This window comes from Doryrhamphus excisus, chromosome 2, assembly GCF_030265055.1.
Source record: "Doryrhamphus excisus isolate RoL2022-K1 chromosome 2, RoL_Dexc_1.0, whole genome shotgun sequence".
Classification (NCBI taxonomy): domain Eukaryota; kingdom Metazoa; phylum Chordata; class Actinopteri; order Syngnathiformes; family Syngnathidae; genus Doryrhamphus; species Doryrhamphus excisus.
The window spans coordinates 6,947,003-7,235,360 of NC_080467.1; the positions used below are offsets into that span (position 1 = coordinate 6,947,003).

At 43.2% G+C, this 288,358-nt stretch overlaps 12 protein-coding genes across 29 annotated transcripts; 5 read left to right on the forward strand and 7 right to left on the reverse strand.

Moving 5' to 3' along the window:
- Positions 1 to 8,940: 8,940 nt before the first annotated feature.
- Positions 8,941 to 30,321, forward strand: LOC131105030 (inactive tyrosine-protein kinase PRAG1). Its single transcript, XM_058052723.1, has 6 exons — positions 8,941 to 9,137; positions 13,512 to 13,862; positions 13,933 to 15,524; positions 21,498 to 21,628; positions 24,211 to 24,977; positions 27,134 to 30,321. The coding sequence occupies exons 2-6, from the start codon at positions 13,590 to 13,592 to the stop codon at positions 28,262 to 28,264; spliced, it is 3,894 nt and encodes a 1,297-aa protein (XP_057908706.1). The 5' UTR covers positions 8,941 to 9,137; positions 13,512 to 13,589; the 3' UTR covers positions 28,265 to 30,321.
- Positions 30,322 to 31,216: 895 nt separating this feature from the next.
- On the reverse strand, positions 31,217 to 36,495 carry edf1 (endothelial differentiation-related factor 1). Of its 3 annotated transcripts, XM_058052742.1 has the most exons (9): positions 36,349 to 36,489; positions 35,586 to 35,763; positions 35,400 to 35,504; positions 34,306 to 35,113; positions 34,116 to 34,202; positions 32,873 to 32,924; positions 32,542 to 32,702; positions 32,211 to 32,304; positions 31,217 to 31,711 (listed from the first exon to the last, which is right to left on the reverse strand). In XM_058052742.1, the coding sequence occupies exons 5-9, from the start codon at positions 34,191 to 34,193 to the stop codon at positions 31,650 to 31,652; spliced, it is 447 nt and encodes a 148-aa protein (XP_057908725.1). In that variant the 5' UTR covers positions 34,194 to 34,202; positions 34,306 to 35,113; positions 35,400 to 35,504; positions 35,586 to 35,763; positions 36,349 to 36,489; the 3' UTR covers positions 31,217 to 31,649. The 3 variants fall into 3 exon arrangements, with proteins under 3 accessions (XP_057908725.1, XP_057908719.1, XP_057908733.1); XM_058052736.1 differs by having other exon boundaries at positions 34,116 to 35,113; positions 35,586 to 35,757; positions 36,349 to 36,483; XM_058052750.1 differs by lacking the exons at positions 31,217 to 31,711; positions 32,211 to 32,304; positions 32,542 to 32,702; positions 32,873 to 32,924; positions 34,116 to 34,202 and having other exon boundaries at positions 34,357 to 35,113; positions 35,586 to 35,757; positions 36,349 to 36,495.
- A 211-nt stretch (positions 36,496 to 36,706) lies between these two features.
- prrc2b (proline-rich coiled-coil 2B) lies at positions 36,707 to 54,538 on the reverse strand. Of its 3 annotated transcripts, none has more exons than XM_058052710.1 (31): positions 54,326 to 54,538; positions 51,124 to 51,302; positions 50,805 to 50,979; positions 50,619 to 50,721; positions 50,472 to 50,535; positions 50,252 to 50,395; positions 48,990 to 49,303; positions 48,782 to 48,906; positions 48,545 to 48,708; positions 48,350 to 48,437; positions 48,119 to 48,275; positions 47,649 to 47,979; positions 47,391 to 47,575; positions 47,125 to 47,329; positions 46,852 to 47,050; positions 44,775 to 46,781; positions 44,508 to 44,671; positions 44,305 to 44,420; positions 44,092 to 44,230; positions 42,595 to 42,671; positions 42,227 to 42,514; positions 42,045 to 42,131; positions 41,590 to 41,782; positions 40,482 to 40,579; positions 40,267 to 40,394; positions 39,930 to 40,170; positions 39,680 to 39,847; positions 39,515 to 39,591; positions 39,362 to 39,443; positions 39,056 to 39,268; positions 36,707 to 38,427 (listed from the first exon to the last, which is right to left on the reverse strand). In XM_058052710.1, the coding sequence occupies exons 2-31, from the start codon at positions 51,236 to 51,238 to the stop codon at positions 38,254 to 38,256; spliced, it is 6,621 nt and encodes a 2,206-aa protein (XP_057908693.1). In that variant the 5' UTR covers positions 51,239 to 51,302; positions 54,326 to 54,538; the 3' UTR covers positions 36,707 to 38,253. The 3 variants fall into 3 exon arrangements, with proteins under 3 accessions (XP_057908693.1, XP_057908692.1, XP_057908691.1); XM_058052709.1 differs by having other exon boundaries at positions 47,649 to 47,976; positions 50,805 to 50,982; XM_058052708.1 differs by having other exon boundaries at positions 46,852 to 47,053; positions 50,805 to 50,982.
- An 849-nt stretch (positions 54,539 to 55,387) lies between these two features.
- Positions 55,388 to 58,882, reverse strand: LOC131110553 (inactive phospholipid phosphatase 7). Of its 2 annotated transcripts, none has more exons than XM_058063771.1 (3): positions 58,693 to 58,882; positions 58,068 to 58,598; positions 55,388 to 56,362 (listed from the first exon to the last, which is right to left on the reverse strand). In XM_058063771.1, exons 2-3 carry the CDS (start codon positions 58,573 to 58,575, stop codon positions 55,974 to 55,976), a joined length of 897 nt encoding a protein of 298 aa, XP_057919754.1. In that variant the 5' UTR covers positions 58,576 to 58,598; positions 58,693 to 58,882; the 3' UTR covers positions 55,388 to 55,973. The 2 variants fall into 2 exon arrangements, with proteins under 2 accessions (XP_057919754.1, XP_057919763.1); XM_058063780.1 differs by having other exon boundaries at positions 58,734 to 58,841.
- A 928-nt stretch (positions 58,883 to 59,810) lies between these two features.
- On the forward strand, positions 59,811 to 69,847 carry fam78ab (family with sequence similarity 78 member Ab). Of its 2 annotated transcripts, XM_058056070.1 has the most exons (3): positions 59,811 to 60,353; positions 60,506 to 60,813; positions 65,695 to 69,847. In XM_058056070.1, exons 2-3 carry the CDS (start codon positions 60,551 to 60,553, stop codon positions 66,218 to 66,220), a joined length of 789 nt encoding a protein of 262 aa, XP_057912053.1. In that variant the 5' UTR covers positions 59,811 to 60,353; positions 60,506 to 60,550; the 3' UTR covers positions 66,221 to 69,847. The 2 variants fall into 2 exon arrangements, with proteins under 2 accessions (XP_057912053.1, XP_057912043.1); XM_058056060.1 differs by having other exon boundaries at positions 59,811 to 60,813.
- A 3,249-nt stretch (positions 69,848 to 73,096) lies between these two features.
- On the reverse strand, positions 73,097 to 97,724 carry nup214 (nucleoporin 214). Of its 2 annotated transcripts, none has more exons than XM_058056045.1 (36): positions 97,545 to 97,724; positions 96,435 to 96,630; positions 96,215 to 96,369; positions 95,950 to 96,148; positions 94,807 to 94,877; positions 94,657 to 94,720; positions 94,431 to 94,534; positions 94,192 to 94,298; positions 94,055 to 94,121; positions 93,857 to 93,980; positions 91,858 to 92,016; positions 89,211 to 89,586; positions 88,783 to 88,943; positions 88,605 to 88,699; positions 88,374 to 88,457; positions 85,788 to 85,937; positions 85,540 to 85,698; positions 85,356 to 85,459; positions 85,112 to 85,288; positions 84,959 to 85,047; positions 83,902 to 83,985; positions 83,517 to 83,825; positions 83,288 to 83,455; positions 82,889 to 83,000; positions 82,163 to 82,232; positions 81,626 to 81,695; positions 81,444 to 81,528; positions 81,302 to 81,354; positions 79,794 to 81,227; positions 79,638 to 79,702; positions 79,388 to 79,559; positions 78,806 to 78,958; positions 77,220 to 77,391; positions 75,487 to 75,632; positions 75,376 to 75,409; positions 73,097 to 74,395 (listed from the first exon to the last, which is right to left on the reverse strand). In XM_058056045.1, the coding sequence occupies exons 1-36, from the start codon at positions 97,584 to 97,586 to the stop codon at positions 74,359 to 74,361; spliced, it is 5,847 nt and encodes a 1,948-aa protein (XP_057912028.1). In that variant the 5' UTR covers positions 97,587 to 97,724; the 3' UTR covers positions 73,097 to 74,358. The 2 variants fall into 2 exon arrangements, with proteins under 2 accessions (XP_057912028.1, XP_057912022.1); XM_058056039.1 differs by having other exon boundaries at positions 75,376 to 75,412.
- A 6,242-nt stretch (positions 97,725 to 103,966) lies between these two features.
- Positions 103,967 to 139,748, reverse strand: LOC131110096 (nucleus accumbens-associated protein 2). 5 transcript variants are annotated; one of them, XM_058062794.1, is made up of 9 exons: positions 139,170 to 139,748; positions 136,755 to 136,886; positions 113,791 to 114,143; positions 111,805 to 111,969; positions 110,121 to 110,885; positions 108,298 to 108,474; positions 107,250 to 107,355; positions 106,959 to 107,056; positions 103,967 to 105,714 (listed from the first exon to the last, which is right to left on the reverse strand). In XM_058062794.1, the coding sequence occupies exons 3-9, from the start codon at positions 113,849 to 113,851 to the stop codon at positions 105,194 to 105,196; spliced, it is 1,893 nt and encodes a 630-aa protein (XP_057918777.1). In that variant the 5' UTR covers positions 113,852 to 114,143; positions 136,755 to 136,886; positions 139,170 to 139,748; the 3' UTR covers positions 103,967 to 105,193. The 5 variants fall into 5 exon arrangements, with proteins under 5 accessions (XP_057918777.1, XP_057918806.1, XP_057918795.1 ...); XM_058062823.1 differs by lacking the exon at positions 113,791 to 114,143 and having other exon boundaries at positions 136,755 to 136,794; XM_058062812.1 differs by lacking the exon at positions 113,791 to 114,143.
- A 1,764-nt stretch (positions 139,749 to 141,512) lies between these two features.
- On the reverse strand, positions 141,513 to 156,792 carry LOC131115100 (transmembrane protein 250). Of its 3 annotated transcripts, XM_058064374.1 has the most exons (3): positions 156,746 to 156,792; positions 146,148 to 146,286; positions 141,513 to 142,731 (listed from the first exon to the last, which is right to left on the reverse strand). In XM_058064374.1, the coding sequence occupies exon 3, from the start codon at positions 142,575 to 142,577 to the stop codon at positions 142,158 to 142,160; it is 420 nt and encodes a 139-aa protein (XP_057920357.1). In that variant the 5' UTR covers positions 142,578 to 142,731; positions 146,148 to 146,286; positions 156,746 to 156,792; the 3' UTR covers positions 141,513 to 142,157. The 3 variants fall into 3 exon arrangements, with proteins under 3 accessions (XP_057920357.1, XP_057920356.1, XP_057920355.1); XM_058064373.1 differs by lacking the exons at positions 146,148 to 146,286; positions 156,746 to 156,792 and adding an exon at positions 143,339 to 143,522; XM_058064372.1 differs by lacking the exons at positions 146,148 to 146,286; positions 156,746 to 156,792 and adding an exon at positions 143,328 to 143,522.
- A 16,489-nt stretch (positions 156,793 to 173,281) lies between these two features.
- lhx3 (LIM homeobox 3) lies at positions 173,282 to 182,128 on the reverse strand. Of its 2 annotated transcripts, none has more exons than XM_058064370.1 (6): positions 181,927 to 182,128; positions 178,506 to 178,677; positions 177,742 to 177,944; positions 175,300 to 175,451; positions 174,428 to 174,599; positions 173,282 to 174,349 (listed from the first exon to the last, which is right to left on the reverse strand). In XM_058064370.1, the coding sequence occupies exons 1-6, from the start codon at positions 181,994 to 181,996 to the stop codon at positions 173,931 to 173,933; spliced, it is 1,188 nt and encodes a 395-aa protein (XP_057920353.1). In that variant the 5' UTR covers positions 181,997 to 182,128; the 3' UTR covers positions 173,282 to 173,930. The 2 variants fall into 2 exon arrangements, with proteins under 2 accessions (XP_057920353.1, XP_057920354.1); XM_058064371.1 differs by lacking the exon at positions 181,927 to 182,128 and adding an exon at positions 179,410 to 179,677 and having other exon boundaries at positions 177,742 to 177,981.
- A 13,200-nt stretch (positions 182,129 to 195,328) lies between these two features.
- On the forward strand, positions 195,329 to 211,097 carry gpsm1b (G protein signaling modulator 1b). 2 transcript variants are annotated; one of them, XM_058055164.1, is made up of 14 exons: positions 195,329 to 195,619; positions 202,109 to 202,330; positions 203,722 to 203,857; positions 203,926 to 204,068; positions 204,182 to 204,305; positions 204,385 to 204,500; positions 204,577 to 204,732; positions 204,795 to 204,903; positions 204,967 to 205,081; positions 205,609 to 205,679; positions 205,757 to 205,927; positions 207,756 to 207,903; positions 208,989 to 209,191; positions 209,352 to 211,094. In XM_058055164.1, the coding sequence occupies exons 1-14, from the start codon at positions 195,564 to 195,566 to the stop codon at positions 209,553 to 209,555; spliced, it is 1,974 nt and encodes a 657-aa protein (XP_057911147.1). In that variant the 5' UTR covers positions 195,329 to 195,563; the 3' UTR covers positions 209,556 to 211,094. The 2 variants fall into 2 exon arrangements, with proteins under 2 accessions (XP_057911147.1, XP_057911139.1); XM_058055156.1 differs by lacking the exon at positions 195,329 to 195,619 and adding an exon at positions 199,004 to 199,510 and having other exon boundaries at positions 209,352 to 211,097.
- Positions 211,098 to 212,088: 991 nt separating this feature from the next.
- ak1 (adenylate kinase 1) lies at positions 212,089 to 215,905 on the forward strand. 3 transcript variants are annotated; one of them, XM_058055189.1, is made up of 7 exons: positions 212,089 to 212,227; positions 213,438 to 213,475; positions 213,965 to 214,000; positions 214,086 to 214,249; positions 214,344 to 214,460; positions 214,524 to 214,715; positions 214,797 to 215,905. In XM_058055189.1, exons 2-7 carry the CDS (start codon positions 213,469 to 213,471, stop codon positions 214,860 to 214,862), a joined length of 582 nt encoding a protein of 193 aa, XP_057911172.1. In that variant the 5' UTR covers positions 212,089 to 212,227; positions 213,438 to 213,468; the 3' UTR covers positions 214,863 to 215,905. The 3 variants fall into 3 exon arrangements, with proteins under 3 accessions (XP_057911172.1, XP_057911188.1, XP_057911180.1); XM_058055205.1 differs by lacking the exon at positions 212,089 to 212,227 and adding an exon at positions 212,326 to 213,353; XM_058055197.1 differs by lacking the exon at positions 212,089 to 212,227 and adding an exon at positions 212,326 to 213,335.
- Positions 215,906 to 220,584: 4,679 nt separating this feature from the next.
- Positions 220,585 to 261,195, forward strand: eng (endoglin). The gene is made up of 13 exons (XM_058055178.1): positions 220,585 to 220,871; positions 221,287 to 221,410; positions 235,848 to 235,990; positions 243,323 to 243,439; positions 247,944 to 248,121; positions 251,509 to 251,683; positions 251,762 to 251,864; positions 251,957 to 252,149; positions 252,758 to 252,909; positions 253,690 to 253,917; positions 254,146 to 254,212; positions 258,736 to 258,846; positions 259,447 to 261,195. Exons 2-13 carry the CDS (start codon positions 221,362 to 221,364, stop codon positions 259,608 to 259,610), a joined length of 1,680 nt encoding a protein of 559 aa, XP_057911161.1. The 5' UTR covers positions 220,585 to 220,871; positions 221,287 to 221,361; the 3' UTR covers positions 259,611 to 261,195.
- Positions 261,196 to 288,358: the final 27,163 nt, after the last annotated feature.

Sequence of the window (288,358 nt, forward strand, 5' to 3'; positions counted from 1 at the left end):
ATGATCGTAAGAGAAGTCATTAGCACCGGACTGGTCATTACTGCGTTGCCATTTGGCAGAATAATATGTGATCTCCATTCCGGGTCTCATAGCGGCGATGAGACTTAGTAATAGGATCTCCTAGACAGACGGCTTTGCGAGTGAACGGACGTTTTTCTCCCGATCCCACAGGACATGCTGTGTGCATGATGAAAGCGGACACGGCTGCATCATTTATCCTGAGCTGATACTTGAAGATGTTCGTGGGGAGAACTTCGGTAATGCTGCCTCCTTGGATCCGCATGACGCAGCAACAACAGCCAGTCAATTTCTTCCAGCTGGTATGAAACACCGCAGTCAGACGACGGGCAGGAAGGCCGCTGGAGCCAAAATAAATGTGTGTGTGTGCGTGTGCGTGTGTGTGTGTTCGGTCGACAGTCAGTGTCATAATGGCTCTAAGTGCCAGATGCGTCCCTATTACATTATAGATGATAGCTTGGCATCACAGTGTTAATGTTTCAGTGGGTTCCTTCCAGAGACTTATCTCTACTAACATGGTTCGTGTTAACAAGCATAAGCCATCACTGTTGGCTTCATACGCCTGTCAGCCCGCAGGGAGCACTTCCTGTGCGAGCCCTAGCTGTCGTATTTGCTTTAACGTTTTCACTTTATTTGTGATTTATATTTGCCATCCATTCATTTCTAGCGTTTATCCAAGGTTGTGGGGGCAGCAGCTTTGGCAAAGAGGGGCCAGACCTCTCTCATCTTCTCTCATGTCATTAAAAAGCAATTATGCCACTTCATTAAAGTCTTGGGGTATTCTAACACAGTACCTTGTCATGTGACCAACAGCCACTACCATAAATGTAGAATGTTGGGGTATCCTAACAGTACCTTGTCATGTGACCAACAGCCACTACTGTAAATGTAGAATGTTGGGATATCCTAACAGTACCTTGTCATGTGACCAACAGCCACTACTGTAAATGTAGAATGTTGGGGTATCCTAACAGTACCTTGTCATGTGACTAACAGCCATGATTCAGGAAAGGTTCTCAAGCAGGGCAGGCACCATGCTGGTAACCACCACAGTTCTCCAGAATCACGGTCATGATGAGGGGTGGGGGGGGCAGGGGGGCTGATTAGAATGCAGATGAGGCTGCCAGAGCGGGGCCTTGTTAGCTAGGCGAAGCTGGCACATGCAAAACGGGTTCAGACACAGCACTGGGATTACAAGCTGGAAAAGACAAACAGACTCATTAAGAGTCTACTCAGGCTTCCATGTTTGTTTGGACTTGTGTTTGCTCTCAGACTGCAGCTTCTTCTCATTTGCGGGCAGCTCGGGTGGTTTAGTATTTGATCATTTTCTCCCATTTACCCTCCTCCCACCAGGATAGTTCATGGTTTGGGGCATGCTGCGAGGGTGGTGTTCTGCATGCAGACCTCACCTGGCCTCTTGGTTCAAACACGGCTGCCATTGTTCTCAAGAAGAGATGTGTAAACAAAGACAGTGGCACACCTGACACTCGGACGCTGTTGTCCACGAGCAAGGGCTCGGCGGGCGGGTGGGCAAGGTTTGCTGGATGGTTGAGAGGAGGAGAGGGAGATGTTTGACGGGACTGCAGGCTGTAAATCAGAGACCACGAAAGAGGAAAAACACCCTTGAAACAACCGCAAACTAATTGCATGACGTTACTTGCTTTGTTTGGCTTGTAAATAGTCCCAAAATACCCAGAAGTCCCACTTCTTAGCGTTAGCGTCCTTTCATGAGGTGCCTCTGTTGTGGTTAGCCTGTGCAGGTTGGTTGACGAGGACAGTCGTTGGCGTTAGGATGGAATGGATAGAAAAGACTATTTAAAAATACACGACTAACCTATGCCTGTTTAATAACTCCTTGGTGAAACGGCACAAGGTAGGGCTTCTCAGTGGGCCTCGGCCTAATTTTAGAACATTTGTTTTGAGTTATGGACTCCTATAGAGCAACTAGACATGATAACCCGATAACCCGTACAGAAAGCTTTCTAGATCTTCCAGAATCTGCACCTATTCCAGCGGTATTTCTTTGTATTTCCAAACGGTCTGTATTTATTTATTCCACCCACTTCGCTGTGATGGGTCCCACTCAGCTTGTACCCGGGCATGCCCATATAAGGACTCTGCCGGTGTTTAAAGAAACTCTCTGAAAGCGATCGTTCTGAGCCATCCCAAACTTCTACCAGTACTGGACATCCCAACAACGTTGGCATGGTTTAACACCAACATGAGTACAACATGCTAACTACATGAATAAGTCAGAAAAGTCACGCAAGCATCAGAGGTCCCCTTTAACAAGAGTGCTTTCATGGGAATTGACAGGAACTCTACTGACTAATACAGTTTACGGTTTACGGTTAGAAACAGGCAACATCAAGTGTTTAGAAAGTTGGTTTTGGTCTTACTTGACCTTGATGGAGTCATGGGAGGGAAGAGACAAGACAAACAAGGAAGAGGTGGTGAAGAAGAAGAAGAAGAGTGTCTGGGAAACAAGTGTGATTCACACGCTACTCATCCTCCTAACCGTCTTCTCTACCACTTGGCCTCAGGCTCTGGCCCTGCATGTGTGCCGGCTTTCCTTGTCCTCCGATGGGGGACAATCCGTCTTCGTCCCTCCAGCCTGTCATGGAACAACTCTACATTGGACTTCCCATGACTGGTCCATTTGTGCTCCACACGCTGAACAAAAGCCGGTTTCTTGTTGTCACAAGCACCCTTGATACGGGTGGACGCACACACGCGTTGGACCACAGTGGGTGGTTGTGGTCTACAAGTGAGACCAGTCGAGCATCTCGCTTGTCGTCCGAGTAAGCAAAAGCAACAAAATTGCGGTGTTACCGAAGAGTCGTGATACACAGTTCGTCGTATACACACAGGAAGGAAATGTGTGTATTTTTGTGAATGCTGGATGTCACAAAAGCTGTGGTATAATGTTAATCAGCTCAATACCACCTCTGGAGGATGAACATGGTATTGCACCTCATGCACCAAGGTACATGTAGTTATTTGGATATTCTTTAAATAAAATGATAATGGGGGAAATGAATGCATGAATAAATGTTTTTTTTTTTACACATCTTACCCAATTCCCCCGAGAATATTCTAGAAATACTAAAGACAGGTGGCGTAGCAGTTTATCTAAAAATATGATAGGCGGCTACAAAGTTGTGGTCTGCGCAAACAAGAAGTCACGCTAGCGTTATTGGCAATGAACAGTAACAACTGCCAATGATTTAGTGTTTGATTTACTCCTTTTAAATATTTAATGTTTAAATTGAATATATTATTTATTAAAATATTTAAATATATTACATATCTAAAATATTATATAATATAAATAATAATATATATAAATATAAAACTATTTAAATATATTTTAAAAAATGTTTTTTTATTTAAAATTTAATTTTTTTAAAAATATTTAAATTTAAATAAATATTTAATTTTAAAACAATATTTAATGCACCAAGCAGCCAACTGCCACAGGATTACTGAGACCCGTTCAGGCATCTGGAGACGGCCAATGCATTTGGCAGATGGCCTCCCCCAGGGTGTGTGCGTGCGTGCGTGCGTGTGTGTGTGTGTGTGTGTGAAAGCTCATGTTGGCGTTTATGTGTGACACAGCCGCAAGTCACTGGTCAAGGACCAACAGGTCAGTGAGGTGATCATCAGCCAATCACAAAGTGAGCAGCTGGCGTTGGAAATGTTTTAAATGTTATGACACGTATACCTGCACAGCAGTAACGCATTAACTCATTCTATCTTTTTCTAGGCACACGTACGCATTGCTCCCAAAAATACATCCATGTATGCTGGAGCCTATCCCAGCTGACTTTGGAGTAAGTCATGTAATCTCATTCCGTGATCAAAGTGGTATTAATAAATGCCTCCATGACTTTTTCAACATTAAAACGTGAGTGACTGTCAGATTTGAAGTAGTAAACAATAGAAGTGTACGAAAATGCCTGCTTTTGGTGTCTTTGCTAATCAGAGCCTGTCCAGGCAGATACAGGAATGCGACAATGGCTGTAGAGAGAAATATCGTCATCCGAAACTGAGTGGGTGATTAAAAGAAGAAAAATGACATTGGGTGGGTTTCTGCGTGCGTATTGTTTATGCACGTGCAGTGTAACCATAGCAACAAAGAGTAAGAGGGAGAGGCTGTGAAGGTGGGTTTAAGGTGGGTCTAGTCGGGGTCTAGCTCTCAGAGGGCTACGGTTACACAAAAGGGGGACAACCTGCAGAGAAGAAAGGGAGTCCCAAGGGAAACGGGATGTGCGCTCTTTGCAACAGTAAAGTGACTTTTGGAAAAGTCGACCTTTTTCTGTTTACAGCCAATTTGGGGTTTGACACAAAACCTGCAAACTTGACAACCCTGCCAATGGGACTCAACCGTATAGTACCTTCAGTTTTTTCAGCCTACAGTATCCAGGCCCACGCTACTTTTATGCTATGTTGACACGGAATGGGGTGACAAAATTGTCCCAGTAACGTTCCGCCTCTGGGATAGTATCACAGAAACGGAGGGGGGCGTGTGTTAAGGAAAGTGTGACTCACACCCTTCTCACAGACAAATACACGTCAGGTCGTGTCTTCCGGCCTTTTTGCAGCATCTCCGTATGAAAAGGGCCATGATATCATGCTTTGCGGGGTCTGTGTGAAAGGGACAAGCGTAGCAGCAATATTCTGGTACCTGAAGCAGGTAACACCCCCCACTACGCAGTGTTTACTTCAGTGTACCGCTGGGTGAGAACTTCAAAGCGGAGCGGCTGGTGAGCGGCCACATGCGGGCCAAGCAAACAAAGACCTTTTGGTGTGGGGTCAGGATGTTTTTACGGGCCCTTCTGTGGTGATGGGAAGTGACAGAGTGAAGCAGACTGAAAAAGGAGCACAATACCTGCTCTGTCAATTAGCCCCGACCAAAACAATGTGACCTCCTCGCTTGGCCATGGGGTGAGAGGTCATGTCATGTGACCGGGCTTGACGAAGCCAAAATGTCTTTTACGAGACATTCGGGAATAGAAATATGAAAGATGGCTGCTGATTGGAAACGGTCACATTACTTTCTTGTTTCATGTCGCATTCAGTGGCACGCCGGAAAGGTGGGTGCCAATTTGCGCCCACGGCCCCATGACTGGAGGCAAATTAAAAATATTTAAAAATGCACGACTAAACTATGCCTGTTTAATAACTCCTTGGTGAAACGGCACAAGGTAGGACTTCTCAGTGGGCCTCGGCCTAATTTTAGACCATTTGTTTTGAGTTATGGACTCCTATAGAGCAGCTAGACGTGATAACCCGCACAGAAAGCTTTCTAGATCTTCCAGAATCTGCACCTATTCCAGCGGTATTTCCTTGGGTTTCCAAGTGGTCTGTATTTATTATTCCATCCACGGCCCGCCTCAGGGTCCCACTCAGTTTGTACCCGGGCATGCCCATATAAGGACTCCGACGATGTTTGAAGAAACTGTCTGAAAGCGATCGTTCAGAGCCATTCCAAACTTCTACCACGACTAGACATCCCAACAACGTTGGCATGGTTTAACACCAAGGCAGGCCATCTCCACTGTGATGGGTCCCACTCAGCTTGTACCCGGGCATGCCCATATAAGGACTCCGCCGATGTTTGAAGAAACTGTCTGAAAGAAATCGTTCAGCGCCATCCTAAACTTCTACCACGACTGGACATCCCAACAACGTTGGCATGGTTTAACACCAAGGCAGGCCATCTGCACTGTGATGGGTCCCACTCAGCTTGTACCTGGGCATGCCCATATATTTTCCTGTTTCATGTCACATTCAGTGGTATGCCGGAAAGTTGGGTGCCAATTTGTGGCCATGGCTTCCCGACTGGAGGCAAGGTGTCCAGGGACACGACCACAGTGGCTGGGTGGACGGAGGATCGGATTTGCTGTAAGGTCACCAAGAAAACGACGCATCTCGTATTGATCTCGACGCAGGCTACGCCAATCGATGCCAGCCTTTTTGACTGCTCACTGACCATATTTATCTGAGTTTGACTATTCTTGAGTTTGACTATTCTTCGTTAGACTATTTTCCTGGCTGTCACCGGCGGCGGCTCCAACCCTCCTAAGTCGCATACTAGGAAAAGCACAACACAGCATTTTCCCACACTGCATTGCCGCCATAGTTGTACCGGTACACTATGAAGGAGCTTTTAAAAAGTCTCACTGGATTAATTTGCTCCCCAGCACTCTCACCCGTCCTCTGAAGGTGAGATAGCCCAGGTTGTGTTAGACCTGCAATCATTAGAAGTCAATTTGTTGCCACTTTGCATTATAATCCTCTTCTCTGCTGCTGAACTGAATTAGAGATGAATCCCCTTTAATAATTCAGTCGAGGAAAAGGCCAAGTTGCAGCATGCTGTCGCTGGACTAGGCCTTATCTTTTTACGGAACGTGTGTGCTTGTGCTGCAGAGCTGCAGAGCTTGGGAAGACGGATGGAGAAGACCTCACACATCCCGGAGAGGCGTCAGGAATATTTGCACTTCGTCTTCTCCTCACAGACAACCACGTTAAGTTCATGTTGTGAAAGACGAGTGGCTTCTTGTGATTCAGGGTACAGTACGGGTAAACCGTGCTGTGCTAAGAATGATGACTACAATAAAAGTATTCTATGGCAATATAAGGCTGGTAAAGCGGTATGTCCTCATATTAAATGGGAAACTGCTAACAATGTGTAGCAGTGTAGATTTATGCATGTACGTCACTAGCCACGTTTACATGAGAAGTTTTTCTCTTTCCGAATGGAATCCTTCCGAGTGACCTTTCCGAAAGCAATGGTATACATGGAAAGGAATATTCCAATCGCGTGTATTGCCAGTTTTTGTCAGTTTTTCTTTCGTCCAGTCTTGAAATTTAGTTTGAATCAAAAACAAACATTCCACAGCAGTCCAGTGCCGATTGCTCGCCTCCATTTTATTAAACTGAAGAACGTCTCGAGCTGCGTGTTACATCATATCTCAGCATTCGCTGAAAAAACGCACCCGGGAACAGGAAAAGATAAAGTTCAATCTTGCTAATATTTTATAATTAAGCTCGGCACATGTTTTATATAGATATGTATTTTCTTTTTTAATAAAACTGGACTTGTGAATGGCGTATAGAAGGGTTTCTGTTCCACAGATGGCGCTAATGCACACGAAAGCTGCTTGCCAACTGCCAATAAACAACAGAAGAAGAAAAACACCACGAAGAAGAACGCACCCTGACAACTTTCCGATTGAGCGGGTACAAGATACCTCAATCGGATTGGGGAAAGGAATGTTCCACCCCTGTGAATCCCATTATATATTCATTCGGATTGGCACTTTTCTTTCGGAATGAGGTGTATACAAAGGTTACATTCTTTCCGTTTGAGCAAATAACCCGAATGGAATTGGAATATTTGGGTCCATGTATACGTGGCTACAGTCAAACAGTAAGAGGAGAACATTGCACTGTGGTGGTATCACCAACCACTGTGGATGTGGATTAGACTGTACATCTTGTATTTCCTGCTGGATGACCTTCTTCCATATGTCCTGCAAGCATATGCTGTTGCATCATACACTATAATTCCATGCAATGCTTCCAAACATACGCACAAAACCAGTTTATTCCAAAGGGGACAGGTGGTCTTGACGATATATTTTCTGTATACACCCCCTACCGGCCTGCCTCCACTGTGTCTAATTCATTCACTTGGAGGCCGCCATAGAACGCAAACACACCGTCTGCATACTAATGCTGAATTTCAATCTACTTTCAACAGTACGCTAACTTTTCAATGGGGTTCCCATCTGTGGTGCAACTCAACCGCCAGAGTTAGAGGTTAGAGGTACAATGGAGGTTTCAGGCAGAGGTCCACCTTGACTCTGGGTATTCAAAGTAGTCCACAGGGGGTGAAAGAAGGCGTGGAAAGGGGCTGCAAAAAGCCTTCTGTATGCCTCCAGGTAGCCGCCACATCAAAAGGCTTCACGGTGATTATGTTTAGACTTAAAACTGCACAAGTAGCCTCGAAATCCTTCATGTGGACTTCATTCATTAACACATGCACTTCCAAATCTTTGAGAAGAAACCTACTCCTATAGCAGTACAATGAATCTGGAATAAGGATCAGCATCTTCTAGCATAAAAATGGCTAAATGAACCAAAATACAAATGTAAGGCATTCAGAAGACACATTGAAAGTTGCTATGAATATGTAGTATTCGACACCGGTCACTAGGTGTCAGCACTGTTACTGTAATGCAATAATAAAAACGACAAAAAATGACAAAAAAAACTTGTGGAAATCCGGATGGTCACCCGAACCTACACCAAGCTAAACCTCAAACCGAAGAAAAGCCACGCATGCACAGGGAGAACATGCAAACTCCACTCAGAGATGCCCAAGCGGAGATTCTAACCCAGTTCTTCCCATCTCCTGACTGTATGGCCTGCATGCAAACCACTCGACCACCGTGCGGCCAGACTGAAGCAACCATATTGAAACTACATCCATCACAGATTCCAATTCAAAGCTTGTCATAAAAATCTGTTCACGAAACCGATCTGGATTATTTGACATCCAGTTGACATCCTGAACAAGAGTGAATCAATGAATCGTTCATCCTGTAGTGGCAGGATATACCAAATATCATCACAAGCCTTGAACCCTGATCCAGTTTCCTTATCCAAATGCGGTTCCAAACTAAATGTAATGTGAAAGCATCATTAGGGGGTTTAAGTGCGGCTAATAACCAACACTCATAACCTCCTCCTTGGTGGAGGTAATAAAAAGCCACCAGTGGTCAGACTGCATGGCCGCCGGGAGCTCCTCCCACCCTTACCCCTCCTCCCACCGGCTGCTGCAGAGGAGTCCTGCCTGCTGCACCTCTGCACAGCTCCCCAGCTCGCCTCAGTGCAGCAGCGGCAGCAGCAGAAGCGGCAGCGTGCAAGCCTGCAAGGGAAGCAGCGGGAACCCCCACGCTTGTGAACCTGGCTCTGGGATAGAATAGGACCGACATCCGTGACCCTGCAGGGATTCCAACGCACGACATTTAATCTGTTGTCTCTGGCGTGGCGTTTATTTTTTATTTGGACGGGCGGATTCTGTGTTGCCAGGCAAAAAAAAAAGTCAGGTAAGCTGCTATAACCTTCCTAATGTACTCTGGGTTTTTTTTTTAGAATGTGGTTTTAGCACAGGATGAGCATGTGACTCATTTAGGATTAAATAGAAAGAAAATCAATTTTAATATTCTACACAGAGGTGAAATGATCTTAACATGAAATGATGATTGAACTTGGTGTCACCATTGTGACATCACAACAGGTATTTGGCTGACTTTTTAACAACTTCACATTCATTCATTCATTTACTATTATTTACATTTAATATTATTTACTTTTACATTGAGTGTCTGTGTAGCAAGTTCAAGTATGTGTTGAAGTTCCGTGTTCAGATGACCCAGCACTACAACCCTGTTCCAAGTGTGTGTTGATAAGCCCCCCCCCCCCGGCTTCTTTGACTAACCTTTTTATTACCGCTGCCCCTCGGCCACCATGTTTGTAGTCTGTGTAATGAATTGCTGGCTCACAGGCACAATACGGTCTTGTCTTTCGTAATGTGTGGCGGGCTTTTCCCCCCCAAAGCATGGGAACATGGGCTACAGCATTTTACTCAGGGTGCCTATCACCGTGTTATAGGTGATGGACTTCCAGCCACTAAGCCTCTTTCTTTTTATTTATGATGTACTTGATGGAAGGCTGTTGTTTCTATTTATTCACACTTAATAGCAGGACAAGGGTCGTAAAATGGAAATTTCTTTCTATTTGTGAATGTCAAACAATCCTTGTAATAGTAATTAGTATTAGTGAGCAGTAAAAAGGCTGCAATATGCATTCCAGGCCAGTAGTTGTCAATGTCACATGGTCATGAGGTCTTTGGAATAACCAGTGTTGACGTGGATGTGGTAGAAAGTAAAGATAGTAATGCATCCTGTTAATGTACTTCCCATGTTATTCGAAACTTTCACTTTGTGACACACTGTTAGACTTGTCGTGCCAAAATGACAAATTTGTACTTTAAAAAGCATTTTTCATCTCTATTTGGGTCAATTTACATTTAATAGCACCGCCTTGGACACAAACCCAAATATCCCCAAGATGTTGTTATTCTTTTATTTTTATACTCAAGAGAGACTGCACATATTCTGCTCACTGCGAAAAGGATTGCTAAAATATGCTGTGATGTTCCAGACCAAGTGAAATAATTCAATTTCCACCTTATTTATAAATGGTATTTTCATAATTAGAGCATAGGAAACCTGTTTGTGACCTTCTAGATAAGTTTTTTACATTATTAGAGCTCTCTAGACATTCACTAGCAACCCTATAGTCACCTGTACACTTGTATTACGCAAAATAGTAGACATAATAAGAATAAATAAGCCACTCATGTTTGTGATGGTTGCCATAAATATGTTCCCGAGGGGAAGAGAATGGGGGGGCAGACAGGAAGTGATGTCAGGGCCTCGGTAGGTTGGGGTTTTTAATTTGGGATTATTGTGCCTGTTTTGAGATCATTCAAACCTGCTGTACTGACAATCAAGTCTGGTGAGTGCAGTAGCATTACTGCCACCTAGTGAACACTTTAGAACCCTGCACCAATGACTTTGAATGCGGCTTTTGAATGCATTACGTTTATCTTCGTTCATGTAGCCATATTTATGCTTGAAAAATGATTCATTTAGGCAATAAAATATGTAGGTTTAGCTTAAATATGACTAATAATCGGATGTATTCAACCATTGAACTGGATGATTTATTCCTTTGTACATGTTTGAAAAAAACATGTGTGCCGACTGGCAAGGGATGACTATTTCTTTGGCGTGCCACCTTGATGTCTTTTTCCCGGCTCAGGGTGACGTTCAGCGTGGTCAGGAAGTTTATTTGTACTGCTTTGGAAGTTGTCATGTGGCTGAACTTGTAGTGTTTGAGGAAGTGAGGAATTTTGGACCTTGAGCTTGAGGAGGTGTGGGGAATGCAGACAGAGCTCTTGTCAAACAAACAGAACCAAAAACCTGTTCTTTGGACGCAGGAATGACCTAACTAGAGAGGTGACGCTATGTCTGTTTGGAGGATGAATGGATGATGAATGGAGGAGATGATTCTCCAACATGTCCTGTTGCCCTTCTGTTGTCACAGATCCACGAACTTAACACACCGTGAACGCAGAACAAAATCTAAATATGGATCAGGAATACCTTCACACCTGCAAGTTTTGTAAAGTTCCCGCCTATTTTGTGTCCCTGTGGTAGCTACCTGGTAAACAAACCAAGAAGTCGACAATGACAACAATCGGTACTACGTGCGTAGCAGTTTTGTGTCTTTCAATTCACGACAGCTCGTCACTGGGCGGTTTAATGGCATTTACTTTAAGGAAGTAAACATATGTTCTATATGCATAACTATTCCAACTGTTGGCCCTACAAACACTCCGACATCAGCTAAGTGGACTGTATATTCCTTTCACTGTTCATGTGAATATTCAAACAAGAACTTGTTTGTTTGACATCTGACTACTGGTCTGACATGCACATCACAGCAGCTTCGTCAGCGCGCACGAAATCAACTCAGCGTAACTGGAAGTCGCTGGCCCACGAAAGAGTGGAAGACATCGCGACCACCATCATCAACCACAATCACATAATCATCAGTCCTTCTCAAATGGCCTCAAACTGGGAGCCACATTTTCCAGTGGTCATAAAGTCGTTAGCCACTTTTATTTCACTATTTTTGGACCATTTTATTGAAATGATTTTTATTTTTTATGATATTTATACTGTACGTCAAACCAAGCGGATCACCTGTCATCTTTGGAAACATTCATAAACATAAAGGCTTATCACCTCGTACTTTGGTACGTGACAAAAAAAAAAAATAAAAAAAAAAAATAAAAAAAAAATAATAATAAAATAAAAACATTTAAAAAAATTAAAAAACTTAAACTATATTAGGAATGCAGGAAGTGAACAAATGTAACAGTTACTGATTGTAAAAGTACCAGATGGAGGGGTAGGATTTAATAAGCTTTGCTTCTTCCGACTCCTTTTGGTCATGTGGAACTGTGAACTGATTATGTGATGCATTCAATTGTAATCTGATGCATGTTCAAATGAAATAAAACCATTACCATTACCATTTTGGAGAAGTTAATAAAGGTACGTAGGGAAGGAAATGAGGAAGAGCATGCTAACCGCATGGACACAAACGTTGTCCAACAATTTTAAATTAAACATCAAAAAGAAAATCAACCAGAAAATCAGATACTTCACTTCAAATTGTGCAATGGGCATCAGCGAGGAGGAAGACAAGTAAATTATATAAGTATTTTAATGTAATTTTTGACTTGCTGTCTGCGACCCCCCCAGAATGCATCCGTAGCCCGCTTTTAGAACCACTACTTTAGGATGCCACGTGTTTGATAGGCCAGGATGGCTAACGACTAAACAAACAACGTTCCTGCCAAAGTGAAAGCAAACATTCCTTCATTATGTTTTGGATGAAATCCCCCCCCTCCAAGAAGACACCTCCTCCCTAAGTCAACACACAGTATGCTATATCTGTCTCCCTTATTGTACAAGCTGGGAGGTGTTTTGTGGCTTTCTGAGGAGCGGTCTGATGGGCTTGTGTGTCACCGCAGCGCCTCGTTGAGGGGCCATTAAAGCCGTGCAAGGAAAATGAAGAGGGGGTGCAGCCAGATGCCAGGGAACAAATGATCCCTCTGAAGTGGCGTCGATGCTCTCACTGCTGCTCCTGTTCCACAGGAGGAAGGAGTGGACTTTGTCTGTGCCAGGAGGACACACACCACGAGGAGGTGGAGGGGTTTTTTTTCTGGGTGTGAGATTCACCCTGGTGAGACTTGCGCCTTTTAGGCATTCCTGACATTCCGACCTCTGGGATGCTTGAGGCTGCTCTGTCTTCTTCTGGCATGTCGGGGGCTGCCGAGAACCTCGGGGGGGCTTTTATGTTGCAAGGCTCAACAACAAGCAGTCTGTCCGTGTTTCAGCAGATACCAAGCAGTCGCTAATTTAGGAGGCCATGAACGTGAAGTACGTGAAGTTCCATCTCCACATGGTGATATTTCTAACCTTATGGAGATCTGGAGATGTCCTATCAGGCTTCCGTGTGGGCCTTTCAATTCAGAACAAAAAAAAGCTCTGTAGGTACTTTGTAGATACTGTAGGTACTGAATGTTTCATTAGTTCATGCTTTATCCACCAACTGGAACATGCCCTATCTTGCAATGTTATGGGGGGGTTGCAGCACCAAAATTTAGTGAGGTTTTCCTTGGCTCATTGCCCAAACATACATTTCATAACAAAAGGCTCAATTTGTATGTGCATGAAATGCCTAAATATATAGAAAATAGTTTTTTTAGATGGAAGTATTATAGATGAAATATACTAGGTCCGTGGGTCCACATTCAACCTCATCCTTTTTTTCCTTTCTAGCCATGAGAGCGCGACCTGCGTGTGCCGAAACACTCCACCGTCGCTTCTGACCTTCCCGACGATCGAGTGAAGCCGAAGATGTCAGTGTGCAGCGACTTTGCAGAACACGTGTGGAAACCCGGCTCTTGTAAGAACTGCTTCCACCAGCTCAGCGCGCACAGACAGACGGTCAGCGGCGGCCCGGGTGGCGCTGCATCCGCCACGTGTCTGAAGGGCAGCCTCGGAGGCGATGAAGATGCCGCAGTGACGTCGACTTCACCCTACAGCAAGCCCACCATCGCCGTCAAGCCCACTATGATGAGCCTGAACACCAGCGATTCCATGGCTGACATTAACATGAACATAGAGAAGGTGATTCTTATTAAAATGTAATTAATCGGATAAATGCTTCGTTTCGCTAACCCCTGTTTTTTGGTTACAGAAAAACACAAAAGGCTTGAAGAAGCTTCTGGACCTCTCCTCGCTTTACATAGGTGGCAACAGCTGCAATAAAGCCCACAGAGATGCATCACTTCAAAGCCCAGAATCCAAAAAGGACTATTGCTTTTCTCAACCGTCCTTGTCCCCCAAAGACTCCATGATCATCAGCAACAGAGGTCCTCAAAGTGTCAAGAACAACGCCAATGCGGACACCTCTAGGCAGCAGAATAGTACCGCCAACCCCACAAACAATAGCACTTATAACTCAAGTGGCGGAGCTAAAAGTTTCAATTATCATTGTCCAAATTTCCCGGTGGATGTTGGTCCAACCAGTCCTGCCAAACTCCGTAGCCATCATGGGATAAGTACAACGGTTCTCCCCACCAAGACGTCCAGCACTTCACTCAACTCTTTAACCTCCGCTTTATCTGTGGACACTTGTACTAACAGTCAGTCCTCTATCCACTCACCTCCTGTCCTATCCAAACAAAACAGCCCCTTAGACTCTTCCTCTTCTTTTGGTAGCAGTACAGATTCACTACCAGCGACCGAAGGTTCTGTTGGGAGCCCCCAAGCGATGGGTAACTCCGCACCCAATTCTCCCAACGGACCAGACTCTGAACCCATTTATGCAGAGAGCACCAAAAAAAAGCGCAGGCCGCAGGAACATTCAGATAGCACAAAACAGACCAAGAACTCCACCGGAGAAAGTCAGCGGGCCACCATTACGGTAATGGCTGCCCATACAGAGCAGAGCAACAGGACAATTTACCTAAGCAGCCCTGATTCTGCCATCAGCACCCACTTTAGCCCCACCACAAATCAGGACCCTGTTAGCACAGCCTTCCGCTGGCCCAGCCCAAGCCGCAGTGCACCCTCCTTGGTTACAGAATCCAGTCTTTCTCCGTTTCTCTGTCCCAAGCCTCAGTCTAGTCCGCCCATTCCACCAAAAAGAACCACTCGGTCACCCAAACTGGGCACTTCCAGCCTTTCTCCGTCCATCTCTTCACCAGTTCCGCTTCCAGACCTCCCCAGACTAAGCATCTCGAGCCTCTCACCAGCCATATCATCTCCAGTTCCTCTTCCAGAACTCTCCATGCTTTTCCTGGTGTCGGCTAAAGAGGGACACTTCAAGGTGCAAGCGGAAAACCACAGCCCAGCAGCATCTGAACGCTGGCATAAGCACCACAACCACCACAGCTCTGCCTGGAACTGTCGCATCGAGGAGGAAGAGGAGGAGGAGGAAAGGAAGGAAGGTGAAAAGAAGATGCTGACAACCAATCCCGGGTCTCGTGTGACAAGCCCAGTCAATGGTGCTGCTGTCTGGAAGGAGTCCAGAGACTGTAAGGCCCTGAGCAGCCCCCCTCGAATGACAGAGCCAGGCACGGCCCCCCTTCCCCTCCCTAACAATGGTGCCTGTCAGGGGGAAAGTGAGGGTGCCGCCGCAGAGGAGGGCGGCAAGCAGAGCGGGAGCATGCCGGTCAAGCAACATGACGGCGCCGCAACAGAGCCCGTGGCGGCGACAAAGATAGGATCAAGCAGTCAAGAGGCCAATCAAACACCTCCACCGCCTCCACCCAAGAAACAGCACAGGTAAGCTTCAACCACTGAACCAGCGTTCGGGTATCCGTTACCATACCCTCCCTTCTTTACGGTACATTTGAACTAATGGGGTAAATTACTTGGTACCTTGGTACTGGGTACCTCTTGCCCAGTCTGTTCTTTTTTACGGTCTTCTTGAAATTTTGAACCATATTTTCCTTGAACTGTCATCTAAAATTCTGATCATTCTCCATCAGAACCACGTCTCTTCTGAGGGTAAAGTTTAAATTGTGTATTGCCCCTTTGGGAATCGACCATGATCCCAAGATTAATGCAACCAAATGTGAACCGCAAATTGTCCTCGTCCTTCACCATCCATACCTGACACTCACATCCGCTTTAATGGAACAGTAATTCATCCACGACGCTCTGCTTTACACATACTACATAATTTAGGGGCACTTACAGAACTCCTGAAAGCATAAATGTCTGCTGGGACAATCTATAGCGTTGGTTGCACCTGACTGCAGTCGACTGTACGACGCTCACTGTGAAAGCTCTATTCCGAGCACTTTGGGATCATTCAAATAGTTACAGCATCGTCCTCAATGCATGCGTTGTCCTATTCATGCCAGTAATGTGACTTTTTTCATTGTAATGAACACATAAAATGGGTCTGTTAAATGGCGCCCTTTGTTTGACTGCAGCCCAATAGCACCAATAACATTGGGGCGCTGTGGTAAAGCTAAAACAATCATTATTTTCCACTGGAATACTGTACAACGTCTAAAGTCGTTTAGGCTGTAATCAAAATAGTTTTGGGATAAATGTGCCAATAAAGTTGCACAAAGACGTTATATGAGAACAAATCGGGAGTCGCCAACTGCTACAAGCTTGTGCTTGATTTTGGGGTGTCCAATGTCATTTAAAATAGGCTGCAAGGTGATATAGTTTAGCACTACATCATGATAACATGTCAGATAGAGATGTTTGTTTTTCTTTGCTTGGCGTCTTGAGAGTCTGGTGTGAAGCCCACGGTTGTGAACCAACTTACACAACAATATGAGTATTATTTATGTCTTAGATGGCTTATTGTCTCTTATTAGGTCTGCTATATTGGGTCATACAAGTAAGGTGACTCTGGGGGGTAGTAATGTTAAAAAGAAACGGGTTTAGAAGGTTGTGAACAGATTTTGTATGCTAACTATGAAAATATTGGATTTACAAATAAAGAGGATAAGCGGCATTGAAAATGGATGGATGGAATTCTGCTTTGTTTATCAATTAACATCAATAAACAAGGAATTACCGTTATTGGTAACAACTATTATTACATTTAATTTGCACAAAAAACAAACTGGGCTGCACGGCGGTCGAGTGGTTAGCGTGCAGACCTCACAGCTAGGAGACTAGGGTTCAATTCCACCCTCTGCCATCTCTATGTGGAGTTTGCATGTTCTCCCCGTGCATGCGTGGGTTTTCTCCGGGTACTCCGGTTTCCTCCCACATTCCAAAAACATGCTAGGTTAATTGGCGACTCCAAATTGTCCATAGTTATGAATGTGAGTGTGAATGGTTGTTTGTCTATATGTGCCCTGTGATTGGCTGGCGACCAGTCCAGGGTGTACCCCACCTCTCGCCCAAAGACAGCTAGGATAGGCGGTAGAAAATTAATGAATGAATGAAATGAAAAAACAAACTTTGGACACCCCTGGTGTAATGAAAATGCTAACCGAGTGTGGACACGTGCTAGTACATGATAATCAAAGCAAAAGGTTCGGCCTGCAGCGTTTATGACTCTTCAACTAAGTCAAAACTTCAGTATTGTAGAGTATTGCAGTGCAGTATTGTTATTCCAACAACTTTGATGCATAAAATAAAATACACACACTCGCGTTTTGCAACTTTTCATCATGTTGGCATGGATCATTCAAAAGCCACAGATGGTTGCGGAAATGCGACATCGATGGATGATAAACACATTCGTGTGGATGTTTTTAAGCAGCGAGTTTAGCCCTCACATCGTCCCCGCCTCTCGCCCAAAGACAGCCGGGATAGGCTCCAGCATACCTCCATCCTAGTGAGGATAAGCGGCATAGAAAATGGATTGGGTTGCTACAGGCCGCCTGCAAGTTAGTGCGCACGTTGTTGTGTTTTGTCAAAAGGACTCTTCGATGGGGGTAGGCATGTCAGCTGGTCAGCTGGAGATAGCCAAAGGGGAGGGGGGCTCTGCTGAGCAGATTGTTGCCCCGGGCAACACCCAAAATGTCCCAGTCTGGCAGAGGCTGCCAATAGAAGGCGAATTAATAGATCGGGCATGTTGAGTCTGAGCACTTGCAACATGAGCCCCCGCGACACAGGAGCGCATCTCTTAGCTTGAGACTTTAAATACACACACGGCCCTCGTGTGGCTGATCCACAAGCTTTTCTTTCTGGGGGGGGGGGACTCTGATCTCAGCCTCTGCATCATGAGGTAGGCAGCTTGTCTTTTGATACCGGGATGATGCTGACTGTGTTGGGAGGCTGAAAATGGCATGCAATTTACTGTCTTTATTATACTTTTTGACTTCTGTGACAGTTGACTGTTACATGACTGAGTTGACGGTTCATAAAAACATTACTAATGTAAATGTGCGCCACCTTGGAGGCTTCACTGTATTTATTTAGCTACATAAGCGGGTGAAAATATCATAACAGCTGTCAGTAAGACGTAGATGACACTGAAAGCGTCTGTTTATGTAAACGTTGCATGATCGTATCAAGGTGTTGCATCACATTGGGTGTTCAGGTATCCCTCCTCCAGCCGCCTCCCTCTCTCAAATTGTGAGTCAGCCCGAATTCTTTCCAAGCTCCACCTTGCTAAAACACCGTCCTATAAAATGTGTCATTGTGAATACAACACACCCGATAGCCTCTCACGCACACTGCTAAGTTTCGGACGTCAGGATCTCATGCAACTACAACACGCCAGTCCGTGTCACCCACTTTTGGTCCACACTGTGACTACAAGGATGTCGGTTAGATGACGATGATGCAGTCCAAGTAAAGAAAACCACAACCTTTGTGGTAAAACTAGAAATGTCTGACGTAGAAAAAGGAAATGTGCAATGAGGATGTTGATTAAGTGTTGTTTGGACGAAAGGCCAGCATTCCTAAAATAAAACAATGCTGCATTTTTGTGTCATGACATGTTTTTACAAGCTGTAGTGTGTATCGACATCCCTTGCTGTTAGCGTAAAAACAGCCACAAACCGTATGAGAAAAATAATGCTATTCTACGTAATTACAGCATGTTACTATGATAGGGTGCACCCCATCCTTGGAACCATTACATCATGGGGCAGGCTCCAGCATATCCACGACCCTGCATGCAATGAACATATAGCTGTCAAAAATATATCAGAGCAGACCTAACCAATCCATCTTCCCATAATCATAGAAATAAAATTCATCTGTTCCAGATGGTGAAAAATGTTAACACCAAAGTATTTTTTACAATATTACAATTGTAGTTTCACACGCAGAGAACAATTTGAAACACAAATACATATAACTGATGAATGAAAGGAACACGGTTCCGTTTACCTTCAATGAAGGATGTGACTGTTCCCAAAAACACAATGTGGGAATGGGAGATCAACACCTTCCTCTTCAACTCAATCATGTTTCTCACCTCAATCAGCCAAAACGAAGCCACAAAAAGTGGCCGTATTTTGATCAGGAAGGTGAGAATACATAGAAATAACTCATAACAATAATAACGACAAAAGATGTAGGTGGTGTTCATGTTGATGTCGTTACCACATCAGGTCTTTGGGGACAATCGCGTCTTCGATGATGGTAAAAATGATCTTGGCAGTTCACTTATCTCTTTTATTGGCCACTGAGATTTAGAATTTAGAATGGTTTCATTCATTTTCGACCGCTTATCCTCACAAGGGTCGCAGGGGTGCTGGAGCCTATCCCACCTGTCTTCGGGCAAGAGGCGGGATACACCCTTGACCAGTGGCCAGCCAATCACAGGGCACATATAGACAAACAACCATTCGCACTCACATCCATACCGATGGACAATTTGGAGTCGCCAATTAACCTAGCATGTTTTTGGAATGTGGGAGGAAACCGAGTGGTTTCATACATGGAAAACTATAATTTAATAATAATAGAACTGTGATATTTTTGAGAGTCAACCGCTGATGACATAAACGAGTCTTCCACTTCCTGAGCTTGGTAAGCTCACAGGATGCTGACAAGGACGTTTTGTGGTTAAAGACTACATTAAGAACACAGTTTGGCCTCGCTATGTGTACTAACAAAACAACAGGATGCTCATCTGAGAAACCACGGCTAAATTATGGTGTAAATATTCGAATGAAAAACATGCTCAAGTTCCACTGTACTATTACTATTATTATATTAGTTTTATAAAGAAAAAAGGCCTTACTCCTAATAGACGCCTGGTACTCTCTGCAGTTTAGTTAAGGTGCCCAAGGCCACTATGTGGGGATATATACTAAGTATTCAGTCGATACATTATCATTATCAAGAGTGAAGACTTATTGGTTCGTGCACGTCCTCCCACGGGTCACGGACGGCGTTTGACATTCTTTCACCAGAGAGCGTCTCCTGTTTTGGAAACAACTTGTGTCGTCTAGCGGCAAACGTGCGTAGGCGTGCATGTGTCTTCATGCGGAGACTCTCGCTCTTACCCGGAACAGTTTTAGCCTTTACATTCGTAACGACATCCGTCTCCTCCTCATCCATTTGTTCTGCAGATTTATGGAGGAAGGGAAGCCAAAGGCCGGGTGATACACTGAGGGAGGAGTGGTTTTGGGACGGATGATGGAGGGACATGACGCTGTTTGCCTGAGACATTAGCGGCTCTAATTAGACCACTGAGTGGCTGTCACTCACACTAATTGGTCTTCTTGATTAGGAAGTCCATACGTGCACAGTTTTAATCAGCAGTTGTAAAAAAGGGTCTGGCGCCCGGGGACGGGTTAGTAGCGAGGCATGCAGTAGGCCGGCGTAGATGAGCATCCATGTGTGGGAGACCGCAGGTGGTTGGAGTCCGTGGACACAGCAGCAACATGGAAAGGGATGGAGGTGGCGGGATTCAAACCGGCAACCCGGACTAGCCAAGTTACATAGGAAGGACAATACCAAACTAAGTGGAAAACAACCTATGGGACCTTTGGCACTTTTACGTGACTATACTCATAATATTATATAATAATACTCGGCGGCACGGCGGTCGAGTGGTTAGCATGCAGACCTCACAGCTAGGAGACCAGTGTTCAATTCCACCCTAGGCCATCTCTGGAGTTTGCATGTTCTCCCCGTGCATGCGTGGGTTTTCTCCGGGTACTCCGGTTTCCTCCCACATTCCAAAAACATGCTAGGTTAATTGGTGACTCCAAATTGTCCATAAGTATGAATGTGAGTGTGAATGGTTGTTTGTCTATATGTGCCCTGTGATTGGCTGGCGACCAGTCCAGGGTGTACCCCGCCTCTCGCCCGAAGACAGCTGGGATAGGCTCCAGCACCCCCGCGACCCTCGTGAGGAAAAGCGGTAGAAAATGAATAATATAATATAATATAATATAATATAATATAATATAATATAATATATGACCTAGCTTGACGTCATCTTCCTCTTTGGTATCTATTCACTGCATAGTGTGGTCTTGTTTACAGTAGTCCAATGATGATACTTCATTTGAATGTATACATTAGACAGTGTCTACTGTTTCTGTTCATTAAAGTTCCCTTTTGCTCGTCACCGTTGTTTGCCACATGACATTTTGGCCACTGAGGCTGCCAAAACATGAACAAACTGATTTCTCAAAATGAAGCTACACATGGAACCGATTACATTATTTCCAAAGTCATATCACTGAGCCAGAGAGTAAAAACTAGACCGTCGCAGGAAAGAGGATGTTTGTATCGAGGCAAATCAAGAAGTGTGCTACGTATGCAACAAAGAGAGAAACTAGGTCCTCTTCTTGTGTGTATTTGCCACAGGGTGTCCGGACACATGAGCGGCAGCAACATGGAGTTGAACCGCTCGTTGGAGAGCCCGACCTTACCCCCTCGGGGCCTGGGCAGCGCCGGCTTACCCACAGCCTCCAGCGACAATCTAACATCTGACACTGGTGAGTAGCTTGGATGCGATGCCGCCCCCTTTTTCACGTCATGGTACCTCCTCAGCTGTGCTCGCTATTGACGCTTTTCCATCAGCAAAAGCAGGTACTCCTTGTACTCCCTCTAGTTAGTTGTACCCTTAAAGTAGAACTAACTACTAGGAGCTACTCTTAATGAAAAGAAAGGAGAGCTCACCACTCCTTACAATTGCCTCATAAGTAAATAAAGCAGACTCTATCTATTGTTGTTTGCTAACATGCCCTGACTAGCGGGAAGTGGTTTAAACTGAAAACGTAGCAAAAACAAACAGAGAGGAGGTGTAAGTAGTGTAACCCAAGACTTATTGGTTTAGAATGGGAAACCAGCAGTAACGGAAACAGGCGAGGCTCATGCACAGAACCTTGAGGGATGCCACTTATTTGGAAGGTAATGTTAACATTGTCGCTTGCATTAGCTATGTATTATGGCGACTTGATGAGACAGGGTTTTTTTCATTATCACATTACTATTATACTTGGATACTGCAGCACAATTAATCGGGATTAATTGGTTCCGGACCAAACTGGGATAAGTGTATTCCCCAAAGTAGGATTTATACATTGAATACTTTCATATTTACAGCATAGAAAACCTGTTTATAACCTTCTAAACAGTTATTGCTTAGACATGAAATATTACTCAATAGTGTAGGCACAATAGAAGAAAATACAAGGTAACGTTTTAGCCTTATTGGAGACATAATGCAACATAGACTCACTCATTAATAACATTGGGAGAGCTTTTTCTAACACAGACTTTCTTATATGGGCATGCCCGGGTACAAGCTGTATGTACACGCAATCACAGAGCAGTGGGTTGGTGGAATAAATTGAAACAAACAGTTTTGGAAATCCAAGGAAATACAACTGGAATCGGCGCAGATTCCGGAAGATCTAAAAAGCTTTCTGTGCGGGTCCCTTTAATGCAGTTTGGGATGGGACGCTAGTGTGAAATGTTGCTTGACGGCACTTTTGATAGACAGTAACATCCCTGTCAGTCATGTCAACTGCTAATTAGGGGTATGTATTGGCAACAATCTGGCGATACGATACAATATATCATGATACTCGGCTCACAATCCGATATATCACGATACTGGGTTTTTTTTTTGTAGTTAAACATTATTTCCTGGAAAAACTGAATTACACCAACACACATTTTATTCGATTAGAACAGTATGTTATGCTGTATCACAAACTTTCATCTGTAAAAACTTAAAGTGTAGCATTTGGATAAATAAAGCTTTAACAAAAAAAAACAAATAAATTAAATTATGTCTCAAGATCCTGCTCAAATGTTCACAATCTATTAGCTGTGAAAAAATGCAGAGTATACAGTCCCTGACCAAATTTTTGTGGAACAAAGTAACTAACATCAGTAAAAAGTCCTTTTAGGATGCTTGAAATAACCATTATTTAACAAAATATCGATATCAATTTGAAAAACAAAATACCTGCAATATCACAGTACTACTTTTGTAGTATACAAAAGGACCTTCTCATTGCTTGCTAGCGGCATGTCCTCATGGTGTCTCGCTAAGTGGACTCGCAGATTTGCCGTGTTTCCTGAATACTTTATTCGGGCACGACACGTTTTACAAACGGCAAAGGTTTTGTCAATTTCTGCACACTCTACTTTGTGTAGAAATCCAAAATGTGTCCACACTTCAGCCTTGTACGCCGCAGGGGCCGATGTTTTGTGCTAGCATTCTGCTATGTTGAACTGTGTTTATGTGTTTTGCCTAATTGACTACATAAGTGCTGCCACCTAACGATCGGAGGTTTAAATTAAAATCAGAAATGAACCTTTGCTGTGTCTGCACTATATAAATACCAAATACAGTCTATGATAAATGCCTAAAATATGCATGCATCCGTCATGCATCCGTCTTTGGGTGAAACAGTCAGGCGGTTGTTTGTGTGGCAATTCTGCCGTTTCACGCCAATGCACTTTGTCCACAGAGAACAGTAGAGGAACTCCCAAGGTTTTATTGCGGCAGTCTGTCATCTTATCTCTTCCTCTTTCACACGTACACGCACTATGTTGTGACGGAGACCAGGAACCTCTTTTTCACGACTACGAACTCTCACTCAAAACTCAAAACGCGACATAGTACGAGCCAGTATGTGTGTCCCCATCTTGGTTTTTAAGGGGAATTATCCTTGTGAAAATTCACTTGTAATTGCTGCGACTTCCTGGCTTCCAGCGTTGTTTGAAGAGATAATTATGGAGTCCGATAACGAGGGAAAAAGGGATTGGCTACATCCTTAGTTTTCCCTTACTCTCGTCCTCCTCCCTTCTCCTTACCACACAATTATCTCAGTATCTGTCTCCTCTGGCGTCGCCATAAAGTCTTGATTCACAAATGTCTCATGTGTGGATGGAACGATGGAGGTTTTCAGCGCTGTTAAAGACAGGAGGTAAGGAGATTTGAACCTAGATTAGGTAGGGAAGATAGTTCTGCAGAAAATGTTCAGGAAGGTCTTTTATGGATTCACAATAGATGCTTTCTTGGGCATCTTTCCTCGTAATTAAATATTGTTTCTCTTATCAGGATCTCGGGATGGAACACGTTTGTCCTGCTCCTCTCCATTCCTGAGAAGCCCGGGGACCTCGGTGCCCGGTTCTCCACACCCTCCCTCGTTTAGCATCTCAGCTAACCAGCCACCACCGCTGCCGGAGAAGAAGATGGTAAACCGCACCGTGTCCGCCCCCGATAACGCCAGTTCCAAGGGCCTTGTTCTGTCCTACCCACGCCTCCCCTTCACCGGGTCGGAAAACAACGTGTGTCGACCCAACGATTCAAACTGCCAGGACAGTTTACCCTCCAGTCCTGTTGACCCAAGACCTGTCTTCTCCTCCAACGAGTCTCTAGATCACTGTCACGCCCCGTTGGGCCGATCTTTAAGGTCCCGGACTTTAGATGATCCGTTTAAGAATCACGGACGATTGGGTGTCCACTGCCGAAGCAGCATCACCTGCTCCTCTTCCCCTCAGCTAAGCGCCCCCTTTATATCGACCGAAGCGAGCCCAGCTGGCAACTTGGGTTCCAGTCTGCAGTTGCAAACCCTCCTGAGCAACATCGACAGTAGAGAAGGAGTGTACTCAAAACTGGGGGGCCTGTACGCAGAGTCTTTGCGGCGCTTGGCTCTAAAATGCGAGGAACACTTCACGGGTTCCCAGAAGAACCGACTAAGATTCGAGGAGAGTAACTGGTCCTTGTTCAGGCTCACATCCAACAAGCCCAGCTGCAACGCGGGAGATGCTGTGTATTATTCTGCTGCCTGTGCCTCCGACCCCAGCAACTCCTACGCCGTAAAGGTAATTGCAAAATACTACCTTAGGTTTATTAGTTTAGGAAGCACGTGGTGATCCTTTGTGTACTAGGTATCATACGTTGGTCCTGAGATCAAAATCGGGTGCTGTTCTTGTTAGTTCTGGTACCACTAGAGCAGTGTTTTTCAACCTTTTTTGAGCCACGGCATGTTTTTTTTACATTGGAAAAATCTTGTGGCACACCACTAACCAAAAATGTTACAAAATGTCACCATGACCTCACACGTGCATCAATAAGTCTATCGGAAGAACAAGGTAGCCACACGGACCGATATTACGTTGCTCTACCAGTCTTTACACCACAGACACTCGACAGTAGCCACGTTTTTACATGACGAGTTTTTCTCTTTCCGAATGACCTTTCGGGAAACAATAGTATCCATGGAAAGGAATATTCCAATCTCTTGTCTACATGTGCCGTGAAAATCAAACAGAATAATCAACAGGGCATGCGTAGTAAAACGTAAACATCAACATCACGTGATACCGGCTTCCCCAAGTTTTTCCGTATTCCGTATTTCTCCGTATTGCCAGTTTTTCGTCTGTCCAGTCTTGAAATTTAGTTTGAATCAAAAACAAACTTTGCTCAGTCCAGTGCCGATTGCTGGCCTCCATTTTTAAAACTGAAAAACGTCTGGAGCTGCGTGTTACGTCATATCTGAGTATGCGCTGAAAGAACGCACCCGGGATAAATTTAAACAGGAAAAGATACAATTCAATCTTGCTAATATTATATAATTAAACTCAGGACATGTTTTATATAGATATATATTTTCTTTTTTAATAAAACTGCACTTGTGAATGGCGTATAGAAGGGTTTAGATTCTGTTCCACAGATGGCGCTAATGCACACGAAAGCTGCTTGCCAACCGCCAATAAACAACAGAAGAAGAAAAACACGACGAAGAAGAACGCAGTCTGACAACTTCCCGTTTGAGCGGGTACAACATACCTCAATCGGATTGGGGAAAGGAATATTCCATCCCCGTTCAATTCTTTCCGTTTGAGCAAATAAACCAAATGCAATTGGAATATTTGGGTCCATGTATATGTATATAGACATAATGGCTATTGACATAATATTTGCAAATGATGATTATTCATTCATTCATTCATTTTCTACCGCTTTTCCTCACGAGGGTCGCGGGGGGTGCTGGAGCCTATCCCAGCTGTCTTCGGGCGAGAGGCGGGGTACACCCTGGACTGGTCGCCAGCCAATCACAGGGCACATATAGACAAACAACCATTCACACTCACATTCATACCTATGGACAATTTGGAGTCGCCAATTAACCTAGCATGTTTTTGGAATGTGGGAGGAAACCGGAGTACCCGGAGAAAACCCACACATGCACAGGGAGAACATGCAAACTCCACACAGAGATGGCCGAGGGTGGAATCGAACCTTGGTCTCCTAGCTGTGAGGTCTGCGCGCTAACCACTTGTTAATGTTATAAATTATAAAAAGTGATAATGGATCGTTCCTCACGGCACACCTGACGGTTTCTCAAGGTACACTAGTGTGCCGCGGCACAGCGGTGGAAAATCACTGCACTCGAGGTTCCTATGTAAAAACACAACAGAAGTGGGACGGGTATTCGTTCCCGCCATGACCTCTGTCCTGAAGTCTGGAGTGGCTCTTTCATACAGTATTTGAAACCGCAGCCCGGATGCCCACGGGCTCGCTCATTCTTCTCTACAATCCTGCTGGAATTTAGTCTGATAAAACCTCAAAACTTGAATCTATCTTCAGAATGTTATGTACTTAAACCATGAATACACTCTTACTCATAACTAGCATGAGAATATACAAAGATGACTTTCTTTCCAAAGTGATCCCAAGGCACTAAGAACAGCTTAAATTTCTTGTTTTGACTTTTGCATCTGAGAAAAAAAAACACTAAATCCCTCCCTTTCTTCTTTTGGGGACTAAAAAACCTTCAGCGAGGGATTATGTTTAGATTTGCATCAGTGGCATTGATTTCACATGAATGGGAACAGGAACTGAATTGGCACTGACCTTGAAACCTTGCTAACAAGAATTCCTTTCTTGTGTTCCTTGGCTCCCCTCCCTGGAATTCCTCCCCTCCCCTCTCCATTCCTTTCTTCTTCTTCATTCCTCCTCCCTCCTACCTCGTCAGATCTGCAAAAGTCCGTCCTTGGAGGCCAAGCAGGGCCACCTCTACGGTCTGTCGGTGCAGCAGAGCATGGCCGCCCATTACAACCTGCAGCAGGACTGTGGACACTTTCTGGCGTGCGTCCCCCAGAGCATGTTGCCGTCCGATCACGTTGCCATGCCAACGTCACCGGCGGTGACTTCAAGCGGTCAGCAGGCGGAGCGAGAGCGAGTGGTGGTCATCACGCCGGAGATCCCTCGTCAGACGACAGCTGATTTTGCTCGCGACTTCGACTCCTTCCACAAAAGCCACCCGGAAGTGTACGAACGCCGCGTCTGCTTCCTGCTGTTGCAGCTCTGCAACGGTCTAGAGCACCTGAAGGAGCATGGGGTCACGCACCGTGACCTCTGCCTGGAGAATCTCCTCTTGGTTCCTCACCAGTGCAAGCAAGGCACTCCTTCCAGTCAGCAGACTGAGACAGTTAACGGTTTGAACACTGCGGACAGTCAGCGTCACCTCCCTCGGCTCCTGATTAGCAACTTCGCCAAAGCCAAGCGCCGCTCCATCGAGGACGCTGCGTCAACCAGCGTGGACCCTCGTGTGAAGCGGGATCATGCTCGCTTGGCGCCTGAAATCGTGTCGGCCGCCCAATACCGCAAATTTGATGAATTCCAAACAGGCATCCTGATCTACGAGCTACTCCATCAGCCCAACCCTTTTGAGGTCAGCCCAGCCCTGAGAGAGCAGGACTACCGCTGCCAGGACTTACCTGCCATCCCGTCCGTGTCGCTGTACTCCGCCGGACTCCAACGACTGGCGCATCTCCTGCTCCAACCAGACCCCATCAAACGCATCCACATTCAGGATGCCAAGCGAATCCTGCAGAGCCTGCTGTGGGGACCCAGGAAGGACCTGATGGATCAGCAGTGGGAAAGGCAGGGGCAAAGCAGGGGCTTGGCGGAGGGGGCCCGGCACGAGGGCCTCCTCAACTGGCTGGATGTCAAACGAGCACTGCTGATGATGAAGTTCGCAGAGCGCTCGCTGGAGCCCGAGAGGAACGCCGAGCTGGAGGACTGGTTGTGCTGTCAGTACTTCTCTTCGGCTCACCCTCTGGCTCTGTGCCACACTGCCGAGCTGCTTTACTCGCTTAAGTGATGGCTCACTTTGCTGGAAAAAAATGGGAGCACGGAATCTTGTCAGGAGAGAGACTGATAATATCACAAACAAATTAAGACACACACACAGATTAAGACACACACTCAAAATTTAAGAAAATATGGGAATTATTGCATTGTCTTCCAAGTCCGGCTAGTGCGCTCTCGTTGTGGTTCATCCTAAAAGAAACCATACTCATCTGCTCTAACTGACTCATCTGCTCTTCATGAACCTTGCTTGATCAAGCCAGGCCAGAATCCCAAACTGTTCCCACAAAATAGGAAGCATGCAATTGTCTAATTATACCTTTCCATGATGAACAAGTCGGATTCAAGAGGTCTGACTCATTTATCTCAATGGGGTTTCTTCTTGGCTTCCATCAGGGTTCACATCTTGGTTCCAACTTGTTTTCATTCAACATTGACTTCCATTCCAGAACTGAAACATTCATTCATTTTCTACCGCTTATCCTCACGAGGGTCGCAGGGGTGCTGGAGCCTATCCGAGCTGTCTTCGGGTGAGAGGCGGGGTAAACCCTGAACTGGTGGCCAGCCAATCACAGGGCACATATAGACAAACAACCATTCACACTCACATTCATACCTATGGACAATTTGGAGTCGCTAATTAACCTAGCATGTTTTTGGAATGTGGGAGGAAACCGGAGTACCCGGAGAAAACCCTTGCATGCACAGGGAGAACATGCAAACTCCACACAGAGATGGCCATGGGTGGAATTGAACTCGGGTCTCCTAGCTGTGAGGTCAGCGCGCTAACCACTTGACCGCCGTGCAACTGACACAAACTTTTAAATTTTTACCTTCACGGAAACTGACCGTCTTCCTCATTTTATTAAAGATTTGGGTTAGCGGAGTCCCTCAAGGTTCCCTTGTGAGTCCTCACCTGTTTCAACACTGGCTTCCAATCTAACTGCCACACTTCAAGATAATTCAGATCCAAAATACTGAAAGAGTGGATCTGTCAGGATTCACTACTCCATCCCTACCTTTAATAATTTAATATCTAAGAATGAACTAAGGAATCTTGTACAATCCCAATACTTTTGTCCATATAGTGCGTAGCTAGCCAGGTGCAGAGTATGGCATTTACAAAAAGGAAACACCGTGAAGCCCCCTACTTCCTGTTAGCACTACCACTACATGCTTCAAGCAGCCGTCCATTTCCATTCTCATGAGGTTCATTTTGGTAGTGCTGCACTTTCACGTCTGTCTGTTGTCCCATGCTGCATTTGAAGTATAATTGGCATTTCTACTGTTGTTGTGAGCAAAGTACTCATGTGGTGTGTATTCCACGGGACCCTTTTTTTTTCAACAATACCCATTGGAATGTTTTCAATTGAATTGTCTGATGACTAAACCACGTGCAAGTTTTTCTTCCCTTTCTTTTCGAAAGATGCTGACACTGTGCCTTCTTCTTTGTGTGACTCCACAAAAATGTAAAGAAATATTTGGGAGGGTTGTTGCTGTGAAACTGGTTTTTCATAACAACGCTCCATTTTTCGACAGTTAATGCCGCGAGCCGGTCGTAAAAAACTAAACTTGCAATATGAGCGGCAGTTAAACATAATATTTATGATATTTGTTATCCTGTAGAAACACTGGAAGGTTGTTTTTTTTATGGTGGCAGCCTGTTTTACTTGGAGGTAGCAATGTTTTATACCTAATAAAAGTGTCCAGATTCATAGACTGCATGTATTTTTATTTTTAAGGGTGTGATGTCATTACTAATCATTTGACTGTGTGTGTCAATCAATAAACTGCATTTATTTTTTCATTATAGAATCTGGTGGTTTCGTCGGTAGCTAGCTTTATGATTACTTAACACTAAGGAAATTAACAAGAGGAACAAAAAACAACCAAAAATGAATGAAAACACGTTTACACTTTACATGACACGTACATGTAGCTTACCGAGTACAAATAGAGTGTTTGCTTCAAAGACGGTGTACGTTGTTCACCTTCTTTTGGCGGGTATTTGGTATTTGGTTTGGTTAGGAATGGAGGGAGATGTGACTTGCCGTAAATGTAGCCGTAATGTCGCAAAAAGCCGCAAAGTGTCAGCTGGATTGTAAGACGCAGGGGACACTTGTAAAAAATGCCGGGAGGGGATGTAATAATTGTAAAACATTTCCCCCAAAACGATGTGACCTGCATAGTGCGCATCTGTAAAGGAGAACCTCGTACAAAATATATAATAATTCCTTCCCCGGGATAAAGTAGAGTTAAACAATGGCATTCAATACAACAGGCTGTTTTTATTGTGGAATGTTCGGTTCCGAGCACTGGGCTAAAACAAAGCCCCTCAAGTTTGCACATCCAAATCCTGTGTTTATTGACCCCTCCTGGACTGAACCCCCCCATATCCTTTCTGCTTCCAAACCACTAGCTGCTGCTTGCCCAGCCATAGGTGGGACCGTGCATGTTGCCATGGAGCGTTGACCAATGGAGAGGCATTTTCAGGAGAGCAGGAACAACAATCCGAATATCCTCTGCTCCCCCACAGCTTGTTTGCGCAAGTTTGATAATCTTATCTTTTGAATGAAGGAGAATATTCACAAAAAGGACAACCCAGTTGATTTAAAAACATGTTATGATGGCGCTTAAAGACAAAGTATGAACATAACAGCAGCTGAATAACTGCTGAGTGTAAACTAGAGTAACCATGCCATAACGTTTAGTTATTACGGTAAAGCAGAGCTGTACTGACATCTTGTGGTGATATGTGGTACAACATCTACTTTATCTTCCTTAGCAAAATCTTCACTTTTCAACTAATACAAGTGCAGAAATAAATAAAATCAACTGAGACATGTTTATGAGATAATGTTTTAAAGACAAACAAATGCTTATTTTCCATTTTACAAAATCCTGCCTATTTGTGTTTAAATTGGGAAAATATAAACAGCCCTTTTCAATAAAGATACAGTCAAAGTGTGAATTGCCAAACTTTATTTTCTAACGAAACAAAGCAGAGCATTAAAAACATTTCACCACTGCTAATGACATCCACGCAAACTGTCGCTAAGTGTGGAAAAAAAAAAGATGCATTCAAGCACTTTTGGCCATTAAAACATGCTCAGGCCTTCTTCAAAAGGACCACACCCACATTGTTGGCAAGATGATCCACTTTGAAGTAAGCCATTTTCCACCACAATGAGACAGGGTCATGCCAGAGTCGAAGCAAAAGAAAAGAAATGCTCTGTTGCGTCGGTGTTGTTGGCTTGTCCGTGTGCAGCCTGTGATGCAAGTGGAGAACCAGGTCCTCAGGCGGGAACGCTGGTCATATCAGCCCGGGGAGAAGGGAGAGGAGAGGGATTAAGGGTGGCGTGGCGTGGGTGGGGAGGGCTGATTTCGAGGCTTTGTGTTCATTTCTTCTTGGGTTTTGCCTCCACGGGTAGGCCAATGTCTTTCCCACGCAGCTTCAGACCTGCCGACACAACATTTGACTTGGGAATATGCATGGAGATCGTCCAGAATGACACCTTGGCAGCAATCAGCAGAGGGCGCCATTACTTTAGGCCCACTTTCCCCACTATGTCACAAAGATGGCGACTATTGAGGGGGCGCACTCAGTCGGACATGCCCTCAACACAGGGTGGCGTCTGGGAGGCATTCTTACCAGACGCTCTCGCCACTTCGTCTGCCCCCCCCCAATTTTGGCCGCTTGTACCCGCTATCTACGGTCACGATGGTAGGAATGTCGGACCGGTAAATCGAGAGCTTTGCCTTTTGGTTCAGATCAGCTCCTTCTTCCCCAAAATGGACCGATGCGGAATCCGCATCACTGCAGACGCCGCACCAATCTGCCTGTCAATCTCGCGTTCCATCCTTGCCTGACTGGTGAACAACCCCCCCCCCCCCCCCCCCCAACTTCAACCTGTACAACAATGCTTAGGGAAAAATAGTAATGGCGAGGTCATCCTTACCGATTGCTCTCTCGATCTTGCCCATCACCTGGTTGCTGGGGATGGCTTTCCCACTCTCGTAGTCTGCGATCACTTGTGGCTTCTCGTTAATTTTCTAAAAAATAAAACAATTTAGTGAGCAAAAAAACGCTTAAAAGACCTTCTTTGTTTCAGGTGATGTTGAATTTAAAAAGCGAACATAACAGTAACTGCATTACACTTTAATCCAAACTATAGCCTCATTCAGGAGTTTATGTTCATACTTAGCATAGCTTCCTAAAAACACACATCATATTGTGGCTATGAAATTTAGAGGGCTAGTTTTTTTGGGTTTTTTTTGTAGCGTACTCACAGTGGCGAGGTCTTTCTGGGTGAGGCCTTTATCCTGTCTCCCCTTCTGGATGACTTTGCCCACCTCCAAGGAGACCCTGTCGTGGTGGAGCTCCTCCGTCTCGCGGTCCAGTTTGGCCGTGTTCTTTGTCACAAGGTGTTGTTTGTTTTGCCCCGCAGCCCCTGCCGAGAAGAGTAGCTAGCACGCCTTAGGTTATGATTTGTTAGGATTATTTTCTCTTGTACGCGCAATTTTGAGCTACAGTTGTAACCGTGAAAGTCGACAAATGTCTACAAATGCTGTGTTATGACAGCATCAATCACATTAATGCGGCTTTCGGGAGAATATTTACATTTCTTGGTAGTCTCCACTTCCTCCCCTCGTCTCTGAGCTGAGGTGATGGCCTGCGGGGGAAACCATGGACAGTAACATCATGTAGGGTTGGGTTGCGGTCATGCCAGATGTCCATAATTATTATATTTGCACAATAATTCCAGAAATGTCGAAGAAATATGACCCCTTCAATACATGGCTATGAGCAAAGAGGGTGCATCCAGCACTGCACATCATGTGGTGAATGTCTCTCTTTCCAGCCAATCAGCAGACACGAAACGTAAACAATAGAAAATGGCTGTGTCTGCTCGGGACACAAAAAGGAGTTTAAAGAGTTTTTATGCTCATTTTCGACCTTTGGTATTGAGTTGTGGCCTCCTATCCGCACAGGAAGCTTTCTAGATCTTCCAGATTCAATGCCCCTTTCTGCAGTGTTTCCGTGAACTTCCTGCTTCCAACCCAACCAGTGTGGTTAATATACTCGCCAGGCTCTAAATACGCCCACTCCACTGTGAAATATGACCCATATTCTGGGCTGCTCGGTGCAGTACGCCGCCCAGATGGGGGCGCTGTTCAGCCAGCAGCACCTTTACTCCGCAAACAGCCCTGTTAAGTTTATTGCACTGTAAAAATGACACCATAAACTGTACTATACGATGTGTGGTGCTTGTGTACTGTGGCAGATGGTCCTAAGCAACGTCAAATATTTAAGCTTCCGGTACAATAAGGTGTCATTCCCCGTGTGGCAACACTAGGCATCATTCTTTGGACCTTTGGACTCAATCCATGTTTGGCTTGTTTATACGCTATGCTACCAGTTATCCAAGTAGGCCGAACAACATGAATACATCCTGAAATACGGACATTTAAATGTATACATTCCTATTTCTAGCCTAAAATATGTGAGAGGTTTCTAGCTGTATGCTAGCTATTCCCTCTCAGTCAGGCTCGGTGTTTTCAAATGTGGCCAAACCCACAAGCAGTATTACAAGTTCAACTGGCTCACTTTTATTGTTCATTAATGGCGTTACGTTCCATTTGATGTCGCATTCGTTTTTCTATACACAAAACGAAACAATGGCCATTTTTGTGATTACCTGCCACGAAGCCCAAACACTTATCTTGGCGATTCAAAATAGCATAATATCCGATGATGGCGCAGGTTTGTCTTCAATTAGTGCGGTCTTGACAAGATTCTAGGTGACATGGTGTCAAATATAGCATATGATAGCATAAATAAAGTGTTATGTCGTGTTTCTGACCTGCTTCGACTTGGCCTGAGCAGTAGTCGGCCCCTTCTTCCTCAAAACAGTCACGGTGTCCCAGTCGCTCTCTGCCATTTTCTCTCGCTGTTTTTCCAAACGATACAAGGCAAGTTAAGGCTCAAATACAGAAAAAAATACTTCCCAATCCGTTTTGGGAGGACAGTTAAAGTTTTAGTAGTATTTATACCCAACGCCCTGCCTTTTCTTTTTACAAGTACCAGACAGCCAACACCACGCGTTCTCCCCAAAGCTTTATTGACAACACATGAGTGAACAGTGACGCAAAGACAAGACGCGCCCCCTGTCGGCGGTGCACGATACCTGACACCCATATATGGACGTGTCCTGATTTCACACTTGACGTCATATATTACGTTATGTGTCCCCTGTCACAACATTAGCTACACTTGCACAATGATATGCAATAAAACATTGTTAACCATGTTTTGGCTCAGAAACTTTAATCTTCTATTTACATAAATGGTATGTATTAGTAGCTGACTAACGCAATCAAATAGCTGGTATTGGTATTGGTTTTAATAAGGAGGTAGTTCTTAAAAACGGTACGGTTTGTTTGTTAGTGAGCCAATCAGTTAGTAGGGTGGTTTAGGGATGAGTTACTTGCTATTAGCGCTAGTTTGTCCTCAGTTAGTAGGTTGGTTGGTCAGTTGACCTGTCTATAAAGCGTATAAAGTTCTAAAGAGAATAAAAACAACAGAATAGATCTAAGCAAGTAATAACAATGTAATTTGCATAATATTGACGTGTAAGGTGTAATAATGAGTTGTGTCCACTTGATGGTCGGGTTCCATAATCCTTCACCATGGGGTTCACCAGTTACAAGACATTTCAGAGGCAGCATCACTGTTTCTCCGGGTGCGTATGGGTGACCATCCAAACTCAGAGTGGACATCGTCAGCCACGTGGACACGCCCCCAGCGGTAGCCATGTTTGGAGCCCTGCTTCCCTGACCAAGCCCGAGGCTTTGGATTCATCTGGAAGGAACACAAGGATGTTGACACCATGTCCCTTGTCTTAAGCGGGTCACCCACACCAGTACGTTAATTCATGGATTTACCCAATGGATCACTCATTTATTTCATCTGTGAGTTTGTTTTGTACTTCCTTAGTCAGTTAGTAGGTCAGATACTCTGTTACTCCATTTTGTTAAGGTTCTTTTCTACCCAAGTCTTATCTACCAAGAACAAATTGTGCAAAGTGAGAAGATGTGTTTTGACTGCACTTCAGACACGGAGCACAGGGGTGGGCGGATGCTCCCACCTGTACAAAAACAGCAGTGTTGGTGTGAAGGCTCTCCACACGTTCTGACAAATGATTCAGCCACTCCAAATGATCACTAAGCGACTGGGAGAGATCATTGTCCCCCTGCAGGTGAAAAGTAAACATGACAACATACTCAGTGGGTGTTAAAACATACTACTACATCGCCTTAGTGTGCTTCCTCACCACAGATTGGTTGACGTTGTCCTTCAGTTCAATGGCGGCCAGACGGACGTGTTCCAGTCTGTCAATCTGCTCCTTGAGGCGGTCGTCCAGCTCCTGCATCATCATCAGGCCTTCATCGGGCCTGATGGCCGCCATCCTAGCCATGCTCCACACGGTACTGTATTGTACTGACCTGTTGCTTTCCATGTAAACAAACATTAGAAACACCTCAGTTACACACCACTGCAGACCATAATCGCAATCATAATGTCGAATCAATATCTCTCTGACTGTCCATCAAATTTGAATAATATTGTATTTGTAAAAACATTAATAGAAACATACGCATTGCGTTTGAGGTCCCTCGGAAATCAGAGCTGTCCACATCGACATGCTATTTATATTGTGCATCGACGTGTTTTTCTTTAAGCTAATGCCTGCCTTTAGAAACCCACGAAAATCAACACTTAAGGTCTCGTAGTGCCTTCAGGTGACAATAACAAAAATATGTATGGTTACAACTTTTCATATAAAGACGTAGAATCATACTCCTGTTTGTAGTTCGACGTTTCCTTGTTTCGTTTTTTAGCTCAGCTTTTAGAAAATACTACATCTACTTCGGAAAATAAAAGGGCAAAATGAGTTGACTGAAGGTATTGTGATTTAGTTTAAATGTATAATACATTAAATCCTACGGTTAGCTTTAACTCGATGCAAGTTGCGACAAACAATATTAGCATCTAGCTAAAAAAGTGACGTAAGTAAAAAAAATACGATAACTTACCTCTTTTCTTCAAAGTACAGTATGTACAATACTCCACGGCGTTTTCACATTCACAAGGGAAATGTTGGTCTTTGTCCAGGCAAGTTTTTTTCAGCAAAAAAAAATCCTTGGAATTTGACACTTGTGACGTCAGAATTTTTAAGTCGCGTTTTTAATAGGTTTTACGGTAAATCCGAAAACGAATAAAAATAAGCGTAAATATTTTGAAAATGATTAATATGAAGAAATAAAAAATACAAAACTTATAATTAAAAAACGTTGTGCTTGTAAAAAGTTTGAGAAACCATTCAACACATTAGCATATTATGACATATGTTTATGTCATAAACCAAAGTTAGAAAACAGAAACAACAGTACATTTAAGAAAACACAACTGCTTTATTTTTCTTTCAATAAGCTCTTTTGTTCTTAAAACAAGGGAAGTAATGACCAAAAAGTTATCAGCTAAGGATAAATAGAATGCTGTGATCAGCCATAGAAAGCACTGGTCCTTTTTGGGGTTGGCTTTTTTTTCTTGACAAATTAAATATTATGCATCTTACAAGTACAAAAAACGGGGCAATATGTTGGTGTAGATGACAAAGCATCGAGATGTGTTTTTTTTTGGCAGAAAAATGGTGAAGGGGGCACTTCCAAAAAGTCTTAACATGTGAAAGCAAGTCCATTCAGAGAACACAGTGACTTTAAATCCTTAATAGTGCCACAATATCTAAAAATGAAAGCCCTGCCCTTTGGCTGGCAAGGCTCCACTGTACATTGAAGTATGCATACACACACACACACACACACATATCTATATATATATATATATATATATATATATAGTATATATAGATATATATATTTATACCAGTGAATCACTGTCCCAAGATCACGTTTTTTGTAGTAGTGTCATGGAGCGTTACAGTACAGTAAAGCAGACTTGTTGTATTACCCAGCTGTGTTGTGTCTTGTTACAAAACAAAAAAAATAATAAACAGATGATTCCCACAGTTTTCACATTTTCAAAACACTATAAAAGTCCTTCGTAGGTTCACGGGAAACATGTGCTCACACACACACACACACACAGGAGGGAAAATGTCGAATGAAGCAATGCCAACCGCTCCCTCGTCTTAAGATAGTTGGACCCTGGTTGTTGCAGTTATTGCTCGTGCCACCTCAGAGACCAGAAAGAAGCAACCAAGATGAAGATTGGAATTGTGGGAGCAGGAAACCAAAACGTCTTCATGGATGTATATAAGCAAAAGAGTCTTTCAGATCCTCAAGCGCTTGATGAGGCAGGGCACACAAAACAAACCCCACCATTTTGTACAGGGAGAGAAAAGAAAGCAACACGAGCGTAAAAGCCCCCGCCCACCCCAAAAGTTCAATTCTCAGGCCACTTTGACATGCAAACATGTTTAATTCGATGTTCTTTGTTCCTGCTGTAATAAAAATGGAATAGACCGGTGGCAAGAACATTTGCCAAGCAAAAAGTGCCCAGCTGTATTGGAATAGAAATCCAAACAAGCCTGCTTGTCAAGGCTCAAGTCCATTATTATTATTATTATTATTCAGGAGTTTATACAGTTTGGCAAAATGGTGCGAAAAAAGAAATAAATAAAGAGGACATCTGAGGAGATCTGCTTAAAAGGGCGTCTGTGGATGTATTTATTTATATATATATTTATATAGATATATCTATCTCTCTCTACATATACGTTTTCTGAGTGAAATAAAGACGTATCCAGGTCAGATTCATAACGGTGCCTTGCCTTCTGCTTCAGGTGGTCTCTTAAGAAGGCTCAGACATTGTGCAAGGAGCTTGTTGTGTGTGTGTGTAGGCTGGGCGGTGATTTTTCATACGTATGTATATATATATATATGTTCAGATGTTTGTTGTTGTTTAGGTCCACTGCTTTACTACGCTTTGCTCTCCTCCACCTTGACCACCTGGGGTTTGATGGCTCCAGTGCGTGCTGGCTTGGCGTGCCCCGTGGAAGAGGGGAGGGGCTCCTGGAGTTTGCTGGTCATGCCCCCCCCGGGCAGCGCCTTGCCCTCCCCCATCACTTTGCGCACATCTCGCAGGGTTTTAGTCTGCGGGAATAAAAGAAGGCGGAGTTAGCAAGAGAGGACACATCACTGAAAAAACAAAACAGCAGATGTAACAGTTCTGTGCTGGGTTTTCATAGCGTAAGGTGTAGCAGCTTGATAAAAATAAAGCAAATCTGATATCATTTATGGAGTACGACTTTGGGTTTTTTTCATTTAAGTACAAATAGTGTTTCACTTATTTTTACACTTGAATGACAATGTTATTTAAACAACAAAGTACATGTCGGCTTTTTTAAACATCTTTTTACAAATAAAATCCTGCCTGTACAGTGAATAAAGGTTTTATTATGGTAGCAGTTTGACCCTGGAACTGACCATTTCCAATCATTTCCAATGGGGGAAGGCCTCTGTGTGACCTTAAATAGATATTATGTGATCACAGGTGAAGAAATGACTAAGTCAAACGTTGCATAACATTACTGTTAGTTTTATGACGCCTTAAATGCATTCATTCTATGTGTTCAGTGCTGATGAATCATGCTGATCAATACATGACTACCGTTACTATGGCAACAGTCAAAGCAGCTTTCAGACTCCAACCAACACATCAAAGCATATTGAGAAAAAAGAAAAGAAATGAAATTACCTATGTTTACAGTGGGTGGCTCACCTTCATGCCATCCTCGGGCCCTTTGACAAGGGCCTCGGGGGCCGAGGGAGGGGTGGGGTGGTGAGGGAGGTCGCGACCGGGATTGGAGTAAGGGGGGGAGCGGATGATGACAGGTTTGTTGACCTGCATGACCGGTCTCTGGATGGGGCTGGGGAAGGGGCCGGTGGGTGGGGGTCGCATGTGCATCACCATGCTGCCCTGAGTGGGTGGGACCTGATGGCCATGGGGGGGGGGGGGGGGGTGAAATAGAAAATGTTACAAAACAATTCTACTAGAACTGAATTTTTCAACTAACCAAAGAGGTACCTGTTGCGTATAATGAGCGGGCAAAGGTCCAACTGGGCCGCCAGGACCAGAGGGCTTCCCACTTGGGCTAGCAGATCCAGGCCTGATGAAGACGGGGGAATAAAGTCTTGCATCACCCACATTTAGTGATGGAGATGCACGGCACGCTCTTACCTGTAGGAGCCTCCAGACAATGGAGAATGATTGGACTTTTCCGAGAACTGGAAAGCCTTCATTTCCAACTGTGAGCTCTAATGACCAAAAGGAAAACAACACGTCAAACAAAGCCAGTAGAGTTTGATTCCATCTTTAACAATGGAGCCACTCAGAGGGACTTACCTCTCGGCTACCAGGCATGGTGGGAGGCTGTGGGCCGGGCGGCATCATGCGGCGTGGACCTCCGACTGATAGATTCTGGCCTTGCTGCAGCTGGATGGACTGAGGGAGGATGAGATGTTGCTGAGCAGAGCCGTAGCGCAGCTGAGAGCCAGGTAAGGGCATGGTCACCTGATGAGGAATAACACCGGCATTGAATCATCATCATCCTGGTAAATTGTTCCAAGGAAAAGCTCCCGGTAAAGTCACTGACCTGGATGAGCTGAGAATCCATCAACTGGGAGGAACCCATGCTGGGCCCCTGGTTCAGCTGGCTGTCATAGACCAGCTGCTGGCTGCCGTTCATCGGCTGATAGTGCGAGCCCGACGTGGGCTTGACTATGTCCGAGTGCTGCATGCCAGGAAACGCGGAGTAGGGCCCCTTAAGAGGAGCTGCGCCTGACAACACCATGGGGCTGGGCTGCGAAAGGTTGGGGTGCATGTAAACCTGCGACCTAGATGGGGACGGCATCATGAGTCGAATGATAAAGCATACACACACACACACACACACACACACAACATAAAAAAGATGAGGTACCACTCTATACCTGAAGGGGGGGATGGAGTTGAACATCTCTTGAGACTGAGACACAGGAAGACCTCCTCTGAGACCCAACTGAGCCTGAGCCTGAAGAGATGTGTGTAAGGAGATGGGAATCTGCTGGGCTGCTGCTGCCTGAAAGGATTGAGAAATATAACATATATACACACACATATATATATATATACATAAACACAATGCACAGGCTGCATATGAGCATACTTGCTGGTAGGTCTGCTGTTGAGTCATGGTGGGTGGAACTAGGCGTGGCTGGCTGGGAAAGACATGGCCGTCCAGATACAATGGGGGGATATGACTTCCTACAGGAAAATGCACAGATGTCAGCACTGTCCAAAAGACTTCAATATTAAAAGTCCCCTTGTATGCAAAATGCCCTTTTTAAAGATGTTATCACAGTCTAGGTTTAGCACCTAGAAGTTACAATAGCGTGAGACCTCTTGTCATACTATCACTTTGTTTCCGTGGGGGGAGGCTGGGCCACTGGGGCACACACAGTGCCGCAAGGAAGCCTAATGCAAAGAAATGTTAAAATCTCGTGGTGCACGTCCCACCCCCCCACACTTGTTTGCTCCAGCCACTCTCTGACCAACCCAAACTAGACCAGTCTGCTCTGTCTATACCAGGGGTCTCAAACACGCGTCCTGCAGGACACTAGTTTGAGGCCGCCGCCGCCGCCTTGATATGAAAGTTTAATGTTAGTGCGGCCCGCGCAAGTTTGATATGGATGCTGTATGGTATCATGTACCCAAAAAAAAATATTACGTTTGATTAATGTTCATGTTAAAGGTTAAATAAGTGTTAAAAGTTATCCTCCCTATCTGTGTGGAAGTGGTACGTTTTTGGCTATTTAAGTTTAAAGGAAATAACTTGAAGGCTACCGTTTAGGTTGCTAGCTCTCTAATTTGCGAGTTAGCATGTGTCTCAATTATTTATTTTTCATCTTATTTTGTGTAGAAAAATAAAAAGTAAGATATTTGAGAACAGTGGAATGTTTTATCAGAACTTTTCTTGTAGAAAATTGGAATCAAAGCGAAGTTTTTTAAATTTTTTTGTTTTTAATAAATGCGTTTTTTTTGTTTTTTTTTTTTGGAAAACCTGATGCGGTCCAGTCTCACCCAGACCCGAGCTCCAGTGGCCGCCAAGTAAATTGAGTTTGAGACCCCTGGTCTATACACATGTGGCAGTTGTATGTTCCATCATTTAAACACATTAACCAGCTTGTTGCCGCTTGCATTTTTTAACTACATTGTCTGAACTTCAGCATCAATACCAGGTTTTGGGCAACACGCTTTCCAAGTTAGTTGTATACCTTGCAGGGACATGGAGGGTGCTACGGACGCCACAGGCATCGGAGGCATGGACACCCCTCCAAAAGAGCTGTAACTGACGCCACTGGATGAGCCAACGCTGCATGGAGGTGGAGCTCCAGAGACACCCGCACCGGGAGAGCCCTGCTCGGGAAGGGACTGGGAGTTCTCCCACGCCTTACGCGCCGATTCCATCTGGAAAAAGTAATAGAGGAGATGAGATGCGTGTTGACCAATACTACGCTGGGTGAGCCATCCATTTGAATAAAATAAATGTCATGAATGTCATGTTTTTTTGTTTTTTTTTTTAACTATGGATGATATCACTAGTGATACAGTTAGAGTACCATGCCATGGCCTAGGTAAAGCCAAAGATTGCAGTGGAGCAAATATGCTATGATTTTTCCCAGCAATATTTAAAACACTGTGAATTTGTACTGAGCACTAAATGTGATACCTTAAGAGTGAGGTCAGCGCTTGGAAAGGAGATGGGGTTGAGGTTGATACCAGGCTGCAGATGATTGGACCGGAGCATGGGGATGGTCTACAAGAGGACAATGTAAAAGTAATTGGTCATCATCACACTAACAAAAACCTTCAAAGTCAACGACTGATTCCAAACGTATGATCCTCACTCACATTGGTGGTGAGGGGATCTTGCAGCTTGTTAACAGGGTTGGACACAGGCACTGGGGTGGGACCTGGGGGCAGGCTAAAATCCGAGTCCTTGGCGCTGACGCCGAACTCTATAGGGGGCACGGGGAGCACCGTGTCCACGTGGAGGTCCACACCATTGACCGGGGTGATAGGGCCGCTTTCCAAGCGATCGACAACCTCGGAGCCCTTGCGGTGCTTCAAGGAACGCTCGTTACCGATGGGCCCTGGTTTGTGCTGCTCTTTAGTCTGTTCAGGGCCGGCATCGGAGTCCTGGGATGACAAGAAAGGAGGCTTAACTCGGGTTTTCTCTCTGAGAAAATAAGAGTCGATCAGCAGCCGTCTTGTGGTACCTCGGAGTTGGGTTCACTGCCAGTATAAGACACCTGTTTAGTCCACGAGTCGCCCCCTGATGACTGCACTGAAAGAGCTGGGAAACAATGGTGTCATTGAAACTTCAAAGAAGGCTTTCAAAGTGTTATTTAACGCTTAGATGCATAAGTGGGTCAAAAATGACCTGGTCAGGTTGTTTTCTTGAAATATCTTTGTATAATTTTTTTTTTTATAATTTCATATTCCAGGCATTCCTCAAAAAACATGTTTTTGATATCATTCATTTTAAGATTTTTTTGTTTTTGTGTTACTACCCCAACCTTCCATAAGTGGGTCAAAAATGACCCGGTCAGATTGTTTTCTTGAAATATCTTTGTAATGAATTTTTTTTTTATCATTTCATATTCCAGGTATTCCTCAAAAAACATGTTTTTGATATCATGCCATTCACATTTTTCACTTACCTTTTATACATTTTAAGAATTTTTTGTTTTTGTGTTACTACCCCAACCTTCCATAAGTGGGTCAAAAATGACCCGGTCACGTTGTTTTCTTGAAATATCTTTGTAATGATTTTTTTTATCATTTCATATTCCAGGTATTCCTCAAAAAACATGTTTTTGATATCATGCCATTCACATTTTTAACTTACCTTTTATACATTTTAAGAATTTTTTGTTTTTGTGTTACTACCCGAACCTTCCATAAGTGGGTCAAAAATGACCCGGTCACGTTGTTTTCTTGAAATATCTTTGTAATGATTTTTTTTTATCATTTCATATTCCAGGTATTCCTCAAAAAACATGTTTTTGATATCATGCCATTCACATTTTTAACTTACCTTTTATACATTTTAAGAATTTTTTGCTTTTGCGTTACTACCTGAACCTTCCATAAGTGGGTCAAAAATGACCCGGTCAGGTTGTTTTCTTGAAATATCTTTGTAATGAATTTTTTTTAAAATCATTTCATATTCCAGGTATTCCTCATAAAACACGTTTTTGATATCATGCCATTCACATTTTTAACTTACCTTTTATACATTTGAAGAATTTTTTGTTTTTGTGTTACTACCCGAACCTTCCGTAAGTGGGTCAAAAATGACCCGGTCACGTTGTTTTCTTGAAATATCTTTGTAATGAAAATTTTTTATCATTTCATATTCCAGGTATTCCTCAAAAAACATGTTTTTTGATATCATGCCATTCACATTTTTAACGTAGCTTTTATACATTTGAAGAAATTTTTGTTTTTGTGTTACTACCCCAACCTTTCATAAGTGGGTGAAAAATGACCTGCATGCATTTTCTATGGAATCCAATAGGAACCTTTGATTCTTATCAACTCCTAAATATAATACTAAATATCATACAAGTGATTATTCCTAACCAAAATGGCAAAATTGGCATAAAAACGCATTGATTCTAGTATGGGTCATTTTTGACCCACTTATGGAAGAGTGTAGGGTCCAGTCACTCATGCATCTAAGGGTTAAGCTGCTTCTGTCTCTCAATTACCTGAGCTGTTAGTCTCCCAGATTTCCGTTCCCAAATTCGACGAAAGAGTCTCCTCTGGTTGATCAATGCCCATGCCTCCCTGCTTTTTGGCAAAACGCGGCGGTATCTTGGATGCAACTGGCCGGTTCTTTACAGGCACCTGTAACATAATTATTAATGAATATAATGGCTTGTTTTGGTCATGTGTTTGGGGGAAAGATGGTCCTGACTGACAGCAACTCCTTGGTCCTTCCTCCTCCTGTCATCTTCCTGTGGACGTCTTTGCTTTTTGGACAAGGCATCCTGGTAACTGTCCGGATTAGAAACAGGACGTCCAGTCTCCTCCTCAACTAAAATACAGATACATATAAACAGATGAAGTCAAATCTGAACTGGTATAGAATAAGAGGTGTAAAGCAAAGCGATTGAGTTCTTACGTGGGTAGGCGCTAAGCTCATACTGGGACAGAGGCTCCACAATGTCTGGTTTGATGGGTCCCGGCTTTAGTTCTTTGTCAAATTTCTTTCCTGAGGTGTCACTCAGCTCCCTCTCTTCCAACTGCTCAATACTGTAGATGGGGCCTGGCTCATCTGGGCTCCTGCTGGGGAGGACAAATGTTACTTAATTAGTACAAACTTCTGATCTAGCTTGTGAGCTATTTCTGAGTTCGGCATTTTCTGCTGCCGTTCTGGCCGAGTATTCACCTCTTACAAGACAAGCCTCCGTTCTGCCAGGTGTCGCTCCTGTTTGAGGGAACAGATGGGGGATTATCAGGTGCACGTATCATCTTACTGGTCTCCAGCAGTGACGGCTCTCCTTTCCTGTTCTGGCGTTCTATCAGCGGCCGCTGGCTAGAGAAGCTTCGCTTGGAAAGCTCCCTTTTCTCCACAGAGCCCGCTTCGCTGTGGCACAAATCCGAGGGAACGTCGCCACCGTGTCCCTGCGTGGGCGTGCCTCCGCGTCCACCCTGCTTCTCCCTCCATTCACCAAAATCGCTGTTGTCTGATCCCGTCTCCCAGTCCTCCGTCTGCCCGTGTTGGGCGGTGGTGCGTCCTCCGGAGTAAGGGCCGGTGGGCCAGTTGTCTTCTGCGCCGCCTTTGGGACGGGCAGGCCAGGGGTTAGCAAAGTCTCCATTTATGTACTCGTCGCTTGTCCACTGATTTGACCCGGGTTCGCGTTCTTGTTGCAGACGACGGAAGCGGGGGGGCTTGTCTTGCCGCGGCGGACGTCGCCTCCTCAACACCTGCCTGTCAGGGTTGTCGCTGTCAAAGTAGTATTCGCCTTCACGCTCCTCCAAGCCGTTCTCCATGAAGGAGCCAGTAAATTTGGGGGTGTACTTCAGCGAGTCGCGCTCAAGGGGGGGTTTACGGGAATAAGCACTCTCAGCTCCAGGACCATAACCATTTTCTTGCATGGAGCCACTGCCGCTTCCAAACTGAGGACCGCGACCCCTCCATGTGGAGGTCTCTCTGGAACCTCCGTAGCCTCTGCTGTAATTCCCAGAGTTCAGTCTGGGGGGCAGCATGCGACCTCCGAAGCTCCTGCTCGTCTTGGCCTTTTCTCTGGGGTCAGCAGCTGCCTGGTCGTCTGTGTACACCTTGTTGGATCTCCAAGAGTCCCGATCAGCTTTGCGAGTTTCTCCGGACTCGGGGAATCCTTCTCCGTTTTCGGAGCCCTTCTGTCTTCGTCTCTTGGGCAGCTCCTCGTACTCCGAGGCCTCGCTTAAGGTCTCGCTGACGTTGCGCCTTCGAGGCTTGCCTCGCTGGAACTCCTCCACCTTCAGCTCCCTCGGTTGGGCCCTGCCTCTGCCTGTCCGCTGAGCAACCGCTCCGTTGTTGTAAGCTCCCCTGACATTATCACAGACTCGGACACCGCGGCCGCCTCCTCGAGAATTAAACTCCCTAAAACCACGACCCCGGCCTCTTCCTGAGCCCCTAATGGCACTGAAGGCCTGCTCCTCATCTATGAAGATCCAGTTGTTGCGGCGTGGCGCTTGTGGCTCCGGGTTTTCCTGAACATCTCTAGGCGGCTGGACTTTGTCAGTATCCCAGACGCTCTCCTTGGGGAAATCCTCACTCTGCTGGGCGCCAAGAGGCCGGTCCACTTTAGTGGGAGCTGGGGAGTGACGCTGCCTCTCTTCAGGTGGTTTCTCCACAACAGGTGAGGGGGCACGCCTGTTACTTAAAGGTTGGTTATCTTTCTTTAAATCATACACGTTGGTAAGAACCTCCTTCTCCAGACGGTACGGGACAGGTTTCTCCTCGGGCTCAGGTTTTGGTTTTTCATTCTCCTTGTCTTCCACTTTGAGAGCCTTGAGAACCGGTTTCTTAATTGGTCCTGTTCTGCGTGTCAGAGTGCGCCCGGTGGTCTCTGATGGTTGGTTGACTCCAGCACTAGTACAGGAACTAGCCTCAGACCACTGGCTTTGAGAACTGATCCCTCCCTCTCTTGTCCAGCTTTCCTTGGAGCCACCGGAGTTCTCATCAGGACTATCTTTCAGATGCCCGTCTCTTGATTCTTGTTTTGAGTATTCGCCATCTGCGTGATGCTGGGTGCGGTTCTGAGCACTAAGGAAACCCTGGTCCGGGTGTTCTCTGTCTGAGGATCGACTCTGGAAGGCGTGATGGTGGTGGAGATCATCTTGGATGTGGGACGTGCCCTCACTAGCTCTATCTTCATAGGGGTCCTGTTGCGAGGAAGCCATTTCGTTTCTGAGGAGAGAACATACAGAAAGCCTTAATAAGATGAGCATACGAGGTGCTATAAAACAGAGGAACCGACCTGTCATCAAGCTGACGGTCCTGGTGGTCTTGCTGCCTCTGGTAAGGTGGAGTGAAGCTGCGTGTGGGGTAACCATCTTGGCTCCAGATGGGATATGGCTCAGTGGAAGGGGTTCTTCTCTCCTGGTGTAGGGTGGGATGGCCCTCATCAGAACCAGGACTGTTCAGGTGGTCTTGGTGCATATTGGGTTTCATTATTCCTGCTGGTTCAATTCCAGAAGAACATTAGTTCGAAAGTTCATTTCAGATATGTCATCTTTGCTGTTACGCTCACCTGAAGAGGAGACAGAATTGGGATAGTAGTCGACGGGAGATCTTCCTTGGCTCACACGGGGGTCCATGAAAGGCGGCATCATCATCCAGCGGGGGTCAAAGCCGAGAACGTGCGGTGGATAATAGCCTCGCTGTGTGTGGCTGGAGCCAGAGGGTGCTGGGTGGCCTGGCTGCTGCCAGTGCTGCTGCACTTTGTAGACCTGTTCCTGCACAGTGGACAGTGGGTTTTGGTACTTGTGGTGGAATTCAGTACACCCATCCACTCACCTGTTGCTGGTGCTGTGGCTGTTTTTGAAAGCGGGGCGGCACGGGTTTTGATGGACGTCCGCCGTAATCTCCAGATGGAGAGGGGCTTTCCCGGCCGTCATCCTCACTGCTGCGATAAGCGGGGAAGCTCGGCTCCTCACGGTAACTTGGACTGGGGGAGTTGTCTGAGGAGCATTCATGCACATCTGAAAGATGTTGATACGATTATTAGCGCCATTATTATTCATATTTAAGCCTTCTATTGTATGTCTTTACAACCTTTTGCACTATACTGGCAGTTGTTGTGTCCCTTAACATGGTCCCTATTTGGGGACAAGGGAGCTTCTTTGCTATCTCCATCTTTGCCGCCCTCTTCAGTCCTTGAGATCTGCCTTTCGGACTTCCCGAATTTCTCATCCAGCTTTTTGAGTTTCTCTGCACAGGCTGCAAGCCGTTCCTCGCGAGCGCGCCTCTCTTCCTCCTCCCGACGCCTGCGGGCCCTCTCGACGGCTTCAGACAACTCAGGCGACGCGTACTTTGCCCTCGCCGGAGGCTGAGAGTGGCGCTGGTGATCCTCCTGGTCAGGCGTCGGCTCACTGTGGCTTTTCTGCTGGGATTGAAGAGGTGGAACAGATGTAGCAAAGGCTTTATCTTCACAAAATGAACAGATCAAGAGATGTGTGACTGATGGTTAGCAATTAAGGGCTACAAAAGGCGAAACACAATAAAGGCGTATGGGGTGTAGTTACCTGCGTGTCTGCAGAAAGATATCTGCTGTTGGTCTTCCTGGGAGCCTCCTGGTGGTGGTAAGAATAGCTCTCTTCCGGGTCGTCGTGGGTGTAAGGTACTTCACCTGAACCAATGGATGACTGACAGTCACGCCGATTCTCTCGGTCCCACTCAGCCCTTGGAGGAGTAAAGACATTTGTTTAGGTCTGGGATACAAAAGGGAGGACAAAATATGAAACAGCAGCTCTCACCACATCTTGTTTTTATCACTGGCTGAGTGCTCCTCCTCATCATCGCTAAACTTGAGCTTCTCGCTATAGTCAACTTCTTCATGAAGTCCTTAAAAGAAACAACAACGACTTGTCAATAAGTGGAGCGATGTAGTTTTGGAAAAGTGGAAAAAAAGACAAAACGGAGATCGAGAGAGAGGTTAAAGTGCAACTGACCAGCCCATCCATCCTCGCAATCATTGTCGAGGTCATCCAGATCTTTTAGGTCCTCGGGGTTAATGATAGCGGGTCGCTGTGGGCGGTCAGTGGGCCGACGGATGGGCTGGGAAGAGAGTCGGGGCGGAGCGCGAACAAAGCGGTTCTCCCTTCTCACATCTCCACTGAATTTCAGGGTGGGGGAAAAAATATTTGGAAAAATGCCACAATGGGAGTGAGAAACAACACTGTACTTACTTGACTAGTTCAGGTTTAGCGTAACTCTGTCGAAAAGTTGGTTTGCTGTCAAATCTGGCTGGTGCTGCTGCAGTAGTCGGGAGGTGGTCTGTACCTGGGGTCTCACGCGTATCTTTGGAGCACATCTGTCAACATGAGAATGATTTCCCTTCACAGCAAAATCCACGACCGTCTTCTGAATATACCTTCAAATGCTAATTGTACTTACGAACGCTGGCAACATGTCATGGTAGACAGCATTGGAGGTGTGGTGGAGCTGGTGCTGCAGGGCCGAGGGGATGGCTGCTTTGCGGACAGGCTGGGCGGGACGCAGGGAGGGCTCCTTGGGGTCGAGGCCCGGCGACGGAGTGGCCACGACGCTAGATGAGGTGACGCTTGTGGCAGTGCTTGGGTGAGATGCGGCCGGAGGGGTGCCAGCTTCCCCCAGGGCGGGGAGTTTGCCCTCGGGGTCCGCTGGTGGGCCGAGGGTCAGGGCTGAGGGCTGGAGATTCCTGCCGCCACCCTCCCTCCAGCTCGTCACATCTTGACACGAGAGGAGGCGCATTTTAGAAACAGTATTGTGTGGTTGTAGATAACCACAACGCATCCCGCAACACAACTGTAGCCCGATTTCAAAGCAGTTGTTTTGAATATTTATACATCTGGCCAATCAATAGCCACGTATACATGGACCCAAATATTCCAATTCCATTCGGGTTATTTGCTCAAACAGAAAGAATGTAACCTTTGTATACACCTCATTCCGAAAGAAAAGTGCCAATCCGAATGAATATATAATTCACTGGGATTCACAGGGGTGGAATATTCCTTTCCCCAATCCGATTGAGGTATCTTGTACCCGCTCAATCGGAAAGTTGTCAGACTGCGTTCTTCTTTGTGGTGTTTTTCTTCTTCTGTTGTTTATTGGCGGTTGGCAAGCAGCTTTCGTGTGCATTAGCGCCATCTGTGGAACAGAATCTAAACCCTTCTATACGCCATTCACAAGTCCGGTTTTATTAAAAAAGAAAATACATATCTATATAAAACATGTGCAGAGCTTAATTATAAAATATTAGCAAGATTGAACTTTATCTTTTCCTGTTCCGGGGTGCGTTCTTTCAGCGAATGCTGAGATATGATGTAACACGCAGCTCGAGATGTTCTTCGATTAAAAAAAATGGAGGCGAGCAATCGGTACTGGTCTGCTGCGGGAAGTTTGTATTTGATTCAAACTAAATTTCAAGACTGGACGAAGGAAAAACTGGCAATACGGAGTTATTCCAAAAAGTGAAAGAAAAACTGGAGGAAGTCGGTATCACGTGATGTTGGTGTTTACGCTTTACTGGGCATGCCCCATTTACTATTCTGATTATTATCTGATTATAGCGGCGCATGTAGACATGAGATTGGAATATTCCTTTCCATGTATACCATTGCTTTCGGAAAGGGAAAAACTCATGTAAACGTGGCTAATGTCAAGCAGTCACATACTTTGGGGGCGGAGGCTTGGTCCGGGCCCATACGACGGATCGTAGCCGCTTCTTTCCTTGCCAACCCTGTCCTGTTCTCCAGCGGCCTTCAGCGTGGGAAATTCCTCGTGAGAGAAGGGCTGAAGTCGGTTTAAGACCCTTAAACCTGGGGGTTGGTACGCAGACAAGCAAGCATTAGCATTACTAACGGCACAAAACAGTTGAAATGTGCACCGGCTCACCATCTGGCTCTACTGCCTTTCCATTTAGTTGGGCCCATTGCTTTGGTCCACCTGTGTTTGTGTTCTGTGGAAACAGGTTCAATCGTGTAAGCTAACCCCAAGCCGAGCAGTGTAAGAGGCTAATTCTAAGACGCACACACAACACACCTCCTGGTTGGCTACTGGTGGAGGCTTCTGAAGATTGGAGACAGACTTCTGTGAAGCCGGCTGCAGCTGCGACTCCGGCAGCTGTGGTGTGGATGCAATAGAACTAGAAAAACACCAGGAAAATAATGAGCCTCATCGGATGTCGGTCGTATGTGAAGAGCTGAGAGAGAGGCGCACATCCCACACCTCTTTTGATCGGGTTGTTCCGGCTTGTTTGCCCATCCTGAGCCGTCTTTTGGGACAATAATCACGTTGGGATCGTTTCCTTTGTTTTCAGATTTCAAGCTCGGTAAGTGAGCGGGTGGGGGCATACGCCGGGCTGCGGCCACTTTACCAAGACTCTGCAAGCCATGTCGTGGAACTGCTGACAGTAGGAATACAGTTAGTATAAAACACTCTGGGGGCGATGACTGCTGAAGCAGTTGATTTGATCAAAGGGTAAACACAATCATCAATCAATCAATCATCTACCAATAATAACATCTTCACAAATACCAAACCGTACCTGAGTTTTTCTGAGTTTCTATTGATTTTCCCTTGTACTTGTCAAACAGGCTGAGTGAGGAGTACTTGCTTTTCCCATCCTTGGACTTGGTTATTTGCCCCAAACGATCGGACATTGCGATGTAATGTCATCGAGTATGGAAATTTGTCTTTGCGCCTCTTCCCAGTGCTTTTCTTGTTCTACAATGGAAAGATGGAAAAGAAATATGAGCAATGTTTAGCAAAACATGTATTTCCACGAACAGTCGATGATAATACAGAGCCCAATCACCCATAGAACTGGGTTTGTACTCAAGTTATGAAGTATGCATTGTTTTTTTTTAATGTGAATAAGACAATGACAAATAGGCGGCAATAAAGTATTTCTAAAATGGATGCAATGTATATTTTTTATTTTGCTCTCACTTATATAGTATTTCAATGTGTTTAAATCCATTCACGTCAACACATTATTATATTGTGATTGTGAGTTGCATAGACAGTAGGAGCGTAAACACGAGTCAATGAACCTGAGTAAAACCACAACAACACTCCGCCTCAACACAGGACAAACGGTACAGAGCACAGGCAAAATTGAGGGGCGCACATCAAAATCAACTTGCAAAATGAAATATTCACATTTCCTCTCATTAGCAATGTATTTGTGATAAATAGGCAACTGTGCTGTCTCTCCACCCCGTTTCTGTCCTTGGCTCCTGGAAGGCCCCGGTGGTGGCATCACATACAGCACATTAGACCTCCAATACCACCCCTTCTGCCCTTCTTCTTTGGCGTCTCCTTTCTCCTCTTTAGGAGTTCATGGGAGTTGGCAAGCTAGCTCATTAGTCTCGTCTCGCCGATGCTATCTCTTATACGACAGAGATGAAATATGGAAAAAAGGGGTATTTTTTAAACCACAACGTTAAAAAACCATAGCATTTCAGTATGTGGAATCAAACTATGGAATGGATTGAGTAAGACCCTCAAACAATGCACAACGATGAGACAATTCAAGAAACAATACAAGCAGTTGATGTTTGCTAAATACAAGGATGAAGAGTCTTGAACCAGTCATGATGTGCTATATATATCACTATATTGACACTTACTATGGTACACATTACATCATTGTAATATAATATATAATACTATATTAGGAAAGCAGGAAGTGAACAAATGTAACAGTTACTGATTGTAAAAGTAAACTATTATGGAAAGCAGGAAGTGAACAAATGTAACAGTTACTGATTGTAAAAGTACCAGATGGAGGGGTAGGATTTAATAAGTTTTGCTTCTTCCTACTCCTTTTGGACATGTGGAACTGTGAACTGATTATGTGATGCATTCAATTGTAATCTGATGCATGTTCAAATGAAATAAAACCATTACCATAAACAGTGACTTTTTCATATTGTGGTCAGATGTGTGAACTTACATTTATTTTGCTATAACAAGCAAATGGCAGATTACACATGTATACTTTATTCAAATACATCCGTATGATCATCTTAGTAAGAATAAACATGATATGAAATGTTCAGGCTGCACGGCAGTCGTGTGGTTAGCACACAGACCTCACAGCTAGGAGACCCGGGTTCAATTGCACCACCTTTCCCAGTTCAGTAAATTCAACAATTTTCGTAGCAAAAAGCGCCAGTACAGGGAGAAATTGCAGTTTTAAGACTCAAACACAATTAAAAATTATTAGCCAGTGGTCCTCCAGTGTTTAGACTGCCCCACAGCATTGCCGCACACAGTGACCTTCATAACCGAGACACCCCACGGTATCACGGAAGCAGGCTCTACAGTGCAAAGGAATGATAACCACTGCTGCCCACGGGAGAGTCGGCATGAAGTAAACAAACCGTTTCTATACCACCAACCACCTTCCTTTATTTTCATCCATTCTTTCCCAACTAAATAACATACTATTTGGAATTCAACAGGAATTTGGGGGAAAAGGATTATCTCCACAAGTGTGCTCTGAATTTCCTTTGGCGTTCCTTTGCTGTGACACCACAGGATGTCACCAGTGGTTGCGGGGGAGGACTAATATGATGACAACCATAGAACACTAACATAATAACATTATGGTTGGCTAGTGACCAAAGCAGTACACATGTCGCTGTCATGGCTGCTCGGTACAATATAGTTTAGTAGTGTAAAGTGTTTAGTGTAAAATAATAACTGGAGGGGCTGACTTTTTTTGGTGATAATTTGATCATGGAACAGATTATTTCCATTATTTCCTGTGTGAAAATGTTTCAGAATACAAGTGCCATCAATACATGTTGTTAAACAGCCTAAGAAATCCACATATATACTTAGGTTAACTTGCAGTTGCTTAATTAATGGAAAAAACACTTTCCAACATCATTTGGCAACATGTAATGGCATTATGACATCACACATAGAAGCTAATGTGATGACAGCTAGTTAGCTACCCGACTCCTGTCATACGATGACTTTTACCGTCATTTTAACCCGATATCCGTTCGCAAACATTCAACTCAAATACGTGCTAAGTGAAAATGATGCATTCTATCAATGTAGCAAAATAGCAGGTTGAAGGTCTCCTATTGACGGCGTAGCTAATGCTAACGCGAATGACCTGAAGCATTCGGGCTATACAAACAAACAGAGATAAAAACACATACATCTAAAAGACACTGGCATCTAAAAAAAATGTGGAATAACATCAAAAATGTTTACTATGTACCGAATACGGCAAGAGATGAGCACCGTTAGCCGAAGCTATGCTAGCCTGGCGGCTAATGGAAAATAGCTATGTAAACATTCAAGCACTGCTGCTGTTTTACTGTAAACACAATTTGGCTCGTTATCTAACATATGTGAATAACACCATAAAACATATAAAGTACACAAAATAAACCAAAACGCTGCACATTTATGAAATTTGTTAACAAATGAGCAAGGGAAAGGAATGTCCTATGAACATATAAGCTTGACGGGCCAAGGATATTCCCAACACCCCTTGTTTGTGTTAGCTACTAGGAAAAAAAGAACATACTCCCAATAAATATGTTTGGATCCCCTAAAAGCGACTCAACAACATTCCCAGCTGGGCTTTCGGAAAGGGGGCGAAGGCAGCCATAACCAACAAGGCGATTAAAAATGGCTGCGGCCAAAAAGAACAAAGCAACAATAAAACCGAGCAAGAAAGGGGGGAAGACGAGGCGCCGACGACGACGTCCATAACTCACCGTTTCAATGTGTGCGTCCGCCTTCTGATCAACCGTAAGGGTTAATGTCCGTGAAATGTCGTCGACTGGAAGGATGGATGGGGATTGTGAAGCCCAATCTTCATAGGTTCGACCGACCACAGAGTTGTTGCTGGGATATTACCCGGCCTGACAATGAAGGGAGCCAGTGAGAAGCCTGCCTCTGCTGCTCTCTCTGCGTCTGACGTCATCCAGGGGACGTCAACAGGGGTTGGATGACTAGCGCCATCTGCTGGTCGACTTTAGTAGCTAAGAGGGACCGCACCATAGAAGAGCGTGCAAAATATTGTAATCAAGTAAAAGTAAATTAAATACAAAAATTACAAACTTAACTAAGCTTCAGTGCCAATATGAGGAAATTTGCACTTAAATGTCTTCAACAAACAAGAATAGTCCAGTCACTTCAATGAAAATGTATAAACTATGTATAAACTATATTAATACAGTTTAAAGGTAAATTAGAAATCGCATTGTCGCAGCTGCACTTACCGTCGCTGCATGCGGTGAAATCATTGTGAGGACATAAAATGTCCACTAGAGGGAGACATTGCTACACTATCTCCATTGTTCATAACGAGGTACAGTAAATGCCTATAACTTTAAATCGATTCATTCACCACACAATCAATGAAAATAAAGTGAGCCTTTTTGTCTGTCACAGGCTCTTTGTCTCTGTGGGCGAAGGCGGGGCTGCTAGCATACACACACAGTGCAGAAGAGTGTCACATAGTAGAAATTAAATGAGTAGATTATAATATATTGTGATATATTTCTGATATTATTTACTGTACATTTTAAAATCTGATGAATCTTATGATGTTGATTTGCAACACTTTTCTGCACATGTGACTTCTTCTTCACGCCGGGGTGCAGTTTCTGTTCTCATAGTGTGGATTCAGCATTTCCTGTGGTAACAGACAGGAAACCTCCGTTGTTGCATCAGTGCATGAAGTTTTGCAGCATAGAATACAACAGCAGCCCTCAAGGTCGGTGCAGAAATGTTGCTGTGCAAAATAACACTTTTAACACTTTTTACCTGTGTTTATTCGTGAGATGGGGGGGGGATAGGTCAACACCTGACATAAAATGTACAGATAAATGTCTTGAATGTACACAAAATTATTTGTTTTTTTTGGCACGTGTATCCATTAAAATAGCAGAAAATGAAAACATTTGCACTAATTGTGGTAGAAATGCATGACCTCAAACGGTGAGCTACGTCTGATGCTACATCAGGTCAGGAAATGGATGGAAACAGTGTTTGGTACTATGCATGAAGGGGTACTAGGGCCACACTGAAAGGACAAAATACCCCCCCCAAAAATTCTTATTACATAAAAACAAATATTTGTCAGGATCCAAATAAACAGTGGTGATTTTGGAGAATTTTTGTCTAATATTTGAAAGAAAATATCAGATAAAAAAGTCGTAAAGATGATTTTACAGGCATTTTTCATTTGGGCCCTAATAGCCGGTGGCAAGGTAACCATGCTAATGATAAGTTCTGACAATATTTATTCATAATTTGGGCCTTCCACGCGACCCTGCAGTAAAAACCAGTGACTCTTCCACAAAAAGTCCTGGAAAAAGTGACAACCCGAAAGTACGAAAGCATCCGCACACAAGAGGCTCATAAGAAGGGGCTCCAGCTGAGGGTGCCGATGGAGATGAGAGTCTGGCAGGTGTTGGACGACAGCCACACCGTCTCCATCAAGCTAAAGTGGAAGAGGCCCAGCGCGAAGCCACACAGCATGTCCGTCAAGTGGTGCTTCCCCAGCAGCACCCGGGACATGCCCACCAGGAAGGCCCACAGCACCAGCAGGATGCGGAGCGGCACCGCCAGCACCAGATGGGACAGCAGGAACTTGGACACCATGGCGGCGCGGCTGGCGTGCGCCGCGGGGAACGAGTACACGTCCATGGCCACGCAGTCCAGGAAGCCTGGCGTCATCTCCCAGGGTCCTTTGCGCTTCACCAGCCTCTGGACTCCCGCCACGGTCATCACGTCCAGGATGAGGGCTGGACAGAAAAAATACTTTGAATACTGGAAATTCATTTCATACTGGAATACTGGAATACTGGAATACTGGAATACTGGAATGCTGGAATGCTGGAATACTGGAATACTGGAATATTTGACATCCAATGCAGAGCCAAATTAAAGTCAGAAATATGAGAATCAGAATTGATAATAGATAATAACTGTCTGAGGCCGGTTCCTGTTTAGGATGCAGCAGTTTGACCCTGGAACAGATTATTTCTATTTCAGTTGTTTCCTATGGGAAGAAGGCTCGGTTACACACAAGGACGATACGGGACTATTTGTTTGGCTCCACACTCACTCGGCCTCCACTAACTTTCTTATTGCGCCATCAAAGTGACTTCACTTCCTGCCACGGGGGAACTAAAGCAGCCAATCGGAGACACGGCAGCACACATCATGTGACCGTCACCCATCCCATAATCACAGATTGAATCCTAAATCTTCTTGCAACAAATAATAATGAACAAGCGAGAGAACAATAGAAGCCATGCTGCTCAGCCACAGATTTACCGAGCACCAATCAGAGCTCAGCGTTGTTCCACTGCAGATTTGTCAAGCACCTAATCTGTCGGCTCCTTACTGTACGCTGATGCTAAGGACTATTTGGGTCAGACTACAAAGGAAATAGCGACACTACTCATTAGAGTCCTATATGTATGTATGTCCATCTATCTATCTATCTATCTATCTATCTATCTATCTATCTATCTATCTATCTATCTATCTATCTATCTATCTATCTATCTATCTATCTATCTATCTATCTATCTATCTATCTATCTATCTATCTATCTATCTATCTATCTATCTAACTACTCTAAATACATGTGCCTTAGTCATTAGTTCCTCAGTAACTATTCTAAATGCATGTGCCTTAGTCAGTATTTCCTCAGTAACTACTCTAAATACATGTGCCTTAGCCATTAGTTCCTCAGTAACTACTCTAAATGTATGTGCCTTAGCCATTAGTTCCTCGGTAACTACTCTAAATGTATGTGATATAGTCATTGGTTCCTCAGTAACTACTCTAAATGCATGTGTCTTAGTCAGCATTTCCTCAGTAACTACTCTAAATGTATGTGCCTCGGTAACTACTCTAAATGCATGTGCCTTAGTCATTAGTTCCTCAGTAACTACTCTAAATACATGTGTCTTAGTCATTAGTTCCTCGGTAACTACTCTAAATGCATGCACCATAGACGTTAGTTCCTCTGTAACTACTCTAAACGCATGTGCCTTAGTCATTCGTTCCTCAGTAACTACTCTAAATACACATGTTTTAGTCATTAGTTCCTCAGTAACTACTCTAAATGCATGTGCCTTAGTCATTAGTTCCTCAGTAACTACTCTAAATACACATGTCTTAGTCATTAGTTCCTCAGTAACTACTCTAAATGCATGCACCATAGACGTTAGTTCCTCAGTAACTACTCTAAATGCATGTGCCTTAGTCATTAGTTCCTCAGTAACTACTCTAAATACACGTGTCTTAGTCATTAGTTCCTCAGTAACTACTATTACTACTCCGATTCCTATTTCGCTGTGCGAGAGGACTAAACTGTGACAGTGTCAGTCAAAACCAGTCTTGGTGGTTTTTCATGTGTACCCAAGGAAGTGCCCATGAGTGTGGTGATGACGATGATGATGATGATGATGACGATGATGACGACGACGACTTACCCAGCAGTAGATTGACCAGAACCTCTTGTCCCGCCAGGGTGCTGCTCCTGGTGAGGCAGACGATGGTTCCGATAATCCACGTCAGTCCGTGTCCGGTGAGGGCCAGCAGGGCCACCATGGAGCGACACCCTCCCCACGACGACGACGTGTACGCGCACACGCTCATCCGCTTGGACAGGCATATGTCAATGGCGAGCAGGGAGTTGATGGCGATCCCCTTGAAGGACGGGTTCAGCTGCATGCAGTCCTCCTCGGGCATCTTGCCCGGCTCTCTCTTGTCCGCTTTGGGGACACCGTCTCCGGCGTCCTCGCTTTGCTGGCTCGCCTGGTGCCGAATGGAAGAGGAGCGCCTTGGGCCGCCACCTCCAACACCTCCTCCTGATCCCCCTGCTCCTCGGCTCTCCGAGGGTCCACCGCCGCCTCGAAGGGGCTGATTGAGGGACATGAACTCCGGTCTACTCAGGACGCTGTTCCGCTCCCGAGCCCTGGATCTCGCATTGGAGGGCATGCTTGAACCTCCCTTCTTTTTCCCTGCAGTTGAGGATGATTGGAGCGGTGCTAGTTTACCACCATGCAACAGTCAAATGTCCAAAAATAACCCCGTCCCCTCCTCCTGTGCCCTTACCGGATATATTTAGACCCGGTTGGAATGTGCAGTGGCCGTACTTGCCGGTTCCAGACTACTGGGTCCAGTTGGCCGGGGAGGGGGGTAATCCGACCGCTGGGGGCAGATGAAATAACCCACAAGTCACTTGTTGGGTCGTACACTTCTACACGGACGAGTGCGTGCATCACACACACAAAACGATGCGTTTACTTCCGGCATGCGCAAGAACAAGTCACGTGACCAACAATCGCCACGGTAAAAATGCGCATAAAGCATATCTTGTTTAAAACAGTATTCAATCCAGAAAGAAGTGGCTTAATCGGAGACAAACTGCGGGTACAAATGATCGATTTAAGGCATATATCATCAATAAAACTGGTCTCTTTACGCAAGTGACGTAGTTTAGGAGAAAGCTGATTCCGGATCAGCTGTACGCAAGGAGAGGAGAGGAGTTCTCCAAGGTGCTTAAACACACGGGAGGAATTTCTGTTGTTTCTTCATAAAATGGGAATTTCAGAGTAAAACAACATTTCTTTTGGAAGAAATTACAAATACATAATATATATTTAGCATTAATAGCGTATTCTGCTATTAAGAAAAATAACATTGATCGTGTCAATTGTTCTCTTCAGGAGATAAGAGGTATAAAATACATTATTATGACAAAAGTACTAGGGGGATATATTTGTGTATTTGTCTCCTATTAGAGTGTGTATTCATATTTTGCAATCGCAGTAAGATGATGTCAACAAGGAATCGAACTACACTAAAAATAAAACGATGCAGGCTTCCCTAATTCAATATATATTCAAAAATGTATTGTATTGTATTTACTTCCGGCATGAGCAACACGTCACGTGACAAAAAGCAACCACCAAAACCACCGCCATTAATAAAAGCATAAAGCTGTCCCCTAAAACAAAATGTGGCTATAAACGCCACAAATAATAACAAAATTAGCTTGTTATTGTCATAGTGCTACATTTTTGCTATTTCATTCCACAGTCCAGGCTGTTGTAGCGTTTAGGCTAGCGGCGTTACGCCCGGTGCCTACATTTCCCAGCATACCCGGTACCGGAAAGCACCGGAAGTGTCGCACCAAAGCCATATAAAGCCGCTCGCCAAGGTCTTGGCTGCCTGAGTGGAGCCCAGACCGGAGCGGGTGAACCTGCCGAGTGGCCGCGGGAGCGATGACAGCCCGCTGGGTCGCAAGTCGGACTGAGACGCTAGCTTCCTGTGGGCGTGGCGACAGCTGACGCTTTTACACTTTGTCTTGAAAGTAGTTTTTCCACACTTGGGAGGATCCCGCCGTGACATGACATGGGTGCTGAAGCGGACCACCCGGCGGCGTCCTTCGGATGTTGCGGCGGTGCCCCGACCCAGACCGGACTTCGGTGTTTGCTGTGGCTACAATGCTTGTTTCTGCGTGGGAAATGAGTCACCGTGGAATGGAAGAAACAAAAAGATAACGCTGTTATTCTTCTTTTTTTTTTTTTTACCTGATCACTGTGAAATCCTACATCCGGTGTTTTTTCTTTTTTGAATAGGTAGACTGAATTTTTGTGTTGCGTTTAAGGACAGACTTGAATAGAATTTCAAATGAACTGAATCCAGTGAGGATTACAAACATCACAGGAGTCCACTGTGATGAATAAACACCACAGACTGGAATTGAACGGGTGGGGGACTTTTTTACTTTTACGATAACATCAAATGCTGATTTTTCGATTTTTCAAATCGCAACTTGATGCATGATTCCAGACCCGGCTTGTAGGCACGCATGACCAGAAATATCGTTGCTCCTGTTCCCATGCGTCTTTCCCCTCCGCAGGATCTCCTGTGGACCGTGTTGTGGGCCGTGGTGCTTCCCGATGCCATGGGCTGCATCCAGAGTATCAGGTGCAAGCCCAAGACGTTCCGTGACAGCATCGCGGTCCTAGAAGTCAACACATCTATCGACTCCAACCCCACCAGCATTGACGAGTCGTCTGGCGTGGTTCTACGCTACCGGACGCCGCACTTCCGTGCCCAAGCCCGGGTCCTGGTGCCCCCCGTGGCCGCTAATGAGACGTGGACGGTCGGCTGGATTCAAGCTTGTAACCACATGGAGTTCTACAACACGTATGGCAGCAAAGGGATGTGAGTATCGTCTACGTCTACCTTGTCTATCGACGTACTGTAGCTGCTGTTCGATGCTCAGTATAGCATTTGATCAGTTTGCACTTGCTGCCTGGCCGTAAGACTATGCAAATATGAGCTTATCAATAGTTTTTCTTATATAATACGCGGCACATATACATGATATGCTAGATCAGGGGTCTCAAACTCAATTTACCTGGGGGCCACTGGAGCTAGGGTCTGGGCCGCATCAGGTCCCCCCCCCCCCCCCCCAAAAAAACCGCATTTATTAAAAACAGAAAAATATACAAACTTTTTCAGTGCTTTGGTTCCGAATTTCTACAAGAAAAGCTTTCCACTGTTCCACTGTTCTCAAATATCTTAATTTTTATTTTTCTACACAAAATAAGATGAAAAATAAATAAACAAATCAAGAATAAAGAAAATCAATCAGTAATAAATAAATATAATAATAATAATAAAACGGCAAATAATAAAAACTTAAGAAACCACATATAGTTGGTGGGTAGACAAATTATTTTTTTAAAAATAAAATTAACAAAGCATCATTAGAGCCCTGTAGACATGACAAAACACGACTATATTCACATTTATACTCTTTTTATTTACAACATATTGCGCAACTGCAGGGTCTTGAGACACATGCTAACTCGCAAACTAGAGAGCTCGCGACCTAAACGGTAGCCTTCAAGTTATTTCCTTTAAACTTAAATAGCCAAAAACTTACCACTTCCACACGGATAGGGAGGATAACTATTAAGAGTAATTTAACCTTTAACATGAACATTAATCAAACGTAATAATTTTTTCTGGGTACATGATACCATACAGCATCCATATCAAACTTGCGCGGGCCGCACTAACATTAAACTTTCATATCAAGGCGGGGGCCATGTGTTTGAGACCCCTGTGTACAGTATGACAAATGTAGAATATGTAGCATCAGACTTTCGTCCCCGCACACAAGAAGGAAGCCGAATCAGGCATTTGCACATCCTCATTTTGCCCAATTGCACAATGGAATTGTGCATTCACAAAGTGGCCGTAAGCTTTTAGCGGTTGAAGCCGAGGAATATGGAAGCGACTTCCATGAAAGTCACTTATAACCGCCAAGGCCCCTTTTTTCCTTTCCTGTTGCTGCCACAGCTGCACACAGCAACGGCGGGCATCAACTGCCTTCGCCTGCGAGATGAGGACGCTGTCAGACTTCCTTCTTGGGGTTGCCGTTAGCAAGAAATAGAAATACCGCACATTTGACCGGTCTCCTCTCTATCTCGCTCTCGGAGCGGAGGAACAAGCGGGACAGACGTTCATCACACATCCTGCATTTGGGAGCGACCCCAGTGGGCTGAAAATGCGCTTTATCTCGACACTTTGCAACAGAGGATGTGTGAGCACCTCGAGTCTAAGATTAGAGACACCAGATCCTCCCTCTTAAAAAAAAAAAAGTACACCCTAGACATGTTGTTGTACTTCCATGCAAAGCATCGCAGCTTAACTCTTCCAAAATACATTCATAGTCCACGCTGTCATGGCGGAAGACAGTCTATTGGTCCAAAAGATCACACAGTTTCTGCCTAAATTAAACATTGTCAAGAATAAAAGTGGCAAAGTGAATTCAAAAAGAAACATGAACAACATGTGGTATTCTACACTGGTCACTAGGTGTCAGTATTGGTACTGTAATGCTGGGTAAAACAAACCACAGATTTGATTGCCAGAACAGCAGGCTTATATTGCATATATTTGATCTCCCAGGCTAACGTGCAGGCAATGGGATCACTGCTGGGACACCAGAGACGGCCACCACTCATAGCAAGCTGTCGAGCTAACTAGTTAGCCTCAAATGTATTTTGTTCGAAACTCAAGAAAGGGGTTCAAAGACTGGGGAAAACGGACAAAGTAAGAAGCCAAAAATGTACCACTTCCACACGGAATGTCTATGTCGGACATGCCATGGCTTAACCACCTGTAGTGTTTAGGTAATATAACATTACTGGCACAGTGGTTGAGTGGTTAGCGCGCAGACCTCACAGCTAGGAGACCAGGGTTCAATTCCACCCTCGGCCATCTCTGTGTGGAGTTCTCCCCGTTTACTCCGGGTACTCCGGTTTCCTCCCACATTCCAAAAACATGCTAGGTTAATTGGTGACTCCAAATTGTCCATAGGTATGAATGTGAGTGTGAATGGTTGTTTGTTTATATGTGCCCTGTGATTGGCTGGCGACCAGTCCAGGGTGTACCCCGCCTCTCACCCAAAGACAGCTGGGATAGGCTCCAGCATCCCCCGCGACCCTCGTGAGGAAAAAGCGGTAGAAAATGAATGAATGAACATTACTGGCCCTTAGTGACCACAATACTACATAAATTGTATTTTTGTACGAATAACGGCTGTAGTCAACCTCCAAATGAGTGAACTGGCAATTCCCGTGCTGCATTCAGGGAGCCATGTTGGAACTATGTTGTGAAGAGGGATGACTCAGTTGCACATTGAGGGAGGGCTCTTCACGGTCTACATGCCATTCCTCTTACCATGTGACGTTAGCCATGTTGTACTGAGCAGCCAGGACGGTAATATGTGTGTGTTCCATTTCATACTCCACGATCATTAACAGTATGAGTTAAGCAGATCAATAAAGTATTTAGTGGTTGAACATCCAGACTGTAGGACCCTACTGTCCTAGATGTAATGCAGAGGAGATGGCTCCATTTGTTTTGGAGCCATCGCTCTGAGAGGATGAAACGAGTTTGCATATGTGCGCACGCACGCGAGCGATGGTCATGCCTGATGTGATAATCTGGCCCCCCGGGCCGACACGTCGACGTGAGGCCGAGCAGCCACAGTCATGTGGCTGGTGATCACACTTATCTCCTCTGCGCCGCTGTGCAGTCTTTCTGCATCACGGAGGGGAGGTTCATGTGTTCTTGTTGTTGTTGTTGTTGTGGCCAAGAAGCTGCCACATTTCCACCCAGCGGTGCAGTTGGCTTCACTTCACTACGCATGGGCCAGTGCGTGCACACGCGTTAAAATTCCCCTTCAACGTGTGACCTCCTTGGGCCTTGCAGGCCGTGCTCAATCCTGCCACCATGTGGCCGATTTTTGGTGTAAAACTGCACCAAATGTGCTGTCTTTGATAGCAGAGTTGCATCATCACCCCTCTGTGCCTCTTGTGCAAAAAACATAACAGACGTATAAATATGTGGTAGAACTTAGAAGTCTTTGGGAGTGAGTGGTCGTGCTGAAAAAAAAGTTAAAATACGTCTTTTTTAGCAGATAAGTTCATAAATGGTGGCGTTTTGTGGTTGGTCTATTATTAGTCCTAACGTACACTGAAGTAAACGCGCCATTTTTGTTAACGTAAACATATTCAAGCATAAAAATGTAAAAACTACAATACAAAGATAATGCATTCAAAGACAATATGTAGGATTGTACACTGGCCACTAGGTGTCAGTCATGTTACTGAAATGGCCAGTGAAACACAAGCACCAGAATTGAATTGTATCGCAATTGCAGCATAGGCCCAATAATCCCGTTTGCTGCCGTTACCCAGGCAAGCTGAAACTCAACTCTGACCTCCGTGTTCCAGGAGTCTTCTTTAAGTCTTGAATGGCGTATTTACTCTTATGTCTATGGTATTGGGTAATTAATATTTTGGGTAATAAAATATTTACTCTTGTTATGTCTCCGGTATTGGGTAGTTAATATTGAGTAATTAATATTTTGGGTAATAAAATATTGGCTCTTGTCATGTCTACGGTATTGGGTAATTACTATTTTGGATAATTAATATTTTGGGTAATAAAATATTGGCTATTGTTATGTCTACGGTATTGGGTAATTAATATTTTGGGTAATAAAATATTGGCTCTTGTTATGCCTACAGTATTGGGTACTTAATATTTTGGGTGATAAAATATTTACTCTTGTTATATCTACGGTTTTGGATAATTAATATTTTGGATAATTAATATTTTGGTTAATAAAATATTGGCACTTGTTATGTCTACAGTATTGGGTAATTAATATTGGGTAATAAAATATTTTGGGTAATAAAATATTTACTCTTGTTATGTCTCCGGTATTGGGTAATTAATATTGAGTCATTAATATTTTGGGTAGTAAAATATTTACTCTTATGTCTACGGTTTTGGGAAATTAATATTTTGGGTAATAAAATATTGGCTCTTGTTATGTCTACGGCATTGGGTAATTAATATTTTGGGTAATAAAATATTTACTCTTATGTCTCTGGTATTGGGTAATTAATATTGGGTAATTAATATTTTGGGTAATAAAATATTGGCTTTTGTTATGCCTAAGGTATTGGGTAATTAATATTTTGGGTAATAAAATATTTACTCTTGTTATATCTACGGTATTGGGTAATTAATATTTTGGATAATTAATATTTTGGTTAATAAGATATTGGCTCTTGTTATGTCTACGGTATTGTGTAATTAATATTGGGTAATAAAATATTTACTCTTGTTATGTCTCCGGTATTGGGTAATTAATATTGGGTAATTAATATTTTGGGTAATAAAACATTGGCTCGTTATGCCTATGGCATTGTGTAATTAATATTGGGTAATAAAATATTTTGGGTAATAAAATATTTACTCGTTATGTCTCCGGTATTGGGTAATTAATATTGGGTAATTAATATTTTGGGTCCCAACTCACTTCCTGTTGGTATGTAGGAATCAGTTATTTCCATAGCCAATAGTTCACGCCTTCATTGCGTTTTGTCATCCATTTTGTCGGACACCAGTGTTCCAAAGTTTCTAACCGAAATGACGGGGCGGGTGGTTTGGCCCCCCATGCAAGGCCATGGGGGTTACCTTGTTGGCGTACATCCACAGCTTTCCCTTTTCCAGGTCCAGTTGGGAGCTCCCCGATCTCCGCGATGGAAAGATCCAGGCCATCAGCGACTCAGATGGCGTCAATTACCCCTGGTACGGAAACACCACCGAGACCTGCACCATCGTCGGGCCCACCAAGAAGGACAGCAAGTTCAGCGTTAGCATGAATGACAATTTCTACCCTAGCGTCACCTGGGGCGTGCCGGTCAGCGACAGCAACGTACCTCAGCTCAGCAGCATCCACCGAAACCAGAGCTTCACCACCTGGTTGGTGGCCATCAACCAGGCCACCTCCGAGGCCGTCGTCCTGCAGACCATCCGCTGGAGGATGCAGCTTCACATACAAGTGGATCCGGAGCAGCCTCTGGGTCTAAGGGCAGTTCTAAACCAGCCCGTCTCCCAAGAACAGCCCCAGATCTTAGGCAAGAACGAGCCCATCCCATCCAACGCCATGGTCAAGCCCAACGCCAACGATGCACAGCTGCTTATGTGGCGACCCAAGGTGGGCGACCCCGTGGTGGTCATCCCACCCAAACACTGACCACGCAGACCAGAGACACCAGCTCTGATGAACTTTAGGGGCGGGGTTAAAAACTGGACTGAACAAAAAAAAAAAAAACAACCATTCTACCTTGAAACTGGGTCGGGTCTCACTGTGTGAAATGAAGTCACCGACTTCATTTCGGGTTTGTGTGGGATTTGAGTATTTAAGTCACCATGACCGAGCTTTGACTTTGTGTCTAAACGTGTTACTTTTTATTTAGAGCTGCGAGTGTGTCCATGTTGCGTGTTGGCGTGCTCCTTTTTGGAAGTTCATGCGGGACGTCCAATCCATGCTGCCTTACGTTTACATCGCTCTCCACGCCGTACCTTTTAGCCTTAAAAAAAGTGCAATGCAGTATTTTCCTTCGTCCCGTGTCCTCCTTCCACTTTTGGGGCTGTGTGTGTGGCTTTTGGGACTGAACCGGGAAGTTCCGGATCTAGAACCCCTCAACTAAGTTCTCAACTGGAAAAGGGAAGAAGCTTTTCACAACTTTAGTGTTCCACATACCCTACAGTCTGTGGGGGAAACACTGCTTGTGGTCAGGTTTGGGGGAAATGCTGTGGGAGAAATTTCAATCCAATTTATGGGGTCAAAATCTGTCATGTAATCTCAAAGACTCAAACCAGGCAATTGGACTCTACTTGTTTGTTGAAGACCTTTCCTCCAAAAAGGCTTCTTCAACCTACAACTGAAGAAGCCTGGGACGTCCTCGGCCCCAGGACTTGTTCTGGCCTCGGACCCAGAACGGTGGCCGTCCTCGGACCCAGGACGGTGGCCGTCCTCTGACCCAGGACGGTGGCCGTCCAGGATGGGGGACGTCCTCGGCCCCAGGACTTGTTCCGGACATGGCCCCAGGACGGGGGACGTCCTCGGCCCCAGGACGGGGGACGTCCTCGGCCCCAGGACGGGGGACGTCCTCGGCCCCAGACTCAGGACGGGGGACGTCCTCTGCCCCAGGACTTGTTTCGGCCACGGCCCCAGGACGGGGGACGTCCTCGGCCCCAGGAGGGGGGACGTCCTCGGTCCCAGGACTTGTTCCGGCCACGGCCCCAGGACGGGGGACGTCCTGGGCTCCAGGACTTGTTCCGGCCTCAAACCCAGAACTGTCCTCAGATCCAGGACTTGTTCTGGCCACGGCCCCAGGAGGGGGAACGTCCTCGGCCCCAGGACTTGTTCCGGCCTCAGACCCAGGATGGGGGTCGTCCTCGGACCCAGGACTTGTTCCGGCCACGGCCCCAGGACGGGGGACGTCCTGGGCTCCAGGACTTGTTCCGGCCTCAAACCCAGAACTGTCCTCAGATCCAGGACTTGTTCTGGCCACGGCCCCAGGATGGGGGACGTCCTCGGCCCCAGGACTTGTCCCGGCCTCAGACCCAGGACGGGGGACGCCCTCGGCCCCAGGACTTGCTCCGTCTATTCAGATGAGATCTGTTCCACCCAGTCATTGAGCCTGAAATGATAAAGCCTGCTGAACGTTCTAAGACAACCCGTACAGTCCAGCTGGATGGAGTGGATGCCCTGAGAATACTAAAGCAGCATTTTGGATGAAAGGTAAAACATCTTCACCAAACAAGAAGTGTCCAGTTGCCTTGATTCAACCTTTGCGGTTTTTGCCAAATGTCAGCCGTTTGTGTGCAGTGGTTCAGGAGTACTCCGGAAGAGTACCAGTAGCTTACACAATCAATACTCCAAGTTGGACGAAGAAGAACCATGAACGATGAAGAATTAAGATTGAGGGGGACCTAAAGGGTCTAGTCCAACACCTGATTTGGGACTCAAGATAAGGACATCAGGGCTTGTCGGCAAATGGACAACCAGACTTGGGGTTGTATGAATAATAGTACCTCCCCCCGCCCCCCTTGGAAATAGTCAGACTTGAACTGAAGACTTGTGAACAGTAGAAACTCTTGTTTTCGCTCCAAAAACCCAAATTAACCAAAAATCCATTCTGATCTAGTTTTTATATTCTTCCATATTCTTCCATATATGCATCCATTTTTAAAGGAGGCCTATGCAAACTGTGCTGCCGGGGATGCTGTTAAGCTTGCCAAGCTCCTAAATGGGAACATTTCCGCTTTATTCCGCCCATAATAACCAGAGCCAGGAGGTGAACACCATTATTAGCATCATTGCATGAAAAGCTCACGGATGGGCTGTGATAGAACTCCGGCCTGAGTCATGGGCCATCGGGATAAGGAGGTTGAGAAAAGAAGGGCTCGCGGGGTGGGGGTGGGGGGGCTCCTGATGTAATCAGATCACTTGAACCCCCCTCCACACCCCTAAGGACTCACTGTGCCAAGCCATGCTTATACGTGAAAGGGCTAGCCACAAGGTTGCAAAGGTTAGCCAGGGTTGTGAGGGATCCCGAGGCAGCCATTTTTCTGTGGAAACTGACACGGGATGAGGTGGACGCACTAATGGTGGAGGGTGAGCGACACTGGGACACTGGGGTTCTGAGGGTCAGCCTGGGGTCGCCAGTCATGCTAATGTATGATGGGAGCTTAAGATATACGCCTGAAAACTAAAGGGAAGTGAATTATACACCCTGGACAGGTGGCCAGCCAATCACAGGGCACATATAGACAAACAACCATTCACACTCACATTCATACCTATGGAAAATTTGGAGTGTCCGATGAAGCTAACATGTTTTTGGAATGGGGGAGAACAGCAGAGATTCCAAACCAGGTCTTCCCGATCTGCCCATGTGGCCAACATGCAGACCACCCAACCAGACTCCATGTAATGTAATTACACCTTAACATGTGTGCGTGTGAGTTAATACCCCGTTGAAGGGATTTAGGCCGGGATGAGGGGCTTGACTGATGTGCTTCTGCTCTTGTTGAGTCATCGTGCTTCCTCAGCCACACACACACACACACACAAGTGGAAAGGTTATGTCCTTGCCATAAAGCAGGGACACACAAACACACATGGGCGCCCTAAGGGGCTGCTGTGGTATCTGATGGTGTTGTCACCCTGCCAGGCACCGCCCCCTTTATCAAGTCCGGAGCACGCGTGGGCTATCTGGACGGCCAAATAGCAGCCGAGAAACAAAACCCAGACGCCAGCTAAGGCCACCACAGATGCTAAATGAGCCCAGGAAAAGCAATACACTTGTTGCCAAAGTCATCACAGCCAAAACGTGAAGTGTTTTGTGATTTTGGAGCATTCGACATATACACGCCTAATAAAAGTGTTGATGATTAAAGTTGAAACTGAAGCTATATGACCAAGTATCCCTGGTTCAGGTCTTCAAGCTTCCTCAGTTTGTCCACACAGTGACCCTCATCTCCTCAAGTCCAAAGTATGGTAGTAGTAAGCCTTACCAACCCCCCATCCCCCGGTCTCGATTTGCATGAGCGGGTTGAAAAATGTGTTTTTCTTTATTTTCCTCAAGCTGCTTTCCTGTTCCTCATCTTATATAAGGGCATTTCCTGTTTGTTTTCTTTATTTGGAAACTTTTGCTTTGACTTTTTAAAGCCATACTTGACAAGTATTTGGTGATGATTTATGCAAAACTGTGAAAATGCACAATTGTCCTCCGGAGGGCGACTCCGTGGATACATCTTTTCATGAATCCATAAACAGGACACAAATAAATGTATATGTCTGCAGTCCAAATGGGGGCGTCCTGACTTCAGTCTTAAGAGCGCAACTGAAAACGTGCACGCACCCGTAATGCTGAAGCCCACTTCTTTTGTGTTGGGATGACAAGATGTCGCCGCTCTATTTATATCTGCCTTTTGTGCAGGGAAAAGGGATGAAAGAAAGGGAGAACAAGTAGAGCGAAAGAATGATGGGGCAAATGGAACACTGTTTCATAGTAAACATACCGTTAGCATAATATGTCAATCAAACTCATCATTACTGGGACTTTATTTGACTTGTGGGAAAGCATCTTCCAGTTTTGCAGAGATTTTTGATTGATGGTGGCCAATATGGCCGTACACCATTGAGCTAGCGGGTGTCAATGCAACTTTAATTTACGGCGGGACTTAAACACCTGGGTCAAAGCGAGGGGAGAAATACGCATGGAATGACTTAATCATGGCATCATGGTAGATTTCAAAATGGTCCAGTGAAAAGGTGGCACCCAGTCCCAGTCATCCAAAGGTTGAATGGTAGGTGGGTGGTAATATTCTTTCCATGGCCGCCATTCCTGCTCAGATACGATAATGGTCGGCTCTGATTGAGTCACTTTAGTTGTTAGCAAACGGTTTGCATAGTTTGTGTCTAGCAGCCTGGACTCCCGATGCTATCCTGGTGGCATTCCAACGTCCATTAGCAGGGATCGGGCTCGGCCTTCGCAGCGCACCTGTCACTGATATTGATGCTAAATAATGGCGGCTCCACCAGACGCTACTATTAATACCACAAAGGTGCCAATGTCACCGGAGCGCTCATCATACCATTTGCCCCCCCCCTCCAAGCACGAGCCCGCCATTTTCGCGACTAGGATTAGGACCTTCTTGCGTCATATTACGTGTTCTTCAAGGCTTGCTGTAACAATGCTTTTCACGGCGGTCCAACCTTGTCTGGTTTTAAACTCCCACCAGATCTTATGACATCCTGAGTATAAAACACTGTAAGAGTTGCTGGCACCAGCATGGTTCAGGCATTAATAAAGGAATTGGAATACAGTATGGTATATATACAGTAGCATCCCCACTGCTGTAGACTGCAGTGGAACAACACATCTCATAGCTAGGGAAGATATTATGCAAGACTAGATGCTTCGTGCATCCCAAGTTTAAAGACATCAACATGACACCGTTCAACAACAACCAAGTCTGGCCTTCAGAGTTCCAATTCCAGCCTTCTGACCAAAATTAGCCCCCCAAAGACGCCATTGAAAAGCCAGCATTTCAAGAAAGGCTGCAAACATTAAACAGCATCAAATCACCTGTGAAGAAATAGACAAACGCCAATGATGACGTTTCGATAAGAAATACTGCATCATTATGACCTATCATATTTTTATCTCTGATCTGCTTGGAAAACGCTCATCAAAAATCCAGAGACAGTAATAGTCATGTGGCGGACAAGGATAGCCAATCAGGAAGCCAGCTGACTGAAGACGAAAAATAGCAATCAGCAAGAACGCAAAGCTCAAACGATTGAGATTTGGCCAACATTCTGGGGCACCTCTCGCAGGTCACTCGTGATACGACATCAGGACATGTTCGATGCCGCAAAAGATGGCCAGTTGTCAGTGGAGACGGTTTGTAGCACGCGGCTTGTTGATTTAGCAGGAGTTCTTATGTTGACTAAAGGAGTAGGCTTTAGCTCCCAATTGGTGTCAGCGTAGTAAAAACAAAGAATGCACACCTGAGTGAGAAATGTAGAAAAAAACAAGGTGTTCCCAAGCAGAAACCTGTGAGAAAAAGCCATCGGTCATCTGCACGTCTAAAGGAAAATAATCTTATGGGCCCTTCAGTGTTTAAAATATTGCTTTTTATGTTTTACACCAGGTATAAGGGCAGAAATATGTTTGTCTTCTTCTGGGAATATTGCATTCATCCAGAGGATTTTAAAGTAAAGGGGGTTAATTAAAAGCTAGGTATGAATATTTTCCATAAGGTGTAGATTAGGAATCCTAGTTGAACATTTTAATGACATAAAGCAGAGATTTATTCTCAGGCACTCATTGATGTGCCAAATCGTTAGCATTCGCGTTTTGTGACAGCGCTAGCAGCGTGTGCAGATTAAAAGCGGGTCACATTAAATGAATATTGAAAGCTCATTTTGAAGTATCAGGTAAGGCGGAGCGGCCATAATCCCTGACGAAGCTCGGAGGAGGTGGCAAGGTAATTAGCTGAAACTTCCACATAGAACTACACTACACTAGCATACCCGATGAGTTTTATCGGACATTCAAGATGAAGAACAAGACCTGACGGACAGCCGTGATCACGAAGAAAAGCAGAGTTAAGGCTAGCAAGGAACTGCAGATTCAAGCTTTGATGACGTCACAGACTTCCATGCTAACAGAGATGCTGTGTGGCAAAAATACGCTATGAACACCCATACGGTACGCTAACCAGGAAATGTACGCCAGGTTCCATTGTACAGATTTGTACAGGATTTCTTCCTGTAGGCCAACAACTCTACAGAGGTTAGCGGACGTCACGTGCCACTTAGCAGGCCCTGCCTCTTTAAGGCACAAGGCGTGTCCCAGATATCATAGCATAGAAAACGGCATATGATACTGCATAGGACATTTTTGGATTTTTATGATTGGAAATGCTCCATTTTGGTTTCGTATTTCTGCACCTTTGGACTCATGACGATGGAACGAAATGCCCTGATGTCTACGTGTTTACCTTTTTAAACACGTTTTTCAAGAGTCTATGCCTGGGGGGGTCACCAACGGTTTTTCTTGAGAGCTACTTCTCCAAAACAAAGAATAAAAGAACGAACGCTGGCTGCTTTAGATTTCTGAATGATTTCTTTCTTGTGTCGACAATTAATTAAGGGAACATCTGAACAAGAAGCGGGCTTGCGAGCACCTCATGTGGTCGTAAGGGGGCGGGTACCACGTTGGTGACTCCTTCTCTACTTTTATTGTCATTTTGTTTCTGCATTCACCTGCCAGCGAAGCCGCAGAGAAAGCCACGAGCTGGCTTTGGATTAAGATGGCTGATCCGTAGACTACAACGTGGATCAACATCGGGACTCGATCAGGTTGGGTCGCCTGGGCAAGGCTGTATGATCACTGAGAACGTGGCCCAGTGATCCATGAGAGTTTGTTGCTTGCCAATGCAGTAAACTCAACTGAAACTCATTTGCAACCATCTGAAGTTCCAGAATGGTTTCAGCGGCGTTGCAGTGAGTAGATGAAGCTACTGACTTCGAATGAACGTTGATGTTTGCAGAAAAAACACCAGGACCACGGATACCGTGCATGGGCGGGTTTATCTCCTGGTTTGGGAGCACGCAATGAAAGAATGAAGAGGCGCTAATCATCACTAGCCGGCGAAGGGCTATGGGGGTGGGGGGGGGAGCTTTTAGGCTGGTGTGGACAGAGCTATTTTTATCTGGACTCCATAATGACAGCTGTCATCCTCACAAGAGTCTGGGAGACGTGCAACCTGCATTTTCCATCACAACAAACTTGAGGATTAAGAAGATTACTTTGGTTCCGTTTGAGGTATTATGCAAATACATTTTTTAAAAGTGTCATACATGCAGAGTGGGCGCAGATAATCTCCTAAAATCATCCACACAGAGAGAAGCTATCACAGACTGCAGTTCCCCGAGGAAGAACATACATCCAATGATGGCATCTCCATCAGTGATTCACGCCCAATCGCTTTATTTGATATTCCTTTGGCTCCAGTCTATTTGTGTCGGGTTTAAACTGTCGGGGAATTTCAACATTTTGGGCAGGTGGTGCATTCAGGTCACATAATGACCCCGACATTCCAGAGCTGAGACCTCCGCTATGCATCTTGGGTGGGGCGCTAAAGATGGTGCGGATGCAAGATGGGCAGGCAGCGACAGACAAGCGGCGTGACTCATTTTGGAGATCGTAAAAAAAAAAACAATCAGGACTCTGACAGCCAATTAAAAGATAACGTCAAATTGATTTTTTTTAGCATGTCAAGCAATCAACATATTTATTTCCATGTAAAAATATATAACAGTTGTTACAGAAAGTGAAAATATATATGTTCCATAACATTCCTCAAACACCAAATATTTGGCCGATAATCTGAAGTATGTATTTTTTCTGGAAATGTTTTGTAATTGCCAAAATTCTACTGAAACAAGTCATTAAAATGGCCATATTGGGACTTGTCCTCCCCTACAAGGCATATTCACTGAGCTGTTATGAAGACGATGGTTCTTACCTTCCAAGATGCTTTAACCAGGTCAGACTTTAACCAGGTCACACAAACACTTCCTGAAATCTGATGGGCGTGGCCAATGTCCAAAATATTTCAAAATAAACTCAGTCTAATAATCAATTCATTGGTTATTAAACAGGTTCTCTCAACTCATGTTGGAATTTTTCATCAATCATATGCCCCATTTGGACTTTTTCTGGGTGTGCCTTTTCATGATTTCTACTTTCACCTCCAAGCATCCTCAAAGGAGCTTGAGAACAGAAAGCCAACTAGCATGTTGCGCTAGCTTCTCCAACCGGCAAATGTTTGGGAACTTGTTCTGGAAGAAATGACAGAAGAAGAAAGGAAGTTATTGAACGGGAAGAGTGAGCAGGCCTGAGCGAATGCAGTGGAATGTCATGGCGCCTTCGTCTCCATGATGCATGCCGACCGTCTGAATTGACATTTCTAGATAAACACTTGAAATGACATGTTAAAAATATTGACGTGCATAGACATGGATTCTTTTTCTGTATTTCTGGAAAAATGGCTCCAAAGCTAGGCAGACCTGTGTTGTGATATACAGCATATTTAAAATGACAAAGTTTAACAAAAGGAGCAGCACTTTAAGACAGAAGCGTTTGAACCGGTACAGGTCTGAAACTCTTCGGTCTTACAATATGGTGATGGGGGCTTACAGAAGAACTACAAGCTAAAAACAGCCTGAGAGCAAGAGAGAGAGATAGAGAGAATTATTATCATTTGTGTCAGTTGTGCTCACTTCAGAGTGCATTCCAGTGGAACACAGCCTGGGGAAGATGGCGACCACGTGACAGAAAACATAAAGAGGCAAAAGAGATAAAGGGAGATGACGGGTGTAAAATCCTGTGGCCCACACGGCTTTTAAATATAATCATTTGATTAAAAGCCCCATATTACAGTATTTGTCAACAATTTAGACTACTGTACATACACTGCAACGCTATCTTAGCTTATTTTTTCAGGATGTGTATTTTTATATTTTTACAAAGCCGTCTTCTGAGAGGCGTGCGTGTCACATGCACCATCATCTCCATGAGGAAGCTGGTTTTCCCTTCATGATGTCATGCAAACCCAACTTAAAAAGTGACTGTGTACGCTCTCAAAGGGGGTGCTTTGCTTTTCCCCCCTCAGGTTTGCTGCACTGAAATTGATATGACTGTTATTTAATGACTTTAAACGTCCATTTTGCATAACAGGGGATGTTTAATGGGAAAGAATATAGACCAGGATAAGTAGAGGCTTATGAGAAATGATGCCAAGCAGGACAAGTGTACTTACTGGTTTGTGGCGCCAAAGGTGTTTCCAGAGAAGCCTACTAACACAAGGACATGGTAATATTAGACTTGAGACTGACACCAGGAAGGAAGATGGAAGGAGTGCCTGAAGTACCTCCTGCTTGTGGCTGCTGTCCAAAGCCTGAGAAGCCGCTAGGCTGACCTCCGAAGCCAGGACCCTGCTGGGCCAAGCTCCCAAATGATGGTGCGCTCTGGTTGGCTAGAGCGCCAAAAGATGGCGCCGAAGGAGGCGAGGCGAAACTAAGGTGTTGAGAAGAGGAAGAGGAAGGTCAAACGGAGTGATTCGGAGTGTAATATTGTACAGGAAATGTCGTCATCCCTTCCACTGCTTGGAGAAAAGGGGGCTGATGAGACATAATAAGTCTTCTAAGCCTGGATTAAAGCCGCCATTTACTCGGGATAATGATACAACTTGTATTTAGCGCCTTTTCACAAACAATACTAGCAAGGCAGAAGGTGTCAGATGGTGCAAGTGAGTGGTGTGGAGGAGGGGGATTGGGATTGGGATAGCCAGGGTTTAAAAGGTAATCCCTTCCGCAGGACCCGTTTCTCGGCCACTCAGCAGCCGACGCATTCGCCAATATGACAAACCCAGTGAGTGGGACAGGAAGTGAGACGATTTAATCTGCAGCCGGCGTGATCCCGCAGTGGGATTATCAGAGGGGAATAATCTAGTCCAGCACAAATTTAGCTGCTGGGATTGCATTGCATTTTTAAATTCTCTTGGTTTCCTGTTTGCCTCGGATCATTCTCGTGCAAAAGAGACGAGGAAAACTTGAGATGCGTAGATGTAGACAACCACATGTCAAGACATTTCCATGCTTGGAAATGCTTAATTTTGGAAAAAATACGCACAATTTGTATATTTTTGGACTAATAATAGGGAGTAAGGGGCGATGCTCGAACCGAGATGTAGCAGGAGACGACGCCATCTAAAATTTTTGAAATGACAATGCTTTAGGACACGGGTCTCAAACACGCGGCCCGTGGGCCAAATGTGGCCCGCAGTACACTAGTTTGAGGCCCCCGTCTTGATATGAAAGTTTAATGTTAGTGCGGCCCGCGCAAGTTTGATATGGATGCTGTATGGTATCATGTACCCAGAAAAAATTATTACGTTTGATTAATGTTCATGTTAAAGGTTAAATAACTGTTAATAGTTATCCTCCCTATCCGTGTGGAAGTGGTAAGTTTTTGGCTATTTAAGTTTAAAGGAAATAACTTGAAGGCTACCGTTTAGGTCACTAGCTCTCTAGTTTGCGAGTTAGCATGTGTCTCAAGACCCTGCAGTTGCGCAATATGTTGTAAATAAAGAGTATAAATGTGACTATAGTCGTGTTTTGTCATGTCTACAGGGCTCTAATAATGCTTTGTTCATTTTAATCTGAAAAAAATAATTTGTTTACCCACCAACTATATGTGTTTTTTTTTGTTTTTTTTTATTTGCCGTTTTATTATTATATTTATTTATTACTGATTGATTGATTTTCTTTATTCTTGATTTGTTTATTTATTTTATCTTATTTCGTGCAGAAAAAAACATTAAGATATTTGAGAACAGTGGAATGTTTTATCAGAGCTTTTCTTGTAGAAAATCGGAACCAAAGCACTGAAAAAGTTTGTATATTTTTCTGTTTTTAATAAATATGGAAAACCTGATGCGGCCCAGCCTTGCCCAGACCCTAGCTCCAGTGGCCCCCAGGTAAATTGAGTTTGAGACCCCTGCTTTAGGATGAACTCAAAGTTCAGAGTTCAGTTGCATCAATTCCAGCGTTGAGGAAAACAATGTAAGTGCTGTGGTGTCAGCGTAGTCCTTATTCCTCTTACCCAAATCCACCCATGTTGGAAGCCGCTGTTCCCTCTCCAAACACTTTCCCGGCTGAGGACCCCATGGCGTTGCTGAAGGAGGGACTGGCGCCAAATGATGTAGGGGCGCCAAATGATGGGGATGCACCGAAAGCCGGCGGGCTCCCAAACACCGGTGCACTGCCAAAACCACCTGAATTAGGACACAGATACAGTATGAAGCTGGTTCCATGATGCAGACCACAAAAGACGATCACATGGATCTAATAGTTGACCTGAGGCATATTGATGTGTAAGTGACACGCTGCATTACAGCATTCGGCTTGTGTTGTGTACGGCAACAACAAACTGGCAGCTTGGCAGCGAGTCGCGCCATGAAATGTGGGAGTCACGGGGGCTGGCTAACAGGGTGTGCTGAAATTACAGCCCGCCTACCAGCATGCCCCAATAAATAATTGATTGCTCTAATGTAACAAGATTACACTGCCTGCATGTACGAGAGTGATAGGGCATTGGCGTGTGGTTGGGGGTGTTATGATCTAATATCCTTCTGAATATAGACGGCCCTTAAGAGGGCTGATACCAACAATGGGCTTGACAGATAAAAGCATGAACAGATAGGACCTCCTTATATTTTAAATAACATTATTATACGGCTACTCAGGCTAAGTATGCTGGCTTGGAGCTATAAGGCAGAAAATCATTAAAACTGCTCAAGTGGAGGACTGACTGCAAAGAAGGCAGTAAATGTAGCTAATATGCGGCTAAATTGCATGAATGCTCCAACATAGCAATACTTGCTATCGCTACCGAGCGTAAACAAGAAATAACTTATTCTTTCGCATTTGATTATTCGCTGAATTGAATCAAATGCAACACTGAACATTGACTCCAAATGTGTAGCTTGTAGATATCCACATAAGTTGAACTCAGTTTAGCTCATTTCTATTGTATTTTAGATCTGCAACCTTTCCAGTTATTATTAAACAGCTTTTGAGTTGAACCTGGTTGAATCTGTGGATGACCAAGCCTCATCAGACAGGAAGTTAGCTTCCCAGTTTACCCCTCCTCTCTCCTCTCTCCATTGACTTGCTCTAATTTCAATTGTTCAATGAGTAATAAAGTCACACAGACTCAGTTGCTGTGAAAATATATTTTCTCCATAAAATAATGAATGATCACTACCAAGATGTGCACAGATCTTTGTCCCTCCTTTAATGCGTTTGGCAGCAAGTATAATACATACGCAAAATGATTTCATAATGTGTTATCCAACAGCACTCTGACAAGAACGTCAGAATCACCCTCTTCATGCTGGGCTGGGATGAGGAGATAAGGCCACTTGCTGATAAAAGTAGAGGAAATGTCAAGAGCTGGTGGCGAGTGAGATGGCGGGTGTATGGCTATGTATGGCTACGTATGGCTATGCACTTTATGTGCACACGAGCACTGAAATTTGGGCACTTTGCTACAGAAAACCTGCCCCAAAAGTGAGTTCACTGAATTGAATTCAGGCACGAATGTATATAAAAACACTAATTTAATAAAGCAAAAGTATATACAGTATGACGTATATGTATAGGATACAGTGCAGAAAGACTAGTTACCTTGTTTTGTTGGCGAGGAGAAGGAGCCAAAGCCCTGGGATGCAACACTGCCCCCACCTGAGCTGAAGGTCCCGCTGGGTTTCTGCTCTCCAAAGGAGGACTGAGCAAACCCGGTGGGTTTGGCTGCAGTACTACCAAAGAGAGTGTTGGCACCTGCAGGTCATTGATTGACAGGTCATTCGCTGTGCAGTGGAGCAGGCAGAAGGCTGTACAGATCTGATGGAAGACTTGGGCTCAACTCAGAATAAGGGACTGATCTTTGGCTTTTGTGATGCCAAAGCCATAGGGAACTAGTAAAGGCAAACAGGAAAACTATGACGATAACCATAGAGCAGGCAGTGGAACTTCCCGCAATAATCTGGATGTTCAGTAATGGATACTTTTGACTTGGTTTTTGTTTTACTTTTAACATAGTGGTAATGTTTCTTTATTCTTGTTCTACATGAATAACTACTCTTAAAGGATTGCCTATCTGACTGGAACAGATTCATACACATTAAAATAGAAATGAGAACATTCCCAACAAAGGAATGCAGGAATAGCCATATGCTGGCCGTCTTCCCCCCCCCCGATTCAGCCTACCTGTCTGTGCCGGCTGGCCGAAGCCTCCAGAGGAAGCAGTGGGACCGAATGGATTCTTGTTGGCAGATTCTTCACTCGGCTTGCCTCCCAGGCCGCTGAACAGTCCGCCACCGGGTGAGGCTGCATTTGTGGAAGTCGAACCAAATAGGCCGCTGCCAACCGACTGCTGAGGCTGAAAGAAGCGCTCACTGTGCAGTACATCCCAAAATGTATAGCCTTGTTGTGTCAATTAAGCAAGAACATATAATACCCGTCCAAATACGCTCCCGGCGTTGGACTGTTGGCCAAATCCAGATGAAGGTGAGGAGCCAAAAGCTGTGGGACAGAAAATGGGTTTGGAATTGATGGAATCCTTAAGAATTCATTCAAAAGTGATTGGACAAATGAAATTGAAATTGTCCCCCACCTGATTGCTGACCAAAGGTGAATCCTGTTGACGAGGATGTGGTGGTGTTGCTCCCAAACAGCGCCCCTTGTCCAAATCCGTAGCTTTGTCCGAATGCAGAGGTTGTGCTTTGTCCAAACAGCCCCGTTCCGGAGCTGCTGGACGTCTGGGCGTTTGCATTTGTGCCGAAGGAAAAGGAACTGGCATTGCTACTGGTGGATGCTCCGAAGAGACCACCTCCTGTGGTGGCGCTGTTAGAGCTTGCTCCGAATGCAGACTGTCCAAAAGAGAAGCCAGCTGATGTTCCCGTGTTACTGGCAGGCTGGCCGAAGCCGCCTGACTGCCCAAAAACAGACTTGCCAAAACCGCTTTCAGTTGATGCACTGAAAGCAGATGAACCAAAACCTGTGGGAGGTTGGGCTGAGGGGGCTGTCGAGGATGGAGGGACTGTGGCAGGTTGCCCAAACACAGTGCTCGCAGCAGGAGCAGCAGCAGGGGCAGGAGTCGCTGTGGTGGTGCCTGTTGTGATGTTAGCGACGGGAAAAGCAGGCGTGCCGGTCGCAGGGACAGCGGTGACAGCAGGATAGCTGCTTTCTGTAGCCGCAGGCTGAGTGAAGATGGAGCCGGGCCTCTCAGAGGTGGACGCCTGGAAGGCTGGTGGAGCTACTTGCAGGACGGGAACCACAGGAGCAGTGGGCGCAGAAGCGGGGGCCACAGGAGCAGTAGATGCGGCATCTGCGGTGGCTTCTGCAGTGCAGACTGGAGCCGGTGGCTCAGTTGCTGTGGGTGCAACAGGAACACTTGTGGCCAAAACGGGTGCTTTCACCGCGGATGCACTTTCTGAGCTGCTTGCCTCCAAAGGAGGCTTTGCAGGTTCTAAAGGTGCAATGCCCTCAACAGAAGGTTCAGGAGGAAGCTCTGAGACGGGTTCTGAAGCTTGTGCGGGTGGTTTAGGGTCTTCTGGTGGCTCCGTGGGGGCTGCAAGGAGACTGCCAAAAGACGTGTGCAATCCTGAGGCGGATGTGTTTGCCGTCGTCACACAGAAGGTCAGCTTGGGTGTCGTTTCGGGAGGTTTGAACAAACTCCCTTGCCCCTTAGACAAGTCAGTTCCAAGGGAATCGCCCGCAGACTTTCGATCTGCACCGAAGCTAAACTGTGCCGCTCCTTTGCCAATTCCTGTGCCACCAAAGGTAAAGGCAGTGTTACCAGAGGTGGGTTTGGTGGTGGCATCTACAGCTTCTTCTCCTTGGCCCACACGAAGCCCAGAGAAACTGCCCAAAGTTTCTCCTCCAGTTGTTTTAGGAGTTTGAGGGTCAATCCTGGCAGTGGCAAGGACAGGTACATGTGCTTCTGTTGTGGTGTTTGGAGGCTGTGTGGTCGATATGGTAGCAAGGACAGGGGGAGTGAACAACATCTTGCCATTCCCACCAAAGGAGAGCTCACTTGCATCTTTCACTGAAGAGACGTGAAGAAATCAGCATAAGATAAATACAACAACATACTGTGTATGAATATATGGACCTCTTTACCTTGTGGTAGCCCAGTTCCTGGTGTGACTGAAGCGAAACTAAAGTTTGAGGGGCTGCAAAATAACATCATTTTGTTTTGTTATGTATATAAACTGAAGAAAAAAATCACGTATTTTCATGGTGTGAAGAAATATAAACTTACGTTGAAGCGAAAGAGAAAGCTTTGCTCATATTCGATTCAGCTGAGCTAGCAGGAGCGCCAGAGGTGTCAGCTTTGGCAGACTGACCTAAAGGGCAGATGAAAAATCAATGTATTATTATAACATCAGGTCAAGACTTGCAGGTAAGAAAAAATAGGCCAGAAAATCTACGCATCAGGCTCACCGAATGTGAAGCCTGCTGATGGAGCGCTGGAGCTTTCAGCAGATGTTTTCTGCACACCTTGGGATGGATTCTGCAGACAACAATGACATTAGATATGATCAAGTGATATCATGAATACATTGGTATGGTCATTAAATGACATTTGTGGCGCCCCACCTAAGGGTTGTGCTCAAAACGTTTTGGAAGGCATGCTAGCATACATGTAACACATACATGCTGAAAATGTTATACTCGTTAGACAAGGTCAAGCGTCTGACTGACGTTTGCTTAATGGTGGTCATGTTTTTTTTACAGACATGTGCCCATAAAAGGTGTGTACTAAATTATGTGCTGATTCCGCTAAACACTTTAAGGTTACAAGTGGCTGTTTTGTAGAGTGCATCAATCCGTGTAAGACATTCCAGGTGAACACAATTCATGGGGCCACACTTGTGAGTGGAATTGAAAATAGCACAACCGTGTATTCTATTTGTCAAAAAACAGGCAACATAGTGTCTGTCTGCCCCCCCCCCCCCAGTTATAAGAGATGATTCTCACGCGTTTGGGCTGGGTGGCAAGAGAAGTGGGAACCTGCAGAGTCACAGATGCTGGGTCTGGTGTTGATGAGCTGTGAACGAGAACATAAACAGGCAGATGGGAGTCTTTTTGTGCAATTACAATTTGGGACAAAAATTGGAATAAACTGACTAAAATATATTGTCAGTGTGATGGATGGAGAGGGGGGTCTGAGTTCATGCTAAACCTGGTGACACAATGCACTTTGCTTATTTGCTACTATGACAACCTCAATTTGGTGCAACCACCAACGGGCGGAATGACTCGACAGAATATCAAGCAGAGAAAGGTGAGCACAGGCCTGAGGTGGAATGAATAAAAGGTCTGGGTTGCAAGATTTTGTATTCGCATTGTGCATAGTTAACAAGAAAAATGCATGGTCACAGACATCCCACAATGTATATTGTACACAAAGTATGGGATGCTATCAGTTACAAGTCCTGGCCAAGGTCAAGGCAGACTGTCTACTCACTATCAGGCATGCATCCAAATAGATACAAGGCATGATGCAGCACGATGAATATTACATAACAGGCTTCAAGTCCTGCAGGACACTCTGCCAACTGTATGTTTATGTATTGAGGAAAGCCAATGAGTTTGTTTGTGATGCTTAGATGACACATTTCCTTCTAGTCTGTAGAAGCCCACATACAATTAGTATGTGGGAGATTCAATGGAGATTTTATTCTCTCTTAGAAATGAGGATACCTGATAACCACAGGAGCCGACACAGGAGGCCCCTTTTCCTTTAGCTCCTGAACGTTGACCACCTGGGGCACGGTTTTCAAGGTGGACTCAGTCAAGGAAGTGCTGACGACAGCTGCAGCACCAAGAGAGCATACGCAGGAGGAGGAGTCAATGTGGAGTACGGCCAACAAACTGAACACGAACGCATTTCGACACCAAGATAAAGAGGCTGAAAGCTGGTTGTGAAGGGCACAGACTATTTTAGTGTGGAGGACTGTCTCCACCTGGTGACTATCACAGGTATTGCACCATCTCCAACAGCTTTTTACAGTGATTGATTACACTTTTTGTTCATTTTCAAACTCGACTGAAAGTATTTAAGTATTCAAGCGGGCGAAAGAGGAGCATGGGTTGTCTTACCAGTCTTCTGATTAGCCATCAGTCTGCGCAAGGCAGCCGTGGCGGCAGCTTGCTGGGCCGGGATGGTGACTGGTGCAGTCCTCTCCACCGGCGGGGCGCCATGTTTGACTGTCTTTGTGGCGAGGGCAGTGCTGTCAGCTCCACTGAGGTTGATCTTATTGGCTGGAACTGAAATGATTGGCTCAAAAATGAGTCCCCCAGAACAGATTTCACCGGTAAGTTCACTTACCAGGGCTGGGAATAGGGCTCAGGCCAAAGCCCATGCCCGGCACCGCCTGCATTTTGCTTAAAGGTGTGGACTGGATGGCTCCAAAGCCCGGCTGGATGGATGGGGTCCTCACCACGGTAGGGTGGCGAGGGAATGCTGGGGTGTCGGCGGTCATGGGGAGGCGCTCTGGCTGCAGTTCTTCCTCTTCCTCCACCTCCAAGTGAGGCAGGAGAGGCGGCTCCAATGACTGTGAGAGGGAGGAGGTGGAGCTCACGTCGTCCAGGTCCTCGTAGTACTTGGGCGACAGGAAGGCAGAGCGGGACAAGTTGGCTTGAAGAGAATAAAGAACATTTTAGTTGACCTGGTCTGATTCATCAATAAGATAAGTAAGTATTTTTAGCAGTACCTGGTGCCGTTGATCGAACAGGAGCCATGTGCCCCTTGGAGAGGAAATTGCGCAACTGTGATTGTTTGACTGGCGATATCTTGACTGGAAGATAAAATGCATCTTTTGTCAGTTATACAACATGCACAGTAACGGCTTAACCAGAAAATCTCATGTATTCGCTGGATGCCTGGGGTCTAACAAATGCAAACAGCAGCGTGGTTAAAAAAAACAACAAAAAATAAAGCATTAACAGCTGTGGCTGTAGGGCTGTAGGCAACCTCCTGACCTAGTTATCAACTCAACAAGATGGCAGTATTTTCATTCGTATAGGTGGTCAGCACCCAGCAGCTTCAGACGCCTCTGTATGCACTTGAAAATGTCCGTTGCGGTGCTAGCAAGCTAGTGTGTTACACTCGATATCCCGTTGTTGGTATGAGCAGTTTGAGACTTGCCAGTATGACAATGTGTTGTGCAATGTACTTGTCAACAAAAGACCTCATGGTCCAACTTTTGGTTTCAACTTTCTCATGCATTCCAAATCATTACTAGAGTTTTAAAAATGGCATTGTCATATACAGTCGTCCCTCACACCATCATGGTTCAAACATCGCTCGCTCACGCTATCACAGCTTTTCAAAAAGTAATTATAATCATAAACAATCACCGTTTCGTTGTTGACTACGGCCCATTATTAGCCCCCCAAAAATACATATTTTAGCAAATGTTAGGTATTCTTGACCTAAACTAAGCATTTAAGCATGAAAATGTTAAGTTTAAGGCAATTCAAGACAATGATTAGCTGTAGTCTACACTGGCCACTAGGTGTCACTAGTGACACGCATGATTTATTTCATCTACAGTCAACATCATCATCATCATCATCACTTCCTGTCCACATGGCTGAAAGACATTGAAACACACACAAGCATTCTTACGAGTCTTATTTTCTCTGATAACATCTCCTATATTGGGTAATATGTGTGAAAGGGTGACTATAGGGGTTTTAACGCCACTTGTTGGGTAGGTTGGCAACCCATCGATAATTACAGCGTTTACAGTATGCACATCTTGCTACCTGGAGATGGGCTTTTGGCCTTAGAAGGGGTCGCATCCAGTCTGGCCTTCAGCAGTGCCTCCCTTAAGCTGTCGAGTTCACTTTCCATACTGCCAAAAGACAAACAATGTGAAGGAGCCAACTCTTCCGTTTGTCGTCTTTACCAACACCTACCCTGCTGACGTTGCTGCAGCGGAGTTACGACATGCAGCGGGAGTGTCCGTCTTGTAGAGGTGCAAGGAGGTCAGCTCCCTGACCAGCTGATCCAGCCTGTTCTTCTGCTGATTGATGATGAAGAGGTTGTTGGCCAGTGTGTTGAACAAGCCTTCGCGCCCGGGCACCACCATGTGCCTATGAGCACAGATGACTTCAAATGGACCGAAACAGACAAAGCTTTCTCAACTAGGTTTGGCCATACTTCTTTTTCTTCTTTATCTCCAAGTGTTTCTCCCACTCTACATCCAGAACGCCGTTGACATCCTCCACGGCAAAAGTAACATACTGGTACAGCCTGCGAATCTCCTGTACAGGTAGAGGAAGTGAAAATAGTCACCATTGCACGGCGCTGTTTCATTGACTCAGTACGCCTCATGTGTGCTTACCTTGAGTTGCTCCTCACTGCGGGGGTCCAAGGGTCTTTTGTAGAGCAGTTGTCTGTAATTGCGCTCTGTGCTGAGGTCATTACGGGACTTGGCTTCCTCAACTCCAGAAAAGCCTTCCAGCACAGTCGTCTTCAGGGTTCCAATGTCGCCATGCAAAGACTGGAGAGATGGAGAAGCCATCAAGAGCGTCAAAGCACCAGAGGGTAAAGTGTCATATCCATATCGATATGGAATCAGGAAGGCGTTACCTCTGTTGTTTCCTTAATCTCCAAGTTGAAAATGTTAAGACTTTCTGACTCCTTCCTCAGGTCCTTCATCTCCTCGTTAGTTCCAACTTTAAAGTCTGCTGTTGAACTCCGCACTTTGAGATTGTCCAGTTCCTTTTGAAAGTGTGAAATCTGAAAAGGAGAAAAAAAGACACACTTACAATTTTAATAAAGTTTTTAAGACACCAACAGACGATCTTTGTGAAAACTTTGCAGACCACTTCAGAACTAAAATCAAGGACATCAGATCCTGCCTGTTACCCCAGAAAGTTTTTTCTGTTACCACACCTGGACTGTTGTCCTTGCCTGAGGAGAGACTGGAGAGTTTTGCCCTGGTTGATGCAAGGACACTTGGTCGAGTTTTCTCCCAAGTAAGCCCAACAACCTGCCTTTTAGATCCAATTCCCACATCACTTTTAAAATCACTTTATGGATTCTTTGAGGAGCAGTTTTTAAACATCTTGAATTGCTCTCTTCAGACGGGTGTCTTCCCCACCGCCTTCAAAACGGCGGTGGTGAAGCCCCTTCTGAAGAAGAGCAATTTAGATCCCAACAATCTTAATAATTACCGACCCGTATCCAACTTGCCGTTTTTAAGTAAAATTTTAGAAAAACTGGTTTTTTACCAACTTAATGACTTTTTAAACAGAAATAGCATTTTAGAGAAACATCAGTCTGGCTTTAGGAGGAACCACAGTACCGAGACAGCACTTGTAAAGATTTTAAACGACATCAGGTGGAATTTGGATAACAAGAACCTCACAGTCTTGGTTCTACTGGATCTAAGCTCTGCTTTTGATACAGTGGACCATCACATTTTATTAAATAGACTTAGATACCTGGTCGGCCTCTCTGGTACTGTTCTTAACTGGTTTTGTTCTTATCTCACAGGCCGATGTTTTTATGTAAGTATGGATACATGTTCCTCAGGAACCCATGAAATTGAATGTGGGGTTCCTCAAGGCTCAATCTTAGGTCCACTCCTTTTTAATCTGTACATGCTTCCCCTTGGGGACGTGATCAGGAGGCACGGCATCAGCTTCCATAGTTATGCTGATGATACACAGCTATACATCGCCGTGTCTCCTGATGACTCAGGGCCACTTGATGCCCTTTTTAACTGCATTGTAGACATTAAGTCATGGATGGCAGAGAATTTCCTGCAGCTCAACCAGGACAAAACTGAGGTTTTAGTCATAGGTCCTGAAGGCCAGAGAGAGAAACTTTTACCAAAATTACAGGATATTAAACTAGCCGACTCTGTCAAAAATTTGGGCGTGATTTTTGACTCTGAGCTAAATTTTATCCCACATATTAAAAATATAACAAAAATAGGTTTTTATCACCTTAAGAACATAGCCAGAGTCCGCCCGTTTCTCTCTCAGGCCAGCACGGAGGTGCTAATGCATGCTTTTATATCCTGTCGTTTAGATTACTGTAATGCCCTGCTCTCTGGTCTTCCCAAAAAAAGTATTTTAAATCTCCAATTATTACAGAACTCAGCCGCACGTGTGCTGACGAGGACCAGAGGGCGGGAGCACATTACACCGGTTTTAAAGTCGCTGCATTGGCTCCCCGTCCGCTTCAGGATCGATTTTAAGATTCTCTTACTGGTTTTTAAATGTCTTAACGGCTTTGCCCCTTCTTATTTATCTGATCTGCTTTTACCATATCAACCCCCGCGGTCCCTGCGGTCCTCCGGCACTGGCCTTTTAGCGAAACCAAAACCCAGAACAAAAACCCACGGTGAGGCAGCATTTAGCCACTATGGCCCCCACCTGTGGAACAGCCTGCCGGAGAGCCTCAGGACTGTGGAGACTGTTGATATTTTTAAAAGAAGATTAAAGACGCACCTTTTTAATCAGGCTTTTAACTAATATTGTTAAGCTTTTATTATGTTTTCATCCTTTTAGTCCTATTTTATGTTCTTATTCTTCACCTTTTAACTTCAGTGTTTTGTTTTTATCTTGTTAGTCCTATTTTATGCTCTTAATCTTCAGTTTTTAACTCCAGTGTTATGTTTTATCTTTTAGTCCTATTTTATGGTCTTAGTTTTTAGCTCCAGCTCCAGTGTTTCCTCAGGGGGGTCCTCCACACTGGGGGCTGTTTGGGTATGCTGAGGGGGTGCCATCCTTGGGTCCCTTCGACACGGCCGGCTGGGGGGTTCCTCCCTTTTAATGTGGGGGTCCGCCCGTCTAACGGAGTCGGAGGGCCCGGGTGCTGGTCCTCCGATGGCACGGCCTGCAGCTTCTCCCAGTGTGGACGGCCCCAAAGGTGGCGTTTCCTTGTTCCTCAGTACCATGCCATGTCTCCCTAATGTGGGTGATTGTGTGCTTGCGTGTGTGTGTGTGTGGGTCTAGTATGGAGGGTGGGAAGGAGGGGCTTTCTTTTTTCTTCATTGTTTTCCTTTTTAATTGTGGTAATTGTTTTAATTCTGGAAAGCACTTTGTGTCGCATCTCCTTGCAGGAAAAGTGCTCTACAAATAAAGTTGATTTGATTTGATTTGATTTGATTTACAGCAGAGTCCTCTTTGAGAAGTTCCCTGATCAAAGTCAGGTAAAGCTCACCTCTTCCAGGATACCCATCATAATAGGATCAGATTCTTTCTTTGGTTGAGGTTGCTTCTCCACAGCCTTCACTGCCACAGCCGCCTGTAACATAATAAAGTACCTCAATTTAAAGCCAAATTACAATTCAATACTGTGCAGCCGTTCTACGGTGCAACACAACTGCATAATGTAAACAAAAGCCACCACAAGGAGCACTATTCCACAGTTGCTAATAATACGTAATTGGACCTGGGGCGTTTGGAAGCGGCCCTGGGGAGTTGGAGCTGGAGCTGCTTTTTGGACTGCTGCAGTTGGTGTGCTGTTTTGAACTGGACGTACAGCAGCTGGAATGAAGTGTGACAATAACAAATTACAATCCAGGCAATGAGATGAGGAGCACATGAATGAACATGGGAATCGTGCTTACTTGACACTGCCGCTGTCTTGGCAGTGGCAGCAGCAGCAGCAGCGGCGGCCAGAGTAGGGGCGCTCTGGCTGCTGCCGCCACTGGCAACAGAACTTTTGGCCGGGGACGTCGTGAAGGAGAAAGACGGTGTGGATGCTGCGGCAGCTTCGACAGCTGAAAATCTTAGAGAGAAAGACAACAACTGATAACTGTCAAATCTAGAGCTCTAGTTCTAGACCAGTGGTTGTCAATTACTTTCTGTTTTCACACCCCCAATATGAATTACTATTATCTATTTATCTGTACTGTACAGACTGAACTGAAGCATATTCAAGAGTTTAATTGCATGTTAGTAGGATAATTCTGTAAAGTACTCCCCGCCTCTTACAGACCCCCTGACAGTTCACCGCACCACCCCACTATTTGACAAGCATTTGAGAAAGCCTTACCTGTCATTCAAATTCAGTTTGACTGTAGGTAAGGACGGCGTTGCGACGCTCTGTGGTGTCGGAGTCGCAACTTTATTCGAAGGAGTGCTGAAAGAAAACGCAGAAGGAGCAGAGGGGATGTCGGAGGGAGGCTTGGCGGCAAAAGAGAAGCCGGAAGCCCCGGAGCCGAAAGGTGCGGTTGAGCCAAGGGAGAAGGCAGGAGGGGCAGAGTTGTTATTGGTGGGTGGCACAGAGAAAGAGAAGCCTGAGGATGAGGGGGCGGCCGTGGGAATAACACTGAAGGAGGGAGCAGAAGAAGTCGCAGCCAGGTTTGAGAAGGCTGCCGGGGCAGAAGGGAGGGGGGCAGCGGTCTTGGGTGGCTGCGCTGCCAAAGCACCTAAAAAAACGTAAAAAGGCAAAGAGGTATTGACATATGGTGGGCGTCTTGTCATTAATACACTGCGTGTGTTCTTATTGCATTTTTACCACAAAACAACATCCTAAGCTTGCTAGGTCAGCTACTATGATGTCATCAGGGGTTGACTGTCACCAATGTGAACGCCAAAACACGCTTTTATAGTTTTACATGCAGAACCCAATTCTAAACATATAAATAAACAACCACAAAAGATGAACATAGAAGGTTACCTGTGTGACATCCCAAAGCTCAAAACCACAATAATGTCGGTACAGACCATAGCCACAGCAGGACTTAGGCTATCCAGAAAAACCCCAAGGAACCCTCTCAATGTTCAAGTCCATGTTGTGGCTTATGTACAGTGAAGAAAATAAGTATTTGAACACCCTGCTATTTTGCTATTTCTCCCACTTAGAAATCATGGAGGGGTCTGAAATTTTCATCGTAGGTGCATGTCCACTGTGAGAGAGATAAACTAAAAAGAAAAATCCAGAAATCACAATGCATGATTTTTTAACAATTTATTTGTGTGATACAGCTGCAAATAAGTATTTGAACACCTGTGTATCATCTAGAATTCTGACCCTGAAAGACCTGTTAGTCTGCCCATTAGAAGTCCACCTGCACTCCATGTATCATCCTGAATCAGATGCACCTGTTTGAGGTCGTTAGCTGCATAAAGACACCTGTCCACCCCATACAATCAGTAAGACTTTAACTTGTAACATGGCGAAGACCAAAGAGCTGTCCAAAGACACCAGAGACAAAATTGTACACCTCCACAAGGCTGGAAAGGGCTACGGAGCAATTACCAAGCAGCTTGGTGAAAAAAGGTCCACTGTTGGAGCTATCATTAGAAAATGGAAGAAGCTAAACATGACGGTCAATCTCAATCGGAGTGGAGCCCCATGCAAGATATCACCTCGTGGGGTCTCAATGATTCTAAGAAAGGTGAGGAATCAGCCCAGAACTACACGACAGGACTTGGTCAATGACCTGAAAAGAGCTGGGACCACCGTTTCCAAGGTTACTGTAGGTAATACACTAAGACGTCATGATGTGAAATCATGCATGGCACGAAAGGTTCCCCTGCTTAAACCAGCACATGTCAAGGCCCGTCTTAAGTTTGCATATGACCATTTGGATGATACAGAGGAGTCATGGGAGAAAGTTTTATGGTCAGATGAGACCAAAATAGAACTTTTTGGTCATAATTCCAATAAGCGTGTTTGGAGGAAGAAGAATGAAGAGTACAATCCGAAGAACACCATCCCTACTGTGAAGCATGGGGGTGGTAGCATCATGCTTTGGGGGTGTTTTTCTGCACATGGGACAGGACGAGTGCACTGCATTAAAGAGAGGATGACTGGGGCCGTGTATTGTGAGATTTTGGGGAACAACCTCCTTCCCTCTGTCAGAGCATTGAAGATGGGTCGTGGCTGGGTCTTCCAACACGACAACGACCCGAAGCACACAGCCAGGAAAACCAAGGAGTGGCTCCGTAAGAAGCATATCAAGGTTCTAGCATGGCCCAGCCAGTCTCCAGACCTGAACCCAATCGAAAATCTTTGGAGGGAGCTCAAACTCCGTGTTTCTCAGCGACAGCCCAGAAACCTGACTGATCTAGAGAAGATCTGTGTGGAGGAGTGGGCCAAGATCCCTCCTGCAGTGTGTGCAAACCTGGTGAAAAACTACAGGAAACGTTTGACCTCTGTAATAGCAAACAAAGGCTACTGTACCAAATATTAACATTCATTTTCTCAGGTGTTCAAATACTTATTTGCAGCTGTATCACACAAATAAATTGTTAAAAAATCATGCATTGTGATTTCTGGATTTTTCTTTTTAGTTTATCTCTCTCACAGTGGACATGCACCTACGATGAAAATTTCAGACCCCTCCATGATTTCTAAGTGGGAGAAATAGCAAAATAGCAGGGTGTTCAAATACTTATTTTCTTCACTGTATATGTGTGTATTATTCCTGTCTACCTTACTGTGTGACTATAGGGGTGCTATATCATGTCTAGAAGGCTCCAATATTTACAATGTTGTAAATGAAGAAGGAGTCCAACTTATGGAAATTCACTTAAACGAGGATTTACTGTAATTGGATGTACATTAGCTGTTTCAGTCAGATCAGACCTTCTGGAACGAATTAATGACGCCAACCACAGTTTTATTATCCCCAGTTATCAAGAACTACACTTGATTGGACTTCTTCGACTAACTGTGTTGGATGCTTCCTCACCTGGCTTGGGGAGTCTCTCTCCCTCCGCTGTGAGGGCGGTGCAGGCTGAAATCAACTGCTTGACCCCAGCGTTGTGATTAAGCAGTGCAAAAGGGCAGAGCAATCCCTCGGTGGACAGCATGAGCATGGCGGGAGCCGGCGGCAATGTCTTGTCATCACCTAGATAAGAGGTGAAAGATCATTTAAAAGACTGTGTAGTGGATCTTATAAGGTTGTGGCCAGTGAGTGTATATGTAGCGCATTCTGAAAGTACAGTATTAGTTCATGAAAAATAGCATCTCATCTGATTTATAGTTTCATCTCAAGTATGAAACTGTAGTCTGAAAGCTGAGTTGAGTTACAGGGCAAACATGGAGGAGCTCATCAGCATTCCGCAGCGGGAATGTCTGAGCTTTCTTGTTTGTTGTCATTCCCGTGCTTGTCTGAGCACCCCCCCCCTCTCTACTGTCTCGTCGCCAATTGGATTTTGATCGAGACGGCAATCATGCCAAGGGTGCCGCACAAATTGCGGGTTCTTTTCATGATGGGACTAGACGGCGTACGTGAATGTCTGGCGCGCATACACAAAAAAAAAGTGTGCTGAGAGAGAGAAGCTTATTATTATTCCCTGGGTGAGCTCCGTCGAGCACTGCAGTTAATGCTGCGAGCACAACGAGAAAACTGATAGACTTTTGCTCTCGCTTGTTATTGTGTGTTGTACGTGATGTGCTTTTGAGACACACACACACACACACACACTCGGTGGTCCCGACATTAAGCCCTGCTAGCGCCAGTTCCCATGACATCAAACAAATGATCAAACCTTTGGCATTTACAAAGTTACACATTTTTTTTGATTGACAGGCATCCAACAATATTGAGGAACCTCCAAAGTCAAACTGTATCAGGTGACTCCTGTGTTCACCACAGTTTACCTTAAAGCTTGCTGGTACGTGTGTAGAAAAGCTTTTAGAATGGAAACAGTTGGACCCTGGAATCTTCAGTATGACCGTATGGACCCAAATATAAGAAGATTCTCAATATAAGGCGACCACGTGTGTCACGGCCAAACAACTAAGCCGACTCTGAAATACCGCATGAATATAAGAGTAGTATGCAAGCAGAATAGCTGAAGTCGTGCTAATATGGCACAGAAATGTGCTTTATATGCGTTTAAGTGTTTATATATCAGCTTCTACTAAGAAAAACGGCTGTAACAGTAGTCTGCTAATGTTAGCATGCTATCAATGCCAACATGCTAACATTTGCATGCAACTTCTAGCATGGTAGAGCCAAGTGTCTGTGTATGTTAATGTGTACGAAAATGTTAAAACGACTATGCTAATGTTAGAATGCTAACACTTTGCATGATAGCACTGAGTGTTTATATAAGTTTGTACTTGTAAAAACTGCTAAAAGGCTACCATTCTAACGTGCCAACTGCTAGCATGCCTACACCTAGCCCAATAGCGCTATGTACGAGTACGAGGAATGCTGCTGTTGTGGCTGTACTTCAGCTAAAACTCAACTCTGAATCTGTGACATCACTTCCTGTCCACAAGTCCCGAAGGCGTTTATTGAATTACAAGAGCATGTGTCTAATGTCTAAAATTGCTTATTTTCTGCTTATATGTATTATACCAGGTAATGTAAGTGTAAAAGTTGACGATAGGGGTGTTATTTCACCCCTACAGGGCTCTAATAATCAAACAAATTGTAATTAGAAAATCATAAACAAGCTTTTATGCTAACTATAAAAATATTCTGTTTATTAAGATTGAATCCTACTTCACGGGAAATTCACTTATCACGGTCGGGTTTGAAAACAATGAACCGGGATAAACAAGGGTTTCCTGTATTTACCAATATTATAAAAACTGGCATATAGCAAAAATCAGAGAGTTGCGGCCCCCCTAAAGATTCCATCACTGGGCTCAGAGAAACCTCTTCAAGCCTCAGTGAGAAGAATTGCACACCAAAAACCAGCTAGCCAGTCAGGCGGTAAAGTACATTGTCTTACTTATGCGGATCTGCTGATGGCTCGTGTAGTCAATGGCTAATCCGAGGGGCAGCGTGTCCTCGCTTGTCTCAGATACGGGCAGCTCTGCCCTGCTAGCGTCCTCCAGCATCCAGAGCTCCCAGATCTAAAAGGGCAAAAAGTATACCGCATATCATTACACCAATGAATAGAATTACCAACAGAAACTTCATGAAGCACCTTTTCATCTTGACCGGCAATGACGCTGACTTCGATGGAAGCAGCCGACGCGGCCAAAACAAGGTTCCTGCACAAAGACAACAATGTGGAATAATAAATGTCTACATGCTTTCCATTTTGTTTGTTTGGATTGTTACCATTCCTCGATGTGGCTGAGAAAGTAGTGGTGCTGTCGCTCCGTGCAGCAGCCGTACACCGTATCACTAAAGTTCAGGTACTTTGTTTCCACCTTTTCATCCTTCTTCTGGAAAACAAATGTATTTTGTTCCTCTTAGGGAGAGCCATTGTGATTTTGTTTTTATTTAGCTGATGATCACAAGGGATGTGCCTTCAAACATCCGCCATTATATTCAAATACAAATCGGTAGTTGCGTACGGGGATGGTGATCAATACAAGCTCGGGCGGGGTCTCCGGGGAGCCATCGGCAGCGGCGTAAACCACAGCAAAGGAGAAGGTCCTCAACCAAAGCAGGTCAAGAACTGCAACAGCAAAGAGTGAACCCTTTCAAAATAAGACACATACAGCAATACAGATATATGTAGTGTACATAATAAGTAGGTAGGGAACAAGGAAGTAGGTAGCCTCGTAGGGCACTGCTTACCTTTTACTGGGTCATCAGAGGTGTAAAAGTGCGGACATGGGATCACCTTTTTCTCCTCGAGTGCCTTTTTCGATAAACCATAAAACCAGTCAGGTCAGTCCTAATAGATTGTAGTAGTATTTCTTATCAAGCTGCGTTATTTTCACTTACCGGCGTGTACTGGCTCACGGTGCCATTCATTTTCCCGACAGCAACCTGCTTTCCTTTGGGGCTCCAGCAAACTGCAAAATAGTATAATTGCAGCACAGGAGGGATCAGTGAGGGGGCCATTTCTTAAGAACCCCAGCAGAGGGCACTGTTCATTCCATGGACACTTAAGACATTAGCCACGTATACATGGACCCAAATATTCCAATTCCAAGTTGAGTTATTTGCTCAAACGGAAAGAATGTAACCTTTGTATACACCTCATTCTGAAAGTAAAGTGCCAATCCGAATGAATATATAATCGGATTTACAGGGGTGGAATATTCATTTCCCCAATCCGATTGAGGTATCTTGTACCCGCTCAATCGGAAAGTTGTCAGACTGCGTTCTTCTTCGTGGTGTTTTTCTTCTTCTGTTGTTTATTGACGGTTGGCAAGCGGCTTTCGTGTGCATTAGCGCCATCTGTGCAACAGAATCTAAACCCTTCTATACGCCATTCACAAGTCCAGTTTTATTAAAATAGAAAATAATTCTTCTTAATTATAAAATATTAGCAAGATTGAGCTTTATCTTTTCCTGTTCCCGGGTGCGTTCTTTCAGCGAATGCTGAGATATGACGTAACACGCAGCTCGAGACGTTCTTCGATTTTAAAAAAATGGAGGCAATCGGCACTGGACTGCTGCGGAAAGTTTGTTTTTGACTCAAACTAAATTTCAAGACTGGACAAACGAAAAACTGGCAATATGGAGTTATTCCAACAAGCGAAAGAAAAACTCGAGGAAGTCGATATCACGTGATGTTGGTGTTTACGCTTTACTGGGCATGCCCCATTGACTATTCTGGTTGATTATAGCACCGCATGTAGACACGCGATTGGAATATTCCTTTCCATGTATACCATTGCTTTTGGAAAGGTCATTCGGAAAAATTTCATTCGGAAAGAGAAAAACTCCTCATGTAAACGTGGCTAATGTTCTAATTAATACATTATTATTAATTATGTCATTAAAATGAATATGAAAGTTAGAAATAAGGTCAATCTTTTCAAGACAATACATACTGAGTTAAGACAATATTTTAACTGGATTAAGAAAATGTTTGTGTTCTTTGCCATTCAAAAAAAAAACATGAAATTAACGACTCACTGCACGTGACGCAGCTGGAAGCGGGTAATTGGGCCTGCACATTGACGCTGCTGGTGACGTCCAGGATGGACATACTGCCATCAGACAGACACGCCGCCAACATGCACGCCTGAGCAGGATTCCACTTCAAGTCCTGCACTAAGGTCTCCGGGGGCACGGGCGGCTGCCACACTGCAAAAGCTAACTTCTGTAGTCGTGCCTGTAAACGCCGGCCAACAACAACTGTTCATATTCTTACTAAAGTTCCAGCGCTTAAAGACGTTACCTTGTTGACAAAGGTGCGGACGTCATAGAAGGCCACGGACAAAGCGGCGTCCGTAGAGATGCCACACACCGACAACGTGAGCTCATCGCAACTGAGCGCCAAGTGGTGCAACGCCATCTCCACAGTCACCTCCGCCACGGCGGGAATTCCATCAACTAGGACGACACAGACAATCGTGAGACGGACACGTAAATAACCAAGTACGTGGGCAATTCCATACCGATTGTGTTGGAGTTGCCTTCGTGTTTATCAACGGCGAGGATATCCTGCGTGCGGTAAACTTTGAAGGTTCTTCCCATCCCTGCGAATGTTAAACCGAACTTGTTGGAGATGGTGAGCAAACTCGACCTTTCTCTTGGCATTTCTCCAGAAGACTCAAAGACTTTTGCTTTTTTCATTTGACGAAACTGAAAATCCTGGAAAAAAGAAGCAAATAGGGAAGATTTACCACATGGACCAGAAACGACAGGCCATCTTATATTTGGGTCACTGAGGGTTCCTCCTGTAAACAACACATTCATGTAACGTTCACAGCCCAGTGCTTCATAGACGAGTGCATAGAGGTGCTCCTTTAAAGTATGTTTTAGAACCTTTTTGTCAAATCCGAACTGGAAAAAGACACTATATTAAAACAGCCAAGTCATCATGTACTTAGTTTAAATGCATACGTTTTAGTGCACAGAAGACACAAGTTTGAAGCAAACGGCACAAAGTTAAGTTGTTTTACGAGTTATGATGGGGATTTGGAGGTAATGCTCATCAATGATTTAGTCTTCAAGCAACTGCCAAGCAGCTGAGTCATATAATTAATAAAATATGAAAAAGGGAATATGATTTGATACTGAAAACATGATCGCAATCAAAAAAATAACAAGTGGGTTGTCTTATATTCAGTCAATACGGTCATACCGTAAACACATACAACACATACAGTGCATAACTTAAAAATAATAATAATAAATATTATTCGATGAAACATAAGCTGCTAATTTGGCATCGAATGAGTGAATACTACTACTTTTCTTTTAATTAAAAACTACCAGACGATGTGAGAGTCGCAGAACTACGTGAAAAGATACAAGTCACTATGCTAGCACTATTAGCTAACTAGCCGGCTGCCACCGCAATTGCATTAATTCTATCTTACTGAGTCGAGTTCTATAAATATGACTCGGCTACACTTCTTTAACTAATTTTATTAACTAGCACTAAACCGAGTCAGTCAAGACCTTTATGTTCAAGAGAGTCCTGAACGGAGACAAACGTCAACAAACATTAGCTAACCAATGCTACACAGTCATAGCGGCATACATAAGATAACAGCACGTACCTTCATTTCCCTCTCGGGAGGAGAATCAGTATCGTCACTCATTTTGAAGCAAGTGAGTATTTTTTTTAATTCTATAATAACTTTTTCCTAAGCAGGAATCCAACTTTAGTGTCCGCCCGAAGTAAATATCACGGCGCCATGCAGCATCGGACAGCGCTGAGTAGCCTCAGCCTGGAGTAATGGGAGGTTCGCGGACGAACGGGATGTTTGAATCCCTTTGAAGTGTAAACGGGAACCGTTTTTGAAAAGGTGAGCAAGGTGAAAATTAGCACTCATGATATTTTTATCATTTAGTATTGCACATTTTAACTTATATTTGGTTGTGTTCTGTTTTGTTGATATTGTATTGTTTCACTTGTAAATAGTGAAAACAAATCCTTACTATATAAGATGTTTGGCCAAAATCTGTTCCATCAGCATATAAATAAAACCATATAGACAGTAAACATTTGGCGTGTTATACTTTTGCCTTGGACATATATTTCACACGCACTTTGGTAAGAAATCGATTCAAGCTGAATCCGAGGCGCTGTTTGGGAGCCGAAAAAGACGGCTATTTTTAGCGAACCGAGGCGAAATAACCGATTCTCTTTCCAGAACCTATATTCACAGCCTGACATATGAAAACACACGCGCGATTTCAGAGGAATCGACGTCATGGCTCACGCAGGACGATCAATCGATGGCAGAGACTTTTCACACCTTTTTTCTAGTTAGAATACGATTTCATTTGCTTTTCATTTTCTTACATTTTACAGCTACTTCAACGTTCTTCGGACTTTATTTCCAAAATATTGTGACCTTAGTGTCATAACATTCTCAAAAAATGACAAGTTTATTTTTGTCTCTCATAATATCACAACTTAAAAATATTTTGGTTCAGAATGTCAACTTTTGGTGTTATTTCTCTGCATCACAATATTTGTTTTTTTAAAGTTCCATTATAAAATGTCACAGGCTGATACAAACCAGCAAAGGGCCACACTTTGGATAGCTTGTTCGACTAAGCCATTAATGTACCCACTCATCTACCCATTCATGTACCCACTGATCTACCCACTGATCTACCCATTCATCTACAGAGAAGTGTTCAAACCCTTGAGTGTAAAAGCTGATTTTCAAGCCATTTTGAGAAGTAATGTCTTTTCCAATCACTCCCACTGATCTACCCATTAATCTACCCACTGATCTACCCATTAATCTACCCACTGATCTACCCATTCATCTACCCATGGATCTACCCATTAATCTACCCACTGATCTACCCATTCATCTACCCCTGATCAACCCATTAATCTACCCACTGATCTACCCATTCATTTACCCACTGATCTACCCATTCATTTACCCACTGATCTACAGAGAAGTGTGCAAACCCTTGAGTGTAAAAGCTGATTTTCAAGCCATTTTGAGTAGTCTTTTCAAATCACACCCACTGATCTACCCATTCATCTACCCACTGATCTACCGAGAAGTGTGCAAACCCTTGAGTGTAAAAAGCTGATTTTCAAGCCATTTTGACAAGTAATGTCTTTTCCAATCACGAAAGACATGGCCACAGGCGTCATTCACAAAAGGACAGGCTGGTGAAGTCAGGGTTTTTATTAGAAAGCAGAGTTTTCCGTATTGCATTGAAATCAATCAGGTATCTTTTTTATTACACAACTGAAAGTGGTGGTGAACACACCTCAATGGGAATGAATGTTTTTTCTTTTAATTGCAACATCGAAAATGGCAACTTGCATTTTCATCACACACACACAATATATATATATATATATATTGTATGTGTATAGATATATATTATCGATGCTCAAGTCAGAAGGCGCATAAACATTTGAATAGTTTTCACTTTAAAAGAAAGCAACACAGAGAATCGTCTCATCCAAGATGAGGGCCAACCTTGCAAATGAAGATGAAAAATGTAGCTCGGTAGTCTCGTCCTTTATGGATTCATTGTCCGTTTCGAGGTCATGGAGGACCGGCCTGGTCCACGCGGGGAGCTTTAAAGCAGAGCTTCCTTGCGTCAAAGAGTCCTGGTCCGAGTGAGTAGGACAGCTCTGCTCACAAAGCACCAAGGAAATCAGTCAAAAGATCAAGTCTTTAGCGTCATCCGTTTTGACTTTTTACCACCAAGAGGGGTCTTCGCTTCCTGGTGTTTTTTTTTTTTTTCCCATGGAGCAAAAGCGAAGTGGAGGATGACTTAGCAAAGAAGCGAGAGCACAGCAGTTCAACGTCACGTCTCTTCTCTCTCCAAAAGTGCATCCTGATTGTCAGCGCTCGGAACACATGGCTTTAAATAAAGGTGCCTCGGTTTTTTTTTTTGTAGTTTTTTTTTCGTTTTTGTGTGTCATTATCCTCTCTAAGTCATTCTAAAGTGCTGGTTCAAGGACAAATACATACACATTCAAACTTTTTAGTGCATTTTCTTTCTCCAAGCCTTCCTTACGCCTTCCAAATGCACAACAAGGGAGTTTATCGCATGTATTTCTGCTCTTCTTGCTGTCACACAAAAACATTCAATAAAAAGGCCAGAGTGTTGAAAAAAAAACAAACAAAAAAAAACCAATTACAAGCCAAGCCTGCTGCGTGACTTCACAGTCTGCGTTAGCTTACATGAATACATGGTGCATAAAAGGTCAAAGAGGTTTCATCAGGTTTGGTCTGCGTGGCATGCATTTTGTATGACGGTACAAGCGACTCTTTGCATATAGGAAAAAACACTTTTACACTACATGGAGGATGCATGGAAATGGCTGAGTGGAGCAAGCAAGGGTTTTTTTTTTTAAGGTCTCTTCGACCGCAAAAAGACAACTCATGGATGATTTGAAATCAAGTGAGACACAGCACAACTTTGACGGCTTTCAGTTTGTCATGACATTCTCAAAAGTTTGTCGGGTGATGCTGACAAAAGGGAAAGGATTTTGGATCTTAAAAAGGTTGTTTTGCACTTAAATACATGTATTCAGATGTCATACGCAAGGTCGCGACTGAGTAATAAGAGAAGAGCAGCAATGCTGCCAAATGGTGAATCCCCATTAATGAGAGCGGAAAAAGTTGTGCCAAATAGTGATCCAGTGGGGCTGCATAGGAGTGGCAATTCTTTTTGTAAGCTGCACTCTAGGACCATGCCATGTGGATTTCAACCCCTTTATTCATGAACTTTATTCATGTTCGCACTTGCTGCACGGCCGGAAGACCGTGCTGATGTGTACTTTGTCACGTTTGAGCGACTTTTGAAACCTTGATTTGGGGACGGTTATTCCTGTTTGCACTTGAAACATTTGTGAAGGAACTACAATCGTGGATATTATTAAAGAAGACAAACATAATTATGAATACACTTACATGTTTCACATTTGTACTACGATTCATTTTTTACCAGATTAATTTGACAATATTTAAAAAAAAATGGATTTCAACGATAAACCTGATTGGTTGGTTAATTTCCGGAATATTCCGAGTAATCCCACATTTAGGACATTTGCAACACTATTTGTGAGTCATTTGCAAATAATGTCATTAGTAAGCTACTTTAAATTTCTAATTTGTACTACAATTCATTTTTTATTTACCAGATTTATTTGACAATATTTTAAAAAATGGACTTCAATGATAAACCTGAATGGTTGGTTAATTTCCAGAATATTCCGAGTAATCCCACATTTGGGACATTTGCAACACTATTTGTGAGTCATTTCCAAATAATGTCATTACTAAGCTACTTTAAATTTCTAATTTGTACTACGATTAATTTTTTTTTTACCAGATTTGACAATATTTTTAAAAATGGACTTCAACGATAAACCTGATTGGTTGGTTAATTTCCGGAATATTCAGAGTAATCCCACATTTAGGACATTTGCAACACTATTTGTGAGTCATTTCCAAATAATGTCATTACTAAGCTACTTTAAATTTCTAATTTGTACTACGATTCATTTTTTTTACCAGATTTATTTGACAATATTTTTAACGATAAATCTGATTGGTTGGTTAATTTCCAGAATATTCAGAGCAATCCCACATTTGGGTCATTTGCAACACTATTTGTGATTCATTTCCAAATAATGTCATTACTAAGCTACTTTAACTTTCTAAGTACTTATGGCGTCAAGTGATCATCAAGTGATTTAGGCTAGCGATATCAGACTTTCGACATGTCAAACATGAGCTAATATCGGAGGCTAGCTTTAGTACAAAAAACAGACTGTATTCGATTCAGTCGTAGAATACAGTCGTGGTGCACATCATCTACAGTAAACACGCCTGCACAGTCACAGTCTAAGGCACGGCTTAAACACGCCTTCACCAGTGTAGCGTAGCCCGAAACGCATCGCTATACATTACTAACGCATTATTGGATACAACCATGCACTCCCGACTGGTGGTGGCGTTTCAGCACAGTGCTCCGATTTCCTACGCAAGGACATGAAGTGGAAAAGCGTCATCGGTGCATCGACATTTTGGCGTTAAGTTGTCGAAGTGTCCAAGTTAAGGCTCTCAGAAGAGGCCACTATTTGATAGAATACATGACAGCTCATTCCAGAATGCCGGCACATCAAATTCAGCTGCTTCAGATTGGGAGGGGGGCTGATGTAAACCCCCGATTGGAAGACCTCTTAGGAACGTTTTCCAATCAAATCAAATCAAATGCGACCCAAAACATCTTGCCCCCTTTGCCAAAGCAGCGCTAAGGTTTTACATTCATCCATTCTGTTCTATTCTAGGCCAACTAAAGAAGAACTAAAGTGTAAACAAGCCCTAGTGCAATTACAACCCTGTACACCTCGTGCAGGACCTTCTTAAAGCTTTGCATTCAAGAACTAAAATGAAGTTGAACCTCAGAAATGGTACGTCTTTAGATCCCAAAGGATGTCGGCCATTACTTCGTCTTGGCCTGCCAATCCTGCTCACTGCCGGAAAGGAACTTTTAACGCCGATCATGGTGAGGAAAAAAAAGTAAAATGGGTGAATATAAAGAAATAAAATAGTCCAAGATAGCACACAAGCGTGACAAATACAAAAGGTTGAAATCCATGGTCAACATTGCCCCCCCCCCCTAAACCGATTCTAAATCCAAATGTAGAAATAATCAGGGAAACAAATAGGACACTTTCAGTCTCAAATTCAGTCACTTCTTTCTCTTTTAGAGTGCAAATGCAATAAGCCAGCTATGCTGTGTAATATGCTTCTATTCAATAATTTACCCCCCCCAGGAACAATAACAAGTAACATGATGGAAGAAGGACCATGTTGATGTACACCACATCAAAAAAAGCCAAGGGATTCTCTAAAAATGCGACGCCGAGCGCCTGGTCCTGCTGCTTTGATGCAGCGCGTGTAGGCGTGGGGGGGGGGGGGGGGTTGACGGGGCGCTCTTGTGTTAAACACAGTCGTTTCTGGGTCACACCCAGATCAGCTCGAACGTGGAGCACGCCGAGGTAAGACCCCAGTAAGAAAAGTCCATAAAAAGAACCCCAAAGGTGGTTTTATGTCATAATGGCAGCTGGAGAGATGCATTGGTCTCCATCCTTTGCAGTCGTCGTCATGCATGCAAGGTAACACTTTAGGATTTGACCCCAAGACAAGATTATTGTACTTTAAAAGCATCGTTGCATTGCATGGATATTTGCTTTTTATGCATTGGCTAGCATCTACACTGTGTGTGTGTGTGTGTGTAGTTGGAAAGGGCGGTCCCAAGCAGACACAGGCATCACTTTGGCACAAAGACATAAAGGGGGCCATAGAAAAAATACACAGAAACGCACAACTCTCGACAACTGCAGCATATCCCACTGAGCACCCCCCCCCCCCCGATGATACCATCCCTATATGTATATTACAAAGGAGCATGACAGCAACCTCCCAGTGATGATACCATCTTTATATGTATATTACAAAGGAGCATGACAGCACTCCCCCTAGTGATGATACCACCCCATATGTATATTACAAAGGAGCATGACAGCACCCCCCTCAGCGATGATACAATCCCTATATGTATATTACAAAGGAGCATGAGAGCACCCCCACGATGATACCATCCCTATATGTATATTACAAAGGAGCATGAAAGAACCCCCCTCCGTGATGATATCAATATACATATAGGTATATTACAAAGGGACATGAGAGCACCCCCCCAGTGATGATACCATCAAAGGAGCATGAGAGCACCCCCCAGTGATGATGCCATCCCTGTATGTGTATTACAAAGGAGCATGAGAGCACCTCCCATGATGATATCATCACTATATGTATATTACAAAGGAGCATGAGAGCACCCCCCCCCCTCCCCGAGGGATGATACCATCCCTATATGGATATTACAAAGGAGCATGAGAGCACCCCCCCATGATGATATCATCCCAATATGTATATTACAAAGGAGCATGAGAGCACCCCCCCCCCCCGAGTGATGATATCATCCCTACATGTATATTAACAAGGAGCATGAGAGCGCCCCCAGTGCCCCCAGGAATTCATTCATCAGGGCCAAATGTGACATAACCTCGCTCCTCTTCATAGCCGTCCCAGGCAATGCCTGTTACGAGGGAGTACTACAATAATCGGAGACTTCTAGAATTCGTACATTTCCCAGAAGAGACTGGGAAGCTCTCTTCGCTCAATGTTACAGGCATTGTCTAAGACGGCAATGAAAAGGGGATGGGGGGGTTTATCATTTTTGCCACATTATGACAAATGTAAAAATGTACTATTTCATTGGGAGTAAAAGTGTAAGCTCTACTTTCACTGGTCAATTTCTTATCTTTACTTATTATTATGTTATTTTTAAAGGGGACCCATTATGGCCTTTTTGGGGCCCTTCTTATCGATTTGTGGTCTCCTGTAGAGCAGCACACAAAGCTTTCTAGATCTTCCAGATTCTTCAGTGTTTCCATAAACTTGACTACACCCCCGGCCCGCTTCCAGGTACACCCACTCTGCTGTGATTGGTCACACTCCCGAGGACTTCTGAGTTTACTGAGTGCAGGCATATACGGAGGTCCATATAAGGAAATCCATATCAGGAAGTCCATATAAGGAAGTCCCCATCATGAACGCTGTTGCATCAAAAAGTACTTCTCGTGATGTTACTATTTTATTCCTGTCATGTTATTTGTATTTGTTTTTGTATTTACAGTGTGGCCCTACAACTCCTTTGTATATACATACTCCTTTGTATATATTTACATATGTATGGTCCTCATGATTACACATCCAATGTTGGGCCACTATGACGCTAATGTAGTCATGCATTAAGATGTTCTTCCTCTAGAAAACCCGGGTTGCTGCTTGATGCTAAGGTGTACTATTGCATAGCTCAGCGTAATATACCGTGGGCGTCAGTGACGGGTATTCCAAATAAGAGGGGGCAGTCGGAGGCGAGCTTCAGAGAAAGCCATCAGTATCGGGAGCGGAGAGCGACTATCTGGATGCCATGCCTGCGTCTGCTTGGAGCGCCATCTATGTCAACACTCACCAAGTGTACACACAGAGGACGTGTGTACACTTGGGACTAATTTCTGCGGCGTCAGCTCACAAGCTTTTTGCACTGGATATTTTCTCTTGAGGAAGCACAGAGGAGGAGGAATTGCGCCAAGCAAAAAGGTTAAAAGCCAACTTCACGATGTGAGCGCCGACATTCACTGTCCGTTTACTCGCAGGCCTTGTTCAAAACCTTCCTGCTCGGTCGACGCATCTCCGGCCTCGGCGCCGGGGATGGAAGCCGGCGCCCCCAGCGATCCATCGCCGGTGTCTAAGCCGGCTTCATCCTCATCTTCCTCCTGCTCCTCCCGGACTCCGACTGCCGCGGCCTCCGCCTCTGTTGCGGTCGCCGCCGAGCCCGGGCTGCCGTCAGCCAGCGGTGGATGAGTCCTCAGAGGGTCCTTGCGCTCGGGATACAGCCTCTGCTCAAAGGTCTTGAAGTCGGCCTCGAAGGTGATGGGAACACCTTGTTGAGGGGCGGAGCCGAGGCCCAGCCCCAGCCCAACGGAGGCGCCGCCCATGGCCATGCCAGCGCGGTACACCTCCATACCGTCGGGCAGCATGGACTTGATCTTGGGCAGCCATCTCTTGCGGACACGCCGTGCGTTTGTGCACATGTCAGCAGCAATCACGTTCATTTCACTCTCCTTGAAGTTAGGGTTGAAATTCTGACAGTAGACTGCAAAACACACAGTACGATTAAATGAATATTTGCTTTTATGCTACAATATACTACCACTTCACAATCAAAACGTTCGATTTCCTGATGCTAATCTATTAAAAAGGCGTCATTAATCAATACCGGCGACCTATGGCATGCTAATCAGTGAACTCATGACCACCCAAAAACAGCAACGTGTGTTAAATCCCAAAACTAGGACGTGTTAATGCAGGATCACAGCATGGATATCGAACATGCAACCTTGGTAAACGGTTTTAGATGGGCCTCGTAGTCGTTTATCCCAATGATAGCGTTGTAAGCTAGCTGAAATGTCTGGTGTTCTAATGCACAGAAAAGGAACCAAGTATGTTCATATTTCACATAAGCATTAGGAATGATGGGAAAAATTAACCAGCTAACGAGTTAGCTCAGTAGCATGCTATGTTTAAAGTGGCGGTCGTCTATTGCATCCCTGCCGTGACCCGTAGATCAGCATGTTGTAGTGGGATGTAAATATAGGAGTGTTATTTCATGATTTCAGTTCATTGTATTTTGAAAGTCAAACAGGTTCAGGACCAGGGTTCAATTCCACCCTCGGCCATCTCTGTGTGAGGCATTTTGAAATAAATGTACAAAACATCAGAAATATAATACATGAGTTTTATAAGTGCTGTAATATTTAGTGATAAAAAGCACTATTTACTGGTTAGCGCGCAGACCTCATGGCTAGGAGACCAGGGTTCAATTCCACCCTCGGCCATCTCTGTGTGGAGTTTGCATGTTCTCCCTGTGCATGTGTGGGTTTTCTCCGGTTTCCTCCCACATTCCAAAAACATGCTAGGTTAATTGGCGACTCTAAATTGTCCATAGGTATGAATGTGAGTGTGAATGGTTGTTTGTCTATATGTGCCCTGTGATTGGCTGGCCACCAGTCCAGGGTGTACCCCGCCTCTCGCCCGAAGACAGCTGGGATCCCTCATGAGGAAAAGCGGTAGAAAATGAATGAATGAACGAATGAAAAATCTATTAATATTGAATCCTTCTTCATGGAAATTCACTAGCGTTTGGAACTGATTAACCACCATAAACGAGGGCCGACTGTACTAAATATATGCAAATATGTATGCCGTGTTGCCTCGTTCCTCGTGTGAGGAAGTACATGAAACACTTTGACTGGTGCTGACATGTAAATTCAATGATTTAGAGTATTTTTTAGATTTAGATAGTATTGATTTAGAGTACATTTGGGAGACTTGACTTACGTTTGACAGCGTTGAGGACCCTGCTGTCCAGGGGTTTCCTACTGGGGTCACTGGTGGAGGAGCGGATACCAGTCCCACAGCTGTTGGCTAACGTGTTCCTGCAATGAGGGAGGCCCAACACCAGGGGGCAGAGTCAGAATCGGGCCAAATCAACAAAGCAAACACAAACATGAGGACACACCGCACACCATTGCACAACGTGGCCACAGATGGAGTGTGAAAGTGGCTTTTGTGTTGGGCGTCGCAAAAGCGCTCTTAAAAGATTCATACAAAGCGCCGTGCTCGTCTTACCTATCAAAGAATGTCGCTAAGAGACGCCGCAACAAGACTTTGTGTTTGATTCCAGCGCAGAGATGACAGTTCATGAGTTGGCCTCGAGTCATGAACACCTGCGTACCTGAGGAGGGAGGGGGGGAAAACAAATCATCGTATTTGCTTTCAACAATCGTTCTTTTCTTTCACTCGCTCAGTCTGTCTAAAAGGAAGTCCCCAAATGCACACATTTTTCATGATGCAGAATAAAAATCCAATATAAAAAGCCCTGAGAACCCGGTCCTGACACAAAAATATCACAGCCTATCATATCAATATGCAAAAAAGTGGGATATACGGTGCATGCTTGACTGGTAATTTGGAGCTTCGTCAAATATTAGGACCAAAAATAGCAATTTGGTTTTTTGTATGCTTGGTTAAAAATCTTTAATATCTATTCATTCATTCATTAATTAATTTTCTACCGCGTTTTCCTCACAAGGGTCGCGTGGGGGGTGCTGGAGCCTATCCCAGATGTCTTTGGGCAAGAGGCGGGGTACACCCTGGACTGGTCGCCAGCCAATCCATATATAGACAAACAACCATTCACACTCACATTGATACCTATGGACAATTTGGAGTCACCAATTAACCTAGCATGTTTTTGGAATGTGGGAGGAAACCGGAGTACCCGAGAAAACTCCACACAGAGATGGCAGAGGGTGGAATTGAACCCTGATCTCCTAGCTGTGAGGTCTGCGCTCTTTAATATCTACTCTAATCATTTCTAACGTCAACATTCCCACACAAAAGGCATTGGTGGGAATGATATTCATGCAATACAATCAGCTCTTTTTGGGACGCTCCACTGTGGACAACAACGTCACACAACACCACGAGATTGCTTTTGAGGAATGATGACGAAATTAGGTCTTCCTGTCACGCTTTCATTGCCATTTTAGGACAATCACTTCTGATGCCAAGCTAACCCTCAACCTTCTTAGCAGGTTGGTTTTGGAAGCCACATCTTTTCACCGTTGTGATGACGAGTGGATGTACGCATGTCGATTATGTGTGCAGGGCCTACCAGCAACCAGTTCCAGCTTCTCCCCGGGATCGCCCTCCGTGTAGAGCTTGGGGTGACAGCGGTAGCCTATCTGGCTGATCAGGCTTGCGGGCAGCGCCACCAGGTCCCTGCGGATCAGCACGCAGTTGCGGTTCTCCAAGGCCAGGGGCACCCCCGCCATGTCGGGCTTGTCCGGGACTGGACAGAGTAATGGGAAAAAGTTGATATGTTAATTTTCCAGCTATGAATAGGGTAGGAATAGGAATTTGGACAGTGGTCACATCTTCCCTAGCGGCCATGGCCAGTCTGTGCCCCCATGGAAAGCCTTGCCACGGACGAAAACTCAATAAAAAGTGTAGAATACACACTGCTGCTTTCTCAAGCCATGCCGCATCCATGATTTACCAAGGGTTAAATAATGTAAACGTAATGAAGATGTGCACCTCATTTCCCCCTTCTCTCTCCACAGTGCATAACATGTCTGAACAAGGAACAAATATGCAGATGACGTTCCAAAATAGCTGACATTTACGGTGGCGTAGGCCCATAAGTATTTCTGCAAGTCATGCTGCGTTTTAGTTTGAAATTTGGCCAGACATCAAATGAATTTCCTCCGTCGGCGTGAGCCAAAGTCAAGCGGAGAAAATATTGCACTTAGCAAAAGCCCACACAGAGCGTATATAACAGACCGATGTGTCTTACTAGCATCTGCTCAAGTGGCTTGTTTATTGTGACCTACAGATGACTTCATAGGACAGAATGAGACCAATCACATCATTTTAAACAGCACATTGACTCTTACTGCTAGCGATATCGCTGACTGACAACAGTTATTAGCGATACCGCTAGCTGACAACAGTGACTGATATCACTAGCTGTTATCAGTTAGTTACTGACAATAGTGATTAAACTAACTTACAACTTAAAACTAACTCATAACTAACAGTCTCTGTCACTAACTGTTGTCAGTTAGCGATAGCAGCGACCGACAACAGTTAGCGATAGCAGCCACCGACAACAGTGAGCGATAGCAGCCACCGACGACAGTGAGCGCTATCGCTAACCGACGACAGTGAGCGATATCGCTAACCGACGACAGTGAGCGGTAGCAGTCACCGACGACAGTGAGCGGTAGCAGTCACCGCCGACAGTGAGCGGTAGCAGTCACCGACGACAGTGAGCGGTAGCAGTCACCGACGACAGTGAGCGCTATCGCTAACCGACGACAGTGAGCGCTATCGCTAACCGACGACAGTGAGCGCTATCGCTAACCGACGACAGTGAGCGCTATCGCTAACCGACGACAGTGAGCGCTATCGCTAACCGACGACAGTGAGCGATATCGCTAACCGACGACAGTGAGCGATATCGCTAACCGACGACAGTGAGCGATATCGCTAACCGACGACAGTGAGCGATATCGCTAACCGACAACAGTGAGCGATATCGCTAACCGACGACAGTGAGCGATATCGCTAACCGACAACAGTGAGCGGTAGCAGTCACCGACAACAGTGAGCGGTAGCAGTCACCGACAACAGTGAGCGGTAGCAGTCACCGACAACAGTGAGCGCTATCGCTAACCGACAACAGTGAGCGCTATCGCTAACCGACAGCAGTGAGCGCTATCGCTAACCGACAGCAGTGAGCGCTATCGCTAACCGACAACAGTGAGCGCTATCGCTAACCGACAACAGTGAGCGCTATCGCTAACCGACAACAGTGAGCGCTATCGCTAACCGACAACAGTGAGCGATATCGCTAAGTGTGATGTTCGTTAAGCCGAGGTCCCCCAGGTTCTCCTGTAGGACCATAGCACATCAAGGTAGGGGTGCTATACTCACTTCCAAAGGGGTTGCCCGAACGCCCATAGATGTGACCGTAGCCGTCCTCTGCCATCCCATCGTACGGCTCCTCCTCAAACTCTTCATCTTCGTTCTGGTATGAGGTCGGACTGTCAGTGGTGGGCAGACTGGATTCCCCTGGACTTGATCTTTCACCTCCCGCCGCTCCCCCCGCCCCGCCGCCCCCACCCCCCAGTAGGTGGTAAGGGGGTACGCCGGGAATGGTGGTCCCTCCGGCCGTGGTGTAGAACAAGGAACTGGCCCTCGCCAACCGACTCCCCAGCTCTGAGGATGTGATTTTGCTCTGCGTTGATGGTAGCGTGAGCGGCGTGGGCTCACCACCTTCTAGTTTAATCTTCCGTGGCGGCAGGACGAGAGACGGGGACCAGCCGGGGTTGGCCAAAAGGGCGGCCACCGCCAAGCCGCTGCCATTATTGCAAGGACTCTGGGGCTCGGATCCAGTCTCTTCTAAGGAGCCCGCCGTCTGCGAGTCACAGTGCGGAGAGTTGGCCTTGAACATCAGGTCCATGCCTCTTTCCACGATATGCTGGATCTGAAGGTAGCCCGCCGTGTACATGACCACCAGCTGTTCGCTGGCCGCCATGGTTAACTTCCCCGTGTAGCAGAAAGACAGGATCTGCTCGAAGCAGGCGGGTGTGACCGAGGAGGGCAGCTCGAACTGGGTCTTGGTGGAGGTGCTGAAGAGGTCGCGGAAGTAGAGGCTGCTGGCGGCCAGGACGGCCCGGTGGGCTTTGAAAGCCTGGCCTGTTTAAAGACAGAAGAGCCCCCCAGCAAGGGTGTGCAGGAGTCAGCCATAATTGATTGTTGATGAAGTGGCTTGTTACTTTATGCTGCAAGTCTGCGGATGAATCGCCCCTTGATTCGGTCTGGACTAGTTTACCGTCGTACAACAGGACATAAATATTGTTAAAACGATCAGTTGTTTGTTGAATCAAAATAATAGCACAATATGGCGTCCCACACAGGTCTGGGGAGGGAACTGTCATCATGTAGGACAAGTGATGTGCAGATTATGTTGACTTTCAGGTTGATTGTTGCTTAATCTCACCTTGAAGCAATGTTGGGAAAAGTCTGCAGTCTTAAAAAAAATGTTTATCGTGGTTACTCGGTTCCGAGCCCCCCCCCCCCATGATGAGTAAGATGGAATGTTAATAAATGGAATACTTTGGTAGTTTGAGCATAGCCCAGTACTTCATCTCAATACATTTTCCCACTGGGCTAAACTGCAATTGAAACAGGAGTTCAGAACATTAGGCTGGAGCCTATCCCAGCTATCTTCGGGCGAGAGGCGGGGTACACCCTGGACTGGTCGCCAGCCAATCACAGGGCACATATAGACAAACAACCATTCACACTCCCATTCATACCTATGGACAATTTGGAGTGGCCAATTAACCTAGCATGTTTTTGGAATGTGGGAGGAAACCGGAGTACACGGAGAAAACCCACGCATGCACGGGGAGAACATGCAAACTCCACACAGAGATGGCCGAGGGTGGAATTGAACCCTGGTCTCCTAGCTGTGAGGTCTGCGCGCTAACCACTCGACCACCGTGCCGCCCTAAGGTGTTACATATTATATTTAATACTTAGTAACAATAAGTCAAGCTGCTGTCTGGCTGAGTGGGAGAAGACCAGTCAAGTGTTTTAATGTTGAACACACCTTTGACCAGGATGGAGACATCACAGTAGTGTCCCAACAAGCGCTGCTCATTAAGGGAGCCCAGGACGGTGGCTCCAAAGTTTGGGATCTCCACATGGAGCAACTGCGACATATTGGACCAGGACTCTTCTGCTATGGATTGCAGAAAGCGCCAGGGAAAGGAGTCTGTCGAAAAAAACAACACAAGCGATTAAAAGCGAGAAAAGGGGGCAGAAGAAAGACGAAAGATGAAAAGACACAGAAGAGGAAGTGAAGTAAATGCTAATCCGAGTTTCATGGCTGTGGGAAAGAAAGACAGACATGGAAGAGGGAAGACAAAAGTCCACCAAATATCGAGTGTACGAGGCCAACATGGAATAAGTTACGGCACCCACTCGGAGGAAGCGTGGCCTCATTGCGAGTATTCCTCCTTAATGGATGGACCACATCACATAAATCAGCATCAACAACAACTTCCATGGAAAGTCCATGCAGCGGGACCTCCCAGGTTGAACACAATCTGTTGTGGAACGCCAGTTTGTTTGCTTTGCAAGTAGGAAGTCATTGCAATAGAGTAGCAAACTACAATCTGGAAGGCGGATATGTCAAATATTTCTTTTAAAAGCTGTAACCTTGTCATTACGGTAACTAATTACGGTAACTAATTGTATATTTTATGGGGGTTATTTTCCTGTGTTTATTGTCGAGGAAGTTTCCTCACATACTTTTCATATTCCGTGTTTTATAGTCCACTGCTCATATTGTAAATCCTACTTCCTTTACTTGTGCAGAACCCATTGGAGCGGCCTTTTATTGTGTCCAACCTGTGCAGCACCTTGGTAAGCCAAAATGAGAGAAATAGCTTGTAATTGTAGCTCATGAAAGACGGTAGCAAAAACTCAAGTCTTATGAGATATGGAAAATCCCAAGCATGACCAGGACTTGAACTTTCCAAACTAAGGCCAAACTCTCCAACCTCAGTAAGCGATGCTCCTAAACGTTAGAGAGGCAACAAGGTGGGTCATTTAATTTCTTATATTTAGCATGCTGGTCTCCCCGTGCCTGCGGGGGCTTTCTACGGGTACCAAGTTGTCTGTGGGGACGAACTAGTGTAATGTACAGTACGTACAGTACTACAGCACTTCTAGCCATGGCCAATATAGCAGTAAAACACATACCGATGCATTCTTAAATATTACACTTAATATTACACGCATATACTGCAAGTGATTTTCACTTTTCTGTATGCATACCATCCATCCATACATCTTCTACCACATACCCGTATGCATACCTCGCTTTGAAATGTTTGCTGCTATAATATTGTTCATAATATATATGTGACCCATTTTTACAGTGACTTCTTTATGACATCTGCCAGGATATTGCCTCACAACACAACATCCTGCATGACCACAGTTTGAACTCGGAACTTCGCTAAAGAATTAGGTGAAAACGAAACGGCGGGGCTCAGTTCGATTATACTCTTATTTTGTGTCATCGGGTGTTTTTTTTTTTTTAAGGCCTTGAGAGATACACCCTTTAAAATGATCCAATTTGCCTCCAAGTTTTGTGCAAGGATGGGAGGTGGACCTCAGAAAGCGTTCGCATTTAGAGGTTCCACTGTGTACTTCATTTACAGCTTTCTCCAAGCAAATGTGCACCAGTCTCCCTCACATGAACTTTGTAGCATTGTTTCCTCGCCTCAACAACCTTCTCTCTCACACACACACACACACATGCACAAACCCCCCCACACACACACACATATATATATACCAGTTTCATTATTGGGCAATGCTGCAGAGCAGTTTCCAGGAATACAAACTGGAAAAAAAAATATGTCACCGCCTCTCTCACATACTCCCTCTCTTTCCTACTTCATGCACACACACATGCACTCTGGCTTACTTCCATAAAACTATGCATGCCTAAACACACACACACACACAGTGGAGTCTGCATAGGGAAATGACTGTGTATTCTGGCACGTAAGCACTTACTCACCTGGGGAAAGCAGCACATAACAGTCTCTCCCTCCCGCTCTCCTTTTTTCCTGCTCTCTCATGCACTAATGCAGAAAAACGTGCTCAGACGGTCTTCGCAGTTAATCTAAGGCTGCCAGACAAACCGGTGGCGAGGACCCTGAAGTGGAGTTTTTGATGCGCGGCGCCGTTCCTTAAATTCTCAATAAAAAAAGACAGCGTTCTGTCTGCCGTGTGACTGACTTTTCCGTGTCTTCCGTATCCTCGGAAGCTCCATTCTGCCCGCTTGCTGTCAGTGGTGGCGCTGCCTCAAAGACTCCCTCTGCCTGCCTGTCATTATCTCTCTGTTCCTCTCCCATCTCCCTCGTCCTCCTCCTGCCGGGGTCGGATTCAACAAGTGCCAGTGCAGAGAGAGGGAGAGAGAGAGAGGAGGGGGGAGAGAGAGAGAATGTGTGATAGAGAGAGCAGTGTGAATCGATGATGAAAGGAGTGGGAGGTTTACTTGTGTGTGTGTGTGTGTGTGTCTCCGATCAATGCAGTATCTATACGTCGCAGGGAGTAGGAGGGAGAGAAAAACACAGGCTACAGTTACAGACGGAGACAGAAAGTGGGCAGAGCTGGAGAGAATCAAGAGGGGAGGGGAGTGGAGGTGGTGTGGGGACGTGGGGGAGGGAGGGGGGGGGGTCGTTGAGACAGACTGAGAAAGTCATTTAAGGACAGTACGAGCTGAGAAAGACAATTAGGTTGAGGCAACTTGGCCACTCCGCCTCCTGGATCTTCATCTTCCCGCTAACCCGCTATCCCAATGCTAGCAACTGTCTATAGTACTGTTGATGTAAACAGTATCATTCATGGAATATAAGCAATAGGCGGTACCATCTCATCAACAGGACGTTATAGCACAGCTAACGTCTCCCAATGCATGTTTTTCCTATACTGTCCTATTTTGAAAACACACACTAAGTAGAATGCAGAGAAATGGATCTCTTGAAATGTTACGCCGGTAAAACACAAACACGAGCCCAAGGCCAAATCAGTTACAAAAGTGAGAAAAGTATTTGTGCATGTGTGTGTACTGCTAACAATGACAGTGTGTAACCTAACTCTTCTACTTCCAAACACTGCTAACAATGTACTATGTGTAACCTAACTCTTCTACTTCCAAACCACTGCTAACAATGTACCATGTGTAACCAAACTCTTTTACTTCCAAACCACTGCTAACAATGTACTATGTGTAACCTAACTCTTCTACTTCCAACAACTGCTAACAATGTACTATGTTAGATGACTATGTGTAACCTAACTCTTCTACTTCCAAACCACTGCTAACAATGTACCATGTGTAACCAAACTCTTCTACTTTCAAACCAGTGCTAACAATGTACTATGTGTAAGCTAACTCTTCTACTTCCAACCACTGCTAACAATGTACTATGTGTAACCTAACTCTTCTACTTCCAACAACTGCTAACAATGTACTATGTTAGATGACTATGTGTAACCTAACTATTCTACTTCCAAACCACTGCTAACAATGTACTATGTGTAACCTAACTCCTCTACTTCCAAACCACTGCTAACAATGTACTACATGTAACCAAACTCTTCTACTTTCAAACCACTGCTAACAATGTACTATGTTAGAGGACTACGTGTAACCTAACTCTTCTACTTCCAAACCACTGCTAACAATGTACTATGTGTAACCTAACCCTTCTACTTCCAAACCACTGCTAACAATGTACTATGTGTAACCTAACTCCTTTACTTCCAAGCCACTGCTAACAATGTACTATGTTACATGACTATGTGTAACCCAGCTCTTCTACTTCCAAACCACTGCTAACAATGTACTATGTGTAACCTAACTCCTTTACTTCCAAGCCACTGCTAACAATGTACTATGTTACATGACTATGTGTAACCCAGCTCTTCTACTTCCAAACCACTGCTAACAATGTACTATGTGTAACCTAACTCTTCTACTTCCAAACCACTGCTAACAATGTACTATGTTAGATGACTATGTGCAACCTAACTCTTCTTCTTCCAAACCACTGCTAACAATGTACTATGTGTAACCAAACTCTTCTACTTCCAAACCACTGCTAACAATGTACTACGTGTAACCAAACTCTTCTACTTTCAAACCACTGCTAACAATGTACTATGTTACATGACTATGTGTAACCCAGCTCTTCTACTTCCACACCACTGCTAAGAATGTACTGTGTAATCTAAATCCTTTATTTGCAAACCACTGCTAACAATGTACTATGTGTAACCTAACTCTTCTACTTCCAACCAGTGCTAACAATGTACTACGTGTAACCTAACTCCTCCACTTCCAAACCACCACAGTAGCACCACATGGTGGTACTGCTTTTAAACCCCAACATTTGACCCATCATTGGAATTGAAAATTCTCACACAGCTCATCTACAGAAGATCCACTCTAACTTTCACTGAATGTCAGTTGGGACTGAAACACCAGCGCCTTGAAGCAGGTCCACGGGGAGGGTGGAGCCACTAACTGTCCATTCGCCACCGACCATCGACCACTGACCTCACGTGTGCGCTAGCAGGATTTTCATATCATCTGGGGAACAACACTGAGGTGGCGCCACAACCATCCGCTGTTCGGAGGAGTTCCGTTACAGACTTAGAAAAGGCAAACATATGGGAGTCTATTTTTGGCACACAGCTCGACCCCCCCCCCCCCCACCATCCCTCAAACCCATTTGACTTTAAATCAACATTGACATACAAAAATGAGTAAAAACAGTATGAAGATTGTAAACTACATAGGTACTCTACACTAATGAATGATAATGATATTGTCATAAGATGGCAGCAAGCCTTTGGGACGTCCTACACGAAAAACTAGAGAGGAAATGTGTCAAGAAACTGGCGCCAACGTGTACTACAGTGTGTCGTATTACGATATTTGACAAATATAGGAATAAATCCTACTATCTCCTAGCTGAGTACAGCCTATTAGTAATTAAAATTGCAGGTTAAAGACATTAACTACAATTTAAAAACATGAGGCATTCAGAGGATGCATTCAGAGACGTGACATGTAGTACTCTACACAGGTCACTAGGTGTCAGTAATGTCACTGTAATGGTCGATGAGACACACAAGCACCAGACTCGGTCTGGATCCAATGAACCAGGATAAACGAGGGATACTGTACGTGGTGATTTGCAGTAGGTGGCATCAAATAATAAACACAGCACGCAGGCAGGGGAGCCAACAATATAAATACTGCATGTACATCGTCATTGTTCCTAAGGAGGAGTAGTACATCACTGCAAGCTCACCATGTGACACATAGAGCAGTCTGCAAGAGCCAACACAAAGAAAGATGCGTGAAAAGAAAGCCTGAGACATCATTAATCATCAAGACATCTACTCGTGGAACTTCTGGAATCCCGTTTTGACACAAGCACGTCAGGAGAGAACACGGCACTTTGCTGAAGCCAAGTTGCAGTTTGTGTGTGCATGGGGGTGTACAAAGTGCGGCCCCAGCAGCGTGTTTGGGCCGTGGCATTCTTACATGATTTGATGATTTGATTTAGTCAGGGCCAGAAGAATCCATCGTCTGGAAGTTGAACCATCTTCTGGACATCTTCGAGGACTGTTTTTTTTTTTTAGTTGTTTTGTTTTTAAGTTGGCTTCTTGAGTAAGTGTTGCGTGTTTACTCTGAATCATGCAAAAGACCTTTTTACCAAACACCTACACACGTACGGACAGAAAAGGCTGTAAACAAGCAAGACTTAAGCTTGGATGTCTGCATAAATTCATCAAGTGACAAGATTCCAAGTTATGCTTGTGTTTTCTCCTTCGTTTGAGGAGACAAGATGTTGCGTGTCCAGAGTCTCCACAGAAGGAAAGACAAGTGACTGATTAGCTATACCGGTATGCTACGCTAGATTGAACATCCTGAGATTTTGGATGAGGCTGCTTACATGCTAGGAATTCAACTTTTCAGCGTTCCAGGGAAACTGATGCTGAGCAGGTCGGGGAAAAACATACAGTGGAATGACACAGTGAAAACCTTTCAAGGTTGGACTAGTCAGGATTCTACTCCAAGCTACCTCAGCTACCGCCAAGCTTTGTCTTTACGTGATGTGTGCGACTTATTCCATAAGTGGCTTTAAGAATGTATTAACATAAACAAGGTCACTCCGTTCATTCTGCTATAAAACCAACACGCCAAGGTGTTGCAACTCAATGCTTATCCAGCCAGTATATGGAGACCGGCAAAATTATGCATGTGAGGGTAATCTAATCTAATCTCTTGTCTAGTCTCATGTCTTTACTCGCACCCAGTGGCCAAAATACGACATATCACTTGTCTTTCAATATTTTGGACTAATAGGCTACAGTCAACCACAAAAAAATTACTTTTGATTTTGGTAAAAAAAAATTGTTAAAAAAATGAAGCAGCAATTTAAAACCGTGATGTAGTCACAGTCAATAAGTTTCTTACATCAGCGGTTAACCAGGAGTTAGATTTATGCGGTAGTCATAGTGGATATGATGGTGACGGCTGGACTCATTTCACCCCGAGTTCTCATGTTTTCTTATGAGGAAAGACGCAGGATCAAATCAGATTGTAGGTGTGGGAAACCTATGGCTGATGGGCCATGTGTGTCTCATGAGAAGCTCTGATCCGGCCCACCCCCCATGCAACACTACCAAGTCCCAAACTGGAGTTGTCGAATGCCCATGATATCCCATTGGAGCTTGGTATCTATTTTGTCAGAAATGTAGTATGGCCGGGCGGCACAGTGGTCTAGTGGTTAGCGCGGAGACCTCAAAACTCACCCCGTGCATGCGTGGGTTTTCTCCGGGTACTCCGGTTTCCTCCCACATTCCAAAAACATGCTAGGTTAATTGGCCACTCCAAATTGTCCATAGGTAAGAATGTGAGTGTGAATGGTTGTTTGTCTATATGTGCTTTGTGATTGGCTGGCGACCAGTCCAGGGTGTACCCCGCCTCTCGCCCAAAAGACAGCTGGGATAGGCTCCGGCGCCCCCCACGACCCTCGTGAGGAAAAGCGGTAGAAAATGAATGAATGAATGTAGTATGGCCCTCACCTATCACTGGAAAAGGTTCCCCACCCCTGCCATGGAGGTTCCTCCATAGTCCGGACATTGGGGCACATACAATATTCACCCCATAGGAGATGAAAGTTGTGCACAACTTTCTCTTTCTGCAGAAAAAAGCATCGAATCCAGCTTTCTAAAAGAGCTTTGGCCTGGCACTTTGATATCTGCACAGCACATATAGACTCACATGAGCGAGCAGGCACAAAAGGCACAGTCAAACGCAGGAGGCACAAATCCGCTAATACAATCAGACATATACAACACACACACACACACACACGGCACCCTCCCTACCCCCCCTCGTCATGTTCTTTTATAGACACACAGTCACGTCATCTCCCCGTGCACACTCAGGAATGCACACTGTTTGTTGGCGTGTCTCCGTGAACCTGCTCGTCCATCCATCAGTAACCGTGACTATTGTCCTCACGTTACCCCTTTGCCCACCCTTCTTGCTCCCTCTCTCTTTCCTCCTCTCTCTCTCTCTCTCCCTGCCTGCATACCACGCCGCCACTGTCTCTCTGCCAATTAATGCACAGAGGGCTGCATTGCAGTGAAGTTGGCGCACACTACAGACTCTACAGACATGCATGTTCGTGCCAGCCGAGCCGAGTGAGAGGAGAAGGGAGGGTGGCGATGGGGGGAGGAGGGGAGAGGCGGGTAGAATATGTTGAGTCAGGCAGGCAGGCAGGACGGGCCCAGCACTTGCACATATACATCCAGCCGCATATTCCCCGCTAATATATGCAGAAGATGAATAGACAGTGGCACGCATGCATGCGCCAACATAAACGTGCATATTGCCAGCTTCCTGCATTAAATAGAAACCCCCACACATGCCTGATGAAACATAAAAAGGGCATGAACCCCCCCCTCCTCCTCCCCGTACACTTCAAAACCTACGCCGCATCAGCCTGTGTCCTCATTTCGCCGCCCCGTGTTTGCACCTCCAACTTTTTCTTACCCCGGAGTTTTGTGTCTCGCCGCCTCAAGACGGCTGCGATGCTGCTGCCGCTGCCAAGTCGTCCTCTATTGTCGGTTACATCAGTTTTAATCAAGGACTCCATACCTACGCAGGGCCGGTATTCACTAGAGCAGCAGTTCCAGGCATATTTGAATAAAAGGAAGATGGGGGAGACAATTTGCCAGATTGGCACACACACTCATGCACATACGTACAATACACGCCGATATGAATAGCTAACATGACATTCCACTGCAATAATTGTGACGTTGACATGGCGACAATATCTCCTGGTGTGATGTATAACACACGTTGACAAATGTTGGAACCCAACACAGTCGCCCTCAGCTGCCAAAGGTCTCGTGTATTGGAAGCGTGTTGACTAAAATCCAGCCTACATGCTTGAAATTTGACAGTTTAAAGTAGCTTCTGTGTGCGTAGTACAGCATTATGCTTGGTGAGTCTATTGGCCAAAACCAACCCAAAAAAAAACGGATAGATAGTTGGCGGAGCTCCAGGTGGTATTTTAAGATATGCTGCGAATCCTACTTTTGTTGTCGGGTCGGGTCAGAGATGGCATCATGTCCACGAGGAAGGAGGCTTTTTGTCATGAATAACCACAAATTCAAAAAGCTCCAGTGCTCTTCTATCAAAAACGGAGAAACACGATATTTCACAAATATAGAAATAAATCCTATCTCCTAGCTGAGTACAGCCTATTAGTAATTAAAATTGCAGGTTAAAGACATTAACTACAATTTAAAAACACAAGGCATTCAGAGGATGTTACAAAAGTGAGAAAAGTATTTGTGCATGTGTGTGTACTGCTAACAATGTACTATGTTAGATGACTATGTGTAACCTAACTCTTCTACTTCCAACCACTGCTAACAATGTACTATGTGTAACCTAACTCTTCTACTTCCAACAACTGCTAACAATGTACTATGTGTAAGCTAACTCTTCTACTTCCAACCACTGTTAACAATGTACTACGTGTAACCAAACTCCTCGACTTCCAAACCACTGCTAACAATGTACTACGTGTAACCTAACTCCTCTACTTCCAAACCACTGCTAACAATGTACTATGTGTAACCTATGTAACTCTACTTTCAAACCACTGCTAACAATGTACTATGTGTAAGCTAACTCTTCTACTTCTAACCACTGCTAACAATGTACTATGTTAGATGACTATGTGTAACCTAACTCTTCTACTTCCAAACCACTGCTAACAATGTACTGTGTAACCTAACTCCTCTACTTACAAACCACTGCTTATGTGTAACCTAACTCCTTTACTTCCAAACCACTGTTAAAAATGTACTGTGTAACCTAACTCTTCTACTTCCAACCTCTGCTAACAATGTACTATGTGTAACCCAACTCTTCTACTTCCAACAACTGCTAACAATGTACTATGTTAGATGACTATGTGTAACCTAACGCTTCTACTTCCACACCACTGCTAACAATGTACTATGTGTAATCTAACTCCTTTACTTCCAAACCACTGCTAACAATGTACTGTGTAACCTAACTCTTCTACTTCCAAACCACTGCTAACAATCTAATATGTTAGATGACTATGTGTAACCTAACTCTTCTACTTCCAAACCACTGCTAACAATGTGCTATGTGTAACCTAACTCTTCTACTTCCAACCACTGCTAACAACGTACTATGTGTAACCTCTTCTATGAGGGAGATCTATGCTGAGAAACATAACATTCCGAGAAACATTACATTCTGTTTTCTGTAACGATATTTCAATGAAGTACCGTCAAACCATGACATTTTCCCCGAGGATGTCGTGCCATAGTGGCCAATCTATTGAGAACCATTTACTTCTTTAAGAAGAGATGCCACACAGCCTATGATGTACTAAATCCCTACGACCGGTTTGGACATGTTCACGTTAAGTTTGGTATGTTTATTTGCAGCTTTTATTGATTATCATCGGATCGTGCGACTCTACCATAACATTGGTCCGTCAGAGTGTGCATTTCAAAAAAGGATGATGGACAAAAGTGCTGACGCAGATGAAGTTTGCTCCCAAGTCCAATGGGCGGCTTGTTTATTTTCCTCTATACAATCTCAATGTGAACAATGGCCGCGTTATAAATATTCAGATCCTGCAGTTGTTCTCATGTCTAAAGTGTACCAGACAACAGATTCTATCCACGTTGAGACAGCAACGCTCCCTGGCAACAGTCCTACCAATAGGGACTGAGCGGGTGTCTGCCTGTCTGAGTATCATTATGGGATGTTGAGAGAAAGCGAGAGGCTGTAGAGAGGCTGCTTATCACCGCTCACAACGCAACATCGCTGTGGCCGCGTATAGAACTTGCAGGCTGAAGTTGTCTGCACGCGGCCGGGATCATCCTTTTCTTGAAGGGAAAAAAATCTCTCCATGATTCACACAGTTATGTAACAAACAGACAGCTATGAAATGGTCTGTACTGGAAGATTTTGTCTGCTATTCCTGTCATTTAAGGAGCGAAGCTGAATTCCAGGTTGATGTGAAAAGATGGACAAAATGAATAATCAAGTTTTATCGCAGTCGGGCTGAATGATGCACAGCCTTAAAGTTTTATCATGTGTTAAATGTAATCGTAAATATTAAAGTGGCAGTAAACAAAACAGTTTGGGTTTTGTGGTCTCGTCGTCAATGTTTGGTCCCCTTTTGGGACCATCGGAGATCGGGGGCTGGTTGTGTAGTTGGCCAAAGAGGCTGCGACAAAGTGGCCACCCAAGCAAAGAGAGAAAGTGAAGTGCTAACTGGGGACAAGATGCTGCGTTTAGGGATTTTAGCCTGGTACGACTGCGGGGAGATGCAGGGTAAGCGTATAAGAAGAGGACATGCTAGTTTTGGAGGATAACCAACCTGGGCGTACTGTTATATGAAGGGGTTTTGGTTTCCTGGTTGCCGACTCCGCCGACTGGAAGAAAATAGCCTTGAACACCAACAAAGAAGAAGCCAGAGAGCCAGCCAGTTCAGCCTGTAAGTGCCCAAGTCGTGCGACAAGCAACTTTGTTTAACACGTCAAATATGATGCCTCATGTAGTTTGTACTTTAACCAGAAGATGGCAAACAATCAATCAATCAATCAATCTGAGCACCATACATGGGCGGGAAGGCATAAAACCACGGAAAGAGCGGTAGCAGTCCCGGTGGCACAAACAAAACCCAATAGTGAAGGAGGCAGCAGTGGTGTTCAAGATCCCGCCGCAAATTATGGTGATGGCTGGGTTTGCTTGAGAGATGGGCAAGAGTATATTTTGATGAGTGTATTGGGTGTCGTGGACTAGCGAGGCCACGGGGCCCTAAGCTAAATTTGATTTTGGGTCCCTCACACGGAAAAAAAGTTAAGTGCTCATGTGGCCCCCAAGTGGTCGCGGGGCCCTAAGCAGGTGCTTAGTTGGCTTATGCCTTGGGTCGGCTCCGTCGCGGACACAGGGATCTGACTATTTCTATACTTGTTGTGCCTGGGGTGAGTCGTGGATGGAATACATTAAAACAGACCGGTTTTGCAAATACATCTGAATAGGTGCAGATTCTGGAAGAAATAGAAAGCTTTCTATGCTGGTTATGGTGTGTAGCTGCTCTATAGGAATCCACAACTCAATACAAAGAGCCCCAAAATACCAATAGACACAAATTCCTCACAGGCACACCCGATGGAGGGGACCAAGTCCAGATTTTTGTCCAAATCAAGTGGCCCAATACTTTTGTCTTCCCCACAGCGTGGCACCGATAATGAAACCTGAGACAAAGAGAAGAATGGGCATGGATGTTTGCTTTGTGTGTGTGTTTGTGTGCGTGTGATCCCTTGGGGCAACGGCAAATGGACTCCAAGTGGCTGCGGGAGGTAAACAAACAAACACGGAGCGGCGGCGGCGGCTAATGCCTCACGCCAAGCCGGCGAGAAAGGAGTACACAAACACCTGCGCTCGTGAAGGTACATCTACTGCATATGTATGCAGGACTTCTCGGCTGGGGAGTTTGAAGGAATGATTAACTGAACAGCAGTGAGAGAAAACGCATGAACAAAAGGAGCGAGGACAGAGAGAGTGTGTGTGAAAGACGCAAAGAGAGAGCAAGTATGAAGTTGCAAAATCACATTCACAGGGAGAAGACAATTAGACGGAAGAAAAGGAGGGAGGGAGGATGTGGGGGTGTGACAAAGAAAGGTAAAGATGCCAGTGAGGAGCCTGCAGAGAAGATTACATTGGCAACACCGTCCACTCCAAGTCATTGAAGCATCATATCATAATAATATCACAAAGCTAACATGATCACCCCGACCAAAAGCATCACTATAGTTATGCTTTTATGGCGTTCCACAACAACATTTCACTAATGGCGGTTTTCTTCAGGGGCTGGCACAGTTAACTGATGAAGACGCTGACAGTCGACTGCATCAGCAATGATTCAGCAAAAAAAAAAAAAACATCAACTTGAGAATTATTTGTTATCTCGCAGCAACATTTATCTTGTAGTGCTTTAACACAAAAGTTCCTCGAGTACCCATGACGATATGGATTACCATCACCAAAATTGTAATGCAGTTTTTCTTCTTGGGTTAAATCCAACTCTTGCAACAACAAAAAAAAAGGCGACTGACAGATGGGCCAAGAAATCAACACTGGCCACAACTTTGGGCAGAAACCAATACATGTCTCTGAAAAGTCCATTCAGCACATTGTGGAGCTCTTTGCCAGAAGAAATACAGAAATAAAGTGGCTGGATGAGAATGTTGATTAAAACCAGAACAAATATGACAATGCAAGCATTGCTCCCATGAATGAATGTAAATAATGCTGTGCATGGTTAGATCCCTTATGCCAGTGTTTTTCAACCTTTTTTGAGCCACGGCACGTTTTTTTTACATTGGAAAACATCTATTGAAGTCTATTGGAGGAACGAGCTAGGTGTTGCTACACGGACCGATATTACATTGCTTTGTCTTTACACCACGGACACTCGACAGTAGCCATGTTTTTACATGAGGAGTTTTTCTCTTTCCGAATAACTTTTCCGGAAACAATGGTATACATGGAAAGGAATATTCCAATCTCTTGTCTCCATGCGTCGCTATAATCAACCAGAATAGTCAATGGGGCATTTGTAGTAAAACTTCCCCGAGTTGTTCTTTGTTGGAATAACTCCGTATTGCCAGTTTTTCATTTGTCCAATCTTGAAATTTAGTTTAGATCAAAAACAAACATTCCGTAGCAGTCCAGTGCCGATTGCTGGCCTCCATTTTTTAAAACTGAAGAACGTCTGGAGCTCCGTGTTACGTCATATCTGAGCATGCGATATGATAAATTTAACCAGGAAAGGATCAAATTCAATCTTGCTAATATTTTGTAATTCAACTCGATACATGTTTTATATAGATATATATTTTCTTTTGACTTATGGACTTGTGAATGGCGTATAGAAGGGTTTAGATTCTGTTCCACAGATGGCGCTAATGCACACGAAAGCTGCTTGCCAACCGCCAATAAACAACAGAAGAAGAAAAACGCACCCTGAAAACTTTCCGTTTGAGCGGCTACAAGATACCTCAATCGGATTGGGGAAAGGAATATTCCACCCCGTGTTAATCCGATTATATATTCATTCGGATTGGCACTTTTCTTTCGGAATGAGGCGTATACAAAGATTAAATTCTTTCATTTTGAGCAAATAAACCAAATGCAATTGGAATATTTGGGTCCACGTATACGTGGATTTTGACATATTTGCAAATGGTGAGTAATAAATGTTAATTATAAAAAGTGATATTGGATAATTCCTCACGGCACACCTGACAATTTCTCAAGGCACACTAGTGTGCCACGGCACAGTGGTTGAAAATCACTGCCTTATGCTAACTGGCTTGGGAACGTAAGACATGTGAGCTCGTGTTTCACATAAGCTTTGTGGATGATGGGCAACATTTAAAAAAAAAAGTGTAGTTTTCCTTGAAATATGAAATATTACATTTATTCCCACTTTGGGTCTGGAAGCAACTACTGGAGGTGATCAAGGAAGTTTTTACTACACATTTCCAGAGTGCTATGTTTCAGTTTCATGATACCGGATGCCAACCATAAGACGTTTCCCACATGATTTAGCTCGCAACCTAGACAGTTCAAGCAACAAAAAAACCCAAAGAGAATGAATGTGAATGTGAAATACATAACGTACACCATGTGATAGCGCCACCAGCAGTCACAGACTATTAAGTCCGTCACACTGGCATCTGCACATAGCCCCCCATGTGACATAGCGTGTGTCCCAAACATAACACAGGACTGTACATTTTTCCACTGGCCTAAGGGTCTTAATTTCACGCTGACGCGCACTGATCTCAAGCCAGCAGATCATTGATTCGATGGGGTTAAAAGCATGATTCGGCGACATTTTCCGTCGTTTGCTAAGAAACAGGTCTTTTGAGAACAAGGCTTGAGGTACTGTGCGAACAAAACGATGAAATGGCGGCACTGCTGACTTACTAATAGATGACACATTCGCAACATTGATCGTTAAGCATTAAACCGTGCAGATATCGGGTTCTGGAATTTTGTAATCTTAAAAAAAACTGCACTTTTTGAAATATTTTGCCCACTAGCCGCAATCCTTATAATGGACATAAACACACGTATTCCGCATATAAAGCCTTCTGAAAACAAATCCAAAAAGCTCCATTTACATGTCATGTGACAACCGTACGAACCAAACTGGAGCGATTGTTACACCGATCTATGTTGCCGTGCCGCACCACAGCATCATGAGCTTCACCATACACTTGACAACGCACTCACAACGCCTCAGGCGAGCGACTCTTGAAGGGTAAAGCTACCATAGATATTGGGAGTTCATGCTCTGTGTAGCGTTCCTTGCTATGTGAAAGCAATACGCCCACATGCTTTAAAGAACCAAAATACATGCTATGATAAATGTACCATGTATATTAAAGCATAAAACCTTCTTGGAGGTTTAATTCCAAAATAAGTGCAGTTTCCCTTTAAGTTGCCTTCAAGACACAGCTCTTTGTATTTCTAGGGAAACATGTTCTACTGTTACAACATCATTAAAAAGTCACGCCATCCTGAAAGAGAATATTATCTCCACACTTCAGTCCTTGTTTATTTTCTCTTCTACAAATCAGTGCCAAATTCAAATTGGTAGCGATCCATTTCACGCCGATTCAGACCAATATCTTCCCGTTTTAACCGTGTCCTGCACCGTAACAATCCAATCCCGTTTGAAAGAAATACATGGAGCATGTCAAAGATGGAGACGTCCTGTGAAATCTTAATTGAATTGTAGCAACCGTGTGACAGCCAGTGACACGCTGCAGGACGTCTGGCGGCTACTCTTGTCCCCAAATGAAGGTCACGCCACAGAGGAACGCTTTGACGGGGTCCAGGAGTGCTTGCCCGTTGTCTTTGTACTTTTTTTGTTTTTCCAACCTGCAAGAATAAATTATCGAGGTGCTCTGCAGGCAAACGACTGTAGCCAATTAGCTCCTTTTTTTTTTTTAAATAACGGTACACTCTCTGCCATGGCGCAATCACAGTACATTTGTGCTTCTTCCCCAGAGAGCAAACTGATGACCTTGTCGACAGCCGAGTCGCAAGGCAGCAAAACAACACCCTCAATTGTCATGCCGTGGAAAGTTAAGTTCACTTTGTACGACGTTCAACTCTGATCATTTACTTCTGGGACGATACTTCATGGTTTCCGAAGGGGACTTGATATGCTCATTAGACCAACCTTTGTATTGAGTTGTGGACTCCCGTAGAGCAGGTTCACACCATAAAACCCGCACAGAAAATGTTTAGATCTTCCGATCTACGCCTATTCCAGCTGTATTTCCTTTGATGTGTGCTTCCAGCCAAAATGCTCTGTTTTCATTTACCGTATGTTCTGGACCAGGGGTCTCAAACACGCGGCCCGTAGGCCAAATGTGGCCCGCAGGACACTAGTTTGAGGCCCGCGCAAGTTTGATATGGATGCTGTATGTTATCATGTACCCAGAAAAAATTATTACGTTTGATTAATGTTCATGTTAAAGGTTAAATAACTGTTAATAGTTATCCTCCCTGTCCGTGTGGAAGTGGTAAGTTTTTGGCTTTTTAAGTTTAAAGGAAATAACTTGGAGGCTACCGTTTAGGTCGCTAGCTGTCTAGTTTGCGAGTTAGCATGTGTCTCAAGACTCTGCTGTTGCGCAATATGTTGTAAATAAAAAAAAGTATAAATGTGACTATAGTCGTGTTTTGTCATGTCTACAGGGCTCTAATAATGCTTTGTTCATTTTAATCTGAAAAAAATAATGTCTACCCACCAACTATATGTGGTTTCTTAAGTTTTTATTATTTGCCGTTTTATTATTATTATTATATTTATTTATTACTGATTGATTGATTTTCTTTATTCTTGATTTGTTTATTTATTTTTCATCTTATTTTGTGTAGAAAAATAAAAAGTAAGATATTTGAGAACAGTGGCATGTTTTATCAGAGCTTTTCTTGTAGAAAATCGGAACCAAAGCAAAGTTTATTCATTTTTCTGTTTTTAATAAATGCGTTTTTTGGGGGGGGGTTTGGAAAACCTGATGCTTTCTTCTTGAAAACATAACCCATTGTCTCAATCCCTCCACACAAGAAGCAAACAGACGTTACGACTGTACTCCAATGACATTGGTGACATCAGAGCCGATCAACATGGCCGCCAAATGAGGACAACTCTTTCAGCATCAGTGCCCTACCGTCCACGTGCGGCCAAACTAACACAAACACTTACACAGACATACGGAGAATACAGTGCTCAGCTTTGATATGTTGGGGGGGGGGGGGCGGGGGGGGTACGGTCATGGTGCGCCACGATTGGTGCTAGGTTACATTCGGATGAATGTCTCATGATGCCGTGGCGAAAGGTCCTCATGATAGAATAAACACAATGAGGTCTAGTGTTAAAATATATCATAAAAGCCCGTCTTGTTTGAGAGCACAACTATACATACGATTCTTTTCAGAGCGCACCCTCCTCCCCGGCCTCCTCCCACTCGCTTGCAGCGCCAGACTAGTGTACATGTGCTCAAATGACATGTCACCTTGCATAACCTCCGTGCACCGGTCAAGCCCTGCAAAGGGCCCCAAACGACCTGTGTAAACAGAGCTTGTTTGTCTCGGTCAGACTTAATCAAGCCGTCAAATAGGCCACTTGGATCTGCATGGCTAATACCACTTCTTATGCATTTGACTTTTCCTGTGGGCCGGTGGAGACATATTAATTAAATAATACAATCACTTGCTTTGTCACACAAAGCTAAGCTGTTGATGTTTGCCTCGTTTTAATATACATTGTTTTGGTTTTGGCCGAGTGGTTAGCATGCAGGCCACAGTCAGGAGATGGGAAGACCTGGGTTGGAATCTCCGCTTGGGCATCTCTGTGTGGAGTTTGCATGTTCTCCTTGTGCATGTGTGGGTTTTCTCCGGGTACTCCGCTTTCCTCCCACATTCCAAAAACATGCTAGGTTAATTGGCCACTCCAAATTGTCCATAGGTATGAATGTGAGTGTGAATGGTTGTTTGTCTATATGTGCCCTTGGATTGGCTGGACCCCGAAGACAGCTGAGATAGGCTCCAGCATACCCCCCACAATAGTGAGGCTAAGCGGCATAGAAAATGGATGGCTGCATAGTTTGGTTGTAAGTACAAAATGTATCAAAGTGGCCCCCAATCTTTCCTATTGTCTCTATGCGGCCCCCAGGGAAAAGGGTTTGAACACCCTCCCTGCAAGCCAACTCTTCTAGTGCACAAAAGGGTGGAAATTTGGCAAAACTTGTTGCCAAATTCTAATGTCACTAAACCCCCTAAGCCCGGCTGACTTGAAATTTCTCACACAATTTCTCAACGCATTCTACAGAATCAGCCACTGTAACTTTAGGGTGTTTAGCTAAGACAAAATGAAATGTAGTATGCACCCTTAGGGAAATTGGTTGAAAAACAATGGCCGCCACAGGTGGGATTTGCCATCTTGTGTATTGTACATTTGACTAGTTACAAGGTTGCAGGTTTGAATACACTTCTGGAAAATGAACAAAACATGTTTGATAATGGCCACATTTCATGTTGCACCAGTGTGACTTCACGCGATGTGGCCTGAGGCTCCTGTTAACACAAATAACCGCTGTGAATCGTCAATGTACCCCTCGGCTCTGGAGTCCAAATATCACGGGTTGAAGCGTTTCCAAACGGTACGCTTAGATGCAAATCCGTGCCGGATGGTTAAAAACACACTTGTTTATATTCCAAAGTGGAGCATTTGATGGGAATGTGGTATTGGGTGATGAACTTTCCAGGAGACAAAGGACATCAACATCAGCATTTACTGTAACTAATGATGATATAAGGATAAACACCCAAGGCAGTCTAAATAGTTTGAAAACAGACCCAATCGCCCAATAAAAGTTGTCCTGTTTTGGGTCCTGATCTGAACTTTGGGAAACACAGCATTAGGATTAGCCAGAATAAAAACACCAGTCCAAGTCAATCACAGAAGGAGGTCATTAATCATCCAGATTATATGGCCGTTTAACCTTCAGCCCTTGCTGTAGCAATGATTTCCTGGTCTACAGTCTATATGCTTGCCCTCCAAGCATCCTCAACAGCACATAGTGTATATAGGACAGCTCTTTGTCAATTTGGGTCCCGGCTTATTACTTTACACACTAATCTGCAGGCTCTGTTTACCAGCACGAGCCTTAAGAGAGACTTGAAGTTTGCAGCAATTGAATTATGCACGCCGCACAGCACAGCACAAGAGCCCGGAAAATTGAGGTGGGCTGCAAGGACAAATGCCATTCACGCGGCTCTTCGTTGCCTGCCTACTTCTGTGTGCGAGCCCAAAGTGTTTTGGTGAGACGGCCATGGCTTTTTATTTTGGGTCTTTGTGCAATGTCTGCAGGCATCATCCTCCAAATGATAGGTTTTACTTTCACTGCCTGTCTAATGTCCCCTTCGCTGCAACTGAAAAGATATGCGCAATTGTGCTGAGTCAGACTACTGTCTACTGCTGCAAAGATTGATCCAACTGGGGGGAAAAAGAAGTTGATGCTAGTGTGCTACCAAGATGACAGACATGCAGACATCCAGTAGCGTTATCTGCCTCTGCATGCACTTCGAAACCTTACGTTAATTCATTTATTTTCTACCGCTTTTCCTCACGAGGGTCACAGGCGTGCTGGAGCCTATCCCAGCTGTCTTCGGGCGAGAGGCGGGGTACACCCTGGACTGGTGACCAGCCAATCACAGGGCACATATAGACAAACAACCATTCACACTCACATTCATACCTATGGACAATTTGGAGTCGCCAATTAACCTAGCATGTTTTTGGAACGTGGGAGGAACCGGAGTACCCGGAGAAAACCCACGCATGCACAGGGAGAACATGCAAACTCCACACAGAGATGGCCGAGGGTGGTCTCCTTGCTGTGAGGTCTGCGCGCTAACCACTCGACCGCCGGGCCGCCAACTTTCCTAACAATCGACACAAAATATTGTTACAACAAATCCTATCATGATCTCTGATTATATATTATAATGTTGACATGCTAGCCAGAGTAAATAGATACATGCAAATTATAGCCTACGCTATTGGTTGCGATGCAATATAAATAAACATGACTATCGCTGATGTAAATAGTGCTTCATTCACTCATTCATTCATTTTCTACCGCTTTTTCCTCACAATGGTTGCGAGGGTGCTGGAGCCTATCCCAGCTGTCTTCGAGCGACAGGCGGGGTACACCCTGGACTGGTGGCCAGCCAATCACAGGGCAAATATAGACAAACAACCATTCACACTCACATTCATACCGATGGACAATTTGGAGTGGCCAATTAACCTAGCATGTTTTTGGAATGTGGGAGGAAACCGGAGTACCCGGAGACAACCCACGCATGCACGGGGAGAACATGCAAACTCCACACAGAGATGACCGAGGGTGGAATTGAACCCTGGTCTCCTAGCCGTGAGGTCTGCGCGCTAACCGGTAAATAGTGCTTTTTTATCACTAAATATTGCAACACTTATAAAACTCATGTATTATATTTCTGATGTTTTGTACATTTATTTCAAAATGCCTATGGTGATGTCACTCCATCATGCTACCGCGATACAAATAGATGCATCACTTATCAGAGTTATCTGTATCCTGCTATGATTGATAGCAAAGGATATTGAGGATACTAATGGTGACGTTATACTTGAAAATATTTATTATTGCAGATACTTTCAAATCAAATTGTGTCATTATGACACAAAAGTTATACAATACTCGCACTTCACGCATAAAGTCCATGGTTAATTTCATATCCTTTTTAGTTTTCTTGCAAAGTATAAACATACAATTGTATCGTAATACAGTTGTTACCACGGGGAAATGATGACATCATATCACACGAAAAGTTGGTCTGCCATTCAAACAACTAAATGATACATAGATAGGCAAGACGATGTGTCAATAAGCCCCAACACCCCCAATTCCATCCATGCTCTCATGGCTGTCTTTCACAAACGCATGCTATGTACATGCTGCCTATTCAGGCTGAAATGACTAGGAACAATCAACCCCCCCCCCCCCCCCCCACCCTTGTACTGGCACACACACACCCCACACACCCTCCTGTTTTTTTCATTCTTTCATTCCCCCGGCCAGGCGCAAATGCACGGACATGCACGATCACACGAACGCACACAAACGCAGGCACGACATTTCATGCCATGTGATCTCGCTAGGCATCATGCCAATGGCCAAACATGTCACTTTGCAGAGAGCTGACACACACACACACACACACACACAGTGAGACACACAAAGTGTATGCAGAACATTTGTCATGAGTTTTCAGGTTTGCCACATGAACGTCCAACATGAAACTGTATTTTCAATCTTTTCTGTGAGATCCAATGTGTGATTGTCCTGCCATGTTTACTGTTTCATTGTCTCCGGTCTTGGAAGGCTTCCTGACATGAGCCCAGTGAAAAAAAGCAGGCGAAAGCGGCAACGTTTGCTGATCCTTTTTTTTCGTTTTCCACACTCTTCCTAAACAAAACAAAAATTGCTGCAAAATTAGTACCACTGCTTTCAGGAACTGCAATCGATACCAACGTTATTATGTCGGTGTCTGCTTAGAATTGCAAGAAGGGTTTACAAAATGGCGTATTCCTCGATATAGCTTAAAGAAAAAAGGGGTGGCGACCCTGAATTGTGCCACCTTGTGTGGAGATTCAAAGGAGGGAGGACCTGCCTGGGGTCTCCTTGGAGGCCAACTCCTTTATGCTGTGAACACATGGCTGTGTGAGACCGCTTTCTATGCCGCTTATCCTGACTAGGGTGAAGGTATGCTGGAGCCTCTCCCAGCCAACTAAGAGTGAGAGGCGGGGTCCACCCTGGACTGGTGGCCAGCCAATCCCAGGGCACATATAGACAAACAACCATTCACACTCACATTCATACCTATGGACAATTTGGAGTGGCCAATGAAGCTAGCATGTTTTTGGAATGGAGGGGGGGAAACCGGAGTACCCGGAGAAAAGGCACGCATTCACGAGGAGAACACACAGAGGTGGCCGAGGGTGGAATCGAACGTGGGTTTCCTAGCTGTGTAACCACTCTTCCCATATTGAACACATTATATGTATTTTTAAGACATTTTAATACATAAAAGAGATGCATTGAAATTAATTTTTTAGATGCTTTTTTAGCGGTTTTTATATCTTTAGAATGCACAGAAAATATACATATGGACAACTTGGAATTGTCGAACTCGGGTCTTCCCCACGTCCTGAGTGGTGTCTACATACTAACCACTCGCCCACCGTGCGGCCATGATGATGCTAATCATGGGAAATGGGTCGCTTGGTGCAACTTAGCTTTTTGTTTAGCCCACCAAACAAACTTTAGGATTTTTAACCTGCTCCAGACTGGCAAGTTAAATTAGTGCGGGTTTACACAACATTGTTTTGCATTGTCTTTACATACCAACACCTGGAAGTGAACATGTTCCAAACCCCTGCATTACTGTTTCTATTTAAATGCTCAAACCTTACAAAACTACAGAATTCAGAATTCCATTCTGCACTGGAGGATGAGACTATTCCTGCAATGTGTTCAAAGGATAAGTTAGAGTCCATTTGCCACGGTTCGCCAGTTAGCGACGTTGTTGTTCCGACACAAGCTTGCTAAAGTCAACAGCGCCTCTGCTGGTTGCAGCCGAGTAGTGCACACCGTGTTTCCTCAACTGCTTCATAACAAGTCAATACAATGGTTTCTTGAGATATTTCTCAGGAATAATAATAATATGCAATGGAAACAGCTTTCAAAGACACCTACACAACGGGCTGAACGCCATACTGTATCATCATGCTGACAGGTAATGAAAACAGCAACGGAAAGTAGGAAGATGGTAACTTCACAGATGACCTGCAGCCATCAACAAGCCCTGACAACACACACACGCCTCAAAAGAGGCACGGACCCACAAGCGGCGATGGAAATATAAGACCATTGTATGAGAACGCGGTGCCATGTATCGCATGCCATCGACGCTGAGTCACAGGGAACGGAAGGGAGGGGAAACGCTGCACATATAAACATGCCGCACACATAAACATACACATAAACAGAGCATGTGGGCACACGTGGTGTGTTTATGCTCTATGGAACATTTTTGACTATGCGTGAAGAGACACAGAGGGAGGTGACTTTTCTTCTGTATGATCTGCAAAGGAACCATTAGTATTCCTTACTAACAGGATGCTAGCAGGATGCTACTTTGTGTTGTCCAGCAGACCAACAAGATAATTTTTTGTACAGTACTGTTTCTTTCTTTGGACAGCTTGTCACCGTCGTTTTCGTGTTCAGGCCTCAGATGGGATTGAAAAGTGCTGCCGTTCCCTCTCCTTGACACGCTCTTAGCACACAAGCCACCCCCCTCACCCCCCACCCCGTCCCTCCACACCAAGGCCCCCTTGTGGAATGCTGTATAGTGTGAGGCCTATGGAGGAAGGGCATCCCAGGACACAGCCGACACACACACGCACATACAGCTGCTGGGAGCCGTCACGACCCTCTGGAAGAGCTCCAGGGTGATGATGGACCCCGCTCGGGAGGTTTTAAACCAGGAAACCAGAAAGCAGAATCACATGAATTTATTATGTGGGTACACACGCATAGTAGTGGCTCGGGCGCGAGGCTAACTAGAATTTAAGTTGTCAACATTTTGAAAACCTTTTTAAAGGAAACTGCATTTTGGAGGAATTTGGCCCATCTTCCACTATCCTTGTGTGACACATGAACACACGTCTCGTCTCTGATGTGCGTTCTAAAGATATCCAAACAGATAAAAAGGGACAGCTCATTACTGCACATTATGTGATAGCAAATGCTACGAAAATACCTCCAAAAGGTTTTCCGGTTTTATATACATGCTATGACCATGTAGTAACATTGATAATATATAATACTTACAGTACAGGCACTACTTTTTACAGTTTTAGAACACACATGAGAAAGACATATCTTGCACGAATCATACATACTTTTATTAGTTATTTCGTAGTGTGATTAAGTCAGAACCTCGGACCCATTTACTTGATATTTATCGACAATGTCATGGTGGCTAAAAACGATTCATCAAACCTTGAGATGGTCAATGAAGTATCTCAACTTAGGATGTCTGATAATTATCCATACTGATAATTATCTGCCCAATATCAGCATAAAGATGCGATATCGGTTGATATCAGCATCTGATTTTTTCCCAATCATGAAAAACGATAAACGAAAATACGTTACACGTATCGGTATCGGATGATTTTGGTATACGTTTTACTGAATTGTCCTACGAAAGAAAAGTATATTAAAATGTTATTACTTCCTCACAAGTAGTTGATATTAAATGAATACTTGAATTCAAGTTGAAGTACCGACTTGCATCTGGTTTTGCTTGGTTTGAATGCCAAGAAACTAAAAACTGATATATCAGATTCTCAACACGGCTGCACGGCGGTCTAGTGTTTAGCGCGCAGACCTCACAGTTACGAGACCAGGGTTCAATTCCACCCTCGTGCATGCGTGGGTTTTCTCCGGGTACTCCGGTTTCCAAAAACATGCTAGGTTAATTGGCCACTCCAAATTGTCCATAGGTATGAATGTGAGTGTGAATGGTTGTTTGTCTATATGTGCCCTGTGATTGGCTGGCCACCAGTCCAGGGTGTACCCTGCCTCTCGCCCAAAGACAGCTGGGATAGGCTCCAGCACCCCCTGCAACCCTCGAAAGAAAAAAGCGGTAGAAAATGAATGAATAAAGATTCTGAACACAGTCATTATTTGTTAACTACATCATTGAAAGATAAACGCTATGTTGATTTAAATAATACAATCATTAAAATATTGTCATTCAATTTGAGTCTCTCTGGGCTATGACCTTTCTGGACGAACATGCTGTGTCTGGGTTCGAACATTCACCTCGTGGGTCTATCGCCCAGATTAGTGTGTGTGTTATGGCACGTTCCTGTGAACCCAGTATCGTGTCTGGGCTCGTGACACAACTAGTAATTATAACCCCAATGACAGTTAGCATGTCTTCGTCCTAGTCATACGCATTGAATCACGTCTTTTAAGACGGTTAGGAAAAGTCTTTATGGTTAATAATGGTTTTATGATGGCTACACTTTGGACTCTGGAGCGGATTAACCCCTCAGCGCTACCATTTACATGAGGAAAGCGTTTGACAATGCAGCCTAATTCCATACAAGGGCATGTTATACATCATTGGATAGATCATCCACTGCTAATGTTAGCTTGGTTGGAAACATGAAAACTCACCTTTGACGCCTCACGGTATTCCAAATGAACCTGAACAGTCCTGTTAAGGTGACAACGGATAGCATATGAGATGAGGAAACACCGATGTTGTTTGGTTGGTTGGTGGACTTCTGTGATGAAGGCAGCGTACTCCTGCGTCAAAAAGCACATCAAAGTTGTGCCTTTCAACTTTTTATCTGCCACCATTTTCAAAACTACAAGGACAAAGCAGTCTTCAAAGACAAGATAAAGCCTCAAGAACGCCACGGAGCTTTGCTTGCATGGGAGTTTGTCAACACTTTGATCAAGTTTCTCCAAATTGCAACGTTTGGAACACCTGATCCGGTTGTAGATTTTTGTGGCATCGCCGTCACATTTGAAATGAAGACTCGTGATACGGCCTCATTGCGTTTTCCAGACGGTCCCATAGAACCAGTTATTTTAAATGCACATTTTCAAACCTAAATAAACATTTTCAGTGTATTCAACCTCATCTTCCTCAATGTCAATAGCGAATAGACTAATTCTGTCTCGGGGGGGATTAAATGCAGCTAAAGGGAGCCCAAAACCATACATCTATGTACGCCAATAGGAGGACAGCTTCATATTTAATTTGCAAGTAGCAATGAAGTCTGTAAAATTAAATAATAAAAAAAATTACAACTATAATGATGAAAATGGTAATATTAATAATGATTATAATAATGGTGATAATCATAACAATAATAATGGTAATAATGATAACGATTATAACAATAATGATAATAATGATAATAACAATAATAATATTACAATGATAATGTCGTGTGGTTAGCGCGCAGACCTCACAGCTAGAAGACCAGGGTTCAATTCCACCCACGGCCATCTCTGTGTGGAGTTTGCATGTTCTCCCCGTGCATGCGTGGGTTTTCTCCGGGTACTCCGGTTTCCTCCCACATTCCAAAAACATGCTAGGTTAATTGGCCACTCCAAATTGTCCATAGGTATGAATGTGAGTGTGAATGGTTGTTTGTCTATATGTGCCCTGTGATTGGCTGGCCACCAGTCCAGGGTGTACCCCGCCTCTCGCCGGAAGACAGCTGGGATAGGCTCCAGCACCCCCCGCGACCCTCGTGAGGAAAAGCGGTAGAAAATGAATGAATGAATGATAACGATTATAATAATAATGATAATGATAATAACAATAATAATATTAAAATGATAATAACAGGGGAAAACAAGACTGTAGCATGAACATGATTATATCTTGCAAAAAGGGGTAGGCATTAATAAGCTTTTGCTTCAGCCTACTCCTTTTGGGCTTGTGATCAGATAGTTGCATACAAATGTAAATAATGGAAAGTTATATTTTGATTGATGTAAGAAATGCACTGTAATGTTTCATATATTTGCCCAAATAAAATTTAAAAAATAATAAAAAATTTAAAAAATTTTGGTAGGACTTTTTAAAAGCAATTTTGCCCCCCAAAATCTGCAGCGTTAAGGGTTAATTTGACTTCCTACGAGAAAACCTGCTACAAATCCTGATATACTGTATTCCGTATGAAGAGGTTCCACTCTACATTTTACTTCATTTCTCAGCCAATTATGCAATAATCTTAACGAGACAGGACAAGTCGCCCATCGTGTTTCCAAAGCATCATTGCAGATTTCCATTTGCACCAAACCTAAGTACCTGGCGCCAGGTGGAACCATTTGTTCTCAGGACTTTGAAGCTATCACAGCCTCTATTACTATGCTCTCTGATTGAGACATGTCTGTGACATTTCAGCCAACTGAAGCTGCAACTGAAATCTAACTAAGCTTGTTTGGAAAAGCAGGGGAAAGGAAGTAACAGGAAACAGAGAACACGGGCCACACACACACCTGAGTATATGCTTCACCTGCCTTTTATGACCTCAAGGGTTCAAGGAAGGTGAACTTTGCCACAGCTCAGCTGCATGTTTCCAAGTGTCATTTCCTTTTTACTTCACTTTCACAGAGTAGCAATTACCGTAATATACAGTACGTCGTGGGTGTGTTGTAAATTGATAATACTACTACTAATTGCTAATACTACAGTTGGGGATGGTGCAGCTGCTTTTCAGTGCAAGGAAAAAGAGAAAAATGCTGTCCAGTCCATTGCAGGACTCCCACGCTTGTGCAACACTCCACAATAGCTTCATTGTGGGTGGAGATTTTTTGTTTTGACTTCACCGTGACGCAACTTTTTTTTCCTTTTTTTTTTATTGTGCCACTTTCTCCGGTACAGTACAGTAAAAAGTATGACAACCATTTAGGGCTCGACAGCTACAACTGGGATACATTACCCCGCAATTTGAAGCACTGCAGTGTCATGTCAGCACGTTTGCTTGGGGGAGGTAATGCATGGCTATGCGTCACAGCCACCAAGCATACTGTATATATAATATATAATTCAATGAGATATATATTTACCCGAATAGGAGGTTATTCCATGCACGGTGACGAGCTGTCCTCTTCAGGCGACAAATAAAGTTTGCCGATTAGGAAAAAAAACGACCCCCTTGTTTTCCTTCTTCTTCTAAGCGAGTCTCGTGGCTCTACCGTGGCCGCCCGTCGCCCCTCTCCCTCGGCCACGCTCGTCCTCTGAGTGCCCGCTGCCTGTGTGGAGGGAAGTGGGAGCCGCTCACATGGACACTTGAACAGAGCAGCTCGACTTCGCGTCCCGTTTGGCTAACAGCACTTTTAAAGAGGCAGACATCTTTTTTTTGTTGTTGTTAGTGGCGGGTAGCTTCTTTACGGAAGCTAGGCTAATGTAGTCATGTCGTGCCGCCTTTTACGGACACATGAACTCGGTGCACTCGGGAGCTATTATAAAGAAGCCAATGAAGCTCCCCTCCCCTCCTCCCTCACATTTGCCACCAGCACCGAAATGGCTCGTTGGTCAAATGTGTTGTTGTGCTTTCGTGAAAGGCAAATAAATGACACGTTTAAAGCGGGCACACTTGATTCCTTGTGTGCGACAGGAAAGTGAACATGTGTGGTTACCTCACATGTCCTCAGATGACAGCGGCAAACGCGACTACCTTCTGCGCATGCGTGTTTTTTTTCCTGTTTGGGAGCTAGTGTCAGCGCTAACTGCTGGCGGCTGGCCCTTACTGCAGCCGTGCAATGCAATGAATGGAGTACAGTATAGTACAGTACACTGATGTAAACAAAACAATCACAATTCCATTATGAGAAAATATTGTATCAAGTTTATGTATTGTATAATTTTTATAAAATGCTAAAAAATGATAAAACACATTTTTTTTAAATATTTGTAATTATGCAGGGAAGTTGAAGTCCCCTGTTGGTCCCTTATTTACATTGAAGTTATTTTAAACTTAGCTACAATTTAGAAACAAAACACCACATTCTATGGTCTTGATGCAGGATTCCGGTATGAGTGGGGAAAATGGGAAACCACTATGACACAACCACAAAAAACACAAAAGTCATCCTGAGAAATGAACTTCTCTTTTAAAGGGGTCCAAAAGAAGAAATGAAAATGGCATAACCATGAACGCTGCTGTGGGGGTCATGTGCAGTGCACTGCCCAGTGAGTACACGCTGCATAGAACATGTTGATCCACATTACGATACCAAAAGCTCATTACTGCAAACAACAGTATAATCCAGGGATCGACTGAGGCCGCCAGCTTGTGTGTCAAGATGCGGACCCCTTTGGCTGGCGCTAAAAGCATCCGCCATTATTGCGTCAAAGGGTTCATTTCATAATAATGGGGCGTTAAATCTTGGAGACTATATAAGGTGATTGGGACACAGCCATCGCCATTGTTATGCTTGACAGGAACCAGAAGGTCATGCTGTGGTTAGTGTGTGAGAGACTGTGAGAAAGTGCGTCACAGACACGTGAAGAGCTACCAACGTGACACTTGACCCTCCCGAGCTCGTCTCTCATGACACAGCCGCCGTCATGGCCGCTTTAGGTGACATGTGGCCAGCAACATCAGGCATGTGGATGGAAAAACATAACTGAAATTGATCGAGCGCTATCAGTCTGGAAGGTTATAAAGCCTTTTGTAAAGCCTTGGGACTCCAGCGAAGCTTCTCAGGAGTGGCCATCCAACTGAAATGACCCCCAATAGGTCACAAAAGACCCCGCAACAACATCCAAAGTACCGCAGGCCTCACTTGCTTCAGTTAACGTCCGTATTCATGACTCCACCATGAGAAAGACATTGGGAAAAACTTTCTGAGACCAAAACCACAGCGTGAAAAACGTCTTGATGATCCCCAAGACCTTTGGGAAAATACTATGTGGTCTGAAGAGACTCAATTTGTACATTTTGGAAGGCGTGTGTCCAATTACTACCATAAAAGTAACACCACATTTCAGAAAAAAACATCAGACCAATAGTAAAATATGGTGGTGGTAGTGTGGTGGTCTGGGGCTGTTTTGCTGCTGCAGGACCTGGAAGACTTGCCATGATAAATGAATGAATGAAACTTTGGTTGAGCAGCAGGGCAATGATCTAAAACACCAGCAGGTCCACTGCAAGTTAGCTTAACGCTTGATTGCAGTTGTTGCTGCTAACGGGGGCTATCACTTTTTCACACAGGACCACGTACTGTTTTTATTTCCTTAATAAAGTTTCATTTAAAAGTCTATTTTGTGTTCAGTTGTGTTGTGTTTGACAATATTACCAAACAAACCGAATAATGACTCAAACGACTTAGCTTGACCAAGCAACTGCTCATGTAATTAGCATGTAGCTGAACGCATAACTACTAGCAGGTATTTTGGGAGGGAGCTGTGACAAGAAAATACAGACAATGAGACATTTTATTCCAATAAAGAATCATGTTTTAGTGTAGACAGAATCAATAACGCCTCTCGTTCAGTGTTGCACAACAGCTAAACCAGGCTTTCCCAAACATTTCCACCTGAAATGAACTATGGTCCCCCCAACCCCCAAATGCATTCAAACACATCAGATATTGCTACCAACATACAGGATGCTGAACATCAGGACTATTCCATTGCACTGTTCTGGTTGCTACATCAAGGAAAGGCAAAGATCTTCTACATGAGAGCGGTTCTCTGCTGCGTTTAAGGACGTGATGTAAAATCACTGGTCAAAGATCCTGCAACAGGAGTGCTCTGCTGTAAAGAAGTTTTGAAAAAACTGAATTAGAGTGCCTGTTTATGTTTAATGTGCCTTTGCAGTCCGGTGTATATTTGAGGTCTGGATTCAGAAAAGCCTGGATTAAACATAAGGAAGGATTCGTAATTTGGATTGGCAAACCGAAGAACTCCAAGCTGCACCTGAATTACCTGAACTACAAATGGCACGAAATGAACATTTTAGTCCTCTGAGATCACATTCATTTCCTCATGCATCACTTTTGCAAAAACAGAACATTTTCAACGTTATGTAAGGTACAATATCCAAAAAGCTACATGTCCACAAACACCATGAAGCACCAGCCGAGCCCCCCCACCATGAACATTGTGATCTGCATGCTGTAGATGATCAGGTCGTTCACGACCCCGAAGTCCAAGCGCCTGTGTCCAAGCAAGATGAGTATGACAGACAGCTTGTACTGCAAGCGCAGGAGGACGCGCACGCTCACGTACTGCACGAAGAACAGCGCGGACAGCGCCACCCACAGCAGGGAGGTCAGCAGACTGCAGCCGAAGTAGAGCAGGAAACGCAGGAAGCTGTAAATGCAGCGCGAGCGCAGGTAGAGGTCAAAGTTGTTGTACTTGGTGCGCACCAGCTTGGTGGCGTGCGTGGAGCCGCAGGCCGAGTGCATGCAGGTGGTGTGGGGGCCATGGAAGCTGCGCACCCGCCGAGGGATGGGGATCACAGGCATGGGTGGGCTACTGGAGCCCCCGGTTAGACAAGGACTTGCCTTGGGGCGGTGACGCTGCTTGCATTGTGTGGTGGCTGGCTGTTTCCTGCGAGGGGGAGTGGTTGGTAGAAGGCTAGCCAGCAAGCTAGCTTTTGTTTTCAACACCACTGGAGCACTGCGGAGATGAGACCACATGAGACCGTTATGGATGTAGTCCAAAGTGCAGATCATGCATTGCTAAACGGAAGAAGAACATACGGCAAACAATGCAGTACTTTACCATTACCTAGACTTAACTAGGGTTAAATTCCCGTTTCCTTTCGGACATGTTGAACAGTGCAAGTGTACTTCAATGCAACTTCAATAAACTAAACAGTACCATAATCTATAAGGGTGATTCAAACCCAATTGCGGAAAAACATAACACTGATATTGATATAGCCCAGTACTTCTCAAATAGAGGCTTTCATTTCAATGCAGACCTACCAACATGTACAAATGTAAAGTACTCAACATGCAATTTGACTCTTGAATATTCTGCTATGCTCTCCATTTTGTTGCATTTTCCTGGTTTCATTTTTAACTTCAGTCTGTACAGTACAGATAAATGAACAAATATTATCAGTTTCTCTAGTCGCAAGTTGCAGGCTAATGCATGGTATTCACCTACAACAACGAAAATAGCTAGCATACATCAAACAAAGCATTGTCTACAACAAAAATAGCTAGCATACATCAAACAAAGCATTATCAACAAGTGAGCGCGCTTACATGCAACTTACACGCCGTTTCCCGCCTTTGAAATTATTCTTCTCTGACACACACAGAAGAGTAACACTCTATGTTACATTTTTAACAGTTGATTTCGATATAAACACACGATATTTGCCGTCTTTTCAACCAGATGTTCATCTCTTCCCCCCATCTACGGTGGAGAGGCTGCCGGAAGTACACCCCGTGTGTCGTAAAACGTTGGCGTCACCCAAGGTTGACGGCACTGCAGATTTAAAGGACCAGTACACACACTACAGTGTACAGTACAGTACTGATATGCCGCAGCAAAAAAACATTAACTCTCACATGTTGGTTCGTTTTAGTTATTTTGTAGTTATTTTTAGTTATTTTTGAAAAGTCACTAGAATAAACATTTTACAACATATTTTGGGAGATGATATTAAATTAAATGTCATATGGTGATATCATATAGCAATGTCTCAAGAATAAAGTGGTCATTTGATTAAAAAAAATACCAGGAAGGGAGTAATTTGATTAGATAAATAGTGTACAAAAACTGTAATATTTTTATTTTATTATGAGACAAATTTTACAACATTAGATTAATACTCCGACCAGTCAAGGGTGTACCCTGCCTGCGTACAGCTGGGGTAGTCTCCAGCATATGCATATGTCCCACAAATAAGTGCTTATTATACATACAAAAGGGGTCATTTTGCAGAGGATTTCAGGCGTAAGAGGCGTTATGCAAAATTCGAAAAACAAACTTTACTGTGATATTTAACCAAACACACATAAAGCTGTCTCTGACACGGAATATACTACGTGTACTTTGGAATAATGACTGGAGTCAGTAATGGGATTCACTGAAGAATCGTTTGAACGGCAGCCAAATGGAGAAGGCTGCCGTGGCACACTAGATAATGAATAATAAATGTAGGGGATAATTATATCTGTCCACAAGAGGGCACCATTTCCCGTCAAAAATAGTTTGGGTTACTTCCTAAATGTATCTGTGAATGTATCTGAAATAATTTGTCACTTGTACGTCATGTACACACACACACAGACTTTTTTTGTGTGTGTGTTTATAGATGTATCTTAGCAGTATCAACTGGGTCAACAAATATTGTACGTATATAAATGTACATTACAGAATAGATCGAGACAGGTTTTCCCACAAGAGGGCGCTGTTTGTTCATCTAATAGTTAATCTAATCATTATCATTCATTCATTTTCTACCTCTTATAAAATAAATAAATAAATAAATAATAATAAAAGTAAATATTTACTTTCACTTTTAGTGACAAAAATGTTTATACATATACATTTAGAAAATATACAATGATAATGAACATTTTTAATGGATGCTTTCATTTTTGGCCAAAAATGAAACATTAATTAACATAACTCCACTGTCCATCTTTTTATCAGGGTTAGGGTTACTCTGGAAATGCTAATATATATACTACACAATGAAACAACTATAAATATTAATGCCATCATATTATTTTCTACATGAATGACAAGGCTTTGGTGTGTTTGATCAGACATTATATTTCTATTTCCTTCTATTAGGTCACCAAATATGGCTCAAAGAGGAAGTCATGGCCACAGGTGAGGTGGTGAGAATCCAAACATGCTCTTTCATCCTCCTCCACTACCGTGTAGACTTGACCTGAATCAATTAATTCATTAACTAAGTAGAGGTCACCACAGCCAGTAGTTGGCCAAGACAAATTAAATCAATTATTCAGGCTAATAAGATGAGGGAGACTTTTAATTAGTGAAGCTTTAATCAAAAAAAGGTTTGTTGCATTATGAAGCAGCTCCGAGAGAGACCAGTTTGGAGTCAAAGTCTAATTCACTTGGTTGTTTTTTTTGTTGTTGTTGTTTTACATTTTCCACTGTTTTTGTGGAATGAATGACGGATTATTAGGGCCAAATTGGAAAAAAAGATTTTACTCTATGAAAATATTGCATTTATTCATAGTGAATGCACCCAAAAAAATTATTGAAGTAATAGAAATATTTAGTAAAACCTACTCAAAATAGTTGAGCAGCTACATCATCATTTGACTATACTTACAAATGATTAGTTCAGTCAACATAATTGACATATCGAGTTTCAGATCAAATCTTTTTGTGCAACCACTTCGAAAAATAAAATCAGGTTCATTGAACAAAAGTCTTGTTAAGCTAACCAGTGCTAAGATGCTAGTCTATCTGCGGTTCAACTATAATTATTTTCCTTTCTCTGTTGGAGTGTTTATTCGAACAAGCATGCGACGGGAGAGAGGTCACCGCTAACGAGAGGCCAACACAGGTCGTTAAGAGCGAGGTTAGAAACCTCGGGTGTGCACGTGGACGTTGTGAAGGAACGCTCGCGCCGCCGGCCGCCATTAACCAGATTGGCCTGTGGAGGTCAGTAGGGGTCAATTGATAGGTCAATCACCTTGTGGATTCCATGACCCCCTAGTCGTGTTGCCCTTTTGGAGCCGGGACGCCTGGACGCTCATTTGGCCTTGTGCATTCCGCTGCTACCTTTAACATGAATAGAAAATAAAATCTATTCCATCACTTATGCTGATTTACGCTCGGGCCCCTGCAGCCCTCGAGACCGAGCTGAAGGAACATTTTTAATGCGGCGAGATTTATGCAGCAAATTACCTCACAGTAGTAAAAGTAGGAGGGCTGGAGTGTGTTTGTGTCATATGTTTTTTTTTTTTTTACACGGCAATGCGCATCAATAATAGTAAAGACACTACAGTAAATGCCACCTGAAGTGCAAGACAGCAAACCTGAGATAAAAAGCGTGATGCAAAACAGTGAGATCCACACCAAGAAAAAAATACCTCCACACGCCGCTCCCGCAGGCAATGATGTCAGGGGTGGAGACGCTAACGAGGGTCGGGTGAGCGGGCTGACCTCATGACATCATGGCGGAGAAGGCGGTGATGACAGGATTAGAGGCGGAGGAAGGTTGAAGGACCCCTTGCAGTAAAGTAGCACGTGTTAACGTCATCTGTGTACTTCAAATAGTCGGACATTATAGCTCACACAGCGGAGAAGGCCACACAGGAACCAATGGAAGACATCCTGAATTTGGTTTTCAAGAAAAAGATTACATTTATTTGAAAGATTCCAATTCCTGATTCTCTGTCCATCAATCAAAAGACCCATCAAAAGGTAGCGTACCACTGCTTTGTTGAAAAGGTTATTATTAGAGTCGTTGGCAGGGGCGTCACTATCGGGGGGTTAGCCCCCTGAAGATGCACAGGTTATGAATGAATGTAATAGACATTCAAAAAAAAATCCCAAAACCAAATAAGGAACAAGAACCGGAATATAACTTTCCCACTTTTGGACAGATTTAGTAGAGATACTCAATTCTTTTGGGCCACCATTAAATGTACACAAGTACACACAATCTACACTGCATAACCGCTGCTCAAGCTCTGCAACCATTCTATCCAGTGGACAGTGATTAATGATATAATAATCATTATTATATTATTAATTAGCCTATTATTATTACTATCATCATTCTTCTTCTTCTGATAATTACTACTACTAGTAGGCTAGTATAGCCTGCTTATTGGATTGCTTATTAGACTGCTTTTGCCCTATTTTATACAATTTGTCATTTTATACATTTTATTTTATTATATACAATTTGTCATTTTTGTTATATTCTATTATATTTTTTATTTATTATAGATTTTATTATATAAAATTTGTCATTTTTGTTATATTTTATTTTATATATTTTATAATATATTAATAATAATAATATATTATTATTATTATTATTATTATATAATATATAATAATAATATATTATTATTAATAATTATATAATATTATATATTATAATATAATATTATATATTATATAATATAAATATTTATATATTAAATATTTTATTTATTTTTATTTATTACAGATTTTATTATATACAATTTGTCATTTTTATATGACTTTTTATATTTTTTATAGATTTTTTGTAAAAAAAAAAATCTAAAAATATAAAAAATATAATAAAATCATATCAAAAAAATATCGAATTATTTAGGCTGAAGCCCCCCTAAAAAGGCCTAACTGGTCGTTGGGGTTTGCGTTCTTATTCACTGTACCAAATTAAGAATGTCATCAAAATATAAGAAAAATCCATCTCCTATGCCGCTTGTCCTCACTTGGGTTGTGGCGGTATGCTGGAGCCTATCCCAGCTGACTTCGGCGAATGTCGGGAAGCATCCTGGACTGCATGGTCTTCAGAAAAACAGACATGGAAGGGACAGTGAGCTCGTGACATCTGGGTGTTCATAAGAACTTTTGGGGTGCAGGGGGTGCTTCTCTGATGTGGTGAGCTGGGGGGAGCAGCATCACAGTAGCTGACAGGAAGAGGCTTGCTAAACCGATAAAGAGGCCAGCTATGTCGTGGGGGTTGGGGGGGGGGGGGGGTCCTGTGGAACAAGCGGAGGAGGTGGGCAACCCATCACTGCACCAAGGAGCTCCATTAGTCACAGTGTGATGCATCCACAGTGTGTGGAGGAGGGGCATCGTAGGTCTTGGCTTCCTGCAGCTGTCAGAGTCTAGAACCTCTGTACCACGGCTGCACGGTAGGGGAGTGGTTAGCGCGTAGACCTTACAGCTAGGAGACCAGGGTTCAATTCCACCCTCGGCCATCTCTGTGTGCATGTTCTCCCCGTGCATGCGTGGGTTTTCTCCGGGTACTCCGGTTTCCTCCCACATTCCAAAAACATGCTAGGTTAATTGGCCACTCCAAATTGTCCATAGGTATGAATGTGAGTGTGAATGGTTGGTTGTCTATATGTGCCCTGGGATTGGCTGGCCACCAGTCCAGGGTGGACGGCTGGGATAGGCTCCAGCACCCCAGGAAAAGTGGTAGAAAATGAATGAATGAAATTCTGTACAATAACCGTGCAATAAACTTGTGGCGTGGTCGGCAGGTACAGAGGCTATCCCGTGTAACTACCTTGATTTTGCTCTTGTACTTTTGCTGCTGTAAACCTGGAATATGATCATATCCCATTTGCGCTAATTCCCAAACATTTCATCCAAATCCATTCAGAACTTTTCAGATTAATTTGACCACAAACAAACAAACAGATAGATGGCTATTGGCTAAATGGGATTTAAAAAGATCTAATCCTTATTGGTAGTGGGAGAGGAAGATCACATGTCAGCTGTCACCTCCTCTAATATTAAACACCGATGCCTTGGGTGAGTCGGGTCTCTTTTTACCTGGGGACACCCAAACTGTGTTGACCTGTGTGCATGTGAACTACACACAATGCACGGGCTGACGGTGAACTACTCAGGAGAGATGTACATAAACAAACATGGCAGACAGCATTTGTGCCGTCTCTAATTTATTCATTCATTCATTCATTTTCTACCGCTTATCCTCACAAGGGTCGCGGGGGTGCTGGAGCCTATCCCAGCTGTCTTCGGGCGAGAGGCGGGGTACACCCGGGACTGGTCACCAGCCGATAAGTGGCATAAAAATCGATCAATAAGTGGCATAAAAATCCATAAAAAAGCTGAATAAGCTCTTGTGTGTGCACATGTAAACACAGTCAACCTTCTACAGAGAGCATTTAGCCACTCATGAATAATCCAGTGGGAGCATCCAGCAGATGGGGGGCCTGCGGAGGGGGTCCGAAACCTGAGACAGACACCTGACGCATAAAAGAAGAAATGACCTGAATGACCTTTAGCTACTAGCTACCTTCTCTTCTTTGTTTGGAAGTCCAGCTTCACCCGACAAGATTCGTATGAGGGTCACAGGGCATGCTGGAGCCTATCCCAGCTGTCTTCAGGCGAGAGGCGGGGTACACCCTGGACTCATTGCCAGCCAATCACAGGACAGAAACAACCATTCAAACTCACATTCATACCTATGGACAATTTGGAGTCACCAATTAACCTAGCATGTTTTTGGAATGTGGGAGGAAACCGGAGTACCCGGAGAAAACCCACGCATGCACGGGGAGAACATGCAAACTCCACACAGAGATGGCCAAGGGTGGGATTGAACTCGGGTCTCCTAGCTGTGAGGTCTGCATATGTCTGCATATGTCTGCATAAGGGTTTCCAACCGAGTGGGGCAGAAGAAGCAAAAAGTGTACCACTTCCACACAGAATGGGAGGAGCCATGCCACAAAATGTTGCTGCAACATTCATTCATTCATTCATTTTCTACCGCTTTTCCTCACGAGGGTCGCGGGGGGTGCTGGAGCCTATCCCAGCTGTCTTCGGGCGTAAGGCGGGGTACACCCTAGACTGGTCGCCAGCCAATCACAGGGCAGATATAAACAAACACATTCATACCTATGGATAATTTGGAGTGGCCAATGAAGCTAACATGTTTTTGGAATGTGGGAGGAAAGCGCAGTACCCGGAGAAAGGGGAAAACATGCAAACTCCACACAGAGATGCCCAAGCAGAGATTCCAACCCAGGTCTTCCCATCTCCTGACTGCGTGGCCTCCATGCTAACTCAAAGAGTTCACACAGAACGAAACAGGAGTGTTGGAAAACTGATGTTTGACTCTATTTTCCAAATCCCAGTGTGATAAATGTGCACACACGTGGCGGAGGAATGCAATCTTGGCCTTTTTTTTTGTGCACATTTGTAACCCAAAACCCGGCACACTCATGTCTTCATGTCCTGCCTGTCAAGCAATCACAATTACTATGTACCTCGAACGCATCGCCGGCTAACTTATCGCCCCCCGCGGTGCCTAATCTTTCTGGGCAGAGAGAAGACATCCATCATCTTAAAACGCCATCTATTCCAGGTCCAGCTTCTGTTGGGAAGCGTCTGAATCTGCTTGGGTGTGTGTGTTTGTGTGTGTGTGCGTCACCACAACTTATGGGCTGTCAACACAAAGTGCGCAGCCTTGCCGGAAACTGACAAGCACAGAATGACTGACAGTGACATTGCACCATTACGGTCTGTGCTTGTGTGTGTGTGTGTGTCTGATTAAAGCCGCACTCAGTTATAGTTCCCTCTTCCCTCCTAGGATGCACACTGCACGGCTACTTGTCACCTTGATGGCGCCATTGCTGTCAACGCCACATGTGACTCCTCCAAATTAGACCATCTTAATGCCCTTCATCACTTCTTCATCTGATTTTTACATTTTAATTTACCCAAGTAATTCCTGTCTTCTATAGGCACCCTATCCTGCCTCCTACTTTGCATCCTCCTCCTTTTTTTACTCACCTTTCAGTTTTTCCGACTCCTTTCCTGCACCCTCCCTCCCTCCTCTCCTCTCCTTTCCCCATCAGCAACCGGGGGCTGATGAATGCGTGGCCTCCTATTGATCGCGATGGGTGATGGATGATGGCTGGGAGATGAGTGATGGGGTGCAAGCAAAGGTGCCAATAAGAGGGCAGGCGGAGGGCGGGGTCTCCCCTGGTGGCGCTAATGGGAGAAGACTTGAAGTGGGGAGGGGGTGGATGGTGGTGGGCGGCCACCCTGGCAACCCACGCCACCGGTGGCGTTTTCGGGCCCTGCTTTTTGCATTTACCTCCCACGCGTATATCGCGCCTACGTGTCACCCACTCCCATTGCATGCACTTCTGGGGGGGCAGGGGTGGCGTACGGTGCCCAAGCGGTATACTTAGCAGGAAAAGATGATGGATGACGAGCCAGCAGGGGAAGACTGCCGCCGCGGGCCCCAAATTGATATCCCCGGCAAATGTTTTTGTCTGCTGTGAAAAATGGTGCCGCAACTCTCATCTCGACTACAACCGCCAACCCCCCCCCTCCATGATTCCCCGGGCACCCCACCTCCCCACATCATCTCTCTTCCTCTGGCTTTGCTTTTTCTGCTGTGCATCCATTTCCAAGCAAGCAAAAATGTTGATCACTTCCCGGCCTTCCTTCTCACATCGTAACCCCGCCTCTTGTGCCCCTTGTTGCCGTAGAAACCTTGTTGCCCATTCCCCCACCCACCCCCACTTCATCCTTTATCCAAGTGTTTGCCTTGCTGTTTTTTGTGCCACACCATTTAGAGAAAACTACCTATCACGGCAGGACTATTGATTGTTGGCTATTACTGTAGCAGGTTGGAGGGGGTGGGGGTGGATAAATAAAAGTTCCCCAAGGTGGAGGGGGGGGGACTGCTTTTCTAATGGAGTGCTGAAGTTTGGAGTCACACAATTTCGCTGCACAAATACTTGAAAGCAATTGTTCAGCTCCACTGTAGCAATCTGACCTTTGACCTAAGCTACTGCTTCATTTTGAAAATCGATGGGAGTTCATGCTGTGCTGCTGCAATGTAATCCCTCAAAGTAAGAAGATTAGGGTGACGAAAAACATGACTTTTAACCTCAGGTATGTCTAATTTCTAAAGATAAACCTAACAAGTGGTTGGAGTTCCTGATTCCCTATACCAGCAAAGGAAATGCATTTTCATCTGTCAACGCCATTTCACACTGGACCAGCCCACAAATTTGCTGAAGCCCTGCCCTACGCCTTTCCAACGATGGCGTGGAAGAGTCAAAAGGGCCAGCAGTAAGTAACAGGTCATCAGTGTCCTAACTGCGCTTGCATAAATTTGGTGGCACAAACCGGAAGTGGACGAAATAGCCGTTTATTATCAGCTCTTATACTTTTTATTAACCCATAAACAGCTAGCGGCAAAAACCAGAAGTGTTTCTATTAGGGATCGACCGATATTTTTTGGGGGGGGCCGATACCGATTACCCTTCGCTGATGGTCGATTTTGCTTGGGCCGATATTTGTGGCCGATACTGCTTTTGATCCCTCAATTTACATGAAAAAATGACCATGATAATAAATATTATAGGTCTCAAGTTTAAACAAATATTTATTGAAATGTAAACACTGGGGCGGCACGTGGTCTAGTGGTTAGCGCGCAAACCTCACAGCTAGGAGACCAGGGTTCAATTCCACCCTCGGCCCTCTCTGTGTGGAGTTTGCATGTTCTCCCCGTGCATGCGTGGGTTTTCTCCGAGTACTCCGGTTTCCTCCCACATTCCAAAAACATGCTAGGTTAATTGGCCACTCCAAATTGTCCATAGGTATGAATGTGAGTGTGAATGGTTGTTTGTCTATATGTGCCCTGTGATTGGCTGGCGACCAGTCCAGGGTGTACCCGGCCTCTCGCTCGAAGACAGCGGGGATAGGCTCCAGCACCCCCCCGCGACTGTGAGGAAAAAGCGGTAGAAAATGAATGAATGAAATGAATGTAAACACTGAACACAGTAGGATTCAGCTTTCTTAAACACACATTCAAATGGCATTATCAACTTTAAAAGGAGTAAATATTCAACCATGTGCAAAATATTTAAATTTATCTAGCATCGATGTGATGACTGCTCCTCCGCAGCGTGACCCCCCCCCCCCCCCCCACACACACACACACAAACACATCACACTGACACAATTTAGTACGATATATAAAACATTTCTCTCGGTGAAATGTGATGGGCTTAGTAAAGTGTTAAAAGCAAGCTAACTCTATTATTTGTGAAAAAGCGCCCTTGATGTGATTCAACAGTGGGGACACAAAGCTGCCCCGGCGGATGCCTGACTGTAAATCATACGGTGGAAAAAAACCCACGCGCGTTTATCGGCCGATACCGATACAAGGAAAAATCGCAAATATCGGCCGGCCGATGTATCGGTCGATCCTGAGTTTCTATGCTCTCTGCAGTGTGACCAACCACAGTGGTGTGGGCGTGCCTGGAGGCGTGCCTGGGTGGACAGCTGATTAGGTGCAGATTCTGGAAAAACCAGAAGGCTTTCTGTGCTGGTTATTGTGTGTAGCGCCTCTACAGGAGTCCACAACTCAATACAAAGGGCTGAAAAATGAGCACAGTAGGTCCCCTTTAAAGCACAAAAATCAGGGTCAAAGGTGAGTCGAACAAAGTCAAACAAAAAATGATGACATGTCTTCAAACTTGGTGGATATAAGTTTAGTTTGCTACTAATTACCCTCAATTTTCCTACCAATTCCTACTAAATTCTTGCAAGTCACGAGTCATTTATCTCAGGGCTTGTTCTCAGTAACATTATTTTCATAGTTTTTATCTTTTATTCATTCATTTTCTACCGCTTTTTCCTCACGAGTTTCGCGGGGGTTGCTGGAGCCTATCCCAGCTGTCTTCGGGTGAGAGACTGGTGGCCAGCCAATCACAGGGCACATATAGACAAACAACCATTCACACTCACATTCATACCTATGGACAATTTGGAGTGGCCAATTAACCTAGCATGTTTTTGGAATGTGGGAGGAAACCGGAGTACCCGGAGAAAACCCACACATGGAAACTCCACACAGAGATGGCCGAAGGTGGAATTGAACCCTGGTCTCCTAGCTGTGAGGTCTACGCGCTAACCACTAGACCACCGTGCCGCTTTTATCTTTTAATTATATTAAATAATTACAGTATATTATATGTACTATTTGTCTTCTACTTTGTCTTCTACTTTGTTTGCCCGAGCAATACAATAGTTACATTTTCTTAGGTTTTGGAAACAACAAGGGATGCAACACTGGAAGGCTGACGAGGTCAAAAGCTCCCGTTCCGGGAAATGGCGGAGAGAAAAAAAATGTTGGGGATGAGAAATGAGGGAGTAATGTCGGGAGAAAGGGGGTATGTCGCGGGGACTTGACAGATAACGTCGGGATAACGGGAAAGGGATGAGATGGGGATGAGCTCACTTCTTTGGCTGTGCTTAAAGGAAGCCAGCCAGCTGCAGGAGGGATTGTGCCTCAGATTAGGAGCGAAACCAAAGCTCCAGCGGAGGGGATTAGGGTGGTGAAAACAGAAGCAACACTAATAGAGCACAATCCAGCTGCATGCCGCCCACCCTGCGGACTCCAGTCAGTAAAACGCATTTCGCCATTAAAAGTGGTTAGTATGCTTGGGGATCTGCAGGCACAGGGCAACGAGCCAAAAGCAATATTTGGAAGACGATAAATACAAGTGATAAATATTTATCTGCGCAGACTTCATCAATCAGGCTCATTATTTTTTCCCCTTGACGTCTCCATACCTGCAACACCTTGTTAATTTGTCTTTTATGTCCGCGACACCGCCGCCATCCGTCAACATCAACGCCTGATGAGAGAGTCATTGGATTTAAGCGATTGTCGATAGCTTTTTATAGCAAACCAGTTCTCTTCTAAAACCTGTGTGGGGGGGCTCCTGGATATGCCGTAACTCTTAATCCGAGTTCACTAGCTGGGCTGCCCGGTGACGGGGGCCAAGAAGCCTACTACCCATAAGACCAATCTCCCTGACATCTGGGCCTTTGCCTTTCTCTGGGCTGCAGACAGATGTTGGATGGCTGTTAAGCTCCCAGGGTTCTCAGCTAAGACGAAAACAGTGTGTGTCACTCAAGAATCTAAGTCGAGAACAAGAACAAAAGGAATATGCTGTGTAATCACATTGCAGGCATGTTTCTGTTGTTTGGCAGGATTATGCAAAAAACTCCACAACCGATTGGGATCAAACTCCACGGACGGTGATGCATACGTCTTTTCTGCTGTTAGAACCAGAAATACAAATGGTATACAATCAGCCCTTGTTCATAGTGGTTCATTAAGTTCAATTCCTTGTTTATAAATCAAATATTTAATTAATTCATTCATTTTGTGGGGGTGCTGGAGCCTATCCCAGCTGTCTTCGGGCGAGAGGCGAGGTACACCCTAAACTGGTGGTCAGCCAATCACAGGGCACATATAGACAAACAACCATTCACACTCACATTCATACCTATGGACAATTTGGAGTCGCCAATTAACCTAGCATGTTTTTGGAATGTGGGAGGAAACCGGAGTACACGGAGAAAACCCACGCATGCACGGGGAGAACACGCAAACTCCACACAGAGATGGCCGAGGGTGGGATTGAACCCTGGTCTCCTAGCTGTGAGGTCTACGCGTTAACCACTCGACCGCCTTGCCACCAATTCCTTGTTTATAAATCAAATATTTAATGATAAATTTAATAATAAATGTCATTTATTACGCACTTTACATCAAATAAATGATCTCAAAGTGCAACAGTTACAATAAAAGAATAAACGTTAACAGCAAGTGTCAGAGCAAGAGCAGTGGAGGTGGAAATCACCAAAGCCAGACTATCACAACACAGTGAACCAAATACATTGAATAAGCATTAAAATAGGTAAGCTATGTAAAAGCTTTTCTAAAAAGATATGTTTTTAATCCTTTTTTAAAACAGTCCAATGTCTGTGGCGCCCTCAGATGATCGGGGAGCCCGTTCCACAGACTTGGGGCAAAAAAAGGCGCAATCGCCCATCATTAATTTTTGTAGTTAGTGCACAGAAAACCTGTTTACAACCTTTAAAATATTGTTTTTAACATGATTAGAGTCTTCTACACATCCCTATAGTTACCTTTACACTCATATTACCCGATATAGTAGATATAATGTGAGTAAATAAACCATATAAGACATAAATAAGACATATCTTTAAATCTGTTTTTAATGTCTAACTTTTTATATCTGACTGCTGTGCCCCGCCCCGCTTTTACTCATGCTTTAACTGTGTGTTAACCAATGAATGTTGTATTTTGGTGTGTCTTCTATTCTGTTTACTTGCTTTATTCAACTTCATTCTTCTGTAAAGTGTCTTTGAGTATTTTGAAAAGCGCTATACAAATAAAATGTATTATTATTATTATTATATTTCACTTTTGTCAGAGGTATTTTGAATTGTTTTTGCCAATGCCAATGTTTCCCCTCCCCAGAAGAGAAATGTCTTTACATGATAATCTGCACTCCACTAAATCCAATTGTAGTTATTTTTGTAAAAGCATCATTTTAAAAACTCCACATTGTGTAACATGATCCTGATCGCTACATAATGTCCGGTTGTCTCTCTATAATGGCTGTGATATAGTTTGATCGCTGGATTAAACACTTATCCCTCCCCTTAGTCTGCCTTATTGATTTTTACCCGGCTTTCTCCCTCCCCATGTCTGTCCACCTTTCAAAACCCCCCCGCCCCTCCCCTTCTCAAAGGTGAGCTGGACGCCCGGCTTGATAAATGGCAGACGATTGATTTGTATTTAATTAACAATTTGCTGCAGACTCTCTCTCTTTTTCTCGACTACCCCTCTCGTCTCTTTAAGGTCTCTGAGGGCTCACAAGCGGCGAGGAGAGGTGATGCATTGGTAATTTATGGGCTGATCAATAAGTCCTGGCCTAACATGCATGCTACCTGGATGTCAGGGCTGGGCCTGCTGTCTGGTCCACAAACAACAGTGGATGGTGAACAAGGGGAAGTGAAAAGGGTTACAGGTGGATAAAAAGGCTGCTACTGGCAGCCATGTACAGTTCTGTTTATGGAGAATTGAACATTTTATAGCAGTAACCATAGTTTGCATGGGACTTAAAATGTCTTATGTGTCACATACCTGTATATTGATCCGTTTGTAGTCGTTAAATGAAGTCCCCATGATGGTTACAGCCTGAAGAAAAACACACACATACATTTTAGAGGGACTGCATTCACCTGTAGATTTATCCCTGGCCAACAGGTGGCGGGCTACTGTTTATCACAGAGCAAACATGGCTAACCAACGTAATAGAAGAAGAGTGTGCCCTGCTGTGTTGAAGATGGAGCACAGCAGCATTCCGTATGTCTTCTTTTGTGTTTTCCCGTTATCAACACGTTTGCAAGGTAAGCAGAGTTTAAAGCGTGTATAACAAATATATAACAATATTTAACATGGCTGTTGTTAAGCTATGGGCGGGCTGTTGAGGTCAACAAAGATGGCGGAAGCTAGGTTAGCCGCGCTAGCTACAAAACAGTCTTCTTAGTGTCTTTGTTAATGTTACAGCGTTCAATATGTTTTACCATTAAACGACGTGTGTGTATGGAGCTTCTTGGTTGGCCGCGAAATGATGACGTATTGTATTTATGTTGTTAAATTGGCTGTATTACCAATGTAATGTCGACGAGCGCTAATCGTTGTTCTCCACTTCCGGGTATACGATCGCTTGCTTTCACAATAAAAGTTTGACAAATGTTTTCTCATAAATTAGACAAGATCAAGGGTAATTATGTCTGATTAAGGCCACGTTTAATTATAAATGTCCACATTTTATTTTTGATTCACTGTGTAGTTTATTTTGAAACATGATCTAACCGTCCAGTGTTGTTATGTGATACTCCTTGTGTGGGTTTGTATTTTTGTTCGTATAATTATTGCAACATTCCTTAAGCCACAACAATTGTGTTTACGTGACATTTACTCAAAGGTAACCTGGATCAAGGTGACAACAAAGACAATTAATTGGTACTGGAACCCCCAAACAGCAATCAAACCCACCCCCTTTCTGACCCATTCGCCTACCCGTCTCCTTATGGACACTGGACACCCTACTACATATTCAGTCACATCGAAAATGAGCCTCTGAGTGGGCGCATACACGCGTGTGGGATGACACGGCAACATTTACAGCCCTCCCTATAAAAGTGTTTTATCACACATCTTGTAATGCAACACATTAAGGGTTGCTGTTGTTATTTCCGGCAAGGTCGTTTGCACCCCTCTTGTTGCCCGCTGCAATGCTGTATCCCCCCTTTCTCACTCACGATGGTGCTCTTATGCCCCCACTTTGAGGGCATAGCAGAAGCCTGCATCATTTATAATTAATTTGACCGTTATTGTAGTTTACAGTGATGTAGAGCTGCACTGGAACACACTGAGAGGTGTTTCTATTTCTTGTGATGTTACTGTACTTCCTCATATAGTGGGTGGGGTCGTTGTATGTGCTCAACTGCAGCAACTCAACTCAATTTATATATATATTGAATAGGCTGTAAGACTTGTGGGAGGCCTTTTATTTAAAAAACAAAACAAAACAAACAATAATAATATTCATGTTGTTTTTGTTTATTTGCATTCCCTTGGTGATGGGTCACATATTACTATTCATTTTCTTGCATAATAGGGCCTTTAGACCTCAGCTTTACAGGTGCCATGTCAGAGGCTACTATTGAAGGAAATATGATGAGTTCTCTCATTCGGAGTCGGCCAAAAGTGAATATTACTATCCTATACATTTTGCACATGTCATGGTATTGGGTGGAGCTAATATTGTGTATTGTGGCCATGTTTTATGTTTTGTCTTTCCTTTGACTCGACCTGCATACACATTTCTTTGTCGGTCAGCGAGTGTAATCACGCGTGTTTTGGCACATCCGTGTTGTGTGACATTGTTGAACTGCTTTCCAGCTCATCTTGGGATTACCACTGTGTGGCAGACCTGCTTCACCTTTTTAATATTGGTATTTTTATATCCTTGCTGTCGCACAGCTTTCCCTTCCGCCATCGTTTTAATAAAGAGATGTATATTTTTTTCCTGGGAAAATATTATTATTCCTATGTTCAATTTTTAAGTCCTGGGTTTTTTTTTTTGTGTGTTTAATCCTATCAGTTGGGCCTCACCCCTTAGCCCAGGAGGCTCTCCTCCGGCTCCAGCAGTAATAAAAGAAGAGCGTAATCCAGTGTTTAAAAATATGAGATTTTCCGACTGAAGTCTGGATTAAGGGAGGAAGAGGCGGTGTTTCTTTTCAGGCTGTAGCCGACAACAATAGCAATTGTAAATAGAAAGTTTTTGAGGCTAGTAAATTCCAACAATAGTATAAGAATAAGAGTGGCAAGAATTAATCGATGATTAAGTCATTATCCAGTTAATTGACAACTATTTTGGTATTGAATTCATTTTAATCTAACCTGTTTTAACCTGTTTGTGTTTGGTTCGTATAGATTTGGGGTCTGGGGCCTAACCAATTACTCAATTAATCCAAACAACAAGCTTCAGGCTAATCGACGAAGAAAATAATCGTTAGTTGCAGCCCTAATAATAGTCAATGTGTTGCCTTCATAAATGAATTTTTCTCCTTTCCGCTCAAATTACCTTGCATCGTCTATCAGTGGGTGTTTGTGTGTCCAAAAAAGGCCTTTTAAATCAGGCTGTCTTCATGTGTTTTATTTATGGCTGCCAGGATTTGAGCTGATAGAACAGGAATTTTTTCTCCCCCCATCCCACCACGACCATATCCTGTTTTACCGCACCTCACTCATTTCTTTAATACCCTCTAAAATGTAAATCCGTATGCACACATGCACCCCCAGACAATGCCCCCGATGTGAATTTTATGTAAAACGCCCATAACTCAAGTTGACGACGTAACATATGACTCTGTGTAATTTCATTATGTAAAAGGGTTTGTGTTTGTTGGAGAGCAGTGTGTGTGTGTGTGTGTGTGTGGTTGTGGGTTAAGAAGATAGAAGATGTGATTATCAGTAAAGCCCTAAGTGATGTAAAACACAGTCTGATGATAAAGCCCCAAAATGAAGAATAGAAAGCTGCTCGATTATTGTGAGTGTTTTATCGCCGGGTTTGATTTGATGGTAATGTGGCATCCTTTGCAGGACAACGAAGCTCCACTCTGTGACACTTAAATACCGTCTAATGAGATCCAATGCCAGGGATGTGTTTAGAAAGTGATGATAATGTTGGAGAGGTTTGTTATTGTGCTTGTAGTTAGCAGCGGTGATGTAGAATTGTTCAGGGTTGCTGCTAAATGTAGTTGTAGTTTTTTTTAAAAAGCTTGAAAAATTTTGTGAAGTAATATATTGTATAGATTGATGTACAGCAGGGGTCTCAAACCCAATTTACTTGGGGGCCACTGGAGCTCAGGTCTGGGTGAGACTGGGCCGCATCAGGTTTTCCAAAAAAAACAACCAAAAAACGCATTTATTAAAAACAAAAAAATTTAAAAAACTTCGCCTTGGTTCCAATTTTCTACAAGAAAAGCTCTGATAAAATATTCCACTGTTCTCAGATATCTTACTTTTTATTTTGTGTAGAAAAATAAAAATAAATAAACAAATCAAGAATAAAGAAAATCAATCAATCGGTAATAAATAAATAAATATAATAAATAAATAAATATAATAATAATATAATAAAACGGCAAATAATAAAAACTTAAGAAACCACATATAGTTGGTGGGTAGACAAATTATTTTTTTCAGATTAAAATGAACAAAGCATTATTAGAGCCCTGTAGACATGACAAAACACGACTATAGTCACATTTATACTCTTTTTTATTTACAACATATTGCGCAACTGCAGGGTCTTGAGACACATGCTAACTCGCAAACTAGAGAGCTAGCGACCTAAATGGTAGCCTTCAAGTTATTTCCTTTAAACTTAAATAGCCAAACCACTTCCACACAGATAGGGAGGATAACTATTAACAGTTATTTAACCTTTAACATGAACATTAATTAAACGTAATAATTTTTTTCTGGGTACATGATACAATACAGCATCCATATCAAACTTGCGCGGGCTGCACTAACATTAAACTTTCATATGCGGGCCTGCGGGCCACGTGTTTGAGACCCCTGATGTACAGTATATTCTATATAATGCAGATATGTAGATTATTATTTATGCATATATTAGTTTGGAAACACTGTGATTGGCTGGCCACCAGTGCAGGGTGTACCCCGCCTTTCGCTCAAAGACAGCTGGGATAGGCTCCAGCACCCTTGTGACCCTCGTGAGAATAAACGGTAGAGAAAATGCATGGATGGATGTTTCACTAGTGTTGTCTTTTCTGCTGTCTATGTAAATGAATTAACAAGCCAATTAGTTGAATTATTTTTCACTTAAATGATTATTAAGAGACACGTGATCTCAGTGTTGCTGTGCCTTTTTAGAAAGGTGGCTAAAAACGTTAGCGCTGTAATAAAATCGCTGGTGCTTGCCGTGCGGATGGCAGACCTTTGACCCTCTCATAAATAGTAGGAATGTTTGTTTAAAGGAATCTCTCGCACATGTTTATCATCTCCCGGCTGCACGTTACCATCTCACCACTGCTCTACACTCTCGTGTCCTTTGGTGCAATTAGTGTAATTAGAGGTGGCTTGACCTGACGTTGCGATGTTTGATGCAATATTAGTCACGCATTGCGCATTTGTATTCATGCCCATCCATCAGCATGTAGACACTTTCACACTATGTTGGGGAAATGTTGTGCAAATCATGGTCAAACACGACCTCCAGGTATCGCCACCAACATCCGATCAACTTTGGCTTGACCTCATCTTCTCCATCTGCAAGACCGGTTGCACTCAAACGATCTGGAACGGGGAACCCCAACCAACGGGCTGCCACCGACTGCAAAAACATTCGGAAGCAATAGAAAAGTCAGTAGACCTTAAAAAAGTTTGAACAGATTCCTCGATTAATCGAAACCACAAGCTTCAGATTAATCGAAAATAATAGTGAGTTTCAGCCCCATTGTCAACTTGACACCCGCAGCATTCACTTTATTCATTCATTCATTTTCTACCACTTTTCCTCACGAGTGTCGCGGGGGGTGCTGGAGCCTATCCCAGCTGTCTTCGGGCGAGAGGCGGGGTAAACCCCGGACTGGTCGCCAGCCAATCACAGGGCACATATAGAAAAAACAACCATTCACACTCACATTCATACCTATGGACAATTTGGAGTCGCCAATTAACCTAGCATGTTTTTGGAATGTGGGAGGAAACCGGAGTACCCGGAGAAAACCCACGCATGCACGGGGAGAACATGCAAACTCCACACAGAGATGGCCGAGGGTGGAATTGAACCCGGGTCTCCTAGCTGTGAGGTCTGCGCGCTAACCACTCGACGCCGTGCCGCCCAGCATTCACTTTATGATTAAAAAAAAAAGATCTGCACTTCTATTCCCTTTCATCCAAATACATCAACACTTTCTGTTATTCAGGCCATGCCAATCCATAATGTGGAAATCATACGCTGCCATTATTGATCGCAGGAGGCCGGGGCGGCGTGTGTGTGTGTGTGTGTGAGCACATATATTTGAATGTCTGTGAGTGTTTTTTATGTGAGCGCGCTGTAGCAGACACTCCAGTCTATTGGATTGAGATTCATTCGCTATTTAAGGGTCAGGGTTCGGCCCGAGCGCGAGCTGCACGACTCGCTGATCAATACCTCCGCCACACACCCTGCCTGACCCCGGCATTTTGTCACCGTAAATCCCTTGAGCTGCCTTTTTCTCTCCCTTGTGCTCCGGCCTGCAACCCCCTCCCTCCTCATCGTCCTTGTTTTTGCTTCTTGAGTCATTTGAACAAGTGGAGTCAAGAGGGGAGCACTTTGTAAGATATTAGACAAGGACTTTTAATATGGCCGTTTGATGGCCGGCTAATCCTGACTCATTTTTTGCTGCCGCCGTACGTGCCAGGTTTATTTGGTTCTCTTTTACATTTGAAACTCAACGGTCAAACATGGAAGCTTTCTATTCCATTTATTCCATCATTTTGGTTTCATGTATGTGTCATTGTGGCCTGGCGACCTTTTCCAGTCATATACCGAACGGTAAATAGAAACAAAATCGATCATTTTGCTGGACTCATGAGAAATGAAAGTTTTCATTTAAATTAAAAATTTTATTCATGAAAAAATGCTCTCTGAAAGTGTTTTAATAATTTATATATACATATAATTATTAAAACAATAATTATATAATATAATAATTATTATTAAATAATAATTATATAATATAACAATTATATAATATATAATAATAATTATTAAATATTACAATAATTATTTAATTAAAAATAATAATTATTAAAATAATTATTGCCAATAATATTAACTATTGACAATAATTTGTAGGCCAGAGTTTGTTACCAAGGCAGGCCTATTTCAACTTGTGGTACATATACTGAGCCTATACAATATCACCAACACTTCCAGTACTTAGTATACGTATGTACTGCATGTCTACTTTTTCCACCGGGAGCCCCATAATGAAAATTTTATCAACCAACCCATGTAAATATGCTGAAACACTGAAAGATAAATCGGGAACAAAGTGTATTATTAGAATGAACTCTTTGGAATGTGTTTCCGCTGTTTTTACATAAAAAATATATTTTTCACAAATATTTCTGATTTTTTGTAGTGCTTGATTTTGTGTAATGTTTTTTCTTTATTCTCATTAAAAAATATTCTAATAAAATACTATAAAATTAAGATTATAATTTTGATATACCCTATTTTTTTGTTTTGTTTTGTCTCTGATAATATTGCTGCTTTTATAAAAAACTGACTTATTTTAGTTTTTAATCTTTCAACTTTCTGCTATTTTTTTTCTTATTCTTATTTTCTACCCCCCCACGGATAGATCCACTTCCTATAGCAGCAGCATCAGAAGACGAGGGCGTCCATGAGACAATGTTTGCCTCAACACAGCGCTTCGGAGAAAGTGAGCTGAACAAAGTCTGGATCTCCAAACAATCTGCAGGTGATGACATCAAACTGATGAAAAATGATTCTTAAACTCCACAAGTAAAACCACTCTTCTGTACTGACTTACACCACATAACACCAACGATAAATAAGCATCACGGTAGCATGACACATTTGCATACGTCCTTCAGACGCCCTTCGGCAGTGCTCCTCATTCCAAACAAGATGCAAAGTGTGCACGGCGACGCTAACCCCCTTCACCTCCCATCACTTCTTGTGCTCGCCTCCCTCTCCGGCCCGCTGGTGGCACCCGTCACGCCGCGCAGACAGCGCCGTCTTCCCGTCCCCAGGCTGCCGTGATATAGTGGCGCCGGGTTCACCTGATCACCGAGGTCAGGGACGAACAATCTCTGCAATCCACTCATTCTTATTAGGCATATAAACACATTTGCTTGGCAGACTGCACCTTGAACTTTGAACCTTTACTCTTTGTGCAAATTCATCTTTTTTGTCAACCCCCCCGACCCCCCCTCCACCGGGATAAAAAGTGTGTAGCGGCAGTTGTTGGGGTCTGAGCATCAAACAGATCCATTTAGTGAATGAGATGCACCCTGCCACTCTACATATGCAATATTCAGGCATGCGGTAGGAATTATTTCCATTTTATGGATGTATGTGTGCACTAATATTCATGTCAATACATCACGTGAATCATGAGTCCGCAATTCGTGATGAGATCCAATGCAGGATCAACCATTCTGACTATATTAAAAAAATCAATATACATTGTAACAATTTTTCAGTTTTCCAACCAAAGACTTGATTATGTGACATCTGACGTCTAACAGGTCCACCCTGGGCTGGTGGCCAGCCAATCAGAGGGCACATATACATAAACAAGTCATACCTACGGACAATTTGTACCTTGGGAAAAACCCTAGCAAGCACGGGGAGAACACGCAGATGGATAATATTGCGTCCCAACCTGTGATGAAACTTCACTTTAATCCACAATCTGCTGAATAAGAAAAACATCACAAGTTTTGACGTTACGAAACACGTACCACAGGGACACACCATTTCCTGCTTGGGAGCTACACAGGCCAGTAGTGATTCTACGGCTGCAAACAATAGTTCTGCTTTGTGTCTTTGTCCCTGAGACACCCCCCCCACCCCACACCCATCCCCTAGTCCCTCTCCTCTCCCCATTCCCCAGAAACCAAATTATAAAATCATCGAGAGCATGATGAGATTGCTGCTCGGTTATTAATCTTCAATAAATACATCTTGACCCAGGGATTAAGTGTGTGCCCTCGCCGCCCCCTTGTATGCTACCCCCCCCAACCTCACCCACACACCACCCTCACTCATCTTTCCAGAGAAGCTTTGACATGAATTATTAAAAAAAATAGTGAAAGAAAACAGCAACTGGTAGATGGAGAGGTTAGAGAGAGGGGTGGCAGGCTGGAACAAATGTTCCAATGTTCCAAGCGGGTTTGGAACTTGCTGGCTGATGGAACTGACCTTGCAAATAAAAAGGCAGTTTTTAGGTTGAGGCCGGATTGCTTCTCCTACAAACAACTAAAAAGAAGCTTTAATCTATAAATGTATACATTTATAAATGTATATGACCAAAAAATACAGCCTGTAGTCATCACAGTCTGCCATTGGCTGGCGACCAGTCCAAGGTGTACCTCGTCTCTCGCTCCAGGTCATCTGGGATAGGCTCCAGCATATGAGGTTAAGCGGTTACAGTCATTACGTTTTTTTGGTAGACATCTGTGCTTGCATGTGGACCATAAGGTGGGACAAAGTACCCCAAAAGGTACACAACCAAGGTTAGGGAGCTTAGATCTGCACCAGATAAACTCAAGTCTCATCATTTACATCATGGAGGCTCCAAATATCGGGAGGTGTATTTTCACAGAAATCTAGCTCAAATTTTTAGACGTTGAATGTACCGCTGTATGAAAATACTATATTGGCTTTGCAGAGGAATGCTAGTTTCTTCTGAGCACCAACAGAAACCCTCTCCCCCTTGGACAAAACCTGCAATGCAGGGCTTTTAAAGTGTAATACCGGCATGGAAAGTTCAGAGGAGACAGATCAGGCATCCTTTTTAAACCTGCAAAGCTAACGCCTAAAATGTATAGACTAAGAACACATTTTTTCAGGAAGTAATGGAGGCCTCAGCTGTATTATATTCCCTGATAGGAGACTTCTTGTACCACACTTACCCTAGCCCTAGCCTCCTTCAAGGATCCTAGTACATTTATAGGTTATCACATGGTTTGTCTGGTATCAGGCCAGGTACCAGGTATCAGGCCTCGACCTTTGGTCTCGGGCTTATACTGACACTTGGGGGCATGATACTGGGCCTGATACCAGACAAACCATGTGATGATCTTATTATCACATACTATTTAATCATGAGCTTATTATCACGTACTATTTATTTGTTTCCAGAAAATGTTCAGTTTATTACATGTATTATATCTAAACAGTGTAAACACAATCATATTTTATCAACAGTCTTATCTTATCAATGTCTGACAATTAAAGTTCCATTAATCAAGTTTGGGTTTTTTGGTGACTGGAGAAGCACTAGGCACTAAGCACTCGTGCACTGTTCTCTGATTGGTTGTTTCACGGGCACGATACCAGAGCAGCGCGCTCTGAGTGGACAGCTACGGGGGCTGATACTGGACATGGTTAAACTCTATATTTTATCAGTATCACTGCCCTGGGCTTTGACACAATATCATTTGGGCCTTTTCCGGTATCATTCATGGGCGGTTTCTAGGGTACAGGGCCAATTAATACTGTAGTATGTGATAATTAGTGGATATCACAGCGTTGGATGGCTTGTATCATGTTTTCAGAGTAAACACACAAACCTTGAACTTTGTATCATCCCCACTGACCTGGGTGATTGATCACTTCCTAGGCTTGAAGACGGACCAGCTTGTGTAATCAATTACCTGTTAGAATTACCCCACCCCCGCCGACCTCCCAAATGCTACAATAATAACATGGATGTACCAAAGTTGGTTCAATTAAATAGGGTCTCGTTTTTGTTGGGGTACCACTCGTGTCCATGTCATAGTTAGCAGACCAGTGGTTTGCCATTGGTGTCATTTTCTACAGATAATATTTCATAGTCACTGAAATTCAGAGACATCGGTTAACGAAAGTCCCGCATGTACTCCTGCAACCAGATGAGAGCTGGAACTGGACGACTGGGAACATGGGTCTGGACGGTCGCAGCAGGTGCCTCCCACTCGCCAGCGGATTGCCGGATGCTGGAATCCCGGGTCTTCCATCCATCCCTGGGGCCCTCCCGGCGCTGACAGCTGAGGGATGACCTTCTCCCGGCTCGCACTGGTAATTGAAAAGCACGACGGGGCCGGCTGCTTGCGTTGCAACCATCTGTGAAGTCTGAGTGCTCTTGGCGAGTGTGGGGGGGGGTCGCTGGGGGGGTGATCCCAGAGCCAGACAGCCTCCCACGGGGAGCAGTTAACACCTCATAGATGCCACGGGGCCCCCCAGATCACCTCTTGCACGGCCAAGGGCCCTAATGAGAAAAAGGGTGATTATCTGCTTGTGAGTACGAGCATGTCCACTTATGAATCCTGACAACCCAGGCACGGCAAAGCAGGCTTAAACGTTCCGAGGGTGTGAAGTAGCGGGAAGGGAGATTTATCACCCATTAAAACTACTAATTTATTCTCAGACGATTAATTACAACCTCATTCACTAATTATTATTTGTTGCAGTCATTCATCAAAGACTCGCTTGGCCCTGAAAAGTGCAATTTGTGTTCTTTTTTTCTTCCATTTTTCATCCAGATACCTTTCTGTTTGTAATTTAGAATTATTTAATAGTCTCACATGCAAAGAAATTCTTCATTTTTCTTTATTTTTTGGCCATTTGCAACATTATTTCTAGAGGTTGGAGAAAGTGAAATGCTGGATGTAAAAGTCAAGTTAACGCTTGGTAAATGATGACAAAATTCACAAATGTTATTGATGTGTTGATAAGTGATTGATTGTCTCTTTCAGAAAGTGCTGACAGATGCCCAAATGCCAAAAAAGGAAATGAATGAAATGAGTTCCTAGAAATTCCCCTTCATCCAGGCGCTTGCATTTGGTATCACAGAAAAAGTCGAGTGTCAAAAGTCAGTGAAAAGTCGCACATTTTCTTCTTTATTTGACTTTGAATTCAGTCACTTTGTGAACTGTGATTAAAAACAAGCATTACTATAATTAGATTTAATTGATTTAGCTGGGTTCAATCCCACCCCCGGCCATCTCTGTGTGGAATTTGCATGTTCTCCCCGTGCATGCGTGGGTTTTCTCCGGGTACTCCGGTTTCCTCCCACATTCCAAAAACATGTTAATTAGTGACTCCAAATTGTCCATAGGTATGAATGTGAGTGTGAATGGTTGTTTGTCTATATGTGCCCTGTGATTGGCTGGCCACCACTCCAGGGTGTACCCTGCCTCTCGCCCAAAGACAGCTGGGATAGGCTCCAGCACCCTCGTGAGGATAAGCGGTAGAAAATGAATGAATGAATGAATGAATGATTCTGGTTCTGACTCTTGTTTTATGAAGTATACGGTTGTCCCTCGCCACTTCATGCTTTGAAATTCATGGCATCACTCGTGCAGTTTTTCAAAAACATATGAATCAATTATGCTGTTTTGTCGATGTAGACATTCATTCATTCATTCATTTTCTGCCGCTTTTTCCTCACGAGGGTCGCGGGGGTGCTGGAGCCTATCCCAGCTGTCTTCGGCCGAGAGGCGGGCTACACCCCGGACTGGTTGCCAGTCAATCACAGGGCACATATAGACAAACAACCATTCACACTCACATTCATACCTATGGACAATTTGGAGTCGCCAATTAACCTAGCATGTTTTTGGAATGTGGGAGGAAACCGGAGTACCCGGAGAAAACCCATGCATGCACGGGGAGAACATGCAAACTCCACACAGAGATGGGCGAGGATGGAATTGAACCCTGGTCTCCTAGCTGTGAGGTTTGCGCGCTAACCACTAGACCGCCGTGCCGCCGATGTAGACATAATTACAGAAAATAAGTGTGCAATACATAAAACTGCAAAGCCTTTCTGGTCGTCATTGTTGCGTACTGTTGCTTTAAGAAAGTCAGGATTTGAAGCAAGGTGATAATGCATGCCAAAGTATGCACATGTAAGAAGACGTGTTCACGGTGAACACACTTAAAGTCAGTACGTTGCTCCCACTCCTCGCTTGACGTCGCGGAAAAAAGGACGACTCCACACCTACGAGCGGATCCATGTCTAATATGAATGTCCCAGAATGCATTTCAATCAAAGACCCCGTAGAAACATTACCGCATATTGCATTCCCGTCTCGGGGGCGGAATGAAGAGATAATTACGCAGCCGGAGGTGTAATGGCGAGCGGGGAGCCGTGATGGATTTGATTAAAGTTGTCAGTGACAACGCGCGCTAATGACCGTGTTGATTAGTTGGACTGTGTGAATGGCAGCGACATTAATCTCGGGCATAAACAATAACCCAAAGAGGAGGGGCCACATGTTGATCGGCGCTGTGTTGGCAGCACTTGCTTTCCCTCTCGGCGAATAGTTATGTTAGCATAGCATCCTGTTTATGAATAGACCCCACCACCCCCTGTCCTTTTTCTTAAATATAAAAACCACCAGTCCCCTTCTTCTTCCACCTCATGTCCTCTAATGTCCCTGTGCGTGCATCAATTGCAGCAAAAGGCCCAAATTGAAAAGCACAAACTTTATGCATACGTTTACACACACACACACACTTCCGTCCCTTCCGTCCACTGCTCCATTAGGTCTGAATTGTGGCTGTGATGTGTAGGACCCGAGGGAGGTGTTATTGTCAGGACTGATTTACTCGGCACCATCTGACACGGGCCGTGGGGGACTGGTGTGTGCGTGTGTGTGTGTGTGTGTGTGTGTATGAGAGACAACAGGCTTAGAGTCCTTTACAGAAAGCACCGTTAAATTCTCAGAGGAGGATTGGTCACCAGGAGATGAATTTGCTCCTCTTCATCAATAATCCCAACAAGTCAGCAACACACACTTTTGACGAAAAATTAAAAAAAGCCATACAATAGGAACTAGTCAAAAAGAAGACAAAATATTAAAATTAAAATAAAAAAAAAGCAAAAGCACATTTCCAACCCCCAAAATAAAACCTATTTATGTACCCGCTCCAAAAAGGAGTAAGTAGAACTAGAAGACTTTTATAGTCCTACCCTTGTCTTTAATGAATGTAGACGGTTCTTATCCAGACTTTATGGATTTACATACAGTCATGGATAAAATAATGAGGGCACCCCTATGTCTTCCTTTTATTTGTTGACTCTCATGCCTGATACAACTACAGATACATTGGAGATAACAACATGAATAGAGTTTCATTTAAGAGATGATATTTCGCAACTTCCATGGTTTCTTCATTTTTCCAAAATCACTTGCCGTATATTCTTACATGAATAACTCTAACATTGTATTTCCATGAGCTGTTTTTGTTGCCATCGTTATATTTGTCCAAACAACTGTACCTTTTAGTTGTACCTGGCATTAAAATGTGTGTATATATTTCAATATTTAAATTTCACTGTGTGCGTCTTTAGAAGTAGTATATAGCTACATTGCTAATAATGCAAATACGGTACAGTGTCCATCTGGCTAACCAGTTAACTGTCGGGTGTATACTCACCTTTGTCTCCATTCCCAGCTTCCCACATCAACATCTTTCCATCTTTCCTCTTCCTCAACACCTGTCGTGGCGCACCCGCCATTGTGTCAGGCGTCATCTGACAAATTGCATCCCCAACTTAATCTAATTCTTCACTCTGCCAAAAGCCAAGAGTGGATTGGGATAATCCCTGTTGTTTGTGTGAGAGTTCAACTCCTGGCCATGAACATCTCACGCCTGCTTCCACCTGGGCGTGGGTAGCGAAAAGGGATGTACAAACTATAGCTTTGCTAGTGTGATGATCTACTTCCTGTTATGTCTGACATCTTGGGTCATTCCCAAACTTGTACGGTGTCAGGTTTCGCACCTGCTATGTTGCTCAGACGTCGGCGTCACCTGCCGCCCAGGTGGAGGCATTCTAACCAATATCCTGTCTCTTGGAGCTTTTCTTCTTCTTGGAACCTGAGAGGAGAAGCAGGAGAAGCATTAGCGTTGAAGGAGGCACAGCCGACCACCCACAACTAGAATGTATAGTATGCGTTAGAGACTATAGTATGTCTTTTTTACAAAATTATTATCATTTTTATTTTCAAATAATCTGTGATGTAAATGCACCAAAATATAATATGCATCAACAGAATTGAAATCCCTGGCATAAATGTTCTGCGGGTTATCCGATCTCATTATCATTTAAACAGGTCAGGTTGCTGCGGAAACACTCGGCTAATTATTTATGGTAACGAGGGGGAGTTGCGCCGATACGACGTCAATATCATGGCATCGTCACCTGATGCGATGCTGCGAAGAGCGTGTTTGCGGCTGCCATGCGTACACATAGTAGTACACATAGTAGTACACATAGCCCGCACACCAAGTATTTTTAATCTGCTTAATTGAACCTGACTTTGCATGCCTAAACAAATTGGCAAGGGAGGTATCTGATCCCTTCCCCGCTAATGGACTGCAGATTCCTTTCCCATAAGGGCGTTTGGGCAAACAAGTCATCTCTGAATCGAGGAGCGGACTCGCCGTCTGCATCAAATTTCGCCACTAAGGAGCTGTTGATTGAAGTGATCGTTAGACGCATACTCAATTGGAAGGTCTTCTATTGGGGCATCTTTTCTATTGTGTATCATACACAGAACTACAGCAGGACCTCGATTAGGACCTCCGTTGGGACATTGGTTAGGACCTTGGTTGGGTAGGACCTCGGTTGGGACCTCGGTTGGGACCTCGGTTGGGACCTTGGTTGGGACCTTGATTAGGACCTCGGATGGGACCTTGGTTAGGACCTTGATTAGGACCTCGGTTAGGACCTTGGTTGGGACCTCCGTTGGGACATTGGTTAGGACCTCGGTTGGGACCTTGGTTAGGACCTTGATTAGGACCTCGGATAGGACCTTGGTTAGGACCTTGTTTAGGACCTCGGATAGGACCTTGGTTGGGACCTCGGTTGGGACCTTTGGTCCGTTGGGACCTCCATTGGGACCTTGGTTGGGACCTTGATGAGGACCTTGGATAGGACCTTGATTGGGACCTTGATTGGGACCTTGGTTGGGACATTGATTAGATTCAACTTTATTGTTATTGCTCATGTCACTGGTACAGGGCAACAAAATGCAGTTTGGGACCTTGGTTAGGACCTTGATTTAGGAGCTTGGATAGGACCTTGATTGGGACCTCGGTTGGTACCTTGGTCGTTAGGACCTCGGTTGGGACCTTGGTCGGTTCGGACCTCGGTTGGGACCTTGGTCGGTTCGGACCTCGGTTAGGACCTCAGTTGGGACCTTGTTTGGGACCGTGGTCGGTTAGGACCTCAGTTGGGACCTTGTTTGGGACCGTGGTCGGTTAGGGCCTCTTTTAGGACCTCGGTTAGCGTCATGAATCTGCTTCAGAAACATGCAACATGAAATGTAATTAACCAAATCAATTTTCTCATAAGGAATCATGGAGGTCCACTTCATTCATTCATTCACTCAAATATGAACACAAAACACATATCTCATAGTTGATAGTACATGCCAAAAAACGATTTGAAGTGCATCTCGTGACAAATAAACATTAACCTCACTACGAGATTGATTGGAAGACTTGATGGTTGACAAAGACAGCGAGATCCACCCAGACGCCGCTTTCATGATTTACTATGAGTTATTTCTTGAATTCAGTCGTGGATCTTGCGATATTAAAACGTGATTTCTCTTTCAGAAAAAAATGAATAATCAGACAGTAATCAGACAGTAAATATTGCAATGTGTTCGTTTTCCTTGTCTCCAAACAGGCAGGAAGAGGGTTCACATTGGTTGCAGCAACTTAGCGTATTTGTTCCATAGAACAACGGATTGAATGGAGTGAGACCTTTGGTAAGTCATCCAGTCACTTTGTCCCATTGAGTGGGGGGCGGGGCAAATAAATTAAATTAGTGCATTGAAATATATTGCTCATATTTTTGATTGTACTTTTCTTAGTTGAAATCTCGTCTTGTCTCGTTCTCGTACACCAAATCTCTTCTATCGTATCATCTTGCAAACCTTGTGTCTCGGGACACCCCTACTTGCAACTTTCTTTGTCTCCATTGAGGGTTGTTTTGTTATTTAGTTAGCAAAGAACTACAGAGTCAACAGTTGATGATGTCATCAATGGGTGATGGACGGTGATTCCTGCTTCCTGTGTCCATGCTAACAGTCACAGGCTGCTAACACGAATTTTTTGTTATTATTACCACGGCAAGGTGTGTGCCATATTGTACAATAACTGGGAAATACATGCGTACATTGTTACAAAAACTGAAAAATACTCTAAATACACACTGTACTCGCAAAAAGTTGGGGTTTACCGCAGAAATTTGAAGGGGAACCTGTACTGCACTATAACCTTTACAGGTGACTTCTACTTTGCTTCCGGTCCAACCAAAGAAATCTGTTCAGGTGGCAAATTTCTTAATTTATTAAAGTCCTGCATCATTAATCAGGAGTGGTCATCATCATAATAAGCAAGTCATCACCAGAAGGAATAAATAAGACATAAAACATTTTGCACATAAACAAAGATTTACATCACAGCCCTGGACCTCCTCAGGGTTTTTGTTTGGAGTCGAACAAGACACACAAATGCATAGAGTGATGTAAGTGGACCCTAGGACTTCTACATTTTTAGCCTCTACGTCTGAAGAATGGACTCCCCCTTTCCTGGTTCTACAAGGGCCTGGTATAAAAATAAAGTCTCCACAATGATAAACCCTTATATATTTATATATATATTTATATATTGACATTTGGCAACAACCAGACATTTAAAGACTTCTGCACCTGGACACACCGTAGACAACAAAAAAAAAACTGTAGGAGGAGTCGAGGAAGCGGTCTTCACGTCGTCCTGAAAACTGCAATATTTATACGTGGAAAATGAGCTGGCTCGGCCAAGTGCTTTTCATGAAGGTCGTCCTCTATCCATTCTAGTGAAAATCAGCACCCGTCTTTCGTACAACCGCGGTTGACTAGTTTACAGTCCTTAATACCCAACAGAAGACCAAAAAAAAGAGTCTATGATAAAAGCAAGTCCAGTTTCCCCATCAAGGGATCAAAACTGGCCGTGGTCCACTTCGTCCAACCAGGAGGCAGGACTAGCAGGGAAGTCTGGGTATCCTCCGCTGCTTCCAGTGGAGAGGTCCGAGCTGGGGCCATTGGCTGCGCCCATGGAGACCCTCACGCCAGAATTGATTCCCCCGCTTTGAGTCAGGATGGACAGACCCGATTCGGGGTAGACCAAGCTGTTGATGAGAGGCTGGTGGCGGGGCAGCGCCTGGAGGGATCCCGGCGACTGAGGCAGGCCGTAGGGGCTGTTTGAGCGCATGTCGTGGAACTGATCTTGAGAGGGCATGACGGCGTGCTCCAAGGGGAAGGAAGCGTGGTTGTTGGCCCCTTGGCGGCCCCCCATGGCTGGAGAGCTGCTGCCGTAGATGCCATTGGTGTGGCCCAGCTCGGACATGGGTGGTTCATCTGTTTGGACAAAAACAGAAGTTGTTAGCTTCTTGTGAAGAGGAGTTTCCCGTGCCTACATGTGACTTTAGGATTCACCTGTAAAGGACACCTCTGCATCGCTGTCCATGCCCTCCTCTTGAATGCTGTCTTTGTCCGACTTGGAGCTGCCCCGCGACCTCTTCATGTTTCTGAAGTACTGCCCCCATCTTTGGCGCCCGGCGTCCTTTTTCAGCCTCTTTTCTTTGGCTCGCCTGTTTTGGAACCAAACCTGCGAGGGACAATAAGATGATCTTCATCCATTCCGGCCTGTTTTACAGTGTCTAGAGGGCTCTAATAATGTTAAAAACTGTATTTAGAAGGTTGTAAACAGGCTTTCTTTGTGGAAATTTGCTTTTCACTGTTGGGTCGTTTACTGTGTATGTAGAACGTGGGTAAAGTACGGCGTCAACCGGTTCCTGGACTTCCTAAAAGCACCTCTGAGGCTTGATAAAAAATGGTAGAATAAGCAGAAACATTCGAATCTACATGTCAGGCGCAACTTCCAGCATCATTGTTTGCACGGAAAGCAGTTTCCATGAGCCCTTCAGGATTTGAACCCTCTTCGCCTCTTTTGCTTTCACTCAATACTGAGGAGCATTTTAGTGGCTTCTGTCCCCCACGTTTGTCCTTGCAAATAAAACAATATATACGGCCCCCGACGAGGGTGGCGGGGGAGGATCCTCTCGGCCCGGGCGACAACAGGCGAGGGGGGGCCCCCCCCTTCTTACCTCTTAGCACTGTTAACGAGCTCGCACTTAAACCGTGCTGACTTTGATGCGGACTTCATTTTGCTCCATCTTGCCGTAAATCCCCCCCCCCCCCCACGAACAGTGAGTGGTGGGGTTGCCAGCTCAGCCGCCATTGTCCCGCGATAATGAAGTCAGGACACTAATGGATCCGTTTCCCTAATGGAGAATAATAAAGTTTACCTGCACCACCCGCATGTCCAGGCCCGTCTCCGAGGAAAGCTGCTCCCGGACGTGGCGGGCTGGCTTGGGAGAATTATTGTAAGCATTCTTTAGGGTCTCCAGCTGCTTGGCCGTGATGGTTGTCCGGGGCCTTTTCGCGGTTGAGTCGGCTTCTGGGGGGGGCACAGAGGTGAATAAAAACATGATTTCATAACAATACATATAATGACAAGAAAGACAAATAGTCGAGTAGGAATATGTAGAATCTTTTGTACTGCGTAGGCCCACTTGGGCCCAAAGTGACCAAAAAGCACAGGTACGGCTTATTAGCAGCAAAAAGCAATCACAGCACACAGGAAGTGGTGCAAACAAATTTGGCCATGCTGGCTATCTTAGCATCTTAACCCCCGAAATGTCCACAAGTGACCCCTGCTGTCTTAATTGCATCATGTCTGCACATCAAGATCAGCGTCCAAATAGGGTGAAGCCACACCCCTCTAGCCCTCAGTAATGACGCCCTCTCATTAGTTAAGTAAATGTGTATGTTTTTGGGGGGAGCAGTAAATTGAAACAGATGGGAAGATAAAAGCCATCCGATAGGACAGATGTATATTTTAGCATTTCTTAATAGTAAAGCTTCATAACGTGGTATTAGAAGTGGGGTGGTGTGGTTATCGTCACTCAGTCAAATTATGTTTGGAGATGTTTTCATACCATTCTTGCATCTTGACTTATGTACACAATTTGGTGATTTATATTATTATATTATATTATTACATCATAATTATATTATATTATATACCATCAGAATGTTAAGAATATATCTATATATGAACACAGTATAGCAAAATACTTTGACAGTTTGGGATATAAAGATACAATTTAGGACTGTCGATTAAAATATTTAATCACAATTAATTATATTGTGTCCATAGTTAACTCATAATTATTCACAGCTAGAAATACACTATTTTCTTTTGAAGGATCATTTTAAACAACATGAGACTGGTAATATTTGCTTTTGTTGATTACAACATATCAAGCAGTAGAAAATGAATAAAATAATAAATAAAAAAATAGAAAAAAATAAAATAGACCTCAATGTGTGAAAAACAAACACAATATACAACAAGTATATGTTGGTAAGATAAATTATCCATCACTAATATTACATACAAACGTTTGCCAAATCACCCATCAACTAAGTGAAATGAAAAGAGGGTAATTTAATAATTGGGTAATTTATAACCAGAAAATAAGAGTACTGAAGAACTGTCAATAGTTTTCAGAATCAAAACGTAGATTATAGTTCATCACTCGTCTTAGTCGGATCTCTTCAATAACACTGTGGGCCTTTCAACACAGGGCAAGCCAAATGCTAATAAATTGAGAATAATAATAAATAGATGGAGGTGGTAATCTCAAGCAGAATGAAGAGGTGACGGGAAAAACGGAATTAAGCAGGAATTTTTAAGCAGGAGAATTTAGGACACAGGAAAAAAAAGTGGAATAAACCCAAAAAAGTAGTGTGACGATTACAAAACATTATTCGATAGCAATAGCATGGTGTCGCTAATATGATAATACAAAAATTGCTACTATGCTAATGTGAGCATGATAGCGCTAGCATACTAACAGCTAACAAGATGCCATGAAATCTCCTATTCGTGAAAATGCTAAAATCTTACTATGCTATTGTTAAGCAACGTTAGCAAAGCACCTGGTTAGAATTTTATAAGTGACACGATAAATTCCCGTTTTATTGACTACTGCGTGTGCGCTCGCTCACACACAAGCCCCCAAATAGCCGTCCTCGGCTGCGCCTACCGGGAACTATAGTATAGCTTATAACTAAAATCTTAGCTTGCAGTTTAAAGCACAGGACTTTGAAGCTAAACATTTCAAATATCCTTTTATTTCTCCACTTCTGCTCAATATTTCTTCTTGTTTGTGGCTCCACATTCACTGCCACACGGCCTGACGTTGACCGTCTATAGGTCTATTTTGTGTTCATTCATTTTCTACCGCTTGATATGTTTAAAAAAAACAATGTCTAATCAACAAAAGCAAATATTACCAGTCTCATGTTGTTTAAAATGATCCTTCATAAGAAAATAGTGTATTTCTAGCTGTGATTAATTATGAGTTAACTATGGACACAATACAATTAATTGTGATTAAATATTTTAAGTCCAAAAATATTGCTGTTAAAGGAAATTTCCGCATTAACTTTGACAGCCCTAATATAAAATCATAACTCATTCATAATTAGACACAATGTATACAAGGAAAGCACATACTTTATGTAACTCTCCTCAAAATGTACTTAAAGTATCCACATTTTCCTCATTTCCGGTACCGTGTACAACTGATAAATATTGTCTTGGAATTATTATTTGTAGACAAATCGGATCAAGAGTGTTTCAAATTTGGAGCCCATATTTAGATGATAATGACACAGACCTCTCTGTTTGGCGGTCTCGTAGTCGGCCTTGCACACCAGCCGGCTGTCCTCCATCAGGTAGTACTCGTCCCCGGTGGCCAGCTGCCTCTTGCACACGATGCAGGCGAAGCAGTGCAGGTGGTAAACAAAGTCCTGGGCCCTCCTCACCACCTGCGTGGGCGGGATGCCCTGCTGGCACGCAGCACATTTGGTCCCGAACCTCCTTTGGGACATGTGGACATAGTTTTGATCATCAGTATCTGTGTGTAGTTGGAGACACAATGTTGGCAATACCTGCACAAGTACAGAGATACTGACTTTTGATTGACACTCAGTCAGGTATTGACTGGTTGTCTGGACATATGGGAAACTTGCTGTATGTTTCATTTCTTGCAAAATTGCAAAAACAGACTGAGGTTATTTTATGAAATGAAATCACTGCAGCATAATGCAACAAAGGTTAATTTCTAATTCAGTTTTGTGAGAAAACATCATTTTTTTCTAAGCTTCCATTGACTTCCATCCAATGTACTTTATCATCATTTCAGTTATTTTCCATATATAGTCTTAATCTAAACAAATAGTTTTTTCTGCTAACAATGTATCGCTTCTGGCTGGAAATCCTGCTAAATTAATTCTAAAATGGACTCATTGATGCTGACACATTACATATTGTCCCTTTTAATTAGACCGCCAGAGTTCCAATGAATCTGCCTCTTGGTTGAGAGTGGACATCTTGTTCCGGCTATTCCTAATGAGGTGTCCTGTCCTGGTGCATACTCACTTGAAGAAGTCTTCTTTGCAGTAAACGCTGTCCCCCCGGCTGAAGCACTTGTCGGCCAGCTGAGTCTGGCAGTCTGTGCACTTGAGGCACTTGCCGTGCCAGTGACGCTCCAGCACTTTGAGGATGAAGCGGTCCACGATGTGCTGGTTGCAGCCCGCGCACACTGGGATGTCTGGGGGGGCACATGCCAGGAGGGTCAGGTAATAGTCGTCTGTCAGCTCATACGTATGGATTTATTTATTTAAAACAAATATCTGTCAATTTGATGGTGAAGTGGCATTAATTAGTTGGTGGAATATTTTCTTGTTTACTAAAAATACACAAAATATAAATGCATAATGCAACTATGGTTTCTATATTGCTTTTACTAGTAGCCTGGAAATATTATTAAATTTAAATTATTAAATGACATGCAGCTTGCTGATGTCAAATGTTTCATAAAATGTAAAATGTCTGTAAAATTAGAGATCATAAGAGATCATTAAATTATGTGTATGTTCTTGCAATATAAATGTCACACTTTTAATTAGATACAAATAAGCCAAATTGTAAATAGCAAATTGTAAGATTTGTTTTCCTTAAAATCCTAACAATAATAATAATAATAACTCCTATATTATGGCCGAAACAAACGTGATGATGATACATAATCATCCAAAATGGAAGACACAAACATGAACTTAGAATAAACGAGAGCCAGTACAAGACAGATGTCACGTGAGACGTTATCCAAGCGGGTTATGACTTATTCAAAGAAACGCTGCAATCAATCTCATGGCCTTTGTGCCCCGGTGCCCGAAGTCATACAACATGCATGAAGCATTTCTAGAGTTTGGGATGCACGCTGTGGCCAAAACCGGGCTGGGTCGCAGGCGCACCCGGGACCTCCATAGGTATTCCGTACCTGTTTTGGACCTTCCAGTCAGAAACCCCTTTTAAAATAAAATTCCGCATTTTAATCTAGTGGAAAGTAACACTCAAATATATTAAAACGAAGGGGTTAAACGTATATTTCGTTGGGGATGTGTTCAAACATGCCAACTAAACGAAACGTGTGATACAAAATAAAAACGTAGAAGAAGAATTGAGGCGAAGAAAAACCCGGAAGTAAAATAGGCCCCTTAAATCCACAATTTCATTTTCACACCCACTCTATACGCATATACAAAAAAATAAATCAAATATATTTATATATAACAAATATATTTATATATATATATCAACAATTTTTAACGCTACTTTTAGTCAATGTCCATGCGAGTTGTATTTTACTTTGGCATCTTCGTGGCCAAATCAAAACAAGAAACCTTTCCTCATATTTGGATGTGAACACATTTTAGGCCCGTAGCACACACACACACACACACACACACACACACACTCATGAGTGGAAACATGGTTGACCGTGGAAACCTCCCCGGATTACTCAAGAGTGTTCCCTTGGTGACGGCATGAGATCTCGGATAACATCTACACACACGGCCGGAAGTTACTCTGCTTTACCGTATTTATCGTATTTACCTTATTCACCTTATTTATCTTAATTACCGTATTAACTTATTTATCGTATTTACCTTATTTATTTACTTTATTCACCTTATTTACTTTAGTTACCATATTTATCTTATTTACCGTATTCACCACCATCATCTTGTCATCTTGCTACGTGTTATTAGGCCGTACCGGTGTAGGCCTACCTAATGTATTGTCTATGTAGACCAGGTACAAATATATTATTTCCAACCTCCATTAAAAAATAAAGATATATATATATATATTCATACATTTATATAATATATATATATTGTTTATTATGGCTTCCCTTTCAAAAGAAAGTGTCCATGTTGTGTTTTTTTTCTGCAAATATTTTGCAACCTGCTCTTAGTTTTGCAAGGGTTTTTCATATTGCTGATGATGTCCGTTTGAGCGCTAAAAACTAGAGGAAGAAAAGGCAAAAAAAAAACATGAAAGATGCGTGTATAAAAACTAGTGCAATACAAAAGGCCCATAGTCACACTGACGCTGGGGGAGCCGATTGAAAAGAAATGTTCCTTACGTAATGTCCACAAGTGACTTGGTTTGACTTGATAAACTGAATAAATGCCAGCAAAGGGGGTCCAGTCGTCCGAGCTAAGACCTGAGAGTGTTTGTTTAGGGAGGGGGGGCGGTCAATGTTGTCCAATAACTGTTTGGTCGGGCCAGCACCCCAATGAATTTTATTGACGCTGATCTTTGGCGCAAAATGCTGCCTTGGGAAATCACGCAGAGTGTACGCTGATGAATCTAAAATCAATTGCGCCATTTGTGCACATTTGGGAAGTGTATGAAGGAGAGGAAAAGAGCCTCAACGTGTGTGTGTGTGTTTTTTTTTTTTTACTTTGCAGCTTTGTCGCCATTCTTCCATCATTAGTGGATCCTGACTGGTTTTCATGCAGTTCATGAGTAGAAATAGCATATGTTATTTTTTTTTAAATAAATGTTATTTAATTTTAGTAGTGTTAAATTAAATTTATGTTAGCATGTATGCATTGACTTTCTGTGTTTGTGTTTAGAGGAAGCAGTCAACGTTTCAGTTCCGTTAGGATTGTTTTTATTTTCCAGTGGTGCATTCACGTGTCGTTATTGATGATCATTTGGCGCTTTCAATGCAACCTGTCCCCCCTCTCAGGGTGTCTCACCTGTCGCGCAGTGGCAATGTGATACCTGTGGAGCCTCTCCTTTGTGTCCTCGGATCCTAGTATCCTCGGATCCTTGGAGCGGCTGCGGCAGGTGAGCCGAGAGGTTTTTCTTTTTTTTTTCTTCCGCACTTTCGGTGGCCCCTATGCGGTTTGGTTTAGGCCCGCGCCCCGCATCCGTTATCCGGACCCCGTGATGACGGCGGTGTGAAATGACAGAACGCGCACAACATCTGCTCGGGCCATTTGTGCAACAATAGAAGCTCATTACGCATGCATAACGTCTCCTGCACGCACGGATGTTGTTGCTCTTCAAATGTCTCACTCGCAGGTTTACGGTACACACATCTAAGACGCGTCTACATGTAGTGTGTACTTGTAAGTATTGTTACTATTAACGAAGAATGGTAAAAACCCGGTTGCTGACAGTATGCGAGGAATGGCCTTGAACTAAAGTCAGTTGTACCTTTATGCACCCTCACTCCTCGCGATATTACTCATTGCTATTGGAATCCAAATACATGAACGAGAAAATCTTGACAAAGTTATCTTCGATGTCCTTTAAAAAGTTCGAGTGAACGGCCAAAACTATCCAAAATAATAATGATTGACAGGCCTTACTGCACGTGTACAATACCGATAGAAAAAATTCAAATTTCATATTGAACCTAACACCCCCAATCCAAACATAATATGATCATAATAATAATAATAATAAATATGGAACCATTGGATACGGCTCTTACCTTGGCCTGCAGTGTAGCGGGAGAAACTGCCGTTGTTCTGACAACTCGAACCCGGATGTTCGAGCAACATGTCTGCAATGCTGGACGATGGGTGTATCCGCCCCCTCCCCAGAAGGGTTGACTTGGCCTGGCTGGTGAGTTACCCAGAAGAGGGACGAGACATCAACTGGATCAGTTGGTTCCGTGCGGCCAAGATGAGGCTGGGAAGTCTCGCTGGGGGGGCGGGGACGTGCGGTGGCGTCAGCTGATCTGAGTGGGAGACCTCCGCCAGGGTGGGGGTGTAGGGAAGCTCTGTCCACGGTGCTGAATGGGCGTGGACACGAAGCTGGTACTTTAGACTTGCATTCGTTTGCTGCCCCCCCTCCCTCCCTCCGTTTATATAAATATATATATGCTGTGCCTTTTGCAGCCATGCATGGACCCCCCCCCCATCTCCCTTTTGTTGCTTTAAGATGGAAGACCACCTAACATGTCAACAAAGGTGCTTCATAAGAGGCTTTTAATGCATCGTCCCATCTAAATGTCCCGCCATCATGGCGGCTCATGCTGTTGAAGGCTTATTAAAAATGAGAAACCATAATTTCTAACCTCATCCTGCCAATCACCAACCGTTTGTTAAGATAAGGATAATATAGTGATGTAAAATACTTGAGTACAGGAAGTGGAGTCTTACACGTTTTGTAAGTTATGATCATTTTCATAACCTATTCATGGGGCAGGTATTTTGATGTTGAATCAGATATGAAAAAAACACTATTTGAAATGTCTATTCAGACAGAACTGAAAAGAAGAGACAGCAAAGTATGCAAACATCAGGTTATTAAAAAAAAATTAAAAAGTCCGTCAACTAGCTTCAGTAAAACAATAAAAAAATACCATTATGCTAATTTTCTTAGTCGGGTCATTAATTCATGGATTCATTGATCCGAAAAAAAAAAAAAAAACATGATGAAAAATTGGATGATGGCTGCAGAACTGTAAACAGCCCAAATGTCCTGGCTGCTCAGTACAATATGGAACAGTCCAAAGTCATTTCACTGTTCATGGGAAGAAGACAGACAGACTTCCTTTGTCATTGCACAATAACACAGCAGTGAAATTTCCAACAAAATGTCGTTGCCTGTGGGGAATTGAACAGATTGGGCTTTTGAGGTTCTAAAGGTTTGAGGTTTAAAGTGTCATGTTTTTATTGGGGCTGCACGGTATCAAGTGGTTAGCGTGCAGACATCTCAGCTAAGAGACCCGAGTTCAATCCCACTCCGGGTACTCTGGTTTACATGCTAGGTTAATTGGCGACTCCAAATTGTCCATAGGTATGAATGTGAGTGTGAATGGTTGTTTGTCTATATGTGCCCTGTGATTAGCTGGCGACCAGTCCAGGGTGTACCCCGCCTCTCGCCCCAAGACAGCTGGGATAGGCTCCAGCACCCCTGTGACCCTTGTGAGGATAAGCAGTAGAAAATGAATGAATGTTTTTATTGGGGCTGCACTGTGGTCGAGTCGTTAGTGGTTAGCGTGCAGACCTCACAGCTAGGAAACCCGAGTTCGATTCCACCCTCGACCATCTCTGTGTGGCGTTTTCATGTTCTCCCTGTGCATGCGTAAGTTTTGTCCGTTTTCCTCCCCCATTCCAAAAACATGCTAGGTTAATTGGCGACTCCAAATTGTCCATAGGTATGAATGTGAGTGTGAATGGTTGTTTGTCTATATGTGCCCTGTGATTGGCTGGCCACCAGTCCAGTGTGGACACCGCCTCTCGCCCCAAGACAGCTGGGATAGGCTCCAGCACCCTTGTGACCCTTGTGAGGATAAGCGGTAGAAAATGAATGAATGTTTTTATTGTTTTTAATCTTCTATATGCTTTGGATGAAAATATAAAGCGCAGTTGAAAAATTGCAAGAATTGTCACTTAAGGAGGTTCGAAGTACGGCTTCAAAATGCAAAAAGAAAAAATGGGGGTGAGACAAAAACATTTTTGAGTATGCAACTGCTGGTAATATAATATATGAATAATAACAATCCACTATTGCTGCGTTTGTCCACACCGGTTTCTAACGCGTTGCTGCAGCGGCCCGACGTGCTGCACTGGAAGACAATGTGTCTTGGCTGTGTGCCATGCAGCCGTCCCGCTGACAATGTGCCAATTATCAGCACAGCAGCACCAGCATCGGCCCATAGTACAGCTTTGATTCAATTTTGCCAATTAGAACTATCGCCTCCTTTTAAGTCCACTGTGGGCCAAATTAGCCTCCCGAGCCAAAAGAAATCAACAACTTCCTGTTTAAAACGTGCACGTTTGTTTTCAATGACTTTTCATTGGAGTGTTTTTGTGTGCACGTAATCTCCTGTCAATAAGTCAGTTTACATCTCTGTCCAGATTAGCACTTTGTAAATCTGCAAGGAAGGCGCTGCAGTAACCGGGAGGCTAAAGGAGCTTAGAACGCAACACAACAACAGGGCTGCTGCACCGTACAACGAGCATGGGTATGATGCAACACACACACACACACACTTGTATGCTGCAGCATTGTTGCACCAAATTGGTGAAGACGTCCCCACAGCTGAGGTCCGACTTTGACGCAGCAGCTGCAATCCATCCTCAATGGTCCTCCAGGATTCGCTTTCTCTCTATTTGCACCCCCCCCCCCTTGAGTGCCACTTGATGGTTGACCCCCCACTTTCTTCAGGATGGCTTCAAAAAACAACAAACAAAAACGCTGCAATTCCAGAAGGTGCAACACAAATCATCAAGTCCTCATAGAAAATGATCTCCGGGAGAGGGGTGGGGGGGGATTAAGATGAGCAAAGGCTTACCTTATTCCGTCATCTTTCATGCATAAACAAAAACATTATGGGGAGGGGGGGGGGGGTTACCTCTTGGCTTGATGATGAAAAATGAGAATAATAAGTCAGAATCAGTCAGAAAGAAGACATGTTTTTCGTTTATCGTTTGCACTGCTGTCTTAATGGAAACTTAATATATCATTCAAAAAATTGATAGAAATTAAATTTTAATTTGGAGAAGTAAACGACCGCACGGCATGATGACTGGAGCCAAAAAATTGGAAATAATAAACATAAATAAATGACAGAATATGGGCAAAACTTTGTGTGGATATTTGCTAAAAGTAGCGTGCATGCTAACCATCTGTGGAATTATTCTATCAATCTTTATTTAAAAAAACAATCTTTATAATGACAGCAGTATTTTTATACTACACTAATACTCGGAATACTCGATGTGTGTGTACAACAAAACTGCTTCAGCGCAGCTGAGCGGGGGGGCCACAAGCGAGTGTTGCAAGCGGGTGGGGAGGGAGTGAAGGGAGGGGGGGGGTGTGCTGCACCCATGCCACCCTCCTGACACCAGGCCACCATTGTGCTCCTGTCATGATCAATCATGTCCCCCCAAAGACGGGCCTTGTCCTGGAGGGAGGGGACCAATCACACGCCTCATTAGCCAGGCTTGGTTACTCCCAAGCAAAGTAGTCCCAGGACACCTCGGCCTGTTGCACGTAGCGCAGACGAAACGAAGCGTTCGAGGCTGTAGAGGAACTCTGGGCTGGAAAAGATACAGCAGCATCACGAGGGCTTCAAAGGATTCGCCTTTATTTTCGAAATTGAAATTTCCTTCTTCTGAGCCGAAGTCCACCCAGGAAGGCAAACGCCATCCTGATCTACAGTAGATAAAGTTCTCCTCCCTGCTCTCATTGTTTGGAAAAAGGCTCCATCTGGCGAGGTTTCACTGACCGGGCCCGGCCGTGCTGCGCTCCCCCAGCAGCTGGCTAAACTGCCCAACCGCTTTCCCGCTTGGCCATCGCAGCAACCGACACTCTTTGCCAGCCCTCCACCACGCACACACATAAACACACACATAAACACACATAAACACACACACGGCCTGGTCATCTGGCGTGAGCCGGGGTGGTGTCGGCCTTTCTGGCCCTTTGTGTCCCCCCCCCCTCTCAGAGGAAAGCATCGTACACGTTTAAGTAGGTCAGAAGTACAGTACTGTGCCGTCGTCTTAGGCCTCCACTCGCTTTGTTGGGGTCGCTTCACGACCTTTTCCCCAACAGTCGGTTTGACTAACTCTAAAGCGGTATGAGCTTTTTCAGACCAATGATGGCAGGGGTCAACAAACTTCTAGATCAATACCAGCTTTGTCTTGCAGCCGACACTAAAAATGACTTCCTTTTTTTTTTTTTACAGTATGCTAATTGCTATTACAAAAAAACAACAACATGCCGAACATGTTCCCTTGTTTTGAACACCCCCGCCGGACACTGGATATCAGCCCCTGGCACCATAGAAAAAAATATACAGTAAACCTCGGATATATCGGATTCAATTGTTCCCACTGGTTTTGTCCGATATAAGCGAAATCTGTTATATGCGTATACCGGAAAATGTCCGTTTTACGCATATATCGGATTTATATCCGGTATATGCGTAAATCGGATTTTATCCGTTATAAAAAGGCACTTCCTTGACTATGTTTCCAATGTACCTGGACGCGCAGGCAACGCTGCAAACGCTGCAAATGACGTCGTATAGCGGCCTGTCACGATTCGGCGAATCGGAGCGCCACGATGCGGCCATCCGATATATGCGAGGGAAATTTAATGGAAATGCATTGGAACGGGACTGGAGATTTTGTCCGAAATAGGCGAAATCCGTTATAAAAAATCCGATATATGCAATGAATTTTTATTGGAAATGCATTACAGAAAAATCGGTTCTTTTTTATCTGTCCTTTGTGAGCGAATTTCCGATATATCCGAGTCCGATATATCCGAGGTTTACTGTACCACAAAGTCAAACAATACGGTCCGATCACGTGCACACGTCGTACAATGAATGCGGTCGTTCCTCCCGCCGGTTCTTATCGATAAAAATCGATCGACCCCATTCACTGTGCAATATCTGATCAACCTCCATGTGCAATATTAAGGGCTTTAAATGCAATATACTAAGTTCTATGTGAAGTATTTCCATAATGCCTCATATTAACTCACTAGCAAGATCTCAGTGTATAGACTGGTCATATATCTCATCTCGTTTCATATTATCTACATACTGTATTGTATATAACTCTGGGAAAAACTGTTGATTTTGTTAATACTTGGGTTGTTTATATTGTTTATTTTTCTATATTGTGTATTTTGTACTGCTTAACTGATTCTGTAGTCTTGCTGCTGTGCAATGCAAATTTCCCCACTGAGGGACGAAGAAAGGCATATCTTATCTTATCTTATCTTAACAGCCACCTTCCACAACACAAATAAACCCAGATACTACCACACTCACTCACGATCCAGGTCAGCAGCTGGCCCTTTAAGAGCTGGAGTGCAGCGTCCTTTCCGCTTGCATGAGGGTCCACTCCAGGCTAAAAAGGCTGCCACCCCTGGCCGCTGTGGTCCCCTTTGAATATTGATATGCTAATGATGAACAACACTGAGAACAAAGATGCGCCGCTACCACTGGAAGCCGACACAAAGCCCCTTCAGCGGGGCTTGGACACTTTTACGACCCAACATGTGTCCCCCATTTCACACTCACACAATAAAGGCCAACAACTGTCCCGTCCATTGAAAACCCAGGAGGGTCCGGCGCTCCCGTCTGGGGACCCCGGCTGGTTATGTTGTGTTTGCTTGCCTTTTGTCGGCGGGTGGGAAATATCAGCTTTTTAGGGCAATGATGAGCCACCCCAAGAGGCTGGGAATAATGCAGCAGAGGTCAAAGTTCAAAGCTGTCAGGCAGCGCTGAGGCTTGACCTCGCTTGTCATTACAGATGTTGGCCTGCTGTGAGGTCCGTGTAGACCCTGAAGACCCCCCTTCTGGTCTGGGGTGGGCTTTACATCCAGCCATGTATTTGAAGGTAAACATGTTTAGGAGTTCAACAGTGGGATGAATTATTCAGATTTATTTTTGCTTTATTTTGCTTTATTATTGTAGCCATTAACCTTTTGTTGGGCTCGCAATTATTATTGTGTTTTTTTTTTGGTACTTACTTTTTTTTGCGAACTACAATTTTTGTGGCCCAAAAACGACGTTCTTTTAGTAGAAAAAAGTACAATTTAGTAGGCTTTAGTACAGGAAATGAACAGTCAGCACTAGTAGAATGAGCACTAATCTTCTAACTTTATTTTGGCACTGCCACGCTGAAGAAAATTGGGATTTTGTACCAAAAATAACTAACTAAAATGAAAAAAAATGATAAATTAGCATTATTTCTAATCACTAATACACCGCATGCGGCCAACTGTGTTATTAATGTACGTCTGTTTACGTCGCCTGTTTATGATGTAATCGCCGCTTGACTCAAACATGTTAGCACAAATCCCGTTTCTATAGTTTTATAGTTATAATTTTACAAGCATCATACGATTCTGAATGCATATAAGAAAGGTAGGGATGTCCCATATTGGCTTTTTTGACGAAAATACGTATATTTCGGTCTATTTTGGTCTATTTCGGTTAGATTGACACCTGTAGCAAATGAATGATGCTAACCAAGGTGTACACAGAATACGAATGTTCATACCAAGATTTGTGTGCATACATTTTCCGGTTAGCATCCGGTCTTCTTTATGTATATTATCACAAAACATCCTTGTTAGCGTCCTTGTTAGCCAGAAATGAGCTTTGTCGCCTGTCTGTGATGTCATCAGCAGTTGTAGTTCTTTGCTAACGAACACAGTTATTTTCTTTTGATCACGGCTGCAAAAAAACCCCACAAATGAGCCCAAAACAATTAGCAAGCGGGAGTGGCTCTTGCTACCGCATCACCGTCATCGTCAACAATCGGCCAATTAATGTAAAAGTGACGTTAAACGTTCTTATCCCTTTCATTCGTTATTCATATGCATTTCAAATGGTAAACTATAAAATGTGTTTTTGGCTTTTTGGAATGGATTCATTTACATGATTTTTTGTAGGTTAGAGTTCGAGTGGGACCTTCTGGAATAGACTAATGATGCTAACCAGGGTCCCACTGGAGTTAGTACTACTCAAATCTGGAGCACCACTTTGGACCAAGCGCAAGAATTGCCATCGTTATTACAAAACGAGGCAAGAAATACTGTTGTTTTCAATGACAGTATATAGTGTATACTGTACGGTAGTCATGCATAATAATGTCTAGCATCTTTACCATGCAGCTATGCTAAAATGGTGATCACCATTTCTAATCAAATGCCTTTGGCGCGCTCCATTGCTTGCTTCACGTGGAAACATCAATCAGCGGACGGTAGCTTTATCGTGACTTTAATGATGGTCACTGCAGAAATGAACGTATCTACTGATAGTCGTTTCTTCGCTGATGGATCATATTTGGTGTCAGCTAATGTCTGGACCCCCACGCTTTAAAAGCAAGCATTTATCATTGCATCGCTATTGGATGTCATTATGGCCCAGCCTGTCGGGGTCGAGCGATGGCAGCGTATTCATTTTAGGCATGTAAATGTATATCCGTCACTTGTTGACCACAGGAAAACACCCACACCTCCTTTCTTTACCATGGGGGGGTGGGGTGGGGGGGCTCAAGAGGTGGCCTGGCACACGCCTGCCTTCGTAATCCTACAGTCTCAGACTCATGACCCACTTTCTTGGAGGAGTCGCGTGGAGCAGCGGCCTCTAACCTAGGAGGAGCCTCCAGACGCAGGGTGGAGGAACACCCCCACAAACCCCCCGCCCCGCCTCACCCCGCCGTATCCTACTAACCCCCACTTATTCACCAGGCCAAGACAAAGGGAAAAGACTCTGAAAAGCCACATAAGAGGTCAGGCCTCCAGCTGATGCTCTTGTCCTTCATTGGAAGGATTTCTCCTGTTGTTGTTTGTTTTTGGAGACATTATGCCTGATGTTGTGTTTGACTTCCTCAGGTTAGATATGCTGGACAATGTTGTAATTTTGTCCACAATGTTTCCATTTGTCTTCTTCTGATGTGGTAGAATCTTTCTGGAGTCGGGCCTGATGTTGGGAGTAAGGGCAGCGTTCCATTAGTCCTTCTACGTGAGATGGTGTCAGAGACCATGACTCTAGCTCCAAAATTAGCATTTCATTGTTTTACCATTAAGTATTTTGGAGACATTGTACAGGTGTTGCATTTTACTCCCTCAACTGAAATATGTTGGACAAGTAGTTTGCTTCTGTTAGTCTTCTCTGCATCCTGTTGCGTCAGAAGCCATGACTGGAAAATTTGTGTTTGGTCTTGCAGGATTCCAAAGTGTCTTGATGGTTGGAAAGAGTCATACATAGGAAAGAGTCATACATAGGAAAGAATCATACATAGGAAAGAATCATAGGAAAGAATCATACATAGGAAAGAATCATACATAGGAAAGAATCGTACGTAGGAAAGAATCGTACACAGGAAAGAATTACACATTGGAAAGAATCATAGGAAAGAATTATACATAGGAAAGAGTCATACATAGGAAAGAATCATACATAGGAAAGAATCATACATAGGAAAGAATCATAGGAAAGAATCATACATTGGAAAGAATCATACATAGGAAAGAGTCATACATAGGGGCGAATCATACATAGGAAAGAACCGTACATAGGAAAGAATCGTACATAGGAAAGAATTGTACATAGGAAAGAATCCTACATAGGAAAGAGTCATACATAGGAAAGAGTCATACATAGGAAAGAGTCATACGTACATAGGAAAGAGGCGTAAATAGGAAAGAGGCATACATAGGAAAGAGTCATACATAGAAAAAATCATACATAGGAAAGAATCGTACATAGGAAAGAATCATAGGAAAGAGTCATAAAGAATCATACAGTCACTAAAAAAAGAGTCACTAAATTGAAGCTAACGCTACGTACGCAGACTAGTTTCCTTTTCTGTCTTCTTGTTTCTCCTGGTGGCCGCCTGGCAAGTGGTCATGTTTCTTAGGCCTTCTTAAAGCCTGGATCAACATTTTCAATAAAATTAGTTAGTTAGTTCCACTTCCAGTATCACTACTACCTTGGGGGGGGGGGGGGGGGGGTACTGTCCCACTGCAGCCAGCATATGAAGTACCTTGGAGACATTGTGAAGGCTAAATGGGCGTAAGGATGGCGTCTAAGATGCACACATGCCCGTCGAGGTCGAGTGGGATTCTTGCCTGCCTTTGTTTCCCAAATAAGGAAACCTGAGCCATTTCCTAATTAAACCACCGAATTAAGCGGAGATCATCCACTAATGCAAACAAAATCAAAAGAACAGCTTCTCTTTTATTATGTCTTATCCCTTGAAAACATACTGACCGACTTCACGGCACGAGGCGCGTACAAATAGGTCAACAAATGCCACGCTCCAGTATGAGATCATATCATTGCCATACATCTTATTTTTGTATGATTATGATTATTAACCCACAGCCTCCCCCCCTCCTTCTCTTTTTGACCAAAACATCCCCCCTCACACACACACACACACGAGTCACAATACGACGCTCTTACTTCTCTCTGTGTCTTAATCCCTGGCAGACTTTAAGTGTCTGGCATCGGGGCAAAATCCTAAACTGGAGAGGAGCGTGTTTGGAGACCTAATCCCCTTACTCATAGACTCATGGACTCATGGACTCAGGACTCATGGACTTGTGGACTCATAGACTCTGCTTGCCCCCAATTCACCTCTCCCAAAGTAGGCCAAGAACAAGGAGCCACAACAGAGCGGGCAAGCAGCTTCCAGACACGCACACACACACACACACACACACACACGCACATTGATGGACGCGTGGACACATAATGTATAAGCTGATATACAGTATAGAGTATGATACATACAGTATAGAGTATGATATATACAGTATAGAGTATGATATATATATAATGTAGAATATAGTATTTTCCCATCTGGTGTTTGCAGCAATGTAGCCTTGTGCATTGAATAGAATGCTAAATATGTTTTTTATTTTTAGTGGCTGGCATTATGCTCAATACGTGGATCACATTTAACAGCACTTGTTCCAAATATGGGCGTCAACTTCCTTCATCCAACCATCATATGCATGCACTGAAATAATTGGTGCAAGTATAACATTTACAGTTATACTTGTAATATTGTCACTTTATTCTCAATTTCTTGACACCTCCCCCCATATCACAACAACAAAAACTATTTCTAGTGACATGGCCACTTGATTTATGTAACATTGGAACTTTTTTCTTGCTACTGTCCTTCCTACTTTATTCATGTAAGACAGCTCATACATAGGAAAGAATCATAGGAAAGAATCATACATAGGAAAGAATCGTACATAGGAAAGACTCATACATAGGAGAGAGTCATACATAGGACGGAATCATACATAGGAAAGAATCATAGGAAAGAATCATACATAGGAAAGAATCATACATAGGAAAGAATCATAGGAAAGAATCATACATAGGAAAGAATCATACATAGGAAAGAATCATAGGAAAGAGTCATACAAAGGAAAGAGTCGTACATAGGAAAGAATCATACATAGGAAAGAGTCATACATAGGAAAGAATCATACATAGGAAAGAATTGTACATAGGAAAGACCCATACATAGGAAAGAGTCATACATAGGACGGAAACATACATAGAAAAGAATCATAGGAAAGAATCATACATAGGAAAGATTCATACATAGGAAAGAATCATAGGAAAGAGTCATACATAGGAAAGAGTTGTACATAGGAAAGAATCGTACATAGGAAAGAGTCATACATAGGACGGAATCATACATAGGAAAGAATCATAGGAATGAATCATACATAGGAAAGAATCATAGGAAAGAGTCATACATAGGAAAGAGTCGTATATAGGAAAGAATCGTACATAGGAAAGAATCATACATAGGAAAGAGTCATACATAGGAAAGAGTCATACATAGGAAAGAATCGTACATAGGAAAGACTCATACATAGGAAAGAGTCATACATAGGACGGAATCATACATACAAAAGAATCATACATAGGAAAGAATCATAGGAAAGAGTCATACATAGGAAAGAGTCGTACGTGTACAGATCCCTAATCATCGGAATATCCCAACTTTATTCTGCCGACATTCCAAGTCGGTACGACTTACTTCTTCTAACTTAGCTATGTTTTTTATTTGTACCTTTTTATTCTATTAAAAAAATTCATCCATCAGTTTTTGACACCAATGAAAGGTGGACATTTTTAACAATAGATTGTTAAAAATGCTCTTACATATATGATATTTTTCTTCAACCAAACTGTTACTCTCTGCAGTTGAGTTAAGATGAGAGGCAATGTGAGAGCTTTGAGAGGACACGGCCTCCGCCCCCACCCCTCCACCCCCCCTCCTCCCTCCACTACAGCAAACAAGCTGGAGTCGTGCATGAGATTAGATTTGACTTTTCCCATTCTGCAAATTGTTTTGTCCTCCCCACCCACCCCTCCACGTGATCAATTCTATTTATTGAGCCACAGCTTAGCCAAAGCAAATAGTCTGCTTTTGATCATGCACTTAATGCTAATAAACTCCATGGGTCCCGTTTGGCTTGAGTAATACAGTAGACCGCCCCGATGGCCGCCACCGCCGCTGCTGCTGGAGGGCCCCTTCCAAGACTAATGAAGATGCCGGCAGTGTTGCCATCGGAGACCAATTGCTGTGCATTTCCTGCATATCTGTGATGAATGACCATGTGGGACTATTGCATCTATTCTATTGCATGAATGTCATCTGACTTGCAATTGTTTTCAAACCCGGGATGTAATTTTCCAGGGATGTAATGTAGGTAAAAGACTAAAAAAAGGGTATATTTCTCTGAAATGTTGGAGCTAATAAATGTGGGTCTGGAAAATAAATCAACATGCACATTTTGACCTTTTATTGTGATACCTATGTAAGCTCATGCTCACTTTCCTGCCAAACTACATCAATAACAAAAGTGTTGCATGGATATTTGTAAGTGTACATATCCTGCAAAAAAACAATATGAGGCAGATGGTTTTGTTTTTCTAAAAACAAAATGTGGGCCGTCAGCTCACAAGAGAGAGGCACATTTAAGTTGCTCAGTTTAAATCTGAAATCAGCTTACCTCAATCTCATTTTGCTTTTGTTGCTCCTTGTCCGTAATGAGCTAGTGCTGCTGATATTACAGCCCAGGGATTAAAATAAGTCACAATAATCATCACCATAAGAAAAAATACATATACTCTGCCTCATGCACGTAGAAAGGTATTATTCACGGTGGCAATTCATTAAAATAAGAGGCTCCACTTGAAATAATACACTAGCCTGGAGGAGATGTTTGTGAGCTTGGATTAGTTGCTCAGAGTTTTGTCAACCAGATGCTTGAACATTTCACCACACACACATACTGACAATACAGACGATATAAATATTACTTTAGTTGTATATTTGAATACTATATAACACACTAAATGGACGTTGTAGTAGATGGACTTTTAGTTGTACAATTGAAAGAATGACAGTATAGTCATCTTCGAGGCTTTGTTTTGATGCTTCACTGGTGTAATGCCTCCCTCTCGTGTCAAGTTTGAAGCATTACCATTTGAACCATACAAACAATGCCAATAACAATATTTAGTTATAAATATATATAATAAATATAATATATTTAGACGCAAATGATGGAACCATATCATGAAAACTTTGTGAAAAATAAACAGAAAATTAATAAAACCATGACATAACTTGTATTTGTACTGTTACTGGGAGGACTGGTTGTTCTTACCTTACGAAGCTGTAGTAGGGCCACTGCGAAATATTAGGGGAAAATTAAGTCATAATAATAAAATAATAAGCGTATTTTTAATGAAATGTAACATCCTAATATTATTAAATATGATTTTTTTAATGTGTTTGATTTCGACCCAGTCGAGGAAGGCCAGACGCTCGGAGGCTCCTCCTATAGCCGCGAACTAGCATCGTGAATTCAAGCGCTCTCGCCTTCCTCACACTTCTTGGTTGTGTCACGTGTTCTCATGTTTACCCTGACGTCATGACAGAACGACACCTGCCTTCAATCGCGACAGTAAAGTAAGAAAGTCGTAACCCAACTAAAGTGAAGGCGAACAAAAAAATTGACATTATAGAAGCAAAGTGAAAGCAAAGTAGTTTTTTAAAAATGTTTTTTTAAATGTAGGTTTCACAAAAGAATGTGTGATGTTCCATGGTGCTACCACATACCTTCTGCTGTCCTGCAGCTCCATCCAGATCGTGATTGTCTTTAGTAGTTTAAAACTTTTATATTTGTGTTCTTTACAAAGTCCATGATAGGGGTCTTTTAGGTTAGTGAGAAAGCTGTATCATCAAATATGTATTTAAATATGAGTATGAGTGCATGGTGCTGCTGTTGCTGTCCCATCAACAAAGAAGGTTGCTGGTCTAGTAGAATGCGGACCCCAGAATCAGAGACAGCCGCTGCCTGTCATTCACGCATGACTTCCGGGTATGTGACGTCAAGAGAGGCGGGGCTCCGTGTTAAATGTAGCTTTCTTCCTTACGTAGCCAAAGCCAAAGCTTGGGGAGAGGTGGCCAGAAAGAGAGTCAGGAAAGAAGGACAGCGAAGGCGAACGAAGAAGTGGGGTGACACTAAAAAGCCGTAAAGTGACTTGTATTTTGTTTTGTTTTGGAGGCGGCAAAGGGAGGCTTTAGCGGCGGCGAGATGGCTCAGTCGCTAGCTAACGGTGTGGACTTGGCTAGCAAGCGGCTACATTCAAGGTAAGAGGAAATGTCTTCATCAAAATACCATGCCACCTTGTTGGACATATGTCTAAATATAAAATACAAATAAAATATATATGAGTAAATCAGTCACAGCAGCTGTCTAGTCAAGGAGAAATCGGATGGTTACTCAACCGGACCGAACCGAGCACGGTCAAGCCAGAGAGCCCGGTTCCAAGCCTCAAACCTGGCTTGGGGTAACTGCAGACTCAGAGGAGCCCCACGTACACTGGACGTGGGAAATCCCCGGCAAAACACGTCCTCGTCGATTTAAAAGAAAAATACATGAATCTTTTTATTTTCATTAGTGTAACTGGGTATGAATCCAGGTTAGCCCAGGTCACCACTGAAACTTTCAGGCCTTTTTATTAGGTACACCTGAAGCCTAATGAGATGCTGATAAAGTGAAAGCAGAATACATATGTGTTGTGTTGGGCTGTTTATGTGATATACAGGATATGGCATTACTATGCTGGACAATTGCTGACTTACAGAAACAGAAACTAAAACAATTCAGGGGGCTTAGTGAGGCATATGGCATGGACTGCTAACTTTAGCATGATCTTTTTCATCAGTATTTGAAAGACTTGATGTTTTCAACTACTAATATCACTGTGGTTAACTTATTGTTACACTAGTAAGATGATACACCTGCCCATACAGTACATTGTGCTTGGAAATATCACCTAGATCTACTTCATATTTCATTCTGCCTTACTAATTATTTACTGTATTCAAATAAGCTAATCATTTGTAAGGCAGAATATCCTCCTTATTCCCCAATCTTTGCAATTAGTACAGAATATGAAAACCATAAGAGCAGTCATTTTAGCACAATATGTATTCTTACATTTACTTGTACATATTTTGTGTTGTTGGTCCGTACATATAGTTTAGTTATAGCTTTACTTTACTTATGAGCTCATGCATTTCCTCCATGACTGCTCTAAATACAAGCAAGATAAATGTAAACACAAGATGACCTAAACACAATTACATTCATAAAAGTTAACAGAGAGAATAAAACATGTACTACATGCTGTACACAAATGGTGACTTTATTTTCTGCCATGTATGTTCATAATATGAAGCGTGAGGTAGAAACACGCACATGCCATCAATAAATATATAACTTAAAAAATAGTTTTAAATGAGATGCTGACAAAAGAATGAAGAACTCCTAATGCGGTGTTGCGGAGGGAGAGAAAGGGAAAAAACATTCCTTGAGAGTTTCCCTGTGGTTTCCCGGACAACCAGTAGCAGCAGCCTGTAATTATGGCCGGATTACTACTCCGAGCACACAGTTTTCAGTTGAGCACGTTGAGCACGAGGACAGGCCTCTGAAGACCTAAAAACATTTCATTCATAGGTAGTAGTAGTAGTAGTAGTTGGGATTTCCACTTCCGTTCTATGGTTGAGCAAAGGATCCACTTCTGCAGTGGACTCAAAAAGCAAAGTGACAGGAGAACCAAGACTTCCCCAAACTGACCAGTGTGATCCTTCACCAGACCACAAGGATGTAAAGAATGAAAAGTCCTCACAGTGGACCCCTTTTTGTGTTTGTTTTGTACGCTTGCCTTGCTTTTCTTGCTGGGGCTTTTCCCCCCCTGAATTCCTTCCATCTGTTTTGCACCTTAATCACAGTCATTTCTAAATATTTCAACTCCAAATACCATTTTATAACCCCCTGGGCTTCTAGAAGCTACACTGGCCTGTTTTTTGTTACCTCGCATCAATAAAATGTGAGAGAAATGAAAGTTATCTTGGTACTCATCGATGTTGCCATCTATTTAGACAAGAGCAGTTGTAGTTGGAGCTCTTTTCATTGGATAGGAAATCAATACAGCTATACAAGCTGCACATCCATTTCTGTCTGTGAATATTTTCATTCATCCAGGCAACTGTATTCCCGGGGCAGTGAATCGATGGCAGCAGGCTGTCCAGGTTGTTTTAGAAGATGTTTTGGCTCCTGTCTGGGTGTAAATTATAAGCGTGTCATATCTATGATTGTCTTTTTAAATTAAACTAAAATGGTTAACGTTGTCGTTATCATGACCCTATTTGTTTGTTTTGGCTAGGGTTGGGTACACCCTGTTTTTCACCTTACAAAAGCATTTTAGAAAGACCTCCCCACGTATAGTATTGGCGTACGGTCCCCATACGTATTGGCGTACGGTCCCCATACGTATTGGCGTACGGTCCCCATACGTATTGGCGTACGGTCCCCATACGTATTGGCCTTTCGGTCCCCTTACGTATTGGCAGACGGTCCCCTTACGTGTTGGCGTACGGTCCCCTTACGTGTTGGCGTACGGTCCCCTTACGTGTTGGCGTACGGTCCCCTTACGTGTTGGCGTACGGTCCCCTTACGTGTTGGCGTACGGTCCCCTTACGTGTTGGCGTACGGTCCCCTTACGTGTTGGCGTACCGTCACCATACGTGTTGGCGTACCGTCACCATACGTGTTGGCGTACCGTCACCATACGTGTTGGCGTACGGTCCCCTCACGTATTGGCGAACGGTCCCCTCACGTATTGGCGAACGGTCCCCTCACGTATTGGCGAACGGTCCCCTCACGTATTGGCGAACGGTCCCCTCACGTATTGGCGAACGGTCCCCTCACGTATTGGCGAACGGTCCCCTCACGTATTGGCGAACGGTCCCCTCACGTATTGGCGAACGGTCCCCTCACGTATTGGCGAACGGTCCCCTCACGTATTGGCGAACTTACACCAAATTGTACTGATTTACTAAGTTCCTCACACTGTACACAGAACAGATGAAGGAAATTAATTCATATGGATGAATTTCCTCAAAGGAAATTTGTGGAAATTCATTTATCGTGGTCAGGTCTGGAACCAATTAACTGCTATAAACGTGGGATCACTGTAATGAAAATATGAAATTAAACTGTCATAAAAACAGGCAACAATCTCCGACATCAACCCTGTGACTTACTGGAAGGGCCAGCAGAAGAAATAATCCAACATTTTAGCCTCCTCGTTAATCAACATAAGACTGACGTGGTTAATTAATGAGCCATGATGTTCACTCCGTGTATCTGCCAATGAGGACAACGCTGTTCATCCGCAGTGCGCCCAACGAGGCGTACACCGCATCCTTGCAGCACGTGCTGCAATCGTTCTCAGCCAGGTGGAGTGTCTCTTGACCAAAATGAAGTATTTGATCCCATTTGGAGGCACGGTTTTGACATTGTCGTAAAGTCGCCTCTCTGCTCTTGAGTCTTGGATCTTGATGACCTAATAAGGTTCCTGCAAGTCAGCAGATAGATGGATTAGGCCGGGCCACTTAATGCCCTGCATGGTCACTATTGAGGAGGTAGATTAGCTGTCCCATTGCTCTGTTTCGGCTGTGATCTCATTGGATCACTCTGAAAGGACGCTGTAAGTCTTGGTGCCATCTGAGGACAACCATTGCACATTTCAAACCGAAATGGTAAACACAGAGTAGCACAACAGCTGTGGTTCCTTGTCGGTTAGCTTGGATTACTCCAACACTGAAAACATATTCTTTCATTTTTGCCAAGAAACACAACTGGAGTGCTTTGGTGTTGGAATCATCCCGTCGGTCTGTTTTGTCGAATCTTCTGGCTGACCTGAGAAGCAGATGTGATTATTGGCTGCTAGGGATCGGACCGCCATAACCCGGATATACACTTTTTCCACAGTTAAGGTTCAAAGGAAGAAACGTGTGTTGTCAGCGTTAATGTGTCATCCTGATGGCAGCCGAGTCATGTCCTCTATCGGGAGCCGAACGGGCCGTGTGCAGGCTGGTGCACCATGGCCCCCGACCTCAAGCCATGCTTAAGCCTTTACATGTGGAGTTACGGGTGTTTGTGGACAAAACACTTGGCAAACAGAAACACAGGTATTACTAAACCAGAGGCCTAGTGGCATCTTGTGTTGTAGTCCTGGACTAAACTAAACCGGGTACATTAAGCCTCCCTGTATGCCCTATCATATGACTTTATTCTTGTAACAGACTTCTTTCTTTTGAATTTACATCTCAATTTACTCTTTTTAGTGGTTTCATGGATACCCCTTAGACAATCTTTCCCTGGAAATTATTGAAGTACTTTTTGTGTAAAGAAATGGCAAATAAATACTGACATACAGTGAAGAAAATAAGTATTTGAACACCCTGCTATTTTGCTATTTCTCCCACTTAGAAATCATGGAGGGGTCTGAAATTTTCATCGTAGGTGCATGTCCACTGTGAGAGAGATAAACTAAAAAGAAAAATCCAGAAATCACAATGCATGATTTTTTTAACAATTTATTTGTGTGATACAGCTGCTAATAAGTATTTGAACACCTGAGAAAATGAATGTTAATATTTGGTACAGTAGCCTTTGTTTGCTATTACAGAGGTCAAACGTTTCCTGTAGTTTTTCACCAGGTTTGCACACACTGCAGGAGGGATCTTGGCCCACTCCTCCACACAGATCTTCTCTAGATCAGTCAGGTTTCTGGGCTGTCGCTGAGAAACACGGAGTTTGAGCTCCCTCCAAAGATTTTCGATTGGGTTCAGGTCTGGAGACTGGCTGGGCCATGCTAGAACCTTGATATGCTTCTTACGGAGCCACTCCTTGGTTTTCCTGGCTGTGTGCTTCGGGTCGTTGTCGTGTTGGAAGAAACAGCCACGACCCATCTTCAATGCTCTGACAGAGGGAAGGAGGTTGTTCCCCAAAATCTCACAATACACGGCCCCAGTCATCCTCTCTTTAATGCAGTGCACTCGTCCTGTCCCATGTGCAGAAAAACACCCCCAAAGCATGATGCTACCACCCCCATGCTTCACAGTAGGGATGGTGTTCTTCGGATTGTACTCTTCATTCTTCTTCCTCCAAACACGCTTATTGGAATTATGACCAAAAAGTTCTATTTTGGTCTCATCTGACCATAAAACTTTCTCCCATGACTCCTCTGTATCATCCAAATGGTCATATGCAAACTTAAGACGGGCCTTGACATGTGCTGGTTTAAGCAGGGGAACCTTTCGTGCCATGCATGATTTCACATCATGACGTCTTAGTGTATTACCTACAGTAACCTTGGAAACGGTGGTCCCAGCTCTTTTCAGGTCATTGACCAAGTCCTGTCGTGTAGTTCTGGGCTGATTCCTCACCTTTCTTAGAATCATTGAGACCCCACGAGGTGATATCTTGCATGGGGCTCCACTCCGATTGAGATTGACCGTCATGTTTAGCTTCTTCCATTTTCTAATGATAGCTCCAACAGTGGACCTTTTTTCACCAAGCTGCTTGGTAATTGCTCCGTAGCCCTTTCCAGCCTTGTGGAGGTGTACAATTTTGTCTCTGGTGTCTTTGGACAGCTCTTTGGTCTTCGCCATGTTACAAGTTAAAGTCTTACTGATTGTATGGGGTGGACAGGTGTCTTTATGCAGCTAACGACCTCAAACAGGTGCATCTGATTCAGGATGATACATGGAGTGCAGGTGGACTTCTAATGGGCAGACTAACAGGTCTTTCAGGGTCAGAATTCTAGATGATACACAGGTGTTCAAATACTTATTTGCAGCTGTATCACACAAATAAATTGTTAAAAAATCATGCATTGTGATTTCTGGATTTTTCTTTTTAGTTTATCTCTCTCACAGTGGACATGCACCTACGATGAAAATTTCAGACCCCTCCATGATTTCTAAGTGGGAGAAATAGCAAAATAGCAGGGTGTTCAAATACTTATTTTCTTCACTGTAGGTGATAAGTATCTGAACACTTTATGTTGAAGTCAGTCTGTGTTCCCATACTCAGAAACGTTGAAGATAAATTCTGGAAAGAAGTGAAATGGTTCTTGACCCCACTAAACCTCCTTATGCAAGCACATATGGCACATGTGTCGGTCTTTCCTATACGGTGACGTGGTCACATATGTCAAACAGATTAGATTGGAGGATAATCCTTGATTAGTATCTTATCCGGAATTTGGCGCTGCGGCCAAATATGATGGTTTATTCTGGATTATAGGAGGAATCTGGCAATACCATTCACTGATGAGACATGCCTGGTTTTGTTGTCGGGAACAACACAATCCAGTACCACACTGAAAGGGACTGTATGCATCTGGCTGAAGATTCCATTTAGTTTCAACCGTAGCATCTAAGAACATGGCCACCAGCTAGCATATGTTACCAATTCGAATTCGAAGATAGCTCATGTTAGTAGCTAAACTTTGACCAATCGCTATCATTTCCTGTCAACAAACATAACTACTGTGTGTGAGGTTCGGTATAACTTAGATATGATTTGATATGATGATTGCACTACATTCAAACACTCTCTCTCGGTAGCTGGGGAACCCGCATACGGCTCATATGCATTTATTGAGAAGACTCCCAGAATTGTGCTGGGAAGTGTTTTTCCACATACATTGTCCATCTCTATGAGGAAAACAGATGTAGTTGTCAAGGTACCAGCCACATCTTGTTCCTGTCTCTATTCAGGATGGAAGCCTCTTGTCTGGAGCTGGCGTTGGAAGGGGAGCGCCTGTGCAAGGCCGACGATTTTAAAGGAGGAACGGCGTTTTTCGAGGCAGCTGTGCAAGTCGGCACGGAGGACCTGAAGACCCTCAGCGCCATCTACAGCCAGTTAGGCAACGCCTACTTCTACCTGAAGGAATATGGGAAAGCCCTGGAATACCACAAGCATGACCTCACTCTGGCAAGGTGAGGCTGTCTTCACGTGAATGTACCGGTACAGGGACATCATCATTAGCTTGTATTTGTTTCAGTGCATTTTGGTTTATTTATGCTCGGACATCAAGGGAAACGTGTATATAAAGTGTGCCATACATTTTTTTTTTTTTCATCCAAAAAACATCCATCATGACTTTTTTGAGCTTAAAAAGCAGCAAAACCGATGTTAATTTAAATGCAATTTTAAATTTATATGAAGTTGTTTTTTTTCATTTTCATTCATTTTTTAATACAATGTCATTTAAATGTTCTCATTTTTGGTTTTCTTGGCAAGTGCGTTAATTATATCATTATACGTTAATGTTATATTTAATTATTTAAAAACTTGAATTGTATTAAAGCTTTTTATTTTCATATAATTTTTTTACATCTAGCTTTAATTGTATTTAAAAAATAATAATTGGACAACCCCCCCAATGAAATCTAATCAATTGCCTTTTCCCGCCGCAGGAACATTTGTCAGTATCCTGGGAATAAGACCGTGAAAGCAAAGTTACCTGCGTGAAAAATAAAATGTTACCCTGATTTTAAAGGGGACCTATTATGTTTTTCCTCTTTTCCAATGTTTTTCCAATGTTGTATTCTCATGTTAAACAATGCCAATACGTCAGATTGCCCTTTTGTAAGGGAGCCCTGAAAGCAGGTTTGGATGGCTCGGAAAGCTGTGTTGTACAGAGTTTTTTTAAACACAGAGTTCCACTGACATCAATGCAACTGGACTTCCTTATATGGGCATGTCCAGGCACAAGCTGTGTGTGCAAGTGGAGGGAGTGTGACCAATTGCAGTGGAATGGGCTGGTGGGAGGCGTGCGTGGAGGAGGGCCAGGTGTGTGGAGTAAGGCAGGAATCCCATGGAAAGATGGCAGGAAGAGGTGCATAGTCTGGAAGATCTAGAAGGCTTTCTGTGCGATTATCACGTGTAGCTACTCTATAGAGGTCCAGAACTCAATACAAAGGGCAGAAAAGGGCATTTTACGTGGGTAAATAAATTCCCAGAAATATAACTGTTATTTTTATTGTACAGGCAATATGATGGCCCTTTTCAAGAAAGTGAGTGGACTTTCAATATACTAAGAGTTGAAAGCCATCATGGAGGTCTCTATGGGTGAGCAGGCTTCACGCTGGGAGTACAGGTGGTATTTTCGGCAGGGGAGCGATTAAAGTCCCTGAAGGCAGGATTTACCTCGTTGCATTCCAGACTCAGCAGGGACAGGGGGAGCTAGTCCGAGCAGTCGCTCAATAAAATGCACTTAACTGCCTGTCCTCATTATAGTCCCTGCGCTGTGGTTTGCCGACTACGTAGGTTAATAAAGATGATACTGACGTACTGTATAAAGCATACTTTATGCGTGTTCTCTCAGGACCATCGGGGATAGAATCGGAGAGGGGAAAGCCAGCGGTAACCTTGGCAACACCCTGAAAGTGCTGTGCCGCTTTGACGAGGCTGTTGTCTGTTGTCAAAGACATTTGGATATCTCCCAAGAGCAAGGCGACAAGGTAACGGATTGTGGAATTATGCTTCCATCTTCACCCTATTTGACATCAGGTTTCTTGTGTGCTTCTAGGTTGGGGAGGCGCGGGCACTTTACAATATCGGGAACGTGTTTCACGCTAAAGGCAAACAGCAGCTGTGGGGCTGCACCCAAGAGCCAGGAGACCTTCCCGCTGATGTCAGTGAAACGCTGCAAAGGGCTACGAGCTTTTACGAGTATGTATCCTTGGCGGTACACACACACCTTGTCTTGTTCACCATCAAGTGATGCGGCTTCAGGGCCTGTATGCTACATTCTATGTGTCCCAAGTTGTTCACTTCCTCTCTAGGATGAACTTATGTTTGGTCAAGGAGCTTGGTGATCGTGCTGCTCAGGGCAGAGCCTATGGGAACCTGGGCAACACCCACTACCTTTTGGGAAACTTTGTGGAAGCCATCAAGTTCCACAGGCAGGTAAGAGTACTACTGCATGTACTACATAGATATGACATAAATCGAGTGTAACATCATGCGACTGTGTTGTTATCCACAGCGACTATCCATAGCCAAGGAATTTGGTGACAAAGCGGCAGAGCGGCGAGCCTACAGCAATTTAGGGAATGCCCTCATATTCCTGGGCCAGTTCAGCACTGCCACAGACTACTACAGGTAAAAGAGGAAGCAGCCTGACATCTAGTGGTGATAAGAAGAAGTGGAACAAAATAGTCACGCCGGGCCTTTTTAGGAAAACGCTGCATCTATCACGGCAGCTGCGGGACCAAGTGATGGAAGCTCAGGCCTGCTACAGCCTGGGAAACACCTACACTCTGTTGCAGCAGTACGAGAGGGCCATAGAGTATCACCTGAAGCACCTGTACATTGCTCAGGCTCTTACGGACAGGTAGGGCAAGCGCCTCAATTTTCAAGATGGAGTTTGCACATTGTATGGTTGTGTGTTGTCAGGGTTGGAGAGGGCCGAGCCTGCTGGAGTCTGGGAAACGCTTATGTGTCTCTAGGGAATCACAAACAGGCTCTCCACTACGCCCGAAAACACCTGGAAATCTCCAAAGAAGTAATATATCACTTTGAGTGTAGCTCGTACACACATGTATACAAACCTACCATGTCCCTTCAGATTGGGGACAGGAATGGGGAGCTAACGGCCAGGATGAATGTGGAGCAGCTGATGGAGGCCTTGGGTGTCAGCGACGGTGACCTTTCACCTTCCAGTTCGGAGTTCGAGATGCAAGGTGAGGCAGAACCACGCCTGCTCATGAGGAACATAAGATCATGAGCCATAATGTGCATTTTTAGTCGCTGAGGGAACTTCAAACAAGGCCAAATGGAAGCTGGTCAACCTTCATTTTGAATAGGATGAATCTGTTCCAGAGTCAAACCTCTACCCTCATTAAAAACCTTTATTTCTAGTGGTAAAAATCTAACACATTCACATTAAAGAGTAAATATTCAGTGTGAACCTGAATGATGAAGACAAACATCTTATGGAATTGAAAAAGCCTATGTCCAATGTCTATATGCTGTTTGTCCACATATGGCCAAGGCCTGATGCACATACAGTATTATGTCATGCATATTTAATCAGGGCCACATGGTGGCAAAACATCACCATGTGGCGTCAGCAGCCTACTTCATTGAGGTCCCTGGAGCTATCATCAAGAAGCGTTGCGAGTGTGCACATTCAGCTCTGAGTCACATGGTCATGTGACCACTACTGACGTGGACTTGAGTCAGCTCACGGGATCAATGCTTCCTCCAGGTGCCAGACCCAAATTGACCAAGAGGAACAGCATGGACAGCGTGGAGCTGTGGAAGCTGTCTTCATACAAGGTGACCGCTCATACCGTATGTCAAATGTTGGCGCTCAGAATCCGTATTTCCTGTTGAACATCCTCCTGTCCCTCCAGGACGGCGAGGGCCAAGAGATGGAATGCACACCCAGGAGGCCCACAAGTCGGACGTCACAGCCTGGTAAAAGGAAAGGCTATCCCGACAGTCAGTCATCTGACGAAAGACATTGGTTGGACTCTCCGGTGGACGCTGATGACATCACGGTGCAAGTCCCGCCTCCGGTGTCGGTGAGTAGACGTGGGCTGGTTTTACAGTCTCAGACGGTGTCCTTACACTAAGCTCATTAGCAAGCTGCTGGTGGGAGCGTCCACATTAGCTCCAGCAAGGACGCTGATTGTACTGCTGTATGTTTTCCTTTGAAATATTCCAAGGAGGATGCATGCGGTGTTGGTGCATGTCCAGGAATTGTCTTTGGATTTACGGAGCCGGCACCTAGCAACTTAGAGACTGGGGGTTAATTAAAGTGTTAGTTGTAGCATTTCCAGTAACATCTTGCTTCATTATATGTCAAACCAACCGAGTCCGGTCCAATTCCTGTTTCTGTGTCCACCGTGTCCTCAGGTCTCCTTTGTTACATATCAGGCAATTAGCAAGGTTAAATCGGGGACATTTGGTCCTTAATTTCCCATGAGCTTGCTCAACATGATGTAATAAGTCGCCCACATATGGAAAAGTCCTCTATCGCTCATCTCATTTCCCTATGAACTAGATTCTCTACCCCCCCCCCCCCCCCCCCCCACACACACACACACACACACACACACACACTCGTGAATTAGGTGTCGCTTTGTAAATGACATCTTACCTTGTCATTGGCTCAGATGACCTCGCTAATTGCTATCATCAGCAAGCTGACATCATAAGGAGGATTACAGTATGATGAAAATATTCCACAAGGGAAGTCACACCCGCACGGAAAGCTATGTAAGCGAGGTCATGCCCGTTTTCTTCTTTCCCAAAGCTCTAACCTGGTGGATGTGGACACGAAGCGGGTCAGCAGTGGCCTCATATCCATATCATATATGATATCATATCCAGGAAGGTGCTTGGTACGCCTTTTCTCTCCAACGTGGTCCAAACAGGCGAAGGGAGACCCGCATTTCACACATAATTACTGATCCAGGATCATTCAAGTCATTTCTGCACAATAAGGAAGCTTTGAGAAGAAATGAGCTTTTCTTCCAGTGTGCATGGAAATAATGCCCCCCACCCCTGAAAGTGTGGCCAACATTGGCATGCTATCTACTCACTGTGCCCTCGCACCCAGCTTTCCACAACCCCCCCCCCCCCCCCCCCCCCCAACACTCCCCTCTGTGTGCTGATAATGTGACCTTGATCGCAGAAGCGCTACCCCCTCCCTGCTGGCTCTCCCCTTCCCATAATGAGTTGTTTTCCCACAGTGGGTGAATGGCACAAAAACGGCCCACAGGAGAATGAGAGGGAGTGAGAGAGAAAGAGAGAGAGGAGAGTGCATTAAAGTTGGCTGCGACAGAGGGACACAAGAGAGGCGCTTTGAGAGGGAGGGAGTACAGGAGGGGAGCGCAGCGAGGGATGTAAGGTGGTCGGGGGGACGTAAGGGGAGAGGAATGACACAGCGAGTAGGGAAGAGGAAGTGCAGCCGGTAAGTTGATTTGATCTTTTAACTTCCCAGATGTAGCCCCCCCCCCATGTACGTATGTACCCCATACATATTGTCCGTCCTCGCTTAAAGTGGGAAAACTTGAAATGCAACTCAGCTGAATGCCTCTTTTGTTTGCACCACCCTTTGGATGTGCGCTAGCAGGTCTGCTGACCTACTTCACTTTGCTGCAAGCCATCCAAAGACTTTTCATTTTCACACAAATACTTTGTTGGTCTGTTTCAAAGAACCGGCCCGTCATGAAACTCTGCTGACCAAAAGATATTTGAGGTTTTAACCAACGAAGAGCAAGGGCCAGTAGACGGCAGACCTCCACCAAGGCAGAAGAAGCGTCTTTGCTAGTCCCACGCCCCGTCTTTAACTGTAATAAAACTGTAAGATGGTCTGTGAGGTACATGCCGTATGTGTCCTTTCAGAAACTGGGTCGTGACCCCTCCGATGAGGACTGCTTCTTTGACCTGCTCAGCAAGTTCCAAAGCAGCCGCATGGATGACCAGCGTTGCCGTTTTGATGACGCCCACAACGGCGATGGCGAAGAAGGCGCTGCCCTGAGCGACATGATAGGTCGGTTCTTCTCCCAGAACAGTATTGTAATAATGAGACTTCTTCAAGTACCCATAGGGCTGTTTTCTCTACCACTTGACAGGGAAAAGCATTATTGGTAGAAAATGGATGTCTGCTTCTATTAGTAGCTAACATTTCAACATAAAAATGTAAATGAAAAAATAATTACTAATAGACTAATTGACTTACAAGTGTCTCTTTGGGGATTATAATAAAGATGTGTTCTTAAATGCAAATTAATATATATGAATTATTCATATACATTAGAGGACTACATTCATTAAAAGTAAAGGGCATGTGATTTCTTATGTACGGCGTCCTAGCCCTTCACTGGTCGCCACATGACTCCTGGACATCAGTCTGACCCGAATAAACACAATGCTAATTAGCTACCAGGCTAATACGCCGTACCTGTTTCTAATATTTTCGTAACTTTATTTAGATATTTTACATTCAAATATGGGCTGCACGGAGGTCGAGTGGTTAGCGCGCAGACCTCACAGCAAGGAGACCAGGGTTCAATTCCACCCTCGGCCATCTGTGTGGAGTTTGCATGTTCTCCCCGTGCATGCGTGGGTTTTCTCCGGGTACTCCGGTTTCCTTCCAAAAAACATGCTAGGTTAATTGGCCACTCCAAATTGTCCATAGGTATGAATGTGAGTGTATATGGTTGTTTGTCTATATGTGCCCTGTGATTGGCTGGCGACCAGTCCAGGGTGTACCCCGCCTCTCGCCCGAAGACAGCTGGGATAGGCTCCAGCACCCCCGTGACCCTCGTGAAGAAAAGCGGTAGAAAATGAATATATTGTCTTTTAATACACTAAACATTCCATACAAAAGGGGTACACATACAAAATCGGTCCGCTGTATATCATTAAAGAAAAATCTTCAAATACCACCAAGGTGCCTTCAAGTACTAGTACACCTATTTGACAACCTTAGAGTAGTCCATGTGAAGCCCAACCTAGCATGAATGTGTGGTGGTGGTCGGAGAGGCCACAGGCAGTCTAGCCCAGGGCAGCTGTAGCTCCAGATGTACTTTACCACCGCCAGTGGAGGCTTCAGTTGTGTCTTTCATGTTGCAGACCCTGCAGTTACCACCTCCCCTCAGACAGAGGAGCTGTTTGACTTGATCGCCAGCTCTCAGAGTCGCCGCCTGGATGACCAGCGCGTCAACGTGGGGAGCCTTCCGGGTCTCAGGATCACACAGAACAACCTGGGCCACCTGGTCGGGGAGGGCGATCAAGAGCCCAGCGACGACTTCTTCAACATGCTCATCAAGTGCCAGGTAATAAATCCTTCCACACCAAAAGCATCCAGTCATGACTTGGCACCTTGGCTTTATGGGCGGGGCTAGCTTCACTATGTCCACCGCTCCTCCTTGCAAGTCAGACGTTGGTCTCAAGTTGTCACCTTTGCCTTTTCTCTGTGTGAATGTTTGACCGCAGTCCTCCAGGATCGATGATCAGCGGTGCTCCCCGCCAGAAGCGGGCCCCCATGCTCCCACAGTGCCTGACGAAGACTTCTTCAGTCTCATCCAGAGGGTGCAGGCCAAGCGTATGGACGAGCAGCGCGTCCAGCTAGCGACAGACGAGCAGGACAGCCCGGAAGGCTCTCCCGACCCCGAGCCGCCCGGCGGTTTCCCCAGCTAGGACAGGGCAAAAGCGAGTTAACAGGATGGCGAGCCGAGGCAGGCCCCTCTCTTGCAAAAATGGTGGCGACAGGCGGCGATGGCGTGCAAAATTCCGCTCGTAAGTCCCGAGTATGTGTACATAGAACAGACAACACACGGCGCTTTGCACGGTCATGAGGGGATGATCATCTAAACGTAACATCTGATGCCTTACTCAGCATTTTTCCTCCCCGGACTCGAGATTGTATTCGTAGAAGCACACCGACAATATAGTTTAGACATTTTTAACTTTTACCACCGATTTCATTCTAGTTGCAGAAGTCAATGAGTTGCACTGAAATCTTGGGGGAAAAAAAGCATTTTTATACAGAAATAAGTAACATTTTCTTCAATTATTTATGTGAAGTTAGTATTTTTCCTTTAAAAAAAAAAATCCAAGTATATGTGCTAATACACATGCCAAATCCTTTAGGCATAACAAATGGTGATTATTGCTGCTTTAAGCATTCGTACAAGCCTGGCGTCACTGATGTTCAGTGGCAGTATTAAGTTACATAACGCTATGCAGTGTTAAAAAGTAATGCTCAGTCAAAAACTTGAAGCCACTCGTTATAATTCATTCACGTATAAAGATGTTTGTGCGTGATGAAGTCCCCTGATAGGAAAACAGACAGCAAGAGGCTGCTTAGCATAGCAGACGGGTGCCACATTCTGCAGAGGAAACACTGCACCCTGGTGGCCACAGCCCTGTATGACATGGTGCAATTTAATGTAGTGGGAATTTCTTTCCTCCCAACTACATTAGTACAGACAATATTAGTAATTATATAATTATCTTGCACTTAAAGTGTGACTATTCCGCGAGCTGCATTTTTTTTGGGTGATTGCACAATAAGAATCACACAGAAGGGGGTTGGGGGGGCAGCAAAAGAGCAGATTTTGAAGCTGTGAGTAATGTGAACATTTCTGCATTTGTTATATGGTACGAATATGCTTCAAACTACAAGCAGGCGTCTTCATCTTTTAGTTTGGAAACACAAAATGTCACACATACCTCATTTTTGTACCTCAAATGACTCAAAGCGACGCGTTGGGTAACATTGGGAGCTGCACTTCTGTGAATTAACCTTTTTATTTTCATGAAGGACCCGCTACGCTTCTGTTTGTCACTGCCCTCATTTGTACATATTATATCAATATATTTTGTATTTATGTTCCGTTTGGGGCATGCAATTGAGTCCCCCATGCTTTTAATAAAAATGTTTATTAGGTTTATTATGGCCATGGCGTTATTATAGGTAGTTTACTCTATTGCGAAATGCTGACTCTATTCTTGCAGACGGTGCATTGATTAGATAGCGTTTGGCAATGTTGGCCTTTGGAAAATGGGAGACTCACAAGGAGCACATCCGACTTAAAACCTGGAATGTCAAACATTAGTATTTTACATTTCATGGTAATACCTGTAATGGTGGAGTCCCATAACGTTAGTATCTCTGAGTAGTACCCAGAGTAGACTTGCTAACCAAATACTGACAATAACCTTAGTATCAGAGTAGACTTTCTAACCAAGTACTACCAATAACCTTGGTATCAGAGTAGTACAAAGAGTAGACTTGCTAACCAAATACTGCCAATAACCTTCAGAGTAGACTAACCAAATACTGCCAATAACATTAGTATCAGAGTAGTACCCAAAGTAGACTTGCTAACCAAATACTGGCAATAACCTTAGTATCAGAGTAGTACCCAGAGTAGACTTGCTAACCAAATACTGGCAATAACCTTAGTATCAGAGTAGTACCCAGAGTAGACTTGCTAACCAAATACTGCCAATAACCTTAGTATCAGAGTAGTACCCAGAGTCGACTTGCTAACCAAATACTGTCAATAACCTTAGTATCAGAGTAGTACCCAGAGTAGACTAACCAAATACTGCCAATAACCTTAGTATCAGAGTAGTACCCAGAGTAGACTAACCAAATACTGCCAATAACCTTAGTATCAGAGTAGTACCCAGAGTAGACTTGCTAACCAAATACTGCCAATAACATTAGTATCAGAGTAGTACCCAGAGTAGACTTGCTAACCAAATACTGGCAATAACCTTAGTATCAGAGTAGTACCCAGAGTAGACTTGCTAACCAAATACTGCCAACAACCTTAGTATCAGAGTAGTACCCAGAGTAGACTTGCTAAACAAATACTGGCAATAACCTTAGTATCAGAGTAGTACCAGGAGTAGACTTACTAACCAAATACTGCCAATAACCTTAGTATCAGAGTAATACCCAGAGTAGACTAACCAAATACTGCCAATAACCTTAGTATCAGTAGTACCCGGAGTAGACTTACTAACCAAATACTGCCAATAACCTTAGTATCAGAGTAGTACCCAGAGTAGACTTGCTAACCAAATACTGCCAAAGACTGCTGCCACTTTTAGCCATCCCCTCTCTCATTTCCCCCCCCCCCCCCCCCCACCCCCGCCCCGCTCGGGTGCCCTTTTACCCAGAATGCATCGCAGACGTCGCAGGCTCAGCCAGGCTATAAAAAGCCATGGAGTGGGGGAAGGAGGGAGGGGGCCGCCGTTGAGCAGGAACCGACTCTCACTCGGGGGGAATAACCAACCAACCAAGGGAGGCAGGCAGCCCCTTGCACCGGGAATCTGCAGAGGCAGGACGGAGACAGGTCAGTATGATGATACTCCATCTTTGCCATGGGGTGGGGTGGGGGGGTAAGGCATCAGAGGAGACGCATGCAGATAAACGAGAAGGTGCATCATCTGTCAGAGTGAAGATGCAAGGAGGGAGGAGGTGACTTCCATGACTGAGCACTAGAAGACTGCGATGCTGCCAAGGGGAAATGAGAGGGTGGACTTGAACTCAACGTCATGTAGTGGCAGTGAAGGCAGCATTGACTTCACTGTCACGTCTTGGAGGAGCAGCAGCAGCAGGAGGAGGAGGAGGAGGAATAATGTGCAACGTTATGCCGTTAGAGAGAAGGTGCGGATAGGAGGAAGGAGGCAGGGGAGACTTCAACTGTGGGTCACTGGAGCTCCATCGACCCCTGCCAGTGTTTAGGAATCCAGGCTCGATACTCCGACTGGATCTCCTTTTCACAAACATCATCACCCACTGCGTGACGTCAAAGGGGTCCTCCATTTCCCCTTAAAGGGCCAGTACATAGAAATCAGAATGCAGCACTTTGCCTCCAACGTCTCTCTCTTTGGACACATTATCCCCTTCGCTTGACAGCTGGGGGGGCTTTTTTTAGCGGGTTAAAAAATAGTAAAACGACATAAGGTGGGCGAGGTCACGTGCTGACACTTGAAGCATGCACATAGTAAAATGGCTACTGTTTTATTTTACATTTTCGGTGCCGAATACATTGCCATTTGCACACCAGTTAGAGCTCGACGTCCATAAAAGGTGGCCGTCACAAATAGGCTCTGCTGACTCAGCTGTCGGTGACCTTTTTAGGTGCCCGGAAATTGGACGCCTTCAAGTACACCGGCAGCCATGAAGCACACATCAACATTGCCCCTGGACCTCCATATGTAACAAATGACGTCATTGCCGGGCGGTGGTGTGTGACGTCACAAGTGACTTTTCCCGTTACTTAGCTAGCCCAGCAGTTCTGCCCTTCAAACAGAATATCATACGTTTAACTTTAATGGCTGAATTGGGTTGTAAGGCGCATTCATGGGGCAGGTTAGGACTCGTCAGACTGGTTCCTCCTACTTCCTCATATTTAGCCGTGGAATACCAAAGCGGTGGATTCTTAAACTCTTCCTAAAGTGGGTTATTCCAGACAGGTTATACGAACGTACAATGTTTCACTCACAAGAGGACGTCAAATGACGTGGTAAATAACATGTTTCCCTCTATTTTGTTTTTAGCTGAAGGACAGGATACAGTGAATGCAACATAATGGCAGGTACGTAACAAACAAACACTTTAATACGAAAATTGGGATTTATGACGTCTTCGCACGTTTGTTTTGAAATTGTTGGGTGGATTTGGGTTGTTAGCTCATGGAGGACTGTTCGTTAATGTGAACTTTGCCTCCCTCTTTCGGTCGTTTTGGATATTACAGCAGAGGCAAGCCTTACCGTTTATTTCAGTTTTGGATTCAATTCACACGAATGGGATCCTCGCCTTTAATGTAGACTACAGCTAAGATTACTGATCTGGTCACGTCTAGTCATGTTTTTAGTGAGCGTAGTGGTTAGTTTGACCTGGTTGTTGCCATGGTAACAGTGGCAGTAATAATGCAAGACAACACAATGGTGAGCGGTTAAAACCCAAGCATGGGAAATTCATGCACGACTAAGGACACCACGTCACGGCACGGTTTGTAACATCAACCGTTTCTTTTGCTCTTTTATCGCAATAATCGGACTAACTCCTATTTTGTTTTTTCTAGACAAGATCAAAGATGCTAAGATTATCTTTGTAGTCGGTGAGTACGCTACCAGCTCATCGTTGCCATGTATTGGACACCCACAAACCACAACTAATGGATCTTTGACCAAAAATTCTTGCAGGCGGTCCCGGTTCCGGTAAGGGCACCCAGTGTGAGCGGGTAGTGGCTAAGTACGGCTACACCCATCTGTCGTCTGGGGATCTGCTGCGTGCCGAGGTCAGCTCGGGGTCCGAGCGAGGCAAGCAGCTCCAGGCCATCATGCAGAGGGGGGAGCTGGTGCCCCTGGTAAGGGATGACGCCGACGTCCCACCATTTTCCAGTCGGACGGGCTGTCGGACGGTCTAGTTTTCTGTGTCAGACTGTGGCTCTGTATGTTCAGGAAACCGTCCTGGACATGATTAAGGACGCCATGATCGCCAGGGCGGACGTCTCCAAGGGCTTCCTGATTGACGGTTACCCCCGTGAGGTGAAGCAGGGGGAGGAGTTTGAGAAAAAGGTAAGCAACTTTTTAATTTGAGTGTCCGGGTTTCAAGTTTCAGTGACCTCTCTGCGTCCGCAGATTGGCAAACCCTGCCTGCTTTTGTACGTGGACGCCAAAAGCGAGACCATGGTCAAGCGGCTTCTGAAACGTGGCGAGACAAGCGGTCGTTCGGACGATAACGAGGAGACCATCAAGAAGCGCCTGGACCTTTATTACAAGGCAACTGAACCCGTCATTGCTTTCTACGAGAAACGTGGCATTGTCAGAAAGGTGAGCGCAAACTCCCGCCCACGTGCACGTCCATGTCCTCGCCAAACCCTGTCATGTCAATCATCTTGGTGCCCCGCCTAGGTGGACTCTGAGCTTCCTGTGGAGGAGGTCTTCAGCCAGGTCTCCAAGGCCATTGATGCTCTGTAAGGCACACACGGAGATCGAGCAGCCGGCCTGAGCAAACGGTCTTACACGACCGCCCTCGAAACGAACTAAAGCATCGATGATGATGGTTTGCTGACTTGACATCGTTTGATTGACACTTGGACCCAAAGTTAGTCGGAATGAAATAATTGCAATTTGAACTAAACTCCCCTCATGAAAAGTAAACAAGCACTTTGGGATCCGCACCTTTTCATCATTGACAGCCATTTTTATGCAAATAAGGGCATCGTACAAATGTTAACCTTTTTGGCTAAGAGCCGTGAAAGCCACATATTTTAATATCTATTCACATAAACGCCATCTAATGTTTTTTTTTAAATTAATTACAAACATTAAATTCAACTAAATGTGTGCATTTTTAAGCCAGACCAACAAAGTTTGACCTTATGGTGCTGCATGGCTTTGCTCTCTATTCCGGATCTTTCCGTCGGCGTCTTCATTGTACAAAGGATCGGCTCTACAAGACTGATTCTCAATGACCCGGCTAGCTAGGCTGCCGCTTTATCCAGAAATCCTGACATTGGATGATGATGGGTGGATTAAAATGTGTAATAAGGGTCCCCAAGCCATAGGTTGCCCACCCCTGTTTTAGCGAAACCCTAAAATAAACCATAATCATGCATCATCTAAAACCAAAAGTATTCAACTCTCACATATTAGTGGACAAATTAGGTTTTGGGAGATTCTTTTAGACGAGCGACCCGAGTGAAAAGTCTGCAAACACTTCATTAGCTGAACTTTGACCCCGGCTTGAGGCATTTTTCAGTATGCAAATTTGGAATGATCCATCCAAAGCTTCTTTTGCATAATCCTGCTGACAGAGGTAATAACTCCTTTCACACAAAACGTAATACGTGCCTCGCATCCCATCCTAAAAAAACGAAGGTCTGCTTTTGTGCCAACTCCATGAAGCATGCGCTTATTTATTTAGCTTTCCCGCTAAGAATGTCGTCCAACAGCACAAAGTCACTGATGTACATAAAAGTGCAAAGAATACTGAGTTCTAATAAAGAATCCTATCTATATGTCACATGACTGCATGGTGGATGACTTGTTCGGCTTTCTATTTAGATGACTTCAATCTAGATCTACATGACACGACCTCACATGACTCGGAAACAGGAAGTGCCTCTCATGAGCGACACAACAGGATGACAAGGACCCCAGGAGTGTTAGCACAGCTCTTCCCTCAATCCATTGCACACTTCCGTGATATCCGGATTGTCCTCCAAGGAGAGGAAAAAGGGGGGAGTCTTAACAGGATGCATCCCCACAAGAAAAGGCGTCAGTGTAGCACTTTCACAATCATCTTGGATGTGTGGAATGTTGCTGTTGGACTCATAAAAGCGGAGCAAGGAAAGACGAGGGCTTGCAGTACATCACGTAGGGCCGAGGAAGACAATGGAGGAGGAAATGGGGCACGTGAACGCCACACTGCCAGGACATCCAAGTTTAAGAGTGAAATGAACTTGGGAGCACATTTGGTCATCGGTCCTTTAGAGCCCCCTTGTGGCAGGAAGTGAAACTACTGTATATGCTCTTGATTGGACTGTTAGGCTACACAATACAACATAAGTGCACAATACAACATAAGTGTAGTTTTTCTGGTTCTACCAAAAAATATGTTCTTGGACACATTAACAAAATTTAGTTAATCGAATTTTTTGTTTTTTAATTTTTTAAATCTGGAACAATTTTCCACCTCGACATAAATCATTTAAAATGATTTATATTAAAACTTCTTTACAAAAAAATAATGCAACAAAATATTCCACCTTGATACAATTGTATCTTTAATTTTTTTAATATTAAAAAATACAACTTTTCAACTATATAACACAATAAAATATTCCCATCTCTTGACTAATGTAAAATTAATCAGGCACAGTATGATTTGTGAAAATCATAACACTAAAATCCGTCATATATAATATTCCACAGATGGCAATGTCGCCCTCTAGTGGTCTGAAACCGGCAGTGCCGAGGACGCCCTTCCAGTCATCTCAGTGCTTTGTGATTTCCATGACATCATTTGCTTTTGTCCAAATGCCAGAAGCTTCACGGGATGAAATCTTATTAAATGGAGCTCCAATAATAATAATAATAATAATAGTCTTGGTTTTCTGAGGTTATGCGTCAGATGTGACCTTGGAGGACGATAAGGAAGCGAGTCATACACTCAGCGGTACCACAGAGACCCGGTGGCACCGTGCGGGAACCCACGCCAAGCCACAATGAAAGATGATGGCCGATTGTTTCCTGTTATTGAAATACAAGGCGGTGGGAGGGGGGGGGGCTTGAGGGCTGAAATAAAAGGCCGTTTGGCCTACTGAGCATGTGCTAAAACTCATAAGTAGTCAGTGACTAGACGATGAGTCTATTAAACACAGGAGGAGATGAAATGTTCCATCCATTCAAATGCTAACTTCCGCCTTAATTAAGGTGGCTACAAATTATGTTTGATTACCAGCTTATTAGAAAATATCCTAACAGTTTTGTGATTTTCAGGACTTTTTTCATTGTGGTCTCTTAAGAAACAAGAGGGAACGTCTAATGATTTACTTTAGTATAAAATATGAAGTTTAAAATTTTAACTCAATCTTTGCCTTGAATCAACTTTTTACAATTGAAAGAAATTGTCAAAAAATGTTGACCATTTCAATAAAAGTTGATGAAAAAGCTTTAAAGAAGGGACCATTTTTAAAAACGCTCACCCTTTTCAGATGTAAAGCATCCTGAAAAGACACCAGATACTTTTGGATCCAGACCCTAAACTTTGGCATAATTCTTAATAAGCAATATGGAAAATGTGGAAACTGTATTTTTAATGGCACTTATTTTGCATAGTTATTTTAAAGAAAATGTCCCAAAATGCTTGCAATCCTAAATTAAGTAACCAAACTTAAGAAAATAATATTTATGAGCTATCAAAAAGGACATTTTAGGAAAATTATCTACAAATGATTGCAATTTCAGCAAAAGTAAACACTTCAAAATTTGCATTTTCTACCTAGTTCCTCAGTCATTTGTCAGCATTTTATGACCAATGGATGAAAAAATGTCAACAAATGCTTGAAATATAAAAAACGTCAGCAAACACTTCAGCTTTTGGGAAGTAGTTTTTGCATCATTTTCAAGATGAAGGAAGGAAAATGTAAAAAAAAAAAATGCTCCCGCGGCCCGGGATCCATTTCTGTCCTGCTGCTGGTTTTTAATTACATTCTAAAAAATAGCATTTAACAAGAATACAACAGCAAAAATATTAAGACAAGCTAGATGGAATTTTATGAGAAGAACATAACGTAATTTTAGTAGCATAAAGTTGAAATATTCAAGAAAAAATACTTTTACTTTGTATTACTTTGTATTTTTTTGAAAAGTCGTGATATTATGAGACACAAAAGTTATGACGAAAATAAAGTCAAAATAGAACATTTACAAAAAAAGTTGGAAAATTAAAAAGTTATGACGAAAATAAAGTCAAAATAGAACATTTACATAAAAAAGTTGGAAAATAAAAGAAATAGAAAAAAAAACAGCTGTGTGGAAATAAATTAAAAATAATAACTGAATAATACTAGCATAGAGTTGTTATATTAAAACCAAAACATCATAATAGTTTGTGAAACAAACAATTGGGTTGGGAAAAAGTTAGAATATGGGAATAAAGTCATAATGTCACAAGATGAAAGTTTGTAGATATTATTTCATAAGAAAGTTGAAATATTTGGGCAAAAATGTTTCAAAAAATAAAAGAAAGAAGATAATAATATTATAAATATTCGCCTCTATAAGAAAGCTAATATGTGTTTTTTATAAAATACCAACAAAAAGTGACCCACTCGCTTGAGGTTACACACTTTGTCTCATGTTTTCCAGAAATGTACGCTTTATTACGCTATTTATCACTGGAGGATGTCGTCCCCTCAAAGAAAATAGACACACAGCGTTTGTCTCCAGCTGGTGCGGAAAAAACTAGACCGGGTCCAAATTAGACATAACATCCTATCCCGACTGAGCATGTTCACACAGTAGTCATCCTACCAGGATATGAATTTTCATGCTGTAATCTGCAGCCAGATGAATGGAAACTTCCCAAGAAATGACTGCTTGTGTATGAATGCATACCTACTATACTGACACTGTAATGATCATCTATGGCGAGGGGACCGTTAGCTTAGCATCAACATGGTATGCTGAGGTTGGCAATGTGTAGACTCTCTTAAGACACCGATTGCTAATCATCTAGTCTTACATTATATGTGCCGCATTCAAGCTGCATGGGGCGTGGTGAATATTAGCATCATGCTAAATGCTAATCAAATAGTTTCTTCATCACATGTGCCACACATAAAGCTATACAATGGATGCAGTGAAGTCAGCATAATGTATGGTCCTTACCTTTACCGCTATGTATCCTCAGGGCTGTGGGTCCTTTGGTCTTTTGTTCGGGCTCAGCAGAGCTGTCCTATCGAGTCATGAGCATGAACTCGGATGAGACGCAAAAGGAACAGTTGCGATTGATTCGATGCCTTCAGAATGCAACAACCTTCATCAATGAGAATATTCACAGACATAGTAAGCGTCATGCTAAATGCTAATCGAAAACTTTTATTACAGGTGTCACGGTTTATTACATGTGGTTCGCGTCTTGCTAAATGCTAATCCAGTGGTTTTATTATGTGGTGTTACTATCATGCTCAATGTTAATTTTGTTTTATTGTGTGTCTTCAATATCATGCTAAATGCCAATCAAGTAGTTTACTATGCATAGTTAGCATCATGCTAAATGCCAATCAAGCAGTTTATTATGTGATGTTAACATCATGCTAAATGCCAACCATGTCATTAATTAATGCGTTGTTAGTGTCATGCTAAATGCCAATCAAGTAGTTTACTATGTGTTGTTAACATCATGCTAAATGCCAATCAAGTAGTTTACTATGCGTTGTTAGCATCATGCTAAATGCCAATCAAGTAGTTTACTATGCGTTGTTAGCATCATGCTAAATGCCCATTGAGTAGTTTACTATGCTTCTTAGCATCATGCTAAATGCCCATTGAGTAGTTTACTATGAGTTGTTAGCATCATTCTAAATGCCCATGGAGTAGTTTACTTTGCATTGTTAGCATCATGCTAAATGCCAATCAAGTAGTTTACTATGCGTTGTTAGCATCATGCTTAATGCCCATCAAGTAGTTTACTATGCGTTGTTAGCATCATGCTAAATGCCAATCAAGTAGTTTACTATGCATTGTTAGCACCATGCTAAATGCCAATCAAGTAGTTTACTATGCGTTGTTAGCATCATGCTAAATGCCATCAAGTAGTTTACTATGCGTTTTTAGCATCATGCTAAATGCCCATCAAGTAGTTTACTATGTGTTGTTAGCATCATGCTAAATGCCCATCAAGTAGTTTATCACATGTGGTTACTAAATGCTATTATGTGTTGTTAGCATCATGGTAAATGCTAATGAAGTTGTTTCATAGTAACATGCTAAATGCTAATCAAGTAGTTTATTACTGTCAGTAGCATCATGATGCATGCTTATGGACTATCAGGCTGAATAGTAATTAGGTAATTTATTACACTTCACTGGCTTCATGTTAAACGCTAATCATGTAGTTGATTACTGTCCTACTTTGTGGCGAACATTAGCATCATGCTAACCGTCTGAAATTGTCGTTCGTATTTAAACTTTGATCTGTTTCAAAATGGCGACTGTCAGTTCCGGTCTTAAATAAGTTAGTTTTAAGGACTGGGCGACTGAGAGAGACATAGTCCATCTCCTCTGAGCGGACTGACCGGGGCTTGGTGGTCCTCGGGGGGCGTAGTTAAGTCCAAGTGCACCGCCCAGACAACGAGCGTCCAAAGTTGGGAGAAGTCGTCCGCTGTTGCACCGCTGAATGAAGCCGCATCCTCGCTTGTGTGTGGACTAAAACTTGCTAGCGCCCTTTTTACGGTTCAAATACAACTTCTTTTCAAGGTAAGTTCAACTTCAACATGTACCAATTGTTCATGGCAGCCATTATTATTTTTCGGCGGGTTTATTTCATGTTGCATTAATACATATTCCCGTTTTAGGTTCGTTGTTTCGAAACGTTGAACTCTATCGGCACTTTCGCCACATTTCCAGTTCACGCTAAATAAATCAGTATCTTTTTGTTCACTTAACGGGAACAGTCAGTCTCCAACTTCTTATCTGATGCAAGCATTGTGATTTTATTTAAAGAAAAAGCAGCGTGCTTCCTGAAAGAGTGCCAGAAAGTGGCCAGTAGATTGTGTTGAAAATGTCAGGTGATTGTGGAACTTTTTTTTTAGTGTTACATTATGTAAGTGATGTGTTTTCGCCTCGAGCTGCCCATTTTAATGTACTACTTCTATTTGTTTGATTTTTTTAGATTTTTTTTACCCTACTCAGAGTGGAATTACTACCTAGGAGACATCACTCCAGCATCCAAACCCCAAAGTTCATCATGGAGTCATCAGCTCTTCTTCTTTGCCTGGCTTTTGTCATCGTCTCTGGTGAGTCCTAAGTCCACCAGCTGAAGGCCCTAAAAACTTTTGTGTTTTGAAAAGTTTTTATCGAAAAAATATCAAGTGAACCTACAAGCCCGACAGTGGGGGTGAAAGGCTGCTAGCAGCTTCTACCTCGCCCTCAGGTCATCATCCGTCCAGCGTGTTCTGGTGTCACTTCCCTGCAGCAATCTGGCATCATCAATGGTTCAGTGCGGACATTGCATGAATTCTTAATAAAACAGAGAGGTAGCAATAAAAAACAAATTCCACCCATAGAAAAGAATAGAAATAATATGTTCCAGGGTCAAACTGTCACCATCATAATAGCTTAAATAACTGTACAATAAAAATCTTAGTAAACACATCTTATTATTCAAGTATTCTTAATCGTCACAAAAGTTAAGTCAGTGGTTGTCAACAGGTGGGTCAGGGCTACAAAAATTCCAGGCGAGTCACAAATGAGTCATAAATTATGTGATATACAACCGATGTTTGAGATGTCTGACTTATTGTTTTAAAATGTAAACCAAAAAAATTAGCAATATTTCAATATTTGTTACATACTGTGTGATGAATACATGTGTGCAATCAATTCTGAAATAGAATTTTAATTTAGGCATTATTTTCATTCCTCTAAAATAACTATTGGACATGTATCCAATCCAATCCAATACACTTTATTTATATAGCACATTTTATAAACAGAGTTTATGCACAGACTAGTAAATATACAATAAATAAAATTACAAATTGAGTTTAATAAGGAATTAAAAGATCAAATAAGAAGAAAGACATATAAGAAAGTAAAATATTAAAAACAAGATGCAAAGCAATACAAGTATAAAAAATTAAAAAAAAACAATTCTTTGCATTAATGTTTCAAAAGCTGACATTGGCAATTTGCTTGGTTTGACTTAAATATAAGTAGAAATAAATTAAAACAAATAAATAAAAAAAATGACCCCCCAAAAAGTGCAAAAAAATTATTACAAATAAATCAAAACAAAACTTAAATAAAAGTGTAAAAAATAAATCCATGTAAAAATATTTTTGTCTCACATTTATCTTAACATAAATGATCCTCATGTTAGCATTTAAAGTTTTTATTATTTATTATTATTATATTTATTATTATTTTATTTAACTCTGTCCACCAGATAGCAGTACTTTTTCCCCTTCAAAGCATGCAGCAAAATGTTTTTGTATGTAAACAAATGTATGTATGTAAACGCATCCTCGTTTTATTTTGGTATGCTTGTTTTTGGACTTTGTCCAATCCTTGAAGACCAGCATCCGTCGGAATTAAGTTAGAAAAAGAAAAGAAATGTTCCAAAATCTTGCCTCTTGCTGTATGACGAATGACTTGATCACCACCATACCTCAGCGGGCTGCACTGGGATGGCAATATAGTAGTATTTGTCCAATAAAGCAATAAAGCTGCAGCATTAACCTCATATGGTGTCCTCCTGGAGGAGGAATGTGGCTAATGTGGTCTTGAAGGTGGCACATAACCCTCCGTGCAATTTTGTCTTATCAAAGGTGTGCAAAAGCAAAACACCTTCAATGCCATTGTGGAAAGTTCTTTGGTAGTTCCATTTGAACTCTCATCCGAAGTGATGAAACACAACGTGCACCCAGGTGGTTTGACACATTAGCATAGAAGCTGTGAAATCACATTTTAAGTCGCTGCTGTCATCATTTCAGTTTCTGTCTATCGCTGTGTTATTCTTGAGTAGTAGTCTGTCAAGTTGTTTCAACATACCCAGTAAGAAAACGTTGAACTATGGCAAAGCTTGTTGCTGTGCGTATTAATACCATTATGGGAATAGAAAAAAAAGAAAACCAATATCTTATTTTTGTGCCAATATCAGCCAATAATATTGGTTGGCCCATAATGTCGAACATATCGGGCAGGCAGTGATCACAAGCGGCCAACCCGATATACGGCCTGAGTACCGTGATGTTTTTGGAAGGACTGCAAAAACGTTAATGAAAGATACTCTGCAGTTTTTCAGTACCTAAAAATAAAAAAATATATAACTGCAGTAATGGTGTGATATTTTTGAAGGAATCTAGTCGTTGCTCCCAGTTCTCGAACTGAGCTTGTGGGCCGGTTTGACTTAATTGATGGACCAGTTTCGCATTGGTGTCACCTCACATTGGACACCTCGACTTAAAGGGTACCACCCCCAAAGCTATTTTTAACACCCTTGCGTGTATAGCAGACTGATGATTGCTAGTCTACAATTACAAGTACAAGTGTACATACAAGTACAAGTACAAATACAAGTGTAGATGTTGCACTATTTTGGATGGCACGGCGGTCGAGTGGTTAGCGCGCAGACCTCACAGCTAGGAGACCAGGGTTCAATTCCACCCTCGGCCATCTCTGTGTGGAGTTTGCATGTTCTCCCCGTGCATGCGTGGGTTTTCTCCGGGTACTCCGGTTTCCTCCCACATTCCAAAAACATGCTAGGTTAATTGGCGACTCCAAATTGTCCTTAGGTATGAATGTGAGTGTGAATGGTTGTTTGTCTATAGTCCAGGGTGTGCCCCGCCTCTCGCCCGAGGACAGCTGGGATGGGCTCCAGCACCCCCCGCGACCCTCGTGAGGAAAAAGCGGTAGAAAATGAATTAATGAATGAATGTTGCACTATTTATTGGGAGTATCAGCTTTGGACAGACTTCATGTTCAGTTGCTGGGAAGAATATTTGCCCGCCCTGGAGTCCCCCTCCACGGGCTGGAGGAAAAGTACAAAAGGGGATAAGCCAGCGGCTGGAGAAAAGAGGGAGGGGTTGTCTAAAATGGATCTTTTTTTTTAAAAAAAAAGGAAAAGGAAATAAGTCCTAGCCAACCATCCAGACCATCTGAGATAACAAACGTCATCAGTATTCATGGAGACGGTAAGGAAGCAGGGGAGTCCAAGTTACAACTGATAACTTGGAATATGAAGCTATTAGCGCTATTATTATTACTCTACTTTTTTATTTTATTTTATTTTTTTTAATTATTTTTATTATTACTCTACTTTTTGTTTATTTATTTTTATTATTTTTTTATTATTTTTATTATTATTACTCTCCTTTTTTTTTAAAAATTATTATTACTCTACTAACTAGGGTACGTAATGGGAGAAAGAAATGACTAAAGTTTTCTCCGAAGTCACAAGTTGAAAAACCCCCAACATTAATTTAAAAGTGGCGTTGAGAGTCAAAACACTCCACTTCCCGTGTTTTAGTGTCGTGAGCCACAGCCCGGCTTGCCGTCAGACTGGGTGGCAGGCAGGCAGGCGGGCAGGGAGACGCGACCACTTGTCGCTGGGCCCAGACCGATTTCAATCTCCTTCTCCTTCTGTTATGCCCCTCCCAAATAACAATCCATTCCTGCCTTCCTCGCTTTTCCTCTGTTGTGAACTCTAAATGCACTGCGAGGCGAGTCTCCTCTCTTGACTAACTATCCACATTTCAACCACTCTGCGCTAAAAAAAAACATTTTAATATTTCAATACTTAATATTGTTGATTATTTTTATGAAAAAAATCTTTGGTAGTAGCAACCCCCACTTTATGAACTAAAAAAACAAAGCTTAGAAAGTTGTACACATCCATTCCACACTGATTTGTCCACTGTGGAACTATGGTGTTACCTTTCTAAACAGACCAGGTCCTCCACATGGTCATCTATGTCTGACCCAGAGCTCTTCTTCCACAGTTGGTCTGAATGGCTCATTAGTAGTCGTTGAGATAAACGCCTCGTCAGCATGGCGGCCACTTGTGCCCATGTCAACATGCCTGCTGTCTGTGCAGATAAGACATGGCATTATTCGCCTTTATCTCTCTGGGTCGCTGTGCCCCCCCGGCAACCCCAGAAGGCTGCATCTCGGCGCTGTCACTGGATATAAACTGGACCCGCATGTTTGTCGGATTGGAACTTTTTGAGGTGCAAGACCTTGACAGGTCAGCGGGACCGACCGATGATTTGCTGAAATGAAGGCGTAGAAATGTTAGTGAGGATTTAGCTTAATTTCTAATCAAAGATTTATCTTATCTTAATTTCACTAAATCATTCACTCGGGACGCTAATTAATGAGGATGGTGTTATGCGGGGGAGAATCCGCGCTTTCATTTAGCTTGACAAATGCGCCATATTGTGATTTTTGCACATATGATGTAGAAAGTATGATGAGTACCAATTTTATTGATTTTGTTGAATTAATTGTCCTTTAACTGTGCCTTGAAGCAAAATAAAGTGCACTACTTGATTGCAGCCAGCAGAGGCGCTGTTGACTATCTGGGCTTAGTTTAGCTAGCACAAACTCTTAGTGTTTTTTGGAGGCAATACAGTGAGGCTGGCAACATTTTCAAATTAATTTTCATATGAGTATGTTCAGGCGGCACGGCGGTCGAGTGGTTAGCGCGCAGACCTCACAACTAGGAGACCAGGGTTCAATTCCACCCTCGGCCATCTCTGTGTGGAGTTTGCATGTTCTCCCTGTGCATGCGTGGGTTTGCTCCGGGTACTGCGGTTTCCTCCCACATTCCAAAAACATGCTAGGTTAATTAGCGACTCCAAATTGTCCATAGGTATGAATGTGAGTGTGAATGGTTGTTCGTCTATATGTGCCCTGTGATTGGCTGGCGACCCCGCCTCTCGCCTATTAGACAGCTGGGATAGGCTCCAGCAACCCCCGCGACCCTCGTGAGGAAAAAGCGGTAGAAAATGAATGAATGAATGAAACACTGGAGGTATCTGCTTGACGTAGTAGCATTGTAGCTTCTTCGTTTCATGTCCGAGGTATTATTATCATCATGTTCCAAAGTACAGCCCCAAAATATGTAGTATGTTTTCTTCTAAATCCGGCGCCTTTTGAACTAAATCATACCAAATCTTCATGGGAACAGACGTCATTGGCGTTAGCAAGCCTCTTGATTTGGATCACTGGGTGGTAGCTTTCCTGTTGATTCAGGTGCCACATTGCTCAATCTGTATTTATAGACCTGAGATCTCTATCACGTCTTAATAGGTGTGTGTAGTAGCTCTTGTGTTTGTGTGCTTCATGTGTGTATAGTTGATGCTCTGAGAATAATCATATAATTATATTTGATGGCTGTGGCATGAAGTGGAATTAACATTAGCCACGTTTACATGGACCCAAATATTCCAATTCCATTCGGGTTATTTGCTCAAACGGAAAGAATGTAACCTTTGTATACACCTCATTCTGAAAAAAAAGTGCCAATCCGAATGAATATATAATGGGATTCACAGGGGTGGAATATTCCTTTCCCCAATCCGATTGAGGTATCTTGTACCCACTCAATCGGAACGTTGTCAGACTGCGTTCTTCTTCGTGGTGTTTTTCTTCTTCTGTTGTTTATTGGCGGTTGGCAAGCAGCTTTTGTGTGCATTAGCGCCATCTGTGGAACAGAATCTAAACCCTTCTATACGCCATTCACAAGTCCAGTTTAAAAAAAAAAGAAAATAATAATTCTTAATTATAAAATATTAGCAAGATTGAACTTTATCTTTTCCTGTTCCCGGGTGCGGTCTTTTAGCGAATGCTGAGATATGACGTAACACGCAGCTCGAGACGTTCTTCAATTTAAAAAAATTGGGGTGAGGAATCGGCACTGGACTGCTGCGGAAAGTTTGTTTTTGATTCAAACTAAATTTCAAGACTGGACGAAGGAAAAACTCCAGGAAGTCGGAATCACGTGATGTTGGTGTTTACGCTTTACTGCGCATGCCCCATTGACTATTCTGGTTGATTATAGCGGCGCATGTAGACATGCAATTGGAATATTCCTTTCCATGTATATCATTGCTTTCGGAAAGGTCATTCGGAAAGAGAAAAACTCCTCATGTAAACGTGGCTAGTGTAACACTTTTAAAGTAGTGTAAAAATAAGACGGCCACAATTAATATTAGATGGAAAAATACTAAATCCCTCTTTGGGGTTTTAGCTTAATATGTAGATCTTTATTTTTTAACATTCTACCGTCCCACTCAAGTGTTGAAAGAAGCGAGTCGCTTAAACAACCAAACACTTCCAGTGGGAAGTTTGAGGCAAATTTTTGTCCCAACAACTTTGGTCAAACTCCAAATCTGCTGATTCCAAAACCTCCGCTTTGTCAATGTCGCGACATTTCCAACTTTTTGTCTTTTATTGGAAGTCAAACTCCTAACTGCTGCAACATTTTAATGAGGCTGTAATGCGGCGTGGGAGCGTTAAATGAGCGATCAGCTCATCTGAGAGTGATCAGCTCTCTGGTCTCTCATATTGTTGTTTCCCTCCACTCTTATGCTTCCATTTGATAATGGGTGGTTGCATCTTTATTTAAACATCACAGCCTTCATTGCTATGCTGAAGTCATCCGTACGCACTGGAAATGATCACTTAATGTCGCCCGTGTCTGGATGATGCATAGGTTGGTGTAGCAGTACATCAATCCCCCCCTAAAATGCGTGCAATTAATCTGCCTTATTTTCTATGCTTTACTGTCACGTAATTAGCATGAAACTTTTTTCATTTAGCCTCTGTTCATCAGTTAACACGCAGATGAATAATTGTTGTGCAAGCACTCTTTTGGTGTACCGAGGAAAGAATACTGCGGTGCCAATAGGAAGCTCTACTTCCTTTTATACATGCCGCATATCCACAAGACAGCTCTATATGGTACCTTCTTAGTTTGGTTAGTATTTCCACTGCAGGTATGGCGCTGATTCACAGCTGATTTACCCAAATGAGGATAAGTGGCATACAAAATGGATGGGATGGATGGAGCTGATTGTAGCAAAAAAAACCCCAGAAACATAAAGACTTTTAATCATCTTTATGGCATAAAAGAAAAACTACGCAAAAAACAAAACAAAAAGCTGAATTAGCGTTTTCCACCAGCCACTGCCAACCGTTGCTAATAGCCGTTTGAAGTGACCTCTTTTCCTGAGAAACGACAGCTGGGCCCAATTAACCGCTATAGACGAGGGACGACTATTCAAAAAAATTCTAATAATAACAACACTCGGTGAGTAGTTTTACTTTATTTTAGTTTGATTTAGGTTTATTATGTAGCATAACTCCAACCCAACAGTACTTCCAAAAACCCTCACTTTGCAACAGTATCGCCTTGCTAACACCTTCCTGTTCCCTCTCTGTTACATCTGCTAGGAATATTTAGGTGAACATTTTTTCTTTATTTTAGTTGTATTTAGTTTTATTATATAGGTGTTGACATCACACACGGTACTTTTCTAATTCCAGCAATACATCTAAAACGGTACTCTCTATTTTGTCCCTCAGGTGTCGTTTTAAAAGGTGACTGCGTACTTAGTACTTAAGCGTACTTTTGTTTGATTTACAGCAGTTCTCGTTGTAGTCTTTTGACAACAGCATTATTCCTATGTGAAGAGAATCAGTGAGAAAAGCGCTAATGTATGACACATGTGTCGCCGTGACTACGGAATGCCTCATTACGGCCAGCGTCAGGGGGCACAAAGCGAGCGACAACAAAGGAAGTGAGCCATAGACCTTCCATACGCCGCCGCTAAACTCGCTGTTCCGCCGGCTTCCGACAACGACGAGGCGACGGACGAATGGCTCCCAGAGGTGTAAACAAGAGCGAGTGTGAAGACTGGCTGTCTCCAGGCTCGACTATTACGTTGCGGCTTCCTTTCCAGCCAAGCCTTGAGCTCGCAAGTTTTTTTTTTTTTTTTCCGATATCCAAACTGACACGACTAATCAGCATGTTTTTTTGGGGAGGTTTTCAGGTGTGTTCAGGAAGTGAGATGCTCAGGAAGCGTGTGCGTTGTACGGTTTTGTACGGAGTGTGTGGTGTGTAGCATGCAAGGGGTGAGAGGCCAAGGGACAGTGCATGCCCCTGCAGAGTACTGATAAGAGCTTGTTTACTTTCCTGTGGATGGTCAGGCCTCAATCTACAGCTGCGGAAACGGCGGGACAATAGGTGTGTGTGTGTGTGCTTGTGTGTGTGTGTGCGTGCATGTGTATGTACTGTATACATGTGTGTTGTGGACTTGAGAGAGAATTGAAGCAGCCTTTGCCGCCAAAGCTAACTACTAAGGAGCGTTGACCCCCCCCCCCCCACACCCTTCTACTGATTCCTATACCAGATGCGAGGCACAAACAATTTAGCGCTTTTACATCGAAGCTAAGGTGCATGTTTTGTCTTTTTTGCAAGTTTTCCCCTTCTTGGTCACGGTTTAAAGTTTGTCATGTCACTGTTTTGCTGTTTAGCTCAGCCAATCAGCAATGAGTTGCCACTGATGACAATGTAACAAAATCTCATCAAAGTGAGTACACACTGCAACTGTTTTTATTAGAATCAGAATCAGAATGCCCTTTAATTTCATTTTACATATAGTAGAATGAAATTGCAGCAGCTCCATTTTCAGTGCAAGACAGTATGACAGTACAAAATTTAGAAATTAGAAGAATAAATAAAGAGTAAATAGAAGAATAAATAATAACATTCGTTTTTTACCGTACCTTACATCTTCTCAACGGATAAGTCTGGAAAAATGAAACTTGGATATACTTTAGAGTAGTCAGTATGCAGCTTGTATAGATTTACTATCCCCTGAACAAAGACTCAACACACAGTCATCGCTGTCCAAATAGCTCAACGTACGTGAAACATGGTGGTGGTAGAATCATGGTCTGGGTTTGCATGAGTGCTTGTGGAACTGAGGAGCTGTGGTTCAATTTCAGAATTTATTATTCACTAGTATATCCTAATATAAGGTATAAGGTATTATAGGTATTTAAAACTCAATATGGTAATGGTAATGGTTTTATTTCATTTGAACATGCATCAGATTACAATTGAATGCATCACATAATCAGTTCACAGTTCCACATGTCCAAAAGGAGTAGGAAGAAGCAAAGCTTATTAAATCCTACCCCTCCATCTGGTACTTTTATAATCAGTAACTGTTACATTTGTTCACTTCCTGCTTTCCTAATATAGTTTAAGTAAAATAAATGAATGAAATATGAATTTTTTAAATTACTTTTTCTAATGTAAGTATTTTAATAAGACATCCATGCCAAAAAGCGTCTTATTTTTGCAGGTAAATTGAATTACAAGTCAAGCATCGATGCTAAGCAATGGAGCGTATTATGTAACAGTATTGTAATGATGACATTTCCACGTATTAAATCCTAACCTTTGCTCCTTTCAACTCAAAAGTAAAATCACTTTCCTCACAGGTAGATCCTCCACCGATTAAACGTTATCCTTATCGCTATGATGTTTAACGGAGCGTGGCGCGATGTGCTACCCTGAAGGAAGGATTATGGTGCGGTTATAATACACTGAATCTCTCGGTGCACTCCTTCCATACAAAAGACTCTGCAATGCATCGCTGGCATCCCTAATCCAAAGAGTCATTCCGAATTAATGCAATGTTTTCCTCCTTAGCAGTCATCGTGTGTGATCGTGCCGCGACGCTGCCATCTGGAATTTAGCCTGTGAGTTCAAACGGGAACAAGAAGGGAATACGTAGAAACACAGGATGCGAGCACTGTATTAGGCCACATTGATTCCCAAAGAAGATAAATCACCTCAACGTCTCAGGTAACGCCCAAACAGCGCCACTGGCTGGCCTCAGAGCAGCTCTAGTGCACTCTGCATAATGATATGGGTCCTACTCGGATGGTGAGCTTTCATTTAGGAGACCCGGTTTAACCTCCTCCTGAATAATAAGAGTGTTTTCATTTAATCCTGGAAACAAATGAGAGGAATACTCTCGGAGGGAATACACTCCCATGGACAGTCCATTACTGGGGAGATGATTATACTGGCTTGGAGTAGTCTTTAATTTAACATGGTAATAGATGTAAGGGTAGAACTGAACAGTACTGGAAGAGGAAATTCCTGACCTGATGTTAGGTGTAGTAACTCATTCATTCATTTTCAACCACTTATCCTCACGAGGGTCGCGGGGGGTGCTGGAGCCTATCCCAGCCGTCTTCGGGCGAGAGGCGGGGTACACCCTGGACTTGTCGCCAGCCAATCACAGGGCACACATAGACAAACAACCATTCATACTCACATTCATAGCTGTGGACAATTAACCGCCAATTAACCTAGCATGTTTTTGGAATGTGGGAGGAAACCGTAGAAAACCCACGCATGCACGGGGAGAACATGCAAACTCCACACAGAGATGGCCGAGGGTGGAATTGAACCCTGGTCTCCTAGCTGTGAGGTCTGCGCGCTAACCACTCGACCGCCGTGCCGCCAGGTGTAGTAACTGGCATGATAAATGTGATGAGAAACCTCATTTAACACATTTTCCTCCCACCAATATGGCCACGTGTGTTGTGTTTACATTTGGAAATTTTATGTGATTTGTTATTCCATGACCCGGCAGGAGAAGGTGCCATGAGAAACCTAATTCAGTCCAAATTTTGACCAAATATCAGCAGTCACAATATAATGTCGTGTCAGCAATATGGCTGTCTGCATTTGAGAACCACCGAAAAACATGCTTTTTTTATAATATAATATAGTTTATAATAAAGCACCTTCAAAGCAATATTGCCCATTTTACGCCATGGACACAATACTGTGCTGTTCAACCACCATGAGCCAGAAGTCAGAATCTGTTCAATACGCAAATGGAAAGACCACAAATAGCTGCACTGAGGCCATTTGTGTGCCTTCTCGTGAATGTCGCTTGTTTTTGCCGATAATGTCAGATGCAAGCCAGTTGTCTCCATGGGGATGCTTTCCTGAATAAAACTGTCAAACCGATGCCTCGCTCAAAGGAGAAGTTGTTGCAGGAAGTGTCAAAATGAGTGGGAGGTGTAGTAGAGAGTTGATGTACAGGAAGCAGTATTCATGTATTTAATGAACTTAAGCAGTGGTTTTGGAAGCTAAGAAATGTGGTGGCCATGTCTGTCCGTGGCCTTGCTTGAAAAGCAAAACGATGCTATCCTGAGTGTGGAGCCCCGAAGCCATTAGCTTGCGATGCCGTGCCGTACATGGAAGCATGACAGAAGATGGGCAGAAACAGCCACTTCTGCAAAGCAGCAGCGCAATGTACAAATTCAAAGGTGTACCCATAAAACTGGGGATCCTTTTCATCATGCCAGCAACGCTCTGACATCCCATGGGCTCACTTAACATGTGTCCTATGGAGTCGGACACATGAGCATCAAAGCATCATCTGAGGACCGAATCGATGGAATTCACATCATTTTTCCGTCTGGTCTCTGTACATCTGCCTAGCCCCCTCCCAACTCATTGCCTCACATCAAACTGACAATCAGCAACCAGCCGTAAACACGCCCCCCCCCCCCCCCGACCCCACACTCTGATGAAATGGGAAATGGAAGCGGATAAAGCGGACGGGATGGAATAGTCCTCCATACCTCATTTACCAGCAAACCGCTTAGCGAGGCCATTGGCATTTCCGGGGTCAGGAGGGCAAAATGAATGTTGTCCGTGTCCTACGGTGGTCTCGTAAAAATGTGACACATGCCCACACGCATACCCGCACGCATACAAACACACTTTGCAATCATTGTGATTTACGAGTGGGACCTCGTAGGTGGCTGTCATAGAAAGTTGATTCCGTCACGGCAGAACAAGAGAAAAATGTCTTTATGGTCGTGGGTATTGAGCAAGAGACGAGGGAGAGAGAGAGAGAGAGAGCGAGGGCGAGAGACAGAGACAGAGGCAGAGGCAGAATAACAGGAAGCTGGCCTTGACCTCGGGTGAAGGGAGGGATGGGGTGATGGAGATGGAGAAAGACAAGCTGCAACAAGCGAGTGAAGATGTTTTTTTTTTTTTCACAAATGACACAATTGACCTTCATTCTTTTTAGTCCGAGATGTGAAATCCCTTAAGTAATGACTTTATCTGGTCTTAATTAGTTTATGACTAAGCTTCCAAGAGCCCTTGGAACGAGCTGGTGGCCCCACAGGATGTGTTGACGGTAATTGACCATCATTGACTTCAGAGTAGCCTCGTTTCCACCATGAAGCGTGCCAGTGAATATCGCCATTTGTCCAGGTTGTTGTATTCTATTCGCACTGTTCAGGTTGTCTGAGAAGTGTGCTGAGGTTTCAGGTCATCCTCGAAGACGAGATACGACAGCTCTTGTCTGGAGGACAAGAGGACATCACTCCACTCTCAATGACCGGATAGGACAGCTGTAGTTTAGAGGATTGCAGGACTAAAGCTGCCGCTAGAGGGCTGCCCTATCTAGTCTTTTGAGCATTGCAGCATTTGCATTGCAGATAGGACACCTCTAGTCTATAGGACTGGAGGAGCAGATTTAGAACTCTAAACATGGCCGCCATCAATCCCAATGTTTTGTCCATAAGTCATTGATCATTTGCTGATTGATTGTACTATATACAGTATGTTACGTGTATGCTAGCATGTCTTTCAAAGCATTTTGGTTACATAGTCCTTCATTAACGGCGGCACGGCGGTCGAGTGGTTAGCACGCAGACCTCACAGCTAGGACACTAGGGTTCAATTCCACCCTCGGCCATCTCTGTGTGGAGTTTGCATGTTCAAACATGCTAGGTTAATTGGCGACTCCAAATTGTCCATAGGTATGAATGTGAGTGTGAATGGTTGTTTGTCTATATGTGCCCTGTGATTGGCTGGCGACCAGTCCAGGGTGTACCCCGCCTCTCGCCCAAAGACAGCTGGGATAGGCTCCAGCACCCCCGCGACCCTCGTGAGGAAAAAGCGGTAGAAAATGAATGAATGAATGAGTCCTTCATTAACGCTGCATTCGAGAAAGACAGGAGAAGTCGCCTTCTGTCCTTTTTCCTTGCTTAGTTTTTCTTTTTGTGGAAGGAGGAAGTTTGCAGCGAGATATTTCATCCCCCTCGCCGCCGGCCAGCCGGCCCGACCGCGTGCATGTTCACAGTGTAACCAAAACCAAAGTAACACGATAACATGGACACATGCCGCCCAGGTCACAGCAGGCATTTAAACATCCATGACAGTCCAGGCCAGATGGATTCCTCCTCCAGAGACGCCAGGGTCCCCGGGTTAAACAGGGACTTTGATGGATGACTGCGGCCGGTTGCCCTGACACGTTTGATAAACGCGGACCAGGCAATTCGTTTTTAAACGCTGTCCTAGCCTCTCGCGGTGGATGCTTCTTCCACAGTGACAACAACAAGTTGAGACCCTTTTTGGACCATGAATCTACCTGGATTCAATTACCTGTTAGACTGAAATGCCCGCAGAGCACAAACTCCACCATGGATAAACAATTCATGTCTGATAGCGGTCGACGCCTCCCTGCCGTAAAAAACAATACATTCCTGGATGTCTTTCTTTGAGATTTTGAAATAATTTGTTCCCGGGTTGCTAACTACACAGGAAATCTGTTATGTAACATTCTTAACAGCAGCACGTGGCAAAATAAGTCAACCATGTTAAAAAGGAATTCACTCTTTAAAACCTCCTTCATGACTAAGGAAAAGGTGCACATTTTGTAGTGTTTTTCACCGTTACCTGCCACATAAGCGTAAAAACAAGCTAACTAATAATTTGATAGCATAGCGGTTAGCTGTGTGATGTCATGCAGTATTTTTAGCTTTTAAAAAAAATTCATTTCTACCGCTTATCCTCACGAGTGTAGCGGGGGTGCTGGAGCCTATCCCAGCTGCCTTCGGGCGAGAGGCGGGTTACACCCTGGACTGGTCGCCAGCCAATCGCAGGGCACATATAGACAAACAACCATTCACACTCACATTCATACCTATGGACAATTTGGAGTCGCCAATTAACCTAGCATGTTTTTGGAATGTGGGAGGAAACCGGAGTACCCGGAGAAAACCCACACATGCAAACTCCACACAGAGATGGCCCAGGGTGAAATTAATTGAACCCTGGTCTCCTAGCTGTGAGGTCTGCACGCTAACCACACGACCACCGTGCAGCCCCTTTTTGAAAAATTGCTAAACTAAAATGCAAATAATAATAATAATGAATAATAATAATAGTGGCGACTCCGAAATCAGGAAAAAGCCGAAAGAAACAAACCACAATAATGAAAATGGAACGTTTGAATAGCTCCCTATCTGTCCTGTAGGTGGTGTAAAATCTAGTTTGTTCTGCCTTTTGTAGCAGTGCTCTACTTTTTCTATCGTTTTTTATTTTTTTATCATAACTTGACACACAAGTGTAAAAGGCAGCTAAAGATGAATTCGATAACAAGCAACAACGCACGTAAAGCATGATCGTCATGTCGTCATGCATGATTCCATGTATGTGTTTTGGCTGGGCACCAATGTTTAGGTCAACGTTCCTTAAAATGAAAAATTCCAAACCTGTACAGTTTGGCTTCTGTCATGTACGTAAGTATATGTATGTCATTTAAAGAGTCATGTTAAAGTGTTTAGCGGTATTAATTAGCATCAAACTTGTCTGCTCCCGATGTCTTCCAGCTTCAAGCCCGACATGCGATCCCGAGAAGCTCAGCTACAATTCCTGGGTCTCCGTGAGGGAGATGCAAATGGGCTGCTGGACCAGCTTCATTGGACAAGACAAGGCCGAGGTCCACATCCTGAACCTGAACTTTGCTGCCTCGGTAAGAATGCCATGTTTATGCAAATGTGGCTAATTTCTGCAAACGTGAAACAAGTGAGAATGCCAAAGACAATAATGTTAAGGTCTGGATGCAAAAGTGTCCCTTGTCACACGTTGCCTTTCGGATAATTACATCCAATCCACCACGGTCTGCCACGTGTCCGACATCACCGACGGATGATTATCTTCAGCTGACAGTACAATATGTCAGGCCCGGTTTCCCTGAAAATGAAGGCGCCCAGTATCACAAATTCCTTGCACCATATATTTTTCTCTAATGGAATCTGTCATTCACAAATATAGTGTCATCAAAGTGTCTGTTTATATGTGTCATTGCAGCGCAGCTTACAAATGTGTCAAGAAAAAGGTTGCAGATGTTTTGACCAGACAAAACATTAGGTACATCCACATGATTTCGTACGGTGGTTTTGCAAAGTGTTGCACAGTCCCTGAAGGGACTCTAATGTGTTTTAGGCCTCTCCTTCTCCCCTAGAAGCTGATTTTCTGGAGCACATTTAGCATATTTTATACCCCAGACAGTTTATTCTCACATCGTAGGAACTAGCTTAGCGGGCTTGAAAAGGATATTTCTCTTTTCTTTTTTTTTCTCAAACTGCTGCACCTCCTCTGAACTATTCTGGCGCCTCACACTTTGAGACCCTCTGATGTGATGTAATTCAGTATAAGTAGTAGCAGCGGCATTCTTTGGAGGTCTACTTTTTTTTGCCAAAATGACGTATATAGTTCAATATTAGAAAATGTGAAACAATATCATTTTCTGTAAGTGTATGTTTTTTAATAATCTTACTGCAGTACCATTGTCCCTCGCCACTTTGCAGCTTCACGCTATCGCAGTTTTTCAAAAAATATATTTAATCCTTAATATTCATTCATTCATTCATTCATTTTCTACCGCTTTCCCTCACGAGGGTCGCGGGCGAGAGGCGGGGTACACCCTGGGCTGGTCGCCAGCCAATCACAGGGCACATATAGACAAACAACCATTCACACTCACATTCATACCTATGGACAATTTGGAGTCGCCAATTAACCTAGCATGTTTTTGGAATGTGGGAGGAAACCGGAGTACCCGGAGAAAACCCATGCATGCACGGGGAGAACATGCAAACTCCACACAGAGATGGTCGAGGGTGAAATTGAACCCTGGTCTCCTAGCTGTGTGGTCTGCGCGCTAACCACTCGACCGCCGTGCCGCCTAATCCTTAATATAATATATATAATAATAGTAATATAATAAATTAAAATTGTGGTTAAATATGGCCTGTTAATATTACATTTACTTATATTACATTTATTTTTGAATATTTATTACATTTAATTAAGAATTAAAAGGGCAAAATGAACTAAAATACAAATAAAGTTATTCAAATGATGTGTCGAAGGGGAACTGCACTTTTTTTGGAATGTTGCCCATCATTCCCGACCCTTATGTGAAACATGAACACATACTTCTTTCCCTTTTCTGTGCATTATAACAGTAGAAAACGAGTTAATAAGAGCTAGCTAACAATGCTGTCATTGAGATACACCTATTTCTGCTATGAAGCCCCCTAAAACAAACCTCCACCAAGGTTGCATGGTTTGATATCCATGTTGTGATCATGCATTAACATGTACACTGATGATAACATGCCCTAGTTGCAGTACCTCGGCCTATTTGGATGATTTAAAACACCAGCCAAACTTCTTTCCTCGGTGCATTGATACTAGCTAACATGATACGTCGCTAATCGCTAGTCTCGGCGTCACTCACAGACGGAAGAGTGGCTATCTAGCTCTCCATTTGGCTTCCAAGACCCAACAAGATGCTGGTTTCCGTAAGCATTTTTGACCCGAGGACTGGAGCAGGCGTCTTGTGCTGGAAGACACAGCCACATGCGTGCAGTAGTTTGCATGCATGGTAGCTCCCAGCTGATTGCATGTTCTTCTTCTTTCAAACTAGCTGACACTGACTCCACAGTGCCTCTGCTGGTTGCAGCCAAGTCGTGCACTCTTTCGCCTCAACTGCTAGACGCTGTCAATCAATAAGAGAGCATTATTAGCGTTTGAATTGTTGACACAGCTCTTTAATTAGCCCTCATTAGATTAACGAGTGTATGTTAATTTGTTATCTAATTATAGATGAGCGTTCAAATCATATGCCCCCCCCCACTTCAATGAAACACGGTTTCTCTTTGGCAAAAAAAGGCTTCAGTAACAGCAACTCCAGATACTTCTTATCGCCGCTCCAGACTATATTTCACTGAGTCTGTTCGCTAACGTTTGTCACCAGCTTATCATTTTCCTCCCCGACTGCTCGCTCATCATGTCCTCCATGACTTGTAGCCGTTTTCATGGCCTTGTAATGTCGTTATTTTTGATGAAAGCGTCGCACCGCCGCGGCTCCTCTCAGTCGTGTGGGTACGCAGATACCGTAGATGATTAGGAGGAGTAAGTTGATCATAGAAACACAGAGGTAGCGTGAGAAGAACGGACGTGGGGGTTCGATGAAGGAATTTTGGATCAGTGATGCAATCACTGCCGCCCACACTGAAAATACTGCATCAAGCTTGCTTTTAGAGGGTATTAAATATGAGAAACCAAATGACATCTCGTTAATGTTATTCCTATTTGAATTAAGGAAAGAGACACAATGGTGCTCTTCCTCCCTTTGGCGAGTGAAAATGGTACAGTCTGGTCATCCATACACGTGTTGCTAACACAAATCCCTCTAAAGATTGGACCTTGGCGTTGTGGACGGGCTTCATGCTGTAGTACCACGCTGTCCACTTGGCTCGGAGGTCTTTTGTCTGACACATATTCATTCCCTTCTCCGCATTTGTCTTTTCACACGGGTTTTACAGCCTTTTTTTGTTTCGAATTTCTCAGCGAGAGCTTCAAGAGGAGACATAAAGGCCAGGAGAATTCAAATGGAGGAGCAGCCTGGCGGTGTCCCGCACGCACCGGCCTGGTTAGTCAGGCTCTTTGGCAGCCGGCTGAGACGAGACTTGTGGAGCCAATTCCTTTTCAGGGAGTGAAGCCAAAAGAATAACTGGAAACGGCATCATCAAAGGTCCTTCAAAAGTGGCACTGGGAAATGAAAAAAAAAAAAAGAGGAAACAACTGAAAGAATTTTGAAAGTCATGAAAGAATGTCACAATCGAAGGGTGGGAATTTAGAGACAGGCTGATATGAGAGGATTATTTAAGAAGTTATCGCTCAATGACGCGTCTGTGTTGGGAATGGCACTGGCAATACAGTACAGTACAGTACATGCATAAATAGCATAAATGACCTTCAAGACTAAACCATTATACTTTATGGTACATACCAGTGGTGTCCTCTCGGTACAATCATTAGAGTAGTTTTACATTACAAAGACTAGCGCCTTTCATTGTCCAATAAATTGACTGATTATTTACTTTGTACAACCATGTAGCATCATAAAACGCATGTCATCGCTACATTTCGTAGTTATCAAAAAGTCAACCCTTCATCATACTTGTATGTGTTTGTATATTTGACTCATGCCCATTGCCACACTCTATAATGAATTCAATTGCAGTCATGTGATGCTTATTTCTAATAATATATTCTTCAATATAAAATCCACAGTTCACGTAAACAATAATAATACAAAATGAATGCCTTTAGAAGACATCAATTGAATCAATATGCACGGCGGCCATTATGCAACTCTGTCCTTCCCTGCATATGAAGGACAAATAACAGACACCCTCCATCACTTTTGCTGCGTGTAAATGCAGCATCTGTGTTTTTTCTGCTGGCAGACAATTTCTTCGGAGGTCTCCTTAGACCTCATTTGTTCAGTATAAGGTGTGCAAATTTGCTCGGCTCAGGCCTGAGCTCATCACAATTCTCTTGGATCAGGCTCAAAAATCAGGTGGAAAGAAAATGAACTTAGTTGTACAGATGCGCATTGTTCCCCCTTGTACGCTTGTTCCCCTCCCAATTGGAGACGACCCAGAAAGCCATCGGCTCTCAATCAAAAAGAAACACACAAAAACAGACCTATATTCCTTTTTTAAGAACGTTAAATTCTCACCAGAGGGAGCATTTGTCAACTGTTCCTTTCCAGTGCGCTAACATGTACGGTGTAATTGAATTCATTTCCAATCTCTCACCGTTCTTAATGCGGCGATCTTGAACTCATTTTGCTATAGAAGTAATTACAAACAAACTTCTTACTGCTATTAAATCAGCCCGGGGCGGGGGAAAAGTTACTTGAAAGTAACTCTAAACTTAATATTCCCACAGTAGGACTCCTCACTTGTTCAGTGTTTATGCTCATTAAGGCTGATTCATAACTACAGTGCTCATTAACCAACCACATCACCATTGTGCTGAATTATAGCTTAATTATGTCTTAAGTGTATATATTGAATTACATTAACGAGCAAAATAGTGCCGGTCATTACGGTAATATTGATGGAGGCCACTGTGCTCCAAAACGATGACAACGACATAAAATGATGCTTTAGCTTGTTTTGCCAACATATGCAGAGGTACATTTTAGTGGATCATGCAAATTCCGGTTTCTGCAAATGTAAAAATAGCATTACCTCGTTAGCCTTTTTAAAGACTTTCCTCCTCCGAGTGACTGGCGCCGCTTGTTCACATGTTCATTGCATATACTTGCAATAACAACAAAAAAGCAGGCATAGCTGTCACACCCTCGGCTGATTATGCAACAGACCAGAAGTAGCAGCCACAACTTGACTGCAGCTGGATGCTATTTTTAACGCGTCAAACAAACTAAGCCAATTTACAAGCCTTGTTAATTGAATCCGCATTGTCTGACGGAGGAGGAGAGAAGTTGCTTGACGTTAAATTCTAATTTAAGTTATTTAATGCACGTGATTGCCCGTCTAGCGTCCACCCGTATTCATGAATAAATCATGGTTAAACATGGACTATTATTTGTCCAAAATATACATATTTGGGCTAAATAAACTAATACTGTAAACTGCAAATACTGTAGAAGGCATTCAGAAGATGCATTCAAAGACATGATGTTAGGTAGTATTTTACACTGGTCACTAGGTGTCAGATAAGGATCAGACTTCATTGCATGAACAACAGACTTTTATTGCAGGTTTGAATTATCTCACAATAGACACAATAATCCCTAATAAATCCCAGACTACCTTAATAACCCCGTACCAAATATCTCACAACAGGCACAATAATCCCTAAAAAATCCCAGGCTACTTCTATAGCCCGGTACCAAATATCTCACAATAGACACAATAATCCCGAATTAATCCCAGGCTACCTTTATAGCCCTGTACCAAATATCTCAAAATAGAAACAATAATCCCTACTTAATCCCAGGCTATTTCTATAGCCCTGTACCAAATATCTCACAATAGACACAATAATCCGTAATAAATCCCAGGCAACTTTTATAGCCCTGTACCAAATATCTCACAATAGACACAGTAATGCCTAATCAATCCCAGGCTACCTTTATAGCCCTGTACCAAATATCTCACAACAGGCACAATAATCCCTAATTAATCCCAGGCTACCTTCATAGCCCTTTATACCAAATATCTCAAAATAGACACAATAATCCCGAATTAATCCCAGGCTACCTTAATAGCCCTTTATACCAAATATCTCAAAATAGACACAATAATCCCGAATAAATCCCAGGCCACCTTTATAGCCCCGTACCAAATATCTCACAACAGGCACAGTAATCCCTAATAAATCCCAGGTTACTTCTATAGCCCTGTACCAAATATCTCACAACAGGCACAATAACCCCTAATTAATCCCAGGCTACCTTTATAGCCCTTTATACCAAATATCTCAAAATAGACACAATAATCCCGAATAAATCCCAGGCTACATTTATAGCCCTTTATACCAAATATCTCACAACAGGCACAATAATCCTGAATAAATCCCAGGCTACTTTTATAGCCCCGTACCAAATATCTCACAACAGGCACAATAATCCCGAATAAATCCCAGGCTACCATTATAGGCCCGTACCAAATATCTCACAACAGGCACAATAATCCCTAATTAATCCCAGGCTACCTTCATAGCCCTTTATGCCAAATATCGCAAAATAGACACAATAATCCCGAATAAATCCCAGGCTACCTTTTATATCCCCGTACCAAATATCTCACAACCGGCACAATAATCCCTAATAAATCCCAGGCTACTTCTATAGCCCTGTACCAAATATCTCACAACAGGCACAATAATCCTGAATAAATCCCAGGCTACCTTTATAACCCCGTACCAAATATCTCACAACCGGCACAATAATCCCTAATAAATCCCAGGCTACTTCTATAGCCCTGTCCCAAATATCTCACAACAGGCACAATAATCCCTAATAAATCCCAGGCTACTTCTTGTTCGTCACTGGAAAATACGATTTTTGTAGTTAAGACAGTGCATCACATGCTGATTGATTTTCTGTTCTTCTTAGGATATAAATAAAAATATAAAAAATAGTATTTGTTTGCAAAGAAGAAAGCATGTGCTGTTATGCAGACATCAGTATTTTTGTAGCTGAAGAGTACTTGTAGGATACTTCATTTTGCCGCCATTGTATTATGCTCATCTCTTGCTTGGCACAAAGATAAGAACAAGATAGAACACAAGGGCTGCTAAGGAGCCGACTGGCTGTCACAAAAAGAGTCGGGCGACTGGTTGGAACAGTGAGAGGAAGCGAACAGACACAGAAGCTCAATAAAATCTATGGAGTCCAATGCCAAACTGGAAGTACTCGCGTTCAGGTTAATTAGTATTCTGTCAGCTGGTGTCCTTGATTGACACATCATCACTGGCTGCATTTGATTGATTCTTAAGAAGATCTTGTGGCAGCAAAGATGACTTGCGTCCCACCTCGTTGCTTTTGTGATGACAAACAACCTCGTGATAGGTGGAAGCACCGCAGCCCTTTCAGAAGGTTGTGCTTTGTTTGCGCAACGACGGTCGACACTCGGCGCAGCACAAAGAACCTCATTACAGGCGCCACGGTAACTCTCCCTGGGATGCTTTGACAGTGCGGCGGGGAATATTTACGCCGCTTCACTTCTCCGCCTTTTCCTAATCATGCTCTGCTTTTCATCTACTGCCAAAACTTTCTGTGCCACGCAGCCATTCCTCCATATTATGAAGCTTTCATAACAAGCATTAGCGGTTATTATCTCATTCTTATGCTTAAGCAGTGGAACATTTGCATAGAAAAGAGAGTCATCAGTCGACGCTATTGATGGAACTTAATTATTCATGAGGGTACAACATGCACCGTGTCAAGTGTGTTGCTTTTCTCTTCTTTCAGGAGGGGAAGATTTTCTCTCTGGAGGTGGCCGACGCGAGGCCCATGAACCTCATCATCACGTCGCCATCGGCAGCCTACGGTCTCATCAATGAGACCAATGCTGACGTCAATATTTACGTGAGTAGCTTTTCTACCTGCAGCTAAGGGATACGTTCGATGGCTGCAACCTGTTGTTATTGTCGAGCCAAAGCCGATTGGCCGGGGAAGCTCTTCTAAGTCCCCGTCGTACCTCCTCACAATTTGCACACACAGCAGTTTTCTTTTGTGGGCCTGAACTTTGTCTGCACTGCTAAGTGTTTTCTTCATTGATAAATGTGCTTATCCTGCCTCGTATCCTGCCACCCGTGGCAGCTTGTATCAGCGTCCTATCAGCCTGGAAGCAGGATTTAGTTTGGAACTCAGGAGGGAAATGTTCCTGTGTAAAGTGTCTCTTCATTGCACGCATCACCATTTGCACTCTCAAGCTGTTTTTGGACAGTGCAGAGCCTCGGACCAAAAAACATCCGCTTCCTTTTCGTACCTTACACGGGGATGTATGTGCGTTGGTGACATAAGTGATTCCTCGAAACAGCAAAAAAAATATTTTTTGTAATCGAGGTACTCAAATTATTCGAATAATCCTTGTAGTCCTAGTTACAGATGCATAATTAAATAAAACACTACTTGATGGCAGTTTTAGCTGACCTCCTTTATGATAACATTCTGTGTAATCTTCTGTAATGACAATGTGATTGCGCAACAATGTTGAAAATGTCAGTGGAAATTTTTATAGTTTGAAAGATGTAAATTTCAACAATGAAGTCCGTTATTGTGCGTATATATGCATGTATATAATTCATTCATTCATTCATTTTTTACCGCTTTTCCTCAGGAGGGTCGCGGGGGTGCTGGAGCCTATCCCAGCTGTCCTATCTGGGCGAGAGGCGGGGTACACCCTGGACTGGTCGCCAGCCAATCACAGGGCACATATAGACAAACAACCATTCACACTCACATTCATACCTATGGACAATTTGGAGTCGCTAATTAACCTAGCATGTTTTTGGAATGTGGTAGGAAAACGGAGTAACCCGGAGAAAACCCACGCATGCACGGGGAGAACATGCAAACTCCACACAGAGATGACCGAGGGTGGGATTGAACCCTGGTCTCCTAGCTGTGAGGTCTGCGCGCTAACCACTCCACCGCCGTGCCGCCCGCATGTATATAATATGTATTATAATAATGTAATATCTCTCCTTTGAAATTTCCTATGAAACTTCCAGATGATGAATATCATTCTACATATGATACGTATGACAATTCGAGTGACAATTCAGCTTTTGCCACGAGCTGTGACAGATGCAGGGTGTTAATGTCACAGCGTGCTCGTGTTAGCAGCAAGGGTGACCCTGAGCCAAGCTGTCAGAGGCGATGACGCACGTTCTCAGATGCAGAACAGCTGCTGTTTTCTCTGACACTGCAATGTGCAGTTAAACACTATTATACCCCTGGTGGTACGGCTCATCCCTCAAAAAAAAAAACCAAAACATCCTGCAGTCACGGGGAACGTTGTCCAGACTCTCAGCGATAAAGGTTACAATATCATACGACTGTCGGCATATCAGAGCCACATGACATTTGGAGAAACAATCCAGCAGTTTTGATTGGCAAGCTGCTTTTGTGTTGCAGCAAAACTAAAGTGACATGTGTTGAACTTGCCTTTAGCCTTGTGGTGTGCCAGGATGACATCTGTTTGGCAGCAGCGTCTTATATACGAATACCGTGGTCGTGCAATTTTTAAATTTAACACAAAAATGACAAACAAGCATGTCTGCCGTGTGTGGGACTTCCTGTCTATCACCCCTGTCCCCGGGGTGGCGCTATTTAACAGGAGAAAAGTGATGGTAGGTGGTCATAGCGTGCTTATAGTTGGTCGTAGCGTGCTCGTAGGTGGTTGTAGCGTGCTCGTAGGTGGTTGTAGCATGCTCATAGGTGGTTGTAGCATGCTCATAGGTGGTTGTAGCATGCTTATAGGTGGTTGTAGCATGCTCATAGTTGGTCGTAGCATGTTCATAGGTAGTCGTAGCATGTTCATAGTTTGTTGTAGCATGTTCATAGTTTGTTGTAGCATGCTCATAGTTTGTAGCATGCTCATAGGTGGTCATAGCGTGCTCATAGTTGGTCGTAGTGTGCTCATAGTTGGTCATAGCATGTTCATAGGTAGTCGTAGCATGTTCATAGTTTGTTGTAGCATGTTCATAGTTTGTTGTAGCATGCTCATAGTTTGTAGCATGCTCATAGGTGGTCATAGCGTGCTCATAGTTGGTCGTAGTGTGCTCATAGTTGGTCATAGCGTGCTCATAGGTGGTCGTAGCATGCTCATAGTTGGTCGTAGCATGCTCATAGTTGGTCGTAGCATGCTCATAGTTGGTCGTAGCATGCTCATAGTTGGTCGTAGCATGTTCATAGGTGGTCGTAGCATGTTCATAGGTGGTCGTAGCATGTTCATAGTTTGTTGCAGCGTGCTCATAGTTTGTTGCAGCGTGCTCATAGTTTGTTGCAGCGTGCTCATAGTTTGTAGCATGCTCATAGGTTGTTGTAGCATGCTCATAGGTGGTTGTAGCGTGCTCATAGGTGGTCGTAGCATGTTCATAGTTTGTTGTAGCATGCTCATATGTGGTTGTAGCATGTCCATTGTTTGTTGTAGCATGCTCATGGGTGGTTGCAGCATGCTCATAGGTGGTCGTAGCATGCTCGTAGGTGGTCGTAGCGTGCTCATAGTTGGTCGTAGCATGTTCATAGTTTGTGATAGCATGTTCATAGTTTGTGATAGCATGTTCATAGTTTGTTGTAGCATGCTCATAGGTGGTTGTAGCATGCTCATAGGTGGTTGTAGTGTGCTTGGAATTCCCCGCCTACTATTTTTGGATTCTGCATCAGTCCAACACTCATACAAGAAAGTACCTAAACGACCCCCTCCAGGCTGAGTTGGCTTTCACCACTTTTTCTTTGCGTGCGACCTCTGTGACCACTGACACACTCCCACATGATAAAAACCAGCAAAGATAATAGTCATCTGTGAGCGTAAGCACTTTCCTTTCTTTTGGGGAAGAAATGCTGACTGGGTCATCATTTGCGGTCCCAAAAAGATGCGAGAGGAATGATAAAAAGAGCCATAAAACACTCGAGTTACATTCAATTATCTTTTACAAAGAGAGGGAAAACGCTATTTGTGCACAAAACAGGACCGCTTCCCGTGTCTCAAATGAGTGATTGTCAGCAGCAATGTGTTTGCAGCATTATCTTGAACTCCATTCAAGCTCAAGCGGATGCTGAAATACACAAGTATTCCTTATTTATTGAATGAATTTGAACCCAAGTTTTAATCCATGGGGGCCTTCCAGCACATCTCATGTAAAGATAAAGTCGATTATTTCCCATCGGGGCCAGACGAGGAAACGACAGAGTCTCGTCGATGGGGATGGATGTATATATTTATACCTTGTATGGAGCCAGATTCCAGCCGACTGTGGTGACGCACAAAGCTAAAAAAGGTCCCATTTCCTGGCCCCACTCAGGAAGCAAAGGAAAGACCTTGGCTCCAAAGGGGTTGTGCAACTGGGCTTGTGGACACTTAACCATAATAAACATTTCTTTTCCAACAGGGCCGAGAGAATAGAAGAAGGAGAGCTGGGTGGAGGGTTAGGAATAAGTGAATGAGAGAGGGGGCAGACAAACATGTTTGATATGGAAAAAAGTCTGGGAATGCTCCAGGCAAACAGAAATAGAAACAATGCTGACACTGTTTGTTTTTCTTCTTGGAGTAATGGCGAGGATTCTTACTATTGTTTTTTGCAAATAAACAGGCACATCGTGGTCTTTGTTGGAAATATTGTTAGTATAGATGGACCGAATAACCCATAAATTATGAATCGATTGTAAAGAACGTGTGCTGAGGCACATTTGAGTGCACTACTTGGCTGCCACCAGCAGAGGCACTGTTGCTTCAGTCTCAACTAGTTTAAGACAGCTCAACAATGACTAGGAAACATCCATTAAGAACATCAATAACTCAATCAAACCAAAAAAAACAGACTGTAGAGTGCATTTTTTCATACTCGGCATGCATTTTTGACAGTTTTAGTATTGAGTTCAGTCAATCTGCGCGTAGGTGGAATGAAAAGGTTGACGGTCGGAAAATGTGTTTACTCTTGAGGTATTTTTAATATTCAAATCATATTTACTTACGCTCTGCCTGTTTCTCGTCATGTGGTCTCCCATAGTGACTTTGGACAGCCCTGATCTAAGTTACAGTTAAGTAACATCAGAACAATGCAGAAATAACGGGAGTTTTGTTTCTTCTGTGTTTTTGGAAAGCTCGGGATACGGAACACAACATAGTCATCCCTCGCTACTTTGCTAATTTTCAATTCCACGCCTTCCCTTTATTATTCCAAATATATTAATTAGTAAATGAGCGCAGTTGTTACTCAGTGGCTTCTTTGTCTTTTTTTCTTGACAGCGTACTTCCTGCGGTAGCTTTCATAAATGTAACATTACTGACACCTAGTGACCAGTGTAGAATACTAATTTAATCTTATGAATGTCCATGTAACCTTATTTGGTTTTTATTTTCCAGAAAAGCAACGCCTCCACAGTCGTCCTGTACACCAACGGCCATCTCGTCAACATCCATACTGTCGACTTCCCTCGTGAGGATGAGGAGCTGGTCAAGTGGGCGACCAGGAAGTTCGGAGGCGTGACTTCCTTCACCACCGTTGCCAACCTTAAAGGGATGCATTTCAAGGCAACAGAAGGTGAGGCTCTATTTCTAGTATTGCCGTGGTGTACGACATGCTGAATGAAAGCTGAACTCTCCTGCTCTCGCCAGCAGCGGTACACTCGGCGTGAACACCATTATTTCCCGACAAATCTTCCTTAAGGCGCCTTGAGCAAGAGAAGAACTCTGACATGCCTCAGGATTGCATGCTGGGGGTGCTGGAGTAGTGGCGGTTGCTTTTTATTACTTCTCTGGTCTTTCCCTCTGCATTTCGGTTTGTGAACTACTATGTGCTCTCGTTACGTGTGAGCTGACACTGTTACTATCCTGGGCTTTCATGTCAGAATAACACAGCGTGGATTTGCAAGAACGCGTCGGTTGGAAAGAGGTGCGCTCGCAAACAAAGGGAGGGAAACCTGGATTTACTTCTGGGCATGTAGGTCATGAAAACTGATATAATCCAAGAGGAGACTGGGGGCAGCAAGGAGGGTCACGAGGGTCGCAGGGGATGCTGGAGCCTATCCCAACTGTCTTCGGGCGAGAGGCGGGGTACACCCTGGACTGGTCGCCAGCCCATCACAGGGCACATAATATGTTTTTCCAAAAATGTTGTTATATTTCATTCATTCATTCATTTACTACCGCTTATCCTCATGAGAGCCGCAGGCGTGCTGGAGCCTATCACAGCTATCTTCAGGCGAGAAATGGGGTCCACCCTGGACTGGTGGCCAGCCAATCCCAGAGCACATATAGACAAACAACCATTCACACTCACATTCATACCTATGGACAATTTGGAGTCGCCAATTAACCTAGCATGTTTTTGGAATGTGGGAGAAAACCGGAGTACCCGGAGAAAACCCACGCATGCACGGGAAAAACATGCAAACTCCACACTGAGATGGCCGAGGGTGGAATTGAACTCGGGTCTCCTAGCTGTGAGGCCCTCGTGCTAATCAGTTGTCCGCCATGCAGTGTAAAAACATTTTATTTTCTCTTATTATGTCTATTATATTGGGTAATATGAGTATAAAGTTCACTATAGGGGTGTTACTTCATGTCTTGAGGGCTCTAAAATTAATTAATTAATTAATTCATTCATTCATTTTCTACCGCTTTTCCTCACGAGGGTCGCGGGGGATGCTGGAGCCTATCTCAGCTGTCTTCGGGCGAGAGGCGGGGTCCACCCTGGACTGGTGGCCAGCCAATCACAGGGCACATATAGACAAACAACCATTCACACTCACATTCATACCTATGGACAATTTGGAGTCGCCAATTAACCTAGCATGTTTTTGTTTTGAATGTGGGAGGAAACCGGAGGAGCCGGAGAAAGTTGTTATATTTGTTTCTGAAAATATTAGGACTTACCACATATTTTGTCTTTCATATTTTATCACTATGGTACTAAAATGAAATGATTCTTCCTCATAAGATTACAAGTTAATGTGACTTGATCCTTGTAAAATAGTTGCTGATGAATACCAGCCATATTTTTCAAGATGAACCAAGTGTTCCATTGAAAGTGTTCCGAATAAAGTCAGCCTTGTTTCTGAAATCTGAAATAAATAATATTGACTCTCTTGGCTAGACAGTTGTATTGAGTCATATTGCATAAGGATTTTGAGATGATTCCAGCATCAAGCCCTGCAAAGTTCCTTGACCCTTGCGGGGGTGTTAGGATGAACACATGTACTGTTGGTCCTAGCCAGATGTATTCTGGATGTAGCTAGAGCCGTAGAAAATATGTGCGAGTTCCTTGAGAGAGCATGATTACAAATTCAACGCCATGCCGGCAACAAGAAATACATAATAAGCAGCTCTGGGCAGCAAGCTGCTTTTAAATTCTTGATGCCGCACTTCCTCGACAGTCTGACTGAATGTGAAAGCAGCATTAAGTGATATTGGAGTCTTTGTAGTAGCTGACACTCACCTGCCCCTCTAGGCTGTTCAAATCTGTTTAATGTACACGCTGTTGAGGTTTGCACGCTTGTAGCAATGCAAATCAGTCCTTCGCTACTTTGTGGTTTGAATTTCGCGGCATCACAGTTTTTATAAAAAAGATATTAAAACATGCTGTTTCGTGGTTGAATACATCCTATCAGTAGTCAAAAATATGCACATTGAACATTGAACACTTGCAATTTTTTACCTAAATCGGGGTGGCTAAACTACGATTACCAATTCAATTTCGTAATTTGATGTGGTGGGGCGGCACGGCGGTCGAGTGGTTAGCGCGCAGACCTCACAGCTAGGAGACCAGGGTTCAGTTCCACCTTCGGCCATCTCTGTGTGGAGTTTGCATGTTCTCCCTGTGCATGCATGGATTTTCTCCGGGTACTCCGGTTTCCTCCCACATTCCAAAAACATGCTTATGAACATGCAGGTTAATTGACGACTCCAAATTGTCCATAGGTATGAATGTGAGTGTGAATGGTTGTTTGTCTATATGTGCCCTGTGATTGGCTGGCCACCAGTCCAGGGTGTACCCCGCCTCTCGCCCAAAGACAGCTGGGATAGGCTCCAGCACCCCCGCGTGAATGAATGAATTTGATGTGGTTTGATATTTAAAGCGCTTCCGAAAAAAAGTTGCGACCGTAACCCAAACGGTAAACAAACAAGCAAACAAAAAAATAGTGTTATATTATTAAATTATTAAAATGTATATTAATGAAATTATTTAAATCAATAATATTTTTTATGAAATTAATAAATATATTTATTTATTATTTTATACTATATTTTACTATTGTACAAATATTTATACATTAAATATTGTGGAGTATTTCTTATGAAAACATATTTTTAATAATAAAAATATAGTTTTTTTTTTAACACAAGACATATATATTATTTAATTCTTTGGTGAGACCCAAGCTCCAGACAGGCTTAATTCAGGTTTATCGCCCAATAATCCCAATTATCCCAATTATCCCAATTAAAAATCCCTAATCCCTAAAACATGGGCTAGAGTTGCGGCCATAACCCACGCCGACATCAGCGGGCATCGTAAAAAGCTTCCATTCACGCTTCGTAAAAGCTCAATAGTGTAGGCCGCCGTAGAAATACTTCTCCACATGAAGGTTCCTTCTCCTCCCAATGCCAATGTTTCATTCACACGATGTCAATTTACTCTGAGCAGTAAATTCCCTTTACATTGGCCAATTCTGCCATTGTGTCTGCCGCTGAACGCAGACTGAGTGACTTCTCTTGGCCTACACATGCACATTCCAAGGACACCCCCCCCCCATTTCAATTTTGATGGACTGGCAACCAAAATGATTTGAATTGCAATAATTACAATAGGAACTAGTCAGTCAAAGCTGAGCATTATTTTGCCTCTCATACGGGTTCATAGAGTGTCGGATTTCTTATTGGCTGCAATACCGGTGAATGTACATTCATCATGAATGTGTTTTTGCAGGAACAAAAGCAGGCCCTCAAGAGTGCATACTCAAAAATGAAGATCCTTCAGAAAAGCACTTCATGAAGATTGAAGCGACGGCCTTGACGTCCTCGTTCAAGTCCTGCTTTCCGCAGCAACGCGCTGATGATTCCAAGCTTCATATCATAAACATCCCGGAGGACGCCAACGTTCGGTAAGACCGCAAACTAACGCACTGCTTTGCTCCTCCTGTAGTCTAAATATCCTAAATCTTTTATTCCATGTGTTGCAGCAACATCTCTGTGCGTGTGGACACAAAGAAGACCAGTGTGTTCCTGAGGGGTCCACAGGGCACCACGTGGACGTTCCTCAATCTACAGCACACAAAGTTTTGTGTAGGTCTTGGCACATTACATTATTCAACACTCTCACAACCGAAGTCCCAGAGTCATGACTAATTTACTTTTATTCTCACTTGCCTCGCCAGAGTAACAACGAGATCCTCCTGCCCGCCATGGCCCACACCATGCAGCCCGTGTGTACGCTGGGCAGCGACAAAGCCGAGGACGTGCAAAGGAAGGCGTTGGCTTACTTCAAAGTTGCAAACTTCACCAGTTACACCGAAATCAGATCGGAAGAGTCGACGTTGTTACTGGTTCTTGGACAGGGAAGCTCACCAGGTGAGAAGAAACGTATCGAATAGTGGAGGACGTGCCTCAAAATCCTTGTCCTGGTGTATCATGGTCCTTGCTCCTGAAACAACATGTCTTTACCTTACATATGCATCATACTTACCTGTATATTATTATAGTAGATATTGATATGATGGCGGCACGGTGGTCAGGTGGTTAGCGCGCAGACCTCACAGCTAGGAGACCAATGTTCAATTCCACCCTCGGCCATCTCTGTGTGGAGTTTGCATGTTCTCCCCGTGCATGCGTGGGTTTTCTCCGGGTACTCCCACATTCCAAAAACATGCTAGGTTAATTGGCCACTCGAAATTGTCCATAGGTATGAATGTGAGTGTGAATGGTTGTTTGTCTATATGTGCCCTGTGATTGGCTGGCGACCAGTCCAGGGTGTACCCCGCCTCTCGAATGAATGAATATTGATATGATGTAAATGAAGTTCCATCAGCCGTATCCACCCCAATATAAGCCAGACCGGTCAGAGGCTTTCTTCCTGTCACTCACCTACCAGCCAATGACTATGGGACACAGAAGCCTACTGGAGAAAGCATCTCAAAAGTTTGGAAGTTCAAACAAATGTCATTCCATGTCTCTCTCAGTGACGCCCACAGCAGCCGTACCCTCCTTGTCCTCCACCACGGTGCCGCCTGATCAGATGCCTTTGTTGATGCAGCTGTACACGTCCCCGGATTACCGCTCGCCGCTGGACCCCAGCGCTAAGGTGCAGAGCGACAAGAAAATCTATGCTGAGGTGAGAGCTAGCGCAAGGCACCATGCCTTCATCCCGCTTGAATAGCATCCTATGTTTACGTATTTTTACAGGTTGCAATCAATCAATGATATGCTGCAATAATAACAGCCAGGAGACCAGGGTTCAATTCCACCCTCGGCCATCTCTGTGTGGTTAATTGGCGACTCCAAATTGTCCATAGGTATGAATGTGAGTGTGAATGGTTGTTTGTCTATATGTGCCCTGTGATTGGCTGGCGACCAGTCCAGGGTGTACCCCGCCTCTCGTCCGAAGACAGCTGGGATAGGCTCCAGCACCCCCTACGACCCTCGTGAGGATAAAATGAATGAATGAATAAATGTGAAGTGTTGTCAAAACATGCATGGCATGTAAAATATTAATGCCAAATACACCACATGGTGGCGCTGTTATTCAACTCCAAATTTGACCCCATAATTGGATTCACTTTGAATTTCTCATGCAGCTCAGTGCGCTACCTACTGCAACTTTTGGCTGTTTAGATGGATCACCATGAAATATGGTACACACCTTCCGGGGCCTGACATGTCTGTCAAATCTGAACAAGATTGACTGAAAAACATGGCCGCCATCCATTAAAAAGTCTTTGAAGGAGCACTGGTGGGACTTAGCACCTAATTGTCCGTAAGTCATGGGCCATTTGCGTAATGATTATCAAAGGTGTAGGACATGTTAGCCTGTCCTCCAAAGCATTTTGAGCACGCCACCAATGTCCTTCATCGGGATGCGCCATGTAACTTACTGTGTTGTTTTTTTGTCCAGATTTCTGGCAACACTCTCGGCGCCATGGTTCTGACCATCCAGGTGATCAGCTGTTTGGTGAGCTCCAAGGGCTCCAGCTCGGTGGTCAAGGACCTTCCCTTCATCCCAGAGTTCTGCTCCTTGAATTTGTGTCCCAACAGCACACGGCTCAGCTTCTCCTTGGGTCAGCTCCACGAGCTGACCACCACCTGGGACGTGGAATGCTCCGTCAAACTTTGCTACAGCAAGGTAGGAATCCAACTTGCAGTCTCCCATGGGGGACCAGATCACATTTGAAAAGCGCGTCAAAAGACGTGACAGCTCATTAAGCTTTCTGCTGAGAAATGTAGCATGTCACACAGCTTTCTCTGCTGTCTGGTAAATGGAATAAATGGTGAATGCTAGTGCCGGATTAGGGCTCATTAGGGGCTTAAATGCAGGGCGACTCGCTCAAGTGTTTTCTTTGCTGCTCACCAGAAATGTGTCGACGGGGGAAGAGTGAAGAGGAGCCTGGAGGTCACACCGCCTTGTCAGCAAACACTGAGTGAGTTCAGTTGAATCATCCAAAATATGGTCCAATATGGTGTCTACATAAGCGTGTATAAGCAGCGATTGCCTGTCTGATAGCAAGCCTCTCACTGGTGGAGGAAGCCGCAAGATGACACAAACTCATCAGATGCAATCCAGCAACAGTAGCAGTAGTAGCAGTGCTCTCATAAATACTCTTAATTGTTACGGTTTCTTTGTTAGGTGAACTCTTTTTATTATGTTGGCTGCCTCATGTTGCTACTTGAGGGTAAAACATTACAACTCCTCTCAGTAGGACGTTAGATGTCTTCTTTATTTGTGGTCTCATTTTGAAAACTCAATCACGCGTTTTTATGTAGTTTAATTCCTGGTTTTGGTCATTATGAAACAAACAAACCAAAAAAATATTGTTATATTATTAAATTAATAATTATTAAATTAATTACATTTATATTAATTAAATTATTTAAATTAATAATATTTTTAATTTTATACTATATTTTAATATTATACAAATATTTATACAATAAATATTGTGGAATATTTCTTATGAAAACATATTTTTAATCATAAAAAATATTTTTTAACACAAGACATATATATTATTTATATATATTATTTAATTATTTATATTTACTGTATCATGTTATCTTTATTGTATTTATTTTGCATAGATTTTTTTTTTCAAGTTCTCATTTTGAAAACTCAATCACACTTTTTTATGTATTTTAATTCCTGGTTTTGGTCATTATGAAACAAACAACCAAAAATTATTGTTATATTATTAAATTAATAATTAGTAAATTAATTAAATGTATATTAATTAAAACATTTAAATTAATAATATTTTTAATGAAATTATTATATTTATTATTTTATACTATATTTTACTATTATATGAATATTTATACAATATTGTGGAATATTGCTTATGAAAACATATTTTTAATCATAAAAATATTTTTTCAACACAAGACATATATATTATTTAATTATTAATATATACTGTATCATGTTATCTTTATTGTATTTATTTTGCATAGATTTTTTTTTCAAGTTGTCATTTTGAAAACTCAATCACACTTTTTTATGTAGTTTAATTCCTGGTTTTAGTCATTATGAAACAAACAAACCCCCAAAAATTGTTATATTATTAAATTTATAATTATTAAATCAATTAAATTTATATTAATTAAATTATTTAAATTAATAATATTTTATGAAATTATTAAATATATTATATTTATTATTTTATACTATATTTTACTATTATACGAATATTTATACAAGAAATATTGTGGAATATTTCTTATGAAAATATATTTTTAATCATAAAATATATTTTTTTAACACAAGATATATATTATTTAATTATTAATATATACTGTATCGTGTTATTTTATTATTTTGCATAGATTTCTTTTTTATTAAATGCAAACCCTCATCACTGAACAACACCTGTGCAGAAATAACCTCTTATCTGAAAAAGTCCACCATTCTTTGCTCCAAATGGCCAACATTTTCCTCAGTCCGTGTCCATGTCCATGTCCGTGACCGTGTCCTGGCTACCGGCTGCCGGCAGCAGCTTTGGTTGCCATTGTTGCTTTGAGTGCACCAGAAGCGGCGTGCAGGCGGTTGTCATAGCACTGAACTCAGGATGCCGCCTGTAAGTGGGTGCGGAGCGGGGGCGGTCTCGTCCTCTAGGAAGGTCTGCAGGCTGACCTTGTGGCCACAATCAAAAGTAACGACCCTCAGGGGACACAGCCCAGGCCCTTTGTGTTTCCAGGGGGGGGGGCTTTGACTCTGTGCTGTCCAAACACAGGCGCTGCAGGGCCTCCAGCTATTGTCGGTCCATTCGACTGCAATTACTCAAACACGGAGGAACTCTTAGATGATTCCACCGAGCAGTGGAATCACGCCAGGAAGTGGACGCTGATTAAAGGGGGGGAACTTGGAGTTTGTCCTCTTCTTAGCTTTAGATGAGAAACCAGGGCATGAATCACATCAAGATGTTTTCAGACCTGAAGACCCCTTTTAGGCCAAAACTGCAGCATCAGAACCACGACTGTAGATCTGACATGGGATCCCGCAATCCACTTCCCTTCTGGCCCTGCAGGACACGCTAACTCAGGTGGCCATTTTCACCAAGAAATGTACAGCGTACATGTACTTTACTTCTACTTACTTCTAAACTTGGAATATTATCTGATCATGCAACACTCCAGCGTCTGCGTCTCACCTTGACAATCTCACTTTAGCTTTTTGGGCAATTGTGTAACAATACCATGAGCTTTTATTCAGATTTATTGACAGTTTGAAGTGGCCCTTCGAGGGCAGCCATAACTGGCATGTGGCCTTCAAGGACTACAAGGTTGACACCCCTTCTCTAACGTAGACGCTTCCCTCACGATCGGTACAAGCCAACACATGCGGAACAGCCATGTTACTGCACCACTCGGAAATAAACTAAACAATACTATTTTCTACTTTTAGTCCACGGGTATCTATTTTCTACTTTTTAGTCCGCGGGTATCTATTTTCTACTTTTTAGTCCGCGGGTATCTATTTTCAACTTTTAGTCCACGGGTATCTATTTTCAAGGTTTTAGTCCGCGGCTATCTATTTTCTACTTTTTAGTCACCGGGTATCTATTTTCTACTTTTTAGTCCACGGGTGTCTATTTTCTAGTTTTAGTCCGCGGCTATCTATTTTCTACTTTTTAGTCACCGGGTATCTATTTTCTACTTTTTAGTCCACGGGTGTCTATTTTCTAGTTTTAGTCTGCGAGTATCTATTTTCTGGTTTTTAGTCCACAGGTATCTATTGTTTAGTTTTTAGTCCATGGGTATCTATTTTTGGTTTTTAGTCCACGGGTATCTATTTTCTACTTTTTAGTCCACGGGTATCTATTTTGTAGTTTTTAGTCCACGGGTATCTATTTTGTAGTTTTTAGTCCACGGGTATCTATTTTCTACTTTTAAGTCCACGGGTATCTATTTTGTAGTTTTTAGTCGGCGGGTATCTATTTTCTACTTTTAGTCCGCGGGTATCTATTTTCTAGTTTTGAGTACATGGGTATCTATTTTCTACTTTTTAGTCACCGGGTATCTATTTTCTACTTTTTAGTCACCGGGTATCTATTTTCTAGTTTTTAGTCTGCAGGTATCTATTTTCTACTTTTAGTCCGCAGGTATCTATTTTCTACTTTTAGTCCGCGGGTATCTATTTTCTAGTGTTTAGTCCACGGGTATCTATTTTCTAGTGTTGGTCACTGGGTATCTATTATCTAGTTTTAGTCCGTGGGTATCTATTTTGTAGTTTTTAGCCCGCGGGTATCTATTTTCTACTTTTTAGTCCACGGGTATCTATTTTGTAGTTTTTAGTCCGCAGGTATCTATTTTCTACTTTTAGTCCGCGGCTATCTATTTTCTAGTTTTGAGTACATGGGTATCTATTTTCTACTTTTTAGTCCACGGGTATCTATTTTCTACTTTTTAGTCACTGGGTATCTATTTTCTAGTTTTTAGTCTGCAGGTATCTATTTTCTACTTTTAGTCCGCAGGTATCTATTTTCTACTTTTAGTCCGCGGGTATCTATTTTCTAGTGTTTAGTCCACGGGTATCTATTTTCTAGTATTAGTCACGGGTATCTATTTTCTAGTTTTAGTCCGCGGGTATCTATTTTCTACTTTTTAGTCCATGGGTATATATTTTCTACTTTTAAGTCCACGGGTATCTATTTTGTAGTTTTTAGTCCGCGGGTATCTATTTTCTACTTTTAGTCCATGGGTATCTATTTTCTAGTTTTGAGTACATGGGTATCTATTTTCTACTTTTTAGTCCACGGGTATCTATTTTCTACTTTTAGTCCATGGGTATCTATTTTCTAGTTTTGAGTACACGGGTATCTATTTTCTACTTTTAGTCCACGGGTGTCTATTTTCTGGTATTAGTCCGCGGGTATCTATTTTTTTGTTTTTAGTCCATGGGTATCTATTTTCTACTTTTAGTCCACGGGTATCTATTTTTTTGTTTTTAGTCCATGGGTGTCTATTTTCTACTTTTAGTCCACGGGTATCTATTTCCTAAATGTTGGTTTTCAGCCAAGCTCTCACGCCAGGACTTCACTCCTTCTTGTTTGTCGGTTGTTGGTTGATCTCCGGGGTTCAAAAATCAGGCCGGCCCACTGTCACGTCCTCCAGTTGGGGGGTCCCCTTTCCTGCTCCTGTTTGTTCAGCTTCACATGCACACGGGGGGGGGGGACACGATGGTCAGGTTAGTCTGAAACGACTGTAGATGAGGGACCATCGGGGACCATTTCTCTGGTCTCACAGGATGCAGTAAGTGAAGCCACCACAAGATGTCTCTGTTTCAGTGATGAACATCCACAGGCGGTGTTGGCTTCTCTACAGCTGACTATTTAGCCCCCGGGGGTTGAAAGCGAATGTTGACATATAGTCTATTTGTGTATGTTGGGTTAGCACTCATGTCATATTTGGACTGAAGGTTGCCTCATATCTCTTTTTGTTTTTCTTTCAGACCCTCCCTGCTTTGATTTCGGCCTCCCGGGGGTCCTGGGCATCGCCTTCGGGGGCTTCCTGATAGGAGTGTTACTTATTGGAGCTTTGTGGTTCATCAAAATCAAAACAGGTAGGTCCACTTTTCAATATTATTATATAATATATATATAAGCCTTCCCTGGGTGTCCAAAGTGTGGCTCGGTGGTAAAAAAACATCACAACAATGGAAAAATCAGCAGTTATTCAACAAGAAAAAAGTCAAAATATTAAAACTAAAAGTTTTACAAATCTAATAATAATTTTATGAGAATAGTGTAGTATTATGAGGGGAAAAAATAACATTTTAGGAGCAATAAGTTCAAATATGGGAATAGCATGAAAAACAAAACAAAACAACAAAGTTTGTAAATTGCTTTGAAAATTTGGTTGCTGCAAAAATTTGAATATAAATATATGAACTATAAAAAGAAAAAAAGTCACTCTAATTGGACAAAAAGTCTCAATTTTATGGGAATAAACTGAAAAGTTGAGGAAGAATGATGCTGTTTAGTAGCATAATGTTGACATTTTCTATTTTATTATTGACATGATTAAGTTTGGGAAAATGGAGTAAAGTCAAAATATGAATAAAATGAAGTCCGAATATGACGAAAGGGACATTTCTGAAGATTATTTTAGAAGAAAGTTGAAATATTTGCAACCTAAACCTGCTAAATTCTACCCAATTTAGGCTACCCAACAGGACTGGACATGGCCTCCCCCCTCTCTTCCGGGTGTCCCTGCTCAGGCGCCAAGCGGCAGCCCGTGTCGTCCAACCCCTCCCCCTCTGAGAACAGCAGCGCCAACGCCAGCATCGGAAGCACCCAGAGCACACCCACTAGCAGCATGGCATGAGATGAGGGTGCCCCCCACCCCCACCAACAACCTCCCACCAGCAGCATGGCATGACATGAGGGTGGCCCCCCAACCAACCTCCCACCTTCAGCAGTCGGCATCGCCCCCTTCTGTTGACCAATATGGGTTTCCTCCCCACTTAGATTCAAAAGCACAACCCTCATCTTTGACACACAAGCATGGATGGGAGGGGGCCGGGGAGGAGGACTGGGGGGGTGTCAGCCCACACAGCGTCTTAATGGATGGTGTGTGATGTTCACCTCTGCGGCCTATCTTTAAAGCCGAGCTTCTAGACAGGAAGTTAAAGAGGGCAAGAGGAAGAAAAAATTAAATTGGCTTCCCATCAACAGGAAAAACAAACATAGCCTCCCCCCCCCCCAGGAAATTCACTGCATTCCTCCCTGAGTTATGCCGGTGTGCGATCGCAGCACAATAATAGTCGGAACGGGAGATCCAAACCATTTGGTCCACTCAGTTAGGAAACACCCCCCCCCCCCAAAGAGGTGTTTCTCTCAGGGTGGGGGGGCGGTTTCTACCTCAGAGACCTACCTCGCTGCTTCCCCTAAAGTTGAAGTTTAGCAATTTGATGATGTAGCATTCACACATGGCACCCCCAAAACCTGTAGGTGCTGTCAGCCGCCCCCCCCCTCCCAAGCCCCCAGTCAGCCGCCCCGCTGCTAATGCTGGACAGACACTGCAACCATGTGACATTGTTTTGTATTGCTAACATTGTTTATTTGGACCTGTTGCTCATGCTAGTTATTATCGACTACTTCTCATTAGCACATTAGCACATCCCATAAAACGTCCGTATCCATGACAACGAGCATCACATTCTCACCGCTTCCTTTTCATTATTTACTGAAATTGATTATTTGTGCAATATGATGGGAGGGGGGGGGGGGGGGGCAAAGGGTGGATATGTTGATAACTTTGTTGATACGCCGATGCTTCATTGTTTTGTTTTTATTCAAAATGTTTGTAGTTGAAGATGTCAACCATGTATGCCGAGCTATGTACATGTGCTGCTGTAAAACTGACGCCACGCTAATGATTGTATGGAGAAGAACCGTCTTGACGTACATCCCGTATATTGTTGTTTTGTACAAGCGTTAAGTGTGAAAACTGTACCATTCTTTCCTCCATTCCAAGAATTGGGACCATCCCTAACCCAAGGCACTTATCCAACCTGCAAGATTTTTGTTTTGGTGTTTGTGTTGTTTGTTTTGGATGACATTGTGCTCATGGTGTCTTGTTTCACATCCGCTCCATTTTCACCCCTTTTCTTGGAGCCCCCGGTTGTCCAAAGACACTACATCCTGACATTGTGTTCGCTGTCTAACACACACACACACACACGTGTGTGTACGACAGACAGCGGATGTCTTTGTTACCTCGTCTCCACTCCAGTGTTTTTCATCAGAATGAAGTCATGGTTGAAATAAAACGTGTTTGTTTGTTTTAAAGTGTCTAAATGTTGAGGTAGTACTGTAGTACTCAAAGGACCGTGTGTATTGCTATGTTTGTTTGTCAAGGATTATAGATTTTCTATGAATATCATCTTAATAAAGTGGTTATGACTTTATCAACAGTCATTTTTTTTTTTTTAAAGAACTAAATTCAAACTACAATTTTTTTTGTTATGTGATGTCATATTTGTTCTTCTGGTTTTAAAATGTAACTTTTAAAATTCAAATTAATCAACTCAAATTACTGCTGTTTTGAAAAACGAAGACAAGTCGTTTTTATAGATACAAAAACTTGCTTTTAAAGCACTTTTCTGGTCAAAAAACTGCAGGAAACATCACACACACTCAACAGGGGACCCAGAAGCATCCAAAAATGGCATAAAATGCCAGATTTTGAATTTGGTGATTTTTGAAAAAAACCTAAGGGGTTAGTATGTCGTTTTTTTCATTTTTTTCAACTTGCTTTTAAAGCACTTTTCTGTCAAAACTAAAAGTGGAAACCTCACACACACTCAACAGAGGACCCAGAAGCATCCAAAAATGGCATAAAATGCCAGATTTCGAATTTGGTGATTTTTGAAAAAAACCTAAGGGGTTAGTATGTCGTTTTTTTCATTTTTTTCAACTTGCTTTTAAAGCACTTTTCTGTCAAAAATAAAAGTGGAAACCTCACACACACTCAACAGGGGACCCAGAAGCATCCCAAAATGGCATAAAATGCCAGATTTTGAATTTGGTGATTTTTGAAAAAAACGTAAGGGGTTAGTATGTCGTTTTTTTCATTTTTTTCAACTTGCTTTTAAAGAACTTTTCTGTCAAAACTAAAAGTGGAAACCTCACACACACTCAACAGGGGACCCAGAAGCATCCAAAAATGGCACAAAATGCCAGATTTGGGATTTGTGATTTTTGAAAAAAAACGTAAGGGGTTAGTTAGTATGTCGTTTTTTTTCATTTTTTCAACTTGCTTTTAAAGCACTTTTCTGTCAAAACTAAAAGTGGAAACCTCACACACACTCAACAGGGGACCCAGAAGCATCCAAAAATGGCATAAAATGCCAGATTTTGAATTTGGTGATTTTTGAAAAAAAAAACAAAAACGTAAAGGGTTAGTATGTCGTTTTTTTTCATTATTTCAACTTGCTTTTAAAGCACTTTTCTGTCAAAAATAAAAGTGGAAACCTCACACACACTCAACAGGGGACCCATAAGCATCCAAAAATGGCATAAAATGCCAGATTTTGAAGGCGGTGATTTTTGACAAAGAAACGTAGGGGGTTAGTATGTCGTTTTTTTAATTGTTTTCCAACTTGCTTTAAAGCACTTTTCTGTCAGAAATAAAAGTGGAAACCTCACACACACTCAACAGGGGACCCAGAAGCATCCAAAAATGGCATAAAATGCCAGATTTTGAATTTGGTGATTTTGGAAAAAAACGTAAGGGGTTAGTATGTCGTTTTTTTTTTCATTTTTTCAACTTGCTTTTAAAGCACTTTTCTGGTCAGAAATAAAAGTGGAAACCTCACACACACTCAACAGGGGACCCAGAAGCATCCAAAAATGGCATAAAATGCCAGATTTTGAATTTGGGGATTTTTGAAAAAAACGTAAGGGGTTAGTGTGTCGGTTTTTTTCATTTTTTCAACTTGCTTTTAAAGCACTTTTATGTCAAAAATAAAAGTGGAAACCTCACACACACTCAACAGGGGACCCAGAAGCATCCAAAAATGGCACAAAATGCCAGATTTTGGATTTGGTGATTTTTGAAAAAAAACGTAAGGGGTTAGTATGTCGTTTTTTTTCATTTTTTTCAACTTGCTTTTAAAGCACTTTTCTGGTCAAAAAACCGCAGGAAACATCACACACACTCAACAGGGGACCCATAAGCATCCAAAAATGGCATAAAATGCCAGATTTTGAAGGCGGTGATTTTTGACAAAGAAACGTAAGGGGTTAGTATGTCGTTTTTTTCATTTTTTCAACTTGCTTTAAAGTACTTTTCTGTCAGAAATAAAAGTGGAAACCTCACACACACTCAACAGGGGACCCAGAAGCATCCAAAAATGGCACAAAATGCCAGATTTTGAATTTGGTGATTCTTGAAAAAAACGTAAGGGGTTAGTATGTCGTTTTTTTTCATTTTTTTCAACTTGCTTTTAAAGCACTTTTCTGGTCAAAACACCGCAGGAAACATCACACACACTCAACAGGGGACCCATAAGCATCCAAAAATGGCGTAAAATGCCAGATTTTGAATTTGGTGATTTTTGAAAAAAACGTAAGGGGTTAGTATGTCGTTTTTTTTTTCATTTTTTCAACTTGCTTTTAAAGCACTTTTCTGGTCAGAAATAAAAGTGGAAACCTCACACACACTCAACAGGGGACCCAGAAGCATCCAAAAATGGCACAAAATGCCAGATTTTGAATTTGGTGATTTTTGAAAAAAACGTAAGGGGTTAGTATGTCGGTTTTTTTCATTTTTTTCAACTTGCTTTTAAAGCACTTTTCTGGTCAAAACACCGCAGGAAACATCACACACACTCAACAGGGGACCCATAAGCATCCAAAAATGGCATAAAATGCCAGATTTTGAATTAGGTGATTTTTGAAAAAAACGTAAGGGGTTAGTATGTCGTTTTTTTTTTCATTTTTTCAACTTGCTTTTAAAGCACTTTTCTGGTCAGAAATAAAAGTGGAAACCTCACACACACTCAACAGGGGACCCAGAAGCATCCAAAAATGGCATAAAATGCCAGATTTTGAATTTGGGGATTTTTGGAAAAAACGTAAGGGGTTAGTATGTCGGTTTTTTTTTTTCATTTTTTCAACTTGCTTTTAAAGCACTTTTCTGTCAAAAATAAAAGTGGAGACCTCACACACACTCAACAGGGGACCCATAAATATCCAAAAATGGCACAAAATGCCAGATTTTGAATTTGGTGATTTTTGAAAAAAACGTAAGGGGTTAGTATGTCGTTTTTTTTTCATTTTTTCAAATTGCTTTTAAAGCACTTTTCTGTCAAAAATAAAAGTGGAAACCTCACACACACTCAACAGGGGACCCAGAAGCATCCAAAAATGGCACAAAATGCCAGATTTCGAATTTGGTGATTTTTGAAAAAAACGTAAGGGGTTAGTATGTCGTTTTTTTCATTTTTTTCAACTTGCTTTTAAAGAACTTTTCTGTCAAAACTAAAAGTGGAAACCTCACACACACACTCAACAAGTAACCCAGAAGCATCCAAAAATGGCACAAAATGCCAGATTTGGGATTTGGTGATTTTTGAAAAAAAACGTAAGGGGTTAGTTAGTATGTCGTTTTTTTTCATTTTTTCAACTTGCTTTTAAAGCACTTTTCTGTCAAAACTAAAAGTGGAAACCTCACACACACTCAACAGGGGACCCAGAAGCATCCAAAAATGGCATAAAATGCCAGATTTTGAATTTGGTGATTTTTGGAAAAAAAAAAAAAAAACGTAAAGGGTTAGTATGTCGTTTTTTTTCATTATTTCAACTTGCTTTTAAAGCACTTTTCTGTCAAAAATAAAAGTGGAAACCTCACACACACTCAACAGGGGACCCAGAAGCATCCAAAAATGGCATAAAATGCCAGATTTTGAAGGCGGTGATTTTTGACAAAGAAACGTAAGGGGTTAGTATGTCGTTTTTTTCATTGTTTTCCAACGTGCTTTAAAGCACTTTTCTGTCAGAAATAAAAGTGGAAACCTCACACACACTCAACAGGGGACCCAGAAGCATCCAAAAATGGCATAAAATGCCAGATTTCGAATTTGGTGATTTTTGAAAAAAACGTAAGGGGTTAGTATGTCGTTTTTTTTCATTTTTTCAACTTGCTTTTAAAGCACTTTTATGTCAAAAATAAAAGTGGAAACCTCACACACACTCAACAGGGGACCCAGAAGCATCCAAAAATGGCACAAAATGCCAGAATTTGGATTTGGTGATTTTTGAAAAAAAACATAAGGGGTTAGTATGTCGTTTTTTTTCATTTTTTTCAACTTGCTTTTAAAGCACTTTTCTGGTCAAAAAACCGCAGGAAACATCACACACACTCAACAGGGGACCCATAAGCATCCAAAAATGGCATAAAATGCCAGATTTTGAAGGCGGTGATTTTTGACAAAGAAACGTAAGGGGTTAGTATGTCGTTTTTTTCATTTTTTCAACTTGCTTTAAAGCACTTTTCTGTCAGAAATAAAAGTGGAAACCTCACACACACTCAACAGGGGACCCAGAAGCATCCAAAAATGGCATAAAATGCCAGATTTTGAATTTGGTGATTTTTGAAAAAAACGTAAGGGGTTAGTATGTCGGTTTTTTTTTTTCATTTTTTCAACTTGCTTTTAAAGCACTTTTCTGTCAAAAATAAAAGTGGAGACCTCACACACACTCAACAGGGGACCCAGAAGCATCCAAAAATGGCACAAAATGCCAGATTTTGAATTTGGTGATTCTTGAAAAAAACGTAAGGGGTTAGTATGTCGTTTTTTTTTCATTTTTTCAACTTGCTTTTAAAGCACTTTTCTGGTCAGAAATAAAAGTGGAAACCTCACACACACTCAACAGGGGACCCATAAGCATCCAAAAATGGCATAAAATGCCAGATTTTGAATTTGGTGATTTTTGAAAAAAACGTAAGGGGTTAGTATGTCGTTTTTTTTTTCATTTTTTCAACTTGCTTTTAAAGCACTTTTCTGGTCAGAAATAAAAGTGGAAACCTCACACACACTCAACAGGGGACCCAGAAGCATCCAAAAATGGCATAAAATGCCAGATTTTGAATTTGGGGATTTTTAAAGAAAACGTAAGGGGTTAGTATGTCGGTTTTTTTTTTTCATTTTTTCAACTTGCTTTTAAAGCACTTTTCTGTCAAAAATAAAAGTGGAGACCTCACACACACTCAACAGGGGACCCATAAATATCCAAAAATGGCACAAAATGCCAGATTTTGAATTTGGTGATTTTTGAAAAAAACGTAAGGGGTTAGTACAGGGGTGGGCAAATATTTGGACTCGAGGGCCGCATTGAGTTAACAAAATTGTCTGGGGGGCCAGAACATATATTTAACACACACACACTATTTTATGCTTATCATTTTCCTTGAATTATTTGTCTAATTTTATCTGTAAAAGTGTTATCCTATATCAGTTGTATGTCCCTTTTTTAGGAGCACTTTAAACCTCACACCACATCAAACTATGTCATTTAATTTGACAGTTTTGTTGTTTATTTTTTACTAAATCAGACATCCGACTTGCAAGTCATGTTGCCAGTTTGTATGTTAAAAGTTGAAGTTACTTAGAAAGCAACTGGCGGGCCGGATTCAAACGCTTGGTGGGCCGCATGTGGCCCCCGGGCCGTAGTTTGCCCACCCCTGGGTTAGTATGTCGTTTTTTTTCATTTTTTCAAATTGCTTTTAAAGCACTTTTCTGTCAAAAATAAAAGTGGAAACCTCACACACACTCAACAGGGGACCCAGAAGCATCCAAAAATGGCACAAAATGCCAGATTTCGAATTTGGTGATTTTCGAAAAAAACGTAAGGGGTTAGTATGTCGTTTTTTTTCATTTTTTTCAACTTGCTTTTAAAGCACTTTTTTGGTCAAAAAACCGCAGGAAACATCACACACACTCAACAGGGGACCCATAAGCATCCAAAAATGGCATAAAATGCCAGATTTTGAAGGCGGTGATTTTTGACAAAGAAACGTAAGGGGTTAGTATGTCATTTTTTTTTTCAACTTCCTTCTAATGCACTTTTCTGGTCAGAAATAAAAGTGGAAACCTCACACACACTCAACAGGGGACCCAGAAGCATCCAAAAATAGCATAAAATGCCAGATTTTGAATTTGGTGATTTTTGAAAAAAACGTAAGGGGTTAGTATGTCGTTTTTTTCATTTTTTCAACTTGCTTTTAAAGCACTTTTCTGTCAAAAATAAAAGTGGAAACCTCACACACACTCAACAGGGGACCCAGAAGCATCCAAAAATGGCACAAAATGCCAGATTTCGAATTTGGTGATTTTTGAAAAAAACGTAAGGGGTTAGTATGTCGTTTTTTTCATTTTTTTCAACTTGCTTTTAAAGAACTTTTCTGTCAAAACTAAAAGTGGAAACCTCACACACACTCAACAGGGGACCCAGAAGCATCCAAAAATGGCACAAAATGCCAGATTTGGGATTTGGTGATTTTTGAAAAAAAACGTAAGGGGTTAGTTAGTATGTCGTTTTTTTTCATTTTTTCAACTTGCTTTTAAAGCACTTTTCTGTCAAAACTAAAAGTGGAAACCTCACACACACTCAACAGGGGACCCAGAAGCATCCAAAAATGGCATAAAATGCCAGATTGTGAATTTGGTGATTTTTGAAAAAAACGTAAGGGGTTAGTATGTCGTTTTTTTTCATTTTTTTCAACTTGCTTTTAAAGCACTTTTCTGGTCAAAACACCGCAGGAAACATCACACACACTCAGCAGGGGACCCATAAGCATCCAAAAATGGCGTAAAATGCCAGATTTTGAATTTGGTGATTTTTGAAAAAAACGTAAGGGGTTAGTATGTCGTTTTTTTTTTCATTTTTTCAACTTGCTTTTAAAGCACTTTTCTGGTCAGAAATAAAAGTGGAAACCTCACACACACTCAACAGGGGACCCAGAAGCATCCAAAAATGGCACAAAATGCCAGATTTTGAATTTGGTGATTTTTGAAAAAAACGTAAGGGGTTAGTATGTCGTTTTTTTTCATTTTTTTCAACTTGCTTTTAAAGCACTTTTCTGGTCAAAACACCGCAGGAAACATCACACACACTCAACAGGGGACCCATAAGCATCCAAAAATGGCATAAAATGCCAGATTTTGAATTTGGTGATTTTTGAAAAAAACGTAAGGGGTTAGTATGTCGTTTTTTTTTTCATTTTTTCAACTTGCTTTTAAAGCACTTTTCTGGTCAGAAATAAAAGTGGAAACCTCACACACACTCAACAGGGGACCCAGAAGCATCCAAAAATGGCATAAAATGCCAGATTTTGAATTTGGGGATTTTTGAAAAAAACGTAAGGGATTAGTATGTCGGTTTTTTTTTTTTCATTTTTTCAACTTGCTTTTAAAGCACTTTTCTGTCAAAAATAAAAGTGGAGACCTCACACACACTCAACAGGGGACCCATAAATATCCAAAAATGGCACAAAATGCCAGATTTTGAATTTGGTGATTTTTGAAAAAAACGTAAGGGGTTAGTATGTCGTTTTTTTTCATTTTTTCAACTTGCTTTTAAAGCACTTTTATGTCAAAAATAAAAGTGGAAACCTCACACACACTCAACAGGGGACCCAGAAGCATCCAAAAATGGCACAAAATGCCAGATTTTGGATTTGGTGATTTTTGAAAAAAAACGTAAGGGGTTAGTATGTCGTTTTTTTTCATTTTTTTCAACTTGCTTTTAAAGCACTTTTCTGGTCAAAAAACCGCAGGAAACATCACACACACTCAACAGGGGACCCATAAGCATCCAAAAATGGCATAAAATGCCAGATTTTGAAGGCGGTGATTTTTGACAAAGAAACGTAAGGGGTTAGTATGTCATTTTTTTTTCAACTTCCTTCTAATGCACTTTTCTGTCAAAAATAAAAGTGGAAACCTCACACACACTCAACAGGGGACCCAGAAGCATCCAAAAATGGCATAAAATGCCAGATTTCGAATTTGGTGATTTTTGAAAAAAACGTAAGGGGTTAGTATGTCGGTTTTTTTTTTTTATTTTTTCAACTTGCATTTAAAGCACTTTTCTGTCAAAAATAAAAGTGGAGACCCCACACACACTCAACAGGGGACCCAGAAATATCCAAAAATGGCACAAAATGCCAGATTTTGAATTTGGGGATTTTTGAAAAAAACGTAAGGGGTTAGTATGTCGTTTTTTTTCATTTTTTCAACTTGCTTTTAAAGCACTTTTCTGTCAAAAATAAAAGTGGAAACCTCACACACACTCAACAGGGGACCCAGAAGCATCCAAAAATGGCACAAAATGCCAGATTTCGAATTTGGTGATTTTCGAAAAAAACGCAAGGGGTTAGTATGTCGTTTTTTTTCCATTTTTTCAACTAGCTTTTAAAGCACTTTTCTGTCAAAAATAAAAGTGGAAACCTCACACACACTCAACAGGGGACCCAGAAGCATCCAAAAAATGGCATAAAATGCCAGATTTTGAATTTGGTGATTTTTGAAAAAAACGTAAGGGGTTAAGTATGTCGTTTTTTTTTTCATTTTTTCAACTTGCTTTTAAAGCACTGTTCTGTCAAAAATAAAAGTGGAGACCTCACACACACTCAACAGGGGACCCAGAAGCATCCAAAAATGGCACAAAATGCCAGATTTTGAATTTGGTGATTATTGAAAAAAACGTAAGGGGTTAGTATGTCGTGTTTTTTCATTTTTTCAACTTGCTTTTAAAGCACTTTTCTGTCAAAAATAAAAGTGGAAACCTCACACACACTCATCAGGGGACCCAGAAGCATCCAAAAATGGCATAAAATGCCAGATTTTGAATTTGGTGATTTTTGAAAAAAACGTAAGGGGTTAGTATGTCGTTTTTTTCATTTTTTTCAACTTGCTTTTAAAGCACTTTTCTGTCAAAAATAAAAGTGGAAACCTCACACACACTCAACAGGGGACCCAGAAGCATCCAAAAATGGCATAAAATGCCAGATTTTGAAGGCGGTGATTTTTGACAAAGAAACGTAAGGGGTTAGTATGTCATTTTTTTTTTTTCAACTTCCTTCTAATGCACTTTTCTGGTCAGAAATAAAAGTGGAAACCTCACACACACTCAACAGGGGACCCAGAAGCATCCAAAAATGGCATAAAATGCCAGATTTTGAATTTGGTGATTTTTGAAAAAAACGTAAGGGGTTAGTATGTCGGTTTTTTCATTTTTTTCAACTTGCTTTTAAAGCACTTTTCTGTCAAAAATAAAAGTGGAAACCTCACACACACTCAACAGGGGACCCAGAAGCATCCCAAAATGGCATAAAATGCCAGATTTTGAATTTGGTGATTTTTGAAAAAAACGTAAGGGGTTAGTATGTCGTTTTTTTCATTTTTCTGAACTTGCTTTTAAAGAACTTTTCTGTCAAAAATAAAAGTGGAGACCTCACACACACTCAACAGGGGACCCAGAAGCATCCAAAAATGGCACAAAATGCCAGATTTTGAATTTGGTGATTTTTGAAAAAAACGTAAGGGGTTAGTTAGTATGTCGTTTTTTTTCATTTTTTCAACTTGCTTTTAAAGCACTTTTCTGTCAAAACTAAAAGTGGAAACCTCACACACACTCAACAGGGGACCCACAAGCATCCAAAAATGGCATAAAATGCCAGATTTTGAATTTGGTGATTTTTGAAAAAAAAAAAAAAAAAAAAAACGTAAAGGGTTAGTATGTCGTTTTTTTTCATTATTTCAACTTGCTTTTAAAGCACTTTTCTGTCAAAAATAAAAGTGGAAACCTCACACACACTCAACAGGGGACCCATAAGCATCCAAAAATGGCATAAAATGCCAGATTTTGAAGGCGGTGATTTTTGACAAAGAAACGTAAGGGGTTAGTATGTCATTTTTTTTTTTCAACTTCCTTCTAATGCACTTTTCTGGTCAGAAATAAAAGTGGAAACCTCACACACACTCAACAGGGGACCCAGAAGCATCCAAAAATAGCATAAAATGCCAGATTTCGAATTTGGTGATTTTTGAAAAAAACGTAAGGGGTTAGTATGTCGTTTTTTTTTTCATTTTTTCAACTTGCTTTTAAAGCACTTTTCTGTCAAAAATAAAAGTGGAGACCTCACACACACTCAACAGGGGACCCAGAAGCATCCAAAAATGGCATAAAATGCCAGATTTTGAATTTGGTGATTTTTGAAAGAAAACGTACAGGGTTAGTATGTCGTTTTTTTCATTTTTTTCAACTTGCTTTTAAAGCACTTTTCTGTCAAAAATAAAAGTGGAAACCTCACACACACTCAACAGGGGACCCAGAAGCATCCAAAAATGGCATAAAATGCCAGATTTTGAAGGCGGTGATTTTTGACAAAGAAACGTAAGGGGTTAGTATGTCATTTTTTTTTTTCAACTTCCTTCTAATGCACTTTTCTGGTCAGAAATAAAAGTGGAAACCTCACACACACTCAACAGGGGACCCAGAAGCATCCAAAAATGGCATAAAATGCCAGATTTTGAATTTGGTGATTTTTGAAAAAAACGTAAGGGGTTAGTATGTCGTTTTTTTCATTTTTTTCAACTTGCTTTTAAAGCACTTTTCTGTCAAAAATAAAAGTGGAAACCTCACACACACTCAACAGGGGACCCAGAAGCATCCCAAAATGGCATAAAATGCCAGATTTTGAATTTGGTGATTTTTGAAAAAAACGTAAGGGGTTAGTATGTCGTTTTTTTCATTTTTTTGAACTTGCTTTTAAAGAACTTTTCTGTCAAAAATAAAAGTGGAGACCTCACACACACTCAACAGGGGACCCAGAAGCATCCAAAAATGGCACAAAATGCCAGATTTTGAATTTGGTGATTTTTGAAAAAAACGTAAGGGGTTAGTATGTCGTTTTTTTCATTTTTTCAACTTGCTTTTAAAGCACTTTTCTGTCAAAACTAAAAGTGGAAACCTCACACACACTCAACAGGGGACCCACAAGCATCCAAAAATGGCATAAAATGCCAGATTTTGAATTTGGTGATTTTTGAAAAAAAAAAAAAAAAACGTAAAGGGTTAGTATGTCGTTTTTTTTCATTATTTCAACTTGCTTTTAAAGCACTTTTCTGTCAAAAATAAAAGTGGAAACCTCACACACACTCAACAGGGGACCCATAAGCATCCAAAAATGGCATAAAATGCCAGATTTTGAAGGCGGTGATTTTTGACAAAGAAACGTAAGGGGTTAGTATGTCATTTTTTTTTTTCAACTTCCTTCTAATGCACTTTTCTGGTCAGAAATAAAAGTGGAAACCTCACACACACTCAACAGGGGACCCAGAAGCATCCAAAAATAGCATAAAATGCCAGATTTCGAATTTGGTGATTTTTGAAAAAAACGTAAGTTGTTAGTATGTCGGTTTTTTCATTTTTTTCAACTTGCTTTTAAAGCACTTTTCTGTCAAAACTAAAAGTGGAAACCTCACACACACTCAACAGGGGACCCAGAAGCATCCAAAAATAGCATAAAATGCCCGATTTCGAATTTGGTGATTTTTGAAAAAAACGTAAGTTGTTAGTATGTCGGTTTTTTCATTTTTTTCAACTTGCTTTTAAAGCACTTTTCCGTCAAAACTAAAAGTGGAAACCTCACACACACTCAACAGAGGACCCAGAAGCATCCAAAAATGGCATAAAATGCCAGATTTTGAATTTGGTGATTTTCGAAAAAAACGCAAGGGGTTAGTATGTCGTTTTTTTCATTTTTTTCAACTTGCTTTTAAAGCACTTTTCTGGTCAAAACACCGCAGGAAACATCACACACACTCAACAGAGGACCCAGAAGCATCCAAAAATGGCATAAAATGCCAGATTTTGAATTTGGTGATTTTTGACAAAGAAACGTAAGGGGTTAGTGTGTCATTTTTTTTTTCAACCTTCCTTCTAATGCACTTTTCTGGTCAGAAATAAAAGTGGAAACCTGAAAAAAACGTAAGGGGCATAACCAGGAAGGTGTCATTTAAACAACTCAAAAAAGGGCGAAAAATCGACAGCCGCGGACCTGAAAAACGGGCAAAAAACGAAGCGTCAGAAAAGTGGGATTTTTTGCCTTCTTTGGGTCCTGCCGGGACCCCTGATTAATGTGTGGTGGGTTTCGTCCACTTCCCGAACCAGGAAGGTGTCATTTAAACAACTCAAAAAAGGGCGAAAAATCGACAGCCGCGGACCTGAAAAACGGGCAAAAAACGAAGCGTCAGAAAAGTGGGATTTTTTGCCTTCTTTGGGTCCTGCCGGGACCCCTGATTAATGTGTGGTGGGTTTCGTCCACTTCCCGAACCAGGAAGGTGTCATTTAAACAACTCAAAAAAGGGCGAAAAATCGACAGCCGCGGACCTGAAAAACGGGCAAAAAACGAAGCGTCAGAAAAGTGGGATTTTTTGCCTTCTTTGGGTCCTGCCGGGACCCCTGATTAATGTGTGGTGGGTTTCGTCCACTTCCCGAACCAGGAAGGTGTCATTTAAACAACTCAAAAAAGGGCGAAAAATCGACAGCCGCGGACCTGGAAAACGGGCAAAAAACAAAGCGTCAGAAAAGTGGGATTTTTTGCCTTCTTTGGGTCCTGCCGGGACCCCTGATTAATGTGTGGTGGGTTTCGTCCACTTCCCGAACCAGGAAGGTGTCATTTAAACAACTCAAAAAAGGGCGAAAAATCGACAGCCGCGGACCTGGAAAACGGGCAAAAAACGAAGCGTCAGAAAAGTGGGATTTTTTGCCTTCTTTGGGTCCTGCCGGGACCCCTGATTAATGTGTGGTGGGTTTCGTCCACTTCCCGAACCAGGAAGGTGTCATTTAAACAACTCAAAAAAGGGCGAAAAATCGACAGCCGCGGACCTGAAAAACGGGCAAAAAACGAAGCGTCAGAAAAGTGGGATTTTTTGCCTTCTTTGGGTCCTGCCGGGACCCCTGATTAATGTGTGGTGGGTTTCGTCCACTTCCCGAACCAGGAAGGTGTCATTTAAACAACTCAAAAAAGGGCGAAAAATCGACAGCCGCGGACCTGAAAAACGGGCAAAAAACAAAGCGTCAGAAAAGTGGGATTTTTTGCCTTCTTTGGGTCCTGCCGGGACCCCTGATTAATGTGTGGTGGGTTTCGTCCACTTCCCGAACCAGGAAGGTGTCATTTAAACAACTCAAAAAAGGGCGAAAAATCGACAGCCGCGGACCTGAAAAACGGGCAAAAAACGAAGCGTCAGAAAAGTGGGATTTTTTGCCTTCTTTGGGTCCTGCCGGGACCCCTGATTAATGTGTGGTGGGTTTCGTCCACTTCCCGAACCAGGAAGGTGTCATTTAAACAACTCAAAAAAGGGCGAAAAATCGACAGCCGCGGACCTGAAAAACGGGCAAAAAACGAAGCGTCAGAAAAGTGGGATTTTTTGCCTTCTTTGGGTCCTGCCGGGACCCCTGATTAATGTGTGGTGGGTTTCGTCCACTTCCCGAACCAGGAAGGTGTCATTTAAACAACTCAAAAAAGGGCGAAAAATCGACAGCCGCGGACCTGAAAAACGGGCAAAAAACGAAGCGTCAGAAAAGTGGGATTTTTTGCCTTCTTTGGGTCCTGCCGGGACCCCTGATTAATGTGTGGTGGGTTTCGTCCACTTCCCGAACCAGGAAGGTGTCATTTAAACAACTCAAAAAAGGGCGAAAAATCGACAGCCGCGGACCTGGAAAACGGGCAAAAAACAAAGCGTCAGAAAAGTGGGATTTTTTGCCTTCTTTGGGTCCTGCCGGGACCCCTGATTAATGTGTGGTGGGTTTCGTCCACTTCCCGAACCAGGAAGGTGTCATTTAAACAACTCAAAAAAGGGCGAAAAATCGACAGCCGCGGACCTGGAAAACGGGCAAAAAACGAAGCGTCAGAAAAGTGGGATTTTTTGCCTTCTTTGGGTCCTGCCGGGACCCCTGATTAATGTGTGGTGGGTTTCGTCCACTTCCCGAACCAGGAAGGTGTCATTTAAACAACTCAAAAAAGGGCGAAAAATCGACAGCCGCGGACCTGAAAAACGGGCAAAAAACGAAGCGTCAGAAAAGTGGGATTTTTTGCCTTCTTTGGGTCCTGCCGGGACCCCTGATTAATGTGTGGTGGGTTTCGTCCACTTCCCGAACCAGGAAGGTGTCATTTAAACAACTCAAAAAAGGGCGAAAAATCGACAGCCGCGGACCTGAAAAACGGGCAAAAAACAAAGCGTCAGAAAAGTGGGATTTTTTGCCTTCTTTGGGTCCTGCCGGGACCCCTGATTAATGTGTGGTGGGTTTCGTCCACTTCCCGAACCAGGAAGGTGTCATTTAAACAACTCAAAAAAGGGCGAAAAATCGACAGCCGCGGACCTGAAAAACGGGCAAAAAACGAAGCGTCAGAAAAGTGGGATTTTTTGCCTTCTTTGGGTCCTGCCGGGACCCCTGATTAATGTGTGGTGGGTTTCGTCCACTTCCCGAACCAGGAAGGTGTCATTTAAACAACTCAAAAAAGGGCGAAAAATCGACAGCCGCGGACCTGAAAAACGGGCAAAAAACGAAGCGTCAGAAAAGTGGGATTTTTTGCCTTCTTTGGGTCCTGCCGGGACCTCTGATTAATGTGTGGTGGGTTTCGTCCACTTCCCGAACCAGGAAGGTGTCATTTAAACAACTCAAAAAAGGGCGAAAAATCGACAGCCACGGACCTGAAAAACGGGCAAAAAACAAAGCGTCAGAAAAGTGGGATTTTTTGCCTTCTTTGGGTCCTGCCGGGACCCCTGATTAATGTGTGGTGGGTTTCGTCCACTTCCCGAACCAGGAAGGTGTCATTTAAACAACTCAAAAAAGGGCGAAAAATCGACAGCCGCGGACCTGGAAAACGGGCAAAAAACAAAGCGTCAGAAAAGTGGGATTTTTTGCCTTCTTTGGGTCCTGCCGGGACCCCTGATTAATGTGTGGTGGGTTTCGTCCACTTCCCGAACCAGGAAGGTGTCATTTAAACAACTCAAAAAAAGGCGAAAAATCGACAGCCGCGGACCTGGAAAACGGGCAAAAAACGAAGCGTCAGAAAAGTGGGATTTTTTGCCTTCTTTGGGTCCTGCCGGGACCCCTGATTAATGTGTGGTGGGTTTCGTCCACTTCCCGAACCAGGAAGGTGTCATTTAAACAACTCAAAAAAGGGCGAAAAATCGACAGCCGCGGACCTGGAAAACGGGCAAAAAACGAAGCGTCAGAAAAGTGGGATTTTTTGCCTTCTTTGGGTCCTGCCGGGACCCCTGATTAATGTGTGGTGGGTTTCGTCCACTTCCCGAACCAGGAAGGTGTCATTTAAACAACTCAAAAAAGGGCGAAAAATCGACAGCCGCGGACCTGAAAAACGGGCAAAAAACGAAGCGTCAGAAAAGTGGGATTTTTTGCCTTCTTTGGGTCCTGCCGGGACCCCTGATTAATGTGTGGTGGGTTTCGTCCACTTCCCGAACCAGGAAGGTGTCATTTAAACAACTCAAAAAAGGGCGAAAAATCGACAGCCGCGGACCTGGAAAACGGGCAAAAAACGAAGCGTCAGAAAAGTGGGATTTTTTGCCTTCTTTGGGTCCTGCCGGGACCCCTGATTAATGTGTGGTGGGTTTCGTCCACTTCCCGAACCAGGAAGGTGTCATTTAAACAACTCAAAAAAGGGCGAAAAATCGACAGCCGCGGACCTGGAAAACGGGCAAAAAACGAAGCGTCAGAAAAGTGGGATTTTTTGCCTTCTTTGGGTCCTGCCGGGACCCCTGATTAATGTGTGGTGGGTTTCGTCCACTTCCCGAACCAGGAAGGTGTCATTTAAACAACTCAAAAAAGGGCGAAAAATCGACAGCCGCGGACCTGAAAAACGGGCAAAAAACGAAGCGTCAGAAAAGTGGGATTTTTTGCCTTCTTTGGGTCCTGCCGGGACCCCTGATTAATATGTGGTGGGTTTCGTCCACTTCCCGAACCAGGAAGGTGTCATTTAAACAACTCAAAAAAGGGCGAAAAATCGACAGCCGCGGACCTGAAAAACGGGCAAAAAACGAAGCGTCAGAAAAGTGGGATTTTTTGCCTTCTTTGGGTCCTGCCGGGACCCCTGATTAATGTGTGGTGGGTTTCGTCCACTTCCCGAACCAGGAAGGTGTCATTTAAACAACTCAAAAAAGGGCGAAAAATCGACAGCCGCGGACCTGAAAAACGGGCAAAAAACGAAGCGTCAGAAAAGTGGGATTTTTTGCCTTCTTTGGGTCCTGCCGGGACCCCTGATTAATGTGTGGTGGGTTTCGTCCACTTCCCGAACCAGGAAGGTGTCATTTAAACAACTCAAAAAAGGGCGAAAAATCGACAGCCGCGGACCTGGAAAACGGGCAAAAAACAAAGCGTCAGAAAAGTGGGATTTTTTGCCTTCTTTGGGTCCTGCCGGGACCCCTGATTAATGTGTGGTGGGTTTCGTCCACTTCCCGAACCAGGAAGGTGTCATTTAAACAACTCAAAAAAGGGCGAAAAATCGACAGCCGCGGACCTGGAAAACGGGCAAAAAACGAAGCGTCAGAAAAGTGGGATTTTTTGCCTTCTTTGGGTCCTGCCCGGACCTCTGATTAATGTGTGGTGGGTTTCGTCCACTTCCCGAACCAGGAAGGTGTCATTTAAACAACTCAAAAAAGGGCGAAAAATCGACAGCCACGGACCTGAAAAACGGGCAAAAAACAAAGCGTCAGAAAAGTGGGATTTTTTGCCTTCTTTGGGTCCTGCCGGGACCCCTGATTAATGTGTGGTGGGTTTCGTCCACTTCCCGAACCAGGAAGGTGTCATTTAAACAACTCAAAAAAGGGCGAAAAATCGACAGCCGCGGACCTGGAAAACGGGCAAAAAACAAAGCGTCAGAAAAGTGGGATTTTTTGCCTTCTTTGGGTCCTGCCGGGACCCCTGATTAATGTGTGGTGGGTTTCGTCCACTTCCCGAACCAGGAAGGTGTCATTTAAACAACTCAAAAAAAGGCGAAAAATCGACAGCCGCGGACCTGGAAAACGGGCAAAAAACGAAGCGTCAGAAAAGTGGGATTTTTTGCCTTCTTTGGGTCCTGCCGGGACCCCTGATTAATGTGTGGTGGGTTTCGTCCACTTCCCGAACCAGGAAGGTGTCATTTAAACAACTCAAAAAAGGGCGAAAAATCGACAGCCGCGGACCTGGAAAACGGGCAAAAAACGAAGCGTCAGAAAAGTGGGATTTTTTGCCTTCTTTGGGTCCTGCCGGGACCCCTGATTAATGTGTGGTGGGTTTCGTCCACTTCCCGAACCAGGAAGGTGTCATTTAAACAACTCAAAAAAGGGCGAAAAATCGACAGCCGCGGACCTGAAAAACGGGCAAAAAACGAAGCGTCAGAAAAGTGGGATTTTTTGCCTTCTTTGGGTCCTGCCGGGACCCCTGATTAATGTGTGGTGGGTTTCGTCCACTTCCCGAACCAGGAAGGTGTCATTTAAACAACTCAAAAAAGGGCGAAAAATCGACAGCCGCGGACCTGGAAAACGGGCAAAAAACGAAGCGTCAGAAAAGTGGGATTTTTTGCCTTCTTTGGGTCCTGCCGGGACCCCTGATTAATGTGTGGTGGGTTTCGTCCACTTCCCGAACCAGGAAGGTGTCATTTAAACAACTCAAAAAAGGGCGAAAAATCGACAGCCGCGGACCTGAAAAACGGGCAAAAAACGAAGCGTCAGAAAAGTGGGATTTTTTGCCTTCTTTGGGTCCTGCCGGGACCCCTGATTAATGTGTGGTGGGTTTCGTCCACTTCCCGAACCAGGAAGGTGTCATTTAAACAACTCAAAAAAGGGCGAAAAATCGACAGCCGCGGACCTGAAAAACGGGCAAAAAACGAAGCGTCAGAAAAGTGGGATTTTTTGCCTTCTTTGGGTCCTGCCGGGACCCCTGATTAATGTGTGGTGGGTTTCGTCCACTTCCCGAACCAGGAAGGTGTCATTTAAACAACTCAAAAAAGGGCGAAAAATCGACAGCCGCGGACCTGAAAAACGGGCAAAAAACGAAGCGTCAGAAAAGTGGGATTTTTTGCCTTCTTTGGGTCCTGCCGGGACCCCTGATTAATGTGTGGTGGGTTTCGTCCACTTCCCGAACCAGGAAGGTGTCATTTAAACAACTCAAAAAAGGGCGTAAAATCGAATCAAGTTGAAAAAAACAAACCAAAAAAAAAACGTAAGTGGGGGGGGTGTGTCGTTTTTTTCAGTTTTTTTCAACTTGCTTCCAATGCCCTTTTCTGGTCAAAAACACAGTGGAAACCTCACACACTCAACAGGGGCCCCAGAAGCATCCAGAAATGGCATAAAATGCCAGATTTTGATGGAGGTGATTTTTGACAAAAAACGTAAGGGGTTAGTATGTCGTTTTTTTTTTTTCCCACTTGCTTCTGATGCACTTTTCTTGCCAAAAAAACAGAAAAAACCTCTCACACACACACACACTCAACAGGGGCCCCAGAAGGATCCAAAAAGGGCATAAAACGTAAGTGGTTAGTATGTCGCTTTTTTTAAACTTGCTTCTAATTCGCTTTTCTGGCCCAAAAAACGGGGAAATTAATTTAATTCATTATGGTAATGTTTTTTTGCGTCATTAGCGCATGCGCACCAGGGGTGTGAATCTCAGCACTGAGGTGGATGGATGGATGGACAGATGGTTGGATTGACGGATGGACAGACAGATGGATGGATGGACGGACAGATGGATGGACGGATGGATGGATGGACAGATGGTTGGATTGACGGATGGACAGACAGATGGATGGATGGATGGACGGACGGACAGATGGACCGACGTATGGATGGACAGATGGATGGATGGACAGATGGATGGATGGACAGGCGGATGGACGGACGGATGGACAGACATTTGGATGGATGGATGGATGGACAGATAGATGTTCCATTGAAGTACACCACATTTACCGTCTACACTTGCACAATTCAACGTGTCCGAAAAGGAGCAGGAAGAAGCAGAGCTTATTACGGACATTAGAGTACACTGACCAACCCCCAGATGGTGTTGCCTCTTGTGTGGCAAGTAGACCACCACAATGCGCCCCCTTATAGCCATTCATAATGTCCTCCCATGAAATAATGACACTGTGTGCGGTGGAGAGCAGTTGAGAACCTGTTGTTGTTGCCACGACGACACAAAGACTCATGAGAAGAGTGTATAAATCACATAAATAAATCTAAAAATAGATACCTGTATAGTACAAATCAGAACAGAAACACTGTGTGTGTTCAATGAACACAGTCAATAAAATAAGAGCTCATTGAATTCTTCCTTCTCTATTTTCCACTGAATAGTTTGTCCACTTCCTGTGTTTAACATGAAGCGGTTCCATTTATTCTAAAGTAAATGAAATGTTATTTACAGTGGTTCCAGTTTGTAGATCCTGTGGTTTGTTCAGTGGGGGACAGTACACGGTTGCTAATGGAAGCTAATTCTTTAAGAATGATAACAAGGTAATAAAGGGGATAGATGAGAAAGGAAAAAACTTCTAAATACATAAAAAAAATAAGATGAATAACATGAGTTGCAGCAAAAGGACATTCGTACCTGGCAGACTTTACTTCTAAATGAATTCACAAGTTTCAATTTGGACGGAAATCTTTATTATTGTTCCCTCATGCCTGTTAGTTCTATTGCATGAGTTTTAAAGTCAATTTGACTGATACGCCTCTTCTCTGTCAAGGCAGATATGTAAATAAGTGTGGATGAAACACACACACAAACACACACACATACACACACACAAATGTAAATGAAGAAAGCAGTAAGTGCAGTTGGAGATAAACCACCGACTGGCTGTAAAGACGTGCGTGGAATGCAGAGGCCGGCGAGCCGCCTTGTAAACAAAGCTGCCGCTATTTAGCTGCAGTTGGCTTAATGAAAACGAATGAGTGGTAGGCTTTGTGTGTGCAGGGGGGAGTCGGAGGGAGGGGGGGGGGTCGGTGGTGTGGATTGGTCATGGTGGATGGAGACGAGCTGGACTCGCAGATAAAATACTAGTGGCCAAACGGACAATTACAAAAGAAAGAGCCCTGCCAAAAGCAGAACAGATCATGTGCGTTGAAATGGAGATAGAGATGAAGGAGATAACTTCCTGTGGCAAAATCATGCAGATCAGTTGATGTAAACAACATAACTGAGTGACGAGAACATTTGCCATCATTAAAGCAGTCAAATTGTTCAAAGTATGCAAATATTTTATTTACCAATAACATTTTAGTTTAAAGTCGCTGCCAGTGTTTTTGTTTATTTGTCCAACCACTTTGTGGGGAAAAGCTGCAGCGGTGTGCGCTCTGACGAGGAAGAGGCAGTAGATGGCAACACAGTCGCCCCTCACCACGTTTGATCTTCAACTTTTGCAGCGTTTCCAAAGTAGATTAACTAATAAATCCTGCTGTTTGTGCTTGATTGCTTGGTTTTTTACAAATAGAGGCAGTCAGAAGACGCGTTCAAAGACCTTGTGATTCTACACTGGTCATGAGGTGTCAGTAAGGTTGCTGTAATGTTCAGTGAGACACAAGCACCAGACCTGATGTTAGCAGGTTGGCTATTTCTAGGTTTATGGAAGATGATGTAAGACAGATATATGATGCTAGCATTTGAATTCTGGAATGGGAGTACAAAAAATGTAGACATGACAAAAAGTTGAATGAAACTAGTCACGTAAATATTAGCATCAGCGGCTAACTAATTCTTCATTCATTCATTCATTTTCTACCGCTTTTTCCTCACAAGGGAACCTATCCCAGCTGTCTTGGGGCGAGAAGCGAGGTACACGTTGGACTGGTGGCCAGCCAATCACAGGGCACATATAGACAAACAACCATTCACACTCACATTCATACTTATGGACAATTTGGAGTGGCCAATTAACCTAGCTTGTTTTTGGAATGTGGGAGGAAACCGGAGTACCCGAAGAAAACCCACGCATGCACGGGGAGAACATGCAAACTCCACACAGAAATGGAATTGGTCTCCTAGCTGAGGTCTGTGCGCTAACCACTCGACCACCGTGCCACCCAGTTGAGTGTTTACTTATCCAATTTTTAGTTAGTAACTTCATGTAAACTGATGTAAGATGTTTGAAAGGGGCGGCACGGCGGTCGAGTGGTTAGCGCACAGACCTCACAGCTAGGAGACCAGGGTTCATTTCCACCCTCGGCCATCTCTGTGTGGAGTTTGCATGTTCTCCCCGTGCATGCGTGGGTTTTCTCCGGGTACTCCGGTTTCCTCCCGCATTCCAAAAACATGCTAGGTTAATTAGCGACTCCAAATTGTCCATAGGTATGAATGTGAGTGTGAATGGTTGTTTGTCTATATGTGCCCTGTGACTGGCTGGCGACCAGTCCAGGGTGTACCCCGCCTCTCGCCCGAAGACAGCTGGGATAGGCTCCAGCACCCCCTGCGACCTTCGTGAGGAAAAGCGGTAGAAAATGAATGAATGAATGTTTGAAAGGCAGCAGGGGGAACGCCACCGTTAGCATATCAAAAATTATGCTAACATAAACAAAGTTGTATCCTTTGTAGGCTAGTTATCGTTTTATAACTTTCCGGTTCATGGAGACGTCCAAAAATGTAATTGAAATTGTTTTTTAATTGAGTGCTTTTTGCTTGTTCCTAGTGCTTAACTTCTTTTAACACTTGTATGACAGGTGACGATGCTATCAGTCAGCCCCCCCAAGGGTGATTCCAATCAGACCAGAGGTTTCACCTTCCATCACCAAAACCAACAAGACTGCGGAGGTTATCATGTGACGTTTCCCCAAACAAGAACCGTGCAGAAACGTATTGACTTTGTGTCAGTCGACCCACTTGGCCTTTTATTTTGGCAGGAATGGCCTGTCACCGACGTGGCGGGAGACGGAAGCGAGGAGATTTCTCTGAGGGAAGATGGCAAGCGAAAGGTCACAATGAATAAAAGCCTTTTAATCCCGGGCCACCTTGGGTCCCGTGCCCGGGGAATATCAAAGTCATCCCAATCTGGAAGGGGGGCGGAGGCTTGTTGTTTGCTCGCCGCTGCCTTTTTTTTTTTTTTTCCCCCGGCGTAGGCTTGAATGTCCTGAAAGTGGCGAGCTTGTGGAAAGGTTAGAAGCAGCACGACTGTTTGTGCACCGCTGTATGGAGATAAAAGATGAAATATGGCGGCTGGAAGCTTAAAGCTTAGTGATGTTAGCTTCCCCAAACAGAAAGCAACACCTCAGCAAACCCCGACAGAGTCTGTATTTTTTTTTTTTTTGTCCAAGAATTTCTCAAATCATAGCGTTTGCTTATTTTGCTACTTGGCTAAGCTTTAATTCTAACACCTTGCAGACCTTCGTTTGTTTGTTATTGGCCATCCTTGATAAAAAAAGAGCTTTGCCAACCTTTGTATATATTCCACCCTTTTACTCCCTGGTTGCTTTTAGAAGCTGTGCCCCAAACTCGGCAGTCCCAAAGTCAACAACTGGGGGGGAGAAAAAGCTATTACCGTTTAAAAGTGTCACAGTGGAACAAGCACAGGAAATGAGGTGCGGTGCAGAATAGCAAACAGATTTTGTACAAGTGAAATTCATCTAATTCATCTCATACTTTTTATAGTCGCGTCAGTAGCCACGTATACATGGACCCAAATATTCCAATTCCATTCGGGTTATTTGCTCAAACGGAAAGAATGTAACCTTTGTATACACCTCATTCCGAAATAAAAGTGCCAATCCGAATATATATATAATCGGATTCACAGGGGTGGAATATTCCTTTCCCTAATCCGATTGAGGTATCTTGTACCCGCTCAATCGGAAAGTTGTCAGACTGCGTTCTTCTTTCTTCTTCTGTTGTTTATTGGCGGTTGGCAAGCAGCTTTCGTGTCCATTAGCGCCATCTGTGGAACAGAATCTAAACCCTTCTATACGCCATTCACAAGTCCAGTTTTATTAAAAAAGAAAATACATATCTATATAAAACATGTGCCGAGCTTAATTATAAAATATTAGCAAGATTAAACTTTATCTTTTCCTGTTCCCGGGTGCGTTCTTTCAGCGAATGCTGAGATATGACGTAACACGCAGCTCGAGACGTTCTTCGATTTAAAAAATTGGAGGCGAGCAATCGGCACTGGACTGCTGCGGGAAAGTTTGTTTTTGATTCAAACTAAATTTCAAGACTGGATGAAGGAAAAACTGGCAATACGGAGTTATTCCAACAAGTGAAAGAAAAACAGGAAGTCGGTATCACGTGATGTTGGTGTTTACGCTTTACTGCGCATGCCCCATTGACTATTCCGGTTGATTATAGCGATGGGAATATTCCTTTCCATGTATACCATTGCTTTCGGAAAGGTCATTCGGAAAGATTCCATTCGGAAAAAAAAAACCTCCTCATGTAAACATGGCTAGTGCCAGTCCTCACTGTCCTTTTCTGGGGACCACATTGCTATCAGAGAAGTTCTCAAATTGCATTGAAAAATAGGAGAAATATACCAGCCAATCACAGGGCACATATAGACAAACAACCATTCACACTCACATTCATACCTATGGACAATTTGGAGTCGCCAATTAACCTAGCATGTTTTTGGAATGTGGGAGGAAACCGGAGTACCCGGAAAAAACCCCACGCATGCACGGGGAGAACATGCAAACTCTACACAGAGATGGCCGAGGGTGGAATGGAACTCAGGTCTCCTATCTGTGAGGTCTGCGCGCTAACCACTCGACCGCCGTACGGTGTATTAGCCTGGTAGCTAATTAGCATTGTGTTTATTTGGGTCAGACTGATGTCCAACTGTCGGCTGAGGGTCCAGGAGTCATGTGGCGACCAGTGAAGGGCTAGGATGGCGTACATAAGAAATGATATGCCCTTTACTTTTAATGAATGTAGTCCTGTCCTTCGCTTTTTTGCTTCTTTTTTGTGCAGCAGATGTAGCGTTTGGGTTTTGAAAAGGTTACATTTGGTAGATAGAGAAAGTGGTTTATGAGACGGGGAAATTAGCTTTCAGTCTGCAGTTAGACTTTTTAAACTTTTTAAAACACACGGAGGCCTTCAAAATTTCATACGATTAAAAATAGAATTTCAATGCTGAGACTCGACAATCAATTCATCAACAAATTCTTCCAATTATTATTATTAGATTTATATTGAATAATTTATTATAATTATGATTGTTTGTTTCATAGCAATGACTGAGATCTACAGTGCTGACTTTGAGGTAAGTTAGCAGTACGTTAATGCTCCCGATGCTGTTGGATTTCACTGCAATATTACCAATGTGTGCATTCTTTTTCTTCTTCTTTGAATTCTTCTTCTTTGAATTCTTCTTCTTTGAATTCTTCTTCTTTGAATTCTTCATTGAATTCTTCTTTGAATTCTTCATTGAATTCTTCATTGAATTCTTCTTTGAATTCCTCTTCGAATTCCTCTTCGAATTCCTCTTTGAATTCCTTGAATTCTTCTTTGAATTAATCTTCGAATTCATCTTCAAATTCTTCTTTGAATTCTTCAAATTCTTCTTCGAATTCTTCAAATTATTTTTTGATATCTGTGTATTCTTCTATGAATTCTTTTTTGAATTCTTCTTTGAATTCTTGGAATTCTTCTTTGATTTCTTGGAATTCTTCAAATTCTTTGAATTCTTCTTCAAATTATTTGAATTCTTCAAATTCTTCAAATTCTTCTTCAAATTCTTCTTCAAATTCTTCTTCATATTCTTCTTCATATTCTTCTTCAAATTCTTCTTCAAATTCTTCTTCAAATTCTTCTTCAAATTCTTCTTTGAATTCTTTGTATTCTTCTTTGAATTTTTTTTCGAATTTTTCTTCAAATTATTTGAATTCTTCTTCAAATTCTTTTTCGAATTCTTCTTCAAATTCTTCTTTGAATTCTTCTTCAAATTCTTTTTTGAATTCTTCATATTCTTCTTTGAATTCTTTTTCGAATTCTTCTTCAAATTCTTTGAATTCTTCTTTGAATTCTTCTTTGAAATCTTCTTTGAATTCTTTTTTGATTTCTTTTTTGAATTCTTCGTATTCTTTTTTGAATTCTTTTTCGAATTCTTCTTCAAATTCTTGGAATTCTTCTTGGAATTCTTCTTGGAATTCTTCTTCGAATTCTTCTCCAAATTCTTCTTCAAATTATTTTAATTTTTCAAATTTGTTGAATTCTTCTTCAAATTATTTGAATTATTCAAATTCTTCTTTGAATTCTTCTTTGAATTCTTCTTTGAATTCTTCTTCTTCGAATTCGAGTGGTATGGACAACATCAAGCGCATGTAGAGGGTGATCAAGCTGCTGGATGCTGATCAGTCCTGATGGTTCAAATGCAGGTTCTGTCTTTGGGCAGATGGAATCAAACAATTCATGAGAATTAATGCTAATGCGTTTTGTCCTGGTGCTATTTAGAGACTAAGCTGTAATTTTGCTTTTGTAGACCAGCAACTACCAGCGACACCTGGCGACTATCATTAACTCTGTGATTGATTGAGGCATCAAAGAGAGCTCCTTTCCACTTTCTCAGGCACTCCAAATCATTATTAAAGTTAAAAAAAATTATACACGGTATAATGAAATTTTGAGTACAGTTAATATCAAAAGGTTGCCTACAATTCTCTTTTCACGAGGTGCGGAAACGACACTTTTCTGGTATGGGTGGTGGACCAAACCCACCAAACATTCATCAAGGGTCCCCGAAGGACTTTATCCTGATTATAATTTTTTTTTTTCAATGTCTAATACTCCGTCGTATGACATAACCAGAGCTCAAGTTAAAGAAAAGAACAAGTCCTCCATACGTTATTGAATGTCTGTTACCCAAAAGTACCCTGATAATGGTACTTAGACGGTATTCAACGGTATTTAGACCGTTGAAAAGTGCTTCTAGTAAGGCCTACTGGGAAACACAGTGTTTTGCTAATGACTTGTGTTTGTCCAAGTCTGTCTCCCACAGTGTGTGTCCGCTCCAAGAAGCCATCTTGTGCACTTTAACAACGTTTTACACAAACCCTGGAACTCTGCACTTGTTCAGCATAATAGATATCATAGATCACGTACAACAACATTAAGGAGCGGCAGAAAAAGGTCCAAACGCGTGATGTCACAGCAAAAAGCAACTTCAAGTAACCAAAAAAGCTTCCCTGTCTGATAGTTTCAAAGATGGCATCCAGAGGACCGAGTCCCAATGTGCTAACTGCCGCGACAATGCACACAAACCCTGCAACAGCGGCGATGCATCTTCCTAATTCTTTACTAAAAAGACCATTCTAAATGATGGCAGCCTTTTAGCCAAATCAAATTTTGCTTTAATTGGATGACGGTTCCCTCGGGCTCCCTGGGGACATCGGGGAACGAGTGCAACGCGCACACATCAGAATAATAGCGGGAATAAATGAGAGTGGGCTGTAATGTGATGAGAAAACACTCCAAGAACAAATGTTTAGACATTCAAACCGTGATGTTTCGGCTGGTTTGGGATTCAGGTGGAATGCTACGTGATCTTATGATGCCAAAGCAATTGTGTTGTCGTTATGTTAGAAAGTTACTTTAGAAACTTTATTGAGATATTGGTTCTTGTTACACGTCCATCGCAGTACAGCGGAACCTCTAAAGTCAAACAACCCGGAAATAAAGTAAATATCTGGACAATCTGAATGTATCTGGTCTGTCCATTCTCATACGTAATGTTGTTTTTTTTTTACTTGTTCATATTTTTTCAAATTTTTTTTTTTCTTTTCAATTTTCTTCTTTCTCAAAAAAGCATTGTAAATGTTCTTTTTGTCATTTTTACCTTTTACAAAAAAAATTAAATAAAATTTAAAAATAAAATAAAATAAAATAAATGTATTTTTATTTACCTAATATTTGGACTTTATCGTCAACTTTTTCTGCAACCTAATTGTCCAAAAATTACAACTTTATTTCTAGGGCCAGGCACCCAACCACCTTTTTTTTTTCTTTTCAATTTTCTTTGCTTTGTAAAGCTTTGTAAATGTTCTTTTTGTCATTTTTACCTTTTACCTAAATAAAATAAAATAAAAGTATTATTTACCTAATATTTGGACTTTTTCTGCAACCTATTATTTAGGCAACTTTTATTTCTAGGGCCAGGCACCCAACCACAAAGAGGTGTTACCAAGGTCCTTTTGAAAGTGATATGTTCATTATGTTTTATTTTGTTTCTTTAAATAAACTTCTTTTCTTTCATATTTCAATTCTATACTGCTAAAATGTGTTTGTTTGTGTCAAATTATGACTTTTTTTCTTGCTTAATAAACATTGCTTAATATTTTGACTTTATTATTGTAAAATTACAGCTGTTTCATTTCAGTTTTTTTCATTAACTATTTCAAAATATGTTGACATTATTTTCTTAGCATTGGGATTTTCTCTGCAAACTAATTTTCAATAATATTTATTATTTCAATAATAATATGACAACTTTATTTGGTGTTTAGGGTCTACATAGGGTCGATCCCACATAGAGTCCACCACACATAGGGTAGACCCCACATAGGGTCCACCCCACATAGG

Coding starts and splice junctions, on each gene's coding strand:
- LOC131105030 (XM_058052723.1), top strand. CDS start 13,590: ATGTCAGTGTGCAGCGACTTTGCAGAACACGTGTGGAAACCCGGCTCT. Junction 13,863..13,932: donor TTAACATGAACATAGAGAAG/GTGATTCTTATT, acceptor TTTTGGTTACAG/AAAAACACAAAAGGCTTGAA. Junction 21,629..24,210: donor CAATCTAACATCTGACACTG/GTGAGTAGCTTG, acceptor TTCTCTTATCAG/GATCTCGGGATGGAACACGT.
- edf1 (XM_058052742.1), bottom strand. CDS start 34,193: ATGGCAGAGAGCGACTGGGACACCGTGACTGTTTTGAGGAAGAAGGGG. Junction 32,703..32,872: donor AGTGGAGACTACCAAGAAAT/GTAAATATTCTC, acceptor TCTTCTCGGCAG/GGGCTGCGGGGCAAAACAAA. Junction 31,712..32,210: donor CAAGATCGAGAGAGCAATCG/GTAAGGATGACC, acceptor TTGTGTCGGCAG/GTCTGAAGCTGCGTGGGAAA.
- prrc2b (XM_058052708.1), bottom strand. CDS start 51,238: ATGTCCGATCGTTTGGGGCAAATAACCAAGTCCAAGGATGGGAAAAGC. Junction 50,983..51,123: donor AGAAACTCAGAAAAACTCAG/GTACGGTTTGGT, acceptor TCCTACTGTCAG/CAGTTCCACGACATGGCTTG. Junction 40,395..40,481: donor AACAGCAGACCTACCAGCAA/GTATGCTCATAT, acceptor CAATCCTTTCAG/GCAGCAGCAGCCCAGCAGAT.
- LOC131110553 (XM_058063771.1), bottom strand. CDS start 58,575: ATGCCCTCCAATGCGAGATCCAGGGCTCGGGAGCGGAACAGCGTCCTG. Junction 56,363..58,067: donor TCTGGTCAATCTACTGCTGG/GTAAGTCGTCGT, acceptor TTTTCTGTCCAG/CCCTCATCCTGGACGTGATG.
- fam78ab (XM_058056060.1), top strand. CDS start 60,455: ATGACCAGAAATATCGTTGCTCCTGTTCCCATGCGTCTTTCCCCTCCG. Junction 60,814..65,694: donor ACGTATGGCAGCAAAGGGAT/GTGAGTATCGTC, acceptor TCCCTTTTCCAG/GTCCAGTTGGGAGCTCCCCG.
- nup214 (XM_058056039.1), bottom strand. CDS start 97,586: ATGAGTGACGATACTGATTCTCCTCCCGAGAGGGAAATGAAG. Junction 83,986..84,958: donor GGCCAAAAGCCCATCTCCAG/GTAGCAAGATGT, acceptor TTTATCTTCCAG/TCAAGATATCGCCAGTCAAA. Junction 81,696..82,162: donor TTGCCACCCAGCCCAAACGC/GTGAGAATCATC, acceptor TGTTGTCTGCAG/AATCCATCCCAAGGTGTGCA.
- LOC131110096 (XM_058062794.1), bottom strand. CDS start 113,851: ATGAGAGAGCAGGAAAAAAGGAGAGCGGGAGGGAGAGACTGTTATGTG. Junction 108,475..110,120: donor TTCGGGCAACCCCTTTGGAA/GTGAGTATAGCA, acceptor TACTCTGTCCAG/TCCCGGACAAGCCCGACATG. Junction 107,057..107,249: donor TTAGCGACATTCTTTGATAG/GTAAGACGAGCA, acceptor CCCTCATTGCAG/GAACACGTTAGCCAACAGCT.
- LOC131115100 (XM_058064374.1), bottom strand. CDS start 142,577: ATGCCTGTGATCCCCATCCCTCGGCGGGTGCGCAGCTTCCATGGCCCC.
- lhx3 (XM_058064370.1), bottom strand. CDS start 181,996: ATGTTGCTCGAACATCCGGGTTCGAGTTGTCAGAACAACGGCAGTTTC. Junction 175,452..177,741: donor CGAGACCGCCAAACAGAGAG/GTCTGTGTCATT, acceptor TGCCCCCCCCAG/AAGCCGACTCAACCGCGAAA. Junction 174,600..175,299: donor TGGACATGCGGGTGGTGCAG/GTAAACTTTATT, acceptor TGTCCCTCGCAG/GTTTGGTTCCAAAACAGGCG.
- gpsm1b (XM_058055156.1), top strand. CDS start 199,362: ATGGCAGCCGAGTCATGTCCTCTATCGGGAGCCGAACGGGCCGTGTGC. Junction 204,733..204,794: donor GCTCAGGCTCTTACGGACAG/GTAGGGCAAGCG, acceptor GTGTGTTGTCAG/GGTTGGAGAGGGCCGAGCCT. Junction 205,680..205,756: donor GGAAGCTGTCTTCATACAAG/GTGACCGCTCAT, acceptor CTGTCCCTCCAG/GACGGCGAGGGCCAAGAGAT.
- ak1 (XM_058055189.1), top strand. Junction 214,250..214,343: donor GGGGGGAGCTGGTGCCCCTG/GTAAGGGATGAC, acceptor CTGTATGTTCAG/GAAACCGTCCTGGACATGAT. Junction 214,716..214,796: donor AACGTGGCATTGTCAGAAAG/GTGAGCGCAAAC, acceptor TGCCCCGCCTAG/GTGGACTCTGAGCTTCCTGT.
- eng (XM_058055178.1), top strand. CDS start 221,362: ATGGAGTCATCAGCTCTTCTTCTTTGCCTGGCTTTTGTCATCGTCTCT. Junction 248,122..251,508: donor GCATTTCAAGGCAACAGAAG/GTGAGGCTCTAT, acceptor GTGTTTTTGCAG/GAACAAAAGCAGGCCCTCAA. Junction 252,910..253,689: donor ACAAGAAAATCTATGCTGAG/GTGAGAGCTAGC, acceptor TTTTTTGTCCAG/ATTTCTGGCAACACTCTCGG.